At 45.7% G+C, this 288,358-nt stretch overlaps 7 protein-coding genes and 1 long non-coding RNA gene across 17 annotated transcripts; 5 read left to right on the top strand and 3 right to left on the bottom strand.

The window, feature by feature from the left end:
* Positions 1 to 8,882: 8,882 nt before the first annotated feature.
* On the bottom strand, positions 8,883 to 70,864 carry glo1 (glyoxalase 1). Of its 4 annotated transcripts, XM_055636121.1 has the most exons (7): positions 70,854 to 70,864; positions 17,159 to 17,261; positions 14,904 to 14,986; positions 13,140 to 13,280; positions 11,106 to 11,173; positions 10,530 to 10,619; positions 8,883 to 9,975 (listed from the first exon to the last, which is right to left on the bottom strand). In XM_055636121.1, the coding sequence occupies exons 2-7, from the start codon at positions 17,231 to 17,233 to the stop codon at positions 9,884 to 9,886; spliced, it is 549 nt and encodes a 182-aa protein (XP_055492096.1). In that variant the 5' UTR covers positions 17,234 to 17,261; positions 70,854 to 70,864; the 3' UTR covers positions 8,883 to 9,883. The 4 variants fall into 4 exon arrangements, with proteins under 4 accessions (XP_055492096.1, XP_055492094.1, XP_055492095.1 ...); XM_055636119.1 differs by lacking the exons at positions 17,159 to 17,261; positions 70,854 to 70,864 and adding an exon at positions 18,548 to 18,577; XM_055636120.1 differs by lacking the exon at positions 70,854 to 70,864 and having other exon boundaries at positions 17,159 to 17,288.
* On the bottom strand, positions 28,316 to 46,945 carry yipf3 (Yip1 domain family, member 3). 2 transcript variants are annotated; one of them, XM_055636115.1, is made up of 9 exons: positions 46,710 to 46,945; positions 38,521 to 38,721; positions 37,333 to 37,439; positions 35,504 to 35,549; positions 34,825 to 34,917; positions 33,160 to 33,291; positions 31,928 to 32,041; positions 31,022 to 31,145; positions 28,316 to 28,806 (listed from the first exon to the last, which is right to left on the bottom strand). In XM_055636115.1, the coding sequence occupies exons 1-9, from the start codon at positions 46,803 to 46,805 to the stop codon at positions 28,679 to 28,681; spliced, it is 1,041 nt and encodes a 346-aa protein (XP_055492090.1). In that variant the 5' UTR covers positions 46,806 to 46,945; the 3' UTR covers positions 28,316 to 28,678. The 2 variants fall into 2 exon arrangements, with proteins under 2 accessions (XP_055492090.1, XP_055492089.1); XM_055636114.1 differs by having other exon boundaries at positions 38,509 to 38,721.
* polr1c (RNA polymerase I and III subunit C) lies at positions 46,984 to 65,307 on the top strand. 2 transcript variants are annotated; one of them, XM_055636116.1, is made up of 9 exons: positions 46,984 to 47,120; positions 47,220 to 47,291; positions 50,643 to 50,750; positions 52,319 to 52,451; positions 55,590 to 55,709; positions 57,052 to 57,204; positions 57,624 to 57,773; positions 63,411 to 63,527; positions 64,730 to 65,307. In XM_055636116.1, exons 1-9 carry the CDS (start codon positions 47,043 to 47,045, stop codon positions 64,846 to 64,848), a joined length of 1,050 nt encoding a protein of 349 aa, XP_055492091.1. In that variant the 5' UTR covers positions 46,984 to 47,042; the 3' UTR covers positions 64,849 to 65,307. The 2 variants fall into 2 exon arrangements, with proteins under 2 accessions (XP_055492091.1, XP_055492092.1); XM_055636117.1 differs by lacking the exon at positions 50,643 to 50,750.
* A 16,335-nt stretch (positions 70,865 to 87,199) lies between the features above and the next one.
* mia3 (MIA SH3 domain ER export factor 3) lies at positions 87,200 to 165,075 on the top strand. 4 transcript variants are annotated; one of them, XM_055636123.1, is made up of 30 exons: positions 87,200 to 87,345; positions 93,147 to 93,280; positions 99,399 to 99,485; positions 103,575 to 106,569; positions 108,316 to 108,987; positions 111,457 to 112,200; positions 118,625 to 118,743; positions 131,469 to 131,600; positions 132,027 to 132,048; positions 133,150 to 133,238; positions 134,985 to 135,062; positions 135,146 to 135,256; positions 137,065 to 137,136; positions 137,772 to 137,876; positions 137,958 to 138,080; positions 141,177 to 141,288; positions 142,960 to 143,012; positions 143,104 to 143,194; positions 145,401 to 145,539; positions 146,347 to 146,448; positions 147,963 to 148,023; positions 154,426 to 154,461; positions 157,306 to 157,373; positions 158,341 to 158,465; positions 159,617 to 159,757; positions 159,867 to 159,974; positions 162,326 to 162,439; positions 163,212 to 163,291; positions 163,965 to 164,118; positions 164,205 to 165,075. In XM_055636123.1, exons 1-30 carry the CDS (start codon positions 87,222 to 87,224, stop codon positions 164,402 to 164,404), a joined length of 7,191 nt encoding a protein of 2,396 aa, XP_055492098.1. In that variant the 5' UTR covers positions 87,200 to 87,221; the 3' UTR covers positions 164,405 to 165,075. The 4 variants fall into 4 exon arrangements, with proteins under 4 accessions (XP_055492098.1, XP_055492099.1, XP_055492100.1 ...); XM_055636124.1 differs by having other exon boundaries at positions 163,215 to 163,291; XM_055636125.1 differs by having other exon boundaries at positions 141,177 to 141,276.
* aida (axin interactor, dorsalization associated) lies at positions 164,887 to 216,401 on the bottom strand. 2 transcript variants are annotated; one of them, XM_055636127.1, is made up of 11 exons: positions 216,135 to 216,400; positions 207,237 to 207,306; positions 202,696 to 202,749; positions 196,677 to 196,731; positions 190,045 to 190,108; positions 189,064 to 189,167; positions 185,256 to 185,267; positions 182,307 to 182,429; positions 182,095 to 182,217; positions 178,686 to 178,803; positions 164,887 to 166,081 (listed from the first exon to the last, which is right to left on the bottom strand). In XM_055636127.1, the coding sequence occupies exons 1-11, from the start codon at positions 216,239 to 216,241 to the stop codon at positions 165,985 to 165,987; spliced, it is 927 nt and encodes a 308-aa protein (XP_055492102.1). In that variant the 5' UTR covers positions 216,242 to 216,400; the 3' UTR covers positions 164,887 to 165,984. The 2 variants fall into 2 exon arrangements, with proteins under 2 accessions (XP_055492102.1, XP_055492103.1); XM_055636128.1 differs by lacking the exon at positions 185,256 to 185,267 and having other exon boundaries at positions 216,135 to 216,401.
* Positions 216,402 to 247,100: 30,699 nt separating this feature from the next.
* ypel5 (yippee-like 5) lies at positions 247,101 to 250,464 on the top strand. Its single transcript, XM_055636129.1, has 3 exons — positions 247,101 to 247,214; positions 249,537 to 249,711; positions 250,178 to 250,464. The coding sequence occupies exons 2-3, from the start codon at positions 249,571 to 249,573 to the stop codon at positions 250,400 to 250,402; spliced, it is 366 nt and encodes a 121-aa protein (XP_055492104.1). The 5' UTR covers positions 247,101 to 247,214; positions 249,537 to 249,570; the 3' UTR covers positions 250,403 to 250,464.
* A 7,709-nt stretch (positions 250,465 to 258,173) lies between these two features.
* lclat1 (lysocardiolipin acyltransferase 1) lies at positions 258,174 to 273,168 on the top strand. Its single transcript, XM_055636131.1, has 6 exons — positions 258,174 to 258,451; positions 263,488 to 263,653; positions 264,339 to 264,537; positions 269,008 to 269,154; positions 270,682 to 270,798; positions 271,146 to 273,168. The coding sequence occupies exons 2-6, from the start codon at positions 263,489 to 263,491 to the stop codon at positions 271,922 to 271,924; spliced, it is 1,407 nt and encodes a 468-aa protein (XP_055492106.1). The 5' UTR covers positions 258,174 to 258,451; position 263,488; the 3' UTR covers positions 271,925 to 273,168.
* Positions 273,169 to 277,273: 4,105 nt separating this feature from the next.
* Positions 277,274 to 285,612, top strand: LOC129697499 (uncharacterized). The gene is made up of 3 exons (XR_008723535.1): positions 277,274 to 279,282; positions 283,570 to 283,717; positions 284,757 to 285,612. It is a non-coding gene; the product is annotated as an uncharacterized LOC129697499 (long non-coding RNA).
* The last annotated feature ends 2,746 nt before the right edge of the window (positions 285,613 to 288,358 follow it).

Genomic DNA, 288,358 nt, shown 5'->3' on the forward strand with positions numbered 1-288,358 from the left:
GCATATGCAGTTCTTTCCTGCATATAGATGACATATTTGGTTGGGGTCCTTCTGACTAATGTTCTTGTGCAGGCATTATAAGTAAACTAGCTGTGGGTTTCTAATTAAAGCAATGTTTAAATGTCACTAGAAATTTATTTGGGCTGGGGCACAGGTTTGTGGATTAACCAGCTATTGTTTTCAGCAAAATTACTTTTCATTATATTTTGCACCTCATTTTAACCTATGCTCTCTAGTTGATTTCCTAAACCGGGGAAACAGCTGATGTGCATTTGCCATAACAATGCAACATGATTTTATACAACTCTTAAGTGAGGTCACCCCAGTCTCATGCACTCAAAGAATTAAAATAAACTTATGGCCAACTGCTCCCTTTGTCAGTCCCTCAAATCATAAGTTATAGGAGCAGAATTAGGCCATTTGGCACAAGTCTACTTGCAGGCAGACCATTCGTACATCTTTCGTCAAGCCGAATCGTTCTTTGGCAGTTGGCTTGACTCGGTATGTGGAATGGCCTGTACTATAGAGAGTTTAGGCCTCTCAGCTGTTAATAAGTGCACAAGCAGAATTAGGCCATTCGGCCCATTAAGTTTACTCTGCCATTAAATTGTGGCTGGTCTGAGGGAGTGCAGTGTAGGTTCAACAGGTTAATTCCTAGGATGGCGGTACTGACATGAAAGATAGAAGGACGAGAGGGGATCTTATAGAGACGTATAAAATTCTTATGGGTTTGGGCTGGCTCAAGGATGGAAAAAAATTCCCCGATGTTTAAGAAGGAACTGCAGATGCTGATAAATCGAAGGTAGACAAAAAGTGCTGGAGAAACTCAGCGGGTGAGGCAGCATCTACAGAGCGAAGGAAATAGGCAACATTTCGGGCCGAAACCCTTCAGACTGATGTTGGGCGAGTCCAGAACCAGAGGTCAGTTTTAAGAATAAGGGGTGGACCATTCTGGATTAAGATGAGGAAAAAAGTTTTCACCCAGAGAGTTGTGAATCTGGAATTCTCTGCCACAGAAGGCAGTGGACAATTCACTGGGTGTATTCAAGAGAGTTAACAGAATCAAGGAATATGGGAGTAAGCAGGAATGGGGAACTGATTTTGAATGAACATATTGAATGGTGTTGCTGGGCCGAATGGCCTACTGCACCTAGTTTCTGTCTTTCCCCCCTCAATCACATTCTGCCTTCTCCCTTGACACCAGTACTAATCATGAATCTTCATCTCCATAAATATCCATTGAGTTGACCTCCACACCCTTCTGTGGCATTGAATTACACAGATTCAACACCCTCTGACCGAAGAAAATCCTTCTCGTCTCCTTTCTAAAGGTATGTCTATTCTGAGGCTGTGGCCTCTGGTCCTGGACTTCCACTTTAGTGGAAATATCCTCTCTGCATCCAGGCCTATCACTATTCAGTAAGTTTCAATGCGGGATCCCCTCATCCCTCTAAACTCCGGTGAGTACAGGTCCAGTGCCATCAAATGCTTATGTTAACCCGATCATTCTCATAACCCCTGGACCCGCCAGCATATCCTTCCTCGTATGAGCCCCCAAACTGCTTTCAATACTTAATATTACTGATTCAGCATGCAAATTAATTTATTTGGAATCCTGCACCTCCCATTTCTGAATTATCTCTCCCATTTCTGAATTATCTTCCCATTTAGAATATAGTCTACTTCTTTATTCCTACTAACAAAATGCATGATTCCACACTTGCTCTGCTGTATTCCATCTGCCACTTCTTTGCCCACTTCCAACCTGTCCCAAATCCTGCAGTGTCACCGATTTCTCTAGAATAACTGCCCCTTTCTTCCTCCACCCATAAAGCTCTACTTTTTCTAGGTTAATGACATCTTTCCCATAGCAGGGTGACCAACACTGGGCATAATATTCCAAGAGCAGCCTCATAAAAGGACAATTTAGCATTTGTTGTTGAGCATTCAAGATGTCCTCTTTAGTAAACTTTGGTTTCCACCCCCACTCCTTGAATGTGTTGTATATGGATCTGTGACCCACGGTCTCTCATTTTTTCGTCCCATCCCCCAGATGGACCGAACATTAAAAATATATATACATTGAGTAAAGGAAAGAAAGCAGATACTGGGTTTAAACAGAAGATAGACACCAAATACTGGAGTAACTCAGCGGGGCAGGCAGCATCTCAGAAGAGAAGGAATGGGTGATGTTTCGGGTCAGGACCTGAAATGTCACCCATTCCTTCTCTCCAGAGATGCTGCGTTTCCTGCTGAGTTATCCAGCATTTTGTGTCTATATATTAATTGGAGCTAGGTTTCCAATGGCATATTCCATTTCCTTGTTCCTTACATTAATTGGGAGCGTAATTGAGCAGTTTAAGCATATTCTTTTTACCAGCAAGTCCGCATAACTAAACTGCTGTGACATTGGTAGTTTCCATTTGATGTGCTTGGCTGGTTCTGAAAATAACCAATAATACCTGATCTGAATAAATGTCTACAGAGTGCTTGAATAAATTCAGAGAGCCACCTCTGCTCAGCCTCAAGCATTCATGTTTCTGCAAAGTAAGAAAGTCAGTCTTGGTTGGACAGCTTATTCAATGCCCCAGGAAGGTAAGCTCGTGGCATCTGCCTTGTTAAACCAATGGGCAATGCATGTATATCCTTCAATTCAATCAGAACATTTCAGTATTCTGGATTTGCTGCTCTTGCCAGTACGTGTGAGGATCCTTTGACCACCATTACAAAGGAAAGGACTAATGTTCCATTTAAGAAAAACTGCACCTTGCCTTTGACTCCAGGGTTTGTTACATTTTCAATTTTCCAGTGAATTGGGTTCCTTCCAGAATCCACAGGTTCTTGAAAGATGACAATACATCCATCATCTCTGCCAATTCTGAGAAGCTTGTGTTCAACACCACATCCAAGGCAGTTGTCATCTTTTACTCTCATTAGTTTGCCTGGTTCCTTCTCGCCAGTAATGGCGATTGCTGTAAGTTTCTCTTTTAAGCTCTGCCTTTTTGTATTTTAACATCTTGCGCCGCAAATGTGTATGTGATAACTTGTGAGGAAGGCTATAGATCTACAAACATTATAACTTAGTAATTATTTCTAAAAAGTCTATTACCTCCCTCTTTGGTAGTTTACATTCACGAGAAGGAGTGATCTTACTGTGTGTATTCTATTTGCAATATTAGTGGTTCATTTCAAAGGAACCGATCACTTCAAGAATCTGAATGGAGTACATGTCCTAGTCTGCATCAATGGTGCTGAAGAGATGGTCACAAACTTCCTGTTTCTAGGTGCAAATACCCTGTATCAACAATTTGTCTGGGTCCATCTACGTTAACACTGGCCAAGAAAGCATAGCGACACCTCAACCGCCTTCAAAGGCCAAGGAAATTTTTTTAATTACCCGTTCCTACAGATGCGCCTTTCCTGATGCATCACAGCTTTGTATGGCAACTGCTCTGCCCAAGACTGCAAGAAACTGCAGCGAGTTGTGAATGCAGCCCGGTCCATCTCACAAGCCAAACACCCTCCCATCGACTTCAAGTCTTAAAAGCATGTATCACCAGATCAAAGAGCGGCTTCTTTCCTGTTATCAATTTCTTGAATAGGCCTCTCATATTCTAAAGATAAATCGCAACTCAACCTTGTTGCAACCCTGTGGCCAACCAAGTCTACGCCGACCATCGATCACCCGTTAACACTGTAATCCCTCTTTCTCATCTGCTCCCTCTATAATAGGGGCAATTTACAGAGGCCAATTAACCTACAACTCACAGGTTAATTTGGGATGTGGGAGGAAACCCCACATCCCAAACTCCTTTTCATCCTCTCCGTTCTCACAGCATGGCAACGGAGGCGTTTGCCTGACCGTAGCAGCTGGAACAGTCCGTTGCATGGGTGGAAGGGGTCGCCCATGATTTTATTGGCTCTGGTTGCACCTCAGATCAAATCAGAATGCTTTATTGTCATTGCATGTGTCACATACAACGAGATTACTGTGTCTCCATTTAAAAGAACTTCAAACATTCACATACATACTTTTTACACTCCCTCCCTCCCCAAACCCACCCATGGATTCACATTTACATAAATTAACTCCCTCCCACCCCCATCCTTCCCCATAACCCGCTCCCGGGACAGAGTTCAGTTCCAACATTGCTGATGGGTAAAAGCTGTTCTTGAGTCTGGCAGTGCGTGACTTTAGCGACCTGTACTTTTTTCCTGAGGGCAGCAGTGTGAAAAGGTGGTGACAAGGATGTGTAATGTCTTTCACGATATTACAGGTCCTGCTGCGGCATCTGGAGTGGTAAATGTCCTCCAGGGGGGGCAGGGGCAGTCCAATGATACCCTGGGCAGATTTTATCACCCTCTGGAGAGCTGCTCTGTCAGCTGCTGAACAGTTCCCAAACCAGGCAGTTATGCAGTAAGTCAGTATGCTTTCTACCGAACAGCGGTAGAAAGACTCCAGTAGTTTAGCAGACAGATGGGCCTTCCTCAGTGTTCTGAGGAAGTAAAGTCTCTGTGCACCATTTTTACAACTACAGCAGAGTTCACCTCCTGATGTATAGTTCCTGCAGGGGGGGGGCGAGTGAAGTTCCCATAGTGCGTTCGGCCGAACGCACTACTCTCTGCAGAGCCTTCTTGTCCTGGGCAGAGCAATTCCCAAACCAGATAGTAATATTTCCGGACAAGATGCTTTCCACAGCCGCATCTCTGGAAAAAAAAGGATGGGTGACGTTTCGGGTCAGGAAACCTCTTCAGACTGAACTGCTGCACGACTCGCTGAGTTACTCCAATGCTTTGTATCTAAAGTCATGCAAGTTGGTGGGTTAGTTGGCTGCTGTAGATTGCCCCTAGTGTGTAGATCAGTGGTAGAACCTGGGGCTAGTTGTTGAGAATGTAGGGAGAATAAGAATGGGGTTCGTATAAATGCCAGGGTCTTGCCATTAATAGTAAGATGAAACGAGAACTTACCAGTTTGAAGTTTGATCTGTATTTTATGAGGAGTTACGATGAGGGATTACGTGAAGAAGCCCGCCACGACGCATGCATGTCATTCTTCAAAGCAGCGGTGTGAAATCACAGATAACTGTAATGACTAAACATAGTAAGATTAGAGAAGAGATACCAGTTAAGTATATGATCAAGGGTGGGAGCAGAGGGCATGTAATCCCTCATCGTAACTCCTCATAAAATACAGATCAAACTTCAAACTGGTAAGTTCTCGTTTAATCTTACTATTTTACTTCGGCTGCCTTGATGACTGTAGGAGGAATTGTGTTAACATAATTTGGACATGAATTCGACATTGAAATCATAAAATTTATTAACACAAAATTATAACCCCTTTTTATGGGTTTAAATTAATTTACAGAACTTAAAATTGTTTCTGCAAACGTTCCAGGTGTGGCACACAGGTTTCATTACTGGTTTGTTGTAAAATAATTGGAATGTTTTTTCCCCCAGACCATCCTGCTGCCTTGAGGATTTGGTCCATTGGTACATCCAACTGTATCGCTGCCGATGTAGCTGCAGCCCTGGTGGAATGAGATTTAAAAATATTAGTATCCACCCCAGCCTGTGTTAGCACCTGTTTCAGCCATCTTGAGATGGTCTGGACCGTCACTTTTGTGTGGTTGCTTGTGGCTGACCAAAGTGCCTTCTCATTGCCTCTTAGGATTTTCGTTTTCTCCATGTATAACGACAGATGTCTTACTATACACAGACGGTCATCTGTTGGGTATGACCTAAATTGTATATCGAGGCCTGCTGATCCCTGTCTGTTCTGCTTTACTAACTCGTAGATATGAAACGTAATATTTTCTGTTGAGGAAGTCATGTTGTCCAGTCTTAGTTTATGCAGTGACTGTACCCTCTGTGCCGTGACCAATGCCATTAGCATGACTGTGTTTAATGCCAGTCTGTGTAGGGACAGAGCTGTTGCTGGAGACCAATTCCTGAGCATCTTCAGGACAATGCTTACATCCCATATTTGGGAGTACCTGGTTCTTGGGGGATTGGTATTAAAAATTCCCCTCATAAGTTTTGTTACCAGTGGGTGAGTCCCAACAGAGTAACGCTCTGTTCCCTGCCATAGGTAAGTCGATAGGGCACTTCTGGCACAGTTGATGGCACTGTAACTGAGCCCCTCATCATAGTAGAGGCCTGCCAGATATTCCAGAACAGATGGGATGTTCATGTTTGGTTGGCGTTGGAGGTCCCCGCATCTTCCAAGAAGGCCGGCCTGGGCCATGCCTTAAAAAAGACACATGTCTTGAGTACCGGACCTTGTTGGAGTCCCTTTTATTAGTCCAGTAGGTTCTCTCGTTCCTGCACCCCTTGCACACTTGTCTTTCCTTCTGCGGACCCCTCTTCCAGGTCAGCCCAGAACTGACCCACAGTGCTCCCCTCTGATGAGGTAGAAGCACTGTGCAGCCCTTCAAGAGGTACTGCTGTGGGTTTATCATAGGGCCCACAGTGACCCAACTCCATCTCCCGGAGTCTGTCACATTGGAGCAAATGCGCCACACACCACTCCATCCGGCTCCAGCGCTCTCGGTCGCTGGCCGCCCGCGGTTGTTCAAAGTCGGACTCCTCTGAGTCCACGACCTTGTTTGTTTTTGTGTCTAGCCTTACCGCCCGGCCACGTGGATCTGGCCGGTGCGGAGGCGACATCGGGCACAGCTGATCCCACTATCGGTGATCCGAGTGCCGCTGGCTGCTGCTGGCTGCCCACTGCTCCGCAGTCCTCCCTCACCAGCTTTGTCGCAGACCTTGTCTTCTTTGTTTCCCGTTGGTTTCTTCACCTGTAATCAGCATGGGAAAACACAAAAAGACCGCAGTTCTTACCTGCAGGTCCTGGTTTAAATTGTCGCTACGGGGGAACGTCGTTCCACCCCGCCTCCTGCCGTTTTCGACTTGTCAAGAGGCTGAGGGGCAATAAGATACAAGTATATTATGAGAGGTAGACACAAATGCTGGAGTAACTGGACAGGCAGCATCTCTGGAGTCTGAAGAAGGGTCTCGACCTGAAACGTTACCTATTCCTTCTCTCCAGAGATGCTGTCTGTCCCGCTGAGTTACTCCAGCATTTTGTGTCTACCTTCGATTTAAACCAGCATCTGCAGTTCTTTCCTACACATATTATGAGAAGCATAGAGTAGATTGAGGTTTTTTTTCCTAGAATGGAAATGTTAAATGCTAGAGGGAGAAGGTTTAAGACAAGAGGGGGAAAAGTTTAATTGGAGATGTGCAGGCCGTCTTTTTCTTTAGACACTGCTGGAATATGCTGCCAGGTGAAATAGTCAAAGCAGATACGATGGTGGTGTTTAATAAGCAATTAGAAAAATACATGAACAGACAGGTAATGGTAGATACAGACAAAGTTCAGGCAGATAGGGTTAATTAGAATGGCCTGTTCCAATGTTCATCTCGTCTATGTTACAGAGCACATGTGCTCCAGAAAAAGGATGGTGAAAGGATTTCACCAACTACTGGCTACATTGATGCAGCCACACCAAAACATGACAGCACCAGAACGCAAAGTGTCATTGTGTGCTGGCCTCTCTGTTCCCACAGTTGTAAAGAGAGGCCTGGCCACTATAAGATCCTCCATTCAGTTGGACTGCTGCCCAATGTTCCTCAATAGAGGACTACTTTCACCACATGTCCATTAGGCAGCAATCTGTACAGAATGTCCTGCAAGAAAAGGTAGACTTTGGTGGAAGGTTCTGCTGGAAGGACATTTAGACCAATGCTCATCATCAAAACTTTTTAGGGAGTCTAATGCCCCTGTCCCACTTAGGAAACCTGAACGGAAACCTCTGGAAACGTTGTGCCCCACCCAAGGTTTCCGTGCGGTTCCCAGAGGTTGCAGGTAGTGGAAGCAGGTAGGGAGACTGACAAAAACCTCCGGGAACCGCACAGAAACCTTGGATGGGGCGCAAAGTCTCCAGAGGTTTCCGTTCGGGTTTCCTAAGTGGGGCAAAGGGGCATTAGTGTTACAACACAACCTTCAGCCAGCTGAGGTGGGGATGAGGCAACCTATTTGTGGAATGTGCCTTTGGCAAAGGGTCCGGACAGAGAAGTAATGGTCCATGTTGAGGATTGCCATAGAAGACTGTGGAGGCCAAGTCAACTAATATTTTTATGGCAGAGATTGGTTAATATGGGTGTCAGGTGTTATGGGGAGAAGGCGGGAGAATGGGGTAAGGAGGGAGAGATAGATCAGCCATGATTAAATGGCAGAGTAGACTTAATGGGCTGAATGGCCTAATTCTGCTCCTGGACTTACGGACAGCTGAGGCCCAAACTCTGTAGTACTGAGATAAAGAACGTTTGACAAAAGACATACGAATGGTCTGTCTGGGACCTGGGTATTCCAGGCCAGGGAGGTGCCAGTGAAGGTCAGGAGGACCTGCAGGGCAATATACTGTGGCAGCTGCACTGAGCTTCAACAACACTGCCATGAATCAAAGCCACCAGTCCTCCTGCCATTGGTCACTGAGGGGCTAGAACTCACATTAACACCCTACACATTTTTGTGCATGCATCAATATAATATAAATTATGGAGGTGAAAATGACAGGGATGTTATCAAGAATGACAACGTTTTGAGTGATGTTTTTAGAAATAAATGAAATTGACTATATTTAAAAGTTTGAAACCATAATTCTTTAAAAGATGGAAAATAAGGAGGTACATTTCAAGCAGAGAAGGTTCAAAGACAAGATGGCCATGGAATGGTAGACATTGGGTTTCACCCGGGAAGGCCACTGATATAAATGGTTTAACTGGTTCCAGAGGTGGGGAGTGATGTGGCGCAGGCGCGATAGGGATTTGCTAGTGTGTCACAATATTAGAAAATAATTTGGGATTAACTCCAAGAGGACTTAGCCCATTTAGATTTTATTTTATTTTGTAAAAACAGGCAAAATTCCAAAAATGAACATTAAGGAAAACATTTATCACAAATCAGGCCCTGCATGATGATAATTTCTATTTAACAGAAATAGACATTCAATTAATCTACAAATTTGCAGGTGAGACTGTTGCCAAAGGTGTGCCTGGCTTGCTGCTGTTCAAAGCACAATAAGAATCCTCCTGATTAAGAAAATTTAAACACCAACAGGATTTTAGTAAGCGAGGAGCCTGGGTATTTTTTACCCAAATTCTGGGCAGTGGTGACAGATTGTAGTCTTTAATACTGCAGTTATATTTCATATTTCTAAGTTAAATTAAGACTGGAAAGAAAGCAACTTCCAATAGAACAATTTCTCGTTAACAATTTTAAACAGCTGAGGGTCCCAGATTATCTCCATCAAGACAAATTTTCACCAACTACAATCCACTTCAGGATTTTCCAAGTTAAAATCGCTCATTGCAAGAACTGAGGTTGATTTTCTCCATCCTTTTGGCATTGAATTTACAGTTGACACTAGAATTTGAAAGTACTCCAACAGAAATGGAAATGGGGATTTGTAATTTAAAACTGGCTTCTAAACATATATGCTGCAAATTTTTTTTTAAATCAACCATTTTACCCTGCTCCTTTTGGTGAAAATTGCAAGGAGGAAATAATTGATGAATTAGGATAAACTCTTCACTTTAAACATGATTAGTCCAGGCTTCACACATTCGGCTCTTGGGGACTTCATACGTGTAGAACATTCAAGCTGCAAACTTCCTTTACAATTTATAATTTACCAGGAAGCTGATCTTGACTGCCAAGAGACAAGCTAAAAAATACTATTCACAAAACCAGTTTGCCTGAATTCCAAAACAGTACAATTATATTTATAGTTGTGGCAAATCTCCGTCCTGCATGGGGCGGGTGATGTTGTCAAGTGTATCCAAATTGTCGTCGAGTCTCATAGTTCACGCTTCACACCTAAGGGACTATGGTAAGCATTTGGTTTGGGCTCAAAATCTCAATCCAATAACCATCTGGGTCCTGAATGAAAGCAAGCCCCTTCATTTTACCTGAAACAGAGAAAAATAGATTGGTTTACATATCATTTCTCAAAACTTCCGCTCAACTCACGTCTCACCTGACTTGCCCTGGAACAAGGGAATGGTAAAGCAAAACAAAACAAAAACCATTGTCCCTTAGGTGTGAAGTGTAGGAAATACAAAAGAAAAACAAACGATGCTGAAAATACTGAGCAGGCCAAGCAGCATCTGTGGTGTGAGAAATGTTTCAAGTCAATGACCTTCCATCAGAACTGGAAAATTGAGAAAGTAAGTGTGGTTTAGTTGTAGACGGGGAACACTGTGTCAAAGGCCTTGTGTCATGTGGACAGCCTTACTTCTCCACTCTATCCTGGATATTTCCCATTCTCTCCACTGTCACTGCAACAGAACACTCGTTTTCTCACATGTCCAGTTCTGACTAAAGGTCTTCAACCCAAAACATTGCCTCTGTTTCTCTCTCCTCAGATGCTGCCTGACCCGTTGACCGTCACAAGGACGTGAAATCTGCCTCCAATTCACTCAACAGTTGTTGAATGGGGCAGGATGACGACCTATGAACTCACCATCATCCACCTTCTTCACAAATTTCACCCCCAGTTCCTCAAACCGCTTGCAGGCTACGTAAATATCAGGGACAGCAATGCCCAGGTGACCTGCAGGCAAGGAGCATCGCCAGGTGAACATTACAAGCACGGACAACCCAAGACAATTGAACATGCAGCCACTTTCTCACCATCACAGTAAAACTAGGCCCACATTAGCCACCCTCTTCAAAGTCAGCCTGTCAACAGGAACCACAGCTCTCCTACACTGATCATGTACAGTCAGGATGGGCCGAATGGCCTTCTCCACTGTTAGTTCTATGATTCTCTCAGATGCTGTTCAGCAGCAACGGGAAAGCCAAGGAAGGAACTCTTGCACACGGATTGAGACTAAGGATCCATGCTGTCCCCCCCACATGTAAATAATTACAACAGATGTTATCCAGATAGGAGACCATCTCTTGCAAGGTCCCCACTTCTCCATCACCCAGTACAATACAAACACTGAATAAAGTCATCCTCCTCATCTGGAAGCTTTTGTTCCAGTTTAGTCTCATGACTCAAAATCTTTAAGAGAGTCAAGGTGACCAGACTTACCAAATCCTCTGGGGTCAGAATTCCCATTGTGGTAGGCTTGGTTTTCATCAACCTCAGTGCCCCAGTTGCTGCAAGACAAACACGTGGATGAACAACAGGTGCCCTGTCCAACAGATCCTCCCCCCCAATTGTCAGCCCACTCCTTGTGCTGGCCTGAGGCCATGAATCAGGCAATGTCTCCGGAGAAAATGGATAGGTGATGTTTCAGGTCAGGACCCTTCTTCAGATTCTTCATCTCACGCCCGCTTCTATCTCTAGCCTTTGTCCACCAATCTGCCTATCAGGGAACCACCTCGCCTGAGGTCATCTGTTGCCAGCCGTGATTTGTTCAGCTCTCTATGCCCTGCAATCAGTCTGAAGAAGGGTCCCGACCCGAAAAGCACCCATCCATTTTCTCCAGAAATGCTGCCTGAACCACGGAGTTACTTTCCTGTGTCCATCTTTGCCAATCCGACTAATCTCCCTTTCCAGCTCAGTCCTGTTCTTGGCCAGCTGACTTGTACTCGTGGTCAGAAATTCTGCCATCACCAACAATCCAGATGGCAAGTTTCAAAACACACCACTGCCTTGATGAGATTTGTTTTTCTCAACTCTCTCTACACCCCCCACCCGTAAAATAGGACACAAAACAATACTGAACAGGAAAAGGACCTTTGCCCCACAATGCCTGTTCTGTACATGATGACAAGTTAAAATCATCTTCTCTGCCTCCATTAATCTGTATCTCTCTATTTTCTGCACAACCATGGGCCTATCTATTTGCCTGAGACTCCTTGGCATTAACATCTCAGATGACATATCCTGGGCCCAGCACATAGATGTAATTATGATGGCCACACACCAGCACCTCTACTTTCTTTTAAGTTCAAAGAGATTTGGCATATCACTGAATATTATAACAAACCTTCACAGATGCACTGTAGAAAGTACATCTACATTGTGGCCCAGAGCAGCAACACAAGAGTCTGCAGAGTGTTGCACTCAGCTCACAGGCACAGCATTTCACACCAGCCAAAGCAACCGAAGGCACTCCCTCAGGTAGGCCGGCATCAGTCATCACGAATCCCCATCGTGCGGGCCATGCCCTTTTCTCGCTGCAGCCTCAAGTCCCACACTATGAGGTTCAGGAACTACTTTCCTTCAACTATCAGGTTTGTGAACCAACTCACATAACCCTAACCCTACCTCGTCATCTGAACACAATGGTCCACCTCTTGCACTATCTTGGATTTTCATAATTGTTTTTGCACTGTGTTGTTTATTAAATGCTTATTTTCTTTTAACTGTCTTGTGCAATTTATACGTAATTTATGTATAAGAAAGTATTTAGGAATTCATGTTTTTTGTGTTCTCCGAGTCCATGTGCCTGTAATGCTGCTGCAAGTAACATTTCATTGTACCTATACAACACCCTTGTGCATCTGACAATAAACTCAACAGACTGCTAATCATGACTTGGCTGCAAATTGGAATTGGAAGTCTGAAGAAGGGTCTCGAAGAAACGTCACCCATTCCTTCTCTCCAGAGATGCTGCCTGTCCTGCTGAGTTACTCCAGCTTTTTGTGTCTATAATTGGAATTCCTTCCCCAGTTCTCTCCATCTCCCCTTTCACATGCACCTCAGAACCTCTACCTTTGGCCAGGCCTGTTTCGCGTGACTTGTTGAGCATGTTCCTGTGAAGCAGCTTACTTAACACAGTTTCCTGCATAATAGGTGATGTACAAGTGAAAATTGAGTCATAGGGCATGGAAACGGGCCCTTCATCCCATTGGGACTCTGCTACCTACTTATACTAATCTAATTATCAGACACTGCCCAGAACCCTATTCACCAAGGCTGAGGGCTACACATAACAGGCAAGTGAATTTAACTTCATAAAAATGCAAGCCTGCATGTGAAGAGCCAGCTGTGCATGCAAAACTTGCCTAGTGGTGGGTTCCCATTCACAGGGCCTTCAAACATGACACTGCAAACACCAGACGCTGCAGGTAACCAGCGAGATATCCAGCAGGCTTGAGCAGCCAACATACTCACTGCGTCAGCTCGATGGTGGCTCTCCTAGAGAACGTCCAGGCCGTGTGCTCATTCTTTTCTCCCGGGATTTCCTTTTTGTCCTCGAAGCCCAGGAAGTAAAGTGTGAACTTCATTGAGGGAAAGTCAAATTTTTGCAGCAGCCTGAGAGCAGGGTGGGGAAAAAATCCATCATAGAAAGGGAACATGCACACAGCAGGTTGAAGGTGCTTATTGTTACAAAATTCCTGGGAAACGTATGGAGCAAGATGGAGAGAAGGAGGGAAGGAGCAGAGGGATCATAAACCGATTAAGCATGTTTGAGAAGGCATAAGGGTCTGTGGACTCGCACAACTGCACTGGATTCTGCCCATTTAACTCCTGCTGGGATCACTTTGAATTAAGCTCCAGCGACACTACGACATTGAACGTATGCAGAACCTGCCTAGTGGTGGGTTCCCATTTACAGGGCCTTCAAACATGACACTGGGATGAAGGAGCACACCCAATCCATCAGCTGGGAACACTGGGGAGACAAGCAGGGGATTCTGTTGCTACAAACAGGACTCCAGGATGGTGTGTTGCCTTATTTACAATCATGTCCATCACCAGGGGAAGTGATTCAATTAATTATTTTTTGTAAACTAGCAAGTTATTTAAGATCTGCCAGAGTTAGTGGAGCTGAATGTTTCAAGGCAAACAAGAAATATCTTGACAGGAAGTCGTGCAATTGAGGGGTGGGACCAGTTGGATTGCTCTTGTCGAGAGCTGGCCTGGACTCAATGGGCCAAATGACCTCTTTCAGTTATCTTTTGCAGCTCTGAATGCTGGTTCATAGAATGAGGCATAGGGGTTTAAATAAGGGAGAAACAGAGTATGGCTGCAGTGAAGGGTGATCATAGAGGAACAGTGCATCTTGGGACGAGTTGGATTGCTCTTGCATACAGCTGGCCTGGACTCCATGGACCTAATGCCTTCCTGCAGTTACGTTCTGCAAATGCTTGGGAACTGATCAGAGGTGCCTGTGGGACAGGCAATTAAGACATTTGTAAAATAATCAAATGGGAACAGAGGGAATTATTGGAAGATAACAAGGAACCGGAAATGTATTCCCTGGTTTTAATATGAAACAACAAATTCTAGTCATGATAAGGAGGTGTAATACTGGAGAAAGGTCAGAGGGTAATGGTAAAGAGTCAAATAGTAGCTATGGACAAAATACAACACAAGACCCTTGTGGTCACAGAGCGTTCTGTAAGCAGAAGCTACACTGTTACATGCTGGGTGAGGCAGGAAAAATTAATGTGTAATGTTAACAGAATGCAGACAAAATTTCTGACATGTGTTTACCTGCAAGTTACTGTAGTCAGGACACGTGTCCCATTGACTCGACCGCAAAGTGGGAAATAATAAAAATAAATTGGCAAAAGAGGTAAGCCTCCAGAAAGCATGTAATATATCGAGAAAGAAATGTACATCAGGCAAATCAACAATCTTTAAAAATCCTACACCTTTAAGATGGTTCAAATTCTTTGTAAATTCATCTATCTGCAACTAATTATTGCTCAGTTCTGTCCCTGCTTTGGGAAATTTAGCTGTACAGAGGCATAACCTTTAAATAAGAGAGACCTGCACAACTTAAGATACAACTTTACACAAGACAAACTGAATGGTGTGTTGCATTAAGTTGTTTAATCTGTGGCTTCCTCTGTACTTCTTGCTTCCATTCTACCTCTAAACAACTCACTCACTTTCCCCTTCCTCTACTCAACTTTCAATGTTCCTTACGTCATTCCAATGATTCTGGTATAAAAATCCAGAGATTTTTTCGGATCTTTCACTCTCAGCATGGTCTGTTGCATAATGAAATCCTGAAAGAGAGAGACAATGAGAATACTGGAAAATAGATGCACTCTGGCTGAGTTTTATTTATAACATATAGTGACTGAGGAGAAATCAAATTACATGCCATACATTCATTTTTCCTCATCTCCTCTGCCTCAGTGAGGGAGGAAAACAAAAGCAACAAGCGCTCACCTCTCAGCTGGAATTACACAGCACAGAAACAGGCCCTTTGGCCCATCACAATGAAACTGCCCATCATACCAACCCCATTTACCAGCACTTGAGCCATGACATATCCCATGCTGATTCGGGTGCTGTGATGTTCAGAGTTTCTGCCTCCACCATCCCTTAGAAAGAACCTAACCACTAGATGAAAAGGTTCTTCCACAGAAACCCTCTACACCTTTTACCTCTTCCCTATATCTATGCTGTCTAGTTTTACACTATTTGGGGGGAAATGTTTCCATCCATCTACCCTGTGTAACCAGAGTCCTGAACAACGATCTACCTCTTTGATGACCCTCGGACTATCCTTGATTGGACTTTGCTGGCTTTACCTTACACTAAACGTTATTCCCTTATTATGTATCCATACACTGTAAATGGATCAATTGTAATAATGTATTGTCTTTCTGCTGACTGGTTAGCATGCAACAAAAGCTTTTCAATGTAACTAAAACTGAAACCCAGTTATCCCTCATAACTGAATCTCTCTGTCCCGGGCAATATCCTGGTGAATCCCCAGCACCTATAGCATGGCCACTAGAACTGCACACAGTACTCCAGCTGTGATCCCATCAATGATCAATAAAGTTGCATTATAACCTCTTTGTTCTTATATTCTATGACCCATCTCATGATGGTGAGCATCTTGTAGACCTTTCTGCTCTGTCTAACTCTGACTGAGGTTCACCATTCAGTGTTGACTGCACCCACTGATATCCCACAACCTGCCTTAGCCTGGCATTCAGAAGCAACTAGGGTGGGCAGTTAACACTTCCCTCCACACTTTTGTGTTTCCTGACCCCAATCTTAAATGGCTGTTTCAATTTCAATATAGGTCTGGATTCTTCCACCACAGAAAATAACTTCTATTTATAAAACATCCTCTTATTTTAGTCTTTCAAAGCTTAGTATGGTTCAAGTACATTAGGAATCTACAGCACCAGATTGTAATTCAGCCGTTGTGTGAACACTTGGAACAGACAGTAACTCCTCCAGAACCATGATAACATCCCCGATTACTGGTATATTATTGTCATGTGTACCACAATACAGTGAAAAGCTTTGTTTGTGTACCACACAAATGTAAATTCCGAGTAAACTATGCCATGAGCATATGGTGTCTATACTATACACAATAATTCTTATTCAGAACTTGGCCTTATAAATAGGCCAAGCACCATGTACATTGACACTTCTGCAGTCCAATCCAGAGCTGAAACTCCAACTTTCATCATCTGTGCTGGATCCCAAGTTCATTTGTTCATCTATAGCCAAGTCTTTAACCATTAAAACATTCTGATTTTCATGGATTTTAAAGGCGTTACCGTTGCCTTAAAAGATTTTTCTTGAAACATAGAAAAGGGCCATGTCAGCCCATCATGTCTGTACCAGCTCATAGAGCAATCCACCACACTAATCTTTCTTTAAATCCAGTCCCATTAAATATAGTGTAATTACACCCATTGCCCTTACAGGGGGGGGGGGGGGGGGGGGGACAATTTACAATAGCCAACTAACCCACAAATCCGCATCTCTGCGATATGGGAGGGTACGGAGAAGTTGGGAAAAGCCACGGCTTTGAGCCAGCGAGAACGAGCAAAGTCCACACAGACTGCACTAACTTCCTTTAGCAAAGGGGAGAGTTAAAAAAATCGGAGAACAGAGATTTAAAATAATTAGCAGTATTGGAGCAAAGAGGCAACTTTTCACGCCCATCGGGTGAAGGCATAATCCCCTGGGGTGAATTGTCCCTGGGACCTGCAAGGTTCAGTGTAGGAATGTTGGGTCGCTCGGGCAGGTAAGGGCAGTACGGGCAGGAGGGGCCGCATGGCCTCCGGCTCAACGGCAACATGCATGCGGTGGTTTGTTGGGCCGGGAAAGTCTGCTGCACGGGTTTGACAGCCGGTGCCCCTGCCTCAACCCCAACCCGGCTGGGACGGAGGGAGGAGGTGACCCGGCCTCGGTTGCCACACCTGGGTATCGGGGTCCGGCTCGGAACAGGCGGCGTACGCTTGCTCGTCCGTGAGGCCGCTCAGCTCCTGCGCCATTGCGACAATTTGCACAACTCAGATCGACTGGGAAGCAGGGGGGGGAGCGCGCGGAGGGGGGGAGCGCGCGGGGCGGGGAGCGCGCGCGGAGGGGGGAGCGCGCGGGGCGGGGGGAGCGCGCGCGGGGCGGGGGGGAGCGCGCGGAGGGGGGAGCGCGCGGAGGGGGGGGGGGGGGGGGCGCGGAGAAGGGGGGAGCGCACGGAGAAGGGGGGGGCGCGCGGAGCGGGGGGGGGAGCGCGCGCGGGGGGGGGGCGCGCGGGGGGGGGGGAGCGCGCGGGGGGGGAGCGCGCGGGGCGGGGGCGGGGGAGCGCGGGGGGCGCGGCGCGGGGGGGGGCGCGCGGAAGGAGGGGGGGAGCGCGCGCGGGGCGGGGGGCGCGCGGAGAGGGGGGGGGGAGCGGCGGAGAGGGGGGGAGCGCGCGGAGAAGGGGGGGGAGCGCGCGGAGAGGGGGGGGAGCGCGCGGAGAGAGGGGGGAGCGCGGGGAGGGGGAGCGCGCGCGGAGAGGGGGGAGCGCGCGGAGGCGGGGGGGGGGGGGAGCGCGGAGGGGGGGAGCGCGCGGAGGGGGGGGAGCGGGGAGGGGGGGAGCGCGCGGAGAAGGGGGGGGGAGCGCGCGGAGAAGGGGGGGAGGGGCGCGCGCGGAGGGGGGGAGCGCGCGGAGAAGGGGGGGGGGGGGCGCGGAGAAGGGGGGGGGGGGAGCGCGCGGAGAAGGGGGGGGGGAGCGCGCGGAGGGGGGGGGCGCGCGCGGAGAGGGGGGGAGCGCGCGGAGAGGGGGGAGCGCGAACCCTGACAATGGCCCCGCCCCCCGGCCGCTCCGCCAATCACAGGGTAGAGGCCGCCCGCCCACCAACCGCCGCGGCGGAGCCACTCGGCCCCTCCGGCCTGTTCCATCCTGCCCGAAGATCCTATCCAACTCTACCCTCAGCATCAGCACCACCTTCCCGGTCTCTCCGCTCAGCCCTCGGCTCTCTTGTGGTTCAATCATCATCTCCTAGAGCAGGGGTTCCCAACCTTTTTCGTCCCGATTACCTCTGGCTACTTTTAATAGCACATAACAATGTTATTTAACTTATTTACGAACAACGAAAGATGAACAGGTCCAGTCAGTCAATGAGAAAACATATGTACAAATCCTGAATCAACAAATTCACCCCCAGGTTGGGAAGCCTTGTCCTAGAGTCAAGATATTAGCACGGAAACAGGCCCTTCAGCTCACCCGGTCCGTGCCAACCATCAACCACCCATTTACATCAACATTATACGAATTCCAGTTTCTTTATTTAAACAGGTTGACAACGTAGGTAGAAAGGTAAGCCAACCTGGGTGTGATGCATCCGAGTGTATTGAGGGAAGTGAGACGATGTGGTTTTGTCTCGGGATACAATCTTGCAAACCCGTGTTCTGGGAGTCAAGCCTGAAAGCAGGAGGTCTGTAGACATTATTTCTCTGTTTAACCCGTTTAAAGTAGAGAATAAGACTCAAGAAGGGCCTCGACCCGAAACTCCAGAGATGCTGCCTGTCCCGCTGAGTTACTCCAGCATTTTGTGTCTATCTTCCCTAGAAACTACAGCCTGGGGACTTACCTTAGGGCCGAGGAATGTTAGGAATTCAGCATCAGTTAGGAAATCGTGGGTTAGTAAATGACAGTATCAATTGATTAGCCCTGTCTCACTACTTGAGTAAAAAATCAGAAAATGATGAAAACACTCAGCAGGTCAGGCAGCATCTTTGGAGAGATAAATAAGTTGTAGATTCTTTATCAGAACTGCAAAGAAGAGTAAACAAGTTTGTGTCAAATTGCATGGAGGGTGCAGGAGGGATGGTGGGGCAAAGGGAATATATCTGATACGGTGATGCCAACGTTGTCGTGAAAACATGTTGTCATAATTTAGTTGATGTATTAGGAAGAATATGGACCTTGGTTGCTAAAAACTATGAAATTAGGCCATTCTCTAACTGTTATTGAGTTAAAGAGGGTACAGAAGGAAATTGATAGGAAAAGTGAACAAGCAAGGATCCAGCAAAGGCATTATAATGTGGGGAATTTTGAAATTGTCCATTTTGGCAATTATTTGGAAAATAATAAAGGAGCATGTTATCAAAATTGCACAAGTTTGCAGAGCTCTGAGATGCCGAGGGATTTGGATGTCCTCAGTAGCCCGTTGACTGGACTGATGCCGAGGGAACTCCCAGTGTGCAGCTTATCAGCTCGTGCAAGAGAAGGTAAACATGGGTTGGTGTTGATGACAGAGGAGGAAGCAGCATTTAAGAAGCATTGAAATAAAACCAGAAATGCTGGAAGCAATGAGCAGGCCAGGCAGCATCTGTAGGGAGAGAGAAACGGTTCATGTTTCAATGTGTAGAAAGGAACTACAGATGCTGGTTTATACTGAAGATAGATGCAAAATGCTGGAGTTACTCAGCAGGTCAGGCAGCATCTCTGGAGGTAAGGAATAGGTGACGTTTCGGGTTGGAACCCTTCTTCAGACTGGTTCATGTTTTAAGTTAAGAACACTTTAGCTGACCTTAAATGTTAACTTTGTTTCTATCTCCAGGGATGGTGCCTGGCCTATTGAGTGTTTCCTGCATTTTCCAATTTTATTTTAGATATCCAGCATTGAAGTCATTTTGAGTTTCGATTGCTGGAAATACAGAACTTGCAATCAGAGGCTGGGCAAGTGTCAGTGCATTCATTATCTTGTTAGAGGGATGGTCTCAGTACTGCAGCTGGAGCATGCGTTGAGTTTTTGTTTTAGAGATACAGCGTGGAAACAGGTCCTTCGGCTCACCGAGTCCACATCAACAATTAATCACCCGTACACTAGATTTATGTTACCCCACTTTTGCATCCTACACGTTAGGGGCAATTTACAGTTAACTTACAAACCTGCCCATCTTTGGAATGTGTGGGGAAACTGGAGCACCCAGACAAAACCCACATTGCTCACAGGGTAAACATGCAAATTCTGCACAGAGCACCCGTAGTCAGGATCAGACCCAGGTCCCTGGCGCAGTGAGGCAGAAACTATACCTCGTTTGTGAGACAACTTCAACTGAAATAATTGAACACAGTCAATGTCTACACTTGATTTTATTCGCAAAGTTGCCAACATTTGTGAAGATGGCCAAGAAACACAAAATAATTCTCCTGATATTAAATGCAAAACGACTGTAGCTTCCAGCCACAGGACCGCAGCAGAGGTTGGAGTTTAGTAGCAGGATCTGAAGTACGTGGGTGTCGTGACAGAGGAGGCCATTCAGCCCATCAATTCAGTGCCAGCTCCCAGGGCAATCACATTCCCCTCCACTCATTTTATTGTAACCTTGAGCATGTTTATGTTTCTGTGCTGAACGATTTCATAACACTGGTGCATTGAGTCCAACACAGGTCACCACCTTTTTCCAAGAATTTAAACACCACAAGTAAAGTATGGAACATATTCACTAGTATGGTCCTAGGGAGGAAGTATTTCAGCACAAGATTAGTCTGGAGAAGCTGTTGTTTTTGGCTGGTAAGAGGTTGGTTGGACGTTTCTGAAATAATAGTAGGAGTGGGTGGTGTAGAGGAGAGAGAAACTGTTACCATTGATTAAAGTTGGGAACCAGGGCACACAAATTTAAAGTGTTCAGTAAAATAACCATTAGGTAGTTATCTGGAGCAAGTGGTTAACGCAGAGCCTGCTTTCAAAAGGAAATTAGATCAGTACTTAAAAGGGTTGGGAAAGGTATGGGATGTGGGAGACAGGAATAGGCTGCAGCTTTATAATATTTTATATCTGAATGGTGACAGATTAGGAAAAGGGAAGGTGCAATGAGACTTGGGCGTCCTTGTACATCAGTCACCGAAAGTAAGCATGCAGGTACAGCAGGCAGTGAAGAAAGCAAATGGCATGTTGGCCTTCATAGCGAGAGGATTTGAGTATAGGAGCAAGGAGGTCCTACTGCAGTTGTACAGGGCCCTGGTGAGACCAAACCTGGAGTACTGTGTGCAGTTTTGGTCTCCTAATTTGAGGAAGGACATTCTTGCTTTTGAGGGCATGCCGCATAGGTTTACAAGGATAATTCCCGGGATGGCGGGACTGATGAAAGACTGGATCGACTGGGCTTATATTCAGTGGAATTTAGAAAGATGAGAGGGGATCAAATAAAACATGATCGTGTAGTATACCTGGACTTTCAGAAAGTATTTGATAAGGTCCCACATAGGAGATTAGTGGGAAAAATTAGAGCACATGGTATTGGGGCTAGGGTACTGACATGGACAGAAAATTGGTTGGCAGACAGGAAACAAAGAGTAGGGATTAACGGGTCCCTTTCAGAATGGCAGGCAGTTACTAGTGGTGTACCACAAGGCTCAGTGCTGGGAACACAGCTATTTACAATATACATCTATGATTTAGATGAAGGGATTCAAAGTAACATTAACAATGATGGGTGGCAGTGTGAACTGTGAGGAGGATGCTATGAGGATCCAGGGTGACTTGGACAGGTTGGGTGAGTGGGCAGATGCATGGCAGATGCAGTTTAATGTGGATAAATGTGAGGTTATCCACTTTGGTGACAAAAACAGGAAGGAAGATTATTATGTGAATGGTGTCAAGTTGGGAAAAGGGGAAGTACAAAGAGATCTGGGGGTCCTTGTTCATCAGTCACTGAAAGTAAGCATGCAGGCAGTGAAGAAAGCTAATGGCATGTTGGCCTTCATACAAGAGGAGTTGAGTATAGGGGCAAAGAGGTCCTTCTGCAGTTGTACAGGGCCCTAGTGAGACCACACCTGGAGTATTATGTACAGTATTAGTCTCCAAATTTGAGGAAGGACATTCTTGCTATTGAGGGAGTGCAGCGTAGGTTCACAATGTTAATTTCCGGGATGGCGGCACTGTCATATGTTGATAGAATGGAGCGGTTGGGTTTATATATTCTGGAATTTAGAAGGATGAGAGGTTATTTTATTGAAACATATACGATTATTATGGGATTGGACACGCTAGAGGCAGGAAACATGTTCACGATGTTGGAGGAGTCCAGAACCTGGGGCTACAGTTTAAGAATAAGGGGTAGGCCATTTTGAACGGAGATAAGGAAAAAAGTTTTCACCCAGAGAGTCTTGAATATGTGGAATTCTCTGCCTCGGAAGGCAGTGGAAGCCAATTCTCTGGATGCTTTCAAGAGAGAATTAGATAGAGCTCTTTAAGAAAGCAGTCAGGGGATATGGGGAGAAGGCAGGAACGGGGTACTGAATGTGGATGATCAGCCATGATCACAGTGAATGGCGTTGCTGGCTCAAAGGGCCAAATGACCCTCTGCACTTATTGTCTATTGAATTTGGAAGGATGAGAGGGTTCTTATAGCGGCCAAGTGGCCCAGGGAGAGAGTTGCTGCCTTGCAGCGCCGGGTGCAATCCTAACCACTGGAGCTGTCTGTATGGAGTTTGTACGTTCTCCCCGTGACCACGTGGGTTTTCTCCGAGATCTTCGGTTTCCTCCTACACTCCAAAGGCAGGTTAATTGGCTTAGTGTATGTGCAAATTGTCCCTAGTGTGTGTTGGATAGTGTTAATGTGTGCGGGGGTCGCTGGTCTGCACGGACTCGGTGGGCCAAAGCGGCTTTTGCCAGAACCAGAGGTCCACAGCATTCGAATAAGGGGTAAGCCATTAAGGACTGAGATGAGGAAAACCTTTCTCACCCAGAGAGTTGTAAATCCGTGGAATTCTCTGCCACAGAACGCAGTAGAGGCCAATTCACTGGATGTTTTTTCCAAGAGTATTGCTCTTAGGGCAAATGGAATCAAGGGATACAGGGAGAAAGTCGGAACAGGGTACTGATTTTGGATGATTAGCCATGATCATATTCAATGGCGGTGCTGACTCGAAGGGCTGAATGGCCTACTGCAGCTATTTTCTATGTTTCTATTTTGGTTCAGCTGCATTTGGTGAATTGAACAAAAGTACGATAAACATGATTCTAATCACCCTATTACAGGACCCACTGACTCCCATAGCTTAGACTGCACTTCTTTCCACCCCGCTTCCTGTAAGGAATCTATCCTCTACTCCCAATTCCTCCGTCTACGCCACATCTGCACCCAGGATGAGGTGTTCCAGACCGGGGCATCGGAGATGTCCTCATTCTTTAGGGAACGGGGGTTCCCCTGTTCGACTATAGACGAGGCTCTAACTAGGGTCTCCTCTATATTCCGCAGCTCTGCTCTTACTCCCCATCCCCCCACTCGTAACAAGGACAGAGTCCCCCTTGTCCTCACCTTCCACCCCATTAGCCGTCGCATGCAACATGTAATCCTCCGACATTTTCGCTACCTCCAACGGGATCCACCACTGGCTACATCTTCCCATCTCCACCCCTTTCTACTTTCCGCAAAGATCGTTCCCTCCATAACTCCCTGGTCAATTCGTCCCTTCCCACCCAAACCACCCCCTCCGCGGGTACTTTCCCTTGCAACCGCAGGAAATGCTACACTTGTCGCTTTACCTCCCCCCTCGACTCCATCCAAGGACCCAATCAGTCTTTCCAGGTGAGGCAGAGGTTCACCTGCACCTCCTCCAACCTCATCTACTGCATCTGCTGTTCCAGGTGTCAACCTCTCTACATTGGCGAGACCAAGCTCAGGCTCGGCAATCACTTTGCCCAACATCTCCGGTCAGTTCGTACTAAACAACCTGATCTCCCGGTTGCTCAGCACTTCAACTCCCCCTCCCATTCCCAATCTGACCTTTCCATCCTGGGCCTCCTCCATTGCCAGAATGAGGCCCACCACAAATTGGAGGAACAGCACCTAATATTGCGCTTGAATGGTTTACATGGTATGAACATTGACTTCTCTAATTTTAGATAGCCCTTGCTTTCTTCCTCCTTCCCAGCTCTCCCACAAAGCCTACTGTCTCCACCTCTTCCTTTCTTTTTAATGTTAATGTTGTACTATTTATTGCATACTTACTCCCTGCGCAAAGGGGGACTGTATAATACCTCTGTCAGAAATGGGACTCCTATGGTGCTGAGGCCAAGACCTGGAGCTGTCAGTGTAAACCAGTGCTCGCTCTGCTTACCGTTCCATGCTCTGCGCCCCTTCTGTTTTGCAGGTCGCCGTGATGCTCTCCCGCACTGTGGGACAGACACCGCGGCTGACTGTCTGTGGGGTGCTCACTGTCCTGCACATGGTCTTCCTGCTTTATCTGCACTTTGCTTACCACCGGATCGTGGAAGGTACAAGAGTGAAGCAAACTTATGGGCCTGCCCCACTTACGCGATTGTTCAGGCAACTATTAAATTGCCGGCAGTCACCTGAAAAACTGGCGGCTGTAACGGCACCTGTCTGAGTGGAACACACACACACACACATCGCTTCCTTCACCGCCCCATTATGCAGGCGGGGGACAAGGCAAGCGGGGGGATTGCTGTCGGAGTGAAATTCACACGGTGCAAAGCCAATGTGATACAGACACACACCGCGATGAACAGGAAGGTTGGCGCAGTAATTAAGATGGTGAAAGCACAGTGTACGGGAAGGATCAGGTAAGTCCTTTAAAAGAGGGGGGGGGGGAAGAAGGGATGGGGAGGAGTGGAGACAACTTTTAACACAGCTGTGAAGCTTGGCGGACATTAACATTACCAGTTGGTTATCCTTGGTTCTGAAAACTACTGCTTACGTTTTTTGTTCCCAATGAGCCAATGAAATTCACCGGTCAGCACTGGCTCCAACCTATGAGAACCTATGACAACCTTCAACCTCCTGGCAACCCACTACCACTGCACCTACGGCACGAGAATTCTTGCTACTCTACATGGCAGCTTCATTTTGGTCGCCGCTAATTTTTCAACATGTTGAAAAATTTGCGGCAACCATAATGAGGCTGCGACTCGTTCCCAAAATGCGGGAACACTTCACGACCATGAAGGCGTCTCCCCGGGCAACCACCCGCGAACATGCGGCGACCGCATAGTCTCCTGCAGTCTCCTAAGTGGGACAGGCCGATTACTATTTCAAAGTCCTACGTATACTGATTTGGGGGGGGGGGGGAGACTGTTTTAATTCCCATTCAGATTTAAGGGTTGCCGAGCTTATGAAGGGGGTATTAACTCAATTCATTCCAGTTTCAACTCAAGACTGGAAGCCTGAATTTGTCAGAGTGTAGCTTTGTGGACAGGCTGACATTAAATCAGTTTAACCCCACCCCTGCCCAACCCAGGGAGAATTGGCCCAGCTTCTGTGATTTGAAGTCTCGACCCGAAACGTCACCGATTCCTTCTCTCCAGAGATGTTGCCTGTCCAGCTGAGTTACTCCAGCATTTTGTGTCTATTCTCTGTGATTTAAACACAGGTATAAACCAATGTGGCTACGGAGGGCATTCAGCGGCTCCAGGCCACACATGGGTCGTTCTAAACACAGCTAAAAACATTCCTCCCCTCCCCCATCACAGTAAACCACACTGGCTGCATACCTCCTGGAGAGCTGAGCTTTTAAACGGAGAGAACAAAGGAGGTGGGGGAGGGAGAGGCAAGATTTCAGCTTCCCTGCTTGGGAGCTCAATGGCAAGTTTCCACCCCAGCCCCACCCCCACCCATCTGCCTCTCGCTTCTGCTGACAAAGTTAGTTATTAAACTACCTTTGTGCAAAGAAGTTCAAAACCACCAAACATTTTCAGTGTTTATTTCAAATATTCCCACCTTTATGGTTTAATTTGCACATTAGCTGAACGTTGGCTATAATGCATTGGATCTTGTTTTTGCTTTTTAAATGATCATTAAAATCAGCATTGGACCAAACTTTTCCTAGACTCATAAGAGACGTGTGGCAGAGGCAACCATTTGGCACATCGTATTTGTGCTGGTTGAGGGTAAGCCATTTGAACGCAAAGCAAAGTAGGACAATATAACTGGTGACAGCACGCCCCTCCCTGACAAGCTGAATACCACCCTTGTTTTCAATAGAAATTCAGTGGAGTGACTTCAGCCGCCCAACAGTCTCAGGTGCACCCACAGCCATTTATCTATCTACCCCCTGCTACCATCGCAGAAATCAGATTGTCCTTCCTCAGTGAACCCGCAACTGGCCTGGATAGTGTCCCGCTGTGTTCTGTGAACCTGGCAAGAGTATTCACTGACATTTTTAACCTTTCCTTACTCCATCTACCTTAAAATCACTATCATCCCAGTCCCAAAGAAAAGCAAGGTAGAGTGGCTTAATGACTACCATCAGGCAGCTCTGACATCCACCATCGTGAAGTGCTTCCAGAGGCTTGTCGTGACACATATTCATTCCAGCCTCCAACACAGCTTTGATTTACTGCAATTCACCTACTGCCGCAACATATCCATGACAGAAGGTACACAAAAATGCTGGAGAAACTCAGCGGGTGCAGCAGCATTTATGGAGAAGGAGATAGGCAACGTTTTGGGCCGAAACCCTTCTTCGGACTTCATGACAGACACCATTTCCCTGGTCCTACCCTGGAACATCTGGATAACAAAGACACCAACATCATACTCCTATTTATTGACAATAGCTCCGCATTCAATGCCATCATTTCAACTACACTCCTGGACCCCTGGTGAGGACACACTCCCCCTCGCCCCACAACTGGATCCTTGATTTCCCGACCCATAGACAACCATCAGCAAGGATAGCCAACAAAACATCCTTTCAACACAAAGCCCCGCAAGGCTACATTCCCAGCCCCTCACTCTACTGTGTGGCCAAACTGCAATAAACTCAATTTCCAAGTTTGGAGATGACACCACTGTCACTGTGGTTATTTAATGACCTGACAGAGACAGAGAGCTTGATAGCGTGGTGTCATGGCAATAACCTGTTCCTCGATGTCAATAAAATGAAGAAGCTAGGCATTGATTTAAGGGCCTTTCCCACCCTGATTATCCTCTCTTTGCTTTCCCATCAGGTAGAAGATACCAATGTTTGAAAGCACGTACCACTAGATTCAGGACCAACTTCTTCTCCGTTGTTATCAGACTAGTGAACAATCCTCCCATAAGCTAGGGTATGTCCCGATCTTACAACATACCTCATTGCGGTCCTTGCACTTTTGCTCTGTAACTGTAACTCTATAATGCTGTAACGCTATATTCTGCACTCTTATATTTTTCTCTTTGCATCATCTGTGTACGGCCTGACTTGCGTTTAATATGGTTTGATTTAACGAGACAGAACGCAAACAAAAGTTTTTCACTGTATCAAAGTACACCAATATTAATTTCATTCTGAATCCGACCTTTGTGCCCTCGGCTTCCTCCATGGCCAGGGTGCCACCGCAAATTGGAGGAGCAGCACCTCACATTTTGCTTGGGCAGTTTACACCCCAGCAGTATGAACATTGACTTCTCCAATTTCAGGTAGTCCTTGCTTTCTCCCTCCTTCCCCTTCCCCTTCCCAGCTCTCCCAGTCTACTGTCTCCGCATCTTCCTTTCTTCTTCCCGCCCCCCCATACCCCCCACCCCCACAGTCTGAAGGCCCGAAACGTCACCTATTCCTTCGCTCCATAGATGCTGCCTCACCCGCTGAGTTTCTCCAGCATTTTTGTCTACCTTTGATTTTTCCAGCATCTGCAGTTTTTTCTTAAATATTAATACCCTCAGCAACACAGTGCATCGGTACAAAGACCAGCACTCGGGATGAAACAGCTAGAGTACTGCGTGAGAGATAGGTGACTGCAAGACGACGATGATGAGGGTGTGGAAATGGGAGTGGGGTGCAAGGGATTGCATCATATGTGGCAGGGAAAGGAAGAGGTACGGTTTGATAGTAGACTGGGGGAGTGAAATAACATAGAATAGAATTGAACTGGAAATTAAACCATGATTTGATGAGTGAGAACAATCTGAAGGAAACAGTGACTTCATTCTTTTCCCATCTCTTTCACTCAGCATACTGGATGTCAGGAAGTGAGAATCCTAGCATTTCAACTTATCCTCTGTCTATAAAGACCGCGCTCCTGTGCAAGCTGCAGTGTCAATAGCACGACCTGAAGCTTGTTGCAGGGTCACCACTGATCCCTGCAGCTCGGCTCCACTCAGGGTGAAGCTCAAGTGGAAGGAATTTTGCATTCCTGGGCAAATAATGTTAGGTTTTTTGGTTTAATTCAATTCATGTTGCACAAATGATTTGCAATCATTTCACAATTCAATAACCCTTGCAAGCAATGGGAAATTAAACAACAAATTACATACAAATGTATATATATATTTTTAAAGTACAGCTCAATTATGTACACATTGCTTGATCTGTTGACTCGTGGGGAGGTGTTGAACCGCATCCCTGTCCCCACCAGCAGGATGAAGTGGCAAATTGTGCAGGTACAGCCATGTGCAGGAGAGTGCAAGCCTGTCCCTTGGTACCCTCCAGCCAGCATGGTCCTCACACAATCACCCCACAGAAAACTGGGAGCAAGAAGAGAGAAGATCTTCCAAGGTCATCAAGGTCAACGCATCTGCAGGCTCACACCAATCAACCGCACCGTGCTGTTTGGCACAGACACAGAAAGTGCTGGGATGTCTCGGGGGAATCTCACTGGACCAGCGTTCCCTCCCTCCAGGGTATCCAGGATACCTGCCAAAATAAGTGAGGTTAACAGAGGTTGTAGAGGCGGCAACATAAAATCCAAACGGGGTGCTATTTTATCCCGAATCAATGTTAAATTGTACATACAATGCCCAGCACCATGACTAGGAGGAGCAATCCACCAGTGGATCTGTTGCAATTGCATCTTGCAGCAATGAATTACAGCATGGCAGCCAGGGTGCATTAGATATCTCCGGTGCAATGGATTAGCCAATCTCAGCAACTGGGTACCATCATGACACAGTGTGGAACAGGCTCTTCAGCCCAACTTGCCTACACTGGCCAACATGTTCCAACTGCACTAGTCCCACCTGCCTGCATTTGGTCCATATCCCTCCAAACCTGTCCTATCCATGTACTGGTTGGCAGTCTGCCATAATGGAACCAGCGCAGCAAAGGTTACAGGTGACTGTGGACTAATCCCATGATAGGTCATTTCACTACTAGAAGCTGTCCAGTAAAGGGTACAGGCAAGTAAAGACTAAATCCCAGAACTGGTCATTTCAGAGGAACCAGCACAAGGTACAAGAGACTGGACTAGCGACGATTCACTTGCTCACAAGGTAGGGTAATAATTAGCAATGAATGAACTTGTTTTATTCTTTGTTACTTCAGCACCATCTCCCACCGCTGACTCCATATCCCCAGGCTCACTTAATATTCAAAAGTCCATCCATTTCTCTCCAAAATATACTCAGCAACCGCTACTCCACTCCACTACCCTCACAGATAGAGAGTTCTAAAGATTAATTACCCTGCCATTGCAGACATTTCTTCTCGCTTGTCCTGTGTGACATCTTATTTTGAGGCTGCCTCTTGTTTCTAGACAGTCCACACAAGGAAAACATCACCCTGGCTTCTTACAGAAGAGATCATTCAGCCCTTCGGGTCTCTTCTAGCATGCAGCTCACCTTATTGCCATATACAGCATCACTACCAATTCTTTCCTTTGGTGCGGCTCCAGTAGGACGTCTAACAGTATATTCCGCACTTCAGCCACTCACTTTACATCTTTCCACCTGAAGGGTTTTGGTTCTTTTGCCAATCACTTTCATTCTGTTCCTCATTGTCCTTCATCACTTTAACCCCAGGAAGTCTGTCACCTGTGCTAATATCCCTCAGGATTTCAAATCTGTCCATTAGATCCCCTCTTAATCTTCTCTGTTACAAGGAGAACAATCCCAGCTTCTAATTCCATCTACATAAATGAAGTCTTTCATCCCTGAAACCTTCACCCTCTTAAAAGCCTTTGTATCATTCAGGACTTCACCCCAAACTGGGATCCCAGGTCTGGACTACACTCCAGTCCAGCTGAGCCAGTGAGATTCATAATGCCCATGATCAGCTGGGAATAAATGAGCAAACACACAGTCCAACTTCGCCCAGGAATGTCATCCTCTGTCAATGTGGGGTTGAGATCAGAAACCTTTCACCAATAGCCACTAATGGGCCTGTCCCACTTAGACGACTTTTTAGGCAACTGCAGGAGACTATGCGGTCTCACATCTTCGCGGGTGGTTGCCGGATAGTCACCTTCATGGTCGTGAGGAGTCCTCACATTCTGGGAACTAGTCGCGGCCCCATTACGGTCGCCGCAAATTTTTCATCATGTTGAAAAATTAGCGTCGACCAGAATGAAGCCGTTATGGAGAGTAACGAGAATTCTCGTGCCGTAGGTGCAGTGGTAGTGGGTCGCCAGGAGGTCGAAGGTTGTCATAGGTTCTCGTAGGTTGTAGCTGGTGCTGACCGGTGAATTTCATTGGCTCATTGGGAAAAAAAATCGTAAGCAGTAATTTTCAGAACCAAGGCTAACCGACCGATAATGTTAATATCCGCCAATCTTCACAGACTTGTATCTATGGCTTCTTAAAAGTTATCTCCACTCTTCCCCCCCCCCCTCTTTTAAAAGACTTACATGACCCTTCCCGTGCACTGTGTTTTCACCATCTTAATTACAGCGCCAACCTCTCTGTTCATCGCGGTGTGTGTCTGTATCACATTGGCTTTGCACCGTGTGAATTTCACTCTGACAGCACTCCCCCCGCTTTCCCTGTTCCCCGCCTGCATAACGGGCCGGTGAAGGAAGCTGTGTGTGTGTGTGTGTGTGTGTGTGTGTGTGTGTTCCACTCTGACAGTTGCCGTTCCAGTCGCCTGAACAATCGCGTAAGTGGGGCAGGCCCATAGGTTTGCTCCACTCTCGTACCTTCCACGATCCGGTGGTAAGCAAAGTGCAGATAAAGCAGGAAGACCATGTGCAGGACAGTGAGCACCCCACAGACAGTCAGCCGCGGTGTCTGTCCCACAGTGCGGGAGAGTATTACGGCGACCTGTAAAACAGAAGGGGTGCAGAGCATGGAACGGTAAGCAGAGCGAGCACTGGTTTACACTGACAGCTCCAGGTCTTGGCCTCAGCACCATAGGAGTCCCATTTCTGACAGAGGTATTAAACTACAATCCCCCTTTGCTCAGGGAGTAAGTATGCAATAAATAGTGCAACATTAACCACACTGTGGTTTTCACGATTAATTACTGATCTGAACAAGCCTTAAAAATCTATCAATTACTTTTATTGAATGATTCTTCATTCCTCCCCCACCCATTGTTGGTACTCTGGTAGCATGGTACATTGTCCATAGGATCCATGTCAAAGTCTAAATACAACACCCAACCCTTTAACCCTCCCTTCATCTAACCCTCCCTTTATAATGTCCCATTCTTTTTGCTCTCTCCCAGTTCCGTCTGAAACACTGCTCCTTGTGAATAGCAAGTTATTATTGAGTACAGACATTTACCCGTGCCCCCCAAAGTTATGTGACAAAATTGTATTTTGAATGCTTAATCCTTATTTCTTTCCCATAAATTGTAGTGGAAGCGTCTTTTATACATATGCACTATCAAACTCTTCAACAACTTGTAACTTGTCTGCATTCTCTCTGGAAACAGCCCTCATGTTGTTTGTCCGGATGGGTTTAACATCTCAGCTCTGATGACATCCTTGTACATGTCCTTAATGCTCTTTCTAAATCCACAACATGCTTCTTTGTAAACATGGGAATCAGAATCGGGAAACTGCTAATTATTGTCAGGAAATCAGAGAATGACATCCTACCATCCTGAGGGTGGAGAGACCCCCAACGATGAGCCATAGCAGGTAGAAAAGGGAATGGAGATGTACGTTGTAGGTGACCATCAATACAACGCATGGTCCAAACAGACCATAGCCCTGTGAACAAGACACAGGAACAAACTTAAGACAGTGATACAGAGGTTCAATGCAAGTAATGGATTATTAACAGCATAGAGTCATCATTTATCCCCGACTGAGAAATATGATCTAAGGGCGAACACCCAGCCATTTTATTGTCAGGGCATCCATTATATTAAACTCATGACACCAAGGAATGCCCCACAATCCTTGTTCTAACCCAATGACTGCAGCACTATTACATATTTAATTTACAGTTATTTACTATTTCTTCAAAGTGTCTACCAGATGCAGTTGGGCTCAGTTTGTCTTGCTGGGAAGATATAAAGTTGGGTTTATAAGAATAGTTGGCGATATAATCCTGTTAGGTACATTTGTAGCAAGCGTCAGAAACCCAGAGTATTTCCTTTCTTTACTTCCTTCTCTAACTTCTTCCCTAAGGGACTTTCTTCTCCCAACACTTTCCTGCACCTTCACGATTCTTGCTCACTTTCCTTACTTCTTTTATTTCTACCTTTTTTAAAGCTCGAAAAACGAAGTGGTACAACAAAATGTAATAAGATATATGTGATGTGTATTACTGTAATTTACTGTACTTCTAATAAAAATTTTAAAAAAAAGAAACCCAGAGTATGAAAGGAGGTGCCCAAGCCCCAGAATACACTGCTGACCTGACATTGAGCCCAGTCCCCCAGGTGAGAATGTGGGCATGGATAATAATGTGGGAAAGAAAGAAACCGTATTTTACTGTCCTTGTGTAATATAATCTACAGATAAGAAAGCAGTCTAGCACTCGAGTCCAGTGCAAAAGATGAAATAACAGTACGTTAATCCACTAATGAGGCCACTAACCGTAAACAGGTCAGTGTGGTGCATGGTAGATGCAGCTTAACATGGATATACATACATGACGTTATCCACTTTGGTTCTAAATAAAAACATGTCAAAGCTCAAGGAGAATGCTCACCTGTAAAATATACCAGGGGAAAGACCCTGTCTGGTCACCTTGACCTCCACAAACATTGTCTCCTTTACAAAGAAGGTTATTGGCAAATACATTCCCCCCTGAAAAAAAAATGGGTGTCCTTTCCACTGACTGTTTAGCAAACAAACTTTGCTCCACTCTGAAGACTCACCACTAGCGACAGCATCTGCACCATTGTGATCTGGGCATTGCACAAGTAGCCCAGGAAGTAGACGAAAGAGGAGACGCCCAGCCAGTAGCCAAAGCAGGTTCCGATTGCAGTGCCCATCAGTGTGCCTTCTCTCTGTGGGAATACAGCAGCACACAACAGTGTAAAAACTCTTAAACAAAGTGGTGGAGTCACAGCAGGCCAGGCTGCTTCTCTGGAGGACATGGTGATGTTTCAAGTCCCCTAAATGTCACCTGTCCATGCTCTGACTCGCGGAGTTACTCCATCACTTTTGGGCTTCTTTTTGGTAAACCAACATCTGCAGTTCCATGTTCCTGTGTCAGAACAATTTGGCCATTCTTGAATGCAAAGAAATGGCTTCTCAACCCTGCCCGTGCCATATTTTCTTCCTTCATTAGCTGTCTGTTCGGCAGCAGAGATTCATAACAGCGGTAAATTGGCCGCATGTCTTTGTGATATGCAAGGAAAGAGGAGTAACTAGAGAAACCCACAGGGTCACAAGGAGAAATGTGCAAACATCAGGCAGACAACACCGGAGGTCGGGATTGAACCAGCTTCATTAGAGGCAGCAGCTCCACTAGCTGAACCACTGTTCCAACATTCTTTCCAGATCTTTAGAATACACAGTAGTTGATTTTGGATTTATTACACTCCATCTCCACAGGAATTCCCCTCATCATCTTGTTATCCATTTGGATTATGTTTATGCAGAATCCAACTGCCAATTTCAAAGATATATTTACACAGCTTGACCAACACTATGTCCTCAAGTGAATCTGCAGCTAAACCATTGAGCAAATGTCCCAATTTCCTGCAGTTTCCATCTCATTACCTTTATCGTACAACATTTGCATCAAATTTCCCAGACAAAGCTGGCTAAAACACTGTTGCCATTCCTTAAACCTGATCACCAAACCTGATTTGAGTTTGATGACCTTCTCATCCCATAAAGATATTCATCCTCCCACCCAAAGAAACCAAGGTGAGAACTGAGAAAGAGCTAAGAAACTGCAGAATGGATTAACATTTTTTGTTTTATTTTGCCTTGGTTTTAGTTTTGTTTTTCACTAATATTGGGATTTAAAAAAAAAGTTTATTGTGTTATCTATTGAGTACTGTGTTTACAGACCTGTAATGCTGCTGCTTGTACAAATTTAATTGTTTCGTTTCAGTGCATATGACAATTAAACACCTTGACTCTTGAAAATAATCAAAAGGTATCAGTAATAATCAGCAAGCCAGATAACACCGGTGGGTTTAGACACAGAGCGAGTGTTTCATGCTGATGTTGAAAGATCCCCGAACTGGAATGTGAACACCCCCTCTCCCTGCAGATGCTGCTTCACCTGATGTCGATTTCCAGCAGTTTCCTCTTTTATTTCACCCTTTTAGTATCTGCAGTATTTTAGATAAATCTAATATACAAGGAGATATGGCAGCTATAGATGTGCAAATTAATATATTCACCTAGAGACTTGTGGCAAGAAGAGAAAAAAATCTGCCTTCAGTTGAAAAATCTTTAAATTTTCAGTGCTGTTAAGAAAGCAATGACCATTATTTTGGTATTGTGCCCTGGTGTCATCTGTCAATATATAATAAACAGTTGTACTACTGGTTTATAGTCACATTAATCAAATTGACACTTACAATTACAGTTCCAGATGTCTTCATTCCGTGCAAAAGAATGGCCACCAGCGTGAAAACCAACATTAAGGGGCCATACAACTCTCCTGCAACCTTCTATGAGAGAAAGATACAATAAATGTCATTAAGTCCCTCACAAAATATTTCTTCCAAACACTGGCATTTGAAAACAATTCAAAAAGCAAGGTGTTTGATTCTATAGGATGAGGAAGGGACCATTCTGCCTCTCAGACCCATTCTCCCAATCAATCAGCATGGCTGGTCTGTCCTCTAATACGATCCAACTCTCCTGGTTAACGTTCTTGGGTTGTGCGTACAACAATAAACTTGACTTGACTAATAAAACCTTGCAACCTTTACTTCAAAATATTTACTTGGTCCCCACCTCTCCTGTCCAGTAACGGTTTATGGACAGGCATTGAAAGCATATTTCCAATGCAATTCTCCCCTTTTCCCCTTCCACATCTCACATTGCAACAGTCTTAGAACAATGCTACGTTTTCGCTGAATGAGATTATTATCTGATCATACGACATGCATCTAACATATTCACTTTGGTTAATTCACATTAAAAAATATCTAAACAAGGTGCAATGTTGACCCGGTTGTCTGGCTACAGTTCCCTAAAGATAATGAGAACTGACTAAGAGTGGATTGCAGATACAAGCATAAGTAAACAGACCTGAGGGAAATTGATCATCCGGACTGGAATCAGAGACTCCACCAATCTGAAATGGCAAAGAATGTTGATCATGAGAGTGTTTGGACTTATGATTTTAGACAAGAGAAACAGCACGGAAACAGGCCCTTCGGCCAACCGGGTCTGTACTGACCAGCAGATCACCCAGTACATTAGCACTATCCTACACACTAGGGACAATTTAAAATTTACAGAAGCAATTCACCTACAAACATGTATGCCTCTGGAGTGTGGGAGGAAATCGGAGCACCTGGAGAAAACCCACACGGTAACAGAGAGAACGTACAAACTCCATACAGAAGATCCGTAGTCAGGATCAAACCTGGCACTCCAAGGCAGCAACTCTACCGCTGCGCCATTGTGCCACCCGCATCCAAGTGATGCACAAGACCCAAAATCAGGTAGACACCGTGCATATTTCCAAAGATCTTTCCTGGTCCCAGCACACTGATGCAATTATAAAGAAGGCACATCAGCGCCTCTACTTCCTGAGAAGACTACGGAGAGTTGGTATGTCAAGGAGGACTCTCTCGAACTTCTACAGGTGCACAGTAGGGAGCATATTGACTGGCTGCATTGTGGAAGACTGCAGAAAGTTGTGACCACTGTCCAGTCCATCACTGGCTTTGACCACCAAAACCATCGAAGGGATCTATTGCAGTCGCTGCCTCAAAAAGGCTGCCAACATCATCAAAGACCCACACCATCCTGGTCACACACTCATTTCACCGTTGTCACCGGGAAGAAGGTACAGGAGCCTGAAATCTGTAACATCCAGGTTCAGGAACAGCTTCTTCCCCACAGCCATCAGGCTATTAAACATGACATCAAATAAGCTCTGAACAATAACAGTCTATTATTAATATTGCACTATATCTGTTTATTTATTGTGTGTAGATGGTCTATGGTCTATCGACACACTGAACTTTTATCTTCCGTTTTGTATTATGTTTACTTATTCTGTTGTGCTGCAGCAAGTAAGAATTTCATTGTCCTATCTGGGACACATGACAATAAAACACTCTTGAATTCTTAAACCTGAAGCATAGAAGCAAAAACAAAAAGGGATTAAAAACAAAAAAAGGCCAGTCAAGGTACTGAACCCATGAATTATCATGAACAAAAGGAAGATTACAGAAAACAATCCACTGAAAAGAAAAGTTATAGTTAGCCCATTAACAAGACAATTTAATTCACACAGAGGCCATACAGTTATGAAGTCAAGAACTATAAAGAAGATCTTAGAGGGGAAAAAAATCAATTTGAGCATTTACATACAGCAAAAATCAAAGTGCTGGAGTAACTCAGCAGGTCAAGCAGCATCTGTGGAGGGAATGGACAGAATGCGTTTTGGGCTTGGACCCATCTTCAGACAGTGGGCATTTTCATAAATGCTTGTGACACACGATTAAGTAGAAACTGAGAAAGGATACTTTAAAAAACCCAGTAAGAAAAGCAGTGTATTGCCAGGGATAACTTCAGAAGCCAAGATGGATGGGTCGTTGAATGACGCGATCATAGTTCCCATCTACAGGACCTGGCCTACAGGTTATGTGAGATAAATGCCAACACAAACCAGCTAGGTTGAAAGCCTTGTTTCTGTGTTTGTAACAGAGCTTTGGACCACATATCCATAACATGAGTTACAATTATCCCAGAATTTAACAGCTCCACCACCAATGTTTGTGGCCGCAGCTGCCACAGTGCTAGTGTTCCTTCCCAAACCTTTATGGCTTCATGATGTTCCTTAAAACCTATGTCTTTGACTTGGCTTTTGGTTTAGTTGAGAGATACAGAGCGGAAACACGTACCTGTTCCTGACTTGGATGGGCTCAACGTCGAAGTACGGTCTGAGAATATCAATGTTGCCATACAGATTGAATGCCTTTGATGCTTGCCTCTTACCTGCTTGCCACACCTGTAAAATATAATCCAAACTTATAGAGACAAATCATATAGTGGATGCCTTAAGGTAGCAGAAGACTCCACACAATTAGGTGGATGGCAACTCAATGCCAAGTTCAGCCTAGAGCTTCGCAGCCGTACCTTAGCTGACTGGATATAATGCTGGACAGGATATATGCAGCAGAACTTACTTAGACAGCAAGAAGTTTGCCAGAGCAGTCATCTGGAGATGGTAAAACCATGAGTTCTTTCATTTAGAAGCAGGAGAAACTAGAAATAGGTGCAGGAGTAGGCAATTTAGCCCTTCGAGTCAGCACCGCCATTCAATATGATCATGGTTGATCACCTAAAATCGGTACCCTGTTCCTGCTTTTCCCCCATATCCCTCGATTCCTTGAACCCTAAGAGCTAAATCTATCTCTCTCTATTAGTTCTAACTTGCTCTTTATTGTTTGTGCGCATTTAAAAAAATAAACACTTTTAAGTTATTTATTGTTATTAACACTGGGACAGTGTTGTCAGAATATTTTTTGTGATTTGTTCAGAACTGGGATACAAATGAGACACTGTCCAAGACAGAACTGTAATCTGCAGAGCATCTATGTTTCTAGAGGCAGTCAGTTCCTGTCTCAGGCATAGTCAACACGAAAAAAATGAGATTAGCTTTGGATGCAAGGCAGCACAGATCAGAGGGCATCTTGGAATCATGTAGGCAAGCACATAAAACAAGAGGACTGCCTGAAGAACAGATACCAGTGTTAGACTCATTTATGTCACAAAGTGGCACAGCAAATTTAAGCAACACCAGTGCAGGGGCTTCGGGCATTAGCTAGGATAGATATTGCGTGGGAGAAGAATCACTGGAGTCCTGTTTAGAATCTTGTTGATAATGGTGCTCCCATTCAGGTCAAGGCCACAACTAAATCAGAGGGCCAGTCAGACCACCACTCAAATTTACTTTCAAATAAATCTCCCAATCACTAAGTCACATCAACAAGATACAAGATGACATGGACAAGAACATTTTAATCACAAAATGGGTTCACCGTGAAAGAGAATATCAGGCCCAACACAAGACAAACCTGGCTCCGCACCTGATCTGCTACTTCTCTGCCCAGCTGTCCTTTCAATCCCTTCACGCCAAGGAATGCTGCATCCTCCTCCTCTGTAGTCACAGGCTCCTCACCCACATTGTCTTCTTCTTTCATCTGCTGGTGCATCTCTCCCATATCCTCAAAACTTGAGCCAGACGTGTCGTCCATGTTCTCCATGTCGATCACTGCTGAGCTATTCCCCTAAATAATAGCATTTACACAATCTTAGATAACTACCAGAAAAATGGATAGATTAAACATAGCATTCTTAGAACTGCAGCATTGCATCTAATATCAGTCACCACTTTAGGAAGGTATTAGAGTGGATGCACAAAATATTTACCATGTTTTCCCACTAAAGAGAGATTTGAGCTTCAAAGATTGGAGAGTGGGATTGTTCTTTTAGGAGCAGAGAAGGTTGAGGGACCTTTAGTAAAGATGTAGTAAAAATTCAGTCTAAAGAAGTCTGCACCATAAATGTCACCTATTCCTTTTCTCCAGAGATGCTGCCTGTGTTAGTTCAGCATTTTGTGTCCATCTTTGGTGTAAACCAGCATCTGCAGTTCCTACACTGGATTGGTTTAGTTTTAGACAGGTTTAAATAGAAATAAGCTATTGTCACAAGCTGAGTGAAGCACAGATTGAGCAGTTTAACCCGTGCAGGATATGAGGAAAGAGCTTTCCATACAGAAAGTAACTATGGTATGGCACTCACTACCTGTGGGGATGGTGAAAACAAAATTAAATAAGGCCTTTAGAAGGGTACTGAGTTGGCACTTGAGAAATGACACTTGGCAGAGCAGGAAAACAGGGATCTTACTTGGGGTCTGCAAAGACTTAATAGGTCACTCAGCCTCCTTCTTTGCCATTGCAATTCTATGAATCTTTGCCATTTTGCTTTGTATTTAGTGCAACTTTGTGAGACACCTATTATCTGTCATTGTACCTGATGTTTGATATGTCTGGCTTAACATGTTAACTCTAACACATGGACACGTGTCGACATTTAAAACCTTCATTTGTAGTCCACATAAATGTAGTATTGAATTCAGTCATGTTGCGGTTACTGTTAGCTGAATATTTATTTACTGACAGACTTCTGGTAAATACACCACTTCTAATAATAACGGTCTCATATTGATTCAAGAACATAGGCTACTGGAAAATAGTCCTGAAGTTGTGTTGAAAAAAATCACGCTGTTGGAATTCAGATTATGCAGCAACTTCTCTGATCATTGTTGGCTCCATGGAGCGTGCGACTGAGGATAATGGAAATAGAGATGGTAGAGATTCTAAACAATTAATTTGATTGAATTTTCACCATAGAAAATGTTTTGTTTTTTAAAATCTCCATAATAAAAGGCCTATAAGGAAGGGTGGAACTTTTATAAAAAATCTCTATCGCTGGAGAACAATTACTTGGCAAACTAAAGACTGACAAGTCCTCTGGACCTGCTGCCCTACACAGTAGGGGTCTTGATGTGACTGCAAGGAAACTGGACATGTTAGTTGCATTCTTCCAAAATTCCAGAGATGTCTCAGGACATTAGAAAAAAATTGAAACACAAGGGCATTATTTTTTTTAAAAGGAGGGAGACAGAACACCAAAAAAAACGATAGGGCAACTATCCCAATGTTTATCATTGAGAAAATACTGGAATCATGGATGAAGAACAGAAGAACATTTAGAAAAATCATAAACAGTGCTGACAAGTTTGTTGAGCATGTAACAACGAGGATGAATAAAGGGAAAACCAGTAATTCTGGGTTTCCAGAAGGCATAAGATGTATGCTTGGGGTTGGAGGCAACCTACTGAATGTTATGGGGAGAGTAATAATTAGGAAAGAGAGTCAAGATAAACAGGTCATTTTCAGATTAGCAGTTAGTAAGAGTACCCCAGATAAGCGCAAGGCCTTCAACTGTTTATAATCTGCAAATAGTTCTGTTGTAACACAACAGTAGGTTTCCTATGAAACCACAAGTTACAGAAAATTGCATTATACGAACAATTGTGTCAATGAGGTTAGGGGCGAGAGGGGTACAGACACGCTCTAATAAAGTTATTTTTTCTTGCAAAAATAAAAGTTATTTTTAATAGCAAAGGTTTATTTTTTACCTGTAAATACGAACGGCTATAGAGAACATTGTTTTACAGAGTATCACTGCACGTGTCAATAGAAGTGATTGATTGTTAATTTCAATCACTTCCCGCCCTGAAAGTAGCAGCTGTCTTCTGAAGAGACAATGTGTCTGATTATGCTAGGAGACTATATAGAAACATTTTCCAAAACAGATTTTTTTCTCTCTTGCCAATTTCCAAAGTTACTTTTAAGCGGTTCTCTAGGTCTGAATAATACAATGGTATCATGTTCCCTAATTCATTGTTGTATCCAATTTGCACTGCAGAAACCCACATTATAGAAACATAGAAATTAGGTGCAGGAGTAGGCCATTCGGCCCTTCGAGCCTGCACCGCCATTCAATATGATCATGGCTGATCATCCAACTCAGTATCCCGTACCTGCCTTCTCTCCATACCCTCTGATCCCTTTAGCCACAAGGGCCACATCTAACTCCCTCTTAAATATAGTCAGTTAACTGGCCTCAACTACTCTCTGTGGCAGAGAATTCCAGAGATTCACCACTCTCTGTGTGAAAAACGTTTTTCTCATCTCGGTTTCCCCCTTATCCTTAAGCTGTGACCCCTTGTTCTGGACTTCCCCAACATCGGGAACAATCTTCCTGCATCTAGCCTGTCCAACCCCTTAAGAATTTTGTAAGTTTCTATAAGATCCCCTCTCAATCTCCGAAATTCTAGAGAGTATAAACCAAGTCTATCCAGTCTTTCTTCATAAGACAGTCCTGACATCCCAGGAATCAGTCTGGTGAACCTTCTCTGCACTCCCTCTATGGCAATAATGTCCTTCCTCAGATTTGGAGACCAAAACTGTACGCAATACTCCAGGTGTGGTCTCACCAAGACCATGTACAACTGCAGTACAACTACAACGACATCCGGTAGGCGGCGCGGCTCTGGCCAGCAGCGGCCTCTGCAGCCTGTCCGCGTTTTTATTATTTTTTGTCTGTGTTTTTATGTAGTTTTTGTTATTTTATGTTGGGGTGTGTGTGTGGGGGGATGTGTGGGGGGGGGGGGAAACTTTTGAATCTCTCCCTGCACTGGAGACCCGACCCTTTCTCGTCGGGTCTCAGGTGTCGTTGAGGCCGCAACGAGGAGCGGCCTCCAACAGGAAGAAGCCGGGGACTCTGGTGCCGACTCACCGTTGCCGTCGCGGAGCTGGCCGAGACCGGAGCGGGTGGTGGAGCGGTGGAGGAGCGCAGCTGCTGCTGCTGCCGCTGCTGATGCGAAGGCTGCTACTGCGGGTCTGCGGACGGCGGCACCGGGAGCCCGCGGGTCCCTGGAGGGAGACCGCTTTTCGGGGCTCCTGCAACGGCGAATTCTCCCGCCCGTGTTGCAGGGTTGAAGAGCTCCTGGAGCGGGGCCTGACACCACTGCCCCGCGCGGCTGGAATGGCCGCGGGACTTTGCGAGCGCACACCGGGGGCTCCAACACCAAGACCCGGTGTGCGACCTCGCACCACCCGGCGTGGCTTTAATGGCCGCGGGACAATCGCCATCGCCAGCCGGGGGCTTTGACTTTGACTCTGACATCGGGGGGGGGGGGGGGGGGGGGGGGGGGGAGTGCAGTGGAGAGATAAGTTTTTTTGGCCTTCCATCACAGCTATGTGATGGATGTTTATGTAAAATGTAATTATGTTGTGTCTGGGGTCTATTTGTGTGTAATGTATGGCTGCAGAAACGGCATTTCGTTTGGACCTCCAGGGGTCCAAATGACAATTAAATTGACTCTTGACTCTTGACTCTTGAGTAGAACCTCCCTGCTCCTATACTCAAATCCTTTTGCTATGAAAGCTAACATACCATTCGCTTTCTTCACTGCCTGCTGCACCTGCATGCCTACTTTCAATGACTGGTGTACCATGACACCCAGGTCTCGCTGCATCTCCCCTTTTCCTAATCGGCCACCATTTAGATAATAGTCTGCTTTCCTGTTTTTGCCACCAAAGTGGATAACCTCACATTTATCCACATTATACTGCATCTGCCAAACATTTGTCCACTCACCCAGCCTATCCAAATCACCTTGCAGTCTCCTAGCATCCTCCTCACAGCTAACACTGCCCCCCAGCTTAGTGTCATCCGCAAAATTGGAGATATTGCCTTCAATTCCCTCATCCAGATCATTAATATATATTGTAAATAGCTGGGGTCCCAGCACTGAGCCTTGCGGTACCCCACTAGTCACTGCCCGCCATTGTGAAAAGGACCCGTTTACTCCTACTCTTTGCTTCCTGTTTGTCAGCCAGTTCTCTATCCACATCAATACTGAACCCCCAATGTCGTGTGCTTTAAGTTTGTCTACTAATCTCTTATGTGGGACCTTGTCGAAAGCCTTCTGGAAGTCCAGATACACCACATCCACTGGTTCTCCCCTATCCACGCTACTAGTTACATTCTCGAAAAATTCTATAAGATTCGTCAGACATGATTTACCTTTCATAAATCCATGCTGTCTTTGTCCAATGATTTCACCACTTTCCAAATGTGCTGCTATCCCATCTTTAATAACTGACTCTAGCAGTTTCCCCACTACCGATGTTAGACTAACTGGTCTGTAATTCCCCGTTTTCTCTCTTCCTCCCTTCTTAAAAAGTGGGGTTACGTTTGCTACCCGCCAATCCTCAGGAACTACTCCAGTATCTAAAGAGTTTTATAAGATTATTACTAATGCATCCACTATTTCTGGAGCTACTTCCTTAAGTACTCTGGGTTGCAGCCTATCTGGCCCTATATAGCAGATCTACCTGTATGTTAACAATTTGGATGAGGGGACAGTGTTCTGTAACCAGTTTTGCTGATGATAGATAGGCAAGCGGATTGGCAAATTATGGGGAGGGCAGAGTGCCTGTGAAAGGATTATACAAAAATAATTGGATATATAGACACAAAATGCTGGAGTAACTCAGCGGGACAGGCAGCATCTCTGGATAGAAGGAATGTAGTCTGAAGAAGGGTCTTGTCCCGAAACGTCATCCATTCCTTCTATCCAGAGATACTGCCTGTCCTGCTAAGTTATTCCAGCATTTTGTGTCTATCTTTGGTGTAAACCTGCATCTGCAGTTCCTTCCTACACAATGATTGAATATAAAGTTGGCAAATTGTGAATAATGGGGAAATTGTACTAGGTTATCCACTTTGGAAGAAAGAATGGAAAAAAAAAATATTTACATGGATCAGGACTATAACATGTTGTGGTACAAAGGGACCTTAAAGTACAGGTACTAGCATGCGAAAAGGTTACACACACCAACCACAAGCAATTAAGGAGGCTAATGCAACATGGCCTTTACTGTAACGGATTACAAATGTCGGGAAGTTCTAATGCTACTTTACAGAGTCCTGGTAAGCCTTTACCTAAAAAAAAAACAACATGCAGGTCTGAAGGGTCTCGACCCGAAACGTCGCCTATTTCCTTCGCTCCATAGATGCTGCCTCATCTGCTGAGTTTCTCCAGCATTTTTGTCTACCTTCGATTTTCCAGCATCTGCAGTTCCTTCTTAAACATACAGGTCTTTGTGTTTTTGCATTGGAGGCATTATGGAGAAGGTTGATGTGCAAAAAAGGTTGATCTTACAGTCATTGGACTCAGCGAATGAGGGGTAATCATATTGAAACATACAAGATTCTGAAGGGGACTGACAAGGTGGTTGCTGAGTGGTACCTAATGGGGAAACCTAAAACTGCAGGGCTGAGTTTCAAAATAAGGGGTCACAAACAGTAGTTAAGATGGAGACGAGTATAACTTTAATTTGCTCAAAGGTTCCTGAATCCTTAGAAATCTTTATTTCAGAGTACTAACTATGGAAAACTGACATTTAATCAACATCACAGATTATCATTGAAAGATACAGAATGGAACAGGCCCTTTGGCCCACACTTATCTATCCTACTTTCTCATCCATTTCCTACATATGAGGTGCAATTGACCAATTAACCCACACACCCGCACGCCTTTGTCATGTTTTATCACGCCTCTGCACCTCAGAATGCTTACTATCAGGTTGTATCACAGCTTGATTTGGGAACCAATAAATGGCAGAGAGGTGTGGATGTAGCCCGGCCCATCACATAGACCAGGCTTCCCACCAATATCTCTATCTACACCACCCTGCCTCAGAAAAGCAGGCAACCTGATCAAAGACTTGCCCCACCCCAGTAATTCCTTCTTCGCCCGGTTCCCATCCTGCAACAGGCACAACAGCTTGAAAGCCTCCACCATCAGACTCAGGAACAACTTCTTCCCCACTGTTATTGGGCTTCTGAAAGGTCCTTCCATAAGCTGGGGTACTGTCCAATTCACCTCTACCCCAAGTACCGACATTGGACTTTGAACTGCTCTCCCAGGACAAGAAGGCTCTGCAGAGAGTAGTGCGTTCGGCCGAACGCACTATGGGAACTACACTCGCCCCTCTGCAGGAACTATACATCAGAAGGTGCAACTCCAGAGCCAACAAGACCATGGGGGACCCCTTCTACCCCAGCAAAGGACTGTTCCAGCTGCTACGTTCAGGCAAACGCCTCCGTTGCCATGCTGTGAGAACGGAGAGGATGAGAAGGAGTTTCTTCCCAGAGGCCATTAGAACTGTAAACTCCTATCTCTCCAGGGACTAACGTTACTGTGTTCAAGAAGGACGTCGCCCATTTCCTTCGCTCCATAGATGCTGCTGCACCCACTGAGTTTCACCAGCAATTTTGTGTACCTACTAACTTTACTGTACCATTTTACTGTTGTGTGGTGTCTTTTTAAAATTGCTGTTTTTTCCCTTTTCTTCCCTCCCACAAATATGTAATATGTGAATATGTATTTCTGTTCCATTCTGTTTTTAGTTTGTTTGTTTTTTTCGCCAAATCCACGAGCATTGCCACTTTTCATTTCACTGCACATCTCATATGTGTATGTGACGAATAAACCTGACTTGACTTGTCTAAGGAACTGATGCACTACAAAGCTAAGAACTATATTCTGCACTCTATCTTCAGATTCAGATTCAAACTTTATTGTCATTGTGCAGTGTACAGTACAGAGAAAACGAAATGCAGAATCTTCCCCTTTGTTCTACTTTACATTGTAAGCGAGTTTGATTGTGTTTATGTAATGTATTATCCTATCTGTAGGAAGGAACTACAGAGGCTAGATTATACCGAAGATAGACACGAAATGCTGGAGTAAATCAGCGGGACAGGCAGCATCGCTGAAGAGGAGGAATGGGTGACGTTTCAGTTCGGAACCCTTCTTCAGACTCCGATGAATATCCTCTGAGGAAGAGCACCGTGGGGAGAGGGGACACATTATGGGGAGAGGGGACATATTGTGGGGAGTGGGGACATATTGTGGGGAGGGGGACATATTGTGGGGAGGGGGGACACATTGTGGGGACACGTGGGGGGGGGGACACATTGTGGGGAGGTGGGGGGGGGGGACACATTGTGGGGAGGGGGGACACATTGTGGGGGGGGGGGGGACACATTGTGGGGAGGGGGGGACACATTGTGGGGAGGGGGGGACACATTGTGGGGAGGGGGGACACACTGTGGGGGGGGGGGGACACATTGTGGGGGGGGGGGACACATTGTGGGGAGGGGGGGACACATTGTGGGGAGGGGGGGACACATTGTGGGGAGGGGGGGACATATTGTGGGGACACCGTGGGGGGGGGGACACATTGTGGGGAGCACCGTGGGGAGGGGGGGACACATTGTGGGGAGCACCGTGGGGGGGGGGGGACACATTGTGGGGAGCACCGTGGGGGGGGGGGGACACATTGTGGGGGAGCACCGTGGGGAGGGGGGACACATTGTGGGGAGCACCGTGGGGCGGGGGGGGACACATTGTGGGGAGGGGAGCATACCGTGGGGAGGGGGGACATATTGTGGGGAGGGGGGCACCGTGGGGCGTGGGGGGGGGGACACATTGTGGGGAGCACCGTGGGGAGGGGGGACATATTGTGGGGAGCACCGTGGGGGCTGCCGACAGACCAGGGGGATCTGCAGGGAGGGGAGATGTCAAGGGATCCACGGTGTACACTCTAAACGGCAGAGTTTCTTTAACCTGCAGCATTGTCTCCTCGAAGGCTCCCCATTCGCCGTTCTTTGTCGCTCCGCTGCCGGTCCCCGCTGCCGCTGCCGCTGCCGCCGCCGCCGCCATCGCTGGTGCCACCACCGGTCTGGCCCCGCGGCGATCGCAGTAAACACCGACCGTCAACACCGGAGGCCGTGACGTGGACCACAAAGCCCCGCGCGACTACGCCGAGGACGTTGCGGGAGGTGTGGCGCACGTCATGCGGGAGACGTGTTATACGTCATTCGGGACCCACGGTCCCTGGGAGGCGGGGCATGCGCTGTGCGTGCGGGTTTGAACTGCTGCTGCTGCTGCGGCTGCGCAATGGCAATGGCGGGCGGCCGGGAGCACGTCGAGCTGATTCGCAACCGAGTGGTTCTCAAGGAGTTCAGTGTCCACAATGTGAGTGTGTCGCCCCGCGAACATGGTTCACATGTGATCTCGGCTGCTGTCGCCACTGATTTGTCATGTAGCTGCTGTTAATTCTTTATAACCCCTCAGGTCCACACCACCGACTTTCCCGGGAACTACCCCGGCTACGATGACACGTGGAGCCAGCGTCGCTTCGAGAAGGTGGGGACAGTGACAGGGTGGGGGTGGGGACAGTGGCAGGGTGGGGGTGGGGACAGTGGCAGGGTGGGGGGGGGACAGTGACAGGGGGGGGGGGGGGGACAGTGACAGGGTGGGGGTGGGGCCAGGGGTGGGGGTGGGGGACAGTGGGGACAGTGACAGGGTGGGGGTGGGGACAGTGGCAGGGGGGGGGGGGGGGACAGTGACAGGGTGGGGGACAGTGACAGGGTGGGGGGTGGGGACAGTGACAGGGTGGGGGTGGGGACAGTGACAGGGTGGGGGTGGGGACAGTGACAGGGTGGGGGTGGGGACAGTGACAGGGTGGGGGTGGGGACAGTGACAGGGTGGGGGTGGGGACAGTGACAGGTGGGGGTGGGGGGTGGGGGTGGGGACAGTGACAGGGTGGGGGTGGGGGGACATTGGGGACAGTGACAGGGTGGGGGTGGGGACAGTGACAGGGTGGGGGTGGGGACAGTGACAGGGTGGGGGTGGGGACAGTGGCAGGGTGGGGGTGGGACATTGGGGGTGGGGACAGTGACAGGGTGGGGGTGGGGACAGTGACAGGTGGGGGTGGGGACAGTGACAGGATGGGGGTGGGGGACATTGACAGCCAGGGGTGGGGGGGGGGACAGGGTGACAGGGTGGGGGTGGGACATTGACAGTGACAGGGGGGGGGGGGACAGGGACAGGGTGGGGGTGGGGACATTGACAGCCAGGGGTGGGGGGGGACAGTGACAGGGTGGGGGCGGGGACAGGGTGGGGGGTGGGGACAGTGACAGGGTGGGGGTGGGGGTGGGGACAGGGACAGGGTGGGGACAGTGACAGCCAGGGGTGGGGACAGTGACAACCAGGGGTGGGGACAGTGACAGGGTGGGGGTGGGGACAGTGACAGCCAGGGGTGGGGACAGTGGCAGGGTGGGGGTGGGGACAGTGACAGCCAGAGGGTGGGGGGGGGGGACGGGGGCTGCCCGAAGGGTGGGGTATGGGGGTAGCCAGGGGGTGGGGGAATGGGGTGGGAAAACCAGGTATCCAGGGGGTGGAGTTAGGTATGGGGGCAAGGAGTCGCGCACAGGTCTCTGTTGATACTCCCTCCTGCCTCTGCATCGAGCCCCTTAAACTTGTGCTCCCTCCTTCTTGGGTCATAAGAAATTGCAGATTCCAAACAGTACTTGAAATACCTTCATTAAATCGTACAGCACAGAACCGGGGTCCTTTCAGCTCACATCATCAATGCTGACTCTAATACTTATCTATACTAATTCCATTTGTCTACATCAGGCCAAATACATCTGCACCTTCCATGTCTTAAAGTATTTGTTCCAATGTCTTTTAAACTTTGTAATTATATCTGTCACCTACCACCTCTGGCAGCTTATTCCAGATAACTACCAATGCCAGCATTTAGTTCAAGAGGGCTAGAATACAAAAACAGGAATATAATGCTGAGGCTCTATAAGGTGCTGGTCAGGCTACATTTGGAGTATTGTGAGCAGTTTTGGGTACCATGTCAAGTCAAGTTTATTCGTCACATACACATATGAGATGTGCAGTGAAATGAAAAGTGGCAATGCTCGCAGACTTTGTGCAAAAAGACAAACAAACAAACAACCAAACAAACTACAAACAGAATGGAACAGAATCACATATTCTTTTACATATTAAATATTGTGGGTGGAAGGAAAAAGGGAAAAAAACAGCAATTAAAAAAAAAGCAGTAGAGTGGTACAGTAAAAGTTAGTCCCTGGTGAGATAGGAGTTTACAGTCCTAATGGCCTCCGGGAAGAAACTCCTTCTCAACCTGTCCGTTCTCACAGCATGGCAACGGAGGCGTTCGCCTGACTGTTGCAGCTGAAACAGTCCGTTGCAGGGGTTGAAGCGGTCTCCCATGATTTTATTGGCTCTGGAGTTACACCTCCTGATGTATAGTTCCTGCAGGGGGGGGGGAGTGAAGTTCCCATAGTGCGTTCGACTGAACGCACTACTCTCTGCAGAGCCTTCTTGTCCTGGGCAGAGCAATTCCCAAACCAGATTGTAATATTTCCGGACAAGATGCTTTCCACAGCCGCTGAGTAGAAGCACTGCAGGATCCTCGGAGACACTCTGAATTTCCTCAATTGCCTGAGGTGGTAAAGGCGCTGCCTTGCCTTACGAGTGCTGCAGCGTGTGATGTCCATGTCATATACTCAGAGATGTGGACTCCCTGATATTTAAAACAGCTCACCCTATCCACAGTATCCCCATTTATCCTCAATGGTGTGTACGTCCTCGGATGATGTGCCCTCCTAAAGTCCACGGTCAGTTCCTTAGTTTTTCTGATGTTCAAGAGGAGGCTGTTGTCCTGACACCAGAGTGCCAGATCAGCCACCTCCTCCCGGTAGGCCTTCTCATCGTTGTCTGAGATCAGGCCCACCACCACAGCGTCATCAGCAAACTTGATTATCTGAGGAAGGATATGCTGGTCCTGGAGAGGGTCCAGAGGAGGTTTACAAGAATGATCCCAGGAATGAGTAGGTGAATATATGATGAGTGTTTGACGGCACTGGGCCTGTACTCGCTAAATGAGGGGGGACCTCAGTGAAGGGCTTGTATAGAGTGGATGTGGAGAGGATATTTCCACTAGTGGGAGAGTCTAGGTCTAGAGGTCACAGCCCCAGAATTAAAGGACGTTCCTTTAGGAAGGAGAAGTGGAGGATCTGGAATTATTTGTCACAGAAGTCTGTGGAGGCCAAGTCAGTGGATATTTTCAAGGCAGAGATAGATAGTTGCTTGATTGGTACAGTTTTAGTTTAGTTTAGAGATACAGCGCGGAAACAGGCCCACGGCCGGCCAAGTCCACATCGACCAGCGAGCTCCACACTATCCTACACACACTAGGAACAATTTACACATACACCAAGCCAATTAACCCCCACGCGGTCATGGAGAGAACGTACATGCTCCATACATACAGCACCCGTAGTCGGGATCGAACCCGAGTCTCCGGTGCTGCAAGCGCTGTAAAGCAGCAACTTTACCGCTGCGCCTCTGTAGCCACCCTGTGGGTGTCAGGAGTTATGGGGAGAAGGCAGGAGAATGTGGTTAGAAGGGGGAGATAAATCAGAGATGATTGCATGGCGAGTAGACTTCTTGGGCCGCATGGCCTAATTCTGCTCCTTTCATTTAAGACCTTAGAACCTCTGAAAAACAGTTTGCTTGCAGCATTACTCACTTTCAATTAATGGTTGTGGAGAAAATTGTTGCCTGGCTTTGCAAACTATGCATACACCAGAATCAACTCTGTTTACCCAAGGGGTAGAAGTGAAAAATCACGAGTCCCTTGTAAAGTGAGAGGCATTTGACCTTTGTCTGCATTAGAATTTCAGGATTGACATTTTACAAATGGAGGAAGACACTTTGGAGTTTGACATGATTGGAATTGATGCCGCTATTGCAAATGCCTTCCGCCGCATCTTGCTTGCTGAGGTGATGTAATCTCAATATCCAGCTCTACTACGTTGCCTTCAACATAGGCAGTTTAGAACCGTATTTTGCAAAATAGAATTGATACCGCATTTTTTAATAGAGCCGTGATACACGGAAATAGGCCCTTTGCCATAACTCATCCATGTTGATCAAGATGCCCATCTAAACTAGTTCAATTGATAGTCATGGTGTATATTGGAAATCAATAGTTTTTTGGGGGTAAATGTAGTCAAAGCTATACATTGGATCATAGATCACCCATGATCTCTGTTTAATAGGTTTGAGAGATTAACTGGCCTATGTGTGTTCATGTGTCAACCAGAATGGATACTTTGCATAATTTCCCATTTCCAGTAATTATAACAGGAGTTCTTATCTGCCTCCTCCATCCAGCGGTTCAGCTATAAGAACATTTTGTTTAGTTTAGAGATACAGCACGGAAACAGGCCCTTCGGCCCACCGGGTCCCCGCCGACCAGCGATCCCCGCTCATTAACACTATCCTACACGCACTAGGGACCATTTTTCCATTTACCAAGCCAATTAACTTACAAGCCTGCACGTCTTTGGAAACCAAAACGTTGGCAGGAGTGTAAGTATTATACAAGGATGGCTTCAACTAGATTGACAGGGGGACAGGATGTAATGCACATATGAAACAAGTGGGAGGCTGGATGTCGATACAGACATTTACGAGGATGTTTCCAGAACTGGAGGGGCTAAACTAGGGAGAGTTGGGGCAAGCTGGGACCTTATTCCTTATAGGATATGAAAATGAAGAGTAATTTTACAGGTGTATCAAAATATGAGAGGACAGATGGGGTAAATGCACAAGAATACTACAAGAATTAAAAATGAGAGCACATAGGTGTAACGAGTTTAATACGAATCTGAGGAGTAGCCTTTTCTCACAGAGGATAGTAAGTGTATGGAACAACCTGCCAAATAGACAGGTACGTGGATAGGGAAAGGCTTTGGGGGTTATCGGCCATGTACAGGCAGATGGGGCTAGCTTAGCTGGGGCATCTTGGTCAAGTTGGGCCAAAGGGCCTGTTTCTGTGCTATTCCTATTTCCATTGTATAAGGTGAAATTTGAAACAAAGATACTAGACCAAAACTCCCTTCAAAGAAAATCCTAATGGAGGGAGCATACAAGATCCTAACTATGGCTCTTCATCAATTTAACAAGAGTAACCCATTCAGCACAGCTGTGAATGAGTGTTGAATCAGGACTGTGGCTCAACTACATTGAGCCTCTCAAGAACTACTAAGGCACAATTTGACATTGTTTGCTGTTGCATTTGATCCATTAAACTTGCAATGCAGCCGGGGGCTATGACTTTGACTCTGACATCGGGGGGGGGGGAGAGTGCAGTGGAGAGATGAGTTTATTTGGCCTTCCATCACAGCTATGTGATGGATGTTTATGTTAAATGTAATTATGTTGTGTCTGGGGTCTATTTGTGTGTAATGTATGGCTGCAGAAACGGCATTTCGTTTGGACCTCCAGGGGTCCAAATGACAATTAAATTGACTCTGACTCTGACTCTGATATTGACTGTTGTTTAGGTCCCAACCATGGCTGTGGAGAAGGCATTTATCTACAACAACACCTCCATTGTTCAGGATGAAATCTTGGCGCACAGACTGGGCCTCATCCCCATCAAAGCAGACCCACGACTATTTGAGTACAGGAGCACAGGTGAGGATGTTGTTTTGTGTCAGCCATGAAAAGATATGCTGGGGACTTCTCAAAAGCATGGTGCCCTATTTTCATTCAAATACCCACTAACTCTAGCAAGCTCTTAGAGCGGGCAGAATCAAGGGATATGGGGAGATGGCAGGATCGGGGTACTGATTGTGGATGATCAGCTATGAATACATTGAATGGCGGTGCTTGCTCGAAGGGTCGAATGGCCTACTCCTTCACCTATGGTCTATGTATCTGTGTAATTCCTCTTTAATTTTTGAAACTCATTACTCTGCTGGGGGTAATTTGTAGTACCCAATTATCCTGTCAATGTTTTGGTATTGGAAGAAATAGAAGCCGCTGGAGGAAACCTGTGTTGTCACAGAAAGAATATGCAAACCTAAACGCGCAGCACTAAATTGAATCGGGGTTAATGGAGTTATGAGTAAGAAAGAACGGCAGATGCTGGTTTAAAACTAAGATAGACAAAAACCTGGAGTAACTCAGTGGGACAGGCAGCATCTCTGGAGAGAAGGAATGGATGACAACTTACAAAATTCTTAAGGGGTTGGACAGGCTAGATGCAGGAAGATTGTTCCCGATGTTGGGGAAGTCCAGGACAAGGGGTCACAGCTTAAGGATAAGGGGGAAATCCTTTAAAACCGAGATGAGGAGAACTTTTTTCACACAGAGAGTGGTGAATCTCTGGAACTCTCTGCCACAGAGGGTAGTTGAGGCTAGTTCATTGGCTATATTTAAGAGGGAGTTAGATGTGGCCCTTGTGGCCAAGGGGATCAGAGGGTATGGAGAGAAGGCAGGTACGGGATACTGAGTTGGATGATCAGCCATGATCATATTGAATGGCGGTGCAGGCTCGAAGGGCCGAATGGCCTACTCCTGCATCTAATTTCTATGTTTCTATGACGTTTTAGGTAGAGACCCTTCTTCAGACTTTTAAGGGATAAGGAAAACGAGATATATAGATGGTGATGTGGAGAGATGAAGAACAATGCATGAAAGATATGCAAAAAAAGTAATGATGATAAAGGAAACAGACAATTGTAAGCTGTTTTTAGGGTGAAAATGAGAAGCTAGTGCGACTTGGGTGGGGGAGGGATAGAGAGGGAATGCCGGGGCTACCTGAAGTGAGAGAAATCAATATTAGAGATTCAAGAGAGTTTATTGTCATGTGTCCCAGATAGGACAATGAAATTCTTGCGTTGCTTCAGAACAACAGAATATAGTAGGCATAAATAAATACAGAACAGGTCCGTGCGACCATTGACAATGGACGAGACTGAGGACAGAAAGGCATGTGAAGGAATGGGAAGGAGAATTAAATTGTCCAGCAACCGGGAGATCAGGTTGGTTCACGCAGGCTGAGCAAAGGTGTTCCGCAAAACGATCGCCCAGTCGGCATTTGGTCTCGCCGATGTATGTGTCCACATCTTGAACAACGGATGCAGTAGATGAGGTTGGAAGAGGTGCAAGTGAACCAGTGCCTAACCTGAGGGCTGTCAGGGTCCCTGGACAGAGTCGAGGGAGGAGGTATAGTAACAGGCGGTGCATCGTCTGCAGTTACTGGGGAATGTACCTGGGGAGGGGGTGGTTTGGGTGGGAAGGGATGAGTTAACCAGGGAGTTGCAGAGCGAAATGTCTGCGGAAGGCAGAAAGGGGTGGAGATGGGAAAATGTGGCTAATGGTGGGATCCCGTTGGTGGCGGCGGATATTTTGGAGGATTATGTGTTGTGCGTTATGGTGAGTTATGAAGTAATTGGTACACTGGTACACAAAACCCACTGTGTCGAATAGCTGTTATATGATTTAACATCCACGAGACACAAAGCAAAACTTGGTATTCAGGTATCCTTTCACTGAATGTTTATGTTTTGAGGGAGAATTTAAAAATCAGAAACTGGCACAGATGGAGGGAGAAGCAGTTAATATTTTTGAGTGGATTAACTTGAAGGGTCTTGTCCCAATATGTCGGCTGTCTATTTCATCACAGATGCTGCTTCACCTGTGGAAACAAGGAACTGAGATGCTGGTTAATACACAAAAGTAACTCAGCAGGTCAGGCAGCATCTCTGGAGAACATGGATAGGTGACGTTTCGGATCAAGACTTTCTTCAGACTGATTGTCGATGGAGGGAGGCGAGAAGAAAGCTAGAAGAGGAGAGAGGCAGGACCGTGCATGACAGGTGGTTGGTAAAGCAGGTTTTTTGATATGCAGATGGTTGAAACAAAGGGCAGAGATAAAAGCAGACGGTGTGAGCCAGGTTTGAAGGATTGCGAATTGCGATGCGAGGGAGATGCAAGTTAGGGGCGAGGGGTTGTGGGACAAATAGGTGGGGTACGGGAGGAGGTGGGGTGGGGGGGGGGGGGAGTGAAAAATAAGGGAGGTTGGGTGAGTTTGTGGGAGGGTTTAGTAAGGGGTTACCTAAAGTTGGAGAGATCGATGTTCATAATGTTGGGTTGTAATCTACATATGAGGTGCTGTTCCTCCATTTGTGTGTGGCCTTATTCTGGTAATGGAAGGGGCCCAGGAGAGAAAGAGTAGGGGAATGGTGCGAGGAGTTAAATGGCTAGCAACCGGGAGATCCAGCAGGCCATGGCGGACAGTGCCTGCCATGTTTGGTCCTGCCTCAGTCCTCTTTCTACCTTTCCCCTCCCTCGCCATTCAGTCTGAAGAAGAGTCTTGGTTCGAAATGTCACCTATCTATCTTCTCCAGAGATGCTGCCTGATCTGAGTTATTCCAACACTTTGTATCCTGCTGCTTTACCTGTTGAGTTTGCTTTTTGCTCAAGACCAGAATCTGCTGTCTCTTGCATTTGTATTAACTCTTCTCTCTTCGTGGATGGTGTCAAACTTGCTGAGTATTTCCAGCATTTCCATTTCTCTTCCTGCCTGTAGTTAAATGTGGGTACAGGAATAAAAAAAGTGCTTCACTGAAATGACCACGCTTTAACATGAAGCAGCTGAAATGCCCTAGCCTGACAAGAGATTGTCTGAAGAAGGATTTTGGCCCGAAACGTTGCCTATTTCCTTTGCTCCTCACCCGCTGAGTTTCTCCAGCATTTTTGTCTCCCTTCGATTTTCCAGCATCTGTAGTTCTTTCTTAAAGAGATTGTGTGTTATTATTTCAATAGGGGATGAAGAGGGAACAGAGATTGACACACTACATTTCCACCTGAAGGTGAGGTGTACCAAAAACCCTAAAGCACTGAAAGACTCTTCAGACCCTGAAGAACTGTACTTAAATCATAAAGGTAAATGAACTGAAATTCAGTTATGATATTTTGAATTTCTTCGCAATGTATTTACTAAAGCTCGACCTGAGTTGGATTTGCTGAAATTTCAAATTCTCTGTTAATGCTCTCTCACAAAATCTTCTGAAGCAAAGTGATTAGTGCCTGTGGGCCCATGTCAGAGGAAAGTAAACTGCTAGAACCTGGGGAAAACAGAAGTTACTGGGAATTATGCACCAGTGAGGGGCAGTTGGCAGGCTGGCTGATCAAATCCAGGGGCTGGATCTGGTTGGATGTAAATTTCTGATCCCCAACCCAGATGTGAAAAGGAGTGGAGGAGCCTTTTTCCTCCCTCCCCGCTTCGCTTTTCTGAGCTACTTGCTTAGTCTCGGGTCCATCTGAAAGAATAATGGCCAGCGGTTGAGGAAGGACTGCAACTGGTTCTCAACAGGAGCCAGACAATAACACAATTGCCAACAGGTATAAAATGATTTTCAAAAATCATGTTGGTCCCCTATCCCCTCCCCAGTACAGATTCAGATTCAGATTCAGATTCAATTTTAATTGTCATTGTCAGTGTACAGTACAGAGACAACAAAATGCATATACCTGTAGAAAATGCTGCAGTCGTAATGCTTCAAAGATTTTTGTAGATTGTAATCACAAAAATACACTCTGAGCCAAAGTGTGGTGTTGGCTGGAAGCATGTTATCGTCTTCTTCTTGCATTAGGCGTGCACAACCTAAAGTTTGAGGACAAATTGTTCCATTTGATCTTATTTGATTGTGCACAGCAGGTTGATTGCATTTGTCGAAACAGGGAAGGTTGCAATCTCCCACCCCCAGTATGTTATCTTGAAGACACTGCATTATTTCTTCATAGCAAGGGAAATTATAAATTGGGTTTTTTAGGTTCTGAACATGACCACTAACTAGTGTGGTAATTTTGTTTTATATTGCAGTTTAGTTTAGAAATACAGCTTGAAAACGGGCCCATCGCCTCACTGACTCTGCACCAACCAACAATCCCCGCATATTAACACTATTCTACACACACTAGGGACAATTTACAATTTTTTCCAAGCCAATTAACCTACAAACCTGTACGTCTTTGGAATGTGGGACGAAACCGGAGCTCCCGGTGAAAACCCATGCAGGTCACGTGAAGAACGTTAAAACTCCTTACAGACAACACCCGTAGTCAGGATCGAACCCCGGTCTCTGGCAATGTAAGGGAGCAGTTCTACCGATGTGCCACTGTGCCAGTTATTGATATACTGGTGTTTTGTGAATCATATTTGCTCCAGTATTTCAGTCCTGCCAAAGTTACAGGATAGTCTTGCTTTCTTCTATTTGTCCTGTAGTCTATTCCAAGCACTTGAAGTGGGTGCCCATTGGGAATCAGGCGGATCTCTTCGGGCAGGTTGAAATCCGACCTGTACACAATGATATCCTTATCGCTCAACTCCGCCCAGGGCAGGAAATCGATGTGGTCGTGCACTGTGTAAAAGGAATTGGTAAGTCAAAAGGAGGGAGAATCGCACTGCTTGCAACACTCCCCATGGGTAAATGGAACGAGCGCTAGAGGGCTGTTGGCTGCTTTGTTGGGAACACAAACAACCTCAGACCCTACTTTCTAGCAAGCAGTAGAGAGTCGACCAACACATACCTTAATCAGTGGGAACTGGCAGAGAAACAACCAGTATATTTCACCTGGTGTCATTGAGGTTAAGATTTTTTTTGGATAATTTTTAGTCAGTGTATTAAAAAGAAAATGAGATTGGGTCATGTATAGAAAATAATTTCTCTTGATGAGTTTGAGTCTGGGAGACATAGCTATAAAAATGTCACAACCTGATAAGGAATGCAAATGAAACTTTGGTGTGCACTGCAGCATTGTGCATGAATGTAATCTCCCTCGTATTTCACTTCCTAGCAAAAGACCATGCCAAGTTCTCTCCTGTTGCCACAGCAAGCTATCGACTTCTACCTGAAATAACTCTACTGGGTCCTGTAGAAGAGGAACTGGCAGATAAATTAAAGCAGTGCTTCTCTCCTGGTGTCATTGAGGTTGAGACTGTGAATGGTGAGTCAATTCCACAGTTGAATATGAAATCTCTGATTTTTAGGGTAATGTACTTGATCCAAGAGCACTCTTTAGACCAGAGGACAGTAAGGTTAGCCTCAATGGAAGTAAACGTTGGAAATGTTCAACAGAAAAGATGCCATCTGTGCACAAATGTTTTGCGTCAATAACTGCTTCTCTCTCTACTTATGAGACCTAACCTGCTGAATATTTCCAGCTTTTTAAAATTATAGATATGTCGCATCTCTAATAATTTGATTTTAGTATAAGTTTGGAGAATTGGGGGGTTGTGTAAAGGAAGGATTTGTCCAGTGGGAGAAAGATCAGTACCTGACTCCATTTTAAAATAATGGGAGATATTAAGCTGTTATTATTTGATGTGCTGCCTGAAATTACGGTTGGAGATAATTCAAATTTATTGAGGTGATTTATATTTAGCTTTGTCTTACCAAATATAAATATATTCAGGATGAACCAGGTCTCCTTTAATGGGGGATAACTGTGATGGGCTGCAACTTTTTTACAGCATTAAGTAGGGCAAGAATAATATCTTGTTTACTCCTGATTTCTTTAGTGCAGGTTAACCCCAAATAAAGTCACAAACTAAACATATTCACCAATCAAGACATGATATATACCACAATGAAATGCAGCAAAATTACAATACAGTATCTCATCTCTTTTTACACGTTGCAATGAATGCAATTTCTATTCTTTCTTTCCACTTCCAAACAAAATTCTGGTTGGATTATTCAGCGTATGATCAACCTCGGTGAGACCAAGTGCAGGCTTGTCGATCGCTTCACTTCAACTCCCCCTCCCATTCCGAATCTGACCTTTCTGTCCTGGGCCTCCTCCATGGCCAGAGTGAGGCCAACAGCAAATTGGAGGAACAGCACCTCATATTTCGCTTGGGTAGATTACACCCCAGCGGTATGAACATTGACTTCTCCAATCTCAGGTAGTCCTTGCTTTCTCCCTCCTTCCCCTACTATTCCCAACTCTCCCACAGCCTACTGTCTCTGCCTCTTCCTTTCTTTTTCCCCCCCCCCCCCCCCCTCCCGACATCAGTCTGAAGAAGGGTCTCAGCCCGAAACATCGTCTATTCCTTCGCTGCATAGATGCTGCATCACCCGCTGATTTTCTCCAGCTTTGTCTACCAACGGGATCCCACCACTGGCCACATCTTCCAATCTCCTCCCCTGACGGCTTTCTGCAGAGACTGCTCCCTTCGTAACTCCCTGGTCAATTCGTCCCTTCCCACCCAAACCGCCCCCTCTCCTGGCACTTTCCCTTGCAACCACAGGAAATGCTACACTTGTCGCTTTACCTCCCCCCTTGACTCCATTCAAGGACCCAAGCTGTCTTTCCAGGTGCGGCAGAGGTTCACCTACACCTCCTCCAACGTCATCTATTGCATCCTCTGCTCTGGGTGTCAGCTGCTCTACATCGGTGAGACCAAGCTTAGGCTTGGCGATCGCTTTGTCTAACACCTCCTCTCGGTTCGCAATAACCAACCTGATTTCCCGGTGGCTCAGCACTTCAACTCCGCCTCCCATTCCGAATCTGACCTTTCTGTCCTGGGCCTCCTCCATGGCCAGAGTGAGGCCCACCGTTTTGCTTGGGCAGTTTACACCCCAGCGGTATGAAAATTGGCTTCTTCAATGTCAGGTAGTCGCTGCTTTCTCCCCGCTTCCCAACTCTCCCTCAGTCTCCGCCTCTTCCTTTCTTCTTCCCACCCCCCCGCACCCTCACAGTCTGACGAAGGGTCTCGACCTGAAACGTCGCCTATTTCCTTCACTCCATAGATGCTGCCTCACCCGCTGAGTTTCTCCAGCATTTTTGTCTACCCATTCACACAAGTTCGGTTATCCCACTTTCCTCACCCACTCCGTACACATTAGGGGCAATTTTACAGAGACAAGTTAACCTACAAAGCCAATGCGTCTTTGGGATGTGGGAGGAAACCCACACGCTTGCAGGGAGAATGTGCAAATTCAACACAGACAGTGCCCGAGGACAGGATCGAACACAGATCCCTGGTGTGTGAGGCAGCAAGTCCACCAGCTGTGCCACTATATTTTATTTTCCAACACACAAAAAATTACACGTTGATAACTTTGGTTACTAAAAATAGAAACTATCCATTTTCAGTCTTAAATCTCTAAGTGATGCAAAGTTCCCCTTTACAGGTACTGTATGTTTTAATTCAGTTCAAGTTAATTGGCCATAAAGTTGCTGCCTAAAATTGCCAGAGACCCAGAATTGATCCTGAATATGGGTGCTGTCTGTATGGAGCTTGCTCCTTTTCCCTTTGATCGCATGGGTTATCTCCGGGTGCTCTTGTTTCCTTCCAAATTCCAAAGGTGTGCAGGAACCTTTTTCAGACCCAACCCAAAATGTAATATTTTCCTTTTGTCCAGAGATTCTGTCTGACCTGTTGAGTTACTCCAGCTTTTTGTGTCTATCTTCAGTTTAAACCAGCATCTGCAGTTCTTTCCTACACACACACGATACTATACGATAGAACTTTATTAATCCCAGGAGGGAAATTGTGTGTGTGTGTGTGTGTGTGTGTGTATAGTTATATATTCATATGTAATACACTGTTTTGTTTTCTCGTTTATAACAGTGTTTACAGAGTACTGTGTTTACATATTCTGTTGTGCTGCTGCAAGTAAGGATTTCATTGTTCTGACTGGGACGTGAGAGAATAAAACACTCTTGACTCTTGACTTGCGTCGCTAATGTGTGGGATAGAACTAGTGTATGGGTGATCGGTGGTCGGCGTGGACTCAGTGGGCCGAAGGGCCTGTTTCCACGCTGTATCTTTAAATTAAACTAAAACTAAAAAGCCATCTCCATCATCAAAGACCCTTACCACCCATCGCATGACATTTTCTCCATCCTCCCATCTGGGAAGAGGTACAGGAGCATTAGCTGCAAAACCAGCAGGATGCTCCTCAGCTTCTTCCCACAGGCTATAAGACTGTTAAATGGACTTTGCCCCCTTAAAGTAAACGCAAAAACACCCAAACCAGAGTAAATCTTGTGCCGAAGGGTCGGAACGGCTGTTGAAACGTTCACCAATTTGTTAAATATCCATGACAGTATTTTTTAATTTAATTCCTATTTATTTTTTAATGCAAACTGAATGGACACTGGTTGAGCAACGTTTTTTTGTTTCCTCTGGGTATGCGAATACTCAGGAAATGACAATAAAGATTTACAATTACAATTACAATTACAAAAACACTAAAACCAGAGGAAATCTAAAGGAGGGTCACTACCCGAAACGTCACACAATTTCTTCTATCCAGAGATGCCGGCTGCTCCATGGAGTTTCCCCGCACAATTAAAGCATGGAATAGTCTTCACCCTACTATAGGTACCCAACCAGACGCAAGTAAATTTAAGGTAGCTCTTTTTTTTCCCCGAAGAACCCTTTTTTGCTTAAGTCCAAGTCAAGAGACAAGAGAGTTATATTGTCATGTGTCCCACATAGGACAATGAAATTCTTGCTTGCTGCCAGCACAACAGAATATGTAAACATAATACAGAACAGGAGATAAAAGTTCAGTGCGTCTATATACCATAGACCATATATATATACACAATAAATAAACACATAAAATGCATTAGGCTGTTATTTTTCAGTGTTTGGTGGTGGTGGATCCACTCCTGTTTAAATTCCATGTTGAATATTTTTGGAGGACCAGGAAACCAAGAAGCAAGAGTTACTCCAGGGAGTTACTCCAGCTCCAGCGAGTGATTCCAGCGTGGGTTTTCAGCGGTCGCAGCGAGGCTGCGACTGCACAGCAATGGCGGTCAAATCTCCCACAATGCAAGGCTCCAGCGAGTGATTCCAGCGTGGGTTTTCAGCGGTCGCAGCGAGGCTGCGACTGCACAGCAATGGCGGTCAAATCTCCCACAATGCAAAGGGAGGGAGAAAGTGGCCGACGCCGACCAGTGGCAGTGCGCATGTGCAGGGCGGCACATGCGCACAACCACGGCCAATGATGTGCTGGCCAAAGATCCTCGCTATAGGATGTTTGGTGCTGGCCACGGTTGTGCACATGTGTAAGGCGGCCTGCCGTGCTGGCGGATGAGGAGAGCGTGGAGACCCGGCGGCCCGGATACGGGTGGCGGGCAGAGACTGAGAATGACAGAGAGACAGAGAGCGAGAGATGGAGAGGCGGCCTGCTCAGAATTAAACGATAGGTATCCCGGGTGCTTGCCAAGCCGGGCAAAATGGCACGGCTTTTAGGTTGCCCAGCGGGACTAGGTTGCCATTGGCAACTGGGCAATGGCTAATTTCGAGCCCTGCCAGTTATTTACAATATATATTAACGATTTAGACGAGAGAATTAAATATGACATCTCCAAGTTTGCAGATGACACAAAGCTGGGTGGCAGTGTGAACTATCAGGAGGATGCTACGAGGCTGCAGGGTGACTTGGATAGATTGGGTGAAGGAGAAGATGCAGTATAATGTGGATAAATGTGAGGTACAAAAGGCAGATTATTAGCTGAATGGTGTCAGATTAGGAAAATGGGAGGTACAACAAGACCTGGGTGTGCTTGTACATCAGTCTCTGAAAGTAAGCATGCAGGTACAGCAGGCAGTGAAGAAAGGAAATGGCATGTTGGTCTTCATTGCGAGAGGATTTGAGTTTATAGGAGCAAGGAGGTCCTGCAGTTGTAGAGGGCCCTGATGAGACTGCACCTGGAATATTGTGTGCAATTTTAGTCTCCTAATTTGAGGAAGGACATTATTGCTATTGAGGAAGTGCAGCAAAGGTTCACCTGGTTAATTTTCGAGATGGCGGGACTGACATATCATGAAAGAATGGGTCAACTGGGCTTGTTTTCACTGGAATTTGGAAGGATGAGAGGAGATCTTATAGAAACATATAATTCTTAAAGGATTGGACAGGCTAGATGCAGGAAAAATGTTCCCGATGCTGGGTGAGTCCAGAACCAGGGGTCACAGTTTAAGAATAAGGGTAGGCCATTTAGGACTGAGATGAGGAAAATCATTTTTATCCAGAGATTGTGAATCTGTGGAATTCTTTGCCACAGAAGGCAGTGGAGGCCAATTCACTAGATGGTTTTTTTTTAAGACTTAACTCTTAGGGCTAACGGAATCAAGGGATATGGGGGGGGGGGGGAAGCAAGAATGGGTACTGATTTTAGATGATCAGCCATGATCATATTGAATGGCAGTGCTGACTCGAAGGGCCGAATGGCCAATTCCTGCACATATTTTTCTATGTTTTTCTAAGTAGGATGCAAGACTGTTGGACTGACTGTCTTATTATAGGTTCTGCATAAAGTCTGAGATTTGTACTGAGTCATGAGTCAGCTCATTGATTTAAAAGAAAGTAACCATTCTGAGGTTTGAGTCTTGCCTCACCAAATTTACTGATTTCAATGTTCCCACATAGTGATATAAATTAGGGAAACCCTATTTTATCTATGCTATATTGATGCAATTTTCCAACTGGTACACTCTTAGCCAGGGCTTATTAACTTTTGAAACAAATAAACAGGAATAAGATTACATTGGTGTCTAGTCTGATATATAATATTGTCTCTGACCGGGAATTGAGAACTCACTTGTCCCTCTGGCCTTAGGAAGAAAATTTGCCACAGTTGTGAACTCTCGTTTGGACACCTGCAGTCGGGAGATATTCCGGCATGATGACCTTAAAAACCTTGTCCGTCTTGGTAGAGTTCGAGATCATTACATCTGTAAGTACATGCTGTGGTTTGAGGGAGGGTTATTTTAGGAATGTCGAGCAATGAAAGGCAAGTATATTTTGGGTTTGGGAATATTTTGAGTTAATTGTGTAGCTGCTCTGTCTGTGGTGCACAGAATTGGTCTGGACACCCTACCCACCGTGTAGAGATTGAAACCGCATTGAGTTATCATCCCATTGTGGAGTCAACTGGATCTGGACTTGGTTCCATCGCACAATGTAGATAATTGGATCTCTACTGGACTCTTCCCATAGTGTGGACAACAGGAATTGGACTGGGCTCCTTTTCTGTGGTGTAGACAACTGTTGGACTAGGCACCCTGTGGTGTATACAACTGTTGGACTGCTCACTGGCTGTAGAGTTCAGCTGGAGTAGATCGAGTTGTCGCCATCCCCCACCTCTTTCCATCCTCACCAAACCACCTCCCCATGCCAAAGGGAACCCAATAAAACCAGATGCTGGACATATTCAACAAGTTTGGCAGAATCTATCGAGAGAGAGAGAAACAAATCCAATTTTGGGTCAAAGCCCTTTGTAATCAGTTGCACATTGATTTTGACTGTCTCTTCAAGTAATAAAGATTCTTATGGTACTTTTCAAGATCAATGTTACACCACTCAATACAAAGGACACAAATTGTTTGACATGGGCAGGTAGCGTCTGAGGAAAGGGAATTAATATTTTAGGTGGGAAGGAGAATGGTTGCAGAGGTGATCCAAGCTAATCAGATCCCTATGGCAACCCCATCAGATATATTCCCTTTACCTGATCCACCCTTACCCTACTTTCTCCACTACTTGAAACATAACACTTCATTCTCTAACTGTTTCTAGAATTTTGTGTCTAATTTTAGAATTCCAGCATTTACAATTTTTATTTTAATACAAATGAGGGGTATGTAGCCAGCAACTTGGTTGAAAAAAGGTTTGTGTGAGTGCTGGAACAGAGGGAGATTCGTTGATTCTGTGGTGGGATGTTGTCCATCGGAACCCGGGGTGAGTGACTTTGGATGTAACAGCCTCCCTTCCATGTACAGTTATGTTTGTTCACACAGAATGGGGAAGGTTCGAGAAGTCGGCAAGTTCAACTTTTGGGCAATGGGAGCTAGGTTATCCTTTTAAAAACATCAGTTGCCTTGGCTTTTCCCAATTTCCTGGGATGTTGCTGTCCACTAAGCTTCTTTATCTTTAAAGTTTCAGTAGAATCAACTGGAATTCTTCCACCAGACGTGTTAGTGTCTGAAGCCATGAAAGTCCTGATAACAAAATGTAGAAGATTTCTGAATGAACTGGATGCGGTACAAGTAGACTGAGCTTCACACTTGTTGACTGGCTTTGGTGGCTCTGGACAATGGGAATGGTGTGCTCCTTCCTGAGCACCCATTGAATCTGACAGAACTGGAGAGTCACTGACTTGGTTTAGCGATGATCTCCCTGCACTGCAAATTAATGGGAGGACAATGACAATTACACTGATTGTCTGATAATGGTCCATAATTTCAATACAAATAAAAATAATATGATGGAAATATGCAGCAAATCGGGCAATATCCACGAGTTGTTTCGGATTGATGACCTTTCATCAGAACTCGTACATGTCATCACCAGGTTACAACAGTGTTCTGCTCTTGTGAACTGTTTGTAACCCATTCATATGTACAGACTGTACACGAGTCAGACGTTCATAAACTGGGATGGACTTGTGATTCCAAGGTATTGTTATCTGTATGTGTAAATATATTGCAAGAATAAAGTGTTTTCGTATTGACTAATCTCAAGAGTCAAGAGTGTTTTATTGTCAAATGTTCCAGATATTCTTATACATACATACTCAAAAAACAAACAAAACAGTGCAATAATAAATAGTCTATTGCAGTTCAGAGGTTGTAGTGTTTAAGAGCCTAATGGCTGTTAAGAGCCTAATGGCTGTAGGGAAGAAGCTGTTCTTGAATCTGGACGTTACAGTTTTCAGGCTTCTGTATCTTCTTCCCGATAGCAGTGGTGAAATGAGTGTGAGTCCAGGATGGTGTGGGTCTCTGATGATATTGGCTGCCTTTTTGAGGCAGCGACTCTGATAAACCCTTTGATGGTGGGGAGGTCAGCCGGTGATGGACTGGGCCGTGTTCACAACTTTTTGCAGTCTTTTCTGCTCTTGGATGTTCAAGTTGCTGAACCAGGCCATGATGCAATCAGTCAATATGCACTCTACTGTGCACCTGTAGAAGTTCAAGAGAACACTCTTTGACATACCAACTCTCCGTAATCTTCTCAGGAAGTAGAGGCGCTGATGTGCTTTCCTTATAATTGCATCAGTGTGCTGAGTCCAGGAAAGATCTTCGGAAATATGTACGCCCAGGAATTTGAAGTTTTTTACTTTCTCCACCATCGTCCCATTGATATAAAATTAACTTCATACAAAGTGGGTGATTATAACTTGCATTTCCATACGCTGGCAAAATCAATGACACTTTGACGGATTTGTGTCTCTCCAGATGTAGCTACAGATTCACATGCCTTAGCTTCTCTTCCTGCTCCTCCATTACCCCTGGTGGCACAGAAACTGGATATTGAAATCTTAAGTAAAAGTGAAACTGCTGGTGCAACTCGGCCTCTCAGGCAGCATCTGGTGGGAAATGGACTGACAATGTTTCGAGTTGAAACCCTGCTTTGGACTGAATCAAGAGGGTTTTAAACAGAAATAGTGCAACGGTCCTTCTACAGACTGAATTCAAGCAGGCAATTAGAAAGGCCAAAAGGAGGCATGAATGTCATTGGCAAGTAGAATTTTAAAGAAGTCCAAGGATTTTTATATGCAAATTTAAAAACAATAGGGACACTAGTGAGTATGTAGGACCATTTATGGATAGATGAAGGAATTTTTGCTTTTAGAAGAATGTAGGTGAGGTTCTAAGCGAGTACCTTGCTATTCACCAAGCATGTGGAGGGTAGTGAGATCAGTACAGAGAAGACTTGGGTAGCTTGTGATCAAGGAAGAGGTGGTGTTCGGTCTCTTGGAAAACCATTAAGTTGGATAAAGCCCATGTTATTGAGTGGACTGAAGAGTAGCCAATGTTTTTCCTTTGTTCAGGGGAAGTAAAAATAATCTAGGAAATTATAGGCTTGGCTATGGGAGAGAAATTCTGTGGGATATGATTTACTTGAATTTGGAGGAGAATGGGCTAATTGGGGACAGCCAGCATAGCTTTGTCTGCGGTAGGCTATGTCTTACTAACCTGATCGAGTTTTTTGTGAAGTAGATAAAGGCGTTTGATGAGGATAGGGTTGTAGTCCTTCATGGTAGGCTGATCCAGAAGCTTAAGATGCATGGCATCCATGGTGACCTGGCGGCCTGGATTCAGAACTGGTTTATCAACAGAAGACATGTTTGTGATGGAAGGGTGTTATTCTGGCTGGAGGGTGTGATCGGTGTTCCGCAAGGATCTGTGCTAAAACCGTTGTTGTTTGTTTGTGACATAAATAAATGTTTTGGATGTAAATGTCCGTGGTTTCACTGGTAATTTTGTAGACAACGCTATAATTGGTGGAGTTGCCAACAGTGAGGAAGGCTATCAAAAGATCCAGTGAGATTTAGATCAATAACAGGTATGGTCAGAGAGATGCAGGTGGAATTTATTCTGAGCTTGTGTGATGTGTTGCACTTTGGGAGGTTGAATGGAGAAAGTATACCGTTAGTGGCAAGACCCATAACAGCATTGATGTTGGAAGGGATCTTGGTGTCCAAGTCTATTGCTCCCTGAAATGGCAAGACAAGTAGATGGAGTGGTAAAGAAAGTGTCAAGTGTATACTATAGGAAGAGTTTGGCACAAACATGGATTGCTTCTGGAATGTCAGAAGTTGAGGGGAGACCTGATAGAAGTATATAAAATTGTGAGTTGCAGTTAGGGTAGACACTACAATCTTTTTTTCCTAGGTTGGGAATGTAAATGACAGAGCGTGGCTTTCAGGTCAGAAGGGAAACGTTTGAAGGTGGTATGCGGGGCAAGATTTTTACGAAGAATGGAAACTGTTCGTAGATAAATCAGGGTGGTTGAAGTGAAAACTATGGAACACGTAAAAACTGAACGCAAAGACCGTAGCGACCAGGCAGTGAGGAAAGAAAAACTATGTTACTGTAATTATATAATGACTGACCTAGTGCAGAATTGGCTAGTACTGAGAACACCTTTTACTGGAGAGATCAGGTAAGTCCTTGCTTGACACGTGGAGCCTTTGTTTCCTGTGACTAAGGCAAAACAGGCTTCCCAGAAGAATTCAGGAAGTCCTGGGGGACTTTCTTTTAAACTGCACTGACTGAATGCAGAACATGTTCATTCCTGCAAGCTTAGGACCACAAGGCAGGCTTTTATATAGCATGGTAAAGAGATAACCGGGACAGGAGCCCTGTACTTCCCCTGCCCGGTCACGCATGGATATATCCACAGATCTACCCCCGAGTTTGTATCCCCTCTCCCCGCCCCCTACAATAAACTAAACTATCCAGGTCCTTTGTGTGAATTATGCTTCCCGCTCCTGCAGTTCCCGCTCTGAAGCCCTGTCTTTGCCCCTCCCCCCACTCCATGCTTGGCCGAGGACTCCAACCGCCCAATCCCAGCCGCCTCTCCCCTCCCCCTGCAGCAGCGCACAGCAAACCAAAGATCAAAGAAGGCTCTTGCTCTAGTATTTTTGCAGCAAACCTCGCTCTCCTCCGTCTCACTGCGGCTTCACTCCCTCTTGCGGAGCAGCAGCGAGAACAATGTGTGTTTGCCGCTTCCGAGGCAATGGGGGGGGAAGGGAAATGCCGGGCTGGGTGGGGAATCTTGAAACAGACTGAGGTGCATGACTTGTTTAAGAAAGACCTGCGGATGCTGGAAAAATCGAAGATAGACAAAAAAAAGCTGGAGAAACTCAGCGGGTGAGGCAGCATCTATGGAGGGAAGGAATAGGTGACGTTTAGGGTTGAGACCATGAGTTGCTGCGAGCTTGAAATGCAGGCTCCTTTACTGTAATCTAATCCTGCTGGGATACTTCTGATTTCCACACCTCATAAAGGGTGGGGCAGCACAGAAACTGGTCATTCGGCAATTTTATTGCCGATCTGCTCTAATCCCATTTCCCCGCACTGTAGCCTTCCATGCCATGCCAATTTCAGTGCAAGCCTAAGTGTCTTTGAAACACGATGATCGCAATTGATTTCATTTCTGAGAACGAGTTCCGATTATCAATTTATATCTGAGTTTAAAAAAGCGTGTCTCGGATCTCTTTTGAAACTCATTCCCCTCGCCTGATACCTGCCCCATGGGGAAATATATCTGCTCTATCTATGCCTCATATAACGTTGCCTATTCCATCAGGTCCCCCTCCCCCCCCCCCCCCCCCCCGTGTCCTTCCCTCCCGGGAAAAAAAAGTCCAGCCCATGCAATCTCTCCCCATAACTAAAATCCTCCAATCCAGGGCAGGTATTCACACCCTTGTGAACAAAGATTGTGAACCTCACCTGCACTCTCCAGCGCATTCACATCCATCCTGCAGACAATGTAGGGAACTCCCCATTTACTCTGAAACAACTAGTTTGCTAGATGTTTGCATTTCTGTAGTGCCTTTTACACCTGGGGTATATCCCAGGGCCTTTCACAGTCCATGAGGTATTTGAGAAACATTGCCACTGTTATAGTGAATCATGCAAATTAGAAACAGATCACCCAGCTCCTCAAGGTTGCCCTGCCATTTAATAAAGTCACAGTTGATCTTACTGTACGATCCACTTCCCATTGCTGCCTGTCCCCAGTAATCCATCTTACTCTGCCCTAAAAATAAGCAGACTCCCAATAACCCTTTCTGGCTTAAGTCCTCCCTCCACCACCTCCAGTTTAAATTCCATTTGGAATATTTTGGAGGACCAAGAAACCAAGACTCGGCTTCCCCTTCAAGGGCGAGATTTCAATATTGTGCCTCATCTCCACTTTAATGACCTTTGTGTGCATGTATCTTTGCGTAAATAATTTTGCTAATGCAATAATTATAATTTTGTGAAAAGGAGCAATGCAGTTGTATTGCCGAAGCTGCAGTCAGACTACAGGCTGTCCGGCCGGTGCACTGTGCTCCCCCTGGTGGAGGAGAAGCTTACTTCAGGCCCAGTAGCTGTGGGGCCACCGGCCTCCATTTTGTGCCTCACTTTTCTTCCTGTGGCCATTTCGTGGGTTGATTCGCGTGTGTCGTTGTCAATGCAGCAGAGCCCTTTCCCTCAGAGCTCCCACATTCATTGCAAACCGTGCGGGAGAGCAGGGATTTTAATCCAGGAACACAAATCCTGCATTTTCTGGACATCAGGAAGCCCCAATATTGTCAGAATCCCAGTTTCAGGGGGAGATTTACTGGGGCTGCTCATTAATTTAATTCAGAGCAACATCTCAAACCTGTGTCGCATCAGAGTGGAGAGTGGGGTTTAGAGTGGCAGCTATCCCGTATTTGGGGCTAAATTGGTCTGTCCTGTGCGGGACCGACCTTGTCCCGTATTTGAGTGCTGTAACTCGGGTCGAGGAGGAGGGGAGGGGAGGCGTTGGGTCGGAGCAAAGGGCTGTTGCGGCCCCGCCTCACCCGTCCCGACCTAGTGGAGCAGGAGGAGCAGCAGCGCCTCACCCGGCCCTCGCTTACCGCTGACACCACCACCACCCCCTCCCCTTCTCATGGCTGATCATCGGTTCATGACTTGTATGGGGATGCTGGACTTTGCCGAAACTCCCCAGCTGTCCCACCGGCTGGGCTTTGTGTGCAGTCCAGCACCCGGGCCCACTAACTCATCATTCACCCAGCCACGGCCGAGTCTGTCAACGATTTGTCCCGTATTTTGACCTTTTGTCCCTTATTTGGGAGTGAGAAAGTTGGCAACCCAACCGTTGGGTGTCTTCTTGCAAGACATGCTGTGTAAATACAAAATGTAGAAATAAGGAACTACAGATGTTTGTTTATATTTAAAAAAAAGACAAAAGTGCTGGAGTAACTCAGCAGGTCAGGCAGCATCTCTGGGGTACATGGAGAGGTGGAGAAGGGTCCCATCCCGAAACGTCACCTGTCCATATTCTCCACAGATGCTGCCTGACCCGCTGAGTTATTCCAGCACTTGTGTCTTGGTGTAAATACAACATTGTTGTTGACCTCAATCAATTCGACAGCGCCAGTCCCTGACACACAGTGGGCAGAGCTCATACACATGGATGACGGTCCACACTTGATGACAGTCCACACACTTCGAACCAGGATTGTCTCCTGCACGGTAAGTTGTTGCTCTATATCCAGTCTTCTCATGGCCCGAGGAGGAGGTCCCCATGTACAGGAGCGCTGGGAGGATTTCTTACATTCGCCCCATTCGGGGCAAGATGGTGCCAGAGCGTGACCCTCTGTGGGCCCAGTTCATTTCCTTATACCTATTGCATTGTCCATGGTCCCAACCCATCTCCTTACACCTACTATAATTATTCTATTCTAAGACCGTCAGAATTACTGACTCGATAGCACGCAAAACATATTGTTTTCACTGTGTCTCAGTACCTGTGTCATTAATAATCCAATACCATAGGATAGCGCTGTGGGTTAATTGGCTGCTGTAAATTGCCCCCAGTGTGTGGGCGAGTGGTGGTGGCATCTGGGAGCAAGTTGAGGGGACTGTGGGGAGAATAGTCACAAGGAATGGGATTAATGTGATGATTCGCATGCAATCAGAAAACCAAATTTCTTCGACAGAATCTACAAAAACCAAATCTATTATAAAATGGAGCATCTTTGAGAAAACTAAGCCAAGAAAGACAAAAAAAGTTCTGCATGTCTCCAAAGACTCTTGGATGCACTGTAGTAAGCATTTTATCGAGATGCATCATAGAAACATCGAAAATAGGTGCAGGAGGAGCCCATTCGGCCCTTCGAGCCAGCACCGCCATTCATTGTGATCATGGCTGATCGTCCCCAATCAAGAACCCGTGCCTGTCTTCTCCCCATATCCCTTGATTCCACTAGCCGCTAGATCACAGCTTGGTTTGGGAACATTTCTACCCATAACGACAGGAAATTGCAGAGTTGTGGATGCAGTCCACTCCCATCACACAACCAGTGTCCCCTCACCCGACATCGACTCCATTTACACTTCATGCTGCCTCGGGAGAGCAGCCAACATAATCGAGGATCCTTTAGAGGACAATAGATAAAGGTGCTGGAGTAGGCCATTTGGCCCTTCGAGCCAGCACCGCCATTCAATGTGATCATGGCTGATCATCCCCAATCAGTACCCCATTCCTGCCTTCTCCCCATATCCCCTGACCGCTATTTTTAAGAGCCCTATCTAGGTCTCTCTTCAAAGCATCCAGAGAACCTGCCTTCACCGCCTTCTGAGGCAGAGAATTCCACAGACTCACCACTCTCTGTGAGAAAAAGTGTTTCCTCTTCTCCATTCTAAATGGCTTACTCCTTATTTTTAAACTGTGGCCCCTGGTTCTGGACTCCCCCAACATCAGGAACATGTTTCCTGCCTCTAGTGTGTCCAAGCCCTTAACAATCTTATATGTTTCAATGAGATACCCTCTCATCCTTCTAAACTCCAGAGTGTACAAGCCCAGCTGCTCCGTTCTCTCAGCATATGACAGTCCGCCATCCCGGGAATTAACCTTGTAAACCTACGCTGCACTCCCTCAATAGCAAAAATGTCCTTCCTCAAATTAGGGGTCCAAAACTGCACACAATACTAGGGCTCTGTACAACTGCAGAAGGACCTCTTTGCTCCTATATTCGATTCCTCTTGTTATAAAGGCAAACATGCCATTCGCTTTCTTCACGGCCTGCTGTACCTGCATGCTTACTTTCATAGACTGATGTACAAGGACCCCCAGATCCCGTTGTACTTCCCCTTTTGCCAACTTGACGCCATTTAGATAGTAATCTGCCTTCCTGTTTTTGCTACCAAAGTGGATAACCTCACATTTATCCGCATTAAACCCATCTGCCACTCTCCCCAACCTGTCCAAGTCACCCAGCATTCTCATAGCATCCTTCTCACAGTTCACACTGCCACCCAGCTTTGTGTCATCTGCAAATTTGCTAATGTTACTTTGAATCCCTTCATCCAAATCATTGATGTATTTTGTAAATAGCTGCAGTCGCACTGAGCCTTGCGGTACCCCACTAGTCACTGCCTGCCACTCTGAAAGGGACCCGTTAATCCCTACTCTTTGTTTCCTGTCTGCTAACCACTTCTCTATCCATGTCAGCACTCTACCCCCAATACCATGTGCCCTAATTTTGCCCACTAATCTCTTATGTGGAACCTTATCAAATGCTTTCTGAAAGTCCAGGTACACTACATCCACTGGCTCTCCCTTGTCCATTATCCCAGTTACATCTTCAAAAAATTCCAGAAGATTAGTCAAGCATGATTTCCCCTTCGTAAATCCATGCTGACTCGGACCGATTCTGTTACTGCTATCTAAATGTGCGGCTATCTCATTATTTATAATTGACGCCAGCATCTTCCCCACCACCGATGTCAGGCTAACTGGTCTATAATTCCCCGTTTTCTCTCTCCAGCCTTTCTTAAAAAGTGGGATAACATCCAATCCACAGGAACTGATCCTGAATCTATAGAACATTGGAAAATTATCACCAATGTATCCACAATTTCTAGAGCCACATCCTTAAGCACCCTGGGATGCAGACCATCAGGCCCTGGGGATTTATCAGCCTTCAGTCCCATCAGTCTATCCAACACCATTTCCTGCCTAATGTGGATTTCCTTCAGTTCCTCTGTCACCCCAGATCCTCTGGCCACTACTACATCAGGAAGATTGTTTGTGTCCTCCTTAGTGAAGACAGATCCAAAGTACCTATTCAACTCATCTGCCATTTCCTTGTTCCCCATAATAAATTCACATCATAATAAATTGAGAGGAGGTCATTCCCTCCTCTCAACTGTCAGACAGAGATACAGAAGTATGTGCCAATTCAGGAACAGCTACTTCCCTGCTGCTATCAGACGACTGAATGGTCCTCTCATAAGCCAAGGGTGTAATACCGGTCTCCTGACCACATTGTGAACCTGACATTATAACATAATATTCTGCACTCTAGTATTTTTCTCCAGGCACAACCTGTTGTATTTATGTATGGCTTGATTGTATACACGTATAGTATGGTTTGTCTGGATAGCAATCATACATTATTTTTCACTGTATCTCGCTGCCTACAAGGGTAAATCAATACCAATGTCATTAGTGGAACTGAATTGACCCTCTGCCGCCATCTGGTGGCCGTGGGAAGAACCTGCGAGAGATTTATTTGAGGTGCAGATCACGAAGGGGTCAAGTCACGTCAATTTTATTTCTATAGCACATTTAACAACAACTCTCGTTGACCAAAGTGCTTAACAGTAGTGCAGGCACTAACGTGCTACAAGACAGTGGTACATAAATCAACAATACATACATAAATACATACATACAGCGCTCCCTCAGAGGACATCAAGAAAGGTTTGAGAGTAGATATAAGTTTTAAGTCTAGGCTAAAAAGAGTTGATGGACGGGGCAGTTCTGATGGGAAGAGGCGATGCTGTTCCACAGTCTAGGTGCTGCAATCGCAAAAGCGCGGTTACCCCAGAGCTTATGCCTAGACAGTGGGATGGTCAGTAACCCCAAGTCGGCCGATCTGAGGGACCTGGAGGTGGTATGGTGGGTAAGCAGATTTGTGATATATGTGGGGGCAAGCCCGTTAAGGGCTTTGTATACATAAAGAAGGTGCTTGAAATTGATTCAGAACCGCACTGAGAGCCAGTGCAGAGAGGCCAGAATCGGGGTGATGTGATCCCTTTTTCGGGTGCCCGTCAGAAGTCTCGCAGCGGCGTTTTGGACCAATTGCAGGTGAGACAGGGATGATTGGCTGATGCCTGTGTAAAGAGAGTTGCAGTAATCAAGGTGGGACGAGATAAATGAGTGGATGATCTTTTCGACGTTGTTAAATTGGAGGAATTATTTTATTTTAGCTATCGTCCGAAGCTGGAAGAAGCTAGCTTTAACCACGGCATTGACTTGTTAATGACTGAGTAATGGGTGAGGCTTCCAAGGCTGCCTGCTATCGTTTTGATGGAGTCCGAGGGGCCGAGTAGGATGACCTCAGACTTACTCTTGTTTAGTTGGAGGAAGTTCTAGGCCACCCAACACTTTATATCCTCGAGGCAGTGGACAAGGCTGAGTAGATTTGATCGGTTGTTGGGTTTCAGGGGGATAGAGTTGTGAATCGTGTGCATAGCAATGGAAGGAAATGCTGTGCCTTTGAATGACTTGGCCTAAGGGGAGCATATACAGGGAGATGAGAATGGGGCAAGGATGGAACCTTGTGGAACCCCACAGCAGAGGCTAGCTGGGGAGGAGAAAGAGTTGCCTATGTTTGAAGAGAAACTCCTATCTTTGACGTAGGAGATGAACCAGCTCAGGGCAGTGCCATCAATACCCACCCCGTACCGGATTAGGATGGTGTAATCATCAAACAGCAACAGTATCAAAACAGTATCAAAAGCTGCGCTGAGGTCGAGAAGGAGCAGTATAGCACAGTCGCCGGAGTCAATGGTGAGAGGTAGGTCATTGTGTACCTTCAACAAGGCGGACTCTGTGCTGTGGTGGGCCCTGAAACCTGATTGGAAACTTTCCAGGATGGTATTTTGGTGTAGGTAAGGCATAAGTTGATTTAAAATTACCTTTTCAATGACTTTTGAAAGGAAAGGGAGTTTGGAAATAGTCTTAATCAGGAAAGGTCCAACATCCTTTCCTGCTCCTAGCAATCTGTGGTTCCAGATTGTTCTCTGGAATTCTCTTCCCCCGAGGGTGGAGTAGGCTGGGTCATTTCATATATTTAAGGCAGAGATAGATAACACATTAAAACATCTAGGAACTGAGGGCTCTGGGGAATGGCACAGAAGAGGAGCTGAGAGCAGCAGGAATCAGTTCCCCATCACACTGCCAGTGGTGGGGCAGGTCCAGTGGGCCATGTGGCCTACTTTCCTGCGTGTTTGTTGTGTATGCATTCTATTTACCAGAGCAGAACTGATTTTCTTTGGATTATTGGGCTTGCTCATCTAACTATTCAGATCAAAATCAGAACTGCAACAAGCTTGAACCTCCAGGCCAAGGGAGGTGCACCAACCTTTGCTTAATTCCAGCATGGAAATTGGGAGAGACGTAGGAAGACTAGATGCACACTCCATGTTCTTCCTGACATTACCCACTTCATAGAACCACTGTTGAGAACCAGGTTAACCTGGAATGTAGGAACATTTCCAATATTTCTGGGTCTGTTGGTGCTCAGCAAAAATTGTGGCCCCTCATTTGTTTGGTGGGATTTCCGTTCCTTCTAACACGATTCCAGAATGATATCCAGGCAAGGTCAACAGCGGTTCTGCGGTGGAGAAGCAACAGCGTTCGTGAGGCCTGCTTCCCCAGTGACTGTGCTATTTAAAGGGGCAGCACTCAAACAGGACCTGTCACCAAAACCACTGTCAAGAGGAACCCGAAACTGTCTGTGGAGAGTGGGGTCACGGACAATGTCTCTGCCGCGGGATCATTCTGTGGCTTCTCTCTGCTGCATTATGAAGGTCATCTAAACCCATCCACAGGTGAAGGGACAGAATGTGCTGGCATTTGACTGCATTTAACACTGCCCCAAAAAGGCAATCATTCATAAACTGCCCTTAGGTCCTTTCAGAGATCTTCATAACAACTTCCTAACAGGACTCTGGCTGATCAATATGATCATATTGAATGGCGGTGCAGGCTCGAAGGGCCGAATGGCCTACTCCTGCACCTAATTTCTATGTTTCTATGATCTGCATCCATGGTAAATATACCTCCAGCAGTCACCATTCTTTACCAGCTTGTGTAGGTCACTCTAATACCCAGAAGCCCTCTCCCAACCCCCTTCCACCATCATATATTTATCCATTGCATTACTTCACAGTAACAGGAAGAGTGCTGCTTGTATACAGGTTGGTCCCCTGTAAACCTGGCTACAAGGTTTTCCTACAAGACATGTCTCAGCACTTGGGGCTCAGTCTCAAGTTCAACAAAGTTCAGATAGCCAGTCTTTTCAGTTTACATTGTTTTCATGAATGGTCTCCACAGATTTGCTTAAGTATTTCCAACCATCCCCAGTTAATGAAGGGCTTGAATTCCTGCAGAATCATTTGTACAGTGGGAGGTCTTTAAATCCATAACTTCTACAGGGAATATCAGTTGTGGTGGGCGGTGAGAAAAGCTGTCATAAGCTCATCGATTAATTCTTCCAGAGGAGAATGCAGTAAATCAAAATCAAACTGCTGGTTTTAGAGGTACAAGTGATTGCAGATGTTGGAATCTTCACCCAATAAAAACAATGTGCTGAAGGAACTCGGTAGATCAGGCAGCGTGTGTGCAGGAAATAGACACATGGTGCGTTGGGTCAGAGTTCTTCAGACTGGCATTGGCAAGCTGAACTTACAAGTCATTCATCCAGTGGATAGTGTTGCCAGACCTGAGCGCACAGCTGCTCGAGTTTTTTTTAAATAGCTTGTTTATTTTACACCCATTACTATTTCCTTACCCCCTCTCCCTCCCTTCCCTCTTCCCCCCCTCCTCTACCCCAACCCTCTCCCTCCCACTTCTCTCCACCCCTTTCCTCTCACTTCGCCCCCCCCTCTTCTACCCCCTACCCTAACCCTCTCCCTCCCGTCTCTTTTCCACCCCTCTTCCACTTCCCTTTCCCCCTAAACCTCTCCCTCCCTTTTCCCTCACCTCTCTTCACCCTCCTCTCCCCCAACCCTCTTCAACCCACTCTCTGCCCTAACCCTCTGAGTCCCTCCCACTTCAACTCCCTCTGATCCCCTCTCCCACCCCTTCTCCCTCGCTCACCCCCCTCTTCCATCCTTCTCCCTCTCCTCTTCCCCAAACCCTCTCCCAACCCTCTCTCCACTCAACCCTCTCTCCACTCTAGCCCTCTCTCCACTCTAGCCCTCTCTCCACTCTAACCCTCTCTCCACTATAGCCCTCTCTCCAGTCTAACCCTCTCCCATCCCTCTCTCCATTCTAACCCTCTCTCCACTCTAGCCCTCTCTCCACTCTAGCCTTCTCTCCACTCTAGCCCTCTCTCATAGAAACATAGAAATTAGGTGTAGGAGTAGGCCATTCGGCCCTTCGAGCCTGCACCGCCATTCAATATGATCATGGCTGATCATCCAACTCAGTATCCCGTACCTGCCTTCTCTCCATACCCTCTGATCCCCTTAGCCACAAGGGCCACATCTAACTCCCTCTTAAATATAGCCAATGAACTTGCCTCGACTACCCTCTGTGGCAGAGAGTTCCAGAGATTCACCACTCTCTGTGTGAAAAAAGTTCTCATCTCGGTTTTAAAGGATTTCCCCCTTATCCTTAAGCTGTGACCCCTTGTCCTGGACTTCCCCAACATCGGGAGCAATCTTCCTGCATCTAGCCTGTCCAACCCCTTAAGAATTTTGTAAGATTCTATAAGATCCCCTCTCAATCTCCTAAATTCTAGAGAGTATAAACCAAGTCTATCCAGTCTTTCTTCATAAGACAGTCCTGACATTCCAGGAATCAGTCTGGTGAACCTTCTCTGTACTCCCTCTATGGCAAGAATGTTCTTCCTCAGATTTGGAGACCAAAACTGTACGCAATACTCCAGGTGTGGTCTCACTAAGACCCTGTACAACTGCAGTAGAACCTCCCTGCTCCTATACTCAAATCCTTTTGCTATGAAAGCTAACATACCATTCGCTTTCTTCACTGCCTGCTGCACCTGCATGCCTACTTTCAATGACTGGTGTACCATGACACCCAGGTCTCGCTGCATCTCCCCTTTTCCTAGTCGGCCACCATTTAGATAATAGTCTGCTTTCCTGTTTTTGCCACCAAAATGGATAACCTCACATTTATCCACATTATACTGCATCTGCCAAACATTTGCCCACTCACCCAGCCTATCCAAATCACCTTGCAGTCTCCTAGCATCCTCCTCACAGCTAACACTGCCCCCCAGCTTAGTGTCACCCGCAAACTTGGAGATATTGCCTTCAATTCCCTCATCCCGATCATTAATATATATTGTAAATAGCTGGGGTCCCAGCACTGAGCCTTGCGGTACCCCACTAGTCACTGCCTGCCATTGTGAAAAGGACCCGTTTACTCCTACTCTTTGCTTCCTGTTTGCCAGCCAGTTCTCTATCCACATCAATACTGAACCCCCAATGCCGTGTACTTTAAGTTTGTATACTAATCTCTTATGTGGGACCTTGTCGAAAGCCTTCTGGAAGTCCAGATACACCACATCCACTGGTTCTCCCCTATCCACGCTACTAGTTACATCCTCGAAAAATTCTATAAGATTCGTCAGACATGATTTACCTTTCGTAAATCCATGCTGACTTTGTCCAATGATTTCACCACTTTCCAAATGTGCTGCTATCCCATCTTTAATAACTGACTCTAGCAGTTTCCCCACTACCGATGTTAGACTAACTGGTCTGTAATTCCCTGTTTTCTCTCTCCCTCCCTTCTTAAAAAGTGGGGTTACGTTTGCTACCAGCCAATCCTCAGGAACTACTCCAGAATCTAAAGAGTTTTGAAAGATTATTACCAATGTATCCACTATTTCTGGAGCTACTTCCTTAAGTACTCTGGGATGCAGCCTATCTGGCCCTGGGGATTTATCGGCCTTTAATCCATTCAATTTACCCAACACCACTTCCCGGCTAACCTGGATTTCACTCAATTCCTCCAACTGCTTTGACCCGCGGTCCCCTGCTATTTCCGGCAAATTATTTATGTCTTCCTTAGTGAAGACGGAACCAAAGTAGTTATTCAATTGGTCCGCCATGTCCATGTTCCCCATGATCAACTCACCTTTTTCTGACTGCAAGGGACCTACATTTGTTTTAACTAATCTCTTTCTTTTCACATATCTATAAAAACTTTTGCAGTCAGTTTTTATGTTCCCTGCCAGTTTTCTTTCATAATCTATTTTTCCTTTCCTAATTAATCCCTTTGTACTCCTCTGCTGGTCTCTGAATTTCTCCCAGTCCTCCGGTATGCTGCTTTTTCTGGCTAATTTGTGCGCATCATCCTTCGCTTTGATACTATCCCTGATTTCCCTTGTTATCCACGGATGTACTACCTTCCCTGATTTATTCTTTTGCCAAACTGGGATGAACAATTTTTGTAGTTCATCCATGCAGTCTTTAAATGTCTTCCATTGCATATCCACCGTCAACCCTTTTAGAATTAATTGCCAGTCAATCTTGGCCCATTCACGCCTCTCCACTCTAGCCTTCTCTCCACTCTAGCCCTCTCCACTCTAACCTACTCTAACCATCTCTCCACTCTAACCCTCTCTCCACTCTAACCCTCTCTCCACTCTAGCCCTCTCTCCACTCTAGCCCTCTCTCCACTCTAGCCCTCTCTCCACTCTAGCCCTCTCTCCACACTAGCCCTCTCTCCACTCTCCACTCTAGCCCTCTCTCCACTATAACCCTCTCTCCACAAACCCACTCTAGCCCTCTCTCCACTCTAGCCCTCTCTCCACTCTAGCCCTCTCTCCACTCTAGCCCTCTCTCCACTATCCCACTCTAACCCTCTCTCCACTCTATCCCTCTCTCCACACTAACCCTCTCTCCACTCTAGCCCTCTCTCCACGCTAGCCCTCTCTCCACTCTAGCCCTCTCTCCACTCTAGCCCTCTCTCCACTAGCCCTCTCTCCAATCTAATCCTCTCTCCACTCTAGCCCTCTCTCCACTAGCCCTCTCTCCACTCTGGCCCTCTCTCCACTCTAGCCCTCTCTCCACTAGCCCTCTCTCCACGAGCCCTCTCTCCACTCTGGCCCTCTCTCCACTCTAGCCCTCTCTCCACTCTAGCCCTCTCTCCACTCTAGCCCTCTCTCCACTCTAGCCCTCTCCCCACTAGCCCTCTCTCCAATCTAATCCTCTCTCCACTCTAGTCCTCTCTCCCCACTAGCCCTCTCTCCACTCTAGTCCTCTCCCCTCTCTCTAACCCACTCTAGCCCTCTCTCCACTAGCCCTCTCTCCACTCTAGCCCTCTCTCCACTCTGGCCCTCTCTCCACTCTAGCCCTCTCTCCACTCTAGCCCTCTCTCCACTAGCCCTCTAACCCACTCTAGCCCCTCTCTCCACTAGCCCTCTCTCCACTCTCGCCCTCTCTCCACTCTAGCTCTCTCTCCTCTATATCTCTCTCCACTCTAGCCCTCTCTCCACTAGCCCTCTCTCCACTCTAGCCCTCTCTCCATTCTGCCCCTCTCTCCACTCTGGCCCTCTCTCCACTCTAGCCCCTCTCTCCACTAGCCCTCCTCTCCACTCTAGTCCTCTCTCCATCTAACCCACTCTAGCCCTCTCTCCACTAGCCCTCTCTCCACTCTAACCCTCTCCCCACTCTAGCCCTCTCTCCACTAGCCCTCTCTCCACTAGCCCTCTCTCTCCACTCTAGCCCTCTCTCCTCTAGCCCTCTCTCCACCCTAGACCTCTCTCTACTCTCGCCCTCTCTCCTCTCGCCCTCTCTCTCCACTAGCCCTCTCTCCACTAGCCCTCTCTCCACTCTAGCCCTCTCTCCACTCTCTCCCCCTCTCTCCACTAGCCCTCTCTCCACTCTAGCCCTCTCTCCACTCTAGCCCTCTCTCTCCTCTCTCCCCCTCTCTCCACTGGCCCTCTCTCCACTCTAGCCCTCTCTCCACTCTAGCCCTCTCTCCACTCTGGCCCTCTCTCCACTCTAGGCCCCTCTCTCCACTAGCCCTCTCTCCACTAGCCCTCTCTCCACTAGCCCTCTCTCTCCACTCTAACCCTCTCTCCACACTAACCCTCTCTCCACTCTAGCCCTCTCTCCAATCTAATCCTCTCTCCACTCTAACTCTCTCTCCACACTAGCCCTCTCTCCTCCACTAGCCCTCTCTCCACTAGCCCTCTCTCTCCACTCTGGCCCTCTCTACACTCTAGCCTCTCTCCCACTCTAGCCCCTCTCTCCACTCTAGCCCTCTCTCCACTCTAACCCACTTTAGCCCCTCTCTCCACTAGCCCACTCTAACCCACTCTAGCCCTCTCTCCACTCTGGCCCCCTCTCTCCACTCTAGCCCTCTCTCCACTCTAGCCCTCTCTCTCCATTCTGTCCCTCTCTCCACTCTAGTCCACTCTCCACTAGCCCTCTCTCCATTCTGGCCCTCTCTCCACTCTGGCCCTCTCTCCACTCTGGCCCTCTCTCCACTCTGGCCCTCTCTCCACTCTGGCCCTCTCTCCACCTCTCTCTCTCCACTAGCCCTCTCTCCACTCCACTCTGGCCCTCTCTCCACTCTGGCCCTCTCTCACTCTGGCCCTCTCTCCACTCTAACCCTCTCTCCACAATCTCCCTCTCTCTCTCACAACTCTAACCCTCTCTCCACTCTAGCCCTCTCTCCAATCTAATCCTCTCGCCCCTCTCGCCACTCTCCAACTAGCCCTCTCTCCACTCTGGCCCTCTCTCCACTCTAGCCTCTCTCCCTCTCTCCTCTCTCCACTCTAGCCCTCTCTCCACTCTAGCCCCTCTCTCCACTCTAACCCACTTCTAGCCCTCTCTCCACTAGCCCACTCTAACCCACTCTAGCCCTCTCTACACTAGCCCTCTCTCCACTAGCCCACTCTAACCCACTCTAGCCCCCTCTCTCCACTCTGGCCCTCTCTCCACTCTAGCCCTCTCTCCACTCTAGCCCTCTCTCTCCACTCTAGCCCTCTCTCCACTCTAGCCCTCTCTCCACTCTAGCCCTCTCTCCACTCTAGCCCTCTCTCCACTCTAGCCCTCTCTCCACTCTAGCCCTCTCTCTCCACTCTGGCCCTCTCTCCCACTCTGGCTCCCTCTCTCCTAGCCCTCTCTCCCTAGCCCTCTCTCCCCTCTAGCCCTCTCTCCACTCTAGCCTCCTCTCTCCACTCTGGCCCTCTCTCCACTCCCTAGCCCTCTCTCCACTCTAGCCCTCTCTCCACTAGCCCCTCTCTCCACTCTAGCCCTCTCTCCACTAGCCCTCTCTCCACTCTAGCCCTCTCTCCACTAGCCCTCTCTCCACTCTAGCCCTCTCTCCACTCTAGCCCTCTCTCTCCACTCTAAACCCACTCTAACCCTCTCTCCACTCTAGCCCTCTCTCCAATCTAATCCTCTCTCCACTCTAACTCTCTCCACTCTAGCCCCTCTCTCTCCACTAACCCTCTCTCCCCCCTAGCCCTCTCTCTCCACTCTAACCCACTCTAACCCTCTCTCCACTCTAGCCCTCTCTCCAATCTAATCCTCTCTCCACTCTAACTCTCTCCACTCTAGCCCTCTATCTCTCCACTAACCCTCTCTCCCACTCTAGCCCTCTCTCTCCACTCTGGCCCTCTCTCCATACTGTGGCCCTCTCTCCACTAGCCCTCTCTCCACTAGCCCTCTCTCCACTCTAGCCCTCTCTCCACTCTACCCCTCTCTCCACTCTACCCCTCTCTAACCCACTCTACCCCTCTCTAACCCACTCTAGCCCTCTCTCCACTCTAGCCCTCTCTCTCCCCCTCTCTCCACTCTACCCCTCTCTCCACTCTAACCCTCTCTCCACTCTAGCCCTCTCTCCACTCTAGCCCCTCTCTCCACTCTAGCCCACTCTAGCCCTCTCTCTCCACTCTAGCCCTCTCTCCACTCTAGCCCTCTCTCCACTCTAGCTCTCTCTCCCCTCTCTCCCCTCTCTAGCCCTCTCTCCACTCTAGCCCTCCTCCTCTCCCCCCTCTCTACCCCCTCTCTAGCCCTCTCTCCACTCTAGCCCTCTCTACTCCCCTCTCTCCACTCTAGCCCTCTCTCCACTCTAGCCCTCTCTCCACTCTAGCCCTCTCTCCACTCTAGCCCTCTCTCCACTCTAGCCCTCTCTCCACTCTAGCCCTCTCTCCACTCTAGCACTCTCTCCACTCTAGCCCTCTCTCCACTCTAGCCCTCTCTCCACTCTAGCCCTCTCTCTCCACTCCTCCCCCTCTCTCCACTCTAGCCCTCCTCTCTCTCCACTCTAGCCCCTCTCTCCACTCTAGCCCCTCTCTCCACTCTAACCCTCTCTCCACTCTAGCCCTCTCTCCACTCTAGCCCTCTCTCCACTCTAGCTCTCTCTCCACTCTAGCCCCCCTCTCTCTCCACTCTAACCCTCTCTCCACTCTAGCCCCTCTCTCCCTCTAGCCCTCTCTCCTCTCTAGCCCCTCTCTCCACTCTAGCCCTCTCTCCACTCTAACCCTCTCTCCACTCTAGCCCTCTCTCCACTCTAGCCCTCTCTCCACTCTAGCCCTCTCTCCACTCTAGCCCTCTCTCCACTCTACCCCACTCTCCACTCTACCCCACTCTCCACTCTAGCCCTCTCTCTCCTCCCTAACCCCCTCTAGTCCACTCTAGCCCTCTCTAACCCTCTCTCCACTCTAGCCCTCTCTCCACTCTAGCCCTCTCTCCACTCTAACCCTCTCTCCACTCTACCCCTCTCTCCACTCTAGCCCTCTCTCCACTCTAGCCCTCTCTCCACTCTACCCTCTCTCCACTCTACCCTCTCTCTCTCCACTCCTCCTCTCCCTCTCTCCCTCTCTAGCCCTCTCTCCACTCTAGCCCCTCTCTCCACTCTAGCCCCTCTCTCCTCTCTAACCCTCTCTCTACTCTACCCTCTCGCCCCTCTCTAACCCTCTCTCCACTCTAGCCCTCTCTCCACTCTCCTCCCTCTCTCTCCACTCTAGCCCTCTCTCCACTCTAGCCCTCTCCTCCACTCTAGCCCTCTCTCCCCCCTAGCCCTCTCTCCACTCTAGCCCTCTCTCCACTCTAACCCTCTCTCCACTCTAACCCTCTCTCCACTCTAGCCCTCTCTCCACTCTAGCCCCCTCTCTCTCACTCTCTCTCCCTCCTCTCCACTCTAACCCTCTCTCCACTCTAACCCCTCTCTCCACTCTAGCCCTCTCTCCACTCTAGCCCTCTCTCCACCCTCTAGCCCTCTAGCCCTCTCTCCACTCTAGCCCTCTCTCCACTCTAGCCCTCTCTCCACTCTAGCCCTCTCTCCTCTCTAACCCTCTCTCCACTCTAGCCCTCTCTCCACTCTAGCTAGCCCTCTCTCCACTCTAACCCTCTCTCCACTCTAGCCCTCTCTCCACTCTACCCCTCTCTCCTCTCTAGCCCTCTCTCCACTCTAGCCCTCTCTCCCCTACAACCCTCTCCCCACTCCACCCCTCTCCCCCCTCCTCCCCTCTCGCCCCCACCCCTCTAGCCCTCTCTCCACTCTCTCTCTCCACTCTACCCCTCTCTCCACTCTAACCCTCTCTCTCCTCTCTAACCCTCTCTCCACTCTAGCCCTCTCTCCACTCTAGCCCTCTCTCCACTCTAGCCCTCTCTCCACTCTAACCCTCTCTCCACTCTAGCCCTCTCTCCACTCTAGCCCTCTCTCCACTCTAACCCTCTCTCCACTCTAACCCTCTCTCCACTCTACCCCCTCTCTCCTCTCTAACCCTCTCTCCTCTCTAACCCTCTCTCACTCTAGCCCTCTAGCCCTCTCTCCACTCTTGCCCTCTCTCCACTCTGGCCCTCTCTCCCCTCTATCCCACTCTAACCCTCTCTCCACTCTAGCCCTCTCTCCACTCTAGCCCTCTCTCCACTCTAACCCTCTCTCCACTCTAACCCTCTCTCCACTCTAACCCTCTCTCCACTCTAACCCTCTCTCCACTCTAACCCCTCTCTCCACTCTAGCCCTCTCCCCTCTAACCCCCCCTCCTCTCTACCCCTCACTCCACTCTACCCCTCTCTCCACTCTAACCCTCTCTCCACTCTTGCCCTCTCTAGCCCTCCCTAACCCTCTCTCCACTCTAGCCCTCTCTCTCCACTCTAACCCACTCTAGCCCCTCTCTCCACTAACCCACTCTAACCCTCTCCTCTCTAACCCACTCTACCCTCTCTCCACTAAGCCCTCTCTCTCCACTCTAGCCCTCTCTCTCCACTCTAACCCTCTCTCCACTCTAACCCTCTCTCCACTCTAGCCCTCTCTCCTCTCTAACCCCTCTCTCCTCTCTAACCCTCTCTCCACTCTACCCCTCTCTCCACTCTCCCCCTCTCCCCACTCGAGCCCTCTCTCCTCTCTCCCCCTCTCTCCTCTCCCGCCCTCTCCCCCTCTCCCCTCTCTCCCCCTCTCTCCTCTAGCCCTCTCTCCACTCTAACCCTCTCTCCACTCTAACCCTCTCTCCACTCTAACCCTCTCTCCACTCTAGCCCTCTCTCTCCTCTCTAACCCCTCGCCCTCTCCTCTCTAACCCTCTCTCCACTCTAGCCCTCTCTCCACTCTAAACCCTCTCTCCACTCTATCCCCCTCTCTCCACTCTAACCCTCTCTCCACTCTAGCCCTCTCTCTCCTCTCTAGCCCCTCTCTCCACTCTACCCCCTCTCTCCTCTCTACCCCTCTCTCCACTCTACCCCACTCTAACCCACTCTAACCCCTCTCTCCTCTCTAACCCTCTCTCCACTCTAGCCCTCTCTCCACTCTCCTCCCCTCTCTCCACTCTACCCCTCTCTAACCCCCCACTCTACCCCTCTCTCCACTCTAACCCTCTCTCTCCACTCTAGCCCTCTCTCTACTCTAGCCCTCTCTCCACCCCCCTCTAACCCCACTCTAACCCCTCCCTACCCCTCTCTACCCCACTCTACCCCTCTCTACCCCACTCTACCCCTCTCTACACCCCTCTCTACCCCTCTCTACCCCTCTCTACCCCTCTCTATCTACCCCACTCTACCCCACTCCCCCCCCTCTAACCCACTCTACCCCACTCTACCCCTCTCTCTCCACTCTCCGCCTCTCTCTCCCCCCCTCTCTCTCCCCCTTCTCTCTCTCCCCCTTCTCTCTCTCTACCCCTCTCTCTCCACTCCCCCCTCTCTCCACTCTACCCCCTCTCTACCCCACTCTACCCTCTCTCTCCCCTCTAACCCTCTCTCCACTCTAACCCTCTCTCCACTCTAGCCTCCTCTCCACTCACCCTCTCTACCCCACTCTACCCCCTCTCTAACCCCACTCTAACCCTCTCTCTAACCCCTCTCTACCCCTCTCTCTACCCTCCCCACTCTACCCCACTCTAACCCCTCTCTACCCCACTCTACCCCTCTCTAAACCCTCTCTAACCCCTCTCTACCCCACTCTACCCCCCTCTCTAACCCCTCTCTAACCCCTCTCTCTACCCCTCTCTACCCCTCTCTACCCCTCTCTAACCCCTCTCTACCCCCTCTCTAACCCCTCTCTCCACTCTACCCCTCTCTAACCCCACTCTAAACCCCTCTCTAACCCCTCTCTACCCCTCTCTACCCCACTCTACCCCTCTCTACCCCACTCTAACCCTCTCTAACCCCTCTCTAACCCCTCTCTCTCCACTCTACCCCTCTCTACCCCACTCTAACCCCTCTCTAACCCCTCTCTACCCCTCTCGCCACTCTACCCCTCTCTACCCCTCTCTACCCCTCTCTACCCCACTCTAACCCTCTCTCCACTCTACCCCTCTCTCCACTCTACCCCTCTCTACCCCTCTCTACCCCACTCTAACCCACTCTAACCCCTCCTCCATCTCCTCTCTGGTGCTGACGTGTCGCACCCGCCGCCCATCGCGCGTGCGCGTGCGCGGCGCCACCAACATGGCTGCAGTGATGGGGAGGTTGTGTCTGTGGGCGCTGCTGGTCGCCGCCGCTACCGTCACTGCCAGCTCCGGACATAAACTCTTCTCTGACTTCAAACGCTGCCTGGACGAGGAATGCAGCTGTAAGTACCCCCCTGTGTAACTGAGCGGTCGGTGTGTGCTTTAATTGAACTGTCCCGCGGGCAGCATTGATGCCCACAGCTCCGGCTCCGGCTCCGGCTCCTGACGTGTTGGCAGCTGCAGAGCCAGCGATGCCTCAGCTTCAGCTTCAGCTTCAGGCGGAAATGTATCTGCTGCGTGGATGGATGCTGCTCAATAAGGCCACAGATCGGTCGGCTCCCAACTCCACAAACTACGGGAGCCATCTCTGGCTACATGTTATCACCTCGCTACGAGTTAGTCTGGTGCATCAGAGGTGCAGATGCTTGTGGTCCTCGCACACGCAACATCAACTTTTACTTTGTTGCCATATTTTATAATCGGGAGCTCTCCCCTTCTGGTTGTTGCTTTGCAAAGATGCACTTATTGTTGACGGGATGTTGAATATTCACGCAGCTCCAAATCCTGGCTTGTTTGGGAAGATTCCAGAATATTAAATGATGATTTCATTCATTAACAGGATGTGGGCGTGTTGTCAATGTCAGCCTGTGGTGTTAGTCTGAACTGTCATTTCCAAGGGTAGTATGCGAGTCTGGGCTCATTTGTTGGTCTGAAATTGACAGGCCCAGTCAGAATGTGGCATATTTTCTCCACTGATGAGTATTAAGCAACCAGATGGAATTTCGTGATTCTGTAGTTTGTTCCTCACCAGTATTGCTGTTAATCTTTTCTTTCAGATTTGTTTAATTCCTCAGCTGTTCTGGTAAGATTTGAGCTTGCATCAACAGGATACAGTCTGCTCATTTAACAGTTACCCTGCCAGTCAAAGAAACGAGCAAACTCCCATTCCATAACATCACAACGTGCTGGGTCTTTCCAGATGCTCCTTTTTCATTGCCATTTGGTGCCGGCTGTGGTTCAGTACGCAGTAGTCTCCCCTCTCAATCGCTAAGTTGTTGTTTCAAGACAAACTTTACTACCTTAACCACAAAGCTCTCAGGGTGCACTGCTCCCTGTCAGTGTTTCCATCTTTTGTTTGAGATGGTGAACCAAGGCTCAGTTATCAGAGGCAAAGTCATGGTGTTATTTTAGAAATGGGCGGGTTGTATCTCAAGAGTATCCTACATGAATATGCCTCAATATTTCCAAAACAGGATCACATTGTTGTTGTCTGTTGGAACTTGCTGTGGGCAAATTGACTGTTGAGTCCCGTATGTTAAATCTGTCAGCACTTTATAATTATTTTGTTATTTGTACACCATTTTGCGATTTTGTAGGTGCCATACACATGCAAATTATATGGTTTTGCTTTGAAGTTTATCTATTTCTGTTTTACTTGTTTAATCAGTATGGATTTCCTGGTTGTTTAATTATTATAGGTTTCCTTTGTAAATTGTGGTTCCTTTGATAACTCTGCAATTTAGTTTATCTGACAGAGTATCCTATTCTGATGCTCTGATTCTAACCTGGTAACGAGCTGGAAGCTTGATGCTTGGGAAGATGAGCCTGCTACTTCGAGTGCCTTTAATGTTTAACTACGAGGTACTTTGCGCTTGCCATCTGGCCTTCCCCGTGGATGTTGTTTGCATCAGTTTTAATGCTGACGCTAATCTTAGCCCGTCCCCAAACTATTGCCGTTTTCCATGACAAAAATTAATACGCATTGAGATATTGCACTTATTTCTAATTTGCTGATATTAATTTCACATCTACGGTTGATAGTTGTCTCAGCACAAGAGAGCACTTGTGGAATACCTTGTGCAGAAATTGATACTGATGTATTTGGATTCAGAGAAGAACCAAGTTATTGTGTGTGTACATGTGGGAGGGGGTGTGAAAATGGGTGAAGTTTAGCAAAGAGCGCATTCGGGAGAAAACATTGGTTAAGGTTTGAAGTACTTACTTGTCAATTAGTGGGATTTAGAAGGTAATCAGTCCCTGCAGCCTGGAAGGCGGCCATTTGACCCATCGGTCCTGTGCTAACCTTTCACAAGTGTAATCTCAGTTGTCCCATTCCCTGATTCTTTCACCAGATCTCTGCAAGTTTATTTTCCTTCCATTCCGTTTGGAAACATGTGATTGAATCTGCTTGTTTTAGAGAATCTATTCCAAGACAAAACTAGTGTAGGAAGGAACTGTAGATACTGGTTTAAACCGAAGATAGATACAAAATGCTGGAGTAACTAAGCGGCACAGGCAGTTTTGGGTCTCGACCCGAAACGTCACCCATTCCTTCTCTCCAGAGCTGCGGCCTGTCCCGCTGAGTTACCCCAGCACTTTGTGTCTATCTGAGACAAAACTACTTGCGCTGTGGAACATTTAGCCTTGGATTACCTATTTTGTTTCTTTTTCCAGTCACTTTGAACCCGTGACCTATGCATCACAATCCTGCAGCCCAGGGGAACAGTTCTTCATCATTCATTTTCTCTGGCCCCTTCATGATTTTAAATTGCACAATCTATCGTATCAAGTAATGACATTTCGAGTTTATTGTCATATGAATAAATATGATGAGGTACAAGTATAATGAAAATCTTGCTTGCAACAGCATCTCTGGACATAGACTCAGCCAACACATAAACATGGTGGGAAGAGTATGTCCGTGATGGACAGCGCTCAGTCCACCATTCTCTGCAGCTTTTTACATTCCTGTGCGTTGGAATTGCTGCCATGATGTAATCAGTCAATATATTTTCTACAGTACATCTATAGAGGTTTTTTGGTGAATATTTGATGACATGTCGAATCTCTTTAAAACCTTTAAGAAAATAGAGGTGCTGGTCATGCCTTCCTTGTGATTACATTGATGTTCTGGACCCAGGACAGGTCACTTGAGATGTTAACGCCATTCATTTCAAACTACTAACTGGCTCCCCCACCGACCTAAGAATGAAATCGGGCAGGTGGTTTTCCAACTTCCCCGTTCTGAAGTCGACGATTAGTTCCTTGGTCTTGTTGACATTGAGTGAAAGCGGGTTGCTGTGACATCACTCATCCAGGTGCTCTGTCTCTCACCTGTAATCTGGCTCATTTGATACGATAGAACTTTATTCATCCCCGGAAGGAAATTGCTCATCACCACTCGCTAATTTTAGAGCTGTGCTTAGCCTCATAGTCATGCCTGTAAAGGGAGTAGAGCTGTAAGGAGATCAAATTCGGCTCTCCAATTTCTCCACGTAACCAAAGTCCCTCATCTCTGAGTAACTTCCAGAGAATTCTGTCACGTCCACCTGTAAGAATTGGCCAATAGCTGTGATGGCCTATTAGAGAAACTAGCCAACTTCATGATCAATGTGTAAGAAGGAACTGCGGATGCTGGTTTAAACCAAAGATAGACACAAAAATCTGGAGTAACTCAGCAGGGCAGGCAGCGTCTCTGGAGAGAAGGAATGGGTGACGTTTCGGGTTGAGCCTTCTTCAGACCGGTCATATAGCCATGATCACAGTGAATGGTGGTGCTGGCCTGACGGGCCAAATGGCCTACTCCTGCACCTATTGTCTATTGAAACGTTCACCCATTCCTTCTATCCAGAGATGTTGCCTGTCCCACTAAGTTACTCATGTTTTTTGTGTCCATCTTTAACTTCATGGTCAATGTCCTCTTCCCTGAAAGGATGCTCCCAAGGACAAGTGCCACAGATGCTCTTAACAGTAAAGTCCACTGGGAAGATGCACTCACTCATTGTCAGCACCCTCTCCAACATCCCCAGTATCGGGGCCCTAGTCAGAAGCAGACTCTCTATTCTGAGAGAAAACGCAAAGTACTGGAGTAACTCAGTGGGTCAGGCAGCATTGGTTGAGGGGGTGAGTGCACAGATGCTGCTTTGGGTGGGGGCCCTCCAGGCTGATCATGGTTGGGGAGAGAAAACTGGAAAAGAGGTTGAGCCGGGACAAAGCCGGCCAAGTGATGCAGGTGAGGTGGCTATGATTTGATTAGATAGCACACATACAAATGCTTTCACTGTATCAGTACATGTAATAATAATAATGCAATATTAATACCTGATTCTCAGAACAAGCTGTTCCAAGCTCCTCGCTATTTAAAATATCTCCCTTCAATCTCTCCCTTAATCATGTGTTCTAATGAATCTGTTGGCTGATTTCTCCTGTTCTCTGGCACCACTTCCTCATTCCAGCCAGTGTCTTATGAAGTGTGCTGTACCTTTACCATTGGTTGATCATCCCAGCCGATGCTCTGAGCCCAAATATGATAATTCTTCAAGGGAGGGAAGTTTTCCTGAGGCTGGTTTATGAGATCATAAGTCGTGGAAGCAGAAATAAGCCATTCGGCCCATCAAATCTACTCTGCTATTCAATCATGGCTGCTCTATCTTTCCCTCTCAACCCCATTCTCCTGCCTTCTCCCCAAAACCCTTGACAACCTGACTACCTTACTGATCTTCAGTCCGAGTGGTGGGAGAGTTTGGGAGTGTGATGAGGATGGGGGGAGGGGGAGGACAATGATACCTCAGAGTGTGAAGACATGGGGTTGTGGTGGGCTTTGGGTTATGGAGGTATAATGGGGGGGTGGGGAGGTTGTGTGGAAAGGGGTGACAGGCAGTGGAAGGGTATTGGGGTGAACAGCAGGAGGATGTGGGAGTGGGCTGGTATTGCAGGGGCCACAAGGTTGGTGTTTTGGACAGGCAATGTGGAGGAGAGGTTGATGAGAGTCGGTGGGGGTGATGGGCGATTGTGGTTAGGTGGGGGGGGCTTAGCTGTGAGGTGGGGATATCGTGGTGTTGGAGGGGACGGTCAGGGGAAAGGTCTGAGTGAGTGAAAACTGGACATGATATTGATGAAAGCTTTAAGGTCCGGACGGCTTTGTCTTTGTGACTTGACAGCAAAAATCCCTGCTTCCTAAAAACCCGGAATTGCACGAACATTCCTTCAAATAGCATCTACCCTCGTGGTGTTGCTCCGTGTGGCCTGTGAATGTGGCTACTTTCTGGGCTGTGAGCACGGGTCCCTAATCCCTGAACCGGAGCCTGAGCTGCAGGACCCAGGGAGGAAGCGCAGCACCACAGCTGCTGCTTTTTCCGGAGTCATTCAACTGCACAGAGTTAAACCAATCCCATGGCATTGTCTGAGGAGCAGCTGTGAATTCTCTGTCCCACAGTCATCCCTCCTTTGACCTCGCTGCATAAACATTACCTGCCCATTTATTTCAGGGCTGTTTCTGGGGCCTTGCTGTGTACAAACACAGAGGGTGAGGCGATTTTCCTATATCACCCTATTGCTGACACTTGGAAAGTATTTAATTCTGTGTACGTTGTTTCTGGATATGTAGAGCTGCCAAACAGTGTCGTGTAAATGGAAATGTACGAACACAAACAGGAGTGGCCCAAACAGGAGTGGCAGGAGTGGCCCATAAAAAATTGAAAAGCACCACCTGCTTCCAGATGAATGTACTCGTGGCCCTGCTGCTTCCAGTCTGGGATGGTGCTTGACACTATGTTGGTGAATGCATTCACTTGTAACCAGGCTGTCCGACCAGTAACCCCACCCCTGTCCCAAGGATCCTTTCCCTCATCTCCCCCCTCCCTCATTCCGAGGAAACATGGCAGGTTTCCTCAAATTCCGATGAGAGATTGGGAATTGTTCCCTGCATTTCAAATGAACAGTAAATCAAAGGATAGAGAGGTTCTGTGTGCCTGTTTGGGGAGTGGGTAGTGGAGGCAGGTTGCGTCTGGACATGGGGTGGGGGGTGGGAGTGGGGGTTGGTTTTGTTGGTGCGGAGGGTGGTTGGGCAAGGGATTGGTTGGGTCTGCTAGAGGAGGAACATTGCGGAATTGCAGCTAAATTATCTTCTACGTTTTCCTTCCAGTGCTGATGTGCCGTGGTAAAGCTGTGAGGAATTTCGTGGGTCCCGACTGCCGCTTCCTCAAGTTCAAAACGGGGGAAACCATTTACGTTTATTATAAGTTGGCAGGGAAGAGGAATGACCTTTGGGCGGGAAGTGTAAGTAGCGCTTTCAGGTATCCCACGCTCTCTCTGTCTTCCTCTCTGCACCTTCTCCAGTGTGAACATGTCTTTCCTACAGTGTTGTGATCAGAACTGCACACAGTACTCCAGTGAAGTCTGACCATCATTTTATAAAGTTGGAGCACAACCTCCCTGCTCTTACAATCCCCTAATTAAAGGACAGTCTCTTCTATGGTTTCCATCATTATACCCTCAAGGATGTTTGACTTGTACACCAACATCCCACTGATTCTCAAAAACTTTCAAAGACAGTATCATTCATGGTCAAAGTCTCAGCCTTGTTAGTGCTCCACACATGTATCCTCGCTTTTATCTGGATGATAATCCACCGGCTATTCCTCAGCCTATTTCACCATCATGTAGATGCGACATGTTGGTTGGTGTGGGTAAGTTGGGCAGAAGGGCCTATTTCCATGCTGCATGTCTCCATGTCCCTGCATGTCTCCATGACTTTCTGTGACATTGATATCACTCTTGTCCAAGACTGTTGTCCACGCTGCCAGCAACTCCACCAATACTCATGCTATCTGCATTCTTGCTGATCATGTCTCCTACATGCACATGTAAATTATTTACGCATATTACATTCATTCACAAAAACAACCCTCTGTTGGATCCAGTTTACCAACCTGCCCTGGATCCCACGTGTCCTAACCTTTTTGATCAGTCTCCCATGTGGGATTTAGAGAAAAGCCCTACTGAAGTCCATGTAAACCACATCTACCACACTGCCCTTGTCAATACACTTTGTGACTTCCTCGTAAAATTCACTCAGATTGGTCAGACACATTGTCATGTTCCCCATCCCAGCACCCTCTCAAACAGCTGGATCCAGTGGTTGGCATATTTTGTGACACGGCTGGGTAGGTGGATCGACAGTGATTGCTCTCCATTCAGCCTGGATTTAATTGCCATTTATTACTAACATTTAAGTATTGTTCGTTATAGTGGGAAAAACAAACCAACGCCACTCATCCTAAAAATTCAATTGCAATATGGCCACAATCTGTAAAGACGTTTTGTAAAGCTGCAGTGTGGTTATAATAAAATTATAAAAGCACCAAGGATAGAACAATCATAAAGATATATAAGGATGGCACAGTGGCACAGTGATGGAGCTGCTACCAAACAGCGCCAGAGACCCGGGTTTGACCCCACTACAGATGCTGTCTAAACGGCATTTGTATGTTCTCCCCATGACCACATGGATTTTCTCTGGGAACCCCTGTTTCCTCCCACACTCCAAAGACGTTTGTAGGTAAATTGGCTTCAGTAAAAATTGTAAATTGCCCCTAGTGTGTAGAATAGTACTAGTGTACGAGGATCGCTGGCAGACGCGGATTTGAGGGCCGAAGTGTCTGTTTCTGTGCTGTATCTCTTAGGTCTAAAGTAAACATGGTGTACAGTGCCTTTCACTGTGCATAACATCAGTAAATAGACGTGTTCTAATCATATTCTAAATATCTGTGACTAAACTAAAAATAGTTATATGGTGGCTCGTGCATGCATGTATGTATTTTGATACTTTAACATTGTAGAAGCTAAGAATACATCACATTGCTATACATTTCTAATTGTTCACCCATAGCTTGTGTTGTGACCTGCCTATGTAAGTACTCCCAAGAAATCTGCACATTGAATTGTGTGCACTGTAGTCGGGGGTATATGCAACAAGCCACATGGGGAAGTGATAGAAACAGCTACAGGTGGTATGTGTCATGTGGCCCAGTGGTAGAGTTGCTGCCTTACAACGCCAGAGACCCAGGTTTGATCCTGACTACGGGTGCTGTCTGTACGGAGTTTGTACATTCTCCCCCGTGACCGCGTGGGCTTTCTCTGGGTGCTCTGGTTTCCTCCCACACTCCAAAGACCTGTGGGTTTGCAGGTTTATTGGCTTCTCTAAATTACAGATTGTCACCAGCCTGTAGGAAAGTGCTGGTATACAGGGTGATCGCTGGTCGGCACGGACTCGGTGGGCTGAAGGGCCTGTTTCTGCGCTGTATCTCTAAACTAAATAAAATACGAGATTTGAAAGCAATTTGGACAAGCACATGAATACGTAAGCTTTGAACCAATAAGTGGCAAGCAAGCAGAACTAGTTCAGTTAGCCAAATGGGACGATCTGGACGATTTGATTGGAAGGGCTCGTTTCTGGGCTGTATAGCTTTATGTCTATGACAAAGCCTATCTGTTGGAAGGAATTTTGTGTTTAACCTGTATCCTGAATCTGACTTTGCGTGGGGCCCAGTTACCCTCTCAATTATGACTCGGATAGGAACAGACACAAAGAATATCTCGCAGAGCAGTGATGAGTTTCTCAAACAAGTCGGTTTATTCAAGGAGTTAAAGTACACACTGGTAAACACTGGTAAACACTCTGGCATAGTTTCAAAGATCCACAGCACCCACAGCATTATTATGTTCTCACAACACAATGGTTACATGGTGATTTTACACTTTTCAAACAATTCACCGTTAATCAAAATGTCTCTGTTGCCTTTCACCTTTGTTTTTCCTCAAAATTATCTTTAATGTCCAGTTTATAGAAAACCATTCTACCATTTATCTAACAAATGGGCGCAATAAAAGGTACTATTTCCTGATGTTTTATCGCCCCCAAATTGGTTTACAACCCTCAAGGTTGATTTTAACTTTAAACTATGCCGTGGTATCTACACACCTGATAAATTTATTTATTGCCTCTCCTAACATTCGACAACGATAATGATGAAGTTCCTTCTCTTTGTTGTCTCTTTTCCCATCATGCTCCTCCAGTATGTAAGCTCTTGGGTTAAACATATTACAAACTCATCTTTCTTATAATTCTCAGAATTTCCTACATCACTATCTTTGACTCTTTCCAAGTAATCTTTAATCCTGTCCCACAGATTTTATTTTTTGTAAGTTCCCTACTACTGATGTCCTCCTGACATTGGCACGGATGAGTTGCATGGCCAGTTTCCATGCTGTACGACTCTGTCTGGTACTTCACTTGCAGCCAGCGAAGATTTAAAATCTCAATCAGAGCTCCAGCAAGCACTCTGGCCCAGCAGGGTTTTGTGTGAAGCATCGTGAAATAAACTGACCCTCCTCTGTCTGTAGTAGTTTCTAGACATTACATATTTTGTTGTGCTGCAGCAAGTAAGAATTTCATTGTTCTATCTGGGACACATGACAATAAAACACTCTTGACATTAAAGAAAAAGTTCATGTTTCATCAGTGATGGAGTTGGTGCTCTTGACCGTGACATCATTCAGATTGAGCAGGAGACAGGAAACTTCAGATGCGATAAAACAATCTGCTAGAGGAACCCAGTAGGTCAAGCAACATCTGCAGAGGGTATTGGATAGTCAACGGCTCAGGATGAACCCTTTGTCAGTGCAGTGGAAGGGACTTGATCCAAGATATCGATTGTCCACGTCTCTTCACTGATGTTGCCCAACCTGCTGAGTTCCTCCAGCAGATTGATTTTTTTTTTTCCCCCCAAAGTGACCAGGTGTTTAAATACATTATTAATCACAGGTTGCGTGAACCTCTACATGTGGGAGCTCAGTTGTAATATCCTGTTGGAAGCGACCCAACAGGAAGTATGGGGTTTCCACATCCTGAAATTAAAAAACGGAATCCTGAAACATAAACAGAAAATACTGGAAACACTCAGCGAGTCAGGCAGTGTCTGCGGAGAGAGAAACAGATTTAAAGTAGTATTTCTGGTTGAAGACCCTTGATCAGAACTGGGAAAGGGGAGTGATGAAGAGACCTTGACCTTAATTGTTAACTATTTTTCTTTTTGCATCACACAGTGTTTTGGGGAGAGGGGGAACACACAAAATATTCTGGAAAAAAGAAGGGAAAAGGAGACAAATTTGTGTGTGCTATAAAAACAATATCCATTTTAGATACCAGGTTGCCAGTGAAACCTGGATCCTCTCCAGTAGATGCTGCCTGACCAACTGTGTGTTTCTATTATTGACTGGTTAGAGGCATAGAGCACAGAAACGGCCTTTTGATCCATCACGTCCACACTGTCCTTTTTCTGCACTAATCTGCAGTTGTCCTTTCATCTGCACTAATCCCAGTTGTCTGCATTAGGTCCATTTCCTTCCATGTTTTTCATATTTAGGTGTCTGTCTAAATGTCTCTTTGGTGCAGTGATTGTATCTGATTCCGCAATCTCCTCTGGCAGTGCTCCAGAATTCAACCACTCTGTGTAAACAAACCATTTTACCTCAAATCACCTTTAAAACTCATTCTCTTCACCTTAAACCTATGCCCTCTTGTTTTTGATACCTGACCATGGGACATATATTCTACCTATCCTATCTATGGTTCTGATAATGTGGTGCAACTCTATCAAGTCATCCCTCAGCTTCTTTCATTCCAGGGAAATCAAGCCCCGCCTGTCCAATCTCTCCCCACAAGTAAAGCCCTCAGATCCAGGCATTAATCTGATGAACAGGGACAGAGTCCCCCTAGTCCTTACCTTTCATACCATCAGCCGTCGCATATAACACATAATCCTCTGAAATATCCACCACCTCCAGCGGGATCCCACCACTAGCCACATTTTCCCATCTCCACCCCTTTCCGCCTTCCTCAGAGACCGTTCCCTCCGCAACTCCCTGGTTAACTCATCCCTTCCCACCCAAACTACCTCCTCCCCAGGTACCTTCTCCTGCAACCGCAGAAGATGCAACACCTGTCACTATACCTCCTCCATCGATTCTGTCCAGGGACCCTGACAGTCCTTTCAGGTTAGGCAGAGATTCACTTGTACCTCCTCCAACCTCATCTACTGTGTCCGTTGTTCATCAGTGAGACCAAACACAGACTGGGCGATCGTTTCACAGAACACCTTCGCTCAGCTCGCCTGAACCTACCTGATCTCCCGGTTGCCGGACACTTTAATTCTCCTTCCCATTCCCACAGACCTTTCTGTTCTAGGTCTCCTCCATTGCCAGAGTGAGGCTAAACGCAAATTGGAGGAACATCATCTCATACTTCGCTTGGGCAGCTTACAGCCCAGTGGCATGAATATTGATTTCTCTCACTTCAGGTAGCCCCAGCATTCCCTCTCTCTCTATCCCTCCCCCACCCAAGTTGCACTAGCTTTTCACTTTCACCCTACAAACAGCTCACCTGTTTCCTTTATCATCGTTACTTTTTTGCATATCTTCCATTCATTGTTCTTTATCTCTCCACATCACCTTCTATATCTCTCGTGTCCCTTATCCATAACCAGTCTGAAGAAGAGTTTTGACCCGAAACATCACCCATTCCTTCTCGCCAGAGATGCTGCCTGTCCCGCTGAGTTACTCCAGCTTTTTGTGTGCAACAATCTGATGAATCTCCTCTGCACTCTCTCCAGCACAAACACATCCTTCCTATAGTGTGGTGACCAGAACTGCACACAATACTCTGTGGCTTAAATGTTTTGTGAAATTGTAACATAACATCACAAATTTCAAATTCCATGCCCGAAATAACCCTGTATTGGGGAGGCAGTCGAGAATCTTGTGGGTCTGGAGTCATAAAGACCAGTTCAGGCAAATCGGGAGCCGTGAAGAATATTAGTAAACCAACAGGCTTTTGCTGTTCAACAAACAATCTGTTGGAGGATCTCGGCGAGTCAAGCAGCATCTGTGTGGTCGGGGTGGGGAGAGGAATTGTTGATGTTTCTGATCAAAGCCCTGCATCTGGATTAAGAGTGGAGAGGGAAGATAGCTGGTATGAAGAGGGAAGTGGGGAGGTGTGGGGGAGGAGGGGAGAAGAGATGGAGATACAGGGACCTGTGGGTGAGTGGTGGACTGGGGAAGGATGAAGAATGGCAGGTGTTGTAGGGAAAGGGGAAACATGGAGTTGGAACAGGCATGGTTTGGGTGACAGGTCAACAATTTTTTGAAACTCCAGATTCGGTCATGTCACATAATTACTTTTTGTGACATTTTATATGAAATAAACTGCTTTATTTAGTAAAGGAAGAGGAGTGGGTGGAGTGGAAGTTTTACACTGCTCTTGGCTCGTCTCATCGGGGAACATGTTTACACTCTTTATTGTTGCAACGTTGCTTGATATGAATTTTTTCTGTTGCAGGTGGGGAGCCAGTTTGGATATTTTCCCAAAGAGCTGATTGATTTAAACCTAGTGTACTCGACTACTGAGGTGGAGTTGCCAGCTGAGGTGAGTGCAGGTTCCCCGTCTGCCTGCATGCAAGTGTTGCGGTGTCGAAGGAAGGATTTGGTATTAGGATGCTTCTTGTGAAGCTGGGGTTCCAGACTAAGGTCCACGTGTCTGTGGTGCTTCCTCTCAGCAAACCCCTCACGTTTACTGCTGTTGTTGAATTAATTACTTCTGTTGCAGTTTACACATGGAGTACACAGTGATGTAGACGCACTGTTCTCCTTTAACAGGCTGCCTGTATGTATTTCAGGATTTAATAATGAAGAGTGGTGGATGGGGAGGGGGCTGGAGGAGGGAGGAAAGCAAAAGCAGAAGAATGTATGAAATGGATCAGGCAACACCGCCTCTGAGCCTGCTCCACTGTTCAAAAGCATGATGACTTTGGCGTTGTTTTCCTGCACGGTCCCCATATCCATCTTATCTTCTCACATCCAGGAATCTTTTGCTTTCTGCCTTGAACAGATATATATATATATATAGAGCTTTATTTCAGACACAGGTCCATATAACACATCATACAGTATAAGGAGATACATTAAAAATTGCATATTAGCCTATAAGATATACAAGCTATTGCACCAATGCCATCTTAGCCTAGAAGTGAATCTATAGCAGCTTTTCAGAGGGCTATAGATGTGCAGATTGAGTGCCTGAACCTCCACAGCCCTCAGGTGGAGAGTTCCATCCATTCACCACTCTCCCATTGCAGATATTTGTCCTCACTATTGTTAACATCCACAACCCAAGAACCTGAGCCTTGGTTCCAAACGGTCTTTCTTCATCCACCCTGGCATTTCTCTGCCTTTAACGTAGCAGATTGAAAAACTCTCCCCTTCCATAGATTACAGATTGAAAAAGTAGCAAGCCACTTCCTTGTAACACTGGAGCCTGCCACAGAGGATTTACAAAAACCTTTGTAAAAGCAAGTATTTTGGGAACATTTCCCCCTTGGAGAGGATGCTGGGGGTTGTTTGAACTAAGGACAGAGAAGAGCCCCATTTCCCCACCCTCCCCTCCCACACCAGCCCAATCTTAAGGAAAACAAAACAGATGTCTCTATTCTCCACCCCCCCCTCGGGCTGCCTCCTCTCCGGTTCACTCAGCTCTGCATTTTCTTTCAAACCCTGCCAAATCTCCCTTGCGGAATCTGCAAGGGTGTCCTTGAGGAAGTTGTTTGCTGATATTTCCAGAGGATCCTTGGTTGAGTTTGCAAAGGAATGTGGAGGCTGGTGAGATGGTGTTTGTAGAGGAAGAGTTGGGTAGGGGCACAGTGCCAGTATTTGTGGAGAATATTCCAAAGGTGGGGAACATTGCTACTTGCTGGGGATGCCCCAGGCTGGTGGGGGGTGGGGGTGTTTGAAGTGGGGGGAATTGTGCAATGCTGGCATTCCAGGGAGTTGCAGTATAGGTAGCTGTGCTGGTGTTGTGCAGGGTGGTCCCAGGCAGGAAGGGGTGTTGGATCTTCTGTGGGTTGTGTAGGTTATTCCCAGAGTGAGTAATGGAGGAGTTCTGTTGCTAGTCAGCTGGCCCACCAGATAATTTGGCCATGTGTTCATTCCCTGCTGTGATCCCCCCCCTTCCCCAGTGAATCCCAGCACAGCCTGTACATCACCTCAGCCCCCACACACTGGTGTTGTTTTATACTTTACTATCGCCACCTGTACTGAGATACAGTGAAAAGCTTTGTTAGTGTGCTATCCAGTTAAATCGTACTATACATGACCACAGTAAAGCCGTACACAAGTAAAATGAGTAGCGCAAAGAAAATAATCAGAGTGTAGAATATAGTGTTACAGCAGTAGATTGCTACAGTTTTTTTTAAAGTGCAAGGGCTACAATGAGGTAGGTTGGGAGCGCGGGATGGGGCGGATCGTAGTCTGATTACAGTGGGGAAGGAGCTGTTCTTGAATCTGCTGGAATGTGCTCTCAAGCTTTTGTATCTGCTGATTTACGGGAAAGGGGAAAAGATGGAATGCCCGGGGTGCAAAGTGTCTTTGATTTTGTCGGGTGCTTTCCTGAGGCTGCGTGTAGATAGAGTGGGTAGGAATGGGGCGTGGATGGGGCAGGCTGGTTTGTGTGATGGACATGGAGATGAACACTCTGAGACGTGCTAAGCTTAGACCGAGAACAGAACTCCTCTGTGCACTCCCCTTGGCTGTTTGTCCCCACACCTTAGGAAGCACAAGGAAAATTGACCACATTTAAAGACTCAACATTTGTCTTTACCAAAACACGATAATCAAGAGCTAGTGAGAGTGTGGCAATCAACCCTGTAGCATGATCTGTTGGGTTCCTACCTGGCAGCTTTACAAGTGAAATCTGGTCATTTCATAGGGCAAAGGTTTCAAACTCTTTTATTATCACATATACCAATCAAGGTACAGTGATATGTGAATCACCATACAGCCATACGAAGGGTAAAAAAAGACAAAGAAAGCACAAGACACACAACTACATAAAAGTGAACATAAACATCCACCTCAGCAGATTCCCCACATTTCTCTCTGGGTTTGAAGGCAAAAAAGTCCAACTTCTTCCTTATTCTGCGATCGAAGCTCCCGCAGCCGGCAGTCGAAGCGGCCGCATCGGGGAGATCGAAACTCCCACGTCGGGCGATTGAAACTCCCACGTCGGAGCAGTTGAAGTTCCTACGGATTGGAGTTCCCGAATTCGGTCTCTGACCAGAGACAGCGGGCTTTGTGATGTTAAGTCCGCAAGCACCCACGATTGGAGCTCCGAGGTCGATCCCTGGCAAAGGGATCACGGGCTCCGCGATGTTAAAGTCCCGTGGGCTCCCCGCGGTGGAGTTCTCAAAAGTTGGACTCCAGCAAAGGCTGTCAACTCCTCGATGTTAGGCCGCACTGTGGACGGAGATACGACACGGGAAAAAATAGCGTCCCCGTTGAGGTAAGAGACTAGAAAAAGTTTCCCCCCCCCCACATAAAGTAATCTAAAGAACACTAAAACATACATTTAACACATTCTATTCAAACACAAAGAAGGAAGGGACAGACAGACTGTTGGCGAGGTAGCCATTGCTGGCGCTACCCGGTGGATGAAGTGCTACAAGTGCTGGGCTTTGGCACTAATGCACAAAAGGGACTGTTTGCATGCGGAGCTTGTTTTTAAACAGCATTGTTAATCAGTCAGCTGAACTGTTTAAGGATGGTGAAACTGGAGCACTTGGAAGAGACACTTGGTGGGAAGAACATGCAAACTGGGATATATATGGACACAAAAGCGGACCTTGGGATGGGGTGGAGGAGAGCAACTTGAGATAGAGCACTCGGAGTGCTGGTGCAGGATTCCCAAAAGGTTACTTTGCAATTTGAATTGGTAGTGAGGAAGGCAAGTGCAATGTTAGCATTCATTTCGAGAGGACTAGAATATAAAGACGGGGATGTCATGCTGAGGCTTTATAAGGCATGTCATTTATAAGGCACATTTGGAGTATTGTGAAATGTTTTGGGCCCCATATCTGAAGAGAAATGTGCTGGCATTAGAGAGCGAGTTCAGAGGAGGTTGACTCAAAAGATTTCAAGGATGAATGGGTTAATATTTATGATGAGTATTTAATGGCTCTGGGCCTGTACTTGCTGGAGTTTGGAAGGATGAGGAGGAACCTCATCGAAACTTACCGAATAATGAAAGGCCTGGAGAGAGTGGATGTGGAGAGAATGTTTCCACTAGTGGGAGAATCTGGAATCACAGGGAAAAGCCTCAGAATAAAAGGACGTACCTTTAGAAAAGCGATGAAGAGGAATTTCTTTAGCCAGAGTGTAGTGAATGTGGAATTCATTGCTGTGAGACAGCTGTGGAAATCATTAAGTATTTTTAAAGTGGAGATTGACAGGGCCTTGATTAGTATGGCTGTCAAAGGTTATGGGGAGAAGGCAGAAGATTGTAGTTGAGAGGAAAAAATAGACCAGCCATAATTGAATGGCAGAGTAGACTTGTGCCGAATAGCCTACTTCAGCTCCTATGACATGGCTTAGTGATCTCACTGACTGAGAGCAGGTGAGCGGCTCCTGCCTCATTCCTCGCGTGAAGCTAATCTTATTTTATCCTCTTCTTTTCTTACGTTCACAGGACACGGATTTTGGTTGTTTCGGGGAAGGCGGAGAAGAGTTTGATGACGTGGATCTTGATGAACTGGTCAGAGCCGCAGGGTCAAGTGAAGACGAGAGCAGAGAGCATGTCGTAGAAAGGGGCACAGGTCCGAGAGAGAAGAGGGAGGATGATACGGGCCAAGGTGCTCCAGATGATGAGTTAGGGAAGACTTCGACAGAGCCTGGAGATAAATCTGGGGACGATCAAGCAAGCGAAGAGGAAGATGCAGTTCAGTCTGCAGAGGAGGAAGTCAGTGACTCCCAAACACAGGCTGAAAGCAGAGAAGTTGAAGCTGTAGATAGTGCACTAAATAATGAACAATCTCTTCATGTTGAAGATGAAGAATCTGCGGAAAAACCTGCTGATGTGGGTGATAATATTTCTTCTTTGGAAGACCATTCAACAAGAGAGGATGGTAGTAGCCACGTTAAAGTGGGCACGCGTTTGGAATCTAATTCTCAGGACCCAGAAAGCTCGCCTCCCACAGAGGAAGGGCGTGAAGGGCTACATCGAGGTAACGGAGACATTCGAGGGTCGGCGGGGTTGTGGGGTCGACTGGCAGAAAATCAACTTGAATCTCAAGAAGGCGAGCTGGAAGCATTTCATGAACTTGAGGGCTCTTCAGTATTAGTAACTGGATTTGGGTCAACAGATGATGCGGTTGTGGTAGATGACGAGGTGACCAGCAAAGTCACTGCATTAGATGAAGATCCAGAGTTTGATGCAGAATTGGAGACGGGAGATTTGGCCGAGTCTCTTGAGAGAATACCCTTGCTTTCGTATTTGGATACTAAATCACTCCCTGAACAAGGTGGTGTCAAAGATGAGGATGCTGTTGAAGACCATCATTTAAAATCTAGTGAAGGTAACACTGAAACTATAACTCAAACTCTGGATACTCCAGAGGCTTCCATCAGTACAGAAAAAGGACAGTGGTTGGATGGAGTAACTCAAGAAATTACTAAAAATGAGGAAATACTAACTTCAGAAGATACAAAAAGTGGAGGGCTAAGGACAACCCTGGGAGACACCATGTCTGCAGTTGTAAGTGGAGATGAGATAACGTCCAAGGTTATAGATCTGGACAATTCTGAAGACTTACCTGAAGACACGAGAGATGTAAGTCGTCAAGCTTATGAGGAGGAAGATAAGATCTATTTATTGAGTATGTCAGAGGAGGAGGCTGAAAATAAGCTTCTACGTTCAACCGATGAAGCAGTTGGAACCGAGGCTGATGTAGAGGAGGGTTCTCCTGAATCTGAAGCCGCAGTGCAGGCTCTCGACACAAGTTCAGAATGGGAAACCAATCACGACACAGAGGAAGAGGAAGAGGAAGAGGAGGGAGCGGAGCTGGAGCCACTCGATGCATCCAATGTCGAGGGTCAAGAATCAGGGCAGTACCAAGAAGGTAACTTGCAAACAGAGAGTGCCACCCCCAGAAAGATGGTGGTTGACGATGAATTTAAGAATGTCCCAGAAGTAGGGGAAAGTAATCAAGAAATTGAACTGCAAAGTGACGCTGAGGTTAAATCAGGGACTGAGATGAATCAATATCACCCAGAGTTTAACCAGTCAGAACCAGAAACTGGAGTGGACAAATCATCCGAGTCTTCTGAACATGCATCCTTTGAAAGACCTGGTACTGTAATTGAAGGGTTGAAATCAAAAGATGAAACCAAGGTGGTAACAAGAGAAGGGTTTCCTGCAGAAGACATCAATACCACACTTTCACAAGGTGAAGTGAAAGCTGAGGATGGGAAAAGCTCTTGGATGAGTGGCACAGACCTAGATGACCGCAAGATGCTGAAGCTAGAAGATGACGTGGGAGAGAAGGACCCGAGAGAAATAAAACTACCTTCAGATGGTTCCGTAGACCTGGCTGCCAATAGTATTTCAGAACAAGTCCAAGAAGAGGTGGATGATGTTGACAGTTTGTATGAACCATATGTTGAAGTGCAGCCAGATCAGCTGTTAGAGGATGAAAATGCTGCAGACGCCAGAATGGCGAGGGAACATGATGCCAACGCTAATCGTGAAGATGGATTAGACGATCAGGAGTTAGATATTGATGACATGATCGTAACAGAAGAAAGTAATATCGTGGAGCCAGAGGTTCTACAAGATGGAGGAGAAGAGGCCGCAAAGGGATTTAAGGACAGTACGGTTGAGGAAGATCATGAAGTAGAAAAAGAGGGAGCTCAGAACATTTACAAACAAGCAGATCAGATTGAAAGTCAGAAGGAATCAGAACAGCCCTCCCTTAGGCCACTGGATAAGGATGGTCTAAGTACAGAGGAAGAAGGCCGGTCTCAGGACTTGAAGCAACTTTCAGGGGAATTACATGAAGAAAGCAGCGAGTCCGATGAGGGTATTCAAACTGAAGAGAGTGCAGAGGGTGGGGACAGGGGGCCTGAGGCTTATCCGAAGAGTGAAAATACATCCAACCCATCTAAAGTTGAAGGGAACAAGACTGAAGAACTCACGCTAACCAGTAATGATATTGGGATACAAGACACAAGCAAAATGTTTGCAGGTCTAAAGTACCAGCAGGCTGTGGAGAAACTTATCATTTTGAAAGGCTCCTTGGGTGAAAAGAGCTTGGAACTCGTGCTAAAGTATCTGAGCCATCAGCAAGTTCTGGAAGTTGAAGCTGCACTTCAGGATTTGGAAGAGGCACTAAAGCTTGCAAAGTTATCCACAACCGACAAGCATATTGAGAATACTCTTGACGATATACTGGAGAAGGCAGAGTCAAACATCCTTGACATGGTGGACAATATGTTGGACAAGAGAGCTGAAATGAACCAGTTGAAGACGGAGGAAAAAGATCCGGAGAATGATGATGAAACAATGATCCTGAATGACCTTCAGGAGGCTTTATTTCAATTGAGGATTAAATACTCACCCATCAAGGAGAGCGTTGCTCTTGCCCCTGGAGAAGATTTGTCGCAGGAACGAATTCACCCCCACCATGGTAAAGGACGATATTATTTTGATGGTAGATGAAGGGGGGGGGAGGGAAGGGAGGGGTTGCATGTGTCAGTATCCGTGTGTGTGTGTTCTCAGGAACGTAACTATCAGAACTGCCATCGTAGCAACATACAATGCCCTGATCCATTCAGCTACACGATGCTCAACTGGAGGAAAGGAGGGAGATAAACCAGCTCTTGGGAGAGTGGTTGCAAAGTCAAAGCCTGTCACAGTTCCTCTATTGTCCTGTTCCCCTTGGGGGCAGAGAGGGTCATGAGAGATTCAACGGAGGATTTTGAGGTTCTGAAGGTTGTGGATAGAGAAGTAGATTGTCAGGAATCTCGTATCTCGTATGTGTATGTGACAAATAAACTTGACTTGACTTGAGGAACATAAACTAAAGGCAGTTGTTGAGAGAAGTGGAAGAGGGAACTTGTGGTGCACATGCCTCCAAGTGTGTTGCAAGCAGATTTGATCATCATGTTTTCCAAAAAGGATTGTGTATAAAGTTCAGTGAGTTGGGGAAAACAGAGCACTGGGATTAATTGTCCAGGTCCTGCAAGGCTAGGCAAGATGGGTCAAATGCCCAAGGATGGGCCTGTAGTATGATTTGACTGGATAGTACGCAATCAATGCATCTCAGAACACATGGCAATAATATGCAAATACCAAAAAAGGGGGCAAAGATCCACAGTGTTGGGCACAAGGGGAGGAGAGAAGACCAATGGATTGATTTACTGCAGACCCAGTGCCCAGTCTGGCCTTCTCTCTTCCAAACTCCTTGCCCAAGGTATTCCAAACACTGTCCCATTCACCCATCGCCCCTTCACTTGCTGATTCCCACTGGCTCCCAGTTAACTAATGCATTAAAGTTGAAAAATCTGCGTATTTCTGCAAAGTCCACCACTTCTACAATCCGTCAGGATCTGTTCTCTATTTTAATTTTGGTTTTCTGCCCTTTGCCAAATGTAATTGGTCCGGTCTTGCCTCAACGCCCCTCACGTTCCTTGGTGTCAGTTCCGAGAAGCCTCTTTGTCTGTGCACCAGCAGCAGAGTGGATGGGGATGGGGCCTTCTGTTGTGCCATTTGCAGAGATTACCGGATAGATTAAAACAGCCGAAAAAGTGGCTAGTTCCGGGAAGGAGAGAGGATAAAAGTCAGCAGGAGTCTCCCCTTCCCTTGATGAGTAATACACCTGTGCTCAAGAGCTGGAGCTCAGTGAAAGCTTGTTGGGAACTAACTGGAACAGTTGACAGAGACCATGGAATTCAGCCATTGACTATGCTACCACACCTCTGCAAGAATGCTGGTTTGTGTCTGATCCCAATTAAACAGGGGCAGGAGTAGGCCACCTGGCCCCTCAATCCTGCCCTCCATTCAATGAAATCGTGGCTGATCTGTGCTCGTCTCAACTCCTCTCCTGTGCCAGTTCCCCAGAACCCAAATGTTTTTTTTGATCTTTCAAATATTTATCCATCTCCACTAAATATTTCTAATCATACCAATTCTACCACTCTCAGGCAGAGAATTCCAGAGATTCCCCACCTTGTTGGAGCAGAGCTTTCTACATACTTTAGTTTTAAAACTATTGGTCCCTTATCTGGTATTTATTTCCCCTTGTTGAAGACTCTTTCGCCAATGAAAAAAAATCTCACCTATACCCAATCAAGCCTCCTTCGGATCTTGTAAGTATGAATAAGGACACCACTCATTTTTCTGAACTCAAACTTTTCTTTTTATTGTCTGATAGATTCATTGGACCAAGGTAAGCAGGGAGCACCAGATGAGGAGGAGAAGGAGGAGGAGGAAGAGGAAGTGGAGGAGAAGGAAGAGGAGAAAAAAGACCAGCTGGAAAAAAGTCTGCATTCTCCGCTTGTAACGAAGAATGTATCACATTCAGGGGGAAAGCAGGAGCCGAGCGCAGTTGAAGGGTCACAGGGAAATGTGGACTCTACAGAGGCTGCAGCGTCTCAGAAGAGAGAGGAGGTTAAAGAGACTGCAAGGGAAACATCTTCTCCAGAGAAGGACAGGGAAAAAGAGCTTCCTTCTGTAAGCAGTCCAGAGGGTGGAATAGGTCGAGCACAGGAGGAGGCTGTGGCAGACCCAGCAACTCCGCGTGTAACACAGAGAGAGTCTTCTCCAGAGGGAGGTGCTGGACATGACGAGATAGGACAGAGCAAAGGCAGGGAGCATGCGAGAGGAACAGGCTCCCCGATGGTCGGAGAAGGAGCGCAGGAGGAGGAGGTGGTCCGGGGTGGGTCTGTCCTGAAAGCTGAGGACGAGGAGGCGTCGCTGGGAAAGTCGGAGGGGATGGACGTTGGGGGCGACAGTGCCCCGAGGGAAGAGCAGCAAGAGATGGGCGATGTGGGTGAGGCCACAACCGAGGGTGTTGCCGAGAAGGCTCGTCTGGAGGAGGCGAGAGGTAGGTGCATAGTAACTCGCTGCTGGCTACAGTAGTTGTTCTTTCCCACATACTCCCCTGTATAACCTTCCCTTTTGTGAGTCCATATCAAACCCACATGGTGATTTCAGGGGAAGTACTTGATGAGCAGTACAACACCTTGGGACATCCTGACGCCGTGAAGGGGGTTAAAATCCTGCTCATCTCCAGACCATAGCAGATTTAGACATTCCAGGGACCATGATATGGTTTAGTGACTCCAGATCTTGAGGCATTTGAGGAAAGATGTTTGAATCACTGCATGTTAAGGGCCTGTCCCACTTAGGTGATTTTTTTTAGGCGACTATGGGTGACTGCCGAAAAATGTAACGTGTTGAACATTTTTTGCCGACAGTGGCAACAATTTGGGTTGTCGTAGGTGCTGTCATAGGTTGCTGCCGGTGCTGACCAGTGAATTCCATTGTCCTGGTCGCTGGCAGTCGCCTAGCAACTCGTCTAAGTGGGACCGGCCCTTTAGGCTTTTGATATCAGAGACTGGACAGGGAGGAAATGATAGCTTCCAGGTTGGGAGTCTGTGACCAGTCGGGGTGTGGCAGCGATTGGTGCAACTGTTCACAATCCATATCAGTCATTTAACATGGAACAGTACAGCACAGGAACAGGTTCCATGGCCCACAATGTTTGTGCCGAGCAAGATTCCAAGATAAACTAATCTCATGATCCATATCTCTGCAGTCCCTGCATATCCATGTGCCTGGGCTTAGAAGGGTTCTGACCCCAAATGCCACCTATCCATTGTTCTGCAGAGATGCTCAGACTGAAAAGGGTCTCGACCCGAAACGTCACCCATTCCTTCTCTTCAGAGCTGCTGCCTGACCTGCTGAGTTAATCCCGCTGAGTTACTCCAGCGTTTTGTGTCTAGCTGAAGAGATGCTGCCTGACCTGCTGAGTTAATCCAGCACCTTGTCGTTTTGTGTAAACCAGACTGTAGTTCCTTGTTTCTACCTGAGCATTTCCTTCATTGTCTGATTTTATTTTAGATTTCCATCTGCAGGTTTTGATTTTCAGAATATTAATTTAGAATGGTGAGAGATCACGGGTCTCCGCAGGGCCTGAGTGCTCTGCACATGAATCAAATTGGTAACAAAAGAGAGCAGCAGGAGGAACTCTGCGGTTCAGGCAGCATCCGTGGAGGGCAACAACCTAGCTTGGATGGGTCATTTTGATCGGCATGCCGAATTAGGCCAAAGGACTTGTTTCTGTGCTGTACATCTCTGACCGTCGCTGTTTCTGGTTGAGATCCTTCATCTAGACCAGTGGTTCCCAACCTTTTTTTGGCCATGCCCCACCTAATCACCTCTAAAATCCTGATGGCCCCCCATTACTTTCCCTTGAGAGAAAACGGAGGAAATCGATATTATAAGGGTAACTTAGCAAAAGCTCTTTGAATCGCATTTCTAAATCCAATTCAATAAATAAGTTTCTCCCATGACCTCGCACGCTTCGTGCGACGTGCATGAAGAGCGATGGTGCGGTGATTATATAATAACTACACAATAAAGACCTTTTTTACCCCCAAAAAATTATTTACTCAAAATAACATCTGAAACATAAACTACATATGTTTACCTGATGGAAAATCCAAAAAAAAAAAAAATTGAAAATTTGGACCCGACCTCCTCAGTCGCGCTCAATTGCCCCCCTTAAAAATCAAATTGCCCCCCCTGTGGGGCGTACGCCCCACCTTGGGAACCACTGGTCTAGACTGAAAGTGTAGGGGAGATGTAGGCAGTACCATAGGCTGGGAGATAGGGGTGAAGCAAGAGCTGGCAAGTGGGTGGATACAGGTGAGGAAGGGTTGAATGGCACATAACAGCCAGGTGGGGGAGGGATTATGGGGTGAAGGCAGGAGAATGGAGTTGAGAGGGAAAGATAGATCAGCCATGATTGAATGGCAGAGTAGACTTGATGGGATGAATGGCCTAATTCTGCTTCTATAACTTATGAAAACTGCTCATTGAAGTAGAATATTTCTAGTGCCTGAAAAATTGATGATCATAAATTTGAGGCAATTGGCAAAGAATCTGGAAGCAAAATGAGGAGAGGTTCCAGTGCAATAAGCAATTAGGATTTGGAACATGCCATCCATAACACAAACTAATCTTCACCCCCTCCCCTTTGGCCATTTTTTTTTTTGATCTTTCAAATATTTATCCATCTCCACTAAATATTTCTAATCATACCAATTTTACCACTCTCAGGCAGAGAATTCCAGAGATTCCCCACCTTGTTGGAGCAGAGGTTTCTACGTACTTTAGTTTTAAAACTATTGGTCCCTTATCTGGTATTTATTTCCCCTTGTTGAAGACTCTTTCGCCAATGAAAAAAATCTCACCTATACCCAATCAAGCCTCCTTCGGATCTTGTAAGTATGAATAAGGACACCACTCATTTTTCTGAACTCAAACTTTTCTTTTTATTGTCTGATAGATTCATTGGACCAAGGGAAGCAGGGAGCACCAGATGGGGAGGAGAAGGAGGAGGAAGAGGAAGTGGAGGAGAAGGAAGAGGAGCAAAATGACCAGCTGGAAAAAAGTCTGCATTCTCCGCTTGTAACGAAGAATGTATCACATTCAGGGGGAAAGCAGGAGCCGAGCGCAGTTGAAGGGTCACAGGGAAATGTGGACTCTACAGAGGCTGCAGCGTCTCAGAAGAGAGAGGAGGTTAAAGAGACTGCAAGGGAAACATCTTCTCCAGAGAAGGACAGGGAAAAAGAGCTTCCTTCTGTAAGCAGTCCAGAGGGTGGAATAGGTCGAGCACAGGAGGAGGCTGTGGCAGACCCAGCAACTCCGCGTGTAACACAGAGACATACCTGGGGAGGGGCTGAGCAAGTGGAGGCACCTCCTCTGAACATTACAAAGAGGATGGAAGAGGCTGGGAGAGAGTCTTCTCCAGAGGGAGGTGCTGGACATGACGAGATAGGACAGAGCAAAGGCAGGGAGCATGCGAGAGGAACAGGCTCCCCGATGGTCGGAGAAGGAGCGCAGGAGGAGGAGGTGGTCCGGGGAGGGTCTGTCCTGAAAGCTGAGGACGAGGAGACGTCGCTGGGAAAGTCGGAGGGGATGGACGTTGGGGGCGACAGTGTCCCGAGGGAAGAGCAGCAAGAGATGGGCGATGTGGGTGAGGCCACAACCGAGGGTGTTGCCGAGAAGGCTCGTCTGGAGGAGGCGAGAGGTAGGTGCATAGTAACTCGCTGCTGGCTACAGTAGTTGTTCTTTCCCACACACTCCCCTGTACAACCTTCTCTTTTGCGAGTCCATATCAAACCCACATGGTGATTTCAGGGGAAGTACTTGATGAGCAGTACAACACCTTGGGACATCCTGACGCCGTGAAGGGGGTTAAAATCCTGCTCATCTACAGACCATAGCAGATTTAGACGTTCCAGGGACCATGATATGGTTTAGTGACTCCAGATCTTGAGGCATTTGAGGAAAGATGTTTGAATCACTGCATGTTAAGGGCCTGTCCCACTTAGGTGATTTTTTTTAGGCGACTATGGGTGACTGCCGAAAAATGTAACGTGTTGAACATTTTTTGCCGACAGTGGCAACAATTTGGGTTGTCGTAGGTGCTGTCATAGGTTGCTGCCGGTGCATTCCATTGTCCTGGTCGCTGGCAGTCGCCTAGCAACTCGTCTAAGTGGGACCGGCCCTTTAGGCTTTTGATATCAGAGACTGGAAAGGGAGGAAATGATAGCTTCCAGGTTGGGAGTCTGTGACCAGTCGGGGTGTGGCAGCGATTGGTGCAACTGTTCACAATCCATATCAGTCATTTAACATGGAACAGTACAGCACAGCACAGGAACAGGTTCCATGGCCCACAATGTTTGTGCCGAGCACGATTCCAAGATAAACTAATCTCATGATCCATATCTCTGCAGTCCCTGCATATCCATGTGCCTGGGCTTAGAAGGGTTCTGACCCCAAATGCCACCTATCCATTGTTCTGCAGAGATGCTCAGACTGAAAAGGGTCTCGACCCGAAACGTCACCCATTCCTTCTCTTCAGAGATGCTGCCTGTCCCACTGAGTTACTCCAGCGTTTTGTGTCTAGCTGAAGAGATGCTGCCTGACCTGCTGAGTTAATCCAGCACCTTGTCGTTTTGTGTAAACCAGACTGTAGTTCCTTGTTTCTACCTGAGCATTTCCTTCATTGTCCGTTTTTATTTTAGATTTCCATCATCTGCAGGTTTTGATTTTCAGAATATTAATTTAGAATGGTGAGAGATCACGGGTCTCCACAGGGCTGGAGTGCTCTGCACATGAATCAAATTGGTAACAAAAGAGAGCAGCAGGAGGAACTCTGCGGTTCAGGCAGCATCCGTGGAGGGTAACAACCTAGCTTGGATGGGTCATTTTGATCGGCATGCCGAATTAGGCCAAAGGACTTGTTTCTGTGCTGTACATCTCTGACCTTCGCTGTTTCTGGTTGGGATCCTTCATCTAGACTAAAAGTGTAGGGGAGAAGTAGGCAGTACCACGGGCTGGGAGATAGGGGTGAAGCAAGAGCTGGCAAGTGGGTGGATCCAGGTGAGGAAGGGTTGAATGGCACATAACAGCCAGGTGGAGGAGGGATTATGGGGTGAAGGCAGGAGAATGGAGTTGAGAGGGAAAGATAGATCAGTCATGATTGAATGGCAGAGTAGACTTGATGGGATGAATGGCCTAATTCTGCTTCTATAACTTATGAAAACTGCTCATTGAAGTAGAATATTTCTAGTGCCTGAAAAATTGATGATCATAAATTTGAGGCAATTGGCAAAGAATCTGGAAGCAAAATGAGGAGAGGTTCCAGTGCAATAAGCGATTAGGATTTGGAGCATGCCATCCATAACACAAACTAATCTTCACCCCCTCCCGTTTGACCATCTATGCCATGCTGCCTCGGGGAAGCAGCCAACATCATCAAACACCATTCACACACCCGTCATTCTCTCTCTTCCCCGATCCCATCAAGATACAAAAGCTTGAAATTACATACCACCACATTTAGGAACAACTATTTATTTGCTATTATTAGACTCTTCAACTAATCATATGCTAGGAGTGCAATCCCAATCCTCCAATCTGCCAGTCGCAGGCCTTGTACATTTTCCTTATCTGCACTTTCTTTGTAGCTGCAACACCCTATTCTCCACTTTGTTTATTTTCCTTTTTGCACTACCTGACATAGGGTGCGATCTTCTTGGAGAGCAACCAAAACAGTTTTTCACTATTTTGTCCCATGTGACAATAATAAACCAGTATCAATACTGTAGTAATCTTGCAAAGAAATTTGCATAAATACTTAACCTAGAACAGTACAGCACAGGAAAATGTCTTTAGGCTTACAATATCAGTGCCAAACGTGATGCCAAGTTAAATTAATCTCTGCCTGCATGTGATCCACATTGCTCTACTCCCTGCATATTCACGTGCCTGCTTCCATCACCACCCCAGCAAAGGGTTCCAGGCGCCGACCACTCTCTATATAAAATACTTGTCCCGCACCTACAGTGCATTCAGAAAGTATTCAGACCCCTTCACTTTTTCCACATTTGTCACGTTACAGCCTTATTCTAAAATAGATTAAATTCATTTGTTTAATCATCAATCTACACACAATACCCCATAATAAAAAAACAAAAACGGGTGTTTAGAAATGTTTGCAATGTAATTAAAAAGAAATAACTGAAATATCACATCTACATAAGTATTCAGACCCTTTACTCAGTAATTTGTTGAGACACCTTTGGCAGCGATTACAGGCTCAAATCTTGTTGGGTATGACGCTACAAGCTTGGTACAACTGTATTTGGGTAATTTCTCCCATTCTTCGCTGCAGATCCTCTCAAGCTCCGTCAGGTTGGATGGGGAGCGTCGATGCACAGCTATTTTCAGGTCCCCCCAGAGATGTTCGATCGGGTTCAAGTCCGGGCTCTGGCTGGGCCACTCAAGGACATTCACAGACTTGTCACAAAGCCACTGCTGCATTGTCTTGGCTGTGTGCTTAGCGTCATTGTCCTGTTGGAAGGTGAACCTCCGCCCCAGTCTGAGGTCCAGAACGCTCTGGAGCAGGTATTCATCAAGGATCTCTCTGTACTTTGCTCCGATCTTTCCCGCGATCCTGACTAGTCTCCCAGTTCCTGCTGCTGAAAAACATCCCCACAGCAAGATGCTGCCACCACCATGCTTCACCGTAGGTATGGTATTGGCCAGGTGATGAACGGTGCCTGGTTTCCTCCAGGCTTGGCGCTTGGCATTCAGGCCAAAGAGTTCAATCTTGGTTTCATCAGACCAGAAAATCCTGTTTCTCATGGTCTGAGAGTCCTTTAGGTGCCTTTTGGCAAACTCCAAGCGGGCTGCTATGTGCCATTTACTGAGGTGTGGCTTCCGTCTGGCCACTCTACCATTAAGGCCTGATTGGTGGAGTGCTGCAGATATAGTTGTCCTGGAAGGTTTTCCCATCTCCACAGAGGAACTTGAGCTCTGTCAGAGTGACCATCAGGTTCTTGGTCACCTTCCTTCTCCCCCGATTGCTCAGTTTGGCTGGACGGCCAGCTCTATGAAGAGTCCTGGTGGTTCTAAAGTTCTTCCATTTAAGAATGACATAGGCCACTGTGCTCTTCAGGCCTGCAATGCTGTTGAAATTGTTTTATACCCTTCCCCAGATCTGTGTCTCGACACAATCCTGTCTCGGAGGTTTCCGGAGAATTCCTTCGTCTTCATGGCTTGGTTTTTGCTCTGACATGCACTGTCAATTCTGGGACCATTGTATAGACAGGTGTGTGCCTTTCCAAATCATGTCCAATCAATTTAATTTGCCACTGGTGGACTCCAATCAAGTTGTAGCAACATCTCAAGGATAATCAAGGGAAACAGGATGAACCTAAGCTCAATATTGAGTGTCATAGCAAAGGGTCTTAATACTTATGTAAATGTGATCTTTCAGTTATTTCTTTTTAATTACTTTGCAAAAATTTCTAAACACCTGTTTTTGTTTCTTCATTCTGGGGCATTGTGTGTAGATTGATGATTAAAAAAATTAATTTAATCCATTTTAAATTAAGGCTGTAATGTAACAAAATGTGGAAGAAGTGAAGGGGTCTGAACACTTTCTGAATGCACTGTAGATCTATAAACCGTCCCCCTCTCACCTTAAACCTATGCCCGCTTTTATTACATTTCCACCTGGGAAAGAAGTCCTGACTGTTTACCCTATCTATGCCTGTCAGGATTTTATATACTCCCATCAGATCCCTTCAACCTCTGACACTCCAGAGAAAGCAATCCAAGTTTGGCTCAAACTGTCCTTATAGCTAATACCTCCTAATCCAGGTATCATTTTTGATAAACCTCTTCTGCACCCTCTCCAAAACCTCTGCATCCTCTATCCTGCAATGGGGTGACTAAAACTGCACACAATACTTGGAGGGGGAAAATAAACGAGCACTCCTTCAGTTGCCCTTCAGAAGAGCCCACGCGGATTGAATGGTCAGAGCAGCCACTTGCACTCTGCCATTTATCGTCCAGTCTCTTGAGCACTTGACAATGTGGCGACTGAGCAGGGACGGGCGGCTCTCCCACGGTGCCGGTAGAAAATCCAGGTACTCAAAGGAAATTCTGGTGACTGCACTGCAGAAGTTGCTGCATTTCAAACAAAATAATAATAATAATAATGCACTTTATTGTCATTGTAAATACACACAACAAAATTTCAGGCGCACTGTGGGTGCCCAGCGAAACTCCAACGTAACAGATAAATAATAACGACAATGGAAACAACAAAAACGGCAAGAAAAACGTCAAGTCAAGTCAGAATGTGTAATATTTCACAGTATAGTGTTGTGGCAGTACAAAATATTGGGGGGGGGGGGGGGGGGGGGGGGGGGGGGGGGTGTTCAGTTCAGAGTGATGGCCTTGGGGTAGAAACTGTTTGTTAATCTTATGGTGTGTGATTTGATGGACCTGTAATGCTTTCCTGAGAGCAGAAGGGCAAACAAGTGATGTGCGGGATGAGATGAGTCCTTTAGTATGCATGATGCCTTCCGCAGGCAACGAGAGCTATAGATCTCTTCCAGGGCAGGCAGGTGTGTGTTGGTGATCTTCTGGGCTGTATTGATGACTCTCTGCAGAGCCTTCTTGTCAGCCGCAGAACTGTTGCCACATCACACCAGGATGCCATGTGTCAGGGCACTCTCTATGCAGCAATGGTAGAATGACACTAGCAGCTGTTGTGGCAAGTTGACTTTCCTGATTCAGAAGTAAAGTCGTTGTTGTGCCTTCTTTACCAGGGAGTGCATGTTAGTTGACCACCTGAGATCTGCTGAGATGTGGGTGCCCAGGAACCTGAAACTGGAGACTCTGTCCACTCTTTCTCCGTTTATGTGGAGTGCGGGATGGTCACCCTACTTCTTCCTGATGTCAATGATGAGCTCTTTTGTTTTCTTTGTATTGAATGCTAAATTGTTTTCTGAGCATCAGCCTATTACCGTCTGTACCTCCTCCCTGTAAGCTGACTCATCGCCCTCAGTGATCAGCCCCGTCACTGTCGTGTTGTCTGCAACTTTTTTGATGGTGCTTGTGCTGTGGGTCGGTATGCAGTCATAGGTATAGAGGGAGTAGAGGAGGGGACTCAGCACACAGCCTTGTGGAGCTCCTGTGCTGAGTGTCAGAGTGGGGGAGTTATGGGGTCCCATCCTGACTGACTGCGGCCGGTCCATAAGGAAGTCCTTAATCCATAGGCAGATGTTGTGTTCGAAGCCTAGGTCGGACAGCAGGGAGACCAGTCTACTGGGTACGATTGTGTTAAATGCAGAGCTGCAATCCACAAATAGCAGTCGTGTGCATGCTCTCCGTTGTTCCAGGTGGAGCAGTACAGTATGGAGGGTAGTGGCAATGGCGACGTCTGTTGATCTGTTTGCTCTGTACGCATATTGGTGTGGATCTAGGGTTGATGGGAGAGCGGCCCTGATGTGCTTAAGGACCAATCTCTCCAGGCGCTTCATAATTATTGGTGTTAGTGCAACCAGCCTGTAGTCGTTGAGGCAGGCTATGGCTGTCTGCTTTGGAACTGGCACTATTTCCAATATTTTTTTAAGTATGTGGGGACCATGCGTTGTGCCAGGGATTGATTGAAGATTTTTGTAAATATACGTCAGTTAACTCAACAACACAGTCTCTGAGAACCCATCCTGGGACTCTGTCTGGACCGGCTGCCTTCCGTATGTTAACATTCCAGCGTATGTGTGTGACAACAGCAGACTGTATGATGAGTGTCTGGCTGTTGGGTGCTGGAGCTGGAGTAGTGGGCATGACCGTCTCTCTCCTCTCATGGCGGTCAATTAAGTGGTTGAGCTGTTCTGCCAGAGAGGCACTGTTGCTGGTGGCTGAGTTGGTCTTGTTTTTGTAGTTTGTGATGTGTTGTATATCTTGTCATACGCGATGGGAGTCTGAGATGTTGAAGTGACTCTCTATCCTTCCACCTAAACACAAATCGAACCAGGATTTCTCAAACACAAATCCAGCCAGGTACTAGAATCTTCCACCGGGTGAATGTGATGTTTCCTGTTCGCAGTTGATTCATTCACTGTTTTGTGTTCCATGTGGAATGTCAGGGTCTCCAGCCTCCCAGGAAAAGAGTCAGTGGTTGCCGTGGGTTATCTCCGCACTGGAAGGGGTCATCATGGCTACCAGCAACACCCTGGGACCGATTGCTCATTCCCTCTCTGAGTCCGTAAGTACCTCTGTTTATTCTTCGCCTTTCGGCTTCCCGCTGGTGTGCGCTGCTGTGAGTGCCAGATATTTGTGCTAATTTAGTCTCTGATAATTCTCATCCTTGGTGTGTGTTGTGGTCCCAAACCTGACCTACTCCTCATACAACAACAGTAACCAGCATACAGATTCTTGATTAGCAAGGGTAAAAGGGTTATGGAGAAAAGGCAGGAGAATGGGGTTGAGAGGGAAAGATAGATCAGCCATAATTGAATGGCGAAGTAGATTAAATGGGTTGAACAGCCTAATTCTGTTCCTAGAGCCTACAAACTTATGAACATGTAGTCTAACTTGTCGTAACACCCCACGGGGTTGTCAAACAAGTTGGCACTGAGACACAAGGAAATCCCTGAATAGTGACAAAAATCTCAGGCAAAGGAGGTTTTGGGGAATATCATCTTTCAGCAAGGTGGAGAGGTTTAGGGAAGGAATTCCAAAGCCTGGCACCTGGGCTACTCAAAACATTGCTGCCATTGGTAAAGTACTTGTTAAATTGGGGGGGGGAGCCCAAAAATGAGGAGCTCTGCTTTCTGACTTCAGACAACACAGAGGGAGGCCATTCAATTAATTGCTTCGTTCTCAGCAAAGCCATCCCATCAACCCCACAACCCCTTTACTTCCTCTCACCAATTTCGCTTTGATCCTTTAACCACTTACCAACACTAAAGGGCAATTTACAATGGCTACCTGCATATATTTGACATATGGTAGGAAACTGGGGCACTAAGGGGAAACCAATAGTGTCACAGGAGAGAGCGTGCAAACTCCACACTATCCGTACCCAAGGTCAGGATCGGACCTGGGTTGCTGGAGCACTGTACTGCCCAAAATTGTATTCATCAGTTTGAAAATAAAGACGTCAAACCAGGCATAGAATGATACCTGTTCTGCTGTACCCTTCCACAACATGGACTACCACTGCCGGCACCTCAAGGCACCAGACAGGGACTTCCCACAGACACCGAACCACCAGATGGAATCCCCACAGAGCACCAGAGGGACTACTACAGACACCATACCGCTAGAGAAGGGCTATGCACATTCACATCAAAAGGGACTACCCACAGGCATATCGCAGCACCAGAGTGTCCTTCAATTTCACAGGTAGGCAAACCAACCAGTTTTGCATCCCTAAGGCCAACAGCTCCCTGGCTCCAATAGTCAGACCAGGTTGACAACTAAAGCAGGCACACTATGAACACTCATGGTAAGAGCTTAACAGGAGGAAAGAGGTTCCTTGAATAAGAGGAGTCACATCCTCACGGAGTCACAGGAATCTCTAAGCATTGACCTGTCGAACTGGGGGAGCTGCAGCTGGGATGGCACTTGAGTTTTTTGTGCGGGACAACGTGAAGGCCCAGAATTCTTGGCTGTCCTTTCGAGTATTTCCTTGACCTCATTTGCCGCTTCAGAGCCAAAGGGTTTGGAATGGAAATGAGTCATCCCAAAGGACAGCCTAAGAAAAAGGATGTAGGAAGGAAATGCAGATGCTGGTTTACACCGAAGATGACACAAAATGCTGGAGTAACTCAGCCTGTTGTTTCCTTCAACGAATTGGAGTCATCCAGAGCTGTGTGGCGCTGTAGTTGGGGTGCAGTCACTGTGGAGCTGTTGTTAGCAAAGATCTTTGGTTGTTAGTGAGTGGCGTTGTAGTTGGGGTGCAGTCACCCCGGAGTTGCAGTGGGTGGCGCTGTCGATGGAGTGCAGTCACTGTCTCTGTGCTGTCAGTGTGTGGCGCTGTAGTTGGAGTGCAGTCACTGTCTCTGTGCTGTCAGTGTGTGGCGCTGTCGATGGAGTGCAGTCACTGTCTCTGTGCTGTCAGTGTGTGGCGCTGTAGTTGGAGTGCAGTCACTGTCTCTGTGCTGTCAGTGTGTGGCGCTGTCGATGGAGTGCAGTCACTGTCTCTGTGCTGTCAGTGTGTGGCGCTGTAGTTGGAGTGCAGTCACTGTCTCTGTGCTGCCGGTGGATGGCGCTGTCGATGGAGTGCAGTCACGGTCGCGATGCTGCCAGTGGGTGTCGCTGCAGGCGGAGTGGAGCCATCCGGAACCGTTGCCGGCGGGGGAGCCAATGTATCGGTTGCAGTTCCTGTGCCGCGCGCGCCGCTTCCGACGACGCTCTCCGTCGGTTGACGTGTTTAACGGGTTTAACGTGAAGGAGCCGGCACCGATTGTTGCGTCAGAAGCCGCGGGCCGAACCAGGCCTCCTCGAGCGCGGCTGCTCAGTTTCCGTCCGCGCGGCCGCCATGAGCGCCTCTGCCGTGAGCGCCGGGCCCCCGACAACGACAACGACAACACCGGGGACACACGCACTCGGGACCCTTGCGCTCACCATCGGCCAGGTGAGGATAGCGGGGGCCGGGGGCCGGCAGCAGGCTCAGCTGTCAGGCCGCACAGGGGCTGGCGCTTGGCCCGGCCCGGCCCGGCCAGTCCCATGTTGACAGCTGGATCAGTGAATCAGTGAGAGCCGGGCGAAGGGCAGCGGGCTGCAGGCTCCACAGTGTGTGTGGCTGCTGCCGCTTGACCCGCCGAGCTACCCCAGCACTTGGTGTGTTGGCCAATATTGCAGCATCTGCAGTTCCGTGTCTCTCTGAGTACCGGGGTCCGAAACGTCACCCTTTCCAGTGTTGTCTGTCCCGCTGTGTCACTCCAGCATTTCGTGTCTTCCTTCACTGTAAATGTGTGTCTCTGAATGTACAGAGATCACTGTAAATGTAATGTGTGTGTCACCTGAACCATTACAGTACAAAGCTTTGTTTTGCGGACTGTCCAATCGAATCAACCAATGAGTACAACTGTTAAAAGAGTGGAACGATCGCAGTCAATCATCTTCTGGGATCGCATGCAAAGAGTTGCCATGCCCCGCAGCATCTTGCATCTATCTAGTCTATCAAGGGTTAGAAGGCTGTTAAAGTTATCATATTCGTTCAAAGGGCGGTGGATGCCTCACATTTACTGCTTGATTGGGTAGTGGAGGCAGGACCCTGGGGGTCTCAGTCGTTTGTCAGTTCTGGCATTGATAATAGAGCCACATCGAAACCTCCTATGATTCCATGAATACTTGAGATTTGCTTGGGAATCGAAACCCAGTGGATGCTCCTCGTTGTGGCAAACTCACCCCAGAACCGCAGCTCAACTACCGTCTGCACAGCACCAATGTTCACCTGGAAACATCAGCACAGCTGCGCTCCACACTGTGCCAATACTCGCCTAGTAAGCGCAGCCCAGTCACACTTCCCACAGCACCAAGACCTCACCCCAGAACCGCAGCCTACCCTCCACACTGCCTAAACACACAGCCGGGAACCTCTGCCCTGTGCCATTGTTTACATTGAGACCACAGCCCAACCATGCTCCGCACTGCGCCAACATTTATCCAGAAATCACAGCCCAGCCGCACTGCGCCAACATTCACCCCAGAACTGCAGCCCAGGCTTGCTCTGTTCCTAAATACACCTAAGGTCACTGTGTATGCTGTAGCTGTAGTTACTTCAAATTTACTGTCAAACTATCTGGCAGGGTGCCCCATCACCACAACATCCTGACAACCACCAGAATCCTGCTGGATGCAGTGAGAGGGGGCCCTCCTTGCCAGATCTCTTCTGAACACTCGGAGTTCCACTGTAGAATGCACATTGTCCTTGGGAAGGCTGTGATGAGTATGAGACACCCACCTCATTGTGGACTGCATACTTTGCAAAGATGGTCAGGAAAAGGATGTGAACAGAGGTCTGTCTCGCTGATCTATCGGTTGTTCCCGGAATTGCATAGTTTAGTTTAATTTATTTTACTGTCATGTGTTCCGAGGTACAATGAAAAGCTTTTGTTGCATGCTAACTAGTCAGCGGAAGGACAATAAATGATTACAATCGAGCCATTCAGTGTACAGATATGGGAATAACGTTTGGTGCAAAATAAATCCAGTTCAATCCGATCAAAGGTAGTCTGAGGGTCTCCAAAGCAGTAGATAGTAGGTCATGCCAAGCCAAATGTCTGAAATGTGATGGTCTTCCAGTACAACGAGATGTCCATAAATGCTTCCAGCTAGTGCAATCCAGGCTGCAGGAGTACGTGCCCTGAATTTGGTGCAGCTGATGCAAAGGTTTTGTGGGGCAAGACTGCTGTCTCAAGTCCTTCTGACATTGGACACTTAAGGGGCTAAGCTATATGTAAAAGGCTTTCAAACATGAACATTTTGTATTGTCCTATGGGGGCCATGTGGGTAGCAATAGTGCTGTGTATACAGAATGTGCACATGCTACAAAGGAATAGAACCAATAACACTATTGATGTATAGACTGAACGATACATAGTCGTAGAGTCATACAGCACGGAAACAGGCCTTTTGGCCCAGCTTGAGCCTTTTTGAATATACAGAAGACCTGCGCTATTTTTTTTTGTTGCTGTAAATGTATTGTAAGTGTGTGAATGTATCTACATTCCCATGGTTATCTTATGTAATTCTACCCGTAATATTGATATGTGTTTGTGTGCATGTCTCCAGGGTAACATAAACTGTATTGTTAAGGTAATTGGATTAATATATAGGGAGAAACTTTATATATGTTTTGGCCTAACCATGCGTGCAAATCTACCTATATTAACTTTATAAATTGACTGTTAGTGTGGCTGCATGCATGTGGGTTGTTGCACTTTAATGGTGATCTTTTAATTTTTTGTTGATTTTTGTGAAAATGTACCTGTGGTGACTTTATAAATTGGTGTTGAATATAGCAGAGTGTTTTATTGGAAATGTGTTTTAAAAAACATATTGCTAATGCAGCTATGTGTCTTCCTTCAATGTCCTATGAGTCCTAGCTCCATGTGAGCATGAGTAATAGAAGCAAGAGTGGCCATTTGACCTTTGGTATCTACTTCAGCCTTCAATCAGTTCACAGTTGATCTTTTACCTGCACTTATCCCATGTCTCATGATTTCCTTAATATCCTTGCTCTTGTCGTTCTGTCTTGTTTGTGCTCACTGGTCTTCTGTGGCCATCTGTGGTGGAGAATTTCAAGAATTTACACCCTACTGAATGAAGAAATGTCTTCTCATTTCTGTCTATAATGGCCTAGACCTGGATTTGAAGTTGTGATCCCTGGATCTGGTCCTCCCAGTCAGTAGAGCAACATCCATCTTTTCAAGCCCCTTCAGACATTTGTATACATCAATGAGATTACCTCTGAATTTGAATTTGTGATTATGGGCCCAGTCTATTTCATCACTCTTTATAGGGCATCCCCATTCCAGGAATCAAGCTGTACTTTGTGTCCATGTCTCATTGGTAACATGCTACTGTTAATGTCAATTATACATTAATATACATATAGTTACTTAACACTAAACATAAGTGCGAATCCCATAAGTAACCCTGTGTGTTTACAAGTTTTTTGAGTTATTGATAACTTCATGAATATAATGTTAATTGAGTCAAATCTATATGAATTTATTCACGGTTGTACTGTTGATGTTGCAGATGTGTGTGCATGTCTCTTTACGAATGTGAACATGTTTAAACATTGACAGAACATGCTTATATGAAGAAGGGTCTCGACTCGAAAGGTCACCCATTCCTTCTCTCCAGAGATTACTCCAGCTTTTTGTGTCTATCTTCGGTTTAAACCAGCATCTGCAGTTCCTACTTACACATGCTTAGATGAGTGTTATATTGATTAACTAAACCAGTGGGACCCATTTGGTCCCGTCCCCTCAACGCGCACGTTGCGGGGGGGGGGGGCCTGCGACGTCACACACACACACACTAACCGCCCCCCACAAGCGCACACACTAACCGCCCCATCACATGCGCGTGCACACTAACCACCCCCCACACACACACACTAACGTCCCCCCCCCTTGATATTATATCACTATTATTCATTCGCTCCTTTTACCCCCAACCCCACCCTATCCACTTATGGATAGCCCCCCAACTGCGCAGATGCGGTTAGAGAGAGAGCAGAGGGAGAGGCAGGGCAAGGGCAGAGGCAGGGAGAGGGCAGAGGCAGGGAGAGGGGAGCTTGTTGCCTTTTTGGACTGGGGTTTCCGGCTGTCCGCTGCCTTTTGGAGCTGGAGTTTCTGATTTGCGACGTCTTTTGAATAACCCGGGAGGTGACGTCAATCAAAGCGCGTGGAAGATTCTGTGAGACGGCTCGGAGCAGACCCATTGTGACTTCATCAGCAGAAGCAGGTTGTTTTAAATTCAGTCTTTTGACGATTTTCAACTTTAATCTGTATTGTCAATAAATAAAGGATGAAATCTTCAGATAAGGTGATCCCGGCCTCGACGGGAAAAATGTCAACCGGAATATGTAAGAATGTTATCGTTACCGCGTATTTTTATCGTGAAGATGTAAAGACACACACATGTACACACGCATATACATACGCACAAGATCTGACTTTTAATTGGTGTATATTATATGATGATGATTTATTGCTCAGCCCTGACAAATCTGCTGCTTGAAAGAATTTGTGTTAAGTTCAATATTTCTGCTTTTAGTTCTTATCCTTGGGTTCCTAAACCTGAAGTACTCACTGGCTCTGTTTTAAAATAGTTTGTGGAATTGGCCTGTGTGACTGTGTAGATGTAATGGGGATGTGGTTGAATGTGTGTGAGGTATTAAATGTTTGACTCCAAATATGTTCATGTAGCTGGTGCGCAGATACATGGTATTCCCAACACATCAGATCAACTAAATACATAATTTAGCATTTCTTTTCACATACAGTATCTCAGAATATTGATGTATATTAATACAAAGAATTACCGTGATTCTGGGTCCAGTAATCCTTCAGTTTTAAAAATCTCATCCTCGTGTTGCAATCTCAACTGGCTCATCTTTTTGTTCTTTGAGATCTCAGCATTCAACCAACTATGTCTCTTGTGTAACAACCACAAACTTCACTTTGGCCTTGGCTGTGGTACCTGGAAGTTATAAAAGTCTTGAGCTCTCAGTTATTTTCACCTGACCACCCCAAAATCTCACTCTTTTGCTTCTTCAGATAATCTAAGATCTACATTCGCCCGTGGTTGATTGCCTGTCCTGATGTCATCTTTGGCTATTTGTCTGTTTTTGCATAATTCTAATCATGTGGTGTTCATTGGGGTACAGCATAGAACAGAACATCACAGAAACAGGCACTTTGACGTGCCAAACATGATGCCAGGTTAAACTAATTTCCTCTGCATTAGGTGATCTGTGCATGTTTTTGGTGATGTAATCAATTAGATATGCACTATAATTTTAATCTTTACTCTCAATCTTTATCCATTTTGAATTGAATCCTTGACGTAGACAAAACTGCGACTTCTTCATTACTATGGAACAAATTATGATAGATGGTATCTCCTTGACCAGTATTTGTTGAGAAGTAGTTCAAATAAATTCACATTACACAAAACATCCATTGTGCTATCTGGTGCCAGACTGATGTGTAATTTGGATAGTGCATGTTTGCAACCTGGAAAAAATGATACAGGTTGCTTTTTGTGATTTTTATGTGTGCATATATATATCTTTAGTTAATAAAATCATCCAAGTGGATGTATTTGTCCATTTTTATTATTATCTGTGTTTCGTGCACTAGATAATGTGGGACATTGCTGCATGGGTTGGAGGCAGGGGTAGTCTTGAAGTGAAGTAATGTTTTAGGCAAGTGATACATGGGCCAGGAGGAACAGTACTTGTCAGTTTCACTTTATTTAGAGTGCCATTTTCCCCAATTATTTTGCTTCCATTTTGGTTTTATAGCTGCAAACGTAATGGAAACTGATTTACATAACTGCTGTAATGCAATGGTTATGTTGCAGCTCTACAAATTACCACCTTGCACCTCTTCCTGAAGAGTTTTTAAAAGAAAACCTCTGCTGTGCTACTTAAATGTATTGTCCAAAACACGATTATCCAGAGAAAGAGTCTACCTATTTATGCCTCTCATCATACATCATTTTCTATACTTCTATGTGGTTACCCAAAGCTTTCAAACCTTCAGAGAAAACAATCCACGTTTGTCCAACCTCTCCCTATAGCTAATACTTTGTAGTCCAGGGCATAACCTGGTGAATCTCTTCTGCACCCTCTCCAAAACCTCCACATCCCTATAATGGAGCAAGCACAACTGCACACAATTCTCTACATGTTTAAAACCAAAGTTTTATAGAGCTGCAGAATTACATACTTTTGCACAATGCCCTGACCGATGAACGTCTTTACCATCCTATCTAGCCTCACCTGTCTCAGTCCTGCAATGGATTCTTCCCTCCCCCGGCCAATCTAGTTTAGACCTACCCGTGTAACACTAGCAAACCTGCCTGCCAGGAGAGTGGTTCCCCTCCAGTTCAGGTGCAACCCATCCCTCATGTACAGGTCACTTCTGCCCGAGGAGAGCTCGCAATGGTCCAAAAATCTGAATCCCTGCCCCCTGCACTAACCCCTCAGCTACAAATTAATCTGCCTTATCTTCCTGTCCCAACCCTCACCAGCACATGTCACCAAGAGTTATCTGGAGTGCGGTACCCTGGATGTCCTGCTTTTTAGCCTGTTGCCTAACCCTATACACATTTTGCAGTACCTCATTCCTTTTCCAACCTATGCTATTTGTGCCAACGTGCACATAGACTTCCGGCTGCTCCACCTCAATCTTGAGAATGCCATACAGCGCATTGAGACTTCCTGGACCTTGGTATCAGGGATGCAACACGCCTTCTTGGAGTCTCGACTACTGCCAAAGAATCTCCTGTCTGCCCCCCCCAAACTAAAGAGTTACCAACTACTATGGCTCTGCCAGACATTATACTTCCTTGCTGTGCCTCAGAGCCAGGCTTAGTGCCATAGCTCTGTCTGATACTGCTGCTTCAACCCTGGTGTGTCATCCCCCCTCGACAGCATCCAAAAGGATGTACCCTGTTTTGAAGGAGGATGGTCACAAGGGTCATCTGCACTCAATGTCTATTTCTCTTCCTCGTGGTCACATACCTTCTCTCTTCCTGGATACTTCACTAAAGTTCATGTATACCAAATCTACTGCCCTAGACTTATTTTGTCTTATTGTACTGAATGTAGGTCAATATCACTTATGGCTACTCTTTTTCATAAATGCTGCAGCAATACTTGTTCATTTAAGTGAAAGTTGAGAAACAAGACACTTTAATGAAAGTTTAATCTTCCACACAACCTGTCAAAGTTGCTCGGCTGACTGAGTTGTATTTCATTTATTTATTGACTAGGATGGTCTTTTTGGTACGGCATCATCTAATCTTCGGCAGCAGCATCCGTTGGATTTGGGAAATAGTAGCGCATGGTTATAACTAAAGTGCTCCCTTAGAAATTGTTTGCAGCATGTTTTGTTTTCAATGGGCTTGATGGAAATTGTGCTCAGATGAGTTGCTAATGTGTATCGATCTATGTTCATTTCAATTGCATTGGCTTTTGGTGGGGTGGGGGAGGGAAGATAAAGTTCTGTTTTGCCTGCTTCTCTCTACATGGTAAGTTATTGGACCGAGTCTTAATTTCAGTGCTTCACGTGAGTTTGAGCAAGTGAAAACTAGCTGGCTTTTTGAGGCAATTGGTGGAATTAAATTGGCCCTTGTATCTCAAGCTTTAGCCTTGAAGCAATATGTCAAGAGGCAAGGCACGAGATTGAAGATGCAAATTAAAGGAATTTATAAAAATGGCAGGTGATTATTGCTAGTCTTAAGATGAATAATAAACTGTTGTACTAAGTGAAGTAATATCTGCATGTGAAAGGGAAGCCTGGTCTTCGATGTCATCGCCTTCCCTCATGGCAGGTTGCTGCTCATTTGCATTTTTGTCTATCCAATAATAAGCCGTAGAGCACTTGGACAATGACAGGGGAGTGGAGCTCTGTTTTATTCACTCTGAAGTTCCTTTCATTCCTGCACATCCCAATGCACATAATCTCCCCAGATGAGGGAATATTAGACGATACTGATCTCTATCATAGAACCAAGAAGCAGAATAAAACTGAAATCGCATCTTTCCATGTCCTGCAAGAACCAGAAGTAGAGACCTCTTTCTATCCCAATCTCTCTCAGCCAGTTCTCTCAATACTTAGAAGTCCAGGTTTGCCAGAATAGCTGGACAGAACCTTGATCACTACAGGAGAGGTTGGATATCAATGCAAAAGCCGGGAGAATCCTTGCTCCTGGCAGTCTGGTGAAGGGTTGTTCAGACGCTTAGTGTTTGGTCGGGCCATCTTTTGAAATGGCAAATGCTGGCAGTTTGTTTGCTGGGCTAAATATTCTGCCACTGTTAATGTGTGGTAGGCATAGGCTTATACAGGTGATGCAACTCTTATACAGTTGGATATTCTGCATTGTGAAACTGCTGCAGTCTGTATTCTGTTGACTGTTCCTAAACTGAGCCTTCAATTCCTGGTTTATCAATAACCCAGGTTCTGTTAATCTATTCCCAGTTTCGTAACCCATAGCAGGTTATTTCATGGCATACTTAGTTAAGTTAAATGGGTGGTAAGTAAACCAGTCGGAAGAACAGGTGCATTTGTTGTATCTGGTTGTTTGGATACTGCTACTGTTACATCAAAAAATCTGCATTCATCATCTTTGGTTTGCTCCATACAACTTGGAATGAGAGGTCTTAGTATAAGCTGCTGTGTATTAAACATAATCTATACTGAACAAACATTTGAGTAGGAAGGAACTGCAGATGCTGTTCCTTCAGAGCAGCATCTCTGCCTGTCCCGCTGAGTTACTCCAGCATTTTGTGTCTACTAACAAACATTTAACTGTTGGGTAGACTGAAAAAGCTGGAGTAACTCTGCGGGTCAGGCGGCATCTCTGGAGAAAAAGAATAGGTGGGTCCAAGACCCTTCTTTAGACTGAGAGTCAGGGGAAACGGAAACAAGGGACATGGACGGTGATATAGAGAGAGACTTGGGTTTTCTTTTTCCCCATTTTATTATAGCATATGAGGCCAAGTGGTGTGAAGAAATGTACGTTCTATCACCGGCCCAAACCACCACCTCCCCATTCTGTGCCCACTCCATTGCTACGCAGACGATACCCAACTCTATCTCCCCCTGAAGCCCAAAAACCAATCTAATCTGTTTAACCTTATCCACTGCCTCGAGGATATAAAGTGTTTGATGGCCCAGAACTTCCTCCAACTAAACGAGAGTAAGTCTGAGGTCATCCTTCTCGGCCCCTCTGACTCAATCAAAATTATAGCAGGCAGCCATGGAAGCCTTACCCCACTACTCAAACCTCACGTCGAAAACCTTGGCGTGATATTTGACTGGGCACTGAAATTTGACAAACAAGTCAATGCCGTGGTAAAAGCTAGCTTCTTTCAGCTTCGGATGATAGCTAAAATAAAACAATTCCTCCAGTTTGATGACCTGGAAAAGATCATCCACACATTCATCTCCTCCCGCCTAGATTACTGCAACTCCCTTTACACTGGCATCAGCCAATCTTCCCTGTCCCGCCTGCAACTGGTCCAAAACGCCGCAGTGAGACTCCTGACGGGCACCCGAAAAAGGGACCACATCACCCCGATCCTGGCCTCTCTCCACTGGCTCCCTGTGCGGTTCCGTATAAACTTCAAAATACTCCTCCATGTCTACAAAGCCCTCAATGGGCTTGCCCCCACCTACATAAAAAGTCTTCTCACCCACCACTCCACCTCCAGGCCCCTCAGATCGGCCGACTTGGGGTTGCTGAATATCCCCCGGTCTAGGCATAAGCTCAGGGGCGACCGCGCCTTTGCGGTTGCAGCCCCTAGGCTGTGGAACAGCATCCCCTTTCCCATCAGAACTGCCCCCTCCATCGACTCTTTTAAGTCAAGACTAAAGACTTATCTATACTCCCAAGCGTTTCCTGATGTCCTCTGAGTGAGGGCTACATGTATATATGTATGTAGTCTGTTTTTGTTGTACTATTCTTATAACAAATGTAAAGCACTTTGGCCAACGAGAGTTGTTTTTTAAATGTGCTATATAAATAAATGTGACTTGATTTGACGACTTTTAGTTAGGGGGTGAAAGTTGAAATGCATTAAGCTGAAATAAAACAATTTAAAAACTCATGCCAAGTTTGCAGACCGTGTAGAGAGGTTTCATATTAGTTGCACCATTTAGTATCAGCTGGAATCTTCATTAAAAAATGTAACTTATGTAAGATTAAGTCACCTTAATTTTTCTTATTCTTTAAAATGCTGTGTAAATAGCGAATAATTGTACGTTTTTTATTGATTTCTAAGTAACTTTCACGAGCAACATGTGTGCCAAGTTTACTCCATTAATTCAATTGCAAGGGCACACATTTGAAAATACTGTAATCTGTCCATTGCACTGTAATCACACAAATTGCCAGCCCGTTAATTAAATGTTAGTGTTTTCCAGTAAACATCACTGAATATGATTTGATATATTTAAATGCATTTGTAAAACAATGGGTCAGAGGGTGGGATTGGGATGTTTCATTATTGTAAAGCACGTGTTCAACATTTAACTCTCAGGTGATCTGTATCTGGTTATTGGGTATGAGCTCTAGGTTTATGAACTATGATCTAGAAAAGCTACCATCATGTAAATCCTTAAATTGTGGTGAAGAAGGACAGAGATGATGACATTTGCTATTGTAAGCTTTGTAATTCAAGTAACAGTAAAACAATAACCAATGATCTAATGTCCTTTGTTGTATTTACAGCTTATGTCTTCTTTGACTGAAGAAATGAGGCTTGGCCCAGATTTCCATGGAGTGCCATGGGAGCCCATTTTAATAACTGCTGCTCTGGGAATCCTTACTTTCTTTATCTTTATATGGCGAACCTGCCTTTCAGTAAGTGAGATTATTTTTCACATCACCAAATTTAGAACTTTTGCTGAACACTGATTTAATTATTATTTGATAGAAACTACTGACCTTAAAAAAAAAAAATATATATATTGTTTTGCTTTGGAGTTGTTTTTTTCTGTAATGTTTCATGTGGTTGAGTTTGTGGCACTATGTTGCAGCATTGGTGATAGTGGTTTGTGGTCATGAGTAAGAATGCAGCAGCTGATGGTAACAATTTGTCTATGGCAGCATTCAAACTGGAGTGCTTTTTATTGTGGAGGATGTTGGTTATTGTGGAGGATCCCTGGAGGTTCTGGTGAGCCACAATTTGTGAAACAACATAGATGCTGAACTAGCAAAGCCATGTTATTTTGCCATGCTTTGGTTATGGTTTATACAACTAACAGAAATTCAATTATTTTGTTTCAGGTGAAGAGCAGAATATATCAAAGTAAGTGTCCAACAAGTACTTGGGTTTAAACTTACAAATCATTTTTGTTTAATAGGTATTATTTTTCCTCAGCTTGCATTGTAATGACTGCACATGAATAGAGATAATGAAGGCCTTTCCTGTTGGGTTGTAATCTGCTTTGTTGACCTTGTTTGCTGTTACTGAGTGGTGTTCCTTAACACTGCCATCTGAATGAAGAGCATTAGAAACAATTTAACTGGGGGTGGGGGTGTAAAGAAATTGCAGGAAAATGATCCTGTGTTTATGGTGTCTAGCATAAAGTGAAGGAGTAACTCAACCAGCCTTCCATTCATGGCTCAAGGTTGGCTGCGGGAGGCATCCCCAGGGCACAAAGGTAGAACATATCCAAGTAAGGAGAGAGACGATGATTCTGGTGGACCGGATGGAGCAGATGACTGCTTTGGGCTTCTATGGCCAGCTGCTGCTGGGACTTGGGCAATGGTGTCAAAACCTGCCGGCTCTTGCATATAGACTCAATTAGCTGTTTCTACGTATTCTCTACTTAACTTGTGTATGACAGTAATCTTACTGATCTGTATGCAAAATAAAATACACTGTACCTTGATGCGCATGATAATAAAGAACCATTAAACCATCTCTGGAGGACATGGCTAGGTGATGTTTCAGATCTGGACTTTTTCAGACATTCATGAGCTCCAGAGATGCAGCCTGACCTGTGGCGTTGCTCCAGCAATTTATGTTCCACACCAGGTTCTAGCATTTGCAGTTCCTTGTATATCCAGTGCTGTGATTATCCTCAGTATATCAAAATAGTTACGTTCTTGTAGAAGGCAGAAGCAGGGAATTTGTTTCGGTTGCTACACTCAGCAGCACTGATGAAGCCAGTTAAATCGCTCATACTAGTTTAGACCCCGTAACTGTTGGGATATATGTGATTGAATTGGAGATCGGTTTGATTCTGCACAGCATAGTGAATGTTGTCCACCATATTAGCCCAGGACAGCACCTTTCACTTTTGGAGTGAACTTCGCTGTCCAGGTATTTCTCAGTTAATTGATTCTTTAAACCATATTGACACATAAATTAAGTTGGCTGTGAAATGTTTCCCTCTCTTCCCAGTCTCTGAAAAACAGATAGCTGAGAAAGTCAAGCAGCTTATTCAGGAAAAGACGGAGGTTTTGGAGAAATTGTCCACTTATGAAAAGAAGGTACAGATCAAAATTTCTACAAAGCTTTGTTGAAATTTTAAGTGTGTGTATTTATGCGGAAGATAACATGTTATGATGGTCTTGATAAACAATAACCTGCTCACAGATCGTGTAAATCCACTGTCTTGGGAGTTAGTTCCCCAGAGTTTGCATTTAAGTTTCCTTTGGTTTGAATGTTATTTAAATCTCCTCTTCTGAGCGCATGTTGAACAATTCTGTGACATAAATGAAGAAAATCTAGAGGCAAAATCCATGAAGGAAATGTTTGCACAGAGACATTTTGGATCCTTATTGATCTTTATGAATGTGTAGAGTGTGCGGCACACTCCCTGGGTTGCTGATGGTCACTGGGTTTATGACATGTTCATGTTTTGTATCCTCTTTCATTAGTTGCCCAGTAGATTTAGGTGGTTACCTGTTCAATGGATATTAGCTTTCTTGGTCAAGCAATTGGAGCGTTGAAAATTGTGGGTCAATGCAGCTTGGTGTAATCACTTCAATTTTGAATCATAGAATTGTACAGCACAGAAACATGCCCTTTAGTCCACCATATTGATACTAATGCTCCATTCCTTTCCATTTCACTGCATTAATTCCTTGATGCCAGATAAGTGCTGCCCACTGTGAGAGTTTAATAAACTGTTGGGAGGAGGTTGATGTGTCGATAACTAGGAATAAGAGATATTAAGAATTTGATTTTGATTTTAGCAGATTGAAAGTGTATAAAGGAAAATGATTCCTTCAGACTATTTCTGTGGAAATTGGGAAAACTGAGGGAGAAAGAAAATAATGTGAAAAAATGGAAAAGGCAGCTTACCACAGAGGAGAGCAGAGAATCTCCATGCGAGAGCAGGGATGTTAATCACACAGTGGACAGATAGGGCTGCTTCCTTGCAGTTTCAGCAATTCAGTCCTAACCCCATGTGAAGTTTGCACATTGTTGTCATTCCTCTGACTGCATGGGTTTCCCCCTGTGTTTTCCTTCCCCCCCCCCCCCCCTCTAATCCCAATGATGGGCGGGTGGATAGGTTAATTGGCCGTTGCAAATTGCCCCAATGTGTGGGTGAGTGGTGGAATTTGGGAGAAGTTGAGGAGAACATGGGGAGAATGTAAATGGCATTCATGTAAATTGGTGGTTAATGGTTAGTGCAGACTCAGTGGGTTAATGGTACTATTTCTGTTGTGTCAGCAATAATTTCCTTCTATCCTACGAACATTTGAGAAATGTTCAAAGCACCTATATGGATGGGGAAATGATCCCAAATGGACTGTGTGAGCATTATATCACAATTGTACATTTTATCTGGTATTTTAAAATGTACGTTCTTTTTCTTTCCTCTCTCTCTCTTCACCACCTTGGACTACTTAGTTGGAGGAAGCCAAAATCCTTATGGATGAGGCCCAGAATGTGAAATCCACAACTTCTGTTGAGACTAAGGAACTTGAGGTGAGCGAGGTAGTATTGTACAATGTGTAGCAGTGGTTAATTGATATTCTTTGCATAAACATAACGACTTGTCTGTACCCTAAGGAATCACGCCAGCAATAATTGAATCTTCTTTCCTACGAACATCTTTGAGAAAATGTTCAAAGCAGCCTATATGGATGGTGGGGGAAAAAATTATCCCAAATGTGCTGTGTGAGCATTATATCACAATTGTACATTTTATCTGGTATTTTAAAATGTACGTTCTTTTTCTTTCCTCTCTCTCTCTTCACCACCTTGGACAGATTTGGACTACTTAGTTGGAGGAAGCCAAAATCCTTATGGATGAGGCCCAGAATGTGAAATCCACAACTTCTGTTGAGACTAAGGAACTTGAGGTGAGCGAGGAGTATTGTACAATGTGTGGCAGTGGTTAATTGATATTCTTTGCATAAACATAACAACTTCTCTGTACCCTAAGGAATCACGCCGGGAGCTAGAACAGGTGAATCTTCATTTGGAGACCCGAGTGAAAAATCTGCAGGCATCTCTAGAAAAAGAGAAGGAAGAGAATACAAAACAGCAGACTATGGTAAGGAAATGGTGGGCTATTTTTGAAAAGAGGTGCTTGGAATTATTTCCTCAGTGTGCTGGAATGGAAGTGGCATGGGATTGTATGTGGGACAGGAGAGGAATTTCAGATGTGTGCAGACTGGACCAACATGTCTTGATTCAAGAAAGAAAAAAGCAGAGTTGCATCAGAATCTAGAAAATAAATTGGGATAACCGGAATGTGTTCCAGAAGGAGATGACCTCACCAGCATGAAGCTGCTTGGAATTCAGTTGGAAGCATTTATTATGAGAAGCATCTAGAAATTGATGATATCAGCTAATATCAACAAGGACTCGTGTCACCCTGGCTTTGCGCTCATCTTGCTGCTACCAATTGGGGAAAATGTACCATTACCTCCAGAGAACCATTACCTCCAGGTTTTTCCCATAAACCATCAGACCCATGAACCACACTGCACAACCCTGACTACCATCTTGCCTCAGCACTGAATACTATACTTTGTCTAAGGTTGCATTACGCACTTCAGCTTGAACCAATATCGCCTGGTTATAGCATTACGAACAAATATACAAAAAAACAATAATACAATAATAATAAATACAGGAAATATACAATAAACATTAATGCAATAAATTATGTGATGCAAATGTGCCTATAAAGCTATAGCAAGTAAGTTTCATTGAAAAGGACACAAAGTGCTGGAGTAACTCAGCTGGTCAGGCAGCATCTGTGGAGAACATGGTTAGGTAATGTATTAGGTCGGTTCCCTTCTCCAGAGATGCTGCCTGACCCGCTGAGTTATGCCAGCATTTTATGCCCTTTTGTGTTAAACTAGCATCTGCAGTTCCCTTACTTTACTTTAGACTTTAGAGATAGTCACCACCATCCCTGGCAGCATGTTCCAGACACCCACCACACTCTGGATAAAATCAAAACTACCCTGTGCATTTGCTTTAAACGTTTCCCCTCTTACCTTAAACCATACCCACTAGTCTTTAACAATTCCATCCTGGGAATGAAAGGTTCTGACTGTCCACCCTAACTAGCCCTTCCTCAAACCATTGGCATCATTCCCAATTCTTTCTCTGTTACATTGGCAACTGCTTCTGTGAAGCCTCCTGAATCCACGCAGAGCTCGTTGATTTCATCAAATTTGCTACTAACTTCCAGCCGGCAATTGGAGTATCTGACACCTCTCTCCCCTTTCTCAATGTCTATCTCTCGCCATCACAGGGAACAAAGTATTGACAAGTATCTACTACAAACCCACTGACCCACAGCTACCTTGACAATTCCTTCTCCCACCACGCCTCATGCGAGGACATCATCCCTCTCTTCAGTAAATGTGGCTTTCACTGTCTCCACACCTCCCACGACTATTGTGAATGGATCCCTCATCCATGTCTGCTTTATGTCCCACAGTTCTGCTCTCGCTCCCCCTTCCTCCAGACAGAACAAAGATAGAATACCCCCGTTCCTCACCATTCATTCCACCAGCCTCCGCATCCAACACACCATTCATCGACAAAGACATCACCTTCAATGTGATCCCACCACTAATCACAACGTCCTGCTCCCGTCCCTATATTCATTTTTCAGAAAGATCACTCTCTCCGCAACTCTTTTAGCCACTCAACCCATCCCAACCAAACCATCCGATAATGTTACTAATATAACACTAATTGTTAGAACCAGCATTTTGACGCTAGGATATCTGTAAATTTCAAACACAGCCAATAATTCTCAAGATGCATTGCTGTTGGTAGATCAACAAAATCTTTATTTTTTGCATTAAATTTTTCTCTTTTTCTTTTTTACCACTCCAGATTGTAGATACTCAAAAATCTGTGAAAAAATTGCAGAAGGTTAATTCGGCTCATTTAACTGATCTGTCGCAGGTAAGACAGCCTTAAATTTATTTTTAATTACGTGGACAAATGTGACCTGCATGGATTGTACGGAACATTGTGGCTATGGGATCTGGATAGTTCTTTGCCTGGGATTTCCTAAATGCATCGTCCATATTCCAAGAAAGTCGAGGGCAGCTGATGCACTGCCACCTGCTGGCTTCCCTCCAAAGCGCACACCATTCTGATTTGAAAATGTATTGCCGTTGCTTCATTCTTGTACATCCAAATCCTAGAGCTCTCAACCAAAAGCATTGTGTGTGTGTGTGTATCTTCATCTACAATAGCAGCTCACCAGCATCTTCTCAAGGGTCACTGCGGTTGGGTAATAAATGCAGATCTTGGTAGCAGTATCAGACCCGAAAAATAAACAAACATAGAAATAAAAAAATCTCTGACAATCCCACACTGGCTCAATTCTGTACTCAGTACCAGCAAGAAAAGTCCTGCAAAGACTTGGAGGTTGTACCCTAATGGAGGAACTAACCAGCATGGCCATTAGCAACTGTCAGTGTGAATTTCTTCCTTGGGCCTGTTCCAGTCCCCCGGGGTTTGTCATTGTTTCCAAGAGACTTCACTTTGCCGAAGTGAGAGTCATTACCTAACTTTGATGTGTATCCGTTTAGGTTCAGGGAGCCCTTAGTGCGACCAAAGCAAATGAAGAGAAACTGCAAACAGATCTACAGTCTATGATTGAAAAAAATACAAGGCTCAAGCAGAGCAAAAGTCAGGTGAGTGTTCCCTTTGCTCTAAGCAGCCAAACTGAAGTGATCCAAGGTTATTAACAAAGGCTTCATTTTGTGGGTTTGCAGCTGCTGAAAGAGGCAGAAGGCTGGAGCGAACGACACAGTGAACTTAATGAGCAAATTAAGCTCTGCCAGAAAGCACAGAGGGACCTCGAGGAAACCCTGGCTTACAAGGACAATGAAATTGAGGTACACTGAGAAAGCTTTAGAATTGGTTCATTCTCTTCACTGTATCGTTGGAAGTATTTTATGTCACCAATTAATGGCAAACGGATCAAGTAATTCTAAGCAAGACAACTAGAGGTCGAAAAGTAGTGCGTGACTAATCTTTTGAGGATGTAACAAGTAGAAAGGATAAGGGGGAGCCAGTGGATGTGGTGTATCTGGACTTTTAAAAAGCCTTTGACCAGGTCCCATACAAGAGATTAGTGTGCAAAATTAGAGCACATGGTATTGGGGGTAGGGTATTGACATGGATAGAGAACTGGTCAGCCGACAGGAAGCAAAGAATAGGAATTAACGGGTCCTTTTCAGAATGGCAGGCAGTAACTATTGGGGTGTCGCAAGGCTTGGTACTGGGACCCCAGTTATTTGCAATATAAACGATTTAGACGAGGGAATTAAATGTGACATCTCCCATGTTTGCGGATGACACAAAGCTGGGTGGCAATGTGAGCTGTGATGAGGATGCTTTGAGGCTGCAGGGTGACTTGGATGGGTCGGATGAGTGGGCAGATGCACGGCAAATACAGTATAATGTGGATAAATGTGAGTTTATCCACTTTGGTGGCAAGAACAGGAAGGCAGATTATTACCTGAATGGTGTAGAAAAGAACTGCAGATGCAGGTTTAAATTGAAGGTAGGCACAAAATGCTGAAGTAACTCAGCGGGACAGGCAGCATCTCTGGAGAGAAGGAAAGGGTGACGTTTCGGGTTGAGACTCTTCTTCAGACTGATGTTGGGAGTGGGCGGACAGAGATACACTCAGCAAAATCAATAACCCCACTCTCACCATTGACGGCACCACTGTCTCCCCATCTCCCCAGGCCCGCAACCTTGGCGTGATCTTTGATTCCACCCTCTCCCTTGAGCCTCACATCCGCCATGTCATTAAAACCTCCTTCTTTCATCTCCGCAACATCGCCAAACTCAGACCCTCTCTCACACCTCCCGCTGCTGAAAGACTCATCCATGCCTTCATCTCCTCCCGACTGGACTACTTCTCCTTGGCATCAGCTCCATCTACATCAACCGACTCCAACTGGTCCAGAACGCAGCCGCCCGACTCATCACCCACACCAAATCCTGGCATCACTCCGGTCCTCAAACAACTTCACTGGCTTCCCATCTCCCACCGGATCACCTACAAAATCCTGATCCTCACCTACAAAGCCCTCCACCATCTGGGCCCCCCCATATTTCACTGACCTCCTCTCCCCCTACCAACCCTCACGGTCCCTCAGATCCACATCAGCCGGTCTCCTCTCCATCCACAAGTCCAACCTCCGCAGTTTTGGGGACAGAGCCTTCTCCAGGGCAGCTCCCAGGCTCTGGAACTCCCTCCCCCAACTGATCCGCAATTCCGTGTCCCTCACCATCTTCCAGTCCCGCCTCAAGACCCATCTCTTCACCTCTGCCTATCCTTGGCCCCACGTCCCCCTCCCTTTTCATCTGTGCATTAATTGCCTCATATTGTGTTTTGAATTGTATTCTGTCTTTACTTTGTGTACTAGTCATGTCTCTACTATTTATTTAATTCCCCTTGCATGTTTTTCCTCTACCTACTAAATTTTTGTAAGGTGTCCTTGAGACTCTTGAAAGGCTCCCATAAATAAAATTTATATTATTATTATTAAAGATAGAATGTAGTCGGAGACAGTAAGACTGGTGGGAGAACCGGGGAAGGGGTTGAGAGTGAGGGAAAGCAAGGGCTATTTGAAGTCAGAGAAGTCAATGTTCATACCGCTGGGGTGTAAGCTGCCCAAGCGAAATACGAGGTGCTGTTTCTCCAATTTGTGCTGGACCTCACTGACAATGCAGGAGGCCCAGGATAGAAAGGTCAGATTGAGACTGGAAGGGGGAGTTCAAGTGCTGAGCCACCGGGAGATTAAGGTGAAGGCAGACTGAGCAGAGGTGTTCAGCGAAATGATCGCTGAACCTGTACTTGGTCTCGCCGATGTACAGAAGTTGACACCTGGTAGTGATTAGTTTTTATTTTATAAAGATGTATACTGTATTAAGAAGATGTAGGTGGAAAGGTGGGGTTCTTGTTTTGAAGTTCTGAGAAAGAGCTGAGGTGCAGGTCTGATATGAAAACACCTTGTGAGTGCTAAAATTAAATGCAGGCATCAAATTCTTTATTTGATTTTGCTCCTCCTTGCCCTTCTGTGTCATCTTATTTTGAGCTCTTTCACTGATGCAACATGTTGAAAACCATGAGCTAGATTTGAAAGTACAGTCTGAGTCGAGTTTTCACAATCATTCTTTACTGAAAAGTGCAATGAATGTGAAGATTAGTAGCAAATGTTTTATTTCAGCAAAATCAAATGGATTATTCTTGCAGAATCGCAGAATGTGGAAACAGGCCCATCGACCCAACTCATCCGTCCCCACCCACATTTTTGCCTGAACTAGTCCCAATGACATGCATTTAGTCTGCATCCCACGAAAACTTTTCCATCCATAAACAAATCCAAATGTGCTTTAAAAGTGGCTATTGTACCCACCTATACGACGTTCTCCAGCTCGTTCCATATATCCACCATCCTCTGTGTGGAAAAATCTGGCTCCTGGGTCCCCTTTATGTCCTTCCACTCTCACCTTAAAATCTGTAAACCCCTTTTGCCTTCCATATGTTAAGCGGTCTTTCGTGTCCATCTTCCACGTTCCAAATGTTGACATCGCTGTCATCGTCCGTACGCAGGCTTCCGGCGACAATCAGTGGGAGCCATCACTTGTTGCAATAGATGATGGTGGTAGCTGAATTTGCTCAGGATACTTCCAGTTTCCAGCCCCGCAACGTGCTAGAAATTACAGAGAGGAATGTTGGGCTGAATTGCCAGTTTATCTGCTAAAAATAGAATGAAATCCCAGTCATTTTGTTGCTTCTGAGCAAGTGAGGGAAATGTGCCATGAAGCCATTCTTAGAAAGCATTTCCCATGGGTATCTTGCATTTAAGTGATTTTTACCCTAATGGGCTGGTGAGAATGTGTCTTCAGCTCATCTTTTAGGAATCTAAATCTCTGTCGTGGTATAACCTGACTCATTCATGTCCAATGTCCAGGTGCTGAGCGACTGTGTGATGCAGCTTAGGCAGCTCGACACAGAATGTGACGATGAAGATAACGGATGGGATAAGGAAGTGGATGGCGAGGTGGCTAATGGTGAGCTGCCAGGTAAAACTAATGCAATCAAACCAGATCACTTGACAAACAGGATGTCAATATTAATACCACTGCAAAATATTCCATTAACACAGAATTTGATAATTAAATATGTTTAAACAAGTCAACAGTATTGACTTGGGGCCTGCAATCACACTATTTAATGATGTGCCAGGATGCAATTTATATTTGTGTAGCATCTTTCATGTGGTAAAATATCTCCAACCCTTCACAGAAAAAAAAATAACAGCGTGCCACATCATATAAAATCTGCCATTCGAATTAAAGTTTGTTCAAAGACTGAGGATTTAGATTTGGAACTGTTGGCTGCAGGGATGTTTGGAGTTTCCCTAATCACAAAAGCTAACAAACTGATGGGATTGTGCAGCAACATAAATTAATGATGCTGAGGTGCCAAAGTTGCTTTGGTAATGATGTTTGTGAAGGTTACAGTGAAGAGAGTGGCAGTAAAGCCTTGGAGGTATTTGTACATCTGGATGAAAGTGTTACATGGTGCCATTATTGAATCAGGTTATGGATTTTAGATGTTAAAAAAATGGGAAGCAGGGAGCCTAAACTTGACCTCTCTAATCTTGGGCTCTAAGGAGATCAATTGCACACAATTTGCCCTGGTCCATTAGTTATATAGGAAACCCAATGGCAATGCACTTGGTAATACGGAGAGATCTCGTGTTGATATTTGTTGCACAGATGCCAAATCAGAATACTATTTCCATGAAATAGTTTACTACTTTTAGAACTGAATACTGCAATGTAGACCTTTGGATATTTGGCCAACGGCTCACGTGTGCAAGCATCTCCTTTCAAAACAGTCGTTAGAGTAAGCAACACCATAGTCCGAGTAACCCATCTGATTCAGCAACTTTATTTAGGGAAAGGAAGTTGTCATTCTTCAGCAACTTTATTTAGGGAAAGGAAGTTGTCATTCTTGCTCCCATCTGCCCTATGAATTGGTGTAATCTTACATTAGTTGCCAATTGATGTATGAGATCGGAGAAAGAATAGGCAACTTGACTATTTCATGCTTTTGTGATTTAGTACGGTGGTGGATTGATCAAAACCTAAACTATGCATTCTATTCTGCCTGTGGATACCTTTTATCCCTTGGTTACCAATATTTATTATACCTCATACTTAAAATATTCAGACAGTTTCTGTTCAGGTATATTCAGTTCAAAGACTGGTGGCATTCTGAGAGAATGGTAACCCATTGTTGGAAGATTCTTCCACAAAAGGAAATACACTCTCATCTTGTCAAAATTCTTGGGAGTCAAGTCACTCCTCGGTTTTCTAAACACCAGCAGATACAAGATGAGTTGGTTCAATTTTTCCTCATAAGATAACTCACCCATTCCTGTGGCACACCACCTGTTTCATCTTGTCAACCAAATAAAGATATGTTTGCATTGTTCCCACTTGGCCACCCAATCTTCCATCCATGTTAACACTACATCCTCAAGCCTGAGAACAAATAAAATAATTGTTGCTGTTTTTAAGAATTATTTCCATGCACAGATGGGAATGCATTCCCTGGTGGTTATGGTCATTCTTAGGTCATTTATAGCATCCAAAATGCGCTCAAAATTTTGAGGGAAATTGGGTTATTAAATGCTGTTTCAATGTTTTGTTTATGGTTTTTACTCTTTGAAATATTCATTGTAGATAAAAACAAGAAGACAAAGATGAAGATACAACAAATGATGGATGTTTCGAGGGTGAGATGAAGGAAAAATGTATTTGACTATGAGTATGATTTGATTGTTTGATGTACAGGAATGTAATTTTCCCTTGAACCTTATTTTTAAGGTAAAAACTACCTTGAAGATCATTGAAGAGGAAAAGGATCATTTCCAAGCCAAGCTGACAGATGAAATAAAAGCAAGGCGAGAACTGGAGGGTAAGATGAGTTTTAGTTTTGTGTGAATAGATGGAGATTCGTCTTTCTTACCAATAAGTTGATGATTAGTTTAGTTTGGAGGAAACGGGCCCTTGGGTCCACGAACTCAGTGCTGTCCAGTGATCTCCATACACTAGCATTATCCTACACGCTAGGGACAACTTACAATATTTACCGAAGCCAATTAATCTGCAAACCTGTACGTCTTTGTAGTGTTGAAAGAAATCAAAGCACCCAGAGAAAACCCATGGGATCACGGTGAGAAGGTACAAACTCCATACAGATAGCACATGTAGTCAGGATCGAATCTGGTCTCTGGCGCTGCAAGACAGCAGCTTGACCGCTGTGCCACTGTTTGATGAACATATTCTCTCTCATTGGATAAAGGCTGTTTTATAAACTGGCAGAGTGGCGGTCTATATTTTTCACTTCCTAATTCACCTATCGTTGATGCAGAGCTGCCTAGACAAGTATTTATTTTCTTTTTTTTTCATGGTTTCTTGCCATTTCTCCTGCAGGTCAGAAGAGTTAGTTTTCATGGTGAAAAAAGGGAAAGTATGAAATATGCTACAGAATATCTGATATTTAGTCACTTTTTTGAAGCTTGGGCTGCATCATTCCATTAGTTATAGCGACTCATAGAGTCAGTCATACAGTGTGGAAACAGGCCCAACTTGCCCACACTGGCCAACATGGCCCAGCTACATTAGTCCCACCTGCCTGCGTTTGGCCCATATTCCTCCAAACCTGTCCTATCCATGTACCTGTCTAACTGTTTCTTAACACTGGGATAGTCCCTGCCTCAACTACCTCCTCTGGCAGCTGGTTCCATACACCCACCACCCTGTGTGTGAAAAGGTTACCCCTCAGATTCCTAATAAATGTTTACCCCTTTACCTTAAACCTGGCCTTCGATTCCTCTACTCTTGGCAAGAGACTCTGTGCATCTACACAATCTATTCCTCTCTTGATTTTATACACCTCTATATGATCATCCCCTCATCCTCCTGCACTCCCAGCCTACACAACCTCTACCTTTATTTTTTTTAACTGTAAATAGTAGAACTTTAGTCCTTCCCGAAAGAGAAGAGATCCCATGTTCATTTTTGTGAAAGCACCACCCTTTAGTTGCAAATTAGAGACTGGTTTCTGATTTCTACGGTGATATGAGGCTGGTAAACATAACAAAATTGCCAAATGGTCTGTCCAACATATGCTTTTCTTGTACATTTTCCAGATGCAGGTTACAATGTAATTTGGGGAACTCTGAGATTAGATATGGAATTAGTCATTGTTGAGATGTACAAGAGTCTTAAAGTGAGGGGAGAGATTGAAGCGAGACCTCCGGGGCTACTCTTTCATTTGGACTATAGTCCATATTTGGAATGAGCTACCAAAAGAAATTATAATCATGACTTTCCAAAGATATTTGGACAGATGTATGGCTAGGAAGAGTTTGGAGAGCTATGGATGAAATGCAGGCGAATAGAACAAGCCTAGTAGGCCAGCTTGTTTGGCTTGGACAAGATGGGCCATAGGGCCTGTTTCCATTCTGCATAGCTTTATGATGCTAGATTGTCAGTGCATTCTCTCATGACCTCCATCTAGTCTGTTCTACATAGTTAAATATATGGCATAGACATTACCCTTCCTATCATGTGTTTCCTAAGAAGAGCAGAAAAAACTATATCTCCAGAGCATTTGGAGTTGGTGGGGAGGGTAAAAGAAAAATCTAGGAAAATATTCTTTGGTCAACTTTGGTGATCAATGTTACACCAAATTCCCTCTCAACCCTTACCTGATAGAGCTTCTGCATCACAGGCCAGAGACCCGGCTTCCAGCCTGACCTCGGGTGGTGTCTGTGCGGAGTTTGCATGTTCCCTGGTTTCCTCCCACGTCCCAAAGACGTGGGTTTGTAGGTTAATTGGTCTCTGTAAATTGCCCTTAATGTGTAGGGTGTGGGAAAAGTGGGATAACATGGAACTAGTGTGCACGGGTTGGCGTGAACTTGTTGGGCTGGAAGACCTGTTTCCATGCTGTATCACTAAACCATAGATCTATTTATCTGTGGTTTAAACCAAAGTTCCTAACGGATAAGTAAAGTTGATTGATTGATTGATTGATTTGAAAAGACTAGCATTGCGGAAGAGTGAGAAATACTAACTGACCACAAAAAACCTTTTATGTTCATTTATTCCTTACATAGAGCAAATTAAACAGCTTGAACACAACTCCGCAGCCAACGCCACAGAAAAGTCGAAGCTTGAGAATGAATTTAAAACAATGCAGCAGAAGTTGGAAATCCTGACAGAGCTCTACCACCAGAAGGAGATGGCCCTGCAGAAGTAAGGCAGCATTGTACCTGGGGTTGGGGGGGGGAAGTGGGAATATCAGGCAAAGAAAGTATCAGGAAGAAATAGAGCTGCTGGAGGAATTCAGCACGTCAGGCTGTGGAGGCGGATGGACAGTCAACGTTTCAGGACCCTTCATCTCGACTGGACGAGTGGATGGATAAATAGGCATAATAAAGAAGTTGGGGCTGGAGCAAGAGCTAGCAAGTGATAAATACCAGTGCCAGAATGGTCAATTGGGTTGCGTCCACATTTGGTATGCCCCTCATTTAATGTGGTGGTTCAATGCCACTGAGTGGCAGAGCCACGTTGCTGTGGATCACAGTGGCAAGATCGTGTAAGAATGGCAAAGAGAAGCAGATTTTCAACTTTTTAACCCGAGATGGAAGGAGTGCGATTTTGTAATCATGATCTTCTGTCCTGTCTGTCCCAAGGAGTGAGACCATGCATTCTTCTCAAAGGCTAGATGTATGGATATTTAGACAATACTGACCTTGCTGTTGATGTTGCCTGAATTGGCTTGGTGGAACATTCAGTCCTAGACAGTAAAGGACATAAGGAATGAAAGTAGCAGGAAGCTGCTTAACTCTCCCTGCTGCTTCACCCAGTTCAGTAAGGTGATGGTCCTTTCAGTTCCTCATTCATTACAATGCTTCAGACTGCAAGTTGTTATCGAGATTTTCAGCTCTTTGTGTTTGTGTTGATATCAGTTATTTGTTCTTTGTTCAGATTGCTGATGATATTCATTAAATGAAGTGTTAGAAATTGACTGCTTAATTAATTCCCCTCTTCCATTGATAGGAAGCTGACCCAAGAAGAGTGTCAGCGTCAAGAGAAGGAGCTGAAGCTAACTGTGGCTGATGACAAAGCGCTTCAGGCACACAAGGACGTGAAAATGTACAAGTGAGTGGCTCTATCCTTTCAGGTTATTCATGTGGAGAGCGTGCATTACAACGAAGAGATCTCATTTACTTGTTTCTGTGACCGATTTCTTACATATATAGCAGCCAATTAAATAAAATATATTTTTTAATCTGGTCAGTGTTGTGTCTTGCTACCTTGTCCAAACAACAATGTGGCAATGACCAGACTGTCTTTTGATGGTAGTTGAGAGGTGATGTTGGAGAATCCCCTCGTGTCTCCTCAAATCTTCTACGTCCATTTGGGTGGGCAGTCTGACCCGTTGATTTTAAGATCTCGTCCAAAAGATGAGACCTTGCAGCCATAACGTGGCTGCAAGGTCACTGCTCAAATCTCTGGTGTGGAGGCAACATCCACATCAAAGCCTGCAGCCTTTGACAGCAAGAACTACCTGGTATCAAATAGTTCTTCACACATATTTTATACCATGTTTAATCTGACGATATGCAGCCTCTGTTTCGATTGAAACTTTTTCTCTAGCCCTTGCAATTCTCAGCACTGCTTCGTGTAACCTGCATTATATAACCCAATAGATTAGATATGTAACCCAGATTTTGACGATAGACCATTGCATATGGGATTGGTCTCATTGTCTTATCTCAAAATTCATATATGAAACCTGTTCTGCTAATATGCAGATCTGGTCACACAGTTATAGGAAGGATATCATTCAGCTAGAAAGGATGCTGAACAGATTCACTAGGATGTTACTGGAACTGGAGGACATGAGTTGTAAGGAGAGACTGGATAATCTTGGCCTTTTCCCCTTTAGCCTCTGGGAGAATCTGGGATGATCTTTATAGAAGTATTTAAAATCATGATGGGCATAGATAAGATGAATGGTCACATTTCTTTCCCAGGATATGGGAGTTGGAAACTAGGTGTAGATTTAAGATGAAAGGAAAAGATTTAAAGACCTATGGTAGAAGGTGGGGAGCATGTGAAATAAGCTGCTAGAAGAAATGGTGGAGGCGGATTCAGTTGCAATGTTTAAAAGGCATTTGGGGCAGGTACATGAATTGGAGGTTTTAGAAGCATATATGGGAAATTGCAGATAAATAGAACTAGTTCAGGTGGGCAACTTGGTTAGAAAAACGTGGTTTTGGGTCTGAACCCTTCAGAGGAAGGTTCCCGAACAAAAACGTCACCTATCCTTTTCTCCAGAGATGCTGCCTGACCCGCTGAGTTACTCTAGCACATAGTCTATCTTTGGTTAGCATGGATGAGTTGGGCCAGACGACCTGTTTCCATGCTACATAACACTGGCTGTATGACTCGTTCTTGCTTTTTATGGATTCAACTAAGAACATTTTCAGTCAGTTAATAGCAATTATTTTCTGTGGGCAGCACCTGCCTTTCTTTGCAGCAGTCTTCTGATTTGGTTATACTAAATTAGCTGCAAGAAAATCTCGCAATATCTTTGTTACAAAACTTTGCACTACTCTGGTTTATTTTCTAATCTACAGTCCTTGCTAATTCTCTTTTTAACTTAATAGGCAAAGAATTCAAGAAATGGAGGAAGAGCTGCAGAAGACTGAGAGATCGTTCAAGAATCAGGTAGCTGGGCAGGGTTATATGATGCATTGTTATATGATGCTCAATAATATATCTGAGGTTTGAAAGTGTTAGGGAAGTTGTAATAATTGATGTTGGATGAATATTGTAACAAACGTGGCGGATAATGACACTTCCAAGAAAGTGTCTTAACTCCCTGGCTGTGGTGCTACCTACTACTCCAGAATCTCCTTCTACCAACATCTGGCGGGGGGTAATTTATTTGGACCAGATAATACAAGTACCGTGGCTACAACACAGGTCAGAACACGAGAAGCATGTGGTCAATTATTTCATATCTTGATGTTCCAAACCCTGATTGCCATCCACAAGGCTCAAGCCAGGAGTGGGATGGAATATTCTTCACTTGCCTGGATGAGTGCATCTCCAAAAGCACTCGAAGTGCAGAACCAAAAGGATAAAGCAGCCTGCTTTATGAACACCGCATTCACCACTCTAACTATTTGTTCTCACGACCAACACACAGGCTACAAAGTGCATTGCAGTTACCAGCCTAGGGTACTGTGATAGCACCTCTCTAGTCTGTATCTCCTACTACCAGGAAAACAAGGATTTGAGGTGCATCGAAACACCACCTCCCAGTTTCTCTCCATACTGAAATGCATTGCTATCCCTTTGTTGGCGCTGGGTCTAATCTTGAAACTTCCTAACCACATTTCGGGGGCACTTCCACCAGAAGTACTCCACGGTTCAAGAAGGAAACCAGTATCTCCTCATTGAGGGCATTTATGAACAGGCAGTGTTAAGAATAAGGGGTAGGCCATTTAAGACTGAGATGAGGAAAAACTTTTTCACCCAGAGTTGTGAATCTGTGGAATTCTCTGCCACAGAATGCAGTGGAGGCCAATTCACTGGATGTTTTTAAGAGAGAGTTAGATTTAGCTCTTAGGGCTAACGGAATGAAGGGATATGGGGGAAAAAGCAGGAATGGGGTACTGATTTTGGATGAACAGCCATGATCATATTGAATGGCGGTACTTGCTCAAAGGGCCAAATGGCCTACTCCCACACCTATTTCTCTAGGTTTTTATGTCGCTACTTGCTGCGCATGTGAGAGAATAAGTGTGGACGTCACAGGGAAATAGGTGGAGGGCAGGACTGATGGAATGCTCTGAGAGCGGGCCAAATGGCTCCTATGTTGGGAGAACATGAGTGGAAAACAGAAACGACCATAGCGCAGTAGTGACAATTTTACTTCGGAGTCACGCGAGTGACTACGTGAAGAAGCCCGCCAGGACGCATGCGTGTCATATCGCTTTCACGCTTGCGGAACGACAGGCGGGGTGGAGCGTTCCCCCGCAGCGGTAAGTTTGAAACCGTGACCTGCAGGTAAGTGATTTACTCTGCGGTAGTTTTTGTTCCCCGCGCTGTTTTTACACGGGGGGGAAGCTGGACAAAATAGTGTCCACAAGTGCTGCGAGTGAAGCTGGCTGGGGAGGACCACGAAGTTGCGGGAGCCAGCAGCAGCTGAAGGCACAAGCCCGGTAAGGGATCAGCTGTGCCGACTTTTTGTCCCGCGCCGGCCAGAACACCACGGCCGGGCGGGAGACTATTCAGAATGGGGCCGTCGACTTTTGACAAGTCGAAAACGGAGGAGGCGGGGTGGAAGGACGTTCCCCCGTAGCGACAATTTAAACCAGGACCTGCAGGTAATTGCGGTCTTTTTGTGTTTTCCCATGCTGATTACAGGTGGAGAAACCATCGGGCTGCGACAAAGCTGGTGAGGGAGGACCGCGGAGCAGCGGGCAGCCAGCAGCAGCCAGCGGCACTCGGATCACCGATAGTGGGATCAGCTGTGCCCGATGTCGCCTCCGCACCGGCCAGATCCACGTGGCCGGGCAGTAAGGCTAGACACAAAACAAACAAGGTCGTGGACTCAGAGGAGTCCGACTTTGAACAACCGCGGGCGGCCAGCAACCGAGAGCGCTGGAGCCGGATGGAGTGGTGTGTGGAGCATTTGCTCCAACGTGACAGACTCCAGGAGATGGAGTCGGGTCACTGTGGGCCCTATGATAAACCCACAGCAGTACCTCTTGAAGGGCTGCACAGTGCTTCTACCTCATCAGAGGGGAGCACTGCGGGTCAGTTCTGGGCTGACCTGGAAGAGGGGTCCGCAGAAGGAAAGACAAGTGTGCAAGGGGTGCAGGGACTGTGCAAACCTGGGACCACAAAACCACCAAAAACCCACTACAGCCAAAGACAGCACCCCTATGCACCCACCAGCAGAACTGGTGAAAGCCCGAAGGCCCAGTACTCAAAACATGAGTCTTTTTAGGCCATGGCCCAGGCCGGCCTACTTGGAAGATGCGGGGACCTCCAACGCCAACCAAACCGAAAATCCAGACACCAGCGCAACAACAGCAGCGAAGAACTTACAAAAAAGAAGTCACTGGTAACTATGGAGGTAGGTGGGTCTGGTTCCCTACAAAATACAGGGAGCATGGAGGTTGGGGGGAGATTACACTCTTTTCTGAATGCATGGAGCATGTTAACAACCGATACTTACATCTTAAGCAGTATCCAGGGATATACAATATAGTTTATACACATGTACAGCCCTCCAGTTCAACATATACCGAACCGAATGTTCGTGCTTTCTGATAAAGAAAAATCAAAAGCGCAAGCTGAACTGGAGCGGCTTTACATAAAAGGTGTAATTGAGAAAACTCAACACGAACCATTAGAATTCGTGTCCAATATATTTACCAAAAACAAAAAAGATGGTGGTTGTCGCATCATCATAGATCTGACAAAATTGAATACATTTGTACAATATATTCACTTCAAAATGGAAACCTTTGTTACTGCTAAACAATTCATTTCCAAAGGTTACTTCATGGCCAGCATCGATTTAAAAGATGCTTACTATTCAGTGCCTATACGAGGTGACCACAGATGTTACTTAAAATTCAACTTTTTGGGACAACTCAGGCAGTATAAAGCACTGCCAAATGGGTTATCATCGGCTCCCAGGCTGTTCACAAAAAGTTTGAAACCAGCCCTAGCGTTTCTAAGGAAACGTAAACACATGGTCATGGCATATTTAGATGACGTACTCATTGTGGGCAAAACTTTGGAATTGGCCAAACTGTAACAGCCACAAAACAGTTATTTGAAAAACTGGGATTTATTATCCATCCAGTTAAATCTAAACTAACGCCTTCCACTACTATGGACTATTTGGGGTTCACCATTGACTCAGTTCATATGTCGGTGACTCTGCCTAAGGGAAAGGCTAGAGATTTAATAGAGGCTTGCAATAACCTCATTGACATCAGCAAACCATCCATCAGATTGGTAGCAAAAGTAATTGGCAAACTGGTGGCTTCCTTTCCAGCCACACAATTTGGACCTCTACATTACCAAAACTTTCAGAGAGCAAAAATACAAGCACTCAAAATTAATGCAGGTCACTTTGACAGACCTATGAAACTACCAATCAAAGCTAAAATGGAACTAAAATGGTGGATAGATCTGGCTTTGTTCCAATCCAATCATTGTCAGTAACCCTTCCATGGTACTACAAACTGATGCCAGTGCACTTGGGTGGGGAGCCACCAATACCATCACCAGCTGTGGAGGTAGATGGACTGCTCAGGAGGCATCATTATTACTCACACTGGGCATAAACTACCTGGAAATGTTGGGTGCATTCCATGGCCTAAAGTCATATTGTACTGGGTCATATCACCAGCATGTTAGACTACAGATAGACAATACCACCGTGGTAGCATACATTAACCACATGGGTGGAAACGAATCGACATCATGTGACAATCTGGCTAATGCAATTTGGCAATGGTGTATCCCAGAGAGATATTTGGATATCAGCCACTTACCTACCAGGAAGACTAAATTTAGTGGCAGCAACCAGGTCACGCAAATTTAATGAAAACACTGAATGGATGTTGAATAAAAAAGTATTTGCTGATATTACAGCAAAATATGGAACACCAGATATCGATCTATTCGCATCCAGACTTAACCACCAGTTATCAAATTATGTTTCATGGGAACCAGACCCTGGGGCAGCGGCGACAGATGCATTTTCGCTGCATTGGGGGGAAATTTGTTTATTTACGCATTCCCTCCTTTCTGCCTCATCAGTCGGGTATTAAGGAAAATACAACATCTGCGTCTGGTGTTTTGGTAGTACCCGATTGGCCTACTCAACCATGGTTCCCAGTGGTATTAAACATGGTATTAGAACCATGTATCACCATTCCACATAGACCAGATTTATTGCTACATCCCGTAACAAGGGATAGCCACCCATGTCATAAACATTTGAACTTATTAATTTGTAGAGTTTAAAAACACCTCTACTACAACTGGGACTGATGGACCGAACAGTGAACATGATCTCGGCGGCCCAAAGACAGTCCACCAAAAAGCAGTATCTGGTTTATATCAGGAAGTGGGAGATGTACTGCCATAAAAACAACATCACCTACAGAGACATGAACATCCCGTCTGTTCTGGAATATCTGGCAGGCCTCTACTATGATGAGGGGCTCAGTTACAGTGCCATCAACTGCGCCAGAAGTGCCCTATCGACTTACCTATGGCAGGGGACAGAGCGTTACTCTGTTGGGACTCACCCACTGGTAACAAAACTTATGAGGGGAATTTTTAATACCAATCCCCCAAGAACCAGGCACTCCCAAATATGGGATGTAAGCATTGTCCTGATGATGCTCAGGAATTGGTCTCCAGCAACAGCTCTGTCCCTACACAGACTGGCATTAAAAACAGCCATGCTAATGGCATTGGTCACGACACAGAGGGTACAGTCACTGCATAAAATAAGACTGGACAACATGACTTCCTCAACAGAAAATATTACGTTTCATATCTATGAGTTAGTAAAGCAGAACAGACAGGGATCAGCAGGCCTCGATATACAACTTAGGTCATACCCAACAGATGACCGTCTCTGTATAGTAAGACATCTGTCGTTATACATGGAGACAACGAAAATCCTTAGAGGCAATGAAGAGGCACTTTTGGTCAGCCACTAGCAACCACACAAAAGAGTGACGATCCAGACCATCTCAAGATGGCTGAAACAGGTGCTAACACAGGCTGGGGTGGATACTAATATTTTTAAATCTCATTCCACCAGGGCTGCAGCTACATCGGCAGCGATACAGTTGGATGTACCAATGGACTAAATCCTCAAGGCAGCAGGATGGTCTGGGGAAAAAAAAACAAAAAAACATTCCAATTATTTTACAACAAACCAGTAATGAAACCTGGAACGTTTGCAGAAACAATTTTAAGTTCTGTAAATTAATTTAAACCCATAAAAAGGGGTTATAATTTTGTGTTAACAAATTTTATGATTTCAATGTCGAATTCATGTCCAAATTATGTTAACACAATTCCTCCTACAGTCATCAAGGCAGACGTGATGCATGGACTCGTTTCCACGGCATGAAATCACAGAGCTTTAAAATCTTCACGTAGTCACTCACGTGACTCCGAAGTAAAATAGTAAGATTAAACGAGAACTTACCAGTTTGAAGTTTGATCTGTATTTTATGAGGAGTTACGATGAGGGATTACGTGCCCTCTGCTCCCACCCTTGATCATATACTTAACTGGTATCTCTTCTCTAATCTTACTATGTTTAGTCATTACAGTTATCTGTGATTTCACACCACTGCTTTGAAGAATGACACGCATGCATCCTGGCGGGCTTCTTCACGTAATCCCTCATCGTAACTCCTGATAAAATACAGATCAAACTTCAAACTGCTAAGTTCTCGTTTAATCTTACTATTAAAGACCATACCAGGTTGGTATGAGATATGCATCAGCTGGCAGCATGGGTATAAATGAAGTATGGGAGATGTTCTTGTAACGACACTGGTCCTTTGGGCAATTGGCCAAGAAAGAGAGATAATTGGAGCAGGTTGGAGGAAAATATGAACCATTGACTTTGGATTTGGAAGTTGGACAGACAATGACCAATCTGGCCCCTTTCTCCAGAAGGGGGAAAGTAGATAAACTATGGATTGGTCAGCTCTGTGCAAGCTGTGAGCATGTTGCACGAAGCTGCACACTATAATTGAAATGAATAATGACCTGTATGTGATGGGCCCATCAAGAAGAATCTCTTTAGGTTTATGGAAGGCAAGTGGTATCAGTCACTGTTTACGTGAGGAAATGGGCAAAAGTATTGACTTGAGAGTTTCTTGCCCCCCAACTAACGGCAGCTCTGCTGAATATCCAGTGGCTTGCCAATCCATCCTTGGCCTGGGAAACTAATAGAAATTAACGAGTTGGGTACGTTTCTCCTATTGAACCCTAAAATGGATGCAAGAGATGATTCAATATCTTCCCTTGTTACGTTATTCAGGTAAATGTTTTGTTTTTCAGGTTGCTGCGCATGAGAAGAAAGCTCATGAAAACTGGGTGAGTTTTTGTTTCACTTGTGCAGGTCAGACCATCGTTTTGGGATTGGAGCTTTATCTTTCAGTCAATTTTCCCCAGAAAAAGATGATGAACCTTTTATGTCATCTTGGCTGGGGAGTGGGTTCTCACCATTAAACTGTGCTCATAGGAAGCATTCTTTGTATAAGGCCTGGATTATCAGGAATTAACCTTGTTTGCCGATTGTCATCAAAATCCTCCAATATTTGCTGCACCTAATCTCTGTCCTATAGATGTTTATTGTTCAAAGGTAGCCACCTAACCTAATGAGTTATTTACTCGAGTAAGTTGTACAAATGTTATCTTGCTTTCCTCCTCACCTCCAATTCTCCACGTGCACTGTAAATTTTGTAACCTCGTCTCCAGTAAAAGATCTCATTCAAAAAGGGCAGGCGCTGGCTGACCATTGCTAATTGTTCCCGAAAGAGGAGATTCTGAAGAGTCCAGCCCTTTGGTGGGTCTAGATTCAGATAAAGGCCAGTTGAGAGAGAGGTGGCAGATTCCCAACTCCAGACGACTTAATGAACTGGATTGGGTTTTTACATCTGCTGTGGTTCTACCAAAATTATCTTCAGTTCCTGGTTTATTTAATTATTTGAATTCTCGGCAGCTTTGTTGTTATATGAACATTCAGCACATCTTTGCTCTGTATTTTCTCTCAGGAAGTTTTGTGAAGAAAAACTATGTCCCAGTTTTATTATTTGCATCAATCACACACACATGTCCTTGCTGGCAATACCATTTATTTAATGTCATGTCCTATTGCTTCGAGAATCATGGAATCACACAGTACAGAAACGTGCCATTCAGCACGCTGGGTTTGCATCAACCAGCGGGCATCCTATTAATCCCACTAATCCCATTTTCGAATGGTTGGTTCCATGGGAAACAGACCTACCCTCTCCAGTCTCTCCTCATAACTGAAACAGCTCCAACCCAAGCAATTCCCTATACTCTCTCCACATTGTCATCCATTCCATGAATCTTAGTGTCCTCTACTAACTTCAGTCTAATGCCTAATGCATTAAACTCTAATGACTGCTACCCATTTTATTGGTTTCAGCTTTTTGTTACCCCTCATCAAGCACCCAGGGTAGGAGATGAGAGGTTCCCAATGCCAGAAAGTGGGAAGTGGGGATCGCCATTTTTCATTTAAGTCAGTGACTTAACTCTCATGGAATCACAAGGGATTTCAGACACTGGAATCTTGAGCGAACTTCAAACTACTCGAGGAATTCAGCAAGCATCTGAAGAAGAGTCCCAATCCAAAACATTGTTTGTCCATTTCCCTTCACAGATACTGACTGGCCTGCTGAGTTCCTCCAGCATTTTGTATTTGAAATTTAAACTCTTAAGCTGGAGGTCAGGGTGTTGAAATCTTTGCATCGTAACAAATTGAACAGGTGTCTAGACGAGAGGAAAAAACAAGCTTACAGAATCCATTGCCAAATATTGCAACTACAGTTAATTTTAGCTCAGTGTGCTATGGGTAGGAGGAATAAGGAGACCACATTTATTGGCAGAGCAAAGATGTCTTGGAATAACTATCCTTGATGTTGCTAAAAGTAGCAATAGTAGCTGATAAAGCGAGAAAGCTTACTCATTGCTGATTTATCTGGAGGAATATGATACAAAAGCAGCAAAACTAATCAGTCAACTAATTTGGGGTGGTCATGGTGGCGCAGTGGTATAGTTGCTGCCTTACAGCGAATGCAGCACCGGAGACCCGGGTTTCATCTGACTCCTGGTGCTGTCTATTTTGAGTTTGCACGTTCTCCCCGTGACCTGCGTGAGTTTTCTCCGAGATCTTCAGTTTCCTCCCACACTCCAAAAATGTACAAGTTTGTAGGTTATTTGGCTAGGTAAATGTAAAAATAGTCCCTAGGATAGGGTTTAGGATAGTGTTAATATGCGGGGGTCGCTGGTCGGTGCAGATCAGGTGGGCCGAAGGGCCTGTTTCTGCGCTGTATCTCTAAACTAAACTAATATTGAAATCTAGAGCATTTGTACACTGGTTTTGTACACTCTAGAACATTTGTACTCTCATCCTCTGGTTATCCAGGATCCCCTCCACTGTCTATCTTGGGTTTGCTTGACATGATTTGTTGGGCAGTTCATTAACTGAGGATCCTTGTCTCTTCCCACGAATGCTCACCCGCCCCTTCTCTCTTTTGCACTCTTAGTATTCTGCCGTGTGTGGTGATCCCTCCCTGAAGGTTAGCTTCCAGAACCAACCCTCCCTTGTCTCGGTTGCAAAGACTGATTGCATCCAATTGATCAAGTTCGGGTCCTCTGTATTGGAAGCTTTGAGAGTTGCTAAAAATGTTCTGCGGCTTTTCAGATGACAGACTGTAACTTGCACTCCTTGCTTCTCAAGTTCCTTGCACTGTCATCCAACTAACTGATCCAAGCTCTGCTACCTTCAAACACTTACAGTGGTCATTGTGGAAAAGGAATTTGTTCATTTGGCAACCAGGCAGAAGCTTCTGCACAGTGCTCGAAGTTGTGGTATAGACTGTCCCTTGCCTTCTTTATGCAACACTTTGAATTCACTTTCTTTATTATGTTGAAGTTGGGAACTGGAGTTGGCTGGATCATTGGACGTCCTTGTGCCGTGCTCTGGGGAGCTGCGTAAGACTGCACTGCCTCCACAGATAGGGTTGTATTTACATTGTAACACAGATAGAATGCAGTCATTATAGCTGTGCATACCAGGGCTAGCGCTACAGTGTTGATGTAAGATCTGAAGAAAAATACCAAGTGTGCATATCAATTTTGAACATGCTGATTGACATAAAATAAATATGACTCTCTGTGTCCTGACAGCTAAGTGCACGTTCAGCCGAAAGGACGCTCACTGAGGAGAAGAGGGAGACGGCAAACCTGAGACAAAAGTGAGTCTCTGTTCAGAATTGTGTAAAGTACATTGTGTCAAACTGGGTCTGTGCAGGGCCGGTTATATCTGACTTAATCACAAGATGTCAATGGACTTTCAACAGATGATATTCCGCAGATTAATAAAGTTAGAGATTATTTTGTTAATGATTGATTGGAAACAGACGAGAACAGAAATACTGGTGAGTTGTGAGAATTTAAACCCAGGGCCTCATCTTGAGTTGTATTTATTACTGATAAACCAGTAACAAGGTCATCAGACTTGATGTGGAGGTACAGTAAGTTGTTTGGGCAAGAGCAAGAGGTTACAATGGGACAAGATGGATTATGTGGAAGATAGAGTCAGTGTCAGTATTGTGGTTGACTAACAGGGATCCACAAGACATTAGAATATTTATTTAATGGCTACAGACTCATGCTGATCAGTAAAAACTGGTGCACCCACGCAAAATAAATTAAAATGACTAAATGTGGTGTTAGCTAGAGTTATAAACAGATTTGGCAATTGTTCAGTCTCTGTCAGACCCAGCTAGATAGCTACCTTCAGATTTGTGTCAGGGGGGATATGGAACAGATTTACTAGAATGATGCCAGAACTCGGAAGTGTCAAGCTGAGGACAGTGATGATATGCCTTTATTCACTTGCAATTATGAAATTGAAGAATAAATTAAACAAATTATTTTAAAAAGGATTGAAAATAAAAATAGAAAAGAAAACAAAAAAACAGAAAGATATAGAAATGAGCAGTATTCCCTCCGAGGACAGACTTAATGTTAGGTCATGAAATCAGGACTTGTTGCACAGATGAATGACGGTGGTACTGGCATGGCTGGTATTTGTTGTTGGACTCGTCACAGACCTTTGCAAACGGCAGTAAGGTGGTTGTGAATAGCTAATGATGGTCAACGGTCTTTCAAATCAAATATTTAGGTGGAATACAATTGCAAGCTGTTTTTTTTGTGCAGGTTGATTGAGTTGAACCAGAAGCTCTCCCTGGTTCAAAGACCTTCGATAATTAAGCCAACGGCAGGAAGGCCTGACAGGCAGGGTCCTCCAGGAGCACCTCCACCTCTGGGACCAGCACGCAGAGGTAACAAGCAGCATGTTTACTCTGTACTGATGTTTGACCCCTTCCTCATTTTCCTCCCTAGATTTCTGTGTTTGATGCACTTGACAAAGGCTTCTGCTGCCAATGCATGAACAGTGTGTTAGTGCACCTCATACAAACCTGCCATTTGACAAAAAAATTATGATCATTTTTTAAATCTCTTGGTCCCAAATCATTTTCATCAAAGAAATCTCTTAACAGCTAAAGTTAGGACAGAGATTGATGGGAGGGAAGGAAGAGTGAGAAAACTCTCAAACTAGTACATTGCCAACCATATTCCTTCCCAGCAAGTGATTCTGGATGTCAGCATCGTCAATGCTGCAGGTGAAGTGCTGACTCTGCTCAGTATTTTAGCAGATTGCTTTACCTCTGCAGGTGAACTATTGGGCTGGAAGCCAAGTTCATGCAGGGCTTGTGGCACTATATGTACTGTGATGCATTATCCTGTCCTGCTCCAACGCTATCTCTGCTACTTCCTCCAGGTGGTGCATTGCTACGATTCAGTTGCTTACAACCCAAACATGGCCTTTGATCAATCTCTGTGCCATCAGTCTCGAGTTAATAATGCACTTAATCTGGACACTTCCAGATATTTTTAAATGCACAGTTTGAAATAAGGAGATTTATTGAGTAGTGTACAGTGCAGTAACAGAGGACAGCTTCACCTCGCTGAATATCAGTCTGAATATCTTCTGGTCGTTAGTGCATCAGAACTGTAAATATTTTTGGGGGCAAAACTTCTATTCCTGTAACTTATTATGAAAGTTTCTTGCTTCTAATGTAGGGCAGGTCATCTTGTTTAAAATATGATGCCCTGTGGCTCAAACTCTACCCCGTTGAGTGTGGCGGCTCACCTGTGGCCCACACTCTATTCCATCAAACCTGGCAGCTCGCCTTTGACCCAAACACTATCCTGAGAAGCTGGCGGCTCACCTGTGCACTAACAACCTCTGAGCAGTCGCATTTTGACAAATTTTAAATTCATAAAAGATTACACTGTGGAATCTCGTAACAAAATAACACATTTTCATTCTGTTTACACTTTGTGATGTTTTTTGTTTCTGCAATGGCTTTCAGAAACAAATGGCGTGCACTGCTGTGCTGCAATCACAGCGTTGCCTGTTGTATTACAGCTCCAGTCTCTCGTGATGACTCCTATGGTCCATCCCCTGTGAGCACTGGGCCTCCTTCACCGCCAGTGATGCTGGATCTCCTTGTCCGTCCACCCTCTGTTAATGCAAGTCGTGGTTTCCCCTGGGATCGGGGTGACGGAGGTAGGCAGGAATTGTGGTTTGGATGCTGCTCAGAGCAGTCTCTGCACAAGTGCTGGTCAAAAATGTGAATTGGTTGGTAAGAAATGCCTTTCCGATTTGTAAATTACAGGCCATCGAGTTCCTCCGCCTTCCCGTGAGTGGATCGGACCTGGCACGGACCGCTTAGGGCCATCGTCTGACCAGGGTTCACCACCCCCTCAGTGGGACCGCAGGCCAGGTACTCTCACTCCTTCACCTCCCTTTCGAGAGTATGATTGAACCCGTCTTCACTCCTGCCGCTAGCATTGAATTCCTTGCCTTAACCACTCGCTTGTCAAACAAGAAAAAGGCAGGGAACTGCAGGCCAGTTATTTTCATGGCACGTATTGGTAAAATGTTGCTGTCAATAATCAAAGAGGAAATGGCTAAACATGTCAGAAATCTGGTCAACATGATTTTATTGAAGGTAATCGTGTCTGACAGATTTTCTCAAATTCTTTATTGACGTGATGGGGTGAGTTGATAGAAGGACATGGAAATATAGTTTCTTTAGATTTACAAGAAGCATTTGACAAGGTGCCATATAGGAGGCTGGTGCATACATGAAATGCTCTCTGGTGTTGGATGTTCCAGGGAACTTTTCAACTGCCCTCATGCCCTGCAGCGTCTCCAGATGCCACAAGCTGAAATCTTGAGCTTCCGCTCTGGGACACTTAATGTATCCTGTTCTCGCACATTTCATGCTGTTTATTGCAACTACTTGCCCATGATATAAGGAACCATGCATTTCCTGTATACTCCCTTTGGATCTGCTGAGTTTTAACTTATCACGATTAACCTACTAGACCAAGTCCCCCAACGCACACGTAGCCCCCACGGGAGGCTTGGTCCTCCAACTCAATCCGTACCCGAACGCAAGATTTCAGCACTCCACTTGCCTCCCTCAGCAGTGCTCTTTAAAAAAAAAAAAAATCCAATTTCATTTGCCCTATTCACCCTCCCCCTACTAGTCTATCCATTGTGATGTCATCAGTTGAAGCTGGTCGTTTAAAATTTTTGGTATTTTGATTTAAAAAAAAACTTTTATCAGTAATAAGTCGAGAAATAAAGCATAAAATGTTCAGTGAAAGTGATCTCTGCCTAGAGGGGAAAATGTGAATCAGAATATCAGAGCTGGCAAGTAGTATGGATTTTCCGTATTTTGTACGGAAATGCGATAAGAATACTGATGTCCGATTTTGTTGTTAAATACGGATTTTAAATATGGAATTCAGTTCAGTCTGAAGAAAGGTCTCGACCAGAAACGTCACCCATTCCTTCTCTCCAGAGTCGCTGTTTGTCCCGCTCCAGGTTTAAACAGCGCCATTAGTTTAACGCGTGGGAATTTAAACGAAGAGTTGTCGGCTGCGCGCTGTGGGTTCTAAATATAGCGCTACCGGCTGGAGCACTATGGGCTTTAACCATAACGCTATGGGCTTTACACATGTGGCCACAGCGCTATGGGTCACAAACTGTTTAGGAAAATTCTCGTATAACAATGAGTCTTTGGAATTCTCTCTGAGCCTTTGATTAATTTTCGGACAGTGGTAGAATTCTGGATAAGCCTAGTGGTGAAAGGTTACCAGTGGGATTGTAGTTACATTGAGATTGGCCTTGATTTTACAGAAGGGTGGGTGGGCTCAGGGAGGGGTGGAGCGAGGGAGAGGATGGAGAGGAGAGAGGGAGGGAGAAAAAAAGGAAGGAGGGAGAGAGAGCGGAGAGAGAGAGAGAGGGAGGGGGGAGGGGAGGGAGGTAGGGAGAGAGAGGAAGGAGGGAGAGAGAGCGAGGGAGGCTTCCAAAATGACTTTTACATCATCTGGTGCTAAAAGCAGAAAGCAGCCGTACAAACAGCCGTATACAAAGAGATGGCAATGAATACACTGTCAAGTAAGTTGCGTAGAAGACATGTCAATTGGTAGCAAAGTTATGCATTCTTGTACTCTTACATGGGTACGACCACACATAAAACAACATTTTTTTCAGCAAAATGGCACCGCGTAAAGATACTGATTTCCTCAGCAAAATACTGATTTTCAGGTACTAGGATACTGAAATGCTCTGACAAACCTTGGCAGCTCTGGAATATGTAAACATCTTGTGAAAGTTGGCATTTTTAAAGCTTTAATTGCGAATAACGTGTCAAATATAGGATGAAATCTTCATTGAGGCTCATCTCTGCTAGCTGAGCCATTGTGATGTCATCAGTTGAAACTGGTGGTTTTAATTTCAAAGTCTTTTGACTTTTTTAGACTTTTAATCAGTAATGTCGAGAAATAAAGCATGAAATGTTCAGATAAGGTGATCCCGGCCTCGACAGGAAAAATGTCAATCGGAATATGCAAAAATGTTATCGTTACCGCGTAGTGTTTTTGAAGATGTAAAGACAACCACATATGCACACTAACAAGATCAGACTTTTATTAAATATATGATATAATGGTTTTCACTAAGTTTCCGGTGATGCATGACTGCTGTTTTTTTGGTATTATTGCTTCTGTACATGATATGACAGATAATCCTTTCACATCATTTTTAACGCTGCTCTTCCAGGGCCAATGGATGGCTACCCTGGACCCCAGCGACCATCTTCGGAACTGGCTGTAATGTCAGGGCGGATCTCTGGACCCAGTGAAATTCGTGGACTTGTACCAGCTAATAGAGCAGGTAAATTTAAATGAAATGAACAGATGCAAAACAATATCTGAAGCAAGCATGGCTTGGAACTGATTCCATTGAAACAATTTTTCAATTGTTAGTGATTGTGATTGTTTGATTGTCACTGGATTAGCTTAGTCTTATAGATTCAGATCCCTTGAAAGATCTAACAGCAACAGGTCTATGTTGTAACAATCAAAAAATTACAGCTGATGAAAATTGTAATTGAAGACAAACTGCTGGATAAATCAGTTCCCCCTCTACTAACACTCTGCTCCGCCTGGCGGAACTGTCCTCGTCCTTAATAATATCTCTAGAATCCTCTCACTTTAAGTCAAAGGTGTAACCGTGGGCCCCAGCCGTGCCTGCCTTTTCGTTGGTTATGTTGAACGGTCCTTGTTCCAAATGCACACCAGCACCATCTCCCGATGAGGCTGCCTCCTGCACCTGGTGCAGAACTTGTTGATTCCTTCACCTTTACCACTCTTCCACCATGCCATCAAATTAATTTAGACTCCTATCTACCCTAGTCCCCTCTCACAACCATTTCCTCAGACTTTACCCCACTATCATCCTCTCGTCACTATAAACACAGCAACCTTCCCTTGGTTTCCTGCACTGAAATGCCAACAACCGCAGCTTCCGGCAACTTTGTGCATCTCTGCGTCCCTCACCCTGCGGCTGTTCAAGTTGATCTCCTTTGCTATGCCCAAGACCGGCACGGGCTTTTTGGTGCAATTTGTTGGTGGCTGTGGAGTTTGATGGTGATTTTCATCTTCAGCAGAAATGGGCCCAGGAGGACCTGGCCAACTGCCCAGCGGACCGAGGACATCTTCTCCAAACACGACAGAGTCTATGGCGGTGAGTTTCGCTCTCAACTACTAATTGGGCATTTGTTAGTAAGGCCCGACGATCTCCCTATGACCATAAATCACCTCTTTGCTGAGTTTTTTTTATCACTTTGTAATGAAATTGCTTTGATAGAAATAAGTGCAACATTTTGACTTCATAGACATGTGGCATGCAAACTGGCCCTTCAGCCCAACTTGCCCACACCAACCAACATGCCTCATCGGAGCTACTCATTGCTGACGTTTGACCCATAAATCTCTGTACCACGATACTGTTGCCAGGGCTGAAGAGACTGGATCTTTATCTAAACCACCTCTGAACAGTCAAAGGCAGTGAATAATGGGAACAGAATTTATTTAAACATGTGGATGGAATAACTCACTCACAATTTGTTTATTAGATAAAACTAATGTATTTGGATTGATAAGCCCAGATCTTATGTTTGCAGAAATTACAGATGTTTGTGCTTTTGTCAGTCATCAGATGAACTAACCTTGCATTCTGCGAGTGCCTGTTCTTCCTGGGTTTCTTTTGCTGATTTTGGAATGCTCCTGTTGCTTAAGCTCTGATTGCTGGATGTATATTGCTGTGTGGGATCAGGTGCTAAAAAAATCATGGTTTACTTTAAAGAGATGAGCATCTTCTGAGTGTAGATCTTTCAAAGTTCTCTTCTTCCCATCAGGTGAATGCTAATGCTCCTCAGCTTGTGCCGTCCTTCCCAGGGGCACCTGTAATGAACTCTCCTCTGGGTGGAATGCCTCTTGCAGGACCCCGCCATGGATTCCCACCTCCCCGAGGCCCCTACGGACCAGTGCCACACATGCAGAACCATTTAGGTACGGTTCAATTTCCTTAGCAGCCATTTACTCTCATGGTGTTTTAATAACAACTGCTATCTGACCTGTTTGTTTTACTTCCACAGTGCGTGTTCCAGCTCTCCGAGATTATCCCCCGTTCCCACCTCCGGGTCACAGACCGTTCCTTCCTGGACCCTTACCACCACCACCTCATGTTCTAAGAGACTTCCCACCTGGTGCCAGGGAGTATCCACGTGGACCCAGGGGTCTACCTCTTGGGCCAACACCACCTCCTGGAGCCCACGAGTATCCCCCCCACCCCTGATAACTGCCAATGATTTTAAGGACTGATGCCAGGCTTTCGACTTGACTGATCACCCACCTCAGGCCGTTGTCTTTAATGTACGTCAACCAGATCTGCTAGAGAATCCTTAAAGTATTCCATGGTCCTGGTTAATTTTCAGTTACCTGTAATCGGGAGTAATTTCACTAGCAAGTCTGATTCTCAGACATGTTTAAACTATGCTGGCCATTAGAGAATCCTATTATTGTAGCAATGGATTTATCCTTGTGAAAGATGATCAGATACGGACAGTCATCGATTCATTCTTCAGCCAGAAAACACTCAACAGCTGGAGTTCTGCACCTTTGGGAAAGGATGGAAATGTTCATGGAAATTTAATAATTAAGTGTAACGTGCTGTTTACAGCTTCAAATCTGCCAGGAGATAGCCACTCTGCCAATCAAAGGAGTAAATAGTGCAATATTAGGGTACCTGTGTCTCTTGTGCAGTAAATCTGTCAGCAGTGTTTTGAGGCCTTTTATTTTTTATGGTTACAAAAACAAAACTTTTCCTGTGGAAATAATTAATGAGGACGGCCTCATTCTGTAACCATGGCAATACATTTGTAACTTATACACAGAACATTTCAATGAACCATCCAGTTGTGTGTCAGCCAGTCTGTTTTTAGATTGATTTTGCTTTTGGGGGGGGGGGGGGACAAAAACACAGGAACACCCTGTACAAGCAAGGCCAGATGTAACTTATTTTACTATCGAGAATTTATTAATAAAGATTAAAATTACTGGGTTGTGACTGAATATTGCTCAGTGGTGATCATGGGTCTCATTGTTTTTCTCTCCATGTAAGTCACTGTTGGTATGAATATACAGATTGGCACAGCATGAATTAAATCAGTCAGTCAATGTCTTGGTTCTAACCCTTTTCTCTTCCCACGCACATAATACCACAAAAAATATTATAAATTCCACAAGTGTTAATGAACAGCTATGTACAAATGCAAAAATAAAACAGTGCTGCATGCTGTTGTAGTACAATGATTAGACAAAGAATACAATTTTACAGCTTTGGCCAAACACATCTCACTTTGGCACTTCAAATACATTTCTAGCTAAGCTTCCATACAGGCAGAGGGTCTTTGTTAAAAGTACCACTGCATACTGTTCACCATCACACGTGTACGTCAAAACACAGAAGCTAAGATTCTTTCTTTGTCCACTTAATTTTGTTTTTTTAGTTTAACAGTTAATTACAAAACTGCTGTCTCAATCATCACAGCATGGATGTCCAATGCCTGTGGTTTTAAATATGAAGACTGCTCCATTAGTAACACTTGTATTTCTCATTCAACCCGCTGTTGTAAAGTTGTCCAACATTTCAGGATTAATCAGTTGCTAAAATAATAAACTGGATGTTAACCAGTGTGAACATTTCCTGAATAGCACCAGCAGCAGTTTGGACAGAGAATGTTGTCTTCAAGGAACACTGAACAATGTTGCTGTTGCATGTAGTTGATTATAGATGTGCTGCCCAGCACAACAGGGGTTCTGCTGTATACATAACACATCTCCATCCCCCACATTTACCACAAGGTCCACAGCACGTTACTCCTTGTGCAGTGTTTGATGGAGGTGGAGATACAGTGGTTTCTTGGTCAGCAAATGCAGCTTTTTTCTCTTGAAGTCAGTTGGCTTTTTGTATCTGAGCAGAGATAAAATGTTTATGTTTCAACATCACACACACATATATATGATGGACCGTTATCAGAGGTGAATAAAACCAGAGGACATATGTTTAGGGTTGCGAAGTGATAAAATCAAAATTCAGTTGTGGATGTAGCGGAGAAAGAGTTGGGGAATAGGGGCCAGTGTATGCTTGGAACAAGGATACCAAGGTGACCAACAAAAAGGCAGGAACAGCAGGGGCCCATGGCTATAGCTTGAAGTTGGGGTAAGTGAGAGGATACGAAAGAGCAGTTGAGAGTGAAGACAATTTCTGCTAGGCAGAGTGTGTTTGTAGAGGGAAATGTGTTGGGTCTTTGTTCAAGGAAGAAATGGAGGGCCTTGAGATCTTCCTGGAGGGGGATGGAGATGCAGTGGTACTTTAAAAAATATATTTTTTCAATTATACAAATACTTTTATTAAAAAAATAAAAAGCCTACAGAGTATTAACACAATCAAAGACTGCCTATGTTGACAATTTACAAACAAACGATCATCAAATTAATATAATGCCAACTATGAACAAACCTCTCAATGCAGAGGTACTGGGAGTTCATGATATAGATGAGTGAAGGGGGGCCGAGAAATTGAAAATAATTAAAGAGTTGAAGGGCGTGTGCGATATCTTGAATGTAGATGGGAAGGGATTGGACATGGGGGAAATAGGATAGAATTGAGGTATGTGGAGATGAGTTCTGGGGGCAGGTTTGTTTGGATTTTGGGGAGAAGGTAAAAGCAGGCTGTGGGGGGGCTGGAGAACAATAAGGTTGGAGGCTATGGAGGGCAGATTGCCAGAGGTAACTAAATTAGAAACAGCCTGGGAGATGATAACCTGGTGTTCGTCTCTGGGGTCATGGGGTAGGTATGAGAAGGTGTCCGAGAGCTGGCGTCTGGCCTCAGTATAGTAGCGCAGCCCACCACAATGCAACAGCACAGCCCTTGTTGGCAGGTTTAATGACACAAGCTGAGAGCAGATCTTTTTACCATGTTAGAGCTATCAAAAAAAAAAAAGAGTTTAAAAAGGTGAGTGGTTGATATCTGGAACTCGCAAATGTAATTTGTGTAGACAGGCAAGAAGATTGGCTTGGATGTGGTAAGGTGTGTCATTCTATATGACACTCAAAAGAAAACCGGAACAGGATTTTAAGCTTTCAAAGGTGTAGTAAAGATTCATACGGATTCTACCAGAAGTGAAGCCTATACCCTGGCGGAAGGAGGCTGAGGGGTGAGCTGATTGAGGTATATAAAGTTGTGTAGATAAGGTGGATGGACACAGCACAGAAACGGTCCCATCAACCCAATTCACCCATGCCGACCTAAGGTAGTCTCATTTGCCCCTAAACCTTTCCTATCTATATATCTGTTCAAATGTATTTTAAAGACTTATTGTACCACCTTCAACGATTTCCTCTGGCAGCTCATTCAATTTTTTTGTGAAAAAGTTGTCCCTCTGGTTCCTATTAAATCTTTCCCATCTTACAATTGCCCTCTAGTTCTTGATTCCCCTAGCCTGGGGAAAAAACGAGACAATTAATTCACTCTAGCTATTGTCCTCATGATTTTATGTACTTCTAGGGCTACCCCTCAGCTTCCTGTGTTCCAAGGAATAAAATCCTAGCCTGCCTAATCGCTCCCTGTAGCCCAGGCCCTCAAGTCCTGGCAACATCCTCAAATATTATCTGTACTCTTTCCAGCTTAATTATATCTTATAAAAAGGCGACCAAAACGGAACACAATGCTCCCAAGTATGACCTCACCAACATTTTGTACAATTGTAACATAACGTTCCAACTTCTATACTCAATTCTCTGACTGATGAAGGCTAACATACCAAAAACCTTTACCACTCTATATACCTGCAGTGCCACTTTCAGGGAATTATGCATTTGTATTCCTAGATCCCCTTGCTCTACATTCTCCTCAGGGACCTACCATTCACTGTGAAGGTCCTGACCGATTTGACTTCTCAAAAAGCAACACGCTTATCTGAATTAAACTCCATTAACCATTCTTTGCCCAGCTCTTCTGGTCCTCAGCTGATCGAGACCCCACTGTAATTATTGATAATCATTTCCAGTGTTTATGATACCACCTATTTTAGTGTCATCTTCAACCTTGCTAACTCTGTCTTGTACATTCTCTTCCAAATTGTTGACAAAGATGACAAACAATGGGTCCAACACCAATCCCTGAAAATCCTAAAAATCTCTGCTTCCTGATGGCTAGCTCTACCTGGATCCTATGTAGTCTTCCTACCATGTGAAAACTGCTGAAGTTCATATAGACTCTATGGCCCTGCCCTCATCAACCTTCTTGGTTACTACTTCAAATAATCACATTTGTGAAACACCATCTTTCACACGCAAATCCATGCTGACCATCACCGTCTTTCCAAATGTATGTATATCTTATTTCTATAATTCTCTACAATCTTTTTTCCAGGGTAGGGGAATCTAACATTAGGTTTAAAATAGGTTTAAGTTGAGAGGGGAAAGATTTAAAGAGGACCCGAGAGGTATGCTTTTCATTCAGAAGTTGATGCCATTATGGAATGAACTGCTAGCAGCAGTAGTCGAGGCAAGTGTGATAACAACATTGAAAAGACTTTTAGACAAGTATGTGACTAGGTATGGTTTGGAGGGATATGGGTGAAATGAGGACTAATGGGAATAATCCGGATGAGCAGTTTCTGTGCTGTATGACTAGGCAGCTAGCCAATACTTGTCTTCTAAACTCATAACAATGCTGATCTAATTTATTTAGCTGTTCACGATAGGACAGCCTTCATTGCAGGAATGAGCTGAGAGAATCTCATTCACCAGTATCCACTCAAAAATGAGAATCAAAACTGCACAACCTGCTCCTTTCCCCTCCTTGTACTCCCCCAACCCCACACCACACACTCCCATTCCTCCCAACATCTCCCAAACCTCAGCCCCTATCACCTCCATCATACACTCATTTCCTACCCCCAAGTCCCCCATTTTCTGTTTAAGTTGCCTTCCAAGCACATCAATCCTTCGAACTTTACATTTCACTCCTCTCTTTACCCAACACTCTTTGTACCCTTTCACCTCTATTCTTTGTCACTTACCCATCTACCAATTAACTCCCTCACCCTTATCCATCTATAGTTTTGTCCCGCCCTCACCTCTGCAGCTTTCTGCCCCCTCTCCTCTGAAGTCCCGAAACAAAACGTCACCTATCCATTCCATCCACAGATGCTGGCTGACATACTGAGTTCCTTCAGTTATTTGTGTTTTGCTCAAGACCCCAGCATCTATAGTTTCTTGTGTCTGCACATCCCTCCAGGTATGGTCTCAACTCTCTATACAACTCTAACAATATTTGGGTCTTTCTAAACACATCTCCCACAATAAAGGCCAATATGCTATTTGCCACTGTCTGCTGTTGCTTTGTGCACACTAGTACTTTAATCCCCTTCTACTCTACACAATTTATCTCCATTTAAATAATAATCTGCCTTTGTCTCCTGTTTGTAGTGCATGATCTTAAATTTGCAGAGGCTTGAGATTAGCCAAGTGAATGGATGAGGCTTTGGAAAATGCAATATAATATTCAGGCAGAGATTAATTTCATTTGGCATCATGTTTGGCACAGACATTGTGGGCCGAAGGGTTGTTACATAATATGAAAAAATGTCATCCACACAAGTAGAATATAGAAAAGCAGGAGATTTTCAAAATGGTGAGATATTGAGGGGGCATACAATGCATTCAGAAAGTATTCAGACCCCTTCACTTTTTCCACATTCTGTTACGTTACAGCCTTATTTTAAAATTGATTAAATTCTTTTTTATCATGAATCTCCACACAATACCTCAGAATGAAGTGAAAACAGATGTTTAGAAATTTTTGCAAAGTACCGGTAATTAAAAATAAATAACTGAAATATCACATTTACAGAAGTATTCAGACCCTTTGCTAGGACTCAAAATTGAGCTTTGGTTCATCCTGTTTCCAGTGATTATTCTTGAGATGTTTCTACAACTTGATTGGTGTCCACCAGTGGTAAATTAAATTGATTGTACATGATTTGGAAAGGCACACACCTGTCTATATAAGGACCCACAGTTGACAGTGCATGTCAGAGCAAAAACCAAGCCATGAAGACGAAGGAATTGTCCGTAGGCCTCCGAGACAGGATTGTATCAATACACAGTTCTAAGGAAGGATATAAAACAATTTCTGCAACATTGCAGGTCCTGAAGAGCACAGTGGCCTCCGTCATTCTTAAATGGAAGAACTTTGGAACCACCAGGACTTTTTATAAAGTTGGCTGCCCGGCCAAACTGAGCAATCGAGGGAGAAGGGCCTTGGTCAGGGAGGTGACTAAGAACCCGATGGTCACTCTGACAGAGCTCCAGAGTTCCTCTGTGGAGATGGGAGAACCTTCCAGAAGGACAACTATATCTGCAGCACTCCACCAATCAGGCCTTTATGGTAGTGTGGCCAGACGGAAGCCACTCCTCATTAAAAGAATCATGACAGCCCGCTTGGAGTTTGACAAAAGGCACCTAAAGGACTCTGAGACCATGAGAAACAAGATTCTCTGATCTGATGAAACCAAGATTGAACTCTTCGGCCTGAATGCCAAGCGTCACGTCTGGAGGAAACCAGGCACCTCTCATCACCTGGCCAATACCATACCTACAGTGAAGCATGGTGGTGGCAGCATCATGCTGTGGGGATGTTTTTCAGCAGCAGGAACTGGGAGACTAGTCAGGATCGAGGGAAAGATGAACGGAGCAAAGTACAGAGAGATCCTTGATGAAAACCTGCTCCAGAGCGTTCTGGACCTCAGACTGGGGCGGAGGTTTGCCTTCCAACAGGACAACAACCTTAAGCACACAGCCAAGACAACGCAGGAGTGGCTTTGTGAACATCTCTGGAGCGACCTGAAAATAGCTGTGCATCGATGCTCCCCATCCAACCTGACAGAGCTTGAGAGGATCTGCAGAGATGAATGGGAGAAATTACCCAAATACAGGTGTGCCAAGCTTGTAGCGTCATACCCAAGAAGACTTGAGCCTGTAATCGCTGCCAAAGGTGCCTCGACAAAGTACTGAATAAAGGGTCTGAATACTCATGTAAATGTGATATTTCAGTTATTTATTTTTAATCACTTTGCAAAAAATTCTAAACACCTGATTTTGATTTTTTATTATGGGGTATTGTGTGTAGATTGATGATTTAACAAAAAAAGAGTTTAATCCATTTTAGAATAAGGCTGTAACGTAACAAAATGTGGAAAAACTGAAGGGGTCTGAATACCTTCTGAATGCATTGTATGTATCCTGATGAAAGCAGTTGTTTACAGCAAGAAATTACAAAGGCAAAATGGGATACTGGGTTTTATTTTAACGGGTTTAGTGAGCAGGAGTAAAGATGTCTCACTACTATTATATGATGTCTTGCTGCGATCACAAGTGGAGTATTGTGTACTGGTCTAGTCTCCCACGACCCAATATCCTAATTTATTGTCAAGTACCGAGGTACAATGAAAAACTTTTGTTGTGTGCTAACCAGTCAGCAGAAAGACAATACCTGATTGCAATCAAGCTTGTATAGATAGATGATAAGGCAATAACATTTAGTGCAAGGTAAAGCCAGGATTGAGGAATGCAATCTCCACCACTGAAGGGATCTACAAGAAGCGATGTCTCAACAAGGCAGCAAAGGCCCACATCACCCATGTCACGCAATTCTCAATCCAAGGCTGTGAAGGATCAGTTGCTGAGTGTATTCAAGACAACAAACAGCAGAATTTTGGAGGTGAAGTGAATCAATGGACATGAGTTTAGTGCAGCAGAGTGGTAAGTGGTCAACCATGGTTTTCCTGAAGGGCAGGGCAGGCACAAGGGGCCAAATGGTCTACTTTTTCTATTCATCAGCTAAAATTGGAGCAAGGTTAAGAAAGGTTAAGGAGATGGAAGGTGTGTCCATTGATGGTTCAAACTTTTAAACATTTTTACAAACACTAGCAGGATGTGAAGAGAAAGCTATTCCTGTACACAGAATTAACATGGACTTGAGAAAATGGGATAGCCAATTGGGTGAAAATAAGATGCAGAGCTGTGGAGGAAATACAGGGCAAATGATCGCTCAATAGTACAGGAGGCCATTCAGCCCATCAATGTGAATCTTTGGGGCAAGGTTAGAGTGGTTATAGAGCTGGGAGGGGCATGGCTGTGAAGAGATTTCAGGTTAGCTCGCATAGAGAAAGCTAACTTTGGAACAAATGCTAATTTTGAGGCTGGTAACAGTGGTTTGGAACAGCCAACTGCACAGGTAATAAGCGCAAAGATTTTTCTGTCAGAATCTGACAAGGGAAGAGGACTTCCGGCGGCGTCATGGAGAATTAAGGCGCGGCATTGAGCTTCTCCCCCGTAAAAAAATTGTAAAAGCCGATTTAAGTCAGCACCGATTTTAAAAAAACTCACCGAAGTTGCCTGGTGTTGTATAAGGGTGATATCATCAGAAGAAGACGTAAAAATCGGGGAGATTAATGGTGAAATCGGGTGTTTAAATGAGCAGAGATAATCGTTCAAGGGCGCCAGTGAAAAACACAATCAGCCTTCAGCTCGAGAAAGTATTGGATACTCTGCAAACGACAGAAGAAGGTTCAGAAGAAGAAGATTCATACAGACAAGGGTCTCTGTTTGAAATGGCAACAAAAGGAGACAAGAAGGAGAAAGAAGTGAAGCAATTGCTTTTAGATATGAATGCTACAATTAACATTACACTGGAGAAGATGCAAAGTATGGAGTCTCACATGGAAACTAGCATGGAGAAACTTTCTCAAAAAATTGATAATACTTGCAGTGAGTTAAAAGAACTGAAAAAGCAGAATAAGGAATTTGATAAGAGATTAACATCAGAGTGTGTCAGAATTGAAAATGATTACAACAAGAAATTTAAAGGTGTAAAGGATGATTTCGGAAAGCTGGACGAGATAATGGAAGAAATGGAGAATGAGATAAAAGAGATTGTCTCGGAAATAAAGAGTTTGAAACAATCACAGAAAACTGAAGAGGAAAAACTTGGAAGAATGACTGATAAATGTCTGGACCTGGAATCAAGAACTCGGAGATATAACTTGAGAATTCTGGGAGTAAAGGAAGGACGTGAAGGGCATGAATCTCAAGCATGTACTTTCGTTACTGATTTGCTCAAAGATGTCTTTGAACTGTCAGAAGAACCAAGAATAGACGTCGCTAACCGAGTTGGGTATGTTGCAAAAGGAAAAAATTATTCAAGACAGATAATCGTGAAATTCCGTGACATCTCTTCAGTTGAATTTATATTGAAAAAGATCATTCATGGCAAGAAGCTAACATACCGTGGGGATAATGTGCGAATATTTCGCGATTACTCTCCTGAGGTAGTCCAGAAAATGAGATTGTTTACACCGGCAAGACACACTTTGAGGGATGTCCCGGGAGTAAGATATGGAATTTACTTTCCCGGAAAAATGAAGATATCTTATAATGGCGTTGAACGCTCATTTGCAGTGCCCGGAAAAGCTTTAAAGTATGCAGAGGACATCGTTAAGAAAACATCGGGGCAAGCTGCCGACAAAGAAGAAGATTGAACTTTTTACAGAGCTTTGAACTGATTAAAATGGCCGAGCTAACCAGACAATTAAAAAGCTTATCTCGTTGGAATGTGTTATTCAGAGAGCTTGGTTATATTCAACCTTGGATGAAAAGCTCAAAGTTTAACCCCTTGGCACCTGCCTGTACGGTAGTTAACCCTTTGGTACCGGCCTGTATGATGTATGGTAGTTATAGAATGGGATATTATGTAAGAATCCTGGGGGGATATATATTGGAAAGTTTAGATTAGATTAAGATTGGATAATTGGAAGGACATATATACTTATACAAAATCGTGTATATGTTGTGTTCTATATTTGTTTTGGGGTTTTTTTTTACTCCTTATGTCTCTTCCTGGTAACTTTTTTTTTTTAAATTTTTTATTTTTTCTCTCGGCTGTCACGCACTGGTTTGATAAACTCATATAAGAAAAGACAAAATATGAAACGGTATGTAACTTTTTATGAGGATTCACCAAGGGGGAGGAGCTCAATGTATAACAACATCACGGAGGTCGATACATTTTTTGCCATCATTGATGGCTATTCGTCCTTAAGGTATCTTCCCTTAGATACCTTAATAGCACCTTTTTTTTTTTAAAGCACATTTTTTATCTGTTTAATTTTTTTGAAAGTAATTGTATATCACATTCTTTTTTTCTTTTTCTAAGGCACTTTACAAGAAGGAGATGCAATATAAATCTAATAAACCGGGATGACCACCCAAGTCCTAAAATTCTGAGGTATTTGGTTGCACCATATGATTCAGGAATATTACCCTGATTACAATGCAAGACGATAAACAAATAAAGAATGGAGGAATTACATTTTGTAGTTGGAATATAAGGGGTGCCAACGAACCAATTAAGAGGGGTAAAATTTTTGCCCAACTAAAATCGTTGAAAAGCGACATAATGTTTTTGCAGGAGACCCACATGAAACAACAAACACAAATAAGATTAAAGGCGAATTGGATAGGCCAAACATACTACTCCTCATTTACTTCTAAATCTAGGGGTACAGCTATTCTTATTAGGAAAGGTATTCCTTTTAAATTAAAGAATACTATATCAGATAAAGAGGGAAGGTATACTATAGTCTCGGGTGAAATTTATGCAACCCCACTAACTTTGATAAATATTTATGCTCCGAATTTTGACAACCCCCAATTTTTTGATAAAATTATTGATATAATATCAGAGTTTAATTACCAAAATGTGATAATAGGGGGGGACTTTAACTGTGTTTTAGATTCATATCTAGATAAGTCATCAAAACAAAAGAAGAGTAATTTAAAATCTAAAACTAGCGAACTTCTAAATACATATATAAAAAATACTAATATAATAGATGTATGGAGATCTGCTAATCCAGTTGGAAGGGAATACTCGTTTTACTCTCCGGTGCATAAAACTTATTCAAGAATTGATTATTTTTTAGTGGACATGAAATTAATGCCTTATACAAACAACCCAACATACCACATTAGTAGTATCTCAGATCACTCTCCGTTGACATTCTCAGTAAAATTTGAGGGAATGGCGGGTAAAAATTTTTTTTGGAGGTTTAATACACATATTTTAAATGACGTGCAAGGCTATCAATATTTAAAACAACAAATGAAACTTTTTTTTGATACAAATGATATACCAGGTACTTCGCCTTCTTTATTATGGGAAACTTTTAAGGCATTTATGAGAGGAATTATAATTTCATACCAAAGTTTTCAAAATAAAAAAAATAAGACAGAACAATTGTTGTTAGAACAAGAAATCAGACAGTTAGAGTTGGATAATGCCAAAGATTCCACGACAGATAAACACAATAAGATAGTATTACTGAAATTTAAACTTAATCGAATTTTATCGGCAAGAGTAATAAGACTATTCCAAATTACAAAACAGGAACATTTTGAGTTTGGTGACAAGCCACATAAACTTTTAGCTCGCCAATTGCAAAAAAAAGAAAGGGAAAATACTATAACCAAAATTAAATCAGAGAAAGGCGAATTACTAATACTACCTAAAGATATTAATAATAGATTTGCCCAATTTTACCAAAACTTATATACATCTAAAATTAAAATAGAAGATAGTAAAATAAAAAAATTTCTAGATAACTGTAATCTTCCAATACTGGACCCTTTGGAACAAGAGGAACTAGGAGCTCAAATTACAATCAAAGAAATAGGTGAAACAATAAAATCGTTGAAAAATGGTAAGACACCAGATGGTTTTAATAATGAATTTTATAAAAAATTTCAGGAGATAACGGCCCCTTATTTATTTAATTTATACTCCCATGCTTTTAAAGAAAACAAACTACCTGAAACACTAACAGAATCAACTATTACGCTTATTCCAAAAAAAGATAAAGATTTAGAAGATCCGGGCTCGTACAGAGCTATATCACTTTTAAATACAGATCAGAAAATTTTAGCAAAGATTTTAGCAAGTAGATTAAGCAAATATATTAGTAAACTGATAAACCCTGATCAAACGGGGTTTATACCTAAAAGATACTCATTTAATAATCTGAGACGCCTGTTTAATATAATGTACTCGCATAAAGTAGAGGAAGAAGATATATCAATTATTTCTTTGGATGCAGAGAAAGCATTTGATCAGGTAGAGTGGCAATACTTATATAAAGTACTACAAAAATTTAACATGGGAGAGAATTTTATAACATGGGTAAAATTATTATATGATAAACCGATGGCAAGAATTTTAACTAATAACATGTTATCTCAAAAATTTCAACTATCAAGGGGTAATAGGCAGGGATGTGCACTATCACCCCTGCTATTTGCCCTTATGATAGAACCCCTGGCTGAAAGTATAAGAATTCATCCGAATATTCAGGGCTATAATACCAGGGACTCAAAGAATAAAATCTCATTATATGCAGACGATATACTTTTATATATTACAAAGTCACAAACGAGCATACCAAATTTATTAAACTTAATAGAGGAATTTGGGTCTTTTTCTGGATATAGAATAAACTGGAACAAAAGCGAAATCATGACATTAAAACCTCAAGAACCTACACACTTACTGAAATTCCCCTTTAAAATCGCAACAGAAAAATTTAAATATTTGGGTATTCAGATTACTAGAAAATATAAAGCATTATTCAATGCTAATTTCATACCTTTATTAAATAAACTTAATACACGGATTAAATTTTGGAAAACACTTCCCTTATCATTATTAGGTAGAATAAATGCAATAAAAATGATCTTCTTACCACAATTACTATACCTATTTCAGTCTATACCGGTATATATACCAAAATATTTTTTTAAAAAATTAGACTCTAACATTACAAATTATATTTGGGACTATAAATCACATAGAATCACAAAAAAACACTTATGTAAACCAAAAGAGGTCGGGGGACTTTCACTTCCGAATTTTATGTATTATTACTGGGCAGTGCATATTAAGAATATGATTTATTGGTTGGATAGTTCTACACAACAGACAGAATGGATAAAAATGGAGAAGGAGGATTGTCATCCTTGTAATATAGGAACGATCCTCTTTTCCCCCAAAAAACTGAATAACACAATATATAAGAAGAACCCAATTATATATGGTACAATAAGAATTTGGAAACAAATAAAATTATCTTTAAAATTAAGAAATCTATCACTGTTAATGCCAATTGCGAATAACCCTTTATTTAAACCATCTCTTATTGATAAGACATATAACCAATGGGAAAGTCTCGGAATTAGAAGGATCAGGGATATGTACGAAATAGGAAACCTACTATCATTCCAACAACTACAATTAAAATTTAAATTGAAAAACAACCAATATTTTAAATATCTTCAGATTTGCGACTTTGTGAAAAAATATATACAAGGATATCAAAAAGTAACTCCTGACTTATTGGAAGAAGCAATGAATATTGAAGCTGACTCACAAAAATTAATATCCTATTTATATAATAGTATTCTAAATATAGACCTACCATCGACAGAGGTACTTAGAGAAGAGTGGGAACGGGAATTAATGATAAAAATTACGAAGGTTAAATGGGAAAAATACCTGATATATATTCACAAATGTTCAATTAATGTAAGACATAATCTAATACAATTTAAAATTGTACATAGATTATATTATTCAAAAACAAGATTGAACAAATTTTATCCAAATATATCCGCCACTTGTGATAAATGTCTAGCCCAAAAGGCAACTATAACACACTCCTTAGTTTCCTGCATAAAACTTTATAGATTTTGGAATGATATTTTTGAAATACTTACAAAATTATTCAAGACAAGAATGGAACCTAATACTGAAATGATTATATTTGGTGTAATGGAAGATGGGAATAAATTGAACGCGTCTCAAAATCTATTCCTTAATTATGGTTTAATAATAGCAAAAAAATTAATACTTAAATTTTGGAAGGGTACATCAATACCAACGCTTAAAATGTGGATTGCAAGTATGTTGGACACCGCTCATCTTGAGGAAATGCGATTCCTCCTAATGGATAAATCAGACCAATTCATAACGAGTTGGTCTCCATTCGTCGTTTTTTTGGAATCATATGGTGCAACACAATTGTAAAAAATAACTGTTTCAGGACTGGACGAGGGTTGGTCAAGACTATAAATAATGATCTCCTTTTCTTTTCACTATTTTCTCTCTCAACTTTCTTCATTTACTCGTTTTCTTTCTTCACACACTATATATTTCACATTTTTCTATCCTTTACTATCTAACTTCTTTTTCTTATTCTCATCTTTTTTCAATGTAACAAAAAAAAAAGAAGTTGTACATAAAATGTATTATGAAAATAGATATTAGGCACTTTGGTGCCATATGACTGTGCTTCTAATAAAATAAAATATTAAAAAAAAATAAAATAAAAAAAAAAAAAGAATCTGACAAGGGAAGGTGTACACAAAGTGTAATATTTAATGGATGGTTCCATACTCACAGTTCTATAACTATCTCCCCAGCTTTGATTTCATCCATTTCCATAAAAGCAAAACACTTTGTGCTTGTAAACTTCTTCTTGGGTTTGTAATGTTTGAATTCAAAGAAAATAGCAGCTCCTGGAAAAGAAAGCGCATTTTTCGATTGAAGAGTTAGCAGCTATTAAACAGGAAGTTGCGATGACTCCAATTTTGCTAACCTTCACATAACCAAACTCAACAAGCCATCTTCTGGAGGGTTGACTATGTACAAGGACAAGGACAAGGACAGGATCACTCCATTTAATATATCATCTGATTCCACAGGATTATAAGCAAAACCCAACGCTATGGAGAAACCCAGTGGGTCATGTCGTATATGTGGAGCGAATGGACAGACAATGTTTCAGGTCATGTTTAAGAAGGAACTGCAGATGCTGGAAAATCGAAGGTAGACGAAAATGCTGGAGAAGCTCAGCGAGTGAGGCAGCATCTATGGAGCGAAGGAAATAGGCAACGTTTCGGGTCGACATGAAGTGTCGACTTCTTCAGATTTCATGTCTACAAATCCCAGATCTATAACTGCGCTCGTCTCCTTTTCTCAATCAGCCCACAACACCTCACTCATGTCTGGCAGAAGGTACAAAAGCTTGAAAGCATGTTCCACTATACTCAGATACAGCACCTTTCCCGCTGTTATCAGACTACTGAACGGTCTTCTCATAAGTGAAGAGTGTTTCTCTGATCTCTCAACCTATCTCATTGCGGTCCTTGCACTTTTTTTTGTCTGCACTTTCTCTGTTGCTACAATGCTGTAAATATATATTCTGTCCCCTGGTATGTTTCTCTGTGCACTGTTTTACTTATGTAATGGGTTGATTGTACTCACGTACAGTATGATTTAACTGGATAGCATGCTGACAAATATTTCACTGTATCTCAGTACATGTGACAATAATGAACCAAAACCAGAGTGAAACACCTTGTAAACATGACCTTCAGCCCAACTTGCCCATGGCGACCAAGATGGCATTCTGGGCTTGTCTTATTTTCCTGCATTTGGCCCATATCCCCCTCTGCTCTTCCTATCCATACACAGTGCCCTCCATAATGTTTGAGACAAAGACCCATCATTTATTTATTTGGCTCTGTACTCCACAATTTAAGATTTGTAATAAAAAAAAAAATCACATGTGGTTAAAGTGTACATTGTCAGATTTCATTTAAAGAGTATTTTTATACATTTTGGTTTTAGCATGAATAAATTACAGCTGTGCTTATACAAAGTCCCGCCATTTCAGGGCACCATAGTGTTTGGGACACGTGGCTTCACGGGCGTTTGTAATTGCTCAGGTGTGTTGCCTCCTTAATGCAGGTGTAAGTGAGCTCTCAGCACCTAGTCTTTCCTCCAGTCTTTCCATCACCCTTGGAAACTTTTATTGTTGTTTATCAACATGAGGACCAAAGTTGTACCAATAAAAGTCAAAGAAGCCATTATGGGACTGAGAAACACAAAAAAACTATTGGAGACATCAGCCAAACAGGCTTACCAAAATTAATTGTTTGGAACATCATTAAGAAGAAAGAGAGCACTGGTGAGCTTGCTATTCGCAAAGGGACTGGCAGGCCAAGGAAGACCTCCACAGCTGATGACAGAAGAATTCTCTCTATAATAAAGAAAAATCCCCAAACACCTGTCCGACAGATCAGAAACTCTCTTCAGGAGTCAGGTGTGGATTTGTCAATGACCACTGTCTGCAGAAGACTTCATGAAAAGAAATAGAGGCTACAATGCAAGATGCAAACAACTGGTTGGCCCAAGATCCAAAGCATGCCACCTCATCTGTGAAACACGGCTGCTGAAGGTAATGGCTCACTTATCTTCATTGATGATACAACTGCTGATGGCAGCAGCATAATGAATTCTGAAGTGTATAGACACATCCTATCTGCTTAGGTTAAAACAAATGCCTCAAAACTCATTGGCCGGCGGTTCATTCTACAGCAAGACAATGATTCCAAACGTACTGCTAAATCAACAAAGGAGTTTTTCAAAGTTAAAAAATGGTCAATTCTTGAGTGGCCAAGTCAGTCATCCGATCTGAACCCAATTGAGCATGTCTTTTATAAGTTGAAGAGAAAACTGGAGGGGACTAATCCCCAAAACAAGCATAAGCTAAATATGGCAGCAATACAGGCCTGGCAGAGCATCACCAGAGAAAACACCCAGCAACTGGTGATGTCCATGAATCGCAGACTTCAAGCAGTCAGTGCATGCAAAGGATATGCAACAAAATACTAAACATGACTACTTTCATTTACATGACATTGCTGTGTCCCAAACATTATGGTGCCCTGAAATGGGGGACTATGTATAAACACTGCTGCAATTTCTACATGGTGAAACCAATATGTATAAAAATGGCCTTTATTAAAATCTGACAATGTACACTTTAACCACGTGATTTTTTTCTATTCCAAATTCCAAATTGTGGAGTACAGAGGCAAATAAATAAATGATGGGTCTTTGTTCCAAGCATTATGGAGGGCACGGTATCTGTCCAAATGTATTTTGTAAAGAGATGAAGTACCTGTTGCTGAGGGAATTCGATAGAGTACAACGAGGTAGTGCAAATAGAAATGTATTTAGACTTATAACAGCGATTTAAAAGAGTGGAATGATTGTGGTGGATGACAGTAGATCCACTCTGGGATCAGCATGCAAATAGTTGCCACACTCTGGCACCATCTTCCAAATGAGGCAGGGGTAGGGAGTGAGGAGGATAATGTTTGCACTGACCTCAGGACCCATGTGTGAATCCTGAGCCAAACACAACTCCAGTGTTGTCACTTGGTGAGACAGGATAATTCTCACTGTCCTCTGGTGTGGTGCTGAATTAATAGTAATTTCATTCCCAAAGTTTATACACAGCACGTCAGCAGAGAGCATTTTTTTTTAAGGTGGCACAGCAGATAGAGCCACTGCCCCACAGCTCCAGTGACCCAGGTTAGACTCTGACCCATGGCATTGTCAGTGTGGTGTCTGCACGCTCTCCGTGTGGTCACGTGGGTTTCCTCCACATGCTACAGTTTCCTCCCACATCCCAAAAACATGATGGTGGTAACTGCCCCCCAGTGTGTAGGGGTGTAGAATGTGGGGGGAGGTTAATGGGAAGTTGGAGAGAATAAAAAGAGATCAGTGTAAGTGAGTCCGCACAGATCTTATCTGGCCTGTTGCTGTGTTGTCTGACCCTATGATCCCTGTGTACAGTGCCATCTCACACACAACCCAATACCTCACGCCAGGTTCAAACTCATTCACACAGTTGGTGAGCCTCACCTCACTCAGGCTCACTTGCCAGGTAACCAGACACTGCAATGGTGTTGCTACATCAACAACCTTCTCCAAGGAAGGAACTCAAGGTGACTCACCCTTTGGCAACTTCTCAATGTGTTTCTGAATTTCCACATCAACAGCAAAGTGTACATATGTATCTTCTTTTCTTGTAGCCACGGGAGTGTCTTGCACAGGGGTTAGGTCTACTCCATTAGTATCTGTGTGATACAGTGACAGCCTGTGTTGATATTTGTACACAACAAAATGATATGGAGAGCAATCCTGTTTGAAAATGATGCTGCTTTACCTTTGATGCTGACTGTCACGTAAGGGTCGATGCACTGCCCTGCATCCTTCAGTCCGATTTTTTCTATTTTTATAGTGAGCAGGGCCATGCCTGGTTCAGAGGGCAGTCGTGGTAGGAGGGTACCTGAGGACAGACATTACCACAATATCACTGCATGTGCTATCGGTGTAATCAGTAACAATTAAACACCGAGGTCCCTGCTGATCTCAGATATTGTGGAGACACCACAGCACAAGCAATAGATTGGGGGACTTCACATAATGTCCCAACATTTAACGTTACAAGAAGTGCAGACATTGACATTTCTCACACTTGTTTTTGGTACGAGTATGTGTTCAATGTGGATGTCGCCTTTATCGGCATTGCCTTGCCCAAAGACACCCTAGACTGAGGGAATTGGTACAGAAAGGCGAGCCTGGAGTGTAGGGATTTGAGCAAGTACCTTCTAGAGGAATGGAAAATTATGAGGGACATAGGCAAGGTGAATGATCACAGCTTTTTTCACAGGTAGGGGACTCTAAAAATATCAAACACAGGTTCACGTTGAAAGGGGAAGATTTTAAAAGGGATCCAAGGAGAATACAGAAGACCGTTAACATATATTGAAAGAGCTTCCCAAGGAAGCTGTAGTGGCAGGTATATTTACAAGATTTAAAAGACAGTGAGACAGATATACACTCAGGAATAGTTGAGAGAAATATAGGCCTAAATGGGACGAGTTTAGGTCAGCATGGACAAGTTTCCAGCTGTAACTCCATGATTCTGACGGTATCCCAGGTTGCTGAGACGACAGGGAGGGAATTGCAGAGGCTCCGACTAATCCTCCAAACATCAGTAGATTCATGGTTTGTGTACGGGAAAATGACAAACATTGCACTCATTCTAAAAAAAGGTGCAGGAATAAACTAGAAACTGCAGAGCTGTCAGTTTAACTTCAGTGGAAAGGAAAGTTCACAAAACAATACTAGGGGTGGAATTAGCAGATACTGGACAATGTCCATATGATTTCGGAGTGACTCACTCAGGCCTTTGAGCCTCCTATCCTCAAGATTGTTACAAGATGGTCGCAGATGAAACCCTTTCACTGAAAGGTTATGTTTTAGTGGGGAAAAAAAAGAACAGTCCATTAAACTAGAAAGCACAATTCTGAAGGGAGTCCACAAATAGAGAGAGTTGTGTAATTGTGAATAGTTCCTTGTACGTGCTGTGGCAAATTTAGAAAGTTATTAAAAAAAACACACAAGATTTTGGACTTTATAGATTGATGAATGATGTACAACAACAAGAAAACCACAATAAAATTTGATCAAACATTGGTTCATCTTCAACTAGACACTGTGTCCAGCTCTGGGCGTTAAACAGCTTGGTTTTCTGATACCCATCTATCAGTCTGACCAGGTGCCATCCCCATCAGTGACACACCTTTGTCAACGCCTCTGCGTTTACCGTGGAGAAATACATTGACGTTGGGAGACATTAATAATGAAGTCTTAATGAGAGAACATATTACAGAAGAGGAGATGCTGGAGGCCTTGAAATGCATTGAGGTAGATACATTTGTGACCTGATCAAGCACGTTATGGGAAGCTAGGGAATAAATTATAGGGCCACCAGCAAAGATATCTGCACCATGGATGAGATGCCAGGAAACTGGAGTACGGCTAATTTGTGCCTCTATTTAAGAAAGGCGACAAAGAAAAGCATGGAAACTACATAATGCAATGTACAGAACCACACCGAGCCTTACATCAGTAGTGCCTAAGTTAGCGGAAGGGATTCTGAGAGATAGGGTCTGAAGGATCTCGACCCGAAACGTCACCCAGTCCTTCTCTCCAGAGATGATGCTTGTCCCGCTGAGTTACTCCAACATTTTGTGTCTATATTCTGAGAGATAGGATCTACATGCATATGGTGGGAAAGGACCGAGTGGGGATGCTCAGCAAAGCTATGTGCATGAGAAATATTGACACAGAATACTGGATCGGGCAGTGGGTCGGGCAGCATCTCTGGAGAACTTAGTGGGTCGGCCAGCATCTCTGGAGAACATTGATAGGTGAAGTTTCGGGTCGGGTTGATTAACAGAAGAGGGAGGGACAGGGAAAGAGGTGCACACTTTCCTTGGATTGCTGTTCTACAATTATCAGTCAGATTCAAGGTCTGACTGCAAAGGCATGGGTCAAGATTCCTGCTCTAATAAAGAGTCCAGTACATTTGGAGCTCTATACCAGGGGAAACAGATGGAAAATTTAAATGGGGTGACATTTTTAAAGAAGATTATTTTCAACAATAACTTGCATTTCCCCAACACCTTAAATAGTAAAACACACCTTAAATAGTAAAACAATAGTTGTGAACATTTCACAACTATTAAACTTCATGCTGAACAGGCGACATTAGAACGAATGGCTGGACCAAAGGAGCAGGTTAAAGGGATGCCACTGAAAGAAAAGCAGCAGGGAATTGTGCAGAGACCTGGGTCACCCAACAGGGATATGCAAGAGGCCAGAACTGGAGAACGGAAGGATATTGAGGCTTGCAAGGAGCTTTACAAAGATTGAATTGGGATGTTTGAAAATGTGAACAATGTTTATAAAATTAAGAATTTGTAGGACCGAGGGTCAGCGTAATGGATGGACAGGAGACAGAGCACAAACAACAGGCAACATTTACAGAGGACTGTTGGTGGGCAATGGTCAGCAGAATGGTGGGGTGGAGTGGAGTGGTCTACAGGGAACAACATGTGATGAAGGTTGCAGCAGTGGATGAACAAAGCCACGAGCAGGATTGGGGAAGGGTGGGAAGGTGCAGTCCATGTCTTGCTGATGGATTTCCAATCATCCAAATCTACTTTCCTTCAAAGTTGAAAATATTAGCGACTAAAGTTAGGCAAGATTTGTTTGACCCCACGAATGGAGCCAACAAGACAAATATCAAAAGCAGCAGCATTACCTTCAACAGCTCCTGGGATTAGAACGCAGCACATGCAGATCAAAGGCAGGGGGAGCCAACAGAAGCAGACCATGCAGATAAAAGACAGGATCATATGTTAATGCACAGGCTTAATACAACCACAACCTCAGTACACTGCAAGCTATACAATGTTGGCAACGGGTTAGCACTGAGCAAGAGATGGATCAGGGAGAGATGAAGGTTTGTGAGGTATTATCGAACTCTGAAGGCTCAGTCTTGGGTCTTCACAGCTCGAGCCATTCCCATCCCCACAAAAAGGGACCAAGGAATCAGGAGAAGTCATCTGCTTGGGATGAAGTAAATGAACAGTGAAAGGCCGACCATCTCAATCAAACGGTACAGTGGTATAGTGAGTCACACACTGTCTCCCCCGCCCGGAGTGTGGGGTACAGAGAGTCACACTGCATCCTTCCTCTGGGTGGTTCATTGACATGTGGTATCAGGTGAAGAATCTGCTTGGCTACAGTGGAAAGCTGCTCATTGATTGCTGTTTAACACATTTTGCAGGCTGGTACAATCAGGTTAGTGCCAAATACACATTAATAAGACATAAGTGCTCCTTTCCTGGCAGAACTGTCCAAAAACACACACATACAAGAATGGATTTGTTGAAAAGTAAATTTTTAAAAATCGCAGTTAATGATGCTGTTACAGGTGCACAACCTTTTATCCGAAGTTCCAAATAACGAAAAGCTCCGAATAGCGGACATTTTTTCAGTCCTTAAAGAAAGGTCCTTGAAGACGTTCACCAAGGGCGGCCTGCAGAGGTGACAGCGGAACCTCCGGTCGGTCCTCGAAGAAAGGGGAACTAAATCCACATTCATAAAAGAGAAGGTGAGGGTATATTGCGCGGGAGGGTTAATAATTGACAATCTGCTGCTGCCTGCCCGCTGAGTTAAAAAGTTCCCACGGTAGACACGATACACAGTGTATCGTGAGTCTTGCGTGGGAACTTTTTAAACTCAGCGGGCAGGCAGCAGCAAATTGTCGCTCCCTTCAGTATCACCCCACCTACACCCCTCTGCTTCCCGGCCATGTGTGTGATCCCTTCCCTCCCCTCTCCAGCTCCCCGCTCATTGCACCGGCGCGGGGGTTTTGCACTGTCTTCACGTCGGAGCTAGTGCCAGTCACCGGAGACGTCAGGACCAACGGGACACCGACCCCCAGGCCCACTGCAAGCACGAAGATCCCAGAGACCCACAGCCAGCAGCAGCCCAGCCCCGCTCCAACTCCAGAGGAACACGCTCCCCGTAGGGACAGAAGCTGATGGTGTGCAAGGTACGTCTTGGTCTTGAGGTTGCGGATGAGGGGGCGCAGCTCGGGCTGTGACGTCTCCGGCCACCCCCCTGTACAGGAGCTGAGACTGGGAACTGTGGGGTTGTTTGCAGTTGCAGAGTGAGGGGGCAAGGGCGGTAAAGTTCCCAGTCTCAGCTCCATTCCAGGGGGGTGACCGGAGACGTCAGGACCAACGGGACACCGACTGCAAGCACGGAGATCCCAGAGACTCACAGCCAGCAACAACTCTAGCCCAGCCCCGCTCCAACTCCAGAGGAACCCGGGTTGCGGATGAGGGGGCGCAGCTCGGGCTGTGGGCGAACTGCCACTTGTCGCCGTAGCGGCGCATCGGGGAGCGGGTTCTTGTTGGTCCTGACGTCTCCGGCCACCCCCTTGGACTGGAGCTGAGAGACGTCAGGACCACCAGAAGCCGCTCCCCGATGCGCCGCTACAGCGACAAGTGGCAGTTCGCCCACAGCCCGAGCTGCGCCCCCTCATCGGGACACCGACCCCCAGGCCCACTGCAAGCACGGAGATCCCAGAGACTCACAGCCAGCAACAACTCTAGCCCAGCCCCGCTCCAACTCCAGAGGAACCCGGGTTGCGGATGAGGTGGCGCAGCTCGGGCTGTGGGCGAACTGCCACTTGTCGCCGTAGCGGCCCATCGGGCAGCGGATTCCTCTGGAGTTGGAGGGACAGGGAGACACAGCGGCTTTTGAGAATGGTGGGCAATCACTTCCAAAGTTCTGCCCACACAGTCAGTACACCTCTCCTACACTTGTCTCCCGCACTAAGATCATCTCGCAGAGAATGATCTCAGCGTAACCCTCCCTATTCTCTCCTATTCTGCAAGAAAAAACTACATTGAAGACTCAAACTCGCGATCGAGTAACTGCCGGGATCGAGGCGCAAACTCGCGACCTTGCGGATATGAGCCGAGCACTCTACCACTGCGCCAGCCGTTAAAATCTGAATTACGAAAAGTGTCTGGTCCCAAGGCTTTCGGATAAAAGGTTGTGCACCTGTATTGAGATGATTGTGGGAGCACTGGATCAGTGCAGGAGCATTACTGCACCCCCCCCCCCCCCCCCCCCCCCCCCCCCCCCCCCCCCCAACTGAACAGTGGCACAAAGGGGAAAGACTGTTTCACAAACTCACTGCCATTGCAGGCCTGTTCGCGAGAGACATTTGCTACAGAGGGAGTTCAAGAGGGTTCGGTGAACAGAGGTGGATCAAACCAGTAGCAGTGTAGAATATAGACAAGAAAGTTCCAGAAATCAAATATGCAGGAATGAAATTGAATTGTGAAAACAGAATAGCACCATTCATAATTTCTTTAGCATCTTTCCAAATTTAAGAGTTTCTGTTTTGAGGCAGGGATGTACATGGAAGATAATGACTAAACTGAAAGGAATTGTATCAAAGTATTTACCGTGTACTTGGAATGGATACAGAGTGTCTCCTGCCCTGTATCAGTCCCCCCGCTCTCTCATTGCACAAACCTTGATTGATGCACTCACCAAACGCAAGGCGGAATTCCTTCAAGGAAACAATAGCTTTCTCACTGTGACAGCGATGTGTTGCCACTCATTTAGAGGAACATTTTAACAAGACAATTCCATTAATCCTGTGTTTGGGGCATGTCTGTCAGACTAACGCTTTGGTCTCTGGAGGAACAAGCATCTGAGATGCATTGGGATTTGACAATCCATGTAGCGGAGGGATTCTCAGAGGCTCCATCACCCGTTACAGTGTGTGATGTACAACATTACTTCTGGTGTAGGTGAGTGGCAGGGGAAGCAGGGGGGACAGTGGACATGCGAAAGAGAAGGAGTTACAGGGAAATAGGATATTGGAATTTACCCGAGAACTGGCACGGACACAATGGGCCGAATGTCGTATGGAAACCTGAACAAGTCTGCAGTCCAGCATCCCCCAACACTGCTCTCAGCAACTAAAACCAACTGAGACTGGCTTGCTGTTTCAATCATCAAGAGTTAAAGGGGAAAGAGTATTGTCTAAAGTGGGTATGGAAAGGAGAAAGGATAGTGGCTGCAGACTGAAGGTTCACACATCACAGGAGTGGGGGGAGTGCACCAGACACAAATACAGTATCTGTGCAAGTTTCCTGCTCTCTATGGACATTCCTTCCCTCAATGAGAAGAAATGTAAGTGTGTAGGAAGGAACAGCAGATGCTGGTTCACACCGAAGATAGCCACAAAATACTGGAGTAACTCTGCGGGACAGGCAGCATCTCTGGAGAGAAGGAATGGATGACGTTGAAGAAAGGTCTCGACCCAAAACGTCACCCAGAAATTCTATCTGATTGCACAATGAATGGGAACCAAACTGAGCCCTCTCAGCACAGCAAATGCTTCTCTCCAGATCCTGTCAAAGGTTCAGTAGAACTGAAGGCAGTTTGACATATTCAATTGAGCATTCATTCATCTTCCTGCCTTTAACTACAAGCACATACACTTCAGGTACAGGAATGATCGGCCATTAACCAACCTGGAACTCTGGTGGTGAAGAGGTCAGGAGTCCCTGCTCCGGCTCCACCTTCCTCCTCTTCCTCAAACTCCAAGTTCTCCTCTTCTCCAGGTGCCAAGATTTTCCTGTCACACAAAACAAAACCAATCCTTGTGAAGATTCCCAGCCCCTTAGCAACTCATCCACAACACAAAGTGAACTCAAAGACTAAAGGGTGTCCAGCCCAAAAGGTGACGGGGCAGACAGCAAGCTGCGTTTCATTGTGGATGTTGAAACCCAAGCACCTGTCAATGTGGCAGCACAACCTTCAACGGCTGATCCCACACCAGGTGAGTTTACACACTCTTATCCCTTGGAGATCGATGAAGGAGAATGGAATCATTCCTCATGTTTGGTTACTATAATGTTTCTTGAAAATTAAGGGACTAGTTAAACATTTATTGAATAATGGGACGCCCAGGGCAATTAAAAATATAAGTGGCCATGACCCCACTCCAACCAACAGCAACTCATTCCTGGTAGCTGCAGCCATTGGCCATCTCGAGCTCCATGTGAGACCTCGAGCCGGACCAAGGGAAGGGATGCAGAGCCAGTTTTGGACATCAGCAAGAATGCTGCTGTCTCCCTCGTTCATCGTTACACAATCTCATCAAACCATGGCAGCAAGTATACAACGTCAGTGTTCCACCAGTCATTAGAGAAACCCAGGTTTCTTACATCATACATCATGGATTCACTCAGCGATCAAACAACATGAAGTATAACTTTAGTTATTCGTTTAAACAGTATGGAAATCAGCTGATGCAGCAGGAAATGAATTAACGACTGGATGGAAAGCAAGCTGGAGCCCTGTGGCATGAAGAAGCATGGACAAATCCTGATAGTATGTTGGAGAATCGCATGCCCAAAAGAAAAAGAACAGAAGCAACTCATTATTATGATGGATCCGTTTTATTAAAACCAAGAGTTTTAATGGACAAGATGCCAAATTAAATCATTTACCTTATAGGGACAGGTTGAACATCAAAAGGAAAATCTTTGTTATAAGAAAGAATGTTCTTTAAAACTGTAAAGAAAAAAGGAGAAAACAAACCAATGTCTACTGTTAACAGCAGCAGTGCAGGTAAACACGGGAATTTAATCTCCAGACTGCAGTGTGTTTACACTGATAGAGGGTTTCAGTCGCCAAACACTGCAATCATGTTGGAAGTCACGTGGTGTAATTACACGACTAGAATCCAAAAGAGACGACTATTGATGTGTGGGGGGGGGGCACAAATTCAAATCCCATTACAGCAGCTGCTCAAGTCATTATTAAATAAATCTGGAATTCCAAGAAACCAGGCACAGTGACAGTGATCAGGAGACTCATTCTGCTTAAAACCCACCTGGTTCATGCTCTTCTTCAGCAGCAGCCCCTCACTGATCTGGCCTTTGTCACCTCACACCTAGAAAAGTGATCTACTCTTAAAATGCCCTCTGATCAGGGACAATTAGGGATGGCCAATATATGCTGGCCCGTTGTGATGCAAGCTATCCGCTGAATACATTACTTAACATAATGTCCTGCTGTTGCAATAACCTGCAACATTGTTTAAACTGATGCAGGAATGGAATCCTCGGACCCTGCAATCATATTTAACAATCTCTGATCTCTCAACCTCTAGGATGCCGAACATTTGAGGAGTTTAACCTGCATGAAGTAACCTGCTACCCGTTTTTGGCAAGTTAATGTGGTGCCATCCTTTAACAAGTTTAATTTCTAGTTGGGACTAGTTCATTGGCACTCGGGCTCCTCCTCCTTTTTCCTTTCTTCTACTTTTCTCAGTCTGAAGAAGGGTTTCGGCCCGAAGCGTTGTCTATTTCCTTTGCTCCGTAGATGCTGCTGCACCCGCTGAGTTTCTCCAGCATTTTTGTGTACCTTCGATTTTCCAGCATGTGCAGTTCCTTCTTAAACAATTCAATGGCACCTTTCTGTTTATTCCTAATGCAAGGTGACTTTCTTTTGAATGAAAGCAGCAGGTGACAGTGGGAACGACAACAGATTCGGCAGCGGTTATTCGGTAGATGCCACAGTGGTGCAGCTGCTAGTGCTACTGCCTCACATCTCATGCAGGTTCATCCTGACATCGTCTACTGTCTGTGTGGTGTTTGCACCTTCTCCCTGTGACTACATTGGGTTTAGCCCGGGTGTTTCAGTTTCCTCTCAAATATCCTATAAATTACCCTTGGGATAGATGGATGGGAGGAGTTGATGAGAGAGTGAAAGAAAATGTTACAAATAAATATGAGGGGCAATAGGATGCTCTGCTGGGAGCTGGCATTGACTCGCTAGGCCTGGTAATCTCCTTCTGTGTTATAGGAAGTAAGCAAGCTTACTTACAACAGGAACGTTTTTATCCCGTCTTTTCTAGGTACCTGGGTGAAGGACTTGCCAAATAGACACTTTATTCACTAGTGTCTGCTGATGCTTTTGGTAACAGTTTGTTTGGAGATTCAGGTTAATTAGTCAGGTGATAATTCTTGGTGAACAATTCCAGTTAGCACGCAACGTAAGCTTTTCACTGTATATAGTACAGGTGACAATAAACTACACTTAGCTCAAACTTTAAAGCTATGCCCTATAGTCTATGACATTTCCACACTGGGGAAATGACCCTGACTATCTACGCTTCTCATATTTTATAAACTTCTATCAGAAGGGCAAAGTTTAAAGGAGAAGTGCGTGGCATGATTTTTTTAACACAGACAAAAGCTGGGTGCCTGGAACACTTAGAACGAGGTGGTGGTGAAAGCAGATAGTGTAGTGGCATTCAAAGGACTTTTACATTGGCACATGGATACTCAGGGAATGGCCGGATCTGGCTCGTGTTCAGGCAGAGGAGATTAGTTTAACTTGCTATCATGTTCAACTTCACACAACTTTCACCCACAGGCTTTCCCCCCCCCCCCCCCCCCCCCCCCCCCCCCCCCCCTCCATCTGGTTCTGGTTCCCTCTGCCATTCACCTCTCCACTAAATGGCCCCTTCCTTACTTATCAGATTACAGTCCTGGCATCCTTTGAATCCCTGCATCCAGTAGATGTCATAGAGTGATACAGTGTGGAAACAGGCTCATCGGCCCAACTTGCCCACCCCGGCCAACATGTCCCAGCTACACTAGTGCCACCTGCCCACATTTTGTCCATATTCCCTCCAAACCTGTTCGATCCATATATCTGCCTAACTGTTTCTTAAATGTTGGGATAGTCCCTGCCTCAACTACCTCCTCTGGTAGTTTGTTCCATACATCCACCACCCTTTGTGGGAAAACGTTACCCCTCAGCTTCCTATTAAATAGTATCGCCTTCATCTTAAACCTATGTCCTCTGGTCCTCAATTCACCTACTCTGGGCAAGAGACTTTGTGCATCTACCCGATCTATTCCTCTCATGATCTTATACTCTCATGATCTTATCAAAATCACTCCTCACCCTCCTGCGGAATGGATTCCCAGCCTACTCAACCATTCCCTCCAACTCACATCCTCTAGTCCTGGCAACATTCTTGTAATTCTTCTCTGTACCCTTTCCAGCTTAACACCATGTCTCCACCTTCACCCTCTCCTCTCTTTTCCTTCACTCCATTGCCTCCTTTTTCCCCCTCTATTAGCTGCCTCCATCCATCATCAACTTGCATCTGCCTCCAAACTCCATCCCTCCTCCTCCCCTATCTGGCTCCATATGTCCATTGCCCTTTGTCCCTGCTTAGTTCCCCAATGCCCCTCTTACTTCTATCTCACTCCCCCCCCTTCTTTTTGTCTTGACCCGAGACACAAGCTATTCCTTTCCACCCGCAAATGCGGCCTGACTCGCCGAGTTCCTCCAGCAGACTGTTTGTTGCTCCAGACGCCAGCATTTGCAGGCTCTCGTCTCTCCACGTTCCCTTCAGTTCTCGCCAAGCATTCTCTTACCAAGACTTTCACATAAGATCCACTAAAGGGCAGCTACTCAACTCCAGCAGTGCCAACACTAAATATAGGATTAATGGAGTCTTGGGAAAAGGTTAAACTGGATTTTAAAAAAAGGACCTTATGAAATCAATTCTGTCATCCAGTAGTATCATGGCTGATCATTTACCTCAGCAACATTTTCCTGCACCAGGTACCCATTGAACATTGATTAATCAGTAGAAATACTAGTAATCGGGGAGTTTCGACCGCCCCAACGCGCGAGCTTCGATCGCACCAACGAGGGAGCTTCGACCGCCGACTGCGGGAGCTTTGATCACCCCGACGGATGGCTTGACTGCCCCGACCGCGGGAGAATAAAGAGGAAGGAGTTTGGATTTTTTTTACCTTCCATCACAGTGAGGAATGTAGGGAATCTGCTGTGGCGGATGTTTATGTTAAAATGTATGTAGTTGTGTGTCTTGTTGCTTTGATTTTGTATGGCTATATGGTAATTCGCATATCACTGTACCCTACTTGGTACGTGTGACATTAAAAGACCTTTGAAACCTTTGAAATGGCAATCCTGAACAATGATGGATTAAAGCAAGTAATGAGGAAAACTAGCAAATGTTACTGCTTCATGGAACAAGAAACAAATGTAAAAGTGGATGGGTTTTGCTTTATTATGTAGGGCACTGGGGAGACCACATCCGGAGCAATGCTCACAATACTGGGCTCTATTTAGAGAAGGACATAAATGTGTTGGAAGCATTTCAGAGAAGGTTTGTATGGATTGAAAAAGTTTTCCCTACAAGGAAAAGCTGCACTAATTGGAGTTTTGAATAAGAAGAGGAGACGATAAAGATCCTGAGTGAGAAGCAAGAGGCTTCAGATGCTGTAATCTGCAGCAAAAATCAAATCGCTGGAGGAACACAGCTGGTCAAGCAGCATCTTCAGAGGCAAAGGAATGGTTTGCGTTTTGGATTGAAACCCTGCAACAAGGTGAATGAGGTGAGAATAATCCTTGTGCAAGAATCCAGAACTCAAGGTCATATTTAAGAGGGAGTTAGATGTGGCCCTTGTGGCTAAGGGGATCAGGGGATATGGAGAGAAGGCAGGTACGGGATACTGAGTTGGATGATCAGCCATGATCATGTTGAATGGCGGTGCAGGCTCAAAGGGCCGAATGGCCTACTCCTGCACCTAATTTCTATGTTTCTATGTTTCTATGTCATTATTTTAAACTAAGAGCTCAGTTATTTAAGTCATTGTGTTACATAATACAGAAACAGGCTCTTTGGCCCAACTCACCCATACCAAGGTGCCTACTTGACCAGCTGTGCCTACTTGAACTAGTTGTCTGCATTGGGCCCATATCTCTCTCAACCTTTCCTATCCATGTACCTGCACAAATGTCTTTTAAACCTCGTTATTGTACCAGCCTCTACCACCTCCTCTCGCAGCTCGTTCAATATGCTGGGTGAAAAACCTGCTGGGTGAAAAACTTGCCCCTCAGATCCCTTTAAATCTTTCCCCTCTCACCTGAAACCTATGCGCTCTAGTTTTAGACTCCGCTTGGGGAAAAGACGGAAACTATCCATCGTATCTATGCCCCTCATAGCTTTTATAAACCTCTCCAAGGTCATCCCTCAACCTCTTTTGCACCAGTAAAATCTGGTCCAGCCGATCCAAGATGAGACAGCTATTTCTCTCTCGGTTAGTCATGAGTACTTGGAATTCTCCACCTCGATGAGCAGTCAAAGCAAGGTTTTCAAATATTTTTAAAGCAGAGACGGACAGAGTCTAGAAAAGCAGGGGTGATAGGTTTCTGGGGTAAATGGGAATGTGGAGGTGAGAATGTTATTAAATGGCAGAGCAGATTTGAGTGGCCAATCAGTGCTCCCAATTATTTTGTTCATAAAACTACTCAATACATTTAGAACAAAGGTATAAATGAGGAAAGGGCAAATTTACTGAGATAGTGGGGGGAGGGAATGGTCATGAGCAGAGTGGGCTTTTGGAGGCAATATTCTCAAGTCTTTCAACAGGCAGTTAAATACTGAGACAGGATTAACAGATGAACCCCATAACCTCACTCATCTATACTTGTTTTATGAACTAAAATGAAGTACAATCTTGTTTTATGAAGGTATGCAGAGGATTTCACCACATGGTTTCATGATGACAAGGTCACCAGAGGTAAGCAAAAGGAGAGAGGCAAGGTGAAGTGAAGAGTCAAGGTGAAAGTTGTATGTATAGAGTTTGTATGATTGTGAATAGCTGCCTGGGAAAGATGCAGAAATCACAGTCATCAGATACACCCAGTGATCAGGCTGGACATTTCTCCATCGCAGGGGATAGACTTCTGACCGACATACACTACAAACCCACTGACTCACATAGCTATCTGGACTACACGTCTTCCCACCCTGCCCCCTGTAAGGACTCCATCCCCTACTCAAAATTCCTCCGCCTACGCCGCATTTGCTCCCAGGATGCGACGTTCCACACCAGGGCATCGGAAATGTCCTCGCTCTTCAGGGAACGGGGATTCCCCTCCTCCACCATAGATGAGGCTCGCACCAGGGTCTCTTCCATACCCCGCAACACTGCCCTCTCTCCCCATCCCCGCACTCGCAACAAGGGCAGAGTCCCCCTAGTCCTCACCTTTCACCCCTCCAGCCGGCAAATACAACACATAATCCTCCGCCATTTCCGCCACCTCCAACGTGACCCCACCACTCGCCACATCTTCCCATCTCCCCCTACGTCTGCCTTCCGCAAAAACCGCTCCCTCCCCAACTCCCTTGTCATTTCTTCCCTTCCCTCCCGTACCACCCCCTCCCCGGGCACTTTCCGTTGCAACCGCAAGAAATGCAACACCTGTCCCTTCACCTCCCCCCTCGACTCCATTCAAGGACCCAAGCAGTCGTTCCAGGTGCGACAGAGGTTCACCTGTATCTCCTCCAACCTCATCTACTGCATCCGCTGCTCTAGATGTCAGCTGATTTACATCGGTGAGACTAAGCGGAGGTTGGGCGATCGTTTCGCCGAACACCACCGCTCAGTCCGCAATAACCTACCTGAACTCCCGGTGGCTCAGCACTTCAACTCCCCCTCCCATTCCCAATCCGACCTCTCTGTCCTGGGTCTCCTCCATTGCCAGAGTGAGCAACACCGGAAATTGGAGGAACAGCACCTCATATTCTGCCTGGGTAGCTTGCGTCCGGATGGCATGAACATTGAATTCTCCCAATTTTGCTAGCCCTTGCTGTCTCCTCCCCTTCCTTAACCCTCGAGCTGTCTCCTCCCCCATCCCCCTGCCCTCGGGCTCCTCCTCCTCCCCTTTTCCTTCCTTCTCCCCCCCACCCCCCATCAGTCTGAAGAAGGGTTTCGGCCCGAAACATCGCCTATTTCCTTCGCTCCATAGATGCTGCTGCACCCGCTGAGTTTCTCCAGCATTTTTGTGCACCTTGGACATTTCCATTGTTAGCTTGATCTGACTAACAGATTAGAACTGTGTGAAGATTTTGACCAGGCTTGACTTAAACCATTTGCATACGCAGGCCTTTGGTGCATTTACAGAAATAGGGACGGGTGATTTCCAAGTACAATTAGTTCCAAACAATGAAGGGTCCTTCTTTATTGTAGGACTTCATATTGTACTACTTCCCTTACCATGACAATGCCCAAGAGATACTCACTTGGCTCTAGTGTCTTCACATCTTCCAATTTGAATTCTTCATGAGATTGTGTTGTCTATAAAATAAAATAAAAATTACTGTTGATTAAGTGAGGTTTCACTTTGCATAGCATCTGAGAGCAAATGTACATCTCCAGGCAGAACAATAGTATCAACTCCAATAGTACAAGAGTAGCAACACACAACCAATTATATACAGTTGAAGTTCAGTCACAGCTGCAAAGGCAAGTCCGGACAACAATTTACACCTACAAAGATTCCACAAACAGAAACATAAATAATCCATTTGGAAGGGTGAATTGAAAGATAAATATTGGTTAGGAAGTTTGGAGTCGTGCCATGGGATCTGATGATTTGAATGGTTGTCAAGACCAGTTTAACACGTTAGCACCGGCTTTCCAACAGTGGAACACTTACTCAGCATGGCACTAATTGTTATCCAGTGCAATGGCAATAAATCAGCTAAATAGAAACGTTGGCATGTTAGCACGCAACAAAAGCTTTTCATGTGACAATAAATAAAATAAACAACATCATTTGCTTTCATAAACTTGTGGCATGTGCTCAGTAAACCACCAGCCGCGTCATGCCTTGTTTGATTTCAGGATGTGGCATGGAGTACATGCCCCCAGTTTGTATCAATGGTGCTGAAGTGGAGATAGTCAAGCTTCAAGTTCCTAGTTGTAAATATCACCAACAATGAGCGCAGGAGGGAACTGCAGATGCTGGTTTACACCGAAGATAGACACAAAATTCTGGAGTAACTCAACAGGTCAGGGAGCATCTCTGGAGAAAAATAACAGGTGACGTTTCGAGTCGTGACCCTTTTTCAGTCTGAAGAAGGGTCTGGTCTGAAGAAGGGTCTAAATCCAAAACGTCACCTATTCCTTTTCTCCAAAGATGCTGCTCGACTCGCTGAGTTACTCCAGCATTTTGTGTCTTTCTTCACCAACAATCAGGCCAGGATCACCCACCTTGACACCACGGCCAAGAAAGCACGCCATCATCTCTATTTCCTCAGAACAATAAAAAAAATTTGGAATAGGATCTTGATCAGCTGGGCAACTGTGTCGAGATATGGTTAATGGAGGATATGTGTGGGGTATTTTTATTTTGGGAAGTCAAACCAAGGGAGGACCTTTACAGTGAACAATAGGGTTCTGGGAATGTTGTAGAGCAGAGGGATCAGGGTAGGGGAACCAACTGCTAGAGGACATGGTTTTAAGGTGAGAGGGGAAAGTTTTAATTGAAACTTGAGGGGAAACTGTTTCACACACACAGAGCGCTGGATATATGGTACAAGCGGTCAGAGGATGTAGTTGAGGCAGGTACAAGAACATTAAAAACACTTTTGGTGGACATCCGGTGGCGCTGTTGCTAGCTGCCCCCGCCCACAGTCTGGCTGTCTTTTTTAATTTTGTTATGTTTAGAGTGTGTTTTTTTAGTTTTTTAGTTTTTTTCCCGGTATTTTATGTGGGGGGAAGCGGGTAGGGTAAGGGGGGGATCCATCCTTCAGTCGCTTCCTGGCAAGGATGCGGCAATTATCCGAGTCGCGTCCTCGCCCCTCATCTCGCGGCCTACAAACTGGATTGGCGCGGCCTTTCCTGCCGGGGCCGGACCAGAGCTTCAGCAGCGGCAGCGAGGCGCTGGAAACATCGCTGAGCAGGCGAGGTCTTCCTGGGATCGCCGCTTGGAGCTCCGGAGTGTTGGGCTGCTGCTCCAACATCGCGGAGCTGTGGGTGCGGAGCTCCCAACATGGACGCGTTGTCTTTAACATCGCGGAACACTGGGACCCTTTGCCGGGGGTCGCCAGCACGAATCTCCGCCAGCGCGGCCTGTGGACATCGGGAGCCGCGGACTCCGGTGGAAGGTGGCCGACGAGAGGTTCCCGGCGAGAGGGCCTGAACATCTGGCCGCTCGTAGCAGCGACTACGGGGTGCTCGGGAGGCCCCGACCACGGGGGAACATTGGGGAACATCGGCGAGGAGGTTGACTGGACTTTGGTTCCTTCCCTCACAGTGGGGAACTTTGGTGCTGCTGTGGGGATGTTGGTGGTGTGGACTACTGTGTTCTGTGTTTTGTGTTTCTTTATATTTTATTTTTTTTATATGACTAAGGGAAAAATAATTTCATTGTCTCTTCATTGAAGACAATGACAATAAATTCAATCAAATCAAATCAAGGATAGGTACATGGATAGGAAAGGTTTAGAGGGTGTAATGTCTGCTGTACATTTACATTACAGAGGGAGGGTGTGGGTAAATGGGACTAGTTTGGGTGGGGCATCATGGTCAGTATGGACGAGATGGACCAAAGGGCCTGTTTCTGTTCTGTATGAGTCTATGTCCCCAGTGACACTTACCAACTTCTACATATGCAACATTGCATCCTATTTAGATGCATCACACCTTGTCAAGTCAAGTCAATTTTATTTCTATAGCACATTTAAAAACAACTCTCGTTGACCAAAGTGCTTTACATTAGTGCAGGTACTAACGTGCTACAAAACAGTGGTCATAGATCACTGTGGCAACCGTTCAATCCAGGTCCGCAAGAAATGAGTTGTCAGTGCAATCTCCATCCGCCGCATAAACTGGCCCTCCCCCCCATCGACTCCATCTACACTTCATGCTGCCCTGCAAATACAGCCGACATAATCAAGGTCCACTTACACCCGGTTATCCCCTCGTCCCTCCTCGGATAGAAAATGCAAAAACTTGAAAGCATGTATCAGAGTCAGTAACAGCTTCTTCCCGACTCTTATCGGACTCGAACAGACCTCTCATATGCCAGGGTTGAGTGTTCCGATCTTCCAATCTACTTCATTGCTGCCCTTGCACTTTTTATGTCTGCACTTTCTCTGTAGCTGTAACACTATATTCTGAATGCTGTTTACTTTCTCTTTTGCACCTCCTGGTGTACTCATGTATGGTATTATTTGCCTGAATAACGTACAAAACAAAATTTTATTGTATATCGGTGGTACATGTGACAATAATAAACAGATACCAATAATTATTTTCTGCACTCTTTCCAGCTTAGTGGCATTCTTCCTATAGCAAGATGACCAAAACCACACATAATTCTCCATGTACAGCCTCAGCAATGTTTTCTGCAACTGCAAACTAACATCCCAATTTTTGTACTCAATACCCTGACACAACACTATACTGTGAAATATTGCACATTCTGACTTGACGTTTCTCTTGCCGTTTTTGTTGTTTCCATTGTCGTTATCATTTATCTGTTACATTGGAGCTCCGCTCGGGCAGTGCGCCTGAAATTTTGTTGCATGCATTTACAATGACAATAAAGTGCATTATTATTATTATTATTATTATTATGAAGGTCAACATGTCAAAAGCAACTCAAAAGCAGCATGTCAAAAGCAGAGTCTGAAGCGAGGTTTCGACTTTTTGTGCGTATTGTGAGCAATTTTAGGCACTATATCTGAGGAAGGATGTGCTGGCTCTGGAGAGGGTCCAGAGAATGATCCCAGTTAACATATGATAAGCGTTTGACAGCATTGGGCCTGTACTCGCTGGAGTTTAGAAGGATGAGGAGGGGCCTCATTGAAACGTATCGAATAGTGAAAAGCTTGGATAGAGTGGATGTGGAGAGGAAGTTTCCACTAGTGGGAGAGTCGAGGACTAAAGGTCATAGCCTCAGAATTAAAGGGCGATCTTTTAAGAAGATTAGGAGGAATTTCTTTATTCAGAGGGTGGTGAATCTGTGGAATTCTTTGCCACAGAAGGCTGTGGAGGCTGTCAATGGATATTTTTAAGGCAGGGGTAGTTAGATTCTTGATTGGTACGGGTGTCAGGGGTTATGGGGAGAAGGCAGCAGAATGGGATTAGGAGGGAGAGATAGATCAGCCATGATTGAATGGCGGAGCAGATTTGATGGGCTGAATGGCCTAATTCTGCTCCCATCAATTATGACCCAAAACATCACCTATCCATGTTCCCCAGGGATGCTGCCGAGCCACTGAATTACTCCAGCACTTTGACTTTTTTTGTAAATCAACATCTGCTGTTCCTTGTGTCCACATACCCAAAAGCTTTCTTCACCACCATGTCTACCATGACACCACTCTCAGGGAACTATGTTCAAGTCAACCCAGATCTCTTAGTTCTGCAACCGTTCCCACGCCCTACCATTTACTCCAGGTACTACTTTGCCAGAATGAAACATCATGCACTTATCTTCATTAATCTCCCTTTGCCATTCCTCAGCCCACTTACCCAGCCGATCAAGCCCCCCTGTAATTTTTGAAAACCTTCTTCATGCCACCTATTTCAATGTCATCTGCAAACTTATTAACTATACTTTGTATATTCTCATTCAAAATGTTGATAGAGGTGATAAATAACAATGGGACTAGCACCAATCCCTGAGGTTTACCACTAGTCAGAAAAATATTCTTCCACCATCAACCACTGTTTCCGACCATCAAGCCAATGATGTATGTAGTTAGGTGGCGGTCCATGGATCCCATGCAACCTAACCTTCCAGGGGAACTAGGCAGAACCTTATCAAAGGCCTTGCTGAAATCCTTATAGGCTATATCTGTGAAACATTTTAAGATGCAAAATAATAATATCTTAAGAAAGGGCACCAAAACGCCTTAAGACAGCAGTTTTTTCTCTCAACCTATCCCATTTCTCTTATCCCCAACAAACAAAATATCTTCCCTCTTCATGAATGTAAGTGCAATTTTTTCCAACGGTATGGTTCCAGTACCTTGACCGAGTGCTATTGTTCCAGAAGTTTCTCAACAGTATAGCCCAGCTTAATTCTCTATCAGCCACTCAAGAACCTTTCTACTGCAATCAGTGGGTAACAAAAGACCAATTTTGGAATCTGAGTCCAGGTCAGCGACAGCAAATGGAGCTCCATCTCAGCAGAGGAAATTTAATATTGTGGCTGTGAAAGGATGAGAATGGCACTTGGGAATGATTGATTTGGCTATGGGGCTCCATCCACAATACAAATTTGGGGGATTTTGGGCAGAGCAGTTACAAATAAAGTTGAAATGCATCAACGATGGGAAGCTTCGTATATCTGTGGAAGATGATAAGAGTCATTTGAGACATAGAACATAGAATACAGGCTAGCTATGTTTGTTTTGAACATGGCCAACATGGAACATGGAACATGTGCCAACATTTCTTAGTCTTCTAAGGAACTAGATGTGTTGGTGTGCTTCCTAGGCCATAGCATCAACGGTTGGACTAGGACAAATTGGAGATGACACTTATGCCCAGGAACCTGAAGCTCTCACCCATCGATACAGAATGGGGCAAGTACACCAAATTAAACTAATCCCAGAATTATTTATTGACTGCATTGATCTATATCATTCCATTCCCTGCATATTCACGTGCCTGATTAAAAGCCTCTTAAGTGCCAGCATTGTATCTGCTTCCACCACCACCCCAGGCAGCGCGTTCCAGGCACCCAACACTCGGTATAAAATAAACATGCCTTGCATATCTCCTTTAAACACTTCTTCTTTGATCTTAAACCCATGCTCTGAGGTATTTGATATTTCCACCAGGGAAAAGGTTCTGGCCATCTACCCCATAGATGTCTCTCATAATTTTGGACAGTTCGATCAGGTCTCCACTCAGTCTACAATACTCCAGAGGAAACATTCACATTTCTTCCAACCTCTCTTTATATCTAAGACCCTCTAACTCAGGCAGTATCTGGTAAACCTCTTCCGCACCCTCAAACCTTCTGAGTAACCATCCCAAATATTAATACATCAAGTATGACAATAAAAACAATTATCTACTCATTTTCGTTTTATATTCCGTTCATTTGAGTGAGGAGAACAGAAATAGATTTATGATTTACTAGTTGACTACTTGTGCCAAAGCATCATTTCTATATTTTATGAATCAGCTTTGGCAACTAAAACCTTCCACAAAAAACACGAGTCAGAAACTTAAATGTAAGAGATGGGATTTGATTTGAGTGAAGATACAGAATAAAAGAGTTAACTAATTAAGTACCTGCAGAGCTGTGCTTCTTAATTCAAGGCATGTTGCTATTTTGCCAATCGTTTTCTGTGAAGAGAATAAACAAGTGTTATTAGGTCCCTTGGCACAAAGATTATATAAATGTTTACTGCAATCTTTCACGTTAGGCTTGCCAAATTAATGACATTTATATAAAGTCTAATGGATTTCAGCAAATTACCTGTCTTAAATTACTTTGAATCACATCTTTATCAAAGTAAAAAAGATCCCAAACAAAGCAACATTTCCAAATAAAACCCCAAATTAATAATCAGATAATAGGTAGTGTTTTGGAGATAACTGCAAGGAAAGGTTAGCCAGTAGACAGTGAGAATTCCTCACATCTTCTCCAACCTTTTAATCAATACCCGTGCCATCAGCTGGCAAACTAGGTTCACCTGAGGAATCCAAAGATGAAACCGTCTCAGATGCTGAACTTCACTGTTTTTCATAGTTGCTAACACGACTGCACTCCAAAAGATTTTTAAAAAAGGCACTTATTCCACAGCGAGTTTATTTTCCTTCTGCAACTGGCTTCAATTCAATCCAATTTCAATGATATCTCCACAACAACATTCTTCACTTGTTAGAGAGGGAATTGAAGCAGTTTATATTACGAAACAGACACACCCTCTTGGATTTCAGTTCCTGCTGTGAAATGTCTGTGGATGCAGTGAAAATGCTTATTGTCGAGAGCAAGAGCTCACAATGCCCATCACATGGCTCAAATATTCTTCCCAAAATTAAGCTGAATCGAATACAACCATCACCTCACATCGCATCACCAATACCACGTACAGTCCAAAAAAAATCTGTGTTTTTGCTTTCAATTATCTTACATGCAAAATCAAGAATTAGTTTTCCTTTAGTATCTGCATTTTCGCCATCGAATATGTATTTTCACTCCTAAACCTCTTCCGGCAGTAATACTGTACTCCAATACATACCACTTCATACCTGTCTGTATCAGCATGAGTCAGCATATTCCTAACTGCTCAAACTTGTCCTGTGCCAACCAGCAACTTCCCTTCATTTTCAAATTACTTCATAAGCAAAGGTTTTGCTACTTCAGAATGATTTGCTGGCTGCAGAAATGATGGCCCTGCAGGAGTATTTAATGGATCATCATGGACCTACCGTGACATATTAGTAGTGAGTTAGTAAGTATGCAGATGATACTAAGATAGGTGGGGTTGCGGATAATGAAGTAGAGTTTCAAAGCAGAGAGATTTGATGGCCCTGGGCTGAAAGAGGAGTATTTAATGCTGATAAGTGTGAGGTGCTACATGGACCAGGACAAATCAAAATGACATGGTAAATTAGGGAATTGAAATGTAGGTCCAGAGGGATCTGGGAATACTGTGCACAGTTCCCTGAAAGTGGAATCTCATGTAGATAGGGTGGTAAAGAAATTTCTCTGCTATAAATCCATTGAGTATAGAAGTTCTGTAAAATTGTACAAGGCATTGGTGAGGCCAATTCTGGAGTATGGTGTACAATTTTGGTCGCCTAATTATAGGAAGGATGCAACAAAATAGAGAGATACAGAGGAGATTTCTAGAACTGGGTTTCAGCAACTAAGTTACAGAGAAAGGTTGAACAAGTTAGGGCTTTATTCTTTGGAGCGCAGAAGGTTAAGGGGGGACTTGATAGAGGTTTTTAAAATGATGAGAGGGATAGACAGAGTTGACGTGGGAAAAGCTTTTCCCACTGAGAGTAGGGAAGATTCAAACAAGGGGACATGAGAATTAAGGGACTGAATTAGGGTAACATGAGGGGGAACTTCTTTACTCAGAGTGGTAGCTGTTGACTGTTCAAATCAACTGGTCTGAGCGCAGGTATATGGGACTAATTGTGTTCGGCCGGACTAGAAGGGTCAAGATGGCCTGTTTCCGTGCTGTAATTGTTATATGTTATTATATGGTTATATTGAAAACATCCATTTATCTCATTTCTCTGCTTGTGTATCCATTTAATGCCACCATGAATTCAAACTTTTATATGTTTGCAACATTTCATACACTTTTCGGAAAAGAAAATCAATCCAGATGGTCTTTACTGTTCAAATCAACTGTCCTTAATTAGCCCATTCCTTTCTGAGCCTTCACTTAGTTTACCTATAGTGAGCTAAAACGGACTGGCTTATAGCTTCCTGGTTTGCAAGTTTTTTGATCTGCTTTCTCTGCAGCTCGAACGCCATATTCTGCAAGACTAAGGAGTTAGTTGGGGACTTTAGGAGGAGAGGAACATCCCTGTCGCCTGTCTCCATAAATGATGTGGATGTGCAGTTTACCAAGGAGTGCAAGTGCCTTGCAGTTTACCTGGACAGTAAACTGGACTGGTCCAGGAACACTGAGGCCCTGCACAAGACGGGACAGAGCCGGCTGTACTTTTTGGGGAGATTCCGCTACTTCAACATCTGCAGTAAGACACGTTCAGGTGAGAAGCCCTTTTCACTGCAACTCCATTGTCTACAAGGCACATCAGGTATGATGGAATACTCACCACAGGTTCAATTCCAACATCATTTAGAAATCTTGACATACTGCACACCTATCCAAAGGCATTCACTCCCTCCACTACCTGCACAATGACCACATGACGGGACATCACAACGTGCATTGCTGCAGCTGGTGAAGCCTTCATTGACCGCACCTCACAAAGCTGTGAGGGATCCAAGTAAAAAGGTGCACCTCTGCTGATCACCATCTGCAAGTTCTCCACACCACACACCATCATGATTTTGGAAAATCATTCCATCATTGGACCTAATTTAATCAAAATATATTTCCCACAACATTGTGCAAGTGTCTTCGCCACAGAAACAGCTGCAGTCGAAGACAGTGGATCACCACCAAGTTTGATTAGGAATAGACAAAATAATTATCTGGCCAGCAATATGCAGATTCCATTAACAACTAATTAAAAAAAATAAAACTTAACTTTCACATAGCATTCTTGAGGGAATGCGGCTTAGATTTGGTATCTAAGAGCAACTCTAGAAAATTGCCAAGGAGAAAGTTAGCACCTCCAAGACCACAAGGGTGAAGGAATAAAATAAAGGGAAATTGTAAATTAAATACAGATTTTTCAAGTTCCAAAAAGCAAAATATTCAGACATGACTAAAAAACTGTTACTCTAACATAAGAGCAGTAGATGATGGACTTTAGTAAGACCTTTTGCAGGGTACCACGTGGTAAGCTAGTTCAGAAGGTTAGATCACATGGGATTCAGGGAGAGATGGCCAACTGGATACAAAATTGACTTTGTGGAATAAGTCAGAGGATGGTATTGAAATATTGTTTTACTGATTGGAGCCCTCTGTGTGCTGCAGGGATCTGTGTTGAGTCCACTGTTCTCACATATAGTAATGATTTGGATGACAATGCATGCAGTTAGCGTGGCTAGGAAACAGAGGCTGACACCAAAATTGGTGGTGCAGTGGACAGTCTACCTAATTTAGTCCAGTAGTCCCTGACCCCGGACCTAGACTCGTCCTTGGCTCCAGTGGCAGCTTCTTTTTTGGCCCCAGTCACAGCCCCATCCCAAGCCCCAAGCTCTGCTCTCACTCCAGCGCGAGCACCAGGCTCGGCTCCAGCCAGGGCCTGCGGCACCACCCTCGCCACCAGTTGTCGGGCGTCGGCAGCCGCCGTGCGAGTGCTGGAGTGCCCCTCCCCCCCGGAGTGTCCCGTCTTGCCTTGCGAGTCCATTGTGACATCACTCGGGGTTTTTTTTCGAGTGTTGTTCGGGCTGTTTTTAAAACTTTAAACTATTAAAAACTTCAGAAATATAGGTGGGAATGCGACTGGAAGATGTTTATCGCCTCGACGGGAAAAATGTGAGTAGAATGTTTGAAAATGGGAAGACTGTGGCCTAGCACTTGGAAGAAAATAGGAATTAACCAGATATTCGCAGCCACACACACAACCACACACAAGACAAAGAGTTTTAGGATTATAGAGATATAATCATGATGGGGCACAGAAAGGATGAATGGTCTCAGTTTTTTTCCTAGTTTTTTTCCTAAATAGAGGGAATGGGTTTAAATTGAGGGGGGAAATTTTAAGACCGAGGGGCAATTTCTTCACGCAGTGTAAAATGGGATAAATGAGCAGGCAAACCCATTTGCTTGCCCAGGTATCCCATTTTATGCCTGGGCAGGCAAATGTGTCTGGCCCAAGTATAAAACCTGATCAGTTGAACGAGGAGACTGAAGGTCCTTTTACCCCATGCTGTATGATTTTAGACACCTTACTCACACCTCTAGCATCTAATTAAAGAAATGCCAAGGAATACAAGCTAATTAATCTATTACGCATTCCTCGCAGCACAAGGTGCGGAGCCAACAGTATACACACTTGCAAAACTAATGAGAGTAATGCTTTAATTACAAAATTATATAGGTGCGGGATATTTTGAAGCAGAATAATGATCATTTAAATTAGCACAGGCATTGCTGAGCCAATGAACACTGCAAGCAGCAAGACATGGATTATAACACACAGTGATGTGCACTGTCATGTGCACTGCTTACTTTTTGGTCCTCTGAGAGTTCAGATGAATTGGCTGTTGACTGCACTTCCTTCTGTAAATGCCTGGCTAATCTGTGTAAACATAATTTTCATAAAATGGTTATTCCTTAAAACTTCAGTGACACGCAAACCACAGCTGGGACCAGAACATCTCTCATAAAAGAAAAAATGAAACAGTAGCATACGGAACATTAAATTCCACAAAATCATGACCCCAACAGCTCGGAAATGTTAGCAAGATATTTGGATGGCATCATGGTCTCAAATATTTTGCAATAAATTTTGATACTCGAATGGAAAAAAAGATAAATCTCAGTAGGTTTTAAAACTAATAGAACAGTGGTCGCTGGTCCCAAAAGGCTCACCCACAGACAATTCAGTCACCTGCCCTGCCCAATTTCCAAGAGTAGATCAAGCTTTGCCCTCTCCCTTGTTGGACCCTTTGCAGATTGCCTGAGGAAACTTTCCTGAAAACATTTGACAAATGCCATCTAAGCCCTTGGCACTATGACAGTTCCAGTCTATAATAGAACGTTTGAAATCTGCATTATGACAACCCTATTTGTCTTGCAGTTGCCTACAATCTCCTGGCATATTTGTTCTTCTAATTCCAGTTGACTGTACACTCCCAACAAGGTGTTCCCCTTTGTATTTCTCAGCTCCACACATATAGCCTCACTGGTCATACCATCAGTAATGTCATCTCAGACTACTTCTCCTTATCTATTTCTCCTGTAGCAACCACTACCTCTGCAGCCAATTCTTTTAAGACATTTGACTGGCGATCATCGGATCTAGGGGACTTGTTTGTCTTTGATCCCATTAGTAAGATCCCATACAATTATAATGCATGGAAACAGGCCCTGTGGCCCACAGAGCCCATACAGATCATCAAGTATCGATTTGTATAGCAATGTTACAAAATTTTGAGATTTTAAAAATCAAGTCTGCAATTTATCCCATCAGATAAAGCACAACAATAAGTTTAATTTGACACCAAATTCACTTTCATATCTCGTATTAAAAAAGTTATGGCCATTTTCATACTTGGAAATTAGCATCTTGTTCCCTATTGATTTTCAATGGACATTACAAAAAAGCTGTGATCTTGGATAGTCAAAAGCCCATTTCTTAAGGAAAGATTAACATTTTTAAATAGCCTAAGTGTACAAAGATTATTCACAAATAATTCACAATATAACATGATTTTTATATCTAATTTACATTAATTTATAGGCCAAATGGAAGGAATTTAGTGTTCAATTGCTGTAAATAAATGCCCATTTAAATCGGCTTTCTAGTGGGTTCATGTGAACGCGCTGGTTTAGAACGTTGACATCGCGCTGGATTAGTGCCCTCAAATGCCGAGAAAAATACTGCGGGATATAAAAAGCCCAAAATGAACTACTCGCTATAGATAACTTGATATTAAGGGTTATATATATGCTCCATTTAATGTAAAAATAAGGTACATACCTTTAATTGTTTGCTTTATAAAACCCTGGGGCTGCGAGAGGTTGCGGAATGAGACAGTAATTTTAAAACTATTATAACTATATTATCGAGGCCTATAAAACTAATAATACCTTTTGCGACCGTGTCTTGCAGCGATTTTTCGTTAATGATTTACTAGGCTGAACATCTGCGATTAGTACAGCCTAGTAAAAATCGCGTTTTAAACCCGCCCCCTCCAAACAGCGCAAAAATCGCGGACATGGCTGAGGGCAGATTCCCAATGACGATTCAGGTAGGTTTTGTAACATACCTAATTTGTATACTAAGCCCCACATTTTCATTGATTGTACCAAACACAAGGGGCAATAATGATGTTAGAGGAAATCGAAGTATCCATGGGAAACCCATAGGGTCGCAGGGATAACTTCACACAGACTCCACGGGATATCAGGACTGGATCCGGTCGGTGAAGCTGCAAGTCAATGGGTCTACAAGCTGCACTGCTGTGCTGTGCTACCTGTATCATTTGCCTCATGATAGTGATCATTTTGTCTGTCCCTCTCTTTTTCCCCTCAGAATTTCTACTGTCATTAGTCAGTCATTGTTATACAACATAGGAACTGCGAAGAGGATGCTAGGAGGTTGCAGGGTGACTTGGACAGGTTGAGTGAATGGCAGATGCAGTTTAATGCAGATAAATGTTATCCACTTTGGCGGCAAGTACAAGGAGGCAGATTATTATCAATGGTGTCAGATTAGGAAAAACAAAGTGCAACAAGACATGTGTGCCCTTGTACGCCAGTCACTGAAAGTAAACATGTAGGTACAGCAGGCAGTGAAGAAAGCTAATGGCATGTTGGCCTTCACAACGAGAGGTTTGAGTACAGGAGTAAAGAGGTCCTTCTGCAGTTGTACAGGGCCCTGGTGAGACCACATCTGGAGTATTGAGTGCCTTTTTGATCTCCTAATTCATGGAAGGACATCCTTGCTATTGAGGCAGTGCAGCATTGGCTCACGATGTTAATCCCCGGGATGACGGGACTGTCATATCCGGAAAGATTGGAAAGACTGAGCTTGTATTCAGTGGAATTTAGAATGATGAAACATTATAGAAACATATAAAATTATGTAAAACGACTGAACAAGCTAGACGCAGGAAAAATGTTCCCAATGTTGGAGGTATCCCGAACTCGGGACACAGTCTAAGAATAAAGGGGAGACCATTTAAAACTGAGATGGGAAAAAACTTTGTGGAATTTGTGGAATTCTCTGCCACAGAAGGCAGTAGAGGTAAATTCAGTGGATGAATTTAAAAGAGAGTTAGATAGTGCTCTGGGGCTAGCGGAATCAAGGGATATAGGGAGGAGGCAGGCACGGGTTACTGATTGTAGATGATCAGCCATGATCACAATGAATGGCGGAGCTGGCTCGAAGGGCCGAATGGCCTCCTCCTGGACCCATTTTCTATGTTTCTATGTTTCAAGCGTATACTCAGCAACCATTTCACTGAACACTTGCACTCAGTCTGCCAAGGTCTACTGGATGCCCCAGTTGCTAACCACTTTAATGCTCTTTCCCATTCCAACACAGAACAGTACAGCCTAGGAAAAGTTCCTGCAGCCTAGTGTTCATGCTGAACATGACGCTGTGGCGGCTCCCATGGGTCGGGCCATTTCCGCTATCGAACCCCTCGGCACAGGAATAGATGAGTCCGGGGGCGGCCCCAAACTACAGGGATAAAGGGCAGGGTTTAGGTGCAATCAAAGATCCTATAGCGGAGCACGATAGGCCACTCCTGCGAAATGCAATGGGCTGACGTGTAGTACGCTACAGAGGGGATCCTGGGCATTTTTCCCCGCCCATTTTAGTAACCGGAGCCTACTCGACCCGACCGTCTCGCAGTGTAATCAACGTTGCGGGGGAACAGTTTGTGTGTGTGATATAGGGTTAGATTCATAATTCTGTCAGTTCATACTTCTGTTAATTCTTGTCAAGAATAAAATTTGACTCTGGTAATTGTCTTTTTAATGTTTTTTAAATCATTTCTTTTTAAATGGTTCATAAGCCGTGTTTGAATTGATTTTGTAGTAACCGGAACCTACCCGACCTGACTGCCAGGGTAATTGACATTGCGGGGGAACAGTTTTTGTGCGTGATATAGGGTTAGTTTCATAATTCTGTTAGTTCATAATTCTGTTAATTCTTGTTAAAGAATAAAATGTTTATAAACACACATACATGAATGTGATATAGATGTATATAATCATATAACACACACAATCATATTTCTTCTGATTTTTATATCCAATGATGAACTTTATTTCAGACTAGACAAGGGACATTAAATAATAAACATTGTAAACCTCCCCGCAACTTCACACACATTAGGCCCTATCCCACCCGCCAACTCTCCCCCGGCACTCCCTCGCCTCCCCCCACACTACAATGTCTCCCCCCCTCCTATGCTGTAGCCCACAAAGCTAAGATACGGGAGCGGAGGCGGAAGCAAAGATCCGATCTTTGGCCGGAAGCAAGATGGCAGAACAAGATGGCGGAGGCTGGTTGCTAAAATGGGTCCTATAATCACCCATGAATCTGCCCATGACCGTACTACGTGTTTTGCGTAGGAGTAGGCCATCTTGCTCCGCTATAGGATTTTTGCAATCTCCCTCTTGCAGACTCGTCTGGTCAGGAGCAGGACAGCGATTAAAATACCTCCCGAAACACCTGGCTCCTCGCCTTCATTTCGGGATTATCATCACGCTACAGCGCCAAGTTAAACTAATTTCCTGTCTGCGTGTGACATATCCCTCAATTCCCTACATATTTGTGTTCTCATAAAAATCTCTAAATGCCACTACTGAATCTGCCTTCTCCACCAGCAGTGCGTTCCAGACACCCAGCATTCTTCAAGTACAGAACATGCCTGGCACTTCCAGGTCTTTCCGCTTCCCTACCTCTCTTTTCCAGTGACCTCCTCCATACTATCAGTCTGAAGGTCTCGACCAGAAACATTGTGCATTTCCCTCCACAGATACTGCCTGCCCCATTGGGTCCCTCGATTTGTTTTTGCTCACTATTAAGTCCTGCTCTTTTGGGATCCAATCAAGGGGAAGATGTGGTAGAGGATCTCTCAAGAGGACATTTCCAGGAATAGTCCACTGCAAACACTTCCTGCAAAAGAAGTTGCACACCCATTTCCTGTTTTGAGGAAAACACCTTTTAGATCAGCCAATTTAGACTGGAAACATGTTACGAAGATACTGGCCACAAGATTAACAGCTACTGTATACGGGGTGGTTTTTTAAACCAATATGTAGAAGAACCGACTAGAGGACAGGCCATCCTAGACTGGGTATTGTGTAATGAGGAAGGATTAGTTAGCGATTTTGTTGTGCAAAGCCCTTTGGGCAACAGTGACCATAATATGGTGGACTTCTGCATTAGGATGGAGAGTGACATGGTTAATTCAGAGACTAGGGTCCTGAACTTAAAGAAAGGAGACATGAAACGGGAATTGGCTGGGATAGACGGGCAAATTATACTTAAAGGGTTGACAGTGGAGATGCAATGGCAAAGGTTTAAAGATTGCATGGATGAACTCCAAAAATTGTTCATCCCTGTCCGGCAAAAAAATAAAATGGGGACCGTGGGTAACGAGGGAAAGCAAGGATAGTGTTAAATCCAAGGAAAAGGCCAGGTTAAATTGGCCAGAGGATGCAGCAAACCGGACGACAGGGAGAAATTTAGAATTCAACAGAGGAAGACAAAGGGGTTAATTAAGAGGGGGAAAAAAAGAGCTTCAAAGAAAGCTTGTGGGGAATATAAAAACTGACTTTAAAAGTTTCTTTAGATATGCAAGAAGGAAAAGATTAGTGAAAACAAATGTAAGCCCCTTACAATCAGAGTCAGGTGAATTTATAATGGGGAAACAACGAAATGGCAAAACAGTTAAACAAGTACTTTGGTTCTGCCTTCACTAAGGAAGACACAAACAATCCATCAGAAATACTAGGGGACTGAGGATCGAGTGGGAGGGAGGAACTGAAGGGAATCCACATTAGTCAGGAGATGGTGTTAGGAAACCTGTTGGGACTGAAGGCAGATAAATCCCCAGGGCCTGATGCTCTACATCCCACAGTACTCAAGGAGGTGGCCCTAGAAATCGTGGATGATTTGGTGATCATTTTCCAATGTTCTCTCGACTCTGGATCAGTTCCTGTGGACTGGAGGGTAGCCAATGTAACCACACTTTTTAAGAAAGGAGGGAGAGAAAAAACGGAATTATAGACCAGTTAGCCTTACATCCGTAGTGGGGAAGATGCTTGAGTCGATTGTTAAAGATGGAATAGCAGCGCATTTGGAAAGCAATGACAGGATCAGTCAAAGTCAGCATGGATTTGTGAAGGGGAAATCATGCTTGGCTAATCTTCTGGAATTTTTTGAGGATGTAACAAGTAGAATGGATAACGGAGAGCCAGTGGATGTGGTGTATCTGGACTTTCAAAAAAGCCTTTGACAAGGTCCACACAAGAGATTAGTGTGCGAAATTAGAGCACATGGTATTGGGGGTGGGGTATGACATGGATAGAGAACTGGTTGGCAGACAGGAATCAAAGAGTAGGAATTGACGGTCCTTTTCAGAATGGCAGGCAGTGACCGCAAGGCTCGGTGCTGGGACCCCCAGTTGTTTACAATATAAATTAACGATTTAGACGAGGGAATTAAATGTGACATCTCCAAGTTTGCGGATGACACAAAGCTGGGTGGCAATGCGAGCTGCGATGAGGATGCTCTGAGGCCGCATGGTGACTTGGATAGGTTGGGTGAAGGGGCAGATGCATGGCAGTTGCAGTATAATATGGATAAATGTGAGGTTATCCACTTAGGAACCGGGTGTGCTTGTACATCAGTCACTGAAAGTAAGCATGTAGGTACAGCAGGCAGCGAAGAAAGCTAATGGCATGTTGGCCTTCATTGCGAGAGGATTTGAGTTTAGGAGGAAGGAGGTCCTACTGTAGTCTCCTAATTTGAGGACATTATTGCCATTGAGGGAGTTCACCATAGTTCACCAGGTTAATTTCCAGGATGGCGGGACTGACATATGATGAAAGAATGGGTCGACTGGGCTTGTAGTCACTGAAACATTTACAATTCTTAAATGATTGGACAGGCTAGTTGCAGAAAAAATGTTCCCAATGTTGGGGGAGTCCAGAACCAGCGGTCACAGTTTAAGAATAAGGGGTAGGCCATTTAGGACTGAGGTGAGGACAAACTTCTTCACCCAGAGAGTTGTGAATCTGTGGAATTCTATGCCACAGAAGGCAGTCGAGGCCAATTCACTGGATGTTTTCAAGAGAGTTCGATTTAGCTCTTAGGGCTAAAGAAATCAAGGGATATGGGGAAAAAGCAGGAACGGGGTACTAATTTTGAATGATCAGCCATGATCATAGTGAATGGCGGTTCTGGCCCGAAGGGCCGAATGGTCTACTCCAGCACCAATTTTTCTATGTTTCTATGTTTACATGTAAACCTTCTGAATCCAAATTAGGTAAACCTTTTCTACTAAATAAATAGTTCCTGTCACATCTGCTGAAATGGAAGCCTATATACACATACGATTGCACCATCATTTAATAAATTTGCTGTATGTAATAAAAATCCATATAGATAGATAGATAGCCTTTTATTGTCATTCAGACTTAGTCTGAACGAAATTGCAGCAGTCATACATACAATACAATACAATAAAACAACAATAAACACATATTAACATCCACCACATATCAAGTCCAACATTATTTACCCAGTACATATTCAGATTTTAAAATTTGGAACTCAACTCACAATCTCAATTTTGTACCTACTTACAGATCCTCCTGAAATATCTCATAAGATCACATGCCCACATCGATTACGTTTTAAAATTCCAATACATTATCCTGCCAACAATAGTCCAAACACTAAGTTCCACATATCAACTTGTGCAGCACCAGAGTGGCATGGGATGCAGAAAAGGCCTGACGCCCTCTATCAAAAAAAAAATATCAGAGACTTCAATCCAAACTCCTTACAACTGTCCCTATACTTCCTCCCTCAACCAACAATATCCAGGGACCTCGACAGTCCTTTAAGGTGATGCAGAGGTTCACTTGCACCTCCTCCAACCTCATCTACTGTATCCGATGTTCTCGGTTTGGCCTCAGCTAGATCTAGCGCAGACTTGGCAAGAATTTCGCTGAAAACGAACACTCCATCCGCCTCGGCCTACGTGGTTTCCTAATTGCAATACACTTTAACTCCCCTTCCCATACTGATCTTTCTGTCCTGGATCTCCTCCATTGTCAGAGTGTGGCCAAAACGTAAATTGGAAGAACAGCACCTCATATTTTGTTTGGGCAGCTTTCAACCCAGCAGTATACAATGATTTTTCTCTAACTTCAAGTAACCCTTGCATCCCCTCTCTCTCCGTCCCTCCACCACCCTATTCGTACAAGTGTTACTGTCGTCCTGTTGAGTTCCAACATCTATATAACTCGTTATCTCCTATTCCACAGCCAACAATGGACCATTGTGGGCTCCACATTTCCTTGATTATTGTTGCTTTTTACATATCTTCCATTCATTTGTTGCTAAGTACCTTCTATATCTCTCGTCCCCTTTCCACTAACTCTCAGTCTGAAGAAGGGTCTTGACCTGAAACGTCACCTATTCCTTTTCTCCAGAGTTGCTGCCTGACCCACTGAGTTATTCCAGCTTTTTGTGTCTATCCCCCAAATTAACAGCAGGAATCGGACAGATCAATTCTTGGGGAACAGGAGGATGTGGGGGGTGGGGGGGCTGGGAAATGATGAAGTGTCTCACGTGAGGCATATTAGCATATTTAATAAGAGGATTAAAAAAAAACATGCGAGGCAACCATTTACAGACCAATTTATAAAACAGATATTGCATTGCATAAACATTCCAAAGCCACAAATCGGGTTGGTGTCGTCGATCAATTCTATAGATCTAACGCAGGTGTTGCTGCATTCTCCAAATGCCAGAGCATTGATCTAATTAAAATGCACATTTAACTTGTAAAAATACATTTATAGATTTAATTCATGTGGAATACTCGTCAATCCTCAAGGAACAAACGTGTAAGCATTCGTTTCAAAGCAGATATGCCAACTTTATTCCAAGCATTCAAATGCAACTATTCTCGTTGAAAACTGAGCATCAACAGATCCTGCTCTCTCCACCCACAACAAAAGAGGGCGTGGATGCAGAATTAAGTGAACATGGCTCTGCCACTTCCAAATCCAAAGACTGGAATTACGTTCAACATTTATTTTTTTTTTGCCAAAGTTCCAACTCAATCCTCCATTGCAAGAATTCCTTTTCAGAAAAGTTGGTCAATAATCGTTCATACGGTTAATTGAACAGGATTAGTAGCAACTCACATTTGGTACTCGTCGATAGCTTCCACTAATTGCCCCCAGGAATCGAAGTCTGTACCCTTTTTGAAACTTGCGTGCCATTTTTGTATTGTTTTATTAATATCAGTCATTTTAAAATGATGTTCATATATTATCGTTCCAAGCGATACCGGGTTAACATTTGGGCTCGGGTTTATAAACTATTCCACGCGTAACATCCCGACTCCAGTCACAGCCTCCTACGAGTGACCAAACCCTTCTGAGCTGTGCACACCAGGCGATCCAAGACCAACCTAACCTGACAGCCCCCTTACCCCGCCCTCGCCATAATGCATAATTCCGATTGGTCGTTCGGACCCCTCGGGTGGCCTTATGAGCATCTGATTGGTGCATTTGCCTGTCAGTTAACTGCTCCCCCCCTCCCCTCCCCTCCCTGGGTTGAAGTCACGTCACGCACTTCCAAGCTAGGTTGAGGATGCGCGTGACGTAACGCCGAGGTGAGGTAACGGTAAACAAGTCAAACAGCGAGCGAGCGAGCCCGCCCGGCGGCCGCGCGCCCCAGCGCAACGGGCGGTTAGGCTGAAGTCAACCATCATTTTGTGAAAGAGAGATCTTGCCTGACGAACGTGCTGGGATTCTTTGATGAAATAAATAAGTAAGAAAATTATAGACAAAGGAGAGTCAGTGGATGTGGTTTACGTGGATTTTCAGAAGGCTTTTGATAAGGTGTGCAGGGAGGAACTGCAGATGCTGGTTTACACCAAAGATTCCAGTATCTTTGGTTTACACTGAAGGTAGACACAAAATGCTGGAGTAACTCAGCGGGACAGGCAGCATCTCTGGAGAGAAGGAATGGGTGACGTTTCAGGTCTTCAGGCTGAGTAGGGAGAGGGAGACCAGAGATATGAGGAAGGATAATAGACAATAGGTGCAGGAGCCATTCAATGTGATCATGGCTGATACAAGCCCAGCCACTCCATTCTCTCAGCATATGACAGTCCGGCCATCCCGGGAATTAACCTTGTGCACCTACGCTGCACTCCCTCAATAGCAAGAATGTCCTTCCACAAATTTGGAGACCAAAACTGCACACAATACTTCAGGTGTGGTCTCACTAGAGCCCTATACATCTGCAGAAGGACTGCTTTGCTCCTATACTCAACTCCACTGGTTATGAAGGCCAACATGCCATTTGCTTTCTTCACTGCCTGCTGTGCCTGCATGCTTACTTTCATTGACTGATGAACAAGGACCCCGAGATTCCGTTGTACTTCCCTTTTCCCAATTTGACATAATTTAGATAATAATCTGCCTTCCTGTTTTTGCTACCAAAGTGGATACCCTCACATTTATCCACATTAAACTGAATCTGCCATGCATTTGCCCACTCACCCAACCTGTCCAAGTCACCCTGCATTCTCATAGCATCCTCCTCACAGTTCACACTGCCACCCAGCTTTGTGTCATCTGCACATTTGCTAATGTTGTAATCCCTTCATCCAAATCATTAATATATATTGTAAATAGCTGCGGTCCCAGCTCGAGTCACTGTGTGAAAACGACAGATCAAAGCAGACATGTTCAGGGAAATTGTAGAATGGTTAATTGTTGGCTGACGGGAAGATCCCAATGAAGCATACAAACAGTAAAATTAATCAGGAGGACAATAGACAATAGGTGCAGGAGTAGGCCATTTAGCCCTTTGAGCCAGCACTGCCATTTAATGTGATCATGGCTGATCATCCCCAATCAGTACCCCATTCCTGCCTTCTCCCCATATCCCCTGACTCCGCTATTTTTAAGAGCCCTATCTAGCTCTCTCTTGAAAGCATCCAGAGAACCTGCCTCCACCGCCCTCTGAGGCAGAGAATTCCACAGACTCACCACTCTCTGTGAGAAAATGTGTTTCTTCATCTCCATGTTAAATGGCTTACTCCTTATTCTTAAACTGTGGCCCCTGGTTCTAGACTCCCCCAACATCGGGAACATGTTTCCTGCCTCTAGATGTCCAAACCCTTAACAATCTTATGTTTCAATGAGATGCCCTCTCATCCTTCTAAACTCCAGAGTGTACAAGCCCAGCTGCTCCATTCTCTCAGCAAGCGACAGTCCCGCCATCCCGGGAATTAACCTTGTAAACCTACGCTGCACTCCCTCAATAGCAAGAATGTCCTTCCTCAAATTAGGGGTCCAAAACTGCACACAATACTCCAGGTGTGGTCTCACTAGGGCTCTATACAACTGCAGAAGAACCTCTTTGCTCCTATCTTTGTGAGACCTTGCGACAGTGAAACTAGTCGGAGAACTAGGGTGGGGGAGGAACGGAGAGTGAGGCATGGCAAGGGTTGCTTGTGCTTAGAGAAATCAATATTTTACCGCTGGTTGTAAGCTGCCCAAGTGAAATATGAGGTGCTGTTCCTCCAATTTGCCTTGGGCTTCACTCTGACAGTGGAGGAGGCTCAGGACAGAAAGTCAGTATGGGAATCGGAGGAGGAGTTAAAGTGTTTTACCTCTTTGCCCCGAAAGGGAGGCAGCAATATGCACACCTACAATGAAACGGAAACAAGTAAAAATCGCATATAAGAGCTCAAAGGCTCCAAGTGGTATTCGCTCATTCACCAATGAGATACAACTTTGTAGCGCGTCTGGCGACGTCACCATGCAGGCAGGTAGTGTTCCTGTCCTGTCAGGCGCTGGCTGAGCGGTTGTTTGGTATGTTGTGGTTTGGTGCAGGAGAGCGACCATGGTGGACTGGCCTGGTTCCCTTCATTCTCTACAAAATTTCTGCAATGCCCATACCATATTTGCTTATTGCTTCATTCACGGTCACCATTCTTCTATTGAAGTGAAAAAGAGTACCGTTGTAGAGAAGGGTGACCTAAGAGTATGAATACATTTAGCTTAGAGATGCAACGGTATCAAGCCCTCAGCCCACCGAGTCTGCGCCGACCAGTGAATCCCATACTCTAGCACTATCTTACACACTAGGGACAATTTACAATCTTTACCAATTCCAATTAACCTACAACCTGCATGTCTTTCAAGTCAAGTCACTTTTATTTCTATAGCACATTTAAAAAACAACTCTTGTTGAACAAAGTGCTTTACATTGGTGGAGGTACTAACGTTATATGAGATGCTAGCGCCCGCCGGGGGCTTTGACTTTGACATCGGGAGAAGAATGGAGAGCAGGGGAGAGACAAGACTTCGCCTTCCATCACAGTGAGGAGGAGATTCACTGTGATGGATGTTTGTGTAAATTGTGTTGGTGTGTGTCTTGGTTCTTTTCTTGCATGACTGCAGAAACCAAATTTCGTTTGAACGTCATGTGAGGTTCAAATGACAAATAAATGGTATTGTATTGTATTGTATGTTATACAACAGTGGTTCATAGATTAAGTACAGACATAAATACATACATATAGCCCTCCCTCAGAGGACGTCAAGAAAGGTTTGAGAGTAAAGATGAGTTTTGAGTCTCGACTTAAGAGTCGATGGAGGGGACAGTTCTGATGGGAAGAGGGATGCTGTTCCACAGTCTAGGAGCTGCAACCGCAAAGGTGTGGTCGCCCCTGAGCTTATGCCTAGATGTTCAGTAACCCCAAGTCGGACGATCTGAGGGACCTAGAGGTGGTGTGGTGGGTAAGCAGACTTTTGATGAAGGTGGGGGCAAGCCTGTTAAAGGCTTTGTAAACATAAAGAAGGATCTTGAAATTTATTCGGAACCGCACAGGGAGCCAGTGCAGAGACACCAGAATCGGGGTGATGTGGTTCCTTTTTCGGGTGCCCGTCAAGAGACTCGCTGCGGCATTTTGGACCAGTTGCAGGCGGGACAGGGAAGAATGGCTGATGCCAGTGTAAAGGGAATTGCAGTAATTGAGGTGGGAGGAGATAAATGTGTGGATGATCTTTTTGAAGTCATCAAAATGGAGGAATTGTTTTATTTTAGCTATCACCCGAAGCTGGAAGAAGCTAGCTTTTACCACGGCATTGACTTGTTTGTCAAATTTCAATGCTGAGTCAAATATCACGCCAAGGTTTTTGGCGTGAGGTTTGAGTAATGGGGTAAGGCTTCCAAGGCTGCCTGCTATTGTTTTGATTGAGTCCGAGGGGCCGAGAAGGATGACCTCAGACTTACTTGCGTTTAGTTGGAGGAAGTTCTGGGCCATCCAACACTTTATATCCTCGAGGCAGTGGACAAGGTTAAGTAGATTTGATCGGTTGTTGGGCTTCAGGGGGAGATAGAGTTGTGAATCGTCTGCATAGCAATGGAAGGAAATGCTGTGCCTTTGAATGACTTGGCCGAAGGGGAGCATATACAGGGAGATGAGAATGGGGCAAGGATGGAACCTTGTGGAACCCCGCAGCAAAGGCTAGCTGGTGAGGAGAAAGATTTGCCTATGTTAGTAGAGAAACTCCTACCTTTGAGGTAGGAGATTAACCATCTCAGGGCAGTGCCATCAATAACAACCCCGTACTGGAGATGGTCAATTAGGATGGTGTAGTCGACAGTATCAAAAGCTGCGCTGAGGTTGAGAAGGAGCAGGATTACACAGTCGCCAGTGTCAATGGTGAGAAGTGGGTCATTATGTACCTTCAACAAGGCAGACTCTGTGCCCTGAGGGCCCTGAAACCTGATTGGAAAGTTTCCAAGATAGTATTTTGGTGAAGGTAAGGCATAAGTTGACTTAAAATTACGTTTGAAAGGAAAGGCGTTTTGAAATAGGTCTGTAGTTGCTTGGCAAGGTGGAGTCGAGGTTAGGTTTTTTCAGGAGGGGCTGGACCACAGTGTGCTTGAAGCAGGAAGGAACAGTGCCAGTGGCCAGAGAACTGTTGAAGATGGCGAGGATGCTGGGACTGGCTATTGTAATGACATCCTTCAGAAGGGCAGATGGGCAAGGATGGAACCTTGTGGAACCCCACAACAGGACTTAACCTATTACGTTCAAGCCCTAATGCGGTAATCTTTTATGGGGCACTTCACGGACCAAATTTAGTATAACAAAATTTGCTACATCCATTGGCTTCCTTGTTGCCTAACATGCTAGTTACTTTGTCAAAGAAGTCATCATTTGGTTGAACACAATTTCTCATCTATAAAATTATACTCACTCAGCTATATAAGTATTCAGTTACCATTTCCTTCATTTTTGTAACAAACTGGCCTGAAGTCATTTTCACCCTCAATACTTTTAGTATTTTGCTGTCTTCCTCTCATCTGGGACTTTTCTGAAATGCAAAGTCCAATAACTATATATTTAAGCAATATTATTCTATTAAATGTAATCTTGAGAGTACATAATATTTTCTGTGGTATTCATAACACAACAATGATAAAACAGATCTTTGTTTTGATTGCACCTACCAACATGCATACATTATTATATTACAGTTAAGATGCACCGAGGGCTAATTTTTGTTCCAATGCCTCCCATTCCCAATTACTTTTACATTGAAGTGATTGAAATCCAAGTGAAGTTTAAATAGCATCAGAAAAATAAACCCTCTGGAATGGATGATATTCATTACGTGGTTGGTTGGAGTCAGTATCAGCACAATTAATGTATTAAACTTTGAAACTTCAGATGTCCTGGTTCAAGCTAAAACTAAAGACAAATAATAACCTCCTCACACATTCCCCTGCAAGTATCTCTGTCACTCTTTTAAAATATGCCCATTTTTTTAACAAGCTCTTAAACTTTGCATCTGAATCAGTTTCCATCTGATTACACTCCTTGAGGATGTTCATCTTCATGTTCAATTAATAAAACAACGAGATTGGGAAATTTCTATTCAACCTGTCAAAGGAATTTGGGGGGGGGGGTTTAAGAAATAGTCAGTGAGGCAAACAAACATAATAGTTGAGTGGCAAATGACAATAGTGCTACCTTCCCAATATTTAACTGAAGGAAATAATGGGTTATCGGGGCTGTATGTTGTGACAGACAGCCTGACACCTTGCATGTCATTTTAATATTACACTTATCCCATCCCCCTGGATATTCCGGATTAATAAATTAAGGTTTTGTCAATTAATTACAAATCAATAACATTAGCCAACTCCGAAACACGAAACGTTGAGCACTGGGATCCAGACATCACGGACAACTGGTCTCAGTTCCCTGCTCACATCTGGCAGTGCTCTCTGTGTGAACCAGGGGCCACGGAGCATTTTTGAAAGTGTGGGGGCTGAGCGAGCACTGATCACTCGCCTTGGGGATACCCGGCGAGGGAGTGGAGCAACTGAGTGGGGGGGAGGGTGTGGGAGGGGGATGGCCTCCCTCCCACGGTAGGGACTTTTAAGGGTGGTGGGTTTTATGTAACAAGCTGCCAGAGGAGGTCGTTGAGGCAGGGACAATCCCAACATTTAAGAAACAGTTAGACTGATACATGGATAGGACAGGTTTGGAGGGATATGGACCAAAAGCAGGTCGTGCAGCTGGGACATGTTGGTGGGTGTGGGCAAGTTGCGCCGAAGGGCCTGTTTTCACACTGTATCACTCTATGACTATATTATACCTCCACATGCATGAATGATTCAAAATCAAGTGGTCGAGTTTTATTGCCATATACTCAAGCATAGAAACATAGGAAATAGGTGCAGGAATGGGCCATTTGGCCCTTCGAACCAGCATTGCCATTCAATATGATCATGGGTGTTCATCTAAAATCAGTACCTCTTTCCTGTTTTTTCCCCATATCCCTTGATTTCGCGAGTCCCAAGAGCTAAGTGTAACTCTCGTGCAAACATCCAGTAAATTGGCCTCCACAACCTTCTGTGGCAGAGAATTCCACAGATTCATAACTCTCTGGGTGAAGAAAGTTTGTCCTCATCTCAGTCCTACCCTTTATTCTTAAACTGTGACCCCTGGTTCTGAACTCCCCCAACATCGGGAAAGTTTTTCCTGCAGTTACAGTAAGTGAAAATCTAGCAGGCAAGCAGGATGCTTTCTCCAACCACCCCCATTTGAAGACTACTATCTTCCACCGTTTCTACCCAGTGCTTGGTACCTACTTCCAGCAGCCACTGGTTGTCCTCCAGGATGCACCGAGCTGCAGCCTGAAGGGCCTGTCCCACTTAGGCGATCATTTGGGCGACTACAAGCGACAGTGGCAACAATTTTTGCTGTCGGAGGTTGTCGTAGGTTGTCGCGAGGTGTCGTAGGTGAATGCTAGTAAAACTAGTCCTTGACAGTCGCCTCAGTGGGACAGGTCCATAAGTGCATGGGAATAGCGTAGATCAATGGAGCCACGATCAGCTGAGTCACTTGTTGTCCAGCCCGCTCTCCAAGATAGACACAAAAAGCCGGAGTAACATCCAATTTCCTCTCTGTGTCTTTGGACCGACTCCAAGCATGAGAGGCCCATTGATCTGCGCTGCTGCTCGATACATGATTGGCTTTGTGGAGATCAGAGTCAGATGTCACTATGTCCCGACACTCGGACCTACACAGCCCTGCTAGGTTCAGTTTAGAGATACAGTGCAAAAACAGGCCCTTCGGCCCACCGAGTCCGCACCGGCCAGCTATCCCCGCACATTAACACTATCCTACACACACTAGGGACAATTTACACTTATACCAAGCCAATTAACCAGACCTTCAGTCTGATGAAGGGTCTCGACCTGAAACGTCACCCATTCCTTCCATCCAGAGATGCTGCCTGACCCGCTGTGTTACTCCAGCACTTTGTGTCTATTGGTTTAAACCAGCATCTGCAGTTCCTTCCTACACGTGTATCTGTCCAAATGTTGTTTAATTGTCATTGTGGTAAGTTCAAGTGTAGAATGAAGACAACAGTGTTTAGTTGTCCCGTGCAGCGACATCAGAACAATGACATTCTCAGTTGCTGCATCTTAACAGGCTGGTTAAAGCAACAACACACAGTTACATGTAAATAGATTGATTTAGTTTACTATTGCCACCTGTAGCGAGGTACAGGGAAAAGCTTCTGTTGCGTGCTATCCGGTAAATGCAAGCAAGCCGCTCACAATGTACAGATAAAGGAGAACGGGCGCAACATATATAATCAATAATACAATGGATTAATAATCAGTAATAATGGGTAATCATCCCAGCATATCAGCGGAGGCCCAAGTATTAGCATTACAATTAATGCCCCACACGCCGGAGACCCGGGTTCGTTCCTGGTCTCGGGTGTTGTCTGTGTGGAATTTGCACGGTCTCTCTGTGATTTCTCCTGGTGCACCTGTTTCCACACTATCTTTGAACTAATTATAACATTGAACAAATCAAGACTTACCTATCGGATTTGAACATGAACAATATTATCCCAAGGTTGCAGAGTATTTGAATGGCATTTACTGCATAATCTCTGAGGTTATTCTTTGTAAAGTGAAGGGTAAAGTTCATCTCTACAAGTTCCATTTTCTGAAGTTAATTTGTAGTTTATATTTACCATCTTGTCTTTGCTTATTTGTTCCTGCGATACATGAATCCAAGACTTACATTTATAGATGAACAAAATATCAATTTAAAGACAGATATCAACTAATTTCCCCGATTGAGTATGAATATTGATTTCTTTAACATCCCCTCTCTCTCTGTCCCTCCCCCACCCGAGTGGTACTAGCTTCAAAGTCGTCTTGTTGGGTCTCATTGTGTGAGAAGGAACTACAGATGCTGGTTTAAACCGAAGAGAGACAGAAAATACTGGAGCAACTCAGCAACTTAGAAGGGTCACGACCAGAAACGTCACCCATTCCTTCTCTCCAGAGATGCTGCCTGATCCATGCCGGTCACCAGGGTGAATACGGCACAGAGACTCCCACGGCAGCGACACAACGCTTCCGACGCCTCCGACGGCCCGGGACTCTTGCAGTGAGGCTGCTCCAAGGCCGGAGTTGCAGCGAGATACTCGCCAGCCCGGCAAACACTCGCCAGCCCCTGCTCCCCGTCCGCATCTGTCCCTGCCGCTGCTTCTGCTTCCATCCCTCCCTCGCCCCGGCTCTCCAACACCCGCGGCCCATGCAATTGATATGAGATTTGAAATTCTCGTTGATCACAGAATTTCTCACGACAGAGCGTGAGAAATATATGATCAGCGTGAGAGCGTGAGAATTTGTCGAAATGTGTCGAGTTGACAACCCTGCTTCCAGTGACTGATGTACAATGGCACCCAGGTCTCGTTGCACCTCCCTTTTTCCTAATTTGACACCACTCAGATAATAATAATAATCTGCCTTATTGTTCTTGCCACCAAAGTGGATAACTTCACATTTATCCACATTATACTGCATCTGCCATGCATCTGCCAACTCACCCAACCTATCCAAGTCACACTGCAACCTCATAGCATCCTCCTCGCAGATCACACTGCCACCCAGCATTGTGTCATCTACAAACATGAAGATGTTACAATTAATTCCCTCGTCTAAATCGTTAATGTATATTGTAAATAACTGGGGTCCCAGCACTGAGCCTTGCGGCACCCACTAGTCACTGCCTGCCATTCTGAAAAAGACACGTTAATTCCTACTCTTTGCCCCAGTGCAGATGTTTTCTTCTTAGACTTTGGTGTTCTATATATCCTGGCCGGAAATTGGCTTCAGGTTAATCATGTATCCAGTATTATGCCCACTGCATGTTTTAAATATGAGGAGTATTTCTGCCTCTTTTATCCTTTCAGGCTGGAAGTTCAAGACCAGCACTAATTGAGTGAGATGATTATTGTTTTCAACTCTCTAATCCTTGTATTAATTAACGTAAATCTTGTTCCCTGGTTGCTGAACTCACAGCTAAGATAAATGGGCCCTTTGTTTAACCTGTAATTTAGGCATTCTATAGTTTTATTATTTCGGCTAAATATCCCTTAAGTCTCCTTGGTTTCAAGAAAAACAACTCCCAGCCTAGACGGGCACTCCTCATAAATCTACTCTGTGTCCTCTCGACAGGACTCTGTTTGTGGCCTACTATGGGTAGAAATGTTTTATATACTTCTTGCACGACTAGTTTAGGTTGGTAGTATCTGGAAATCAGGGCATGGATATCTATCAAATTATTGGTTTATTATTCAAAGTGGTAGACGAGTGGTGAGGAGTTGGGAAATGGCATGTGACTAGAACAAATTCCTCCACTAGGATATGGGGATGGTAGATAAGTGTAGAAACTATGATCTGGTTTGATTATAAAAAAACACAAGAAAATAGAAGAAGGAATAGGCCATCTATCCTACCATTCAATGCAATCATAGTTGATCAGCCCCTGGCCTCAAGCCCTCTTCTGTGCCAGTTCCCTAAAGCCACTGATTCCCTGATCTTTCAAAAAAAAAAAATCTACTCCCTTTAAATGCCCTCCAGAGTCTGTGAGCTCATCCTCATCAAAAAAGAGGAACCCCCACACTCCCCCACACACACCCCTCCCCCCACCACACATGCTCCTAGCCCCTACCACACACACCTCCTGTCCTACCCCCCACAACCCCCCTACCTCCACAACCCCTCCTACCCCCACACCTCCCCTGCCCCCACCATCCCCAGAGGTGGCGGGCGGGGGGGGGGGGGGGGGGGTTTCAAGCAGATTTCCAAGGCTAATTTTTATTTACATATAGTAGGTGCCTGAAATGTGAATGGAAGGTGGAAGTAGAAATGATAACAACTTTTAAGAGGTGTATAAATAGGGTCACGAACAAGCTGGGTATGGAGGAATATAGATCAAGTACAGCTGGATGGGATTTGTTTAAATGTTGTACTGATACAGACATTGTTGACCAAAGGGCTTGTGCTGTACTGGTCTATGCTCCATTCTATAAAAAACAAAGTTTAAAAAATAGCACTGATGATCAAGGTTTGCTCACATTCTTTTTACCCTTCTACTATCCAAGGTTTCATAACATTGCTAGATGGCACCACACGAGGAAACAAACTGCTTTTCATTCAAAACTTTAAATGGACTGACAGGGAAACACAATGAGGTGGGTAATAACTGTTTCATGTTGCTGTAGATGTGATGAAATGTACTGGTTATGTTGTTACTGAAATGTGTTGGCTCAGTAATTGCATGTTTGTGCCATTTAGCAAATTGACCCATTTTTGCATTGATTTCTTGCAGTGACACGATTCCAGAGGTTGCATTTAACCTTTAGCCTAATGACCAGCATTGATATTGAATCTTGACACTGAGTGCCACACGTTGTTAAATAATTGGACATTTCTAATGCATGAGAGGACAGTCTATCACAACAGGGTATCCCACAGCAGTCTGCATCCAAATAAATGGTTTTAAAGGGTTAAATAGAAAATGCGGTAATCTCTTACCACTCAATAATAAAGAATACACAATAGGTGCAGGAGTAGGCCATTCGGCCCTTCGAGCCAGCACCTCCGTTCAATGTGATCATGGCTGATCGTCCACAATCAGTACCCCATTCCTGCCTTCTCCCCATATCTCCCGACTCTGCTGTCTTTAAGAGCTCTATCTAACTCTCTCTTGAAAGCATCCAGAGAACTGGCCTCCACTGCCTTCTGAGGCAGAGAATTCCACAGACTCACAACTCTCTGTGTGAAAATGTTTTTCCTCATCTCCAGTCTAAATGGCTTACCCCTTATTCTTAAACTTTGGCCCCTGGTTCTGGACTCCCCCAACATCGGGAACATGTTTCCTGCCTCTACCATGTCCAAACCCTAAATAATCTTATATGTTTCAATAAGATATCCTCTCATCCTTCTAAATTCCAGAGTATACAAGTCCAGCCGCTCCATTCTATCAACATATGACCAGTGGCGGACTGGGTCTAAAAATATTGGTTGCCAGGAGACAAAGGGGGCCCACTTCATCAGGGGCCCACTTGATATAGAGGGCCCACTTCATCAAGGGCCCATTTGTCATCGGGCAAGCTGACACCCTGGCCAGTCCGCCACTGCATATGACAGTCCCGCCATCCCGGGAATTAACCTGGTGAACCTACGCTGCATTCCCTCAATAATGACCCACAGTGACATGACAAAGTGATAATCTGAAATTTAGAAAAATTGCTGTAAACCCTGAACAATTCGGGCAACACCTTTGGGCAGAGAAACAGTTAACCTTTCAGGTCAACAAGAGAATATCAATGTGAAAAGTTACCAGTTTATTTCCCCACAAATGATGCCAGATCTGCTGACTTTTTATTATTTTCTGTGTTTTTTTTAGATTTTCAGCATTTGAAGATTTTTACTTTGGAACAGATAATCTGTTGGAGAATGGCCTTGAATAACTTTAGAAGCTAGTCTGTAAGTGGGATTGAATTCCTTTACCACGATATTGAGAGTTGGCCGTATTACTTTCAAATCATATTTGGTCCGCGATGGGAAGTGTGTGGGAGGGAGGGAGGGGTGGTGAAGAGTGAGCACGGCGCTGTGGGAGGGAGGGAGGCCGCAAGGGCAAAGCCGAGCAAGGCCGCGGCCGGGCGTGGACACGAACGGGGCAGCGTGCATGCGAGGACCCGAGCGAGGCAGCGGGCGGTCGTGGACCCGAGCAAGACCATGGGCAGGCGACCGCAACTGACTCCTCTGACTCAAGCTTCTCAAGTTTGCTGACGACACAACCCTGATTGGACTGATCCAGGTTGGGGAGGAATCTGCCTACAGACAGGAAGTGACTGGCGTCCTGGTGCCGTAGCAACAACCTAGAGCTCAATGCTCTTAAGACAGTGGAATTGATTGTAGACTTTAGGTGAGCTCCCCCTCCCCTCACTCCACTCATCAGTGACAACACCACAGTCACATCTGTGTAGTCTTTTAAGTTCCTGGGAACCATAATCTCCAAGGAACTTAAATGAGGGCCTACGACGACTCCACAGAAAAAAAGGCACAACAGGATGTACCTCCTGCGGCAGCTGAGGATGCACAATCTGCCGCAGGCAATGATGGTCCAATTCTATACGGCCATCGTACAGTCTGTCCTCACCTTCTCCATCATGGTCTGATTTGGCTCAGCCACCAAGCACGACATCCGGAAGCTGCAATGAATCGTCCGATCAGCTGAGAAGGTTATTGGTTGCAACCTTCTCTCCATTCACAAACTGTATACTGCAAGGGCCAGGAACCGAGTGGGTAAGATCATCTCTGATCCCTCTCACCCCGGCCACAAACTCTTTGAATCACTTCCCTCTGGAAGGCGACTCCTGACTGTCAAAGCTGCCACAGCCAGACATAAAAACAGCTTTTTTTTCCACGAGTTGTAGCTCTACTCAATAACCAAAAATCTGTGGCCTCCTTCTGCTCTGGTATTTTGTTTAATTCACATGTTTAATCGATAATGTTTTATTATTAATGTTTTATGTGTCATTCCTAACTGTCACTGTATGTCATGTTGTCACTTGCGGGCAGAGCACCAAATCAAATTCCTTGTATGTGAATACTTGGCCAATAAACTTATTCAACTTATTCATGGATTCCAATGCCCAGAATCAGTACACTTTAAACAACATGCATGTTTAAAAGCCTGTTTATTGTAGTGCCTTGTTGCAGATCCCTGCACCTGATGACAGGAAGGACTGAACTGCCCTTTGGGTGGAGAAATCCAAAGATTCACTACCCTTTGAGAGAAATAGTTCCTTCTGTCTTAGTTCGAAATGGCTAAACCCTCATCCTGAGATTATAATTCCAGATATCAGATGCTCCAAAGGATGTTTTAAGCACCAGTCAAGCCCTGGTAAGATTTTTTTATCTGCTTAACTAACAGCTGTCCTAACTGGGGAGAAAAAAGCCCTTTTTACTCAATCTCCCTTTAACGGCGCCTCCTATTCTTAAAAGTCAGTGTAGTTTGGCTTTGTTATATTTTATCTAAAGCACGCATGTTCCTGTGCAGACCAAAACAGAATATTGTATTGTAGGTGTGGCCTCACCAAAATCCCATGGAAGTCTTCCTGGCGTTATTTACACTAAATCGTTGATTATGCAGCACACTTTTTTTAAAAAGATCTACTCTGTGAATAACTTTGGAAGTCTGGCTGTGGCAGCTACTTTAAGCTAAAGCAATGCTTTGCATTAGTTAAGTTTAAGGAACAGGAGCAGGATTTGGCCAACCAGCCCACAAGCTAGTTCCAGCTAAAGTGCCCAGACCGAGGGCTGGGGCTGAATCCAGCTCCATCTGACACAGGCTAGTGACCTGAGCCAGTGCCATTGATGAAGAGCAATGCAAAACCATCCTATCCTCTCTGACTTGCCAGGACACTCAACTTACACACTGGTACTTCACTTAGCTCTCGGGACACATTCCCAACAGGCAAGAATAATAATGGGACTGGAGTTAAAATGGAGAACTATTATATATAACATTGCTGTGACCTGGCATGAATCCAGCAATGAATTATGCATGGCCAAGTATGGCGAGGCTGCTCGTAAGGGCTGGTGTGGAGTGGGCATTGTTCAGCAGTGTGGCAACAGGGCGAGAAGGTGGGTCTGGACGGTATACCCTAGGTCGCACACTGAGAGCTGCCACTGGGGACTGTTATTGCCCTCTCCTGCATTGACTCTCCCTCTCCTGGACTCTCCCTTGGTGCATCTGTTGAATATGATGGAAACTGCTGTCATCCCTTCTCTTCGTTCAGTTGCACATCTCTCCCCAGCCTGGCAAACATCTTACCACAGACAAACCTCTAGGCTGGGGCGAGTTACGTAGCCAAACAGAGGGAGACGGCAGGGCCTCACACCATGTTCCCAATGCCTAGGTTCCCTGCATGGGTGCAGCAGTGGTGAAGGCAGTGGGTCACGCCAGCTTTCTATCACAGCGCAAACTGGTCATTGACGCCAGCAGTCGCCGAAAAAAATCACCAAATGGGACAGGCCCTTATGCATAAGCTCACCAGTAGCAGTGTTACCTGAGTTTGAATGGGCTGTTTGCCAACTAGACACGCACTGGAAGACTGGAACCCAAATTGCAGTAAAACTATGTTAATTGTCTGCATTATTTCAAAATCCCTATCAACCTTGCTCATCTGTCCATATGCCTCTTTAATATGTTATTACTGTTCTTGCCTCCACCACCTCCTTTGGTAGCTCATTCAAGACGCCATCTACTCTGTGTGTGCAAAATTTATCCTGAGATCATTTACTACTTCATTGAGACTAGGCTACACTGTGCATTTTTATTCTCTCTATTGATCCCTCCTGTGACATACTCTGTTCAAGCAGCCACATAGTTTCCTGCCACAGTCAACTAAACATCATAGATTTGAGAATAACTGTTTTTAGGAAATTGCTTCTGAAGGATTTTGAAATGAGTTCTGGAAGACTGCAATGGTTTAAGCAGGCCATCCAAAGTTTCTGTTATACTCCTGATAATTATCCAGAACGTTTCTTAGCCTATTATCTGAATAAGTCTTTATTTATTTGTTATTTTGATAAACTTTGCAGTCCAGAAAAGGAAATTGTCAAAAGCGGGAGAGGAAGGAGCAGGTGGGAGGTGCTGGAAATAGAATTTTATTCTGAGAGGCACAGGAGAAATCTTCATACCTGTCCCTAATCCTGTAGACTTGATCATTGGCTTTACTCAGAGCCCTGTCAGTCTAATAAAAACTGGGCAGTGTTGCAATAAAAACATGCTAGAGGGACTCAGGAGGCCAGGCAGCATCTGTGGAGAGAATGACAAACAACATCTCAGGACTCTTCTTCACACTGATGGAGTATGGGGATAAAGCTGTGAAAGAGAGGAGGGTTGGGGGCGATGCCTCGTGAGTGATGGGTGGATACAGATGAGTTGGGGTGATTGACAGATAAGTGGAATAAGTGACAAAAGCTAGAGGTCAAACGGGTGTCATAAAGAAAGAAGAGGAGGAGTGAAATGTAAAGAGAAGGATATGGGTGGAAGGAGATAGGGGGGAGGGTAATTATGTGGGCAGTGTTGTAGTATGCATAAACAATTGGAGCCAGAGTTTAAAAGCCTGGCAGTCATCTCAACACAAAATGAATTGAGTACCTAAGTAGAACTTGGAAAATCTGCTCTAGCTCAAACAATGGGGATATGTGTGTTGTTTTAAAAAACCGTGACTGTCATGGTCTGAGCCTTTACAATGCAGATAGTCAGAATAAAATTCTGTGGGAATTAAGACATGGAAAGGAACAATAACTACAAACAAATGAGCAAATTGGTTCATGATCAATGCAGCTCTGTGGTGTGAAGTTTAAAGTGCAAATGTGAGACCCGCCTCCATCCTCGATTAAAATGTGTTGCTTTAACTAACCCTCAAACGCTGCTCATTTGTTGTCACTACAGTTGGTGGAGGAATTTAGACAACAGTGGAAAAGGCCCGACAAAACTGCTAGCATTGCAAGTGGTCTACAAATTGTGCTGATTAATAAATATAATAAAAAATGTAAAAGTACAGATCACTCTCTTGTGTGCAGCTGCAAAAACGTAACATATTCTCTCCCTTGATCTTAATATTTTATAGCATTTAATCTTGACCACTCTTTGTGCCCCTAATATGTAAGGGCACGTGGGGAGGCTAACTGGCAAAGATCCTGTTGGATTTAATGGCAGTTCATTAGCAGTTTGCTTTATTTTTAGCTGCTTTCTTCCTGTATTTTGGCCAGAGTTGCATGTCTGCCAGCTGGTATGGAAGTCCCTGGTCAGGGACTGTGGGTAAGATCTCTGATATTTGGGAAAGATCAAGCTCAGTGCATGAGGTGGAATAGGGAGGAGTCTGTCTGAAGATTAGATCCCTGTGTTGGAGTGGGAGATTCGAGGCCCTTGAGGTGAAGGTTCTTGACCCAAAATGATGACTGCCCATTTTTCTTCCACACCAACTGCAGCCTGAGCCGCTCAGTTCCTCCAGCTACTTTTTTTTGCTCCAGATCCCATCATTTGTAGTCTCTGATGCCTTCATCTTCAGTTTCCTCCCATATTCTAAAGACGTACAGGTTTGTAGGTTAATTGGCTTGGGTTTGTATACTTGGTGTAAGTGTAAATTGCCTGTAGTGTGTAGGCTTGTGTTAATGTGCAGGGGTCGCTGAATCTATAGAACATTGGAAAATGATCACCAACGATTTCTGGAGCCACTTCCTTAAGTACCCTGGGATGCAGACCATCAGGCCCCAGGGATTTATCAGCCTTCAGTCACATCAGTCTACCCAACACCATTTCCTGCCTAATGTCGATTTCCTTCAGTTCCTCCGTCACCAGGCCACTAGTATATCTGGGAGATTTTTTTGTCTTCTTTAGTGAAGACACATCCAAAGTACCTGTTCAACTCATCTGCCATTTCCTTATTCCCTATAATAAATTCACCTGTTTCTGTCTTCAAGGGTCCAACTTTTAGGCTCTCGGCCGAGGAGCTTTTTTGTTTGTGACGTTCGTGACCTAACTCACGGAACTACCTATATTTTTAACATTTTGTTCAAAAATATTATATATTAATCATACCTGAAACTCGTCAACACCAAATCCTGCACATTTTTAAGAAATATGAGAAAAACCTCAAATTATCTGTAGTAATTGCCCAATCAATGCACGTTTGACATTGAGGTCGGACGCAAATTGATCAATCCCGCGTTTTGTTTTATGATCGCTAGGCAGCGAGGACCCTGGGATCATGGCTGCCTCCTCATTACATCAAAACAATTACAAGGTTTCCAAGAAATAAAGGTAATGCTCACCTTGCTGTTCATTTTGTTTCTCAATTGATTTATCTTTATAAAGTTATAATGTGAACTGTTAAATGAAAATGTTAAATAACAAATGTACAGCTAGGGTTAGGGCTTTATTCTTTGGAGTGCAGAAGGTTAAGGGGGGACTTGATAGAGGTTTTTAAAATGATGAGAGAGATAGACAGAGTTGACGTGGAAAAGCTTTTCCCACTGAGAGTAGGGAAGATTCAAACAAGGGGACATGACATGAGAATTAAGGGACTGAAGTTTAGGGGTAACATGAGGGGGAACTTCTTTACTCAGAGAGTGGTAGCTGTGTGGAATGAGCTTCCAGTGAAGATGGTGGAGGCAGGTTCGTTTTTATCATTTAAAAATAAATTGGATAGTTATATGGATGGGAAGGGAATGGAGGGTTATGGTCTGAGCGCAGGTATATGGGACTAGGGGAGATTATGTGTTCGGCACGGACTAGAAGGGTCGAGATGGCCTGTTTCCGTGCTGTAATTGTTATATGGTTATATGGTTAGGGTCAGTCGGGCTTGTCGGTAGGCCGATGGATGCTGTCGAGGATCTGTCGGGCCGCCGGTGGGTGGTGAGAGTTGTGCCGGGCCTCTGCCGGGTTGGTGAGTGTCGGGCCGGGCCTCCGGTGGGTGCGGAGAGGGGTCGGTCGGGCTGTCAGGCTGCTGGTGTTGCAGCAAGTGAACGGGCGGTCTGACGGAGCCGGCGCTGTGGGGATGCTGAAGGCGGTCTGGGCGGCGTGCAGGGTAGTGCTGCTCCCCACCATCATCACCACAATGATCCAGAAGGGCATGCTGGCTGAGGTGGATGCACTGTGGGGCCACACTTACGGAGCCAGCAGCCGGTCCCAAAGCGGCTCCAGCTCCAGCCGTGGGCAGCTCTGGAAGGGGGGCGAGTTAGGGTTAGGCATTTTCCTGCCTTAGCCTTCCCCCAGTCTGGCACTGCCCCAGTCCCATTATGGCCGTGACCCCCACTTTGCACACTGGCAGTCAGTGGGGTTCAGATGGTATAATAATATATGGTTTAAAGAGATTGCAATATGGAAATAGGCTCCGCATGGTGTAATATGGGCATTGGACAGTAGATGGCGCTTACTTTTTCGATCTCATTTTCTAATTAGTTTAATTAATTAATGTGCAGCTTTTGGCACTGATCTGCTATGACTTCCTTCTCAATTATATTTTATCCAAATCTGTACAAAATTTAATGTAGTTCCGAGACATGGGTCACGAAAGTTGATTTCTAGACACATTTTTGATGCTCGGCCCACAGCCCATTTGGTCTTAACTATTTTTTTTCTCTTCACATATCTAAAGAAGCTTTTACTATCCTCCTATATATTCTTGGCTAGCTTACCTTCGTACCTCATCTTTTCTCCTCGTATTGCCTTTTTTTAATAATCTTCTGTTGCTCTTTAAAAGTTTCTCAATCCTCTGGCTTCCCGCTCATCTTTGCTATGTTATACTTCTCTTTTATTTTTATACTGTCCTTGATTTCCCTTGTCAGTCACTGTCGCCCATTACTCCCCTTAGAATCTGTCTTTCTCTTTGTAATGAACTGATCCTGCACCTTCTTTATTATTCCCAGAAATACCTGCCATTGTTGTTCCACTGTCCTCCCTGCTAGGGTATCTTTCCAGTCAACTTTGGACCGATCCTCCCTCATGGCTCCATAGTCCCTTTTGTTCAATTGTAATACTGACACTTACTAATTTCCCTTCTCTCTCTCACATTGTATATTAAAACATCATATTATGGTCACTACCTTCTAATGGCTCCTTTACCTCCAGTTCCCTTATCAAATCTGGTTCATTGCACAACACTAAATCCAGAATTGCCTTTTCCCTGGTAGGCTCCAGTACAAACTGCTCTATCTATCATGGAGGCACTCCACAAACTCCCTTTCTTGGGGTCCAGTACCAACCTGATGTTCCCAGTCTACCTGCATGTTGAAATCTCCCATAACAACCGTTACCTTTGCGACTTGCCAATGTTAACTCTTGATTCAACTTGCACCCTATATCCAGGCTACTGTTTGGGGGCCTGTAGATAAGTCCCTTTAGGGTCTTTTTACCCTTACAATTCCTCAGTTCTATCCATACTAACTCTACGTCTCCTGATTCTATGTCATGGAAATAGTTGGGCAAGCAGCATCCGTGGAGAGGAAAAAAATAGTTAATGTTTCACAACAGTGGCCTTGAAGACTGATGAAATTTCTCTTATCCAGATTTTTTCAATGTTGGCTGAGGTGCTGAGTCTGTCCAGCACATTTTCGCACAAGCAGTATTTTGGATTATAATCTATTGTGTGCTTATAAGCACATCATTCTGTTTTTCCTGTTCGATTAAAAAAAATAGTTATTGCAGTGGCAATGTAGTTTGCTTTTGTTGCTGATCTTGTCTTTTAACTGTTTGGATGGGGAAGAGTTCCTCGATATTTTATTTGATGAGGTTTCGTTCATTCATCACCCCTGCCTCCTGACCACCACCTCAATTCAAAAAGGATTTGAAAATCAATGTTGCAGGTTGCTAAGTACTGAAGTAGCTCCAAACCATGCTTATCCCACAGCCCCAACATCCTGGAATAAATTAAGGCAAGAAGAGTAGGAAGGGTATAGTTTCCATTGTGCTGGCTTGTGGGCTTTTCCGTTACATCTGTACAATTTTGGAGGGGAGAGACCCGCTTTAATACAAGTGTCGTTATGTAATTTCAATGCAAAGGTTTTGGACAGAGAATGGGGTGCATGGAAGTGCCAAACAGTCCATACTAAAATGCCAATAATGTTACAGAATAACAGCGTTTGGAAATGACTAATCCCTTCCCAATAAGACCACCCCCTCCCCAGGTATTTTCTCCTGCAACCACAGGAGAGGTGACACCTGTTCCTATACTTCCTGGACCCCAGCAGTCCTTCCTGGTGAGACGGAGGTTCATGTACACCTCCTCTAACCTCATCTACTGCATCCGGTGTTCTCGATGTGGCCTCATGTATACCAAGCGCAGACTAAATAACCGCATAACCAACCACTTGCGCTCGGTCTGCCAAGGCCTCCTGGATTTCCCAATTACTAACCATTTTAACTCCCCTTCCCATTCTGATTCTGACCTTTCTGTCCTGGGCCTCCTCCATTGCCAGTGTGAGGCCACATGCAAACTACAGGAACAGTGACTTATATTCCACTTGGGTAGTCTACAACCCAACGGTATGAACAATAAATTCTACAATTTCAGGTAACCTCTACAAACTAACCCCCGTCCCTCTCCTTTCTCCCCCATACCCCCCTTTTTGCTCCTCCATCCCCCAGTGCCCCACCTGGACTTGCACCTACTTCTCCCCTCCCCTTCCACCCACATTCCTTCCTTGGTTTCACAATTTGCAACTCTTCCATCCTTTTGTCTTAAACCTTTGATTTCAATCTCTGGCCTTTGGTCCAACCATCAACATATCGAAAAAAACCTTGCCTGTCAGACTTTGATCTGCCTCACTTCTCTCCTAGCTTTCTTCTTCCCCCCCCCCCCCCCCCCCCCCCCCCCCCCCCACGAGGAGCGTCCCAACCCAAGATGTCACGTGTCCATGTTCTCCAGAGATGCTACCTGACCCGCTGATGTACTCTAACATTTTGTGTCCTAGCTAGATATTGACTTTAGGAAATGGGGTGGTGCACTCGCTCCACACAACATCAATGGAAGAAAGAGAATAACTATTTGAACCAGTAGACACAATTCTTGAGGGAGGCTACCAATAGAGAGATTTGGATAATTGTGACTAGTTCCATGAACGTGCTGTGATGAATAAATGAGTTCAGTATTCCGAAAAACGCAAGATATCAATAACTTCAAATTCCTGGGCGTGCATATGTCTGAAGATCGTTCCTGGACCCAGCACACCGATGCAATTATAAAGAAGGCACATCAGCAACTCCACTTCATGAAAAGATTACAGAGATTAGGCTTGTCGAAAAGGATTTCCCTAAACTTCTATAGGTGCACGGTAGAGAGTATTCTGACTGGTTGCATCGTGGCCTGGTTCGGCAACTTGAACGTCCAGGAGCGAAAAAGACTACAAAAAGTTGTGACCACTGTCCAGTCCATCACCAGCTTTGACCTCCCCACCGTCGAAGGGATCTATCATAGTCTGTGTTTAATTGCCTCCTTAATGCAGGTATAAGAGAGCTCTCAGCATATCGTCTTTCCTCCAGTCTTTCCATCACCTTTGGAAACTTTTATTGTTGTTTATCAACATGCGCCGAGCCTGGGCTCGGCCTCCTCTGGCCCGGCGCTTGACTGGGCCGCGCTGCGGGCGGCCTTCAGCGCTGACCTGGATTTGGAGCTGGGCTTGGGGCTGGACAAGGGAGGGGGAGGAGGTTGCTGCTGACGCCAACATCGCCATCACCAACAGCACCATCAGCTCCAGTGGGAGCCTGGACTGCCTATGGCCGGCAGAAGACTTCATGAACATAAATACAGAGGCTACACTGCAAGATGCAAACCACTGGTTAGCCTCAAAAATAGATGGCCAGGTTACAGTTTGCCAAGAAGTACTTAAAAGAGAAACCACAGTTCTGGAAAAGGTCTTGTGGACAGATGAGAAGAAGATTCACTTTTATCAGAGTGATGTCAAGAGCAAAGTATGCAGGAGGTAAGGAACTGCCCAAGATCCAAAGCATACCACCTCATCTGTGAAACACGGTGGTGGGGGTGTTATGGCGTGGATATGCTGAAGTGCAGTATGGCTGCTGAAGGTACTGGCTCACTTGTCTTCATTGATGATACAGCTGCTGATGGTAGTAGCATAATGAATTCTGAATGTGTATAGGCACATCCTATCTGCTCAAGTTCAAATAAATGCCTCAAAACTCATTGGCCGATGGTTCATTCTACAGGAAGACAATGATCCCAAACATTCTGCTAAAGCAACAAAGGAGTATTTCGAAGCTAAATATTGGTAAAGTCTTGAGTGGCCAAGTCAATCACCTGATCTGAACCCAATTGAGCATGCCTTTTATATGTTGAAGAGAAAACTAAAGGGGACTAGCCCCCAAAACAAGCATAAGCTAAAGAAGCTGCAATACAGGCCTGGCAGAGCATCACCAGAGAAGATACCCAGTAACTGGTGATATCCATGAATCGCAGACTTAAAAGTAGTCATTGCATGCAAAGGATATGCAACAAAATACTAAACATGACTACTTTCATTTACATGACATTGCAGTGTCCCAAACATTGTGGTGTTAGAAAAAACGCTGCTACTTACGGCTGTGATTTTTGGCCATCTTACTCAAAGTTCCCCTCCGCTGCGCAGGACAAGAGGATTTTTCCCATCGCTGAAAAATAAAAGAGTTATTAGTGTTTTAAAAATGTTGTGATTCTCTCTACTGAAGGCCTTGCCCCTTCCGGAGGGACTATAAAACCCGGAAGTGTTGAGTGCCTCAGTCAGTCTCTGCAAGATGGGGGCAGCGAGAGGGTCACATCTCGTCACGTCTGAGCTGTGAATAACACTGAACACATGTCTACTAAACTGTGAGTGGTTTTACTGACCTGCCAGTGCCGTTAATGTGGTTTAAAAATATAGTTTGGAACTGCTAAAGCTGTGTTGCCTTTGGTTTGGAAATGCTAAAGCTGTGTTGCGTTTGGTTTGGCAATGCTAAAGCTGTGTTGCCTAATTAAAGTTGCCTTGCCTAATTAAAGTTGCCTTGCTCAATTAAAGTTGTCTTGCCTAATTAAAATTGCTTTGCCAAATTAAAATTGCCTTGCCTTCTACATAATTAAAAGTCTAATCTTGACCATTTCCTGTTTGCGCTTTATATTGATTTTAGAAAAAATGCTACCACGAACGGCTGTGATTTTTGGCCATCTTACTCAGAGTTCCCCCCCCCCGCTTATCAGGTGCCGAGGATTTCACCCATCGATGAAAAACTAAAAGAGTTATTAGTGTTTAAAAAATGTTGAGATTCTCTCTCCTGTCAATCACGCCATGAAGGCCACGCCCCTTCTGGTGGGAGGGGGGAGGGACTATAAAACCCAGAAGTGTGGGCGTAGCTCAGTCTCTGCAAGATGGAGGAGGGAGAGCTCACGACTCGCTGTCTTTAGTGGCCTTGCATCCTGCTTGAAATGGTATGAAACTGCACTTGAATATGGTGGCCTTGCACCCTGCTTGAAGTGGTAAGAAACTGCACTTGAATTTGGTGGCCTTGCACCCTGCTTGAAATGGAATTTTAAGGAATAGCCGTGAGTCAACCGCCAGCCCACCAGCCGAGAGTGATCGAGCTGCCAACACAACAGGCTTGAGTGACTGAGCCACCAGCCCAAGAATCCATTCGGCCCACAATGTCCATACTAGACCTCTGCAAACCAGTCCCTTCAGCCCCCCCACCCCCCCACTGGCCACCAATATTGGAATTGGTGGAGAGGTGGAATATTGCGTTGGGGGACCAGCCCTCCCGTGTGATGCTGAGACCCAACGGGTCCCACGTAGATTAGTAGCTTTATAAAACTTTGGTTAGGCTACATTTGCATTACTGTTTGCAGTTCTGGACACCCCATTACACAAAGGATGTGTGGCTTTGGAGATGGTTTAAGTGAGGTTTAACAGGACTCCACATGTTTAAGAGGGTATTATCGGTATAAGAGTGTATTAGCGGTTTAAGAGGGCTGAGAGAGCAACCTGATAGTTGATAAAATGATGAGACGCCTAGATATGAAAGGTAGAGTCTTTTCTGCAGAGTGGAAATGTTAAATATTAAAGAACATGAACTGAGAAGGAAAGTTTTTTTTAGACAGAGTGGTGGTTGCCTGGAACGTGCTGTTAGGGGAGATGATGGAAGCAGATACAATAGCAATGTTTAAGAGGCATTTAGTCAGTCACATGAACACACAGGGAATGGGGGGGATATGGATCAATTGCAGGCAAATGTTGTTTGTTTAATTTGGCATCATGGTTGGTGCAGACATCGTGGGCCGAAGGGCCTGTTCCTGTGCTGTACTGTTCTATGTTATTTGAAGGTTCTTTACTGCTGCTGGATCCAAATCCTGAAAGTCTTTTCTAACAACACTGTGGGGACATTTCAACACAAACATGCACCAGATCTAGTAGGCAGCTCTCACTCCATCAAGGGCAATCTATTCATACATATCCAGTATATGAATTTAAAAGACCCGAAGAATCTCATTTACACCTCTCATGACGGACCGTGTTGCTTTGACGGGGCAACATTGTGAGGTGTCTTTATTCTTGTCCTCTAATTAATTGCTTTAAAATTCCATAATTTCTTGCAACATTGGAAAGAAGTCATTTAGCCCATCAAGACAACACTCAGTTCATAGAGCAATCCCACTCGTGTAGCGGCACCTGCTGGTGAGCGCCAATATCGAACCTGCCGGTCAGAAGCCGCGAACCAGTGACCCGGGAGGGGTCAGTGTTTTCGCACGGTTTTCTATTTCAAGCGTCAGTCGTTCGATGACCACCGTTGTGGCCAGTCGCATTTGTTAGACCTGTGGTACCAGAGAACGTGTTCGGAATAAATATAGTTTGAGAAAACTGGTCGTTTGTCTCTCATTCCACTAAACTCCACTAATTTCCTCATATAACCTCAACACTTTCCCAACAGGCACATTGCATCACATGTCGGGGTCAGGCCTGGGTGGCTGGTGCTGTGAGACAGCGACTCTACCAACTGCACCAGTTTCAGAAAGACCCAGTCAGAAACATAGAAAATAGGTGCAGGAGTAGGCCATTCGGCCCTTTGAGCCTGCACCGCCATTCAATATGATCATGGCTGATCATCCAACTCAGTATCCTGTACCTGCCTTCTCTCCATATCCCCTGATCCCTTTAGCCACAAGGGCCACATCTAACTCCCTCTTAAATATAGCCAATGAACTGGCCTCAACTACCTTCTTTGGCAGAGAATTCCACAGATTCACCACTCTCTGTGTGAAAAATGTTTTTCTCATCTCGGTCCTAAAAGATTGCCCCCTTATCCTTAAACTGTGAATCCTTGTTCTGGACTTCCCCAACATCGGGAACAATCTTCCTGCATCTAGCCTGTCCAACCCCTTAAGAATTTTGTAAGTTTCTATAAGATCCCCCCTCAATCTTCTAAATTCTAGCGAGCACAAGCCGAGTCTATCCAGTCTTTCTTCATATGAAAGACCTGACATCCCAGGAATCAGTCTGGTGAACCTTCTCTGTACTCCCTCTACGGCAAGAATGTCTTTCCTCAGATTAGGAGACCAAAACTGTACGCAATACTCCAGATGTGGTCTCACCAAGACCCTGTACAATTGCAGTAGAACCTCCCTGCTCCTATACTCAAATCCTTTTGCTATGAATGCGAACATACCATTCGCTTTCTTCACTGCCTGCTGCACCTGCATGCCTACTTTCAATGACTGGTGTACCTTGACACCCAGGTCTCGTTGCATTTCCCCTTTTCCTAATCGGCCACCATTCAGATAATAGTCTGCTTTCCTGTTTCCTGAGGGCTTGCTGTCTCTCCCTTCGGGGGAAAGCGACTTTTTTGTCGTATCCCCCTTCTCTGCCTCTGTCTGCGCTGAGGCCTAATGGCGGAGCTGGTGACCTCGAGGTTCCGGAGGCAGCCTGTCAGGACTCACCCTGGGCTCGCTCCCGTGTGGGCGGCCCAGCTCAGGGCTGGAACGGCGCTCCCGTGAGGGCGGCCTGGCGAGGGGCTGAGACGCTCTCGTCGGGGCGGCCCAGCTCGGGGCTGGAACGGCGCTCCCGTGAGGGCGGCCTGGCGAGGGGCTGAGACGCTCCCGTCGGGGCGGCCCAGCTCGAGGGTAACGGCTCTCCCGTCGGGGCGGCCCAGCTCGAGGGTAACGGCGCTCCCGTCGGGGCGGCCCAGCTCGAGGGTAACGGCGCTCCCGTCGGGGTGGCCCAGCTCGAGGGTAACGGCGCTCCCGTGAGGGCGGCCTGGCGTGGGGCTGAGACGCTCACGTGAGGGCGACCCGGCTCGGGGCTGGAACGGTGCTCCGGTGGCTGAGACGGCGTTCTGGCGGCGGCAGCCTGAGTCCGGGGTTCGGCCGCGGGCCAGTGGACGACGTCGTCAACAGCTGCGTCCGCTGGACTGGAGGGCGGCAGCTTCGACCACCCCGGGCCGCGGTGTTTGAACCGGCCCGTTCGCGGAGCTCGGTGAGCCGCGGTACTGATTTACCATCGCCCGGTGGGGTATCGCTCAGCGCAGAGGGAGAAGAGGAGGGAAGAGACTGCAGCCCTAAGATTTTTGCCTCCATCACAGTGAGGAGGTGCTTGGTGGACTCACTGTGGTGGATGTTAATTTGTGTTTACTGTCTGTTCTGTTGTCTATTATTGTATGTATGACTGCAGGCACGAAATTTCGTTCAGACTGAAAGGTCTGAATGACAATAAAGGAAATTCAATTCAATTCAATTCGATTGTGGCCCCTGGTTCTGGACTCGCCCAACATTGGGAGCAATTTTCCTGCATTTAGCTAGTTCAGTCCTTTTATAATTTTATATGTTTCTATAAGATTCCCCCTCACCTTCTAAACTCCAGTGAATACAAGCCTAGTCTTTTCAATCTTTCCTCATATAACAGTCCCGCCATCCCAAGGATCAATCTCGTGAACCTACGCTGCACTGCCTCAATCACAAGGATGTCCTTGTCCTTTCTCAAATTAGGAGACCAAAACTGTACACAATACTCCAGATGTGGTCTCACCAGAGCCCTATACAACTGTAGAAGAACCTCTTTAGTCCTATACTGAAATCCTCTTGTTATGAAGGCCAACATTCCATTAGATTTCTTCACTGCCTGCTGTACCTGCACTCCAACTTTCAGTGACCGGTGTACAAGGACGCCCAGGTCTCGCTGCACCTCCCCTTTTACCTAACCTAACCCCATTGAGATAATAATCTGCCCCCTTGTTTTTGCCACCAAAGTGGATAACCTCACATTTATTTATATTATACTGCATCTGCCACGCATCTGCCCACTCACTCGACCTGTCCAGGTCACCCTGCAACCTCCTAACATCCTGTTCACAGTGCCACCCAGCTTTGTGTCATCCGCAAACTTGTAATTGTAATTGTAATTGTAAATCTTTATTGTCATTTCCTGAGTATTCGCATACTCAGAGGAAACAAAAAAACGTTTCTCAACCAGTGTCCATTCAGTTTTCGTTACAAAATAAATAGCAATTAAAAATTAAAATACATGTCATGAACAATTTAACCCTCTAATAACATTCAATAACATTCAACAGCCGTTCCGACCGGCAACTTGCTAGTGTTGCTCCTAATTCTCTCTTCCAAATCATTAATATATATGGTAAACAGTTGCGGCCCCAACACCGAGCCTTGCGGCACTCCACTCGCCACTGCCTGCCATTCTGAAAATAACCCGTTCACTCCTACACTTTGCTTCTGGTCTGCCAACCAATTTTCTATCCATGTCAACACCCTGCCCCCAATACCATGAGCTCTAATTTTGGTCACCAGTCTCCCGTACGGGACTTTATCAAAGTCTTTCTGAAAGTCTAGATACACTACATCCACTGGTACCCCTTCATCCATTTTACTTGTCACATCCTCAACAAAATTCCAAAAGATTAGTCAAGCATGGTTTCCCTTTCATAAATCCATGTTGACTTAGACTAATCCTTTTACTGCTATCCAAATGCCCCATTATTACCTCTTTAATAATTGACTCCAGCATCTTTCCCACCACCGAAGTCAGGCTAACTGGTCTGTAATTCCCTGTTTTCTCTCTCGCTCCTTTCTTGAAAAGATGGATAACATTAGCTATTCTCCAATCCACAGGAATTGATCCTGAATCTATTGAACAATGGAAAATAATCACCAATGCGCCCACTATTTCTAGAGCCACCTCCCTGAGGACCCTGGGATGCAGACCATCAGGCCCAGGGGATTTATCATCCTTCAGTCCCATTAGCCTACCCAATACTATTTCTCGCCTAACGAAAATTTATTTCAGTTCCTCTACCTCCTTAGATCCTCTGTCCTCCAGTACATCTGGGAGATTGTTTGTGTCTTCCTTAGTGAAGACAGATCCGAAGTACCTATTCAACTCTTCTGCCATTTTCTTGTTGCCCATAATAATTTCACCCGTGTCTGCCTTCAAGGGACCCACATTTGGCTTTGCTACTCTTTTTCCCTTAACATATCTAAAGAAGCTTTTACTGTCCTTCTTTATATTCCTGGCCAGCTTCCCTTCGCATTTCATCTTTTCAGCGAGTATTGCCGTTTGTTTCCTTCTGTTGTCCTATGAAAGTTTCCCAATCCTTTGGCTTCCGGCTACTCTTTGCTGTGTTATACATCTTTTCTTTTAGTTTTATTTCATCCCTAACTTCTCTTGTCAGCCGCGGTTGCCTCCTACTCCCCTTAGAATCTTTCTTCCTTTTTGGAATGAAATTATCCTGTGTCTTCTGGATTATGCCCAGAAATTCCTGCCATTGCTGTTCCACCGTCATTCCTGCTAGGATCCTTTTCCAGTCTACCTTAGCCAGCTCCTCTCTCATGCCTTCATAGTCCCCTTTGTTCAACTGCATCACTGCCACCTCCGATTTAACCATCTCCTTATCAAATTGCAGATTAAAACTAATCATATTATGATCACTACCTCCAAGCGGTTCCTTTACCTCGAGTTCTCTTATCATATCTGGTTCATTGGACAACACTAAATCCAGAATTGCCTTTTCTCTGGCCGGCTCCATTACAAGCTGCTCTAAGAATCCATCTCGCAGGCATTCTACAAACTCTCTTTCTTGGGGTTCTGAACCAACCTGATTTTCCCAGTCTACCTGCATATTGAAATCCCCCATCACCATAGTGGAATTACCTTTGTTACATGCCAGTTTTAACTCCTGCTGCAACTTACACCCTACATCTGGGCTACTATTTGGGGGTCTGTAGATAACACCAATTAGTGTCTTCTTGCCTTTACAATTCCTCAACTCAATTCACAGTGACTACCTCGTCAGTCCCTATGTGTTCCCTCGCAAGGGACTGAATTCCATCCCTCCCAGCAGAGCTACCCGCTACCCCCCCCCCCCCCCCCCTCTATAAGTGTACCTATAGAAAGGACACCTGCCTGTCCTTTCTATAGGTACACAAAAATGCTGGAGAAACTCAGCGGGTGCAGCAGCATCTATGGAGCGAAGGAGATAGGCAACGTTTCGGGCCCAAACCCTTCTTCTATAGGATGTATAACCCTGAATATTAAGTTCCCAGGCCCGATCCTCCCTCTGCCACGTCTCAGTAATACCCACAATGCCATATCTACCAACCTCTAACTGAGCCTCAAGCTCATCTACTTTACTTCTTATACTTCGCATATTCATATACAATATTTTTAATTCGTTACGCATCTCACCTTTCACATCGATCCCTATTACACTTGGCCATACTCTCCTATCCTTTTGTGAGCTTCTTTTCCCGTTAATTCTGGGGTCATTAACTATCCCTTTACTCTCTTTCCTATTAACTCCGTCCTCGACTATCCCATTTGACACCCCACCCCCCCTTATTCAGTTTAAAACCACCAGACTGAATGACTGACTGACCTTCCCTAATCCTAATTCTAACCCTAGCTCTACATTTTTATTTATCATTTTATTTAACAGTTCACATCATAACTTTACAAAGATAAATCAATTGTCAAACAAAATTATCAGCAAGGTTAGCATTACCTTTATTCCTTTGACACCTTGCTATTGTTTTGATGTAATTAGGAGGCAGCCATGATCCCAAAGTGCTCGCTGCCTAGCTACCATGAAACAAAGCACCTGATTGGTCAATTGGCGTCCGATGCAATGTCAAACGTGCATTGATTGGACAATTACAACTCGGAAAATTGGAGGTTTTTCTCATATTTAAAAATTATGTGCAGGGTTTGTTCTTGACAAGTTTCAGGTATGATTTCTATAATATTTTAACACAATATGTGAAACATTCAGGTAGTTCCGTGAGTTGGGTCACGAACCTGAACGAAAAAGCTCCTCGGCCCAGAGCCTAAACAGCCTATTGCACTTTATCTGATTATTTACGTGTATATATATATATATATATATCTATATTCGATGGTATATGGACACAATGATCTGATCTGTATTTATGCCTGCAATATTCTGTTGTGCTGCAACAAGCAAGAATTTCATTGTCCTATCTGGGACACATGACAATAAACTCTCTTGACTCTTGTATACACCTCTATCAGCCTCTTGTGCTCCAAGTCTCAGCCTGTCAATCAAAGATACTAGAGCTCTGTGATATTTGCTGTCAATAGCGGCCGCCCCGCCCCCTCTGTCGCCACACGCGTCTGACCCCGCCCACTACTGCGTCACATGCAAAATGCCTCGCCCCGTTTGCGTCACACGCGTTCGGCCCCGCCCCGCCCGCCGGGTCACGTGTGTTGTTGCGGTGACGCCAGATTCACCAAAGATCATAGAGCGGATTCACTGCGGCCCCGGAGACGCGCTTGCTGGACGCGGCCCACAGTGGCAGGTACACGGGGTACACCGGCCCCGGCCCACCGGCTACCGAGCCCGACGTGTAGGACCCGGGGCTAGGGTGTAGGGGAGAGAGAGAGAGACAGATCGACCGAGAGACCGCGGCCTCTGGCCGGGATTCAGGACCGAGTGAGGCTCCGGTCCGGGGGTAACAGGCGGGAGAGTTGCTCCAGGCAGGGGGTGAGAGGGAGTGGTCGGTGTCCAGGCCCAGTGTACAGGCGTTAGCGGGGGAAGAGGCCCTGGTCCGGGGTTTGGCTTGTCCTCGGCGGATACCCTGGGCAATAGGGCGAAGTTCCGCCCCGGAAGATAAAAGTTACAGCTCTTGAGAGGTAGGGGCGAGGGGATACAGTGTCTCTGTGTGTATCCGAGTCGCAAGAAACCCTGCAAATAGAATTTGTAAATCTAAGGGTTTCTAAAGTATAATATTCAGGGCAAAATAATGTGGAAAATATTAGAGACATCGGGCAATCTGTGCGTTGAGGCAGATGGTATTCTAAGACAGTCAGTTCCTAAATTAATTCCTTCTATGAGTATTCACAAACGCAACTGACTTGGTAGCAGAGGATTGAGTGAAGGGGAAGGTGATGGACTAGTGCCGGTTCTCATGAATAAAGTGGCTAACTCCTCAGGGCCAGATGGGATTCATCTTGGGCTGCTACAGGGGACAAGATTGTTTAGATTTCTAAATCTTCACTGGACACAAATGAGGTACCAGGTGACTGGAGGAGGGCAAATATGCTCCACTTTTCAACAAATAGAAAAGTCTGGTAAATATAGACGTGAGCCCAACATCAATGCAAGGTGGGCTGTGCACCAGGTGCAGAACTACATGAATCCCTTCAACTTCAGAGTTCCAGTCCTTCCTTCTTCCCACTCCTAAAGACTGTCTCCTTGCTGAGAGCTGAAATCATTTATGTAAATGCACATAAGCAGAGCCTTGTAAAGCTACCCCACTCATCTCTGTCTCAAATGAAAACAGGGTACCACATTTGGCCAGCATTTCTGCGTGACCTGCCACCTTCAAAGATCTGTACAACAAACCCCCCCCCCAATCCCTTTGTTCCTGTGCACCCTTCAGCACTGTGCTGCTAAATCTGTACCTCCCTGTCCCTCGCCAAAATGCCACTTTCCACATTTTGCAGAATTGAACTCCATCTGCCACAACACCTGTCACAGCTGATTGACATCATCACTATTTATCACACCATCAGCTACATTATCCAAGTCATTTATTATTTGGAACCCTGTCTGTACGCAGAGCCTGTCTTTGTCAGTGCAGGGGACTGTTGTTGACCATTCAAACCTCCTTCAGCCATTGGCTTTTTCGTTAGGCCTGCATTTGATTGAAGTTGGGTGACCCTTCTCTTGCTCAAACCAGCCTTTTCTGTGGTGATTTCTTCACATCCATATTGATGACATCTGCTGTATTGCCTTTGTTCACCATAGCACAATCGAATTTTGTTTGTGGAATGTGGCCTGCCTTTTCCAGGTCTGCCTTCTGCCCTGAGTTAACCCGGACCTGCCCTGGGCAAGATGATTTTTTTTTTTTAAAAAATTAATAAATAAATAAATAAATAAAAATCCCGCCTACCAGGAGCATGCGACAGACCATTGCTGGAGATGCCCTCGCATGTGAATGCTGTTATATTTCACACTTCCCAGCCCCTAGTATCATCTCGTATTGAGGATGAGGGGAGAACGGACCCTGGCACTATCACCACCTGACATCACCTCACACGTTGGGAGGTAGGCCTCCTTAACTAGGTGAAGATGTACTGCTGGTGTGGCCAGCGTATTAGTTGATTTTTGTCACATGTCGTGGAATACAATGAAAAGCTTTGTTTGCATGGTATCTAGTCAAATCATACTATGAGTACAATCAAGTTATACACTGGTACAACAGGTGGTGCAAAGAAAAATATATAGTGTGTGTTATAGTGTTACAGAAAAAAAAGTGCAATAGTCACAATGAGGTAGGTTGGTAGATTAGGAATACCCCCAAGTACCATTCAGTAGCCTGATAAGAGTGGTGAAATGATTATATGTGCTTCAAGCTTTTATCTTCTGATGGGAGAGGGAAGAAGTGAGTGACTGGGATGTGAGCTGGCTGCTTGGAGTGTAGATGGAGCAGACAGTTTGCCAATATCCCTTACCTAACACCGATCCACAACCTGGGTAGCTCTCCCTGCTTTCCACACCTCGTCCCGTGGTCTCCAGCCCTGGTCTTGGACAGGAGGTGTGTGTGTGTGTTCCGGGTTAGGGTCTGTGACCAGTGTGGGATGTGGAAGGAAGCACTGACTGAGGGTGTGATTTGCAGATCCCACGTAGTGACTGACCTGATTCCTGCAATCATGGGCAGAATCTTCTTGGACCACATCGGGGGCACTCGTCTCTTCTCCTGCGCCAACTGTGATACCATCCTGACCAACCGCTCTGAGCTCATCTCCACGCGCTTCACTGGAGCCACAGGGAGAGCCTTCCTCTTCAACAAGGTGAGCAAGCTCCATTTCAAACCCACCACAACCCCCCGGCACAGTGTCCAGTGGACCTAGCCAGAGATACCCCTCTATATTCATATATGAGCGGCTGTCCACATTGGGAGCGGAGGGTGGGGTGATGGGGATGAATAGGTATGGAGTCGGTGTGTGAGTGGGGTTTGGGGTTGTTGTGTGAGTGGGGTGCGCGTGTTGGAAGGGTGGGTGCATATGTGGATTGAGTGCGAGGGTGATGGGTGGGTGCTGTGTGGTGGTGGGATAGATCATTGGTGATGGGTCTGCGGATGGGGTGCTTGGTGCGTTTGTGCATTGGTGGTGTGGGTGCAAGGGTGAGGGATGGAGGGCGTGCATGTTCCTGGGGCGGGCATGTGAATGTGTGAGGTGGAAGGGTGTGTGTGGTGTCTGCATGGCTGATCTGTGAATGGGTCTCGGATCTCTGACTGTCCTGCCCTGCCCTGGCCAGGTGGTGAACCTCCAGTACAGCGAGGTGCAGGACCGGGTGATGCTCACCGGCAGACACATGGTGCGAGACGTCAGCTGCAAGAACTGCAACAGTAAGCTGGGCTGGATCTATGAGTTTGCGACCGAGGACAGCCAGCGCTACAAGGAGGGCCGAGTGATCCTCGAGAGGGCCCTGGTGCGGGAGAGCGAAGGCTTCGAAGAGCATGTTCCCTCCGACGCTTCCTGAGGGGCCCTTCTTTTAGACAATTCTTTCTCTTCTGTTTTCTGGCTTCAAAGAAGGAAGAAATACTTTTATTTAAAAAACAGTTATCTTTCTTTGGTGTACAGTGTCAGCTTGGCATCCAGTTTGGCATGTTGTCATGTGTCTGTGTACACACTGATTTAACCTTGCAGCATTACCAGTAGGCTGACCTCCATCTGCTTTGCTCTTGTTATTTTTATTTAATTATTTTAGTACATTTCTCTAGCTGCCTGTTATATGCTGGGTGCCAGCTTGCCTGAGCTTGTAAATCTGCCCTTTGTGATCTGGGGTGTGAGGGGGGAATGGGAGCAAAGTTATCATTCTGTTGGGCGGCAGTCCTGGATGGTGAATGATTGGGAGTGAGGTGGGAGCTCCTCAGTACCTGGATTTAGTCCAATCTGAGGTAATACCTTACTGCCTTGAAATCACTGGGGGGGGGGGGGGGGGGGGGGGGGGGGGGGGGGGGGGGGGGGGGGGGGGGGGGGGGGGGGGGGGGGGGGGGGAAGGTGGGGGAGGGGAAAGGGGGGGAGGGGGGGGGGGGTGGGAAGTGGGGGGGGGGAGGGGGGGTGGAGAGAGGTGGAGGTGGAAAGGTACTGGTTTCCTCTTGAGATCCTCTGTAATGTGTCGAGAATTTAATAAACGGATAATGTTCGTCCATGCTTGCCATCGTTGAGCTGTAACAGCACTTGTTCAGCACAGACACGCTGCTTGTTTTCCAGGAGACCGATGGTGCAACAGGTGCTGCATTCCGGACCTACGCTCTGGGCCACAAGTCTCAAGTCAAGTCGAGTTTATTGTCACGTGCACAAGTACAGTAATGTAGTAGCAATGAGCTGCGTCACAGGCACATAGACAGACAACACAAAACATAAATTGTACATAATTACACACAATTACACAAACAATTGGAAGACCAGTCAATCTAGTGTGTACAACGGAACTGCAGAAACTTGTTTACACTGAAGATAAACACACAATGCTAGAGTAACTCAGCGGGACAGGCAGCATCTCTAGAGAGAATGTATGGGTGACGTTTTGGGTCGAAACATCACCCATTCCTTCTCTCCAGAGATGCATGATAGTCTAGTGTTTAGTTGCTGATTAGGGTTGTGCAGATTGGTTCAAGACCCTAGTGCTTATAGGAAAATATATTCTTGAACCCAGTGGTATGTGACATCAGGCTTCTGTACCCCTTGCCTGATGGTAGCAATGAAAAGGGGACATGGCCCGGTTGGTGGTAAGTTGGTGATGACAGTTGCTGCTGCCTTTAGCCAGCACCGCATGTAGATGCTTTTCATGGTGTGGAGGGCTGTGCTGGTGCTGAATCCGCCAGTCTCTTCAACCTCTTGCATTCCCGTGTGTTGGAATCGCTGCACCGGGTGTGATGCAACTGCCAAGACATCTGTAGAGGTTTGTTAGAATATTCAGTGTCCTGCCAAATGATTCAAAACTCCTGCTGCAGACTTGCACTGCCAACAGTAGTCTCCCCCCCCCCCCCCCCCCACCCCCTTGTCCAGAGGAGGCCAGGTTTCCAAATTTAAGGATGAACGTGCTTGTATTGGCAGCAGTGGAGAGCAGGTTCACTGGGTTAATTCTTGGGCAGCAGAGGCATCGCTAGTGTCGAAATTCATTGGAGTACAAAAATAGGAAGGGTGATATTTATGGTAACAAGATAGAGAGAAGAGTAGTGAGGGTATTTTCCCTGCGAGAATCAGATGACATAGTATTTCAGGATAGGGTGAGCTTATCTGGGCTGTGTGGAATTTGAGTTGTGGATCATGAATTCTCCAGGCCAGACAGCTGTGGAGGCTCAATGCTTGCTTGTTTGTTAGGGTGGTACTGTAGTGCAGCTAGTAGAGCTGCTGCCTCACTGCGCCAGACACCAGGGTTCAATCCTGACCTTGGGTGCTGTCTGCGTGGAGTTTGTACATACTTCCTGTGACCGCATGGTTTTCTTTTGGGTGCTTCAGTTTCCTCCCACGTCCCAAAGACACGTGGATTGTAGGTCAATTAGCCTCTGTAAATTGCCCTTGATGTGTAGAGAGAGGAGGAGAAAGTGTGATAACACAGAACTAATGTTAAAGGTTCATTGGTGCTCTGCTTTGACTCACTGGGTTGGAGGGTCTGAGACTGTTCTTAGACTAAACTTAAACTAAAATAAGATTTCTTCAAGTGAATGGTGGCCGATTAGGAAAAGGGGAGTTGCAACGAGACCTGGGTGTCATGGTACAACAGTCATTGAAAGTAGGCATGCAGGTGCAGCAGGCAGTGAAGAAAGCGAATGGTATGTTAGAATTCATAGCAAAAGGATTTGAGTATAGGAGCAGTGAGGTTCTACTGCAGTTGTACAGGGTCTTGGTGAGACCACACCTGGAGTATTGCGTACAGTTTTGGTCTCCTCATCGGAGGAAAGACATTCTTGCCATAGAGGGAGTACAGAGAAGGTTCACCAGACTGATTCCTGGGATGTCAGGACTTTCATATGAAGAAAGACTGGATCGACACGGCTTGTACACGCTAGAATTTAGAAGATTGAGGGGGGATTTTATAGAAACTTACAAAATTCTTAAGGGGTTGGACAGGCTAGATGCAGGAAGATTGTTCCCGATGTTGGGGAAGTCCAGAACAAGGGGTCACAGTTTAAGGATAATGGGGAAATCTTTTAGGACCGAAATGAGAAAAACATTTTTCACACAGAGAGTGGTGAATCTGTGGAATTCTCTGCCACAGAAGGTAGTTGAAGCCAGTTCATTGGCTATATTTAAGAGGGAGTTAGATGTGGCCCTTGTGGCTAAAGGTATCGGGGGGTATGGAGAGAAGGCAGGTACAGGATACCGAGTTGGATGATCAGCCATGATCATATTGAATGACGGTGCAGGCTTGAAGGACCGAATGGCCTACTCCTTCATCTATTTTTTATGTTTCTATGAATGTTAGCAAGTGAACCTTTGTAATTCTCTGCATTCGTGAGTTTTGAGGAGGACATTCGACTCTCAAGCCAGTTCTGGTGATTAATTAGTACACTGTTGATTTGATTAATGTCAATTCCACATTCCTGCTCGCCCCAGGAATCCTTCACCCCATTACTCATCCAGAATCTTTTCCTGCCTTAACAATATTCAAAGTTCTTGCTTCCAATTCCATTTGAGGAAGAGTTCCAAAGACGTATCGCCTATATTTCACGTCATTTATTTTCATTCACTGTCTTTTATTTTTAAAGTATGAATCCTAGTTCTGGGTTCCATTACGAGAGGAGGTCTTCAGGTCGGTGCTGTCGAGACATTTCAAGATCGTGTGCGTTTCAGTCAAGGCCCCTTTCATACATACGACCAAACTCCTGTAAAGAAGAGTTCTGCCCCAAAATGTCACATTTTCTTTCTCCCAGGATGTTGCCTGACCCACTGAATTACTCCAGAACTTTGTGCCCATCTCCAGTGGATATAAGCCTAATCTGCCCTCCATTCAGCCCACTCCTTCCCGGCATTAGTCTAATAAACTTCATGTCAACTGCTTCCAATGTATTTGCATTCATCCTTCAGAAGCCTGGTACAGGGATGTGGAAATCGAGAATGCAGGTCACAGAGACATGGGGTAAGACATTTAGGAGTGTGATGAGGAAAAGAACATTGGGCAGTGGAGAGTCACTGAATATATTGAAGTCAAGAGGATGTAATTGTCACCTGCACGAAACAACGAAATTCTACTTTGCTGCAGTTCTACAGAAATGCTAGATGCAATACATCAAATAGATATAAAATAAATTATCAGGTATTCGAGGTAAACTAGATCATGATGGTGCACGCCAAACTATGTGGTGCAACCTAAATAGTGCAAGATCAATAGGAGTTCTGTATGAGGTAGGGTTGTGCAGGTTGGTTCAAGAGCCTGATGGTAGAAGGGAAGAAGTTCTTGAACCTGGAGGTAAGTTCCCAAGTTTTTGAACTTCCCAAAGATAGTAGCAAGATGAGAGTGTGGCTTGTTTGTGCTCGTCTTTGATCACTGCTGTCTTGAGGCAGTGATCCCTGTAGATCCTTTCAATGGTAGAGGTCAATACCTGTGATGGACTGGCAATGTTTACTACTTTCTGAAATCTTTGATCTTGGATATTTGAATTAGTGAACCAAGCTGCAATGCGATTAGTCAGTATGCCCTCCATCCTACAGAAGTTTGCAAGATTGTTCTTTGACATGCCATATTTCCTCAAATATCTGAGGAAGTGGAGATATTGGTGAGCTTTCTTTGTAATTGAATCAATGGTGTGTGGTCCAGGACAGATCATCAGAGATGCATACACCCAGAAACTTGCTGTTGCTTTCCCTTCATGCAGTCAACAATCAGCTCCTTGGTCTGCTAATGTTAAGAGCAAGGTTGTTATTCTGTGATCACTCACCCAGATTCTGATATCCCTTCTGTGACTCATTACCCATTATTTGTTCAACTATGGTGGCATCTTTGGGAAATTTAAAGAGCCCTTGGAGCTGCGTCTGGCTATGCAATCATTGGTAGAGCAATAGACTGCGCACACAGCCTTGGAACATTTCATTGTTCTGTTGTCAGTACACATAACAAATAAACACTCTTGAGGTGCCCTATGCTGACTACCAATCCGTATTGATGATGATCAGATCTGCTAATGAAGTTGAAGGTCCATTTGCAGAGGGATGAGCAGAGACTCGGTTCCTTGAGTTGAAAGATGTCATGATGGTGTTGAATGTTAAGTTGCAGTCAGCCTGGCGTGTGTGTTCTTGTTTTCCAAGTAGTTCAGATATGGGCACAGTGAGAGCGGCGGTGAGGGAGCGCAGCACTGCAAGGGGCGGGGGGACTGGGCTGTGAGCAAAGATACGAAGCTCTAGTCAAAGATCCTATAGCGGTGTTTCTATATACTGGCTCTAGTCAAAGGTCCTATAGCAGTGTTGCTGTACTAGCTCTAGTATAAGATCCTATAGCGGTGTTGCTGTACTAGCTTTAGTATAAGATCCTATAGCAGTGTTGCTGTATACTAGCTCTAGTCAAAGGTCCTATAGCGGTGTTGCTGTACTAGCTCTAGTCAAAGATCCTATAGCGGTGTTTCTATATACTGGCTCTAGTCAAAGGTCCTATAGCAGTGTTGCTGTACTAGCTCTAGTATAAGATCCTATAGCGGTGTTGCTGTACTAGCTTTAGTATAAGATCCTATAGCAGTGTTGCTGTATACTAGCTCTAGTCAAAGGTCCTATAGCGGTGTTGCTGTACTAGCTCTAGTCAAAGATCCTATAGCAGTGTTGCTGTACTAGCTTTAGTATAAGATCCTATAGCAGTGTTGCTGTATACTAGCTCTAGTCAAAGATTCTATAGCGGTGTTGCTATATACTAGCTCTAGTCAAAGATCCTATAGCAGTGTTGCTGTACTGGGTCTAGTATAAGATCCTATAGCAGTGTTGCTGTATACTAGCTCTAGTCAAAGATTCTATAGCGGTGTTGCTATATACTAGCTCTAGTCAAAGATCCTATAGCGGTGTTGCTGTATACTGGGTCTAGTATAAGATCCTATAGCAGTGTTGCTGTGTACTGGGTCTAGTATAAGATCCTATAGCAGTGTTGCTGTACTGGGTCTAGTATAAGATCCTATAGCAGTGTTGCTGTACTGGGTCTAGTATAAGGTCCTATAGCAGTGTTGCTGTACTGGGTCTAGTGTAAGATCCTATAGCAGTGTTGCTGTACTGGGTCTAGTATAAGATCCTATAGCAGTGTTGCTGTACTGGGTCTAGTATAAGATCCTATAGCGGTGTTGCTGTGTACTGGGTCTAGTATAAGATCCTATAGCAGTGTTGCTGTATACTGGGTCTAGTATAAGATCCTATAGCAGTGTTGCTGTATACTGGGTCTAGTATAAGATCCTATAGCAGTGTTGCTGTATACTGGGTCTAGTATAAGATCCTATAGCAGTGTTGCTGTACTGGGTCTAGTATAAGATCCTATAGCAGTGTTGCTGTACTGGGTCTAGTATAAGATCCTATAGCGGTGTTGCTGTACTGGGTCTAGTATAAGATCCTATAGCAGTGTTGCTGTGTACTGGGTCTAGTATAAGATCCTATAGCGGTGTTGCTGTATACTAGCTCTAGTCAAAGATTCTATAGTGGTGTTGCTGTACTGGGTCTAGTATAAGATCCTATAGCAGTGTTGCTGTACTGGGTCTAGTATAAGATCCTATAGCAGTGTTGCTGTACTGGGTCTAGTATAAGATCCTATAGCGGTGTTGCTGTACTGGGTCCAGTATAAGATCCTATAGCAGTGTTGCTGTACTGGGTCCAGTATAAGATCCTATAGCAGTGTTGCTGTACTGGGTCTAGTATAAGATCCTATAGCAGTGTTGCTGTACTGGGTCCAGTATAAGATCCTATAGCAGTGTTGCTGTACTGGGTCTAGTATAAGATCCTATAGCAGTGTTGCTGTACTGGGTCTAGTATATGATCCTATAGCAGTGTTGCTGTACTGGGTCTAGTATAAGATCCTATAGCAGTGTTGCTGTACTGGGTCTAGTATAAGATCCTATAGCGGTGTTGCTGTACTGGGTCTAGTATAAGATCCTATAGCGGTGTTGCTGTACTGGGTCTAGTATAAGATCCTATAGCAGTGTTGCTGTACTGGGTCTAGTATAAGATCCTATAGCAGTGTTGCTGTACTGGGTCTAGTATAAGATCCTATAGCAGTGTTGCTGTACTGGGTCTAGTATAAGATCCTATAGCAGTGTTGCTGTACTGGGTCTAGTATAAGATCCTATAGCAGTGTTGCTGTACTGGGTCCAGTATAAGATCCTATAGCAGTGTTGCTGTACTGGGTCCAGTATAAGATCCTATAGCAGTGTTGCTGTACTGGGTCCAGTATAAGATCCTATAGCAGTGTTGCTGTACTGGGTCTAGTATAAGATCCTATAGCAGTGTTGCTGTACTGGGTCCAGTATAAGATCCTATAGCAGTGTTGCTGTACTGGGTCCAGTATAAGATCCTATAGCAGTGTTGCTGTACTGGGTCCAGTATAAGATCCTATAGCAGTGTTGCTGTACTGGGTCTAGTATAAGATCCTATAGCAGTGTTGCTGTACTGGGTCCAGTATAAGATCCTATAGCAGTGTTGCTGTACTGGGTCTAGTATAAGATCCTATAGCAGTGTTGCTGTACTGGGTCTAGTAAGATCCTATAGCGGTGTTGCTGTACTGGGTCTAGTATATGATCCTATAGCAGTGTTGCTGTACTGGGTCTAGTATAAGATCCTATAGCAGTGTTGCTGTACTGGGTCTAGTATATGATCCTATAGCAGTGTTGCTGTACTGGGTCTAGTATAAGATCCTATAGCAGTGTTGCTGTACTGGGTCTAGTATATGATCCTATAGCAGTGTTGCTGTACTGGGTCTAGTATAAGATCCTATAGCAGTGTTGCTGTACTGGGTCCAGTATAAGATCCTATAGCGGTGTTGCTGTACTGGGTCTAGTATAAGATCCTATAGCAGTGTTGCTGTACTGGGTCTAGTATATGATCCTATAGCAGTGTTGCTGTACTGGGTCTAGTATAAGATCCTATAGCAGTGTTGCTGTACTGGCTCCAGCATCTTTGGCTGTGAGGGAGCGCTACCCGAGGTCCGCCGCGCTCTCCCTTCCCCCGGGCCTCCGGTTCCGGCAGCGCGTTTCCGCACGGTGGCTTCCGGCGGCGCAGCTCCGGCTCAGAGCGGGAGGGTGAGGGGGAGGGGAGAGGGAGAGGGAGCGGAGCAGGGGGTGAGGGGGGGAGAGGGAGGGAGGGATCACAGCCCAGCGGGAGAGAGGGAGGGAGCAGCACCGGGGAGGGGGAGGGGGAGGAGTGGCAACACGGAGAGGAATAGGGAGACATATCTGGATTGAGCAGAGGCGAAAGGGACGGGCATCTGGAGCGGGAAGGGGGTGAAGCCAGTGAAGCCCAGAATCACAACTGGCTGAAGTGTTTCTTGGGGCTGGAGAGAAGCACAAGCGGCTCCCGCTGTCGGGTGGGTTGAAGGAAACGGAAGACCCGAGGACCAGAGTGTCAGGTGAGATGATCCACCCTTGGAAATCCAACTTTGGCCCCATCATCACCAATCTACTCTTTGACACATAACGCTGAAACACTGAGGACAGGCAGTGTCTGTGAAGAGAGGAGTGATGTTGCTTCAGCTCACACGTGTGATCAGAACTGTGGAAAGTGCGAAATGAAATAAGTTATTGTGGAAAGATTGAGGGGAGTAGATTGCAAACATAAAGTTGTGGGAGGGATCGGGAAAGTGCAGGAAAGGCTCAGGGTGGAGTAATGTCTGGAAGATGGGTTATGATGGCGAATGACAAAAGGAGTGTGAAGGGAAGGTAGCTAGCAGATGAGGTGTTGCACTCTGTGAGGTCAAATATTCCCTTAACAGGAAAATATACATTAATGGCAGGAAGCTATAGAAGTAGGTACAACTTTGAAAATATATTTGGACCATTACTTGGACAGAAAAGGTTTGGAGGGATATGGGCCAAATACAGGCAAAGTGCAGGCACAGTCAGATCGGGAGGAGTAACTTCTCCCAGTGCCGGAGAAGGGTCCCGACCCCAAACCTCACCCATCCTTTATCTCTAGAGATGCTGCCTGACCCGCTGAGTCACTCCAGCACTTTTTGTCTATCTTTGATATAAACCAGCATCTGCAGTTCTTTGTTTCTACAATTTATTTTGGTATTGGTTTATTATTGTCACATGCACCCACATAGTGAAAAATATTTTGCATGCTATCTAGTCAAATCATACTAGACCTGAATACTAACATTCAATAAACAATGGATAAGCTTTTTTCCATTGAGAGTAGGGAAGATTCAATCAAGAGGACCTGATTTGAGAACTAAGAGACAGACGTTTAGGGGTAACATGAGGGGGAACTTTACTCAGAGAGTGGTAGCTGTGTGGAATGAGCTTCCAGTGGAAGCGGTGGAGGCAGATTCGATTTTATCATTTAAAAATCAATTGGATAGGTATGGGAAAGGAATGGAGGGTTATGGTCTGAGTGCAGGTAGATGGGACTAGGGGAGAATAAGTGTTCGGCACAGACTAGAAGGTCCAAGATGGCCTGTTTCCGTGCTATGATTGTTATATGGTTATATGATTAAACAAATACAACAAGTAGTGCAAGGAGAAAAATATAAGAGTGTAGCCTATAATGTTACAGTTACAGATAAAGTGTACATTTAATAAACTGCAAGGACAGCAATGAGATAGGTTGGAAACTACGCCTATACCATATGAGAAGGCAATTCATTAGCGGGGTAGAAGCTGTTCTTGAATCTAGTGGCACGTGCTTTCAAGCTTTTGTATTGTGTGTTCAACACAAGAAGGGAGAAGAGGGAATGACCAGGATGTTTTTGATTATGTTGGCTGCTTTCCCAATGCAATGTGACGTGTAGATGGAGTTGACGGAAGGGGTTGCTGGTTTGTGTAATGGACTGGGCTACATCCACTACTCTGCAATTGTGATCACTGATGAGTTTTGTGGGGATTATGATGTTGAAGGCAGAGCTATGGTCGATATATACAAGGTATATGGATTGAACTTAGAAATTAGCTTGTTAACAGTGTACAACAGGTCCCCAATTAGGGAATGGGAATTAGAAAAGTATAAATGCCAGGAGATTGCAGGCAGCTGCAAGATTAATAAGACTGTCATATAAGGGGATATTAGCTTTCTCAATAAGGACTGGGACTGTTATAGTACAAAAGGCATAGAAACATAGAAATTAGGTGCAGGGGTAGGCCATTCGGCCCTTTGAGCCTGCACCGCCATTCAATATGATCATGGCTGATCATCCAACTCAGTATCCCGTACCTGCCTTCTCTCCATACCCTCTGATCCCCTTAGCCACAAGGGCCACGTCTAACTCCCTCTTAAATATAGCCAATGAACTGGCCTCGACTACCCTCTGCGGCAGAGAGTTCCAGAGATTCACCACTCTCTGTGTGAAAAAAGTTCTTCTCATCTCGGTTTTAAAGGATTTCCCCCTTATCCTTAAGCTGTGATCCCTTGTCCTGGACTTCCCCAACATCGGGAGCAATCTTCCTGCATCTAGCCTGTCCAACCACTTAAGAATTTTGTAAGTTTCTATAAGATCCCCTCTCAATCTCCTAAATTCTAGAGAGTATAAACCAAGTCTATCCAGTCTTTCTTCATAAGACAGTCCTGACATCCCAGGAATCAGTCTGGCGAACCTTCTCTGCACTCCCTCTATGGCAATAATGTCCTTCCTCAGATTTGGAGACCAAAACTGTACGCAATACTCCAGGTGTGGTCTCACCAAGACCCTGTACAACTGCAGTAGAACCTCCCTGCTCCTATACTCAAATCCTTTTGGATGATCAACCATGATCATATTAATTGGCGGCGCTGGCTCGAAGGGTGCTGACAAAAGGACAGAGATCTGAAGCATGAATCGTTTCTCTCCACTCTCTTTGGTCAAAGGGTGATGAATCTGTGGAATTCATTGCCACAGATCGCTGTGGAGGGCCAAGTCAATTGATATTTTTAGGGTGGAGGTAGACAGATTCTTGATTAATACGGGTGTTTGAAGGTATGGGGCGAAGGCAGGAGAATGGGGTTGAGAGGAAAAGATAGATTGGCCATGACTGAATGGTGCAGTAGACATGGTGGGCCGAATGGTCTAATTCTGCTTATGAACTTATTAACAGAAGCTATGTGACCTGCTGCATTTTTCCAACATTTTCTGTTGATGTCTCTGGTTTCCTTTCACGGAGTGGCTGATATAGTACTTGGTTTATCATTCCTACTCTGTGTGGGAGCTGTTTAATTGCAGCTGAATTCCTGGGAGTCTGTGGCGATCCCTTGGTGCTCTGCGAGGCAGCTGCCCACCCACTGTGGCACCTGTCCTCACACTGAGAACACAACAACATCCACTCGACGTGCCTGGCAGGGCAGTGAGTGGCTGAGTGTGGGGATGGCCGGAGAGGCGGAGGGTGAGATGTTCACCCATCGCTGCTGCACACGTCAGGCACTTGGGGAGGGAGCAGGGATGGGAACTGACAGACGTTCACATGCTAAATGCAAAAATGGAACATTGTGTTCAGTAAACAAGCGGAGATGGCAGAGGAATGAGAGGGATGGGCAGTAGAAACAAAGGGCGAGGCGAAGAAACATGGGTGATGGGGCTTTGCAAATGTACCATAAAAACCAGGAGGAAATGTGTTATGCAGAAAGTGGTTTGGGTCTGAGGTCCCCTGTCAGGGACTGGAGTGGAGGCAGGTACAACCGGAGCAGAGGGAACGGATGGGAATTACAGTGTCCTCCATAATGTTTGGGACAAAGACCCGTCATTTATTTATTTGCCTCTGTACTCCATAATTTGAGATTTGTAATAGAAAAAAAATCACATGTCGTTAAAGTGCACATTATCAGATTTTAATAATGGCCATTTTTATACATTTTGGTTTCAACATGTAGAAATTGCAGCAGTATTTATACATAGTCCCCCCATTTCAGGGCACCGTAATGTTTGGGACACAGCAATGTCATGTAAATGAAAGTAGTCTTGTTTAGTATTTTGTTGCATATCCTTTGCATGCAATGACTGCATGAAATCTGCGATTTATGGACATCACCAGTTGCTGGGTGTCCTCTCTGGTGATGCGCTGCCAGTCCTGCATTGCAGCCATCTTTAGCTTATGCTTGTTTTGGGGGCTAGTCCACTTCTGTTTTCTCTTCGGCATATAAAAGGCATGCTCAATTGGGTTAGAAGATCGGGTGATTGACTTGGCCACTCAAGAATTTACCATGTTTTAGCTTAAAAAACTTTGTTGCTTTAGCAGTACATTTGGGACCATTGTCTTGCTGTAGAATGAACCGCCGGTCAATGAGTTTTGAGGCATTTATTTGAAGTTGAGCAGATAGGTGTCTATACACTTCAGAATTCATTATGCCACTACCATCAGCAGTTGTATCATCAATGGAGATAAGTGAGCCAGTACCTTCAGCAGCCATACATGCCCAGGCCATAACACCCCCACCACTGTGTTTCACAGATGAAGTGGTATGCTTTGGATCTTGGGCACTTCCTTCTCTCCTCCATACTTTGCTCTTGCCATCACTCTGATATGTTAATATTCGTCTCATCTGTCCACAAGACCTTTTTCCAGAAGTGTGGTTGCTCTTTTAAGTACTTCTTGGCAAACTATAACCTGGCCATCCTATTTTTGCAGCTAACCAGTGGTTTGCATCTTGCAGTGCAGCCTCTGTATATCTGTTCATGAAGTCTTCAGCGACAGTGGTCATTGACAAATCCACACCTGACTCCTGAAGAGTGTTTCTGATCTGTCGGACAGGTGTTTGGGGATTTTTCTTTATTATAGAGAGAATTCTTCTGTCATCAGCTGTGGAGATCTTCCTTGGCCTGTCAGTCCCTTGGTGATTAATAAGCTCACCAGTGCTCTCTTTCTTCTTAATGATGTTCCAAACAGTTGATTTTGGTAAGCTTAAGGTTTGGCTGATGTCTCTAACAGATTTATTCTTGTTTCTCAGTCTCATAATGGCTTCTTTGACTTTCATTGGCACAACTTTGGTCCTCATGTTGATATACAGCAATAAATGTTTCCAAAGGTGATGGAAAGACTGGAGGAAAGACGAGGTGCTGAGAGCTCACTTACACCTGCATCAAGGCTGCAATTAAACACACCTGAGCAATTACAAACACCTGTGAAGCCATGTGTCCCAAACATTATGGTGCCCTGAAATGGGGGGACTATGTATAAACACAGCTGTAATTTCTACATGGTAAAACCAAAATGTATAAAAAAACATCCTTTAATAAAATCTGACAATATGCACTTTAACCACATGTGATTTTTTTTCTATTACAAATCTCAAATTGTGGCGTAGGGGCAAATAAATAAATGATGGGTCTTTGTCCCAAACATTATGGAGGACACTGTGATTTGTTGGGTTGATGAAACAAATCAATACCATATCCCAGTGTTGTACAGCGACTGACCCGTCCCCACTAGTCGTGTACCTGTATTTTGGGTGATGCTGACCTGTGGTCTTGTTCTTGCCCAGGATGGTGTCTCTGAAAGGGACTGTGATTCTGCTGCTGCTGTTCCTCAGCAGCCTGTTTGGCAGCGTCTTCATGCTGGGCCCGCTACTACCCCTCATGCTGGTGTCCTTGCCGTGGTATCGCTGGGTCACCGACCGTGTTGTGGCTGTGTGGTTCACCTTCCCTGTGGTGAGTGAGTGAGTGAGTGAGTGACTGTCCGCGCTGGCTCTTGCCTGCTCCTGCCTTTGTATTGGATGAGAAAGCTGAACCCCAGACCATCCTCTCTGTGGCCATCGAGTTGTCGTTCTCCTGCTCGAGCCCCAGCACCGTCCCTGTGGAGGGTGCAGGTACCGGGGAAGGGAGGAGCCCCCCTCCATCAGTAAACCTCCAGCAGTTTACCCGGGACCTGCCGGCAGCTGTCCATCACTGCCCAACCCCGCCCACTTACACTTTCCGCATGTCAGTCATTTACCTCCTCCCCCGCTTGGCCTCTCCCCACTAATCTGATCACCCCCCCCCCCCCCTCCTGTTCCCCCTCCCGTACCTGCCTCCCCCTTTCCAGTCGTCCACCCGTATCCACCCGTATCCACCCCACCATCCGTCCAGCCCCTCTGCCCTGTCTGTTCCACTCTCAGCACATGGGTGGGGGTTGGGTGCATGAGTGGGGGGGGGGGGGGGGGTGCATGGTGGGTGGTGGGGGGGGGGTGCACGGGTGGGTGCACAAGGGAGGGATGGGTGCACATGTGTGGGGGGGATGTGCACATGTGGGGGGATTGGGGGTGCATGGATAGGGGGTATAGCATGAATGGGGGGGGTGGGCATGTAATGGTCTTGGCACCTGCCTGTTTGCCGCTGAGCCCTGCTCTGTTGACAGGCCCTGCTGGAGATGGTGTTCGGTGTACGAGTGGTGATCACGGGCGACGGCTTCATCCCTGGCGAACGCAGCGTGATCATCATGAACCACCGCACTCGTCTGGACTGGATGTACCTGTGGAACTGCCTGCTCCGATACAGCTACCTCCGCATGGAAAAGATCTGCCTCAAGTCATCACTCAAAGCCATCCCGGGCTTTGGTTAGTGCCCGGCATTGTCGAGTTGGGAGTGTGAGCAAGGAGTGGATGGGATAGAGCAGGGCTGGTGGGTACTTGGCTCAAGGAGGCCGGGTAGAGAGTTGGCACAGTGGTGTCAATGAGAGGCCAAGACAGGGTGGGGAGAAAGGTCCCGTTTCCATCTGTGACAATGTAACTGGCAAGTGTAGATTGGTTGGAAAAGGTCAAGTGTGGAGTTATGGAAAATTTGTTTGAAGGCATAGTGGAAATTGGCCACAAATGTAATGAAACTGTGGAGTTCTGCATGGGTGCAGGAGGCAGCACCAATGCAGTCATCGATGCTTCGGTAAAAGGGTTGCGGGAGTGGGTCTGGTGGGACTGAAGCACAGGTGCGTGGTGGAAAAGGAGTGGCACAGAGTGAGTGCAGTGCAGATTCACCATACGGTCTCCAAGGCGGAGGGGTTGCTGTAAGAGTGGAGGCTGGTATTGTCTTTGGTGCGGAGAGGATGTTTCCCCTTGTCAAGAGGTCTTGGGTCAGGGGCACCGTCTCAGACAGCAGTAAGGTGCGAGGACAACACAAGTCTTGGATCCATACTGGGCTGGGTAATTGTACGCTTTCAGTCATCCTTGGAGAACATAAAACAGTGCAGCACAGGAGCACAATGTTCTTGCAGACCGTGATGCCAAGCTAAACTAATCTCCTCTGCCTGCTGGTGATCCATATCCATGAGCCTATCTAAAGCCTCTTAAACACCACCACTGTGTCTGCTTCTACCACCACTCCATGAATCCACTACGTTCTGTGTAAAGAGAAAACTCACCCTGCATATTTCCTATAAACTTTCCCCTTCCCACCTTAAAGCTGTCCCCTTTAGTTTTTAACCTTTCCATCCTGGGATGGTTCTGACAGTCTTTCAATGCCTCTCATAATTTTATAAACCTCTGTTAGGTTTCCCCTCCGTTTCTGATGCTCCAGTGGATATAATCCAAATCTGTTCCACCCCTCCCAACAGCTAATACCACCTGATCCAAGCAGCGTTCTGGTTAATCTCTTCTGAACCCTCTCCAAAGCCTCCACACCCTTCCTGTAATGGGCAGCCAGAACTGCACACAACCCTCCAGAGGAGGCACAACCAACATTTTATAAAGCTGCAACATGACTTTCTAATTCTTGTACTCGATCAATGCCCCAAAGTGTACATTTCACCACCTGTTCCACTAAAGTTTACAGATGACGTATGACGAGGAGGAGGCAGAAATAGGAAATGATTCTTTGTTTAGTGTTCACCATGAAGGTCAAGTAGGCAGGCGTGTAACTGAGCTGATCCACAACACGATAAACATAATAAATTAGCTAGTCAACAGTTAAAAGCTCTGGTCCACGTGGCAACCCACTTATTTAAGAGCAAATTTGATGGAAATTTCATGGCAGAATAAAACAAATGCAGTAAATTACTCAACCACTTCCTCTGGCAGCTTGTTCTATAGGCCCACAAACCCTGTGTGTGAAAAATTAAATCTTTTACCTCTCATCTTAAATTTATGCCTCTAGTTCTTCATTCCCCAACCGTGTGGAACAAAAAGACAATTTGCATTCACCCCATTCCCCTCATGGTTTTATACACCTATATAAATCCTTGGCTCCTTGGCCTTCTGTGCTCCAAGGAATAATGTCTTAGCCTGCCCAACCTTTCCCTACAGCTCGGGTCCTTGAGCGTTGCCCTGGTGCCAGAGTCCAGGCAGCCTCCTGCCTGTCCATGCACACAACTTGCTGTCATTGACTCTTCTATCAATTTCCAGCCCACCTGCCTCACTACTGCTTTGTATCCTGTTTCCCTGCGAATCTAGTTGAAACCACCTTAGTAGCACTCTCAAATCTGTCTGCCAAGATATTGGTCCCCCTCCAGTTCAGGTGCAGCCTAGCCCTCTTGTACAGGTCACCTCTGCCCCCAGAAGAGATCCCAATGTCCAAAAATCTTAACCTCTGCTCCCAGTAACTACGCCTCAGCTGTCCTGTCCTCAGCCTTCAACTGTCCTGTCCTCTTAGCCTTACCTTCACGAGCACATGGCTGGGAATAATTCACTGATTACTACCCTTGAGGTTTTGCTTTTTAACCGTTTGCCTATATTTATTCTGCAGGACCTCATCCCTTTTCCAATCCATGCCATTTGTGCCAATGTACGCAACGTCTTCTGGCTGTTAACCCTCCCCCTTGAGAATGTTCTGCAGGCGTTTCAAGACATCATGACCCTGGCACCAGGGAGGCAACACACTATCCTGATGTCCTGTTTGTAGTCACAGGATCTCCTGTCTGTCCACCTAACCAATGCGTCCCCTATACCAATCTCTGACTACACCCTTTCCTGCAGTGCTGGGACCCAGTCTTGTGCTGCTATTGCTGTTTTCCCTGAATTATAATAGTCACAGAGAAATAGACCCTTCGGCCCAACTCATCCATGCCAAACAAGGTGCTCTATCTAAGCTAGTCCCATGTACCTGCGTGTGGCCCAGAACCCTCTAAACCTTTCCTTACCATGTACCCACGACCCCCCAACAGTGTCTATAAAGGTATACCAGGGGTCATACAGAGTGAAGCTCCCTCCACACTGTGCCATCACACCCTCCCAGGGTTGGACCCAGATTGACGCTTCCTCTACATTATCCTGTGACCAACTCCCAGGCTCAGACACAGTGAGATCTCTCTACAGTGTCCCATCTCACATTTCCAGAGTTCAACACAGAGTGAAGGTTGTTCCACACTGTCGTGTTACACACTCCCAGTATTATACACAGGTAAGGTTCCTTCTACAGTCTGCACTGCCCTGTCACACACTCCCAGTTCGTTCGCTCGTGTGTCAGACGATGTAGCTCGCTGTTGGCTTCTGTCGTCAGACAACATGTTAACAGAATTGTCGCCCGACGCGTCACAGAGTACATCGTGTCGTCACTTCCAGGGATCGCCACCAGGGGTCTTCTGTCATGAACCCCACACTCCCAGTATTATACACAGAGTGAAAGTCCTTCTACACTGTTGTGTTACATACTCTTTCAGCACGGGTCACGCACAACAAACCGTCTTTGTTGTCGTCTTGCACACTCCAATGCACGGGTAAGATAGAGTGGCGCTTCCTTACACTGTCCCATCACACACTCCCAGCGTTAGACACAGTGAAACACCCTCTACACTGTTCTATCTCGCCCATCAAGGGAACTTGGAAAGGCAGCAACTGATTCGAGGACGTCAGCATGGGTTTGTGCATTGGAAATCCTGCTCCAGAAATTGGAGGGATTTTTTAGGAGGTCCCAAAGAACACTTGGACCTCAGCAAGGCTTCTGACAAGGACCCGCAAGGCGGAATGGTGCAGAAAATTGGGACATGTGGGATCCAAGGTGTTTCGGCAAACTGGATCCAAAATTCACCAGGTGATAGGAGAGGGTGATGGAGGAGGGGTGTTTTTCTGACTAGACTTTGCAAACAGTGGTGTGTCCCAGTGATTGTTCCTGGCACGCCTGGTGCTTTTAATAAATCGGATGACAACGTCTATGGTCTGACAAGTAAGTTTGCTGACGGCACAAAAATCTGTGGAGTGGCAGATAGCATTGATGGTTGCCTGAGGAACAGAGATGGAAAGTTGGGCGGGGCGGAGGCAGATGGAATTTAATCCCAATAAGGGTGAGGTAATGTAATTTGGGTCATCTAATACAGCCCAGGTATATGCAGCAAACAACAGGGACTGGCAGCTTATGTTCCAGGGCCCAGATGCCATAGATGTGGAGGAAAGGGAGGAGGGGCAGTTGCATTTTTGTTGAAGGAGAACGTCACGACAGTAGTGTGAGATTAAATTACTGAGGGGTTTTCCAGTGAGGAGCTGAGAAATAAGAAGGGGATGATCACCTTGTTGGCTTTGTACTTTTGGCACCCAAATTAGAGGAACAAATATACTGTGAGATTGTGGAGAGTTGCGAGGATAATAGGGTTTTCATTGTAGGGGGGGTTTTAACTATCTTAATGTGGACCAGGTATGGGAGTGTTAACGGTTTTGAAGTGGTGGATTTTGTGCGTTTCCTACAAGAGAGAGGGTGAAGTTTGATCTGGATGATGGAGGTGTTAGTAGGGTAGCACTTTGGGGTCAGTGTCTGTGGTTCTGTTAATTTTTAAATAGTTATACAATAGGATAGAACTGCACCACGAGTTAAAGTTCTGGATTGGGGCACGGTGAATGTTGCTGGTGTTAGACAGAAGCTTGCAAAAGTTGGATGGTTTAAGTTGTTTGTGGGCAAAAGGCTGTCTGGCAAAGGAAGGCTTTGCACGGTGAGATGGCAAAAGGTCACAGTATTCGCGTTCCTGTCAGCGTGATGGCCAAGGCAAGCAAGATAATGGGAGCCCAGGATAACAAGGGATATTGAGGCTGTGGTCAGAAGAAGAGGCTTGGGTCGGGTACAAGCAACTGGGATCACTGTGCTCACTGGGACTCTGTGTCTCCCCCCCCCAGGCTGGGCAATGCAAGTGGCAGCGTTCATCTTCATCGAGCGGCAGTGGGAGAAGGACCAGGACCACATGAAGGTCATGCTGGACTACTTCTGTGACATCCGGCAGCCCCTGCAGCTGCTCATGTTCCCCGAGGGCACCGACCTGACAGGTGAGTGTAACGGCCGGCTGAGGCCCCCCTGCCCAGGGCTCCCCAGCCCATCCATGGCCGTGGCTCCCTCCCCTCTCCCCCCCACCCCCCCTAACCCCTCTCCCCGCACGGGGGCTCCCTCCCACCAGCCTGCGGGGAAAAAAGGAGGGCTATGATGAAAGTTGAATGGTAGGGAGGATTTGTGGGAAAGAGTTAAGTACGGGTGGTGAGAGGGTGTGGGATGGGGCTGAGAGGGAGGAAGGCGGAGATGGGTGAGAGAAGGGGAGAGTTGGAGTGATTAGGAGATTGCGAGTCATAGAGCAACAGATCAGACTGTCTGTCCCACATAACATTACATAGGTCTGCCACGGTAAACAAGTCCAATGCCTACAATCTCTCCCCAATACTGTCTCCTCCATACTCTCCAGCGTGATCACATCCCTCGTGTAGTGTGACAATAAATACACTCAGCACTCTGTGCTACCTGACCAGTGCTTTATATCATTGCAGTGTAATGTCACAACTCTTATATTCTATGTGTCCAACCTGTGCAGGCAAGCAGGTCGTATCCCTCCTTCACCACCCTATTCCCCTGAGCTGCTGCTTCAGGGAGCTGTGACTTGGGCCCCAGGGTCACTCTGTCCATCAACATCCCTTCATGACCCACATTTACAGTGTATGTCCTCCCAGAATTAATCACCTTGCACTGGCCAGGATCAGATTCCACCCGCCAGCACTCTGCTGAATGCTCCACCTGATATTGATCCTGCTGTCATGTTGACAACCCTCCTCACTGTCCACATCACCTGGAAACGGACTCATCATTCCATACACAGCGTGGGGGTTACAGGGAGCAACAGGAGAATAGAAAATGCACAACCCTCCCCTCTCCCCAGATCCCTCTCCTGGGAGTGTTATGTGCATGTGTGGGGGTGATGGAGGGTGAGATTAGAGGGATGGGGCTGAGGGGGGGGGTTAGGGGGGTAGATGAGTGGGGGTGAGGGTAGGTGGGGTTGGGTGCAAGGGTTAGGGGGGTGAGGGTGGGTGGGATTAGGAGGTTAGGGTGTGGGGTTGGGGTTGGGTGTGAGGATTAGGGGAATGTGGGTGAGGGTTTGGGGGGTGGGTGTGGGGTTGGGGGGGTGGGGGTGAGATTGGGGGGTGGGGGGGGTTGGTGGTATGTGTGGGTTAGGGGGGTGGGTCTGGGGGGGGGGTGAGGATGGGGGGAATGTGGGGGAGGGTGGGTGGGGGTTGGGGGTGAGATGGGGGGGTTGGGTGAGGGTGTGTGGGGTGAGATTGGGTAGGTGGGGGTGGGGGTGTGTGGGGTGTGTGTAGGTGGGGGTGGGTGTCGGGGGGGGGTGGGTCTGTGGGGTGGGGGTGGGGTTAGGGGGGGTGGGTGAGGGTGTGGGGTTGGGGGTGGGTGTGAGGGTTAGGGGGGGTGGGGTGAGGGTAGGTGGGGTTAGGGGGGTTGGGTGTGGGTGGGTGGGGTGGGGTGGGGGTGGGGGTGGGGTGGTCCCCCTGGGCTGAAGGTGCTGTAATTTCTCCCCGCAGCTTCCACCGTGGCGCGGAGTGATGGGTTTGCTGAGTCCCGAGGCCTCCCCAAGTACGAGTACGTTCTCCATCCCCGCACCACCGGCTTCGCCTTCATCGTCAACCAGCTGCGCGAAGGTGAGGTGACCTCCTGCAATCCCACATCTCCACCTGTCACCCCTTCCTCCGCCGTTCCTCCTTCCTGCCCCAGGTGGCCCCATCACTCCCCCCCACCCCCACACACCTGCTTTCCCCCATCATGCCTCTTCACTCCCCGCCACCCCTCCACTGTCCCCAGGATATAGTTAGAAGAGGTTGTTTTCTCTGGAGCAACAGAGGTTGTGGGAAGACCTGATATGACTATATATAATTTTGGGAGGTCTGGATAGGGTAGACAGCCTTTCCCCAGGGTGGGAAACGTCAAAGACTAGAGGGTAAAGCTTTCAGGTCCCCCAGTAACCCTTTGCTTACTTACTCTGCCTCAGGGTCCAACGTGGATGCGATCCATGATGTGACAGTGGCCTATCCCTACAACATCCCGCAATCTGAGAAGGACCTTTTCGGCGGCAACTTTCCCAAGGAGATTCACTTCCACGTCAGGCGGCACGCGGCTGCCAGCCTCCCCGTCACCCTGGAGGGGCTGCAGGAGTGGTGCGAACAGTGCTGGCAGGACAAGGAGAAGCTGCTGCACAGCTTCTACCAGGGAAACCGCTCCTTCCGGGGCCTGGACGAGGAACTGAGTCCGCAGCATTCCCCGGACCAGAGTCCGACACGGAGCGCGAATCAGGAGCAGGATCAGGATCAGAGTCCAGATCAGGAACAAGACCAGGGTCCGGATCAAAATGAGGATCACAATGTGGCAGTCCCAGACCAAAGCCGGGATCAGGGCCAGAGCCACCGGCGCAGGTGGGCTCCAAACTGGGGTAGGTTTCGGCGTCGGGAGCGGCCGAGGCCGAGTGAGAGCCGAGACGAGGCATGGCAGGTGGTAAACCGGGGCCGGCGCAGGGACCAGAGGCAGCAGCCGCCACGGGGCAGCAGGGTGCCTCCCTGCAAGTCTAGGGGCAGAGTCTTCCTCATCAAGCTGTTCTCCATGGTGTACTGGACAGCGTTTGTAGCGGGCAGCGTCGTGCTGCTGTGGTCCTACACGCTGGCGCGCTGGTACTTCTCCACCATGGCCATCCTCTTCATCCTGCAGGAGCGGCTGTTCGGGGGCATCGAGATGATGGAGGTGGCGCTGCACAGGAGGCGCTCTAAGAAGCACTGACCGACCACCCACCCGCCGGCCTTCCCGTCCACCCGCCGGCCTGCCCCGCCCAATGCCGGGACTTCCCACCGCCCGGCCAATCCCAGCAATTCCCGCTGCAGCCAATCCCTGGGCTACAGCCACGGGTCCTGCCAACCGCTGGGCTACCCTCCCTCCCCCCCCCCCCCCCCCATCCGTCCGTCCACCCAATGCCAGGACTCCGGCCACAGGTTCAGCCAATCCTGCCCCCCACCCCCAACCCGGCCCATCCAATCCTGCCCCCACCCTCATCCGTCCACCCAATCCTGCCCCCCACCCTCACCCGGCCCATCCAATCCTGTCCCCCCACCCCCTCCATCCGTCCATTCCCATCCATCCAGCCAGTCCCGGGGCTTCCCCACATTCATGCTCCGTCCTTCACGCGTTTGAAAATCAAAAGCTCCAGATGCCTGAATTCTGAAATAACAAAGTCCGGTCAGGCGGCGTCCCTGGAGAGAGAAGCAGAGTGGGGGAAGCTGTCGGCAGCCGCCTGCCGCTGTACAGTTGCTGCCTGAGAGCTGGGACTGTTCGGGGTGTGTCGGAGAGAGGGATGTGCTGCACTACATGGCCAGTCGCTGGGTTCTGTCTCCAGATCCAACGACAATTACACCAGCCAGGACACTCAAAGCAAAAGCTCGGGCGCAGAGCGCCGTGGAAGCTGCAAACCCAGAGAGCACCTTCGCTTCGGCACCTCACCTGCTCTAGCGCTGGGATTCAGCAAATCTCTGTCAAGCATCAGTGGAATAACAGTTCTATGCCTGTCCCCAGCGAGGGTCAGTGTGTGTGTGGGACCCGTCTCCCAGTGGGGGTCAGGGTGTGTGGGTCTGTACTGTGTAAAACAAATATGTTCCCACTGGTTTGTCCTATGTCTAGGTTTGCACATGTGTTCCAATGTGTTTGTGCCCTCTCTGCCCTTTCCTCTGTCGCTCAGGTCTGGTGCCTGGTTGGGACTCACGGGGGTCTGAGATACTGGGTTGTATAACCTGAGTGAGCAGGTTATGTGGAGAGGGGGTGCCTCTGCCAGCTGCTGCTGCCGTGGGTGGGCAGGGCGGATGGCTGGCTTCCTGACTTTTGTTATGGGGGGGGGGGGGGGGGGGATCTCCGTTTGCTTGTGATCGGTCTCTCTGGAGCTCTGCTGATGTGAGAGCCGCCCGCTGGCTTCACTTTATACACGGATTGTATACTTTTTATGACAAGCACTGACACCAATAAATAACTTCACTTCATCTGGCCTGTCGGTTCAGTCTCACTGCAACAAGGTCACGCACCGACCGGGACCTGGGATCCTGCCTGCCCTGACAGAGGGACGGGACGGGATAGGCGGCGAGTTGGTGCAGACTCCCTCTCCCAGACCGCGAGGCTTTCCACGATCCGTCTAGGAGGTGCTGTGGAAAGGCTCAGATGCCAGGGGCTGCCCTCCGCCTCCCCGACGTCGTGTGATCCTGGCATTGGTACTGACTCATGTGTGGACGTGTCACACATGTCCTGCTTCTCTTTGCCTCATTGCACACCTCTGGCGTTTAAGAAATTACGCGATGGCTTGGATCCAGACTTGAGTTGGGATTGGAACAGCCTCAGCAGAAGCCACTGGTTTCTTCGTCCTGTCTGGGCGATGAAACCAGCGGACTGGAACATCGGTCTCTAACTAGTTATTTGTACGCCACCCTGGCATATACAGAATTAAAACTCAGGGAATTAGATGACTCTGGAATTGAAACCAGTCTTTGGAAAGGTGAAAGGCACAAGACTGCAGATGCTGGAATCTTGAGCAGAAAACAAAATGTCGGAGGAACTCGGATCAGGCAACATCTGTGGAGGAAGCAAAGAATACGTTTCTGGTTGGGGCCGCTCTTCAGTCTGATTGAATAAAGGGGAGAGAGGTGGATGGAAGGTGTGGGGCAAGAACTGACACGTGATGGTGGAGGGGTAACTGGCAGATGGGTGAGCCTGGTTTACTGATGTCCTTCAGAGGAGTGGGAAACGCAGCACTCCAGGGTCACCTGTACTCGGGACATTTAGTGACGGACAGTAAATGCATGCAGTAAATGTCTCCTATTTCTGTGGTCAATAACACTGCGTGTTCTAACCCGGCCCTGTTGCCCATTGCACCCGTCTACAATAATCCCATATGCATTGTGTTTGGCCGATCCTTAACAACTTAAGCGCTTGTTGAGATACCTTGTAGCAGTTGTGAGTCTTTGTCTCCCCCAACTCCTCAGGAAGTTCAGATTCTAACCACCCTGGGAGGGGGGCAAGGTTTCCACTAGCTCCACTCTAAACTTCCTCTCACTTTAAACCTCTTGTCTTGGATACACTCACTAAGGGAAGAATTAAATGCAGGAAGGAACTTGAGATGCTGGTATCCACTGAATATAGTGGGAATGCAGGAGTAATTCAGCGGGTCAGGTCGTAGCGTCTCTGGATAAAAGGAATAAATGAAGTTTCGGAACAAATCAGTCAGCGCCAATGACTCAAGGTGGGAGCGTCCGATGGTCCGTTGTTGGCAGTGGAAGACATCGGTGACAGCTGTGATTTGTCCTGTACCCGCTAAATTACTCCAGCTTTTTGTATCTACAGTGTAATCCAGCATCTCCAGCTCCTTCCTACGTGTAACGTTTCCCTTGGTGAGCGCATCCAAAACAAAAGGTTTGAAGTGAGAGGAAACCAATTCCAGTCTCTCCTCATAACTGAAATATCCTGTTCCAGACAACGTCGTAGTGAATCTCTGCACCATCCCCAGTGCAATCACACCCTCTCTAGTGCGGCCACCGCTACTGTAATGTACTCCCATGTGTAGCCTCATCGTGAGGTTGTGACACGAAATCCCTGCTCTCTTATTCTGTTCCATAGCTAATGAAGGCAGACTGGTGATGTGGTGAATCCTTTCTGGAGCCGTCCCCCTGTGGATAATCAGGAGGCTGAGTGTCTGGGACACCAGCCACACACGGTTCACAGGACCCCCCCCCCTGGAGACAGGAACCAACATTCGAGGCTGGGTGTGATTACCCTCATTAACCCAAGTGAGGTGGCTCTCCCATAACTGTCCGCTCCTCCATCCCAACGTCACCCTCCGTCTCCTTGTTCCTCCAGCCCACCGTCCATTCTGCATGCACTCATGCCCTGCCTGCTCTCTCAGCTCCCACACGTCGGCCAAGGCATGCCTGCCTGCCTCACATGCCAGCCCCCCAGGTGGCGATGATGCCAGCACCGCTTCCTGGGGAAATCCCTCTCATCCATCCAAATGTATGTGTTTACCCCCCTCTGTCTCTCTCTCTCTCTCTGTCTCAGAGAAATCTATATCTGTGCATCTATCTAGGTTTTTATTATCTCAGGTGTCAACAGCAAGGCCAGCCCTTGAGACCTCATCTCTCACGGGGTCTCGTGGACTGCACGGACTCGCTGTGGTACCTCTGGTGAAGGGGCTATTCTCAGTGCTGGTGTGGAGGGGGTTCCAGGATTTAAACCCAGTGACAGAGGAGGAAAGGGGATACATTTCCCAGTAAGGACAGTGTGCGACCGAGAGGGGAACATGTGGGTGGTGGTGGTGTCCCCTGTCCCTGCTGCCCTTGTTCGGGTTTGGTAGGTGCTGTCGTAGCCTGGGCAAGTCATGGCAATTTGTAGATGATGCACACTGTGGGCTGGTGGTGGGAGTGGGAGTTTAAAGGGGGGGGGGGGGGTGCAGATTGAGCGGCTGCTTCATCCTGGATGGTGTTGAGCATTTCGCTGCTTGTTGGATTGGACTAACCCAGACAAGTGGGGAGGGCTCCAGCCCCCAGCACAGGGGGGGAGGGGGGAGGATCAGGACTTGGGTCTCTCAGCCGAGGAGTTTGCGCATTATCAGCCCGTGCCTGAAGGATGTCCCGGTCCTGCTGCATTCAGCAGGGGCTGCGTCACTTACTGAGCGAGCGGGGGACACACACTGTGATCATCAGTGAACATCACCAACCCTCACCTCACCCTGGCACCAAGGACAATGCTGGGCCAAGTCATGTCGAGTTTCTTGTTGTACGCTGAGATACTGGACAATGAAACTCTTGTCTGCAACAGCATCGCAGCCACTTAGACGCGAACAACACACAATATCATCAATTATACGGCAATTACACATACATTCTGCATGACAGTGAAAAGGAAAAGTGAGAAAAACAATATATGAATCCAAAACACAATCAGAAAACAAGTCCATGGTCGTGCAAGAGGTTGTCTGTAGTGCCATTCCTTGGTCCACTTGCCCAACTCATCAGAATCCCACTGTCATTCTTCCTGATCATTTTCACTGTTTACAATGCCATTTATTTTAGTGCAACCTCACTCATCCTGCCTTGTGCATTCTCAACCCAATCATTGGCATGGATGACAAACAGCAGGAGCTCAGCACTGATCCTTGAGGTACACCACTAGTCACAGTCTCCCAGTCTGCTTCCTATCGTGAAGCCAATTCTGTTTCCAATTAGCTGGCTCCCCCTCGATCCCTGGCATGTGATCTAACCTTCCAGAGCAGTTCTTGCTGATGTCCATATAGTCTGTGTCTGCAGTCCTGCCCTCCTCAACCAACTGGCTACTTCTGCAAAAAACTCAATCAAATTTGTGAAACATGATTTCCACAAAACCATGCTTACTAGTCATTAATCAGTCTTTCCAATGCATGCATGTTTTATCCTTCAGAATACTCTTCAGTAACTTTTCTACCATAGATGTTTGGCTTACTGGGCTATAGTTCCCAGGTTTTCCTTTGCAGCCCTTCTTAAACAGATGTACAACATTAGCCACCCTCTAGTCTTCTGACACCTTGCCCGTGTCTAATGATAATATCTCATAAATCTCAGCCAAGACTTCAGCAATTTCTTCTCTAGCTTCCCACAGTGTCCTTGGATATATCTGATCAGACCTGTGAGATTTATCTATCTTCATAAATCTTGGGACATTCAGTGCCCGTAGGTTCACCCTACTATAGTTACCCAACCAGATGCAACTAAATTTAAAGTGGCTCTTTCTTCCCAATAACCCTTTCTGGCTTAAGTCCTCCCTTCACCACCTCCAGTTTAAATTCCATTTGAAATATTTTGGAGGACCAAGAAACAAGGTTAATTCCCAGGATAGCGGGACTGTCATATATAAACCTCCCACCCCCCCTCCACCATCCGATTCTCTGGATTAGATCTAAGCGGCTGGGTGTCTGAGAGGCCCTATTATCTCTCTCTGTCCCTAAATATGCTTATAAAATCTCTTTGGTTTCTCAGTCATACAGTGTGGAAACAGGCCCTACGGCCCAACTTGCCCACACCAACTACACTAGTCCCACCTGCCCTTGCTTGTATCCATAATAACCCTTTAAACCTATCCTATCCATGTCCATGTACCTGTCCCAATATATCTTAAAACGTATGATGGTACCTGCCTCAACTATCTCCTCCAGCAGCTCGTTCCATATACCCACCACCCTTTGTGTGAAAATGTTACCCCTTAGGTTCCTGTTAAATCTTTCCCCACTCACCTTAAAATGCCTGCTTGTTCTTGATCCCCTTGTTCTGGACATTTACCCAATTATTCCCTCTCCTTAATCTTATCTGCCAGAAGTATTTCATGCAGACGCGCCAAGACATCCGGGACCCTGGCACCCATCATGGAGTCTCGTTTGCTGCCGCAGTATTTCCTGTCTGTCGTCCTAACTATTGAGTCTCCCATCGCTTGTCTGACTTCATCGTTTCCTCCTGTGCCTCAGCCAGACCTGGTGTCTTAGTCTTGGCTGTTGCTGCTCTCCCTCGATTGTGGGCCGAAGGGCCTGTTTCCATGTTGTATCTCAAACCAAACTAAACTTGCCCTCCCTACTACACACAGCCCTTGGCCTGCACACACATCTTGTTCCAAAATGGCCGCTCCTGAGGGCTGCTCCATCCTTGGACACACCACTGGGAGCAGTCGCTTCCAAACACTGATGGCTGCTTGTCAAATCACCCGCTGCTCCTCCTCTCAGCTGCTCATTAGACAGTGCCTCACACTAACGGCTGCTTTTTAAATCCATTTCAATAAAAATCTAAAGTTCTGAAGAAGGGTCCTGGCCTGAAACGTTGTCCGTCCATTCCCTCCACAGATGAGCTGCCTACTCACTGCTGAAACTAATGACATAACAGTCCCCACACCTTGGATTAGATCCGTCTGTAAACCCTCTCAGGGGGGGTTGTTAGTGGAAAATCTAACCATCAGGCTGTGAGGGTAACCTGGGAGACAGTAGGTTCCCTTAAACATGTGTTGTTGTCTGTGTGGGCCCATAGAAGATGGGATTGGTCTTAAATGAACACTTCTCATCTGTACCATGGAGAAGGAGAGGACCAAAGGGTACACTACCACCTTGAATATGACAACACTCAGGCCTTTTTCATCATAGCCGGTCTGAAGAAGGATCCTGGCCTGAAACATCACCTAACCATGTTCTCCAGAGATGCTGCCTGACCTGCTGAGTTACTCCAGCACTTTGTGTCTTTCCTTGGTAAACCAGCATCTGCAGTTCCTTGTTTATAATAGCCAGGGACTTAAATCAGCTGAGCCACAAGAGCCTGCTGCCAAAATACTATCAGCACGTTTGCAGTAACTCTTGAATTGACCTTTTGTATGTTAAGGATTAGTATTGGGATCTCCCAGTCTACTTTGTTGCAGCCCTTGCATTCTTTATATCTCTGTACTTTCTCTATAGTTCTGCAGCACCACAACACCATACTCTGCACTCTATTTATTTTTTCTCTGTTGCCCCAACTGGTATACTCATGTATTGTATGATTTGCACGGATAGCATACAAAACAAGCTTTTTCATTGTGTCTCATGACAATAATAAAGAAAAAGCAATCAACCACCTTGATTAGATCCTGGCCTGTAACTCACCCAGGGCTTTGATATTCCATATATAAACCTCCCCCCCCCCACCATCCGATTCTCTGGATTCGATCTAAGGCTGTGACCCACTCCCGGGGATGTGTTTGATTATGTAAACCTACCCCCCTCCCTTCTCCATGAACCCCTGGTTTAGTTCCCAGCCTGTGACCCACTGCCGGGAACCTGATTTAGTCACTCCTGCCCAGTGGCCAGGGTGCCCCGCGGGGCCAGGTGCTGGTGTGTGAAGGGTTAAGGTCAGTGTCGCTGACGCTGTGGTCCCAGTGTTTACCTGTGGTTCTGTCAGAGGCTGGGCTGAGCTGGGCTGCCGCTGACCAGAGCCGATCTGCTGATCACACACTGACCAGAGTTGCTGTGTCAGGGATCCAGGGGCGGCTGAAACTTCCAGTGAGAGTGATCGCTGCCCTGCTCTACACGTCTCCGTCTCTACGCAACACATGTGCGGCCTGAGCTGGTAAGCACTTCAGAGGGTGGGGGCGGGGGGGGAGGGGTTGGGGAGCAGAGGGAGGGTCAGCGGTCCATGGGTAGGGTGGTGAGGACAGGGAGTGGGGAGGGGCAGGAGGAGATGGCAGGGAGGGAGGAGCATCACGTAGGGGTGAGAGACCAGATGGGACGAGCCGGGGGGGGGAAGGAATTTGGCAGAGGGCAGAGGTTGGAGAGGGAAGGGATGGGCTGTGGATGGATGGAAGAGAGAGGACAGATTTGGGGAGGGGATTTGGGAGAGAGGAGGGTCATGTGTGTATATAGAGGGGTACTGAGCACAGGAGGAGGTAGGGAAGAGGAGCGTGGGCTGTGGAGGGGATTAGGAAGAGGAAGAGAGTTTAGGAGTGGAGTTGTGGGGAGGTGGGGGTGGGGTAATGAGTAATAGGAGCAAGGGTCTTTGGGGTGTGCAGAGAGGCAATGGGCAGGCAAGGGATGGAGGGATGGGTAAGCTGGATTGGAGGGAGGAGGGGAGCGGAGAGGAGGATGGTGCTACTGTGGGGGGATGAAGAGTGCGTGGGATGGACTGTAGGATATAAAGCTGGGCGATGAGTTCATGCAGTGAGACAGGGTCAGATTAGGTGAATGGGACACACACATCATGTGATAGGGCGACAGAATCAACACCAAGAGAGGGGAGCAGGGTCAGAGCACTGGAGCCGACTCCAAGGGCAGCACTTCGGGGGGTCAGCGGCTGGTGATGAGCTGAGAGGTGACCAGTGCTGCTGTAATGCAGAGTCCGGGTGTAATAGAGACTGCTGGTGAATAGGTTAGTGCAGTCAGCGTGGGTGGGGATGGAGAAAGGCCTGGTTACTTGGGGGAGAGATGGGTTTAATGGGCCAGGGAGACAAGATTAGTGACGAGGGGCTGGGTTAATGTGGGTTTGTGTCGAGGCAACAGTGGGGGGGAGGGGGACATGGTTACTAGGGAGAGGGGGTTTTTGGGGTAACATTGAGCGGGTGGGGGATGCGATTCTTCTCTCCAGGCATAGTGTTATAAACCTCAATCCTCTCCCTCATAACCTCCTCTCTGCCGGGAGATCTGACCCATCCTCTGCAGCCTCTCATCGTAACTGTACTGCTCTGACCACTATAGCATCCTGGTGAATCTGCTCTGCACCCTCCCCAGTGCAATCACACCCCCCCCCCCCCCCCCCCCCCGCGAGCCACTGCTCTCCTAGTGAAGGGGTTTCCTCAGTGCTGGTGGGGAGGTAGATCTGGCATTTAAACCCAGGAATGGTGATGGATTTCCCAGTAAGTACAGTGTGCGACTCAGAAGTGAAGCTGCAGTTGATGGTGTTCCCTGCCCTGCTGCCCTTGTCCAGGTTTGGCAGGTGCTGTCAGAGTTGCCTGGGCAGGTCATGACATTTTGTAGATGATGCACTGTGGGCTGGTGGTGGAGGGAGGGAGGGAGGGAGGGGGAGGGGGGGGGGGGGGGGGGGGGGGGGTGAGAGTAGAGTGCAGAGGGTGGCAAGGTGGCGCAGTGGTACAGTTGCTGCCTTGCAGAGCCAGACACCCGGGTTCCACCTTGACTAGGGGTGCTGTCTGTATGGAGTTTGTACGTTCTCCCTAGAACGGTGTGTGTTTTCATCCCACACTCCAAAGATGTGCAGGTGTGTAGGTTAATTGGCTTGTGTAAATTGTAAGTGTTCCCCAATGTGTAGGATAGTGCTAGTGTACGGGGTGATCATTGAGGGAGACTAGAGATATGGAAGGGCAAGGTTTGAAAACGACAGATCAAAGTCCTTGAACATTGTCTACTTTTATCTGTCAATTTCACACGTTACCCTTCCATATCTCTAATTCCCCTCACCCCCGACTCTCAGTCTGAAGAAGGATCTCGACTCGAAACGTCACCCATTCCTTCTCTCCAGAGACGCTGCCTGTCCCGCTGAGTTACTCCAGCATTTTGTGTCTGTCTTTGGTCAAAGGCAACCCTGGATGTGAGCGCAGGATGAAGAACTGCAAGCAGGGGAGAGGCTTCAGGGGTGCAGGAAGTGACTGTAGAGGAGGGCAAAGAGCAGGCTTGCAACAAAGCCAAGGTTTGCCGCTCTCAGAGTTGGACCAGTGGCAAATTCAGGTTGGGTTACCTGATGCTGCAGAATAAATCCGCAGCCAGAGGCAGCATGGTGCTCAGATGGAGCGTGGCAACTCAACCACGTACTCAATCTCATCCACCCTTCTTAGAGATGTACGATGCAGAAACAGGTCCTTTGGCCCAACCTGTCCATGCCAACCATATTATCTACCAAGCTGGCCCCATTAGCCTGCAGTTGGCCCAAGTCCCTTCAAGCCTTTCCTACCGATGCAAATGTCTTTTAAATCATGAATTGTACCCATTCTCCCACTCCGTTTGGCAGATCGTTCCACATCGTCACCACCTTCTGTGCTAAAAAGTTGTACCTCAGGTCCCTTTTAACTCTTTACCTTCTCACCCTCTAGTTTTAGACCCCTCTTTTGGACCATTCACCTTATCGATGTCCCTCGTGGTCTTATAAACCTCGATAAGATCATCCCTCATATGTTCCAAATAAACGCAAGTCACCCCCCCCTCCCCCCCCCCATCTTCGCTCCAAGGAAAATGGCCCCAGTCTGCCCAGATTTCACATAACTCAAGCCCTCCTGTCCCAGTGACATCCTTGTGATTTTTTTTTCTGCCTCCTTTCTAGATTAATGGCTTCCTTTCTATAGCTGGGCAACCAGAAGTGCACAGCGTCTTGCACAGCTGGAACGTGATGTCCATCGTACAACTCCTGTGGTCAATTTTCTCCAGAGTTGCAGCCTGACTCACGGAGTTACCCCAGCATTTTGTGTCTATCTTTAGTATAAACCAGCATCTGCAGTTCCTTTTTACTTCATCCTGAGGTCACTGCTCTGCGCAGTGAATGCAAGTATGCCAAGTGCCTTCTGCACCATCCTGTCTACCTGTCTAACTTCCCAAAATGCAGCACCTCGCACTTGCCTGAATTAAGCTCCAATATAATACAACTAGTAAGGTTGGACAAGGCACGAGTGTTGGTGGTGTAGCGGATAGTGAGGAGGACAGGAAGACATTGATCAGCTGTTACGATGGGCAGAGCAATGTGCAAAGATAGACACCAAGTAACTCAGCGGCACTGGCAGCATCTCTGGAGAAAAAGGATGGCTGGGGTTTCGGGTCGGGACCCTTCTTCAGGCTCGATGGCAGATAGAATTTAACCCTGATCACTGTGAGGTGATACACTCTGGGATAGGTAATGGGGATGTGGCATACACAATGAAGGGCCAGGCTGTGGGGAGTATTGAGGGAGCTCAGCACAGGGGCATACTGGCCTCCATGAGACGGGCACAACGTACAGCAGGAGGTCGTAGAAGTCACTGTAAATCCGGCCGCATCTGTGGAAAGAGGAACAGAGTCCATGGTTAGTTTAGTTTAGTTTAGAGATACAGGATGGAAACAGGCCCTTCGGCCACCAAGTCCATGCTGACCATCGATCAGCTGAACACTCGTTCTATTCCACACACTAGGGACAATTTTACAATTAACAGAAGTCAATTAGTCTACAAACCTGCACGTCTTTGGAGAATGGGAGGAAACCGGAGCACCCGGAGGAAACCCCTTGTGGTCGCAGGTAGAACGTGCAAACTGCGTAGAGACAGCACCCGTGGGCACCTGTAAAGCAGCAACTCTACCGCTGCGCCACCGTGCCGCTGCTGTTACAGCTTTATAAATGTGAGGCCACATCTGGAGTCCACTTGTGGTGGCCACACCCTCATCAGGAGGTTGAGGTGGCACTGGAGAGGGTGCAGAGGAGATTCACTGGGACTCTGCCAGGAACAGAGTGGCAATCAGGAGGGGAGTCGGGGCGGGCCGGGTCTGTTTTCCTGCGGGGGTTGAATTGACAGAGAAATACAACATGAGGAGCAGGGATGGGGCCGACTGTAAGAAACGGTTGCCACAGCAGAGATGCCCAAAGCTAGTGGATATTGGTGTCAGGTAAGGGGGAAGTGGTTTGGAGGCAATCTTGCAGGGGGTTTACTCCCCACAGGGTGGGGTTAATCTGGAATATACTGCAGGAGGGGAGGGGAGGGGAGGCAGAGACTTTCACAATGTTTAACGCACATCTGGATAAGGTGGGACGGCTGGGCATTGAGACTAGCGTAGAGAGATGAACCAGTGGTGGGCAAGGGCCCTAGTCCACACAGACTGACGTCGGGTTCGATACGAGAGGGGGGAGGGTGAGGAGTGGGGGGAATGGGTCTGATACAGCCTGTTCCCGCAGGTTCCCACGGGGGGCGTTGCTGAGAGGCTGGCTGCCCCGGCCCAGGCCCAGGCTGCTGCTGCTGCTGCTCGGACTACGCAAGCCCAGGGTCAACCTGATGCGTCGCAAGAGGATGAAGACCACCAAGGTGGTGAAGGCAGCCTGACCGGTGAGGAGCATTCAGGGCCACGCCTATAGTGCCAATAGAATTTATGTGTGGTTATGTTGTCTGAGTGGGTGTATAGGGTGATTTCACCAAAGGTCAAATGAGCGTAGATCCCCCCTCACGTGACCGAAAATTCTGACTGGAGGACATCTCTCAGTTTGGTACATGTAAGTGAATGGGGAAACACGCACTTTCCCACCCGTTAAAAACATGGAAAACGGCCAATTTTTGAGCTGAAATTTTCTGTGCTAGTCGGGGTGACCCTGAAGCACAGCAACCTAAATTTTCAGGCAAAACAAAAGATAGAAAGTGAGGTAATTACAAGAGGGAACTGAAGGTAGAAAGCCGCGGAAATGAACAGCTGACATTTGCCGTGGTGATTTTAAGATCCAAAATATCGGGAATTATCGCATTTGTTCGCTAAATTTCATCAAAACTAAGGCATTATTAACTTACTTTTGATGAAATTTAGCGAACAAATGCGATAATTCCCGATATTTTGGATCTTAAAATCACCACGACAAATGTCAGCTGTTCATTTCCGCCGCTTTCTACCTTCAGTTCCCTCTTGTAATTACCTCACTTTCTATCTTTTGTTTTGCCTGAAAATTTAAGTCGCTGTGCTTCACTGTCACCCCGACTAGCACAGAAAATTTCAGCTCAAAAATCGGCCGTTTTCCATGTTTTTAACGGGTGGGAAAGTGCGTGTTTCCCCATTCACTTACATGTACCAAACTGAGAGATGTCCTCCAGTCAGAATTTTCGGTCACGTGAGGGGGGGATCTACGCTCATTTGACCTTTGGTGAAATCACCCTATAGGCGTGCCTGTGTAAGGGGGGAGCGGGTGGGTGCAGTGTGTTTGTGGCTGTGATATTCATCTAAGTGACCTCTCTCTCCCCTCCTCTTTCCTCTTCTCTCTTTCCCCCATCTCCCCCCTCTCCCCCCCCCTTCCCTCTCCCTCTCCCTCCCTTCCCCCCCCCCCATCACTTTCCGCTCTCTCCCCCCCCCCTCTCCCTCTTTAACCCTCCTCTCTCTCCCCAGGCTTGGCCAAGAAGCTGTGTGCAGCTGAATCCCAGTGTAGCCGATCAGTGTCTGAGCCATGGCCGGGGTCACCGTCTGCTCTCCGCCCGGGTCCCGTCTGATGTCTACCCCAGTGTCTGGCCTTGGGAGCTGCTCCTCCCGGCCCAGGGTGTGGGGTGGGGGAGGTTGATGCCCCCGCTCGGGGTTTGTACAACAGCATCAGCCACACCCACGTGGCCACCCTAGTGTGGTTATGTGTGCTGTTACACTCGCATGGTCACACTTCTACTGTTACACTTGTGTGGGGACATGTAATAATAATATAATAATATCTTTTATTGTCATTGTACATAAGCGCAACGAGATTTGGTATGCAGCTTCCATCCGATGTCATAACTTAAATAACTAATAAAATATTGATTTAGATACCCCGAGAACATGGATTGTAAAAAGGACAGTAAAATAGTCAAAACAGTTCAAACAGACTAAAGTGCAGATGTGTCTGTGCGACGTGACCATCCGAGGGAGACAGTCCATGGGGAGGGGGGGGCACTCAGCAGGGCCGGTTCAGAGTCGCTATAGCTCTGGGAATTAAGCTGTTCCTGAGTCTGGAGGTTCGGGCGTAGAAGGCCTTGTAACGTCTGCCGAAGGGAAATAGTTCGAATAGTCCATTACAAGGGTGTGAGGATTCTTTATGGATGCTGACGGCCTTCCTGAGGCACCGTGTGTGCTGTTACATGCGTGTGGTCATATCTGCGAGTCACACGTGTGCTGTCACGTTATGCTATCACACTCGTGTGCACTGTGGGTCAGGTATGAGCATGCATGGGTTTTGAGAGTGGGCTTCCATGCGGGTCAGGGACACATATGTGTGCAAATGTAACCGTGCTGCGGAGCGTGGCTGTGCTCCCTGGCCTGGTGCCTTCCGCATGCGTGCGTGTGGGGGGGCGGGGTAACAATGGCCCCGGGTCTCACTGCTCCACCCCCGCTCAACATTAAACTGCTTGAACCCATGATCAGTTGCGTGGTTACTGCTCACCGTCCCGTCCCATCCCATCCCTCCTGCCGCAGAGGGTTTGTCCAGCACCTGCACTGCACCCCAGCGACAGCGACCGAGCCTTCTGCACACCAGACCACACCGCTGGGTCTATCCACTTCATGATGTGGATGTGAAGAGGATATTGCCACTAGTGAAAGAGTCTAGGACCAGAGGACACAGCCTCAAAATAAAAGGACGTACCTTTAGAATGGAGATGAGGAGGAATTTCTTGAATTAGAGGGTGGTGAATCTGTGGAATTCATTGGCACAAAAGGCTGTGGAGACCAATTCAATGGGTATTTTGAAAGCACCGATTGACAGATTATTGATGTTTGAGGGTGTTAAATGCTCCAGGGAAAAGGCAGGAGAGTGGTGGTGAGAGGGAAAGATAGATCAGCCGTGATTGAATGACGGAGTAGACTTGATGGACCAACTGACCTAATTCTGCTCTAATGACTTACGAACGTATGTGCCTGGTGGAAGGAGCTCCCGCACCTGGCAGCACAACAAGTGCCTGCAGTTAGAGGAGGTTCAGCAGGTCACACATCCCCAGGGACTTGTGGGGACTGGAGGGCTTGAGTTATAGAGAGTCATAGAAGTTACACAGCGTGGAAACAGGCCCTTCAGCCCAACTTGTCCACGCCGACCAACATGCCCCATCTACACTAGTCCCACCTCCATGCGCTTGGCTCATATCCCTCTAAACCTGCGTAAGTGCCTCTTAAACGTTGCAATAGTACCTGCCTCAACTACCTCCTCTGGCAACTAATTCCATACACCCAGCACCTTTTGTGTAAAAAAAAGTTACCCCTCACATTCTTATTAAATCTTTCCCCACTCACTTTAAACCTATGTCCTCTTGTTCTGAGTCCTGAGTTAATGGGAGAGTCTGGACAGGCCGGCACTGTTGTCCCTGGGGTGAAGAATTGAAGAGGGTAATGAACTCACGTAACGAGGGTGTAGATAAGGTGGATCACATTTGTTTCCCCAGGATAGGGCAGTCTAAGCATAGCAGAAGTATCTCGACCCGAAACATCACCCATTCCTTCTCTCCAGAGATGCTGCCTGGCCCGCTGAGTTTTACTCCAGCTTTTTGTGTCTATCTAGGGCAGTCTAAAGCAGGAGGCAGCAGTCAGTGTACTTTCACCAGTGAGTTGAGCAGACACCCTTAGTTCACTAATGCTCGCTGACTGCGTGGATGTCTGCAGCTACTGTCAGGCTCAGAGGTGGTCACAATCTTCCACAAACATTAGTTTAGAGCAGTAGAATGACATAGCACCAATACAGGCCCTTCAGCCCAACCCACTCCAGTAGATCAAAGGACATGGTGGACAGCAGCATCAGTGTGGACAATACTAATATGCAGGGGCAGTTTGAGACTAGGGAGGAGGAGGTGTTGGGGCTTTTGAAGAGTATTAAGGTGGATAAATCCCCAGGACCTGATGGCCCAGGTTATTGAGAGAGGCAAGAGACGAGATTGTGGGAGTCTTAACAAAGATCTTTGCCTCTTCAGTGGCGCAGGTGAGGTTCCAGAGGAATGAAGAGTTAGTAATGTTGTTCCTTTAAGGGAATTAGAGAGAATCCAGGCAAATATAGACCAGAGAACCTCACATCAGTGGTAGGGAACCTATTGGTGAGAATTCTTTGAGTTAGGATTTATTCCCATTTGGAAGAGAATGGACCAATTAGGGACAGACAGCATAGGTTTGTACATGACAGATTGTGGTTTACTAACTTGATTGAGTTTTTTGAATGTGATTGATGTGGGTCGTGTTGTGGATGTTATCTACATGGATTTTAGTGAGGCATTTGATAAAGTCCCACGTGGTAGGCTGATCCAGAAGATGAAGATGCACAGGATTAACAATGATTTGGTCGCATGGATTCAAAAGTGGCTTATTCATAGGAGACAGAGAGCTCTGGTTGAAGGTAGATATTTAGGCTGGACGTCGGTGACCAGTGGCGTTCCGCAGGGATCTGAAGCTGGGACCTCTGCTGTTTGTGATATATAAATTACTTGGACAAAAACATTGACAAATTGGTTAGTAAGTTTGCAGGTGATACCAAGATTGTTTGGGTCGTGGACAGTGAGGAAGGTTGTCAATGTATACAGTCGGGGAACAGACCAGCTACAGAAATGGCAGATAGAGTTTAATCTGAGCAGGAGTGAGGTGTTGCACTTTATGTCAAATATAAGGAGAACATATACAATGAAGGGCATGACCTTTAATAGTACTGATGTAGAGTGGGATCTTGACATCCAAGTCCATAACTCCCTGAAAGTGGCAACACAAGTAGATAGAGTGGCAAACAAGGCATATGGTAATGCTTGTTTTCATAGGTTGGGTATTAAGTATAAGAGTCAGGAAGACATGATGCAGCTTTATAAGACTTTGGTTCTGCCGCATTTGGAGTATGGTGTGCAGTTCTAGTCGCCCCATTGCAGGAAGGATGTGGATGTTTCGGAAAGGGTGCAAAGGAGGTTTACCAAAATTAAGCCTGGATTGGTTGCAGGGAGTGGTTGGACAGACTTATATTAATTTCTCTGGAATGCCGGAGGTTGCTAGGAGACCTGATAGAATGA

The sequence above is a fragment of the Leucoraja erinacea genome, chromosome 5 (genome assembly GCF_028641065.1).
Source record: "Leucoraja erinacea ecotype New England chromosome 5, Leri_hhj_1, whole genome shotgun sequence".
Taxonomy (NCBI): Eukaryota; Metazoa; Chordata; class Chondrichthyes; order Rajiformes; family Rajidae; genus Leucoraja; species Leucoraja erinaceus.

What these genes read in the sequence shown, in the direction of transcription:
- glo1 (XM_055636121.1), bottom strand. Translation starts at nt 17,233, where the DNA reads ATGGCGCAGGAGCTGAGCGGCCTCACGGACGAGCAAGCGTACGCCGCC. An exon ending in TTCTGACCCCAGAGGATTTG is followed by an intron (nt 10,620 to 11,105) that starts GTAAGTCTGGTC and finishes CCTTGCCTGCAG; the next exon opens with GTCACCTGGGCATTGCTGTC. An exon ending in TGTGAAGAAGGTGGATGATG is followed by an intron (nt 9,976 to 10,529) that starts GTGAGTTCATAG and finishes TCTCTGTTTCAG; the next exon opens with GTAAAATGAAGGGGCTTGCT.
- yipf3 (XM_055636114.1), bottom strand. Translation starts at nt 46,805, where the DNA reads ATGGCGGCGGCGGCGGCAGCGGCAGCGGCAGCGGGGACCGGCAGCGGA. An exon ending in TCGAGGAGACAATGCTGCAG is followed by an intron (nt 38,722 to 46,709) that starts GTTAAAGAAACT and finishes GCTATTATTTAG; the next exon opens with GGGAATAGCTCAGCAGTGAT. An exon ending in CAGATCAGGTGCGGAGCCAG is followed by an intron (nt 37,440 to 38,508) that starts GTTTGTCTTGTG and finishes TATATTTTACAG; the next exon opens with GTGTGGCAAGCAGGTAAGAG.
- polr1c (XM_055636116.1), top strand. Translation starts at nt 47,043, where the DNA reads ATGGCAATGGCGGGCGGCCGGGAGCACGTCGAGCTGATTCGCAACCGA. An exon ending in ATTTGAGTACAGGAGCACAG is followed by an intron (nt 52,452 to 55,589) that starts GTGAGGATGTTG and finishes TTATTTCAATAG; the next exon opens with GGGATGAAGAGGGAACAGAG. An exon ending in ACTGTACTTAAATCATAAAG is followed by an intron (nt 55,710 to 57,051) that starts GTAAATGAACTG and finishes TTTGTCCTGTAG; the next exon opens with TCTATTCCAAGCACTTGAAG.
- mia3 (XM_055636123.1), top strand. Translation starts at nt 87,222, where the DNA reads ATGGCTGCAGTGATGGGGAGGTTGTGTCTGTGGGCGCTGCTGGTCGCC. An exon ending in TCGTCTGGAGGAGGCGAGAG is followed by an intron (nt 112,201 to 118,624) that starts GTAGGTGCATAG and finishes GTGGAATGTCAG; the next exon opens with GGTCTCCAGCCTCCCAGGAA. An exon ending in TCAGTGGGACCGCAGGCCAG is followed by an intron (nt 159,975 to 162,325) that starts GTACTCTCACTC and finishes CTGCTCTTCCAG; the next exon opens with GGCCAATGGATGGCTACCCT.
- aida (XM_055636127.1), bottom strand. Translation starts at nt 216,241, where the DNA reads ATGACTGATATTAATAAAACAATACAAAAATGGCACGCAAGTTTCAAA. An exon ending in TGTGAAGACACTAGAGCCAA is followed by an intron (nt 190,109 to 196,676) that starts GTGAGTATCTCT and finishes TTTTCTTTACAG; the next exon opens with TTTTAAAGAACATTCTTTCT. An exon ending in GTTCAACCTGTCCCTATAAG is followed by an intron (nt 189,168 to 190,044) that starts GTAAATGATTTA and finishes TTTGTGTGACAG; the next exon opens with GAAAATCTTGGCACCTGGAG.
- ypel5 (XM_055636129.1), top strand. Translation starts at nt 249,571, where the DNA reads ATGGGCAGAATCTTCTTGGACCACATCGGGGGCACTCGTCTCTTCTCC. An exon ending in GAGCCTTCCTCTTCAACAAG is followed by an intron (nt 249,712 to 250,177) that starts GTGAGCAAGCTC and finishes TGCCCTGGCCAG; the next exon opens with GTGGTGAACCTCCAGTACAG.
- lclat1 (XM_055636131.1), top strand. Translation starts at nt 263,489, where the DNA reads ATGGTGTCTCTGAAAGGGACTGTGATTCTGCTGCTGCTGTTCCTCAGC. An exon ending in TGTGGTTCACCTTCCCTGTG is followed by an intron (nt 263,654 to 264,338) that starts GTGAGTGAGTGA and finishes CTCTGTTGACAG; the next exon opens with GCCCTGCTGGAGATGGTGTT. An exon ending in CAAAGCCATCCCGGGCTTTG is followed by an intron (nt 264,538 to 269,007) that starts GTTAGTGCCCGG and finishes TCCCCCCCCCAG; the next exon opens with GCTGGGCAATGCAAGTGGCA.